The sequence below is a fragment of the Molothrus aeneus genome, chromosome 3 (assembly GCF_037042795.1).
Source record: "Molothrus aeneus isolate 106 chromosome 3, BPBGC_Maene_1.0, whole genome shotgun sequence".
Classification (NCBI taxonomy): Eukaryota; Metazoa; Chordata; class Aves; order Passeriformes; family Icteridae; genus Molothrus; species Molothrus aeneus.
In genome coordinates, this window is record NC_089648.1 from 28,287,907 (window position 1) to 28,573,024 (window position 285,118).

The window sequence follows — 285,118 nt, forward strand, 5'->3', positions numbered from 1 at the left end:
CACTTAAAGGCATCCAAAATATGAATAAGTTTCTGGAGGTTTGTGATATGTCTGGTCAGCTTCCTCAGTCAACATCTTACAGATATGATTGCTGAAGCATCAGAAGATCTTCACATTGTTATCTCTCACAAAGACCACAGGAATATAAAACTGACTACACAGAGTCGGAAGTCCATCTAAACCAGTACCATCTCTCCAAGTAAAGGTCAGCTGCAGATGTTTAGGGAAAGCATATTAAAAAAACACATATAGTCTGATCCTACCTCTGCTCAATCCTTTCAGTTTAGGACTTGCAGATGGGATTACAGCCAGAATATCATGTTTAATAGTGGATCCATCCTCCAAGATTTTTCACCTCTTCCCACAACTTTGTCTTAGGAGAAGAAAATATTGTCATGTGCTCTTAAACCTTCAAAAGTATGCTTGCATGATTTCTTCACAATAAACCCAACCTGGATTGTGCTCCTTGGCAGAAATGTTTCTTCTCTTTTGTGTCTGTGTTTGTGTATTTATTTTGTGAAACTCTCCTGGGAACACATCTTCATGTCAGATCTTGTAATGTTATTTTGGACCTGATCATATTCTTCAAAGAGGAACAGGGGACTGTAAAAGTTTCTATCACTTAAGTCTTCACAGCTCATTAATCCAATTCTTTAAGCAGCTAAAAACATTGCCCCTCCAAACAGCAAACAATATGAAAAGCCCCCCAAATCAGGCTTGTTCACAGCCTTGAATAATAAAAGCTATAAAAAATTGAAAGGAGTTCTTGTTTATGCCTCCTTTATAAATGTCCTATACCAGGGAGACAGAATAGACTTGTTGGGTCCCACAAATCAGCTTTGTCCCCATTTCAAAGAAGAGCTGGGCTGGCACATACATTGCCTGGATTTTAGTTATTTTGGGACACAATGAAGGGAAAAATACTCTCCCAACAAAAACAAATGTGAACTTCAAAATTCATGAGCAGAAATACCAACTTCAGCAATTATTACTGGGAAGTCAGCAAGCACTTGTTATTCAGGGATGAAGCCTATTTCTTCCTTGCTGCCAAGGTTTTTCTCAGTTCCTCAAGGTTACCTCTATTTCCATTTTCACATCCTTTCCTTTTCACATCCTAAATACATCCTTCTGATGTCCAGCTCCCATTCCTTGAATTCCAGCAAGTCTCCTGATCTCATCCCTTTCTTATCTACTTCCTTCTTTTTACCTGAAGTAGGAATTTTTAACTCCAGAAAAGCCTTATCTCTGGTGAAAGCCTGCTGTACTGTCAGAATAACTTTTTTACTAAATCAAAAAACCCCTGAGCTTTTCCTGGACAGTTTTGCTACTTCATATCACAGAATCACAGAATAGCCTGAGTTGAACAGGACCCACCAGGATCACTGAGTCCATCTCCTGGCCCTGCACAGGACCATCCCCAAGAGCCACACCATGTCCCTGAAAGCAATGTCCAAAAGCTTCTTGAACTCTGTCAGACTGTGCTGTGACCATTTCCCTGGGGAGCCTGTTCCAGTGCCTAACCACCCTCTGGTTGAAGAACCTATTTCTAATATCCAATCTAAACCACACCTGATACAACTTCAGGCCATTCCCTCAGGTCCTGTCATTGGTCACCATAGATTTTGTCCTGTGTCTAGTAAACTCCTACTATTAGAAGACATTATCTGACACCATAGAGATCACCAGAGAAGCCAAAATTTCAAGTGTTGAAATACCATATAGGAAACTGAAAATATATATCTAACAGGAAGCATGAAAGTTGAGCAACATATAAACAGACACAAAGTCTCAGAGAGGGAAAAGCTTGTTTGACCATCATCAGGTACCCATTTAACATCACACAGCACTAAGATGGCTTGAGGCTACTCTACCAATAGCACTGCCCGGGGTGTGATGTGCTCATGTGCCTTCGTGGTTCTCAGCAAATCACAGCTGGGAACACCCTGTCAAGAGAAATAAGCCATGAGGACAGAACTGACACACCAGAGCTCATGGGAGCCTCCAGCAACATGGGACACATTTGTCTGTGCCTTCCACTGCTGTAAACCAGCAGTACTTTCAGTAGTTTCATGGACCTTCAGAGAGTTACTCTGCTGTAAGAAGTATGTGAGCAGAATCAAATGCACTCTGTAGATTTGCCCAAGTGCCTCAGCCAGCATTTCAAAAACAGCTTATAATTTTGGCTGCCTCAATTTTTGAGTCTCTTGGTGTCTAAAAAGACACTAAAAATAAAGAGCCAAAATTACAGGTTACTTTGCACAACTTGGGCCTCAGTTTCTCTGTACTAAGTTCTGATGTTACTTGGACTTAGAATTGAAGCACGGAGTAAGTTTCTTGAACCATACAAAGCTCCAGAATACTTTCACTAGACGAGAGCTGACTTGCACTCTCTGTGTCTCAGGTCACTCAGGTTGGAACATAACATTTCCTTGTCCTGATAACAGACTTGTGCCAAACAGAAGTAATGTCATTGTTAAGTGGAATTGCAGAAATATGATAAATTATTCATACTACTGCATATTAGTATGTGTACTGAAAACTACCAGTTTTCTGCACATGCCTGAGTTCAAAGGAATGTGATATTAGGGATCACAACTGGCAAATGGAAAAGCCACATGAGACACCACTGTCAATAATCAACAAACCAAAAAGCATGGGAAAATACACATAAAATCTTTCATCCAATGAAAATAAGAGCAGTCAGCTTTCTTTAAATTAGGAACATGCTGTGCTTGCCTGGGGGTTGCAAGGGCAGGGAAGGGAGAGAGGGTCAGCTCTCCATAGGACTGACCCAGGTTTGAAAATTCACAGCAACTAAAGTGGTGAAAGCCAAGCCTCCCACACATCCTTCCCCTATGTGTCAGGAAATAGTGTCCCCTGATTGCTCAATCTCTAAGTCAGATGGCTGGCCTGGAGGGACTAGATGGGTTTTTTGGATACCATCAGACCTTGGGGGAATTTTATATCGACTAAAGCAGATGGAGCAAACCCAAACAATTTTGGAGATCCCTTCAAGATAGTATTCAACTCTTGATGAGCCTCCCTGTGAATGAAGTATAGTAAGTGCAATTCATATCTGTACTTGGTAAGAAAAATTTTTGTGACTGATTTTCAGGATGAACAGAACTACACATGAGAAGCACAGCTGAAAAAAACCAGCAGTGATAGCAGCAGACAAGTGATATGGTGTGGTAAAGCCACTAGGCTATCCAGGGAATTTGCTTACTCAGCTCTGTGAAACCATGAGACCTCACTTCGTAACACATAATATAGACTTTTAAAACCTCAGGGCTACACTGACTGTCATAAGCTGCAGCAGGCAATAGCTTTCTGTTCCACAAAACAAAACTGAAGAGATGCCTGCCTTGTTCATATTGTGTTTTTTTTAATCTTGCTTCCAGGGTTAGTCCATCCATAGTTGAACTAGCAATTTCCTGGCTAGTACAATCTCATCCAAATTCAAGGATGCTAAAACACATGGATTGTCATTGGAACTGAATTTATGTCTTGCCAGATCAATATCTCCCTTCTCATTTTTCTTCCCAGCCTTCCACTCAGTGTGCAGCTTTCCTGTTGATCCACAACTGACAGCCCACAGGGAATTTCCAGACTTGCAAACCCCTACAGGTACTGTTGCTAACCTATCGGATGCTGAGACAAAGGAAAGAGAGAGGAATAATGAGACAGACAGGAAGCAGTCAGATGAAAACAAATATGGAATTATCTCCTCCTTAGTTCCTCTTCTTACCCTCTCAGCTTTCAGCAGTTCTGAATATATGAGTCCTAAATTGCCTAAAGTATTTCAGAGAGACTAACTGTTGAACCAGGTAAAAAGTGTTTGTGGCTCCAGACACTCGCCTTGGCTGTGACAGCTCTCAATTTTTTATTGGGGCATAAAGATTTCTAACAAGTTACTGCATTCCTTAAGAAGTTTTTTTCTTTTACATTGCCAGCTAAAGTGATTAGGCTTTTGTTAAGGAAAAAAAAGCAGCTTCTTGGAAAAGGAGCTGCTAGACCCACTGGAAACAAAATCTAGTAAGAAATAAATGGGGTTGAGGAAAAAATTCTGATATGTCACAGCAAAGTAGCTTAGATCCCAGTATGATTCCTTCCAAGTCTGAAGACTTCACTTTCAAACTACATCCTTGAAGGATCTGCTTTTTGAGATCCTTGCAGGATCTGCTTTTTTTTTTTGCATCCTTACACACCAGTATCAGTACAGCTTCTTATTCTCCAGCTCATTATTTGCATAGCATGGCATCCTTTAGTGGGGATTAGACCTTGACCACCTGCCCAGTAAAGGCTATCTCCATTACATTAGCCAGCACAGTGATTACATCAACCTGCAAATGTTTCCAGCACAGCTAACTACACTTGCTCAATTTCGATATGCAGCAGACATCCCAGTAACCCTCCTTCATTTCAGTCCTCAACTTTCCTCTTTTATTGCCTTCTCCCTGCCCCAATAACCCACTCTGCCACCCTGAAGAGGAAAAGTATTTGCAGACTTTTCCTATTATCAAAACAGCCCGATGCAGGAAATGCTGACTTGCAGCGGCCTTTCTTGTGACTGCTTGTTGGCTGAAGCCAATTGCTAACAGCATGGGGACTCACATTGTGCAATTCACGTGGCTCCTGCTCCTCAGCCCAGCTTTCTGTTTATGCTCAAGGGCATCATCTCTCCTTCCAGCAACTGCACAGGCCAACAATGCTCCTGCTGGCCAAGAGTTTCCTACAGTTACAAGTGCTTGCAAAGTGTGTCATCTTCATGCAGGAGGCCTCAAACTGTTCCTGGGGAAGCAAGCTGCTTCTCTCATGGGTCTCATTAGAGAAGATGCCAATGCATCTTCTGCATTGGCTGCCTACACAGCTGTCCCCAGAACTGCTCCCTTCTCCACTTGAAGAATGAACAGTCACCCAGGTGTGAGGTTGCTTTCAATCTCACAGGAGGTAAGGTCAATTAAATGTAGCATTTACTTTTAATTGCAAATAGATACAGCTATATGCCCCACTGAAAACATCATCTTCTTATGGAGTAGGCTTGGGAATCTCTGGACTGCAGAGGTATAAAAAAAATTACTAAGAATCACTACTTTTAGTTTGGACTTGGACCAGGTGCCTGTATTAGTATCTGCAGGGAGATTCTCCTTGTAGTAGGTGACCTGTTCATGTATGACCCTGTTACATTAAGGTTTTAGATGTGAGAGACACCTCTTCTCTGCAGAAGCAGAGGGTTCTTTGGAGAACCCTTAGTAGCAGGCTCAAGATGCTAAATTTTACAGATTTAGCCAAGTGACTCTCCTTACTTGTTTTAGCATTTTTTTATCACCAGTAGCCTGGCAGAGTGGGACAGGACTTCATTGTCAGGGGCCAGGGAATTGCCTGTCATCCTCATAAAGAAAGAGGAGCTGCTTGCTGCACAATATGACAAGAGATTAAAGAGTTAAAAAAGAAATCCTACATTGTGGAGTTACCTAAGAAAGTTGATTTTTGCCTAAGGCTTATTTGGGATTTTCCTTTCCTGCTACCAGAACATGAACTAGCTGAATTTCAGTTAATTTTGTAGTCTTCTAAAAATATGACCATCCCTACCTCGCTCTCCTCAGACCTCCCTCATCCCCTGTCACCCCCATCCACATACAGAAGAGTGCAAAAGCCTGCACTGTCAGCCCTCTGCATACCTTTGGGAGAAGCAATCAAACTAAACCTGAATTATGTGTGCTGCCAAGCTGGCTTCAGGATATTTCAGAGGAGAAAAAAAAAAAAAAGAAGAAAGACAATCAGTACTTGCAGGGATTTGTTCTTGAAAACAAGCAAAAACATGAGGAGCTTTGCTGCAGCAGCTGCACTTACATTGTAGTGGCCGTGTGTCTGTACGGATCCTCCCTGTTCTGCAGTCCCGTAATGCACACAGAGAAATGCCTGTACTGCTCCTCTCGCTGGCACTGCTGTTAGAGTGAGACTGGAACTGCTGCTGTTTTCACTTTCAGACCAGCCTCTCTCTCAAATCCTCTGACGTCAGACAGCCTGCAAGAGATATTTATGGAATGAACAATCTAAAAGTTTTTCTAGGTAGATTTAAAACTGCAGTTTGGCAGGGAGGAATCTGTAATTTTTAATAGAAAACCCCTCCAAGGGGTTCAAGGAGGAAACTGTGGAGAACTACAGATGTGGTTGTATAAGTCCCTGGCAAAAGGCAGTACCTGTACTTTTCCGTCCATGGTATATTATATCCACACCCAGCCTGTAACTATCTGTCATGAAAGTCCCCATTTGGAAAGTGGTTTTCCAGTCTCTCAGCTGTGCTTAAACAGGGTTTGAATCAAGCGTGACATAGAGGTCTCTCACAGACACACTCTAAGTCCACAGCCCTCTGCTGTGTCCAGGCTTTTACTGGATTTAACTAAAACAGGACTGAATCAGGGCCTTCCAAGCATCTTGTCCACATCCTCTTTCACTTTGGCACTAACCCCTTTTAGCTGTATTTTTTTCTCAAGCATGTGAGCTATTTTGGCCATCTTCCCTCCTAACTTCAAAATATCTTCTCTAGAAGTTGTGTCATCTCAGATAAATACCAGCTCAGGAAATTAATTTAGTCTTTGATCTCTATTATGCTCTGCCTATTTGCATCTTTCCATTATTCCTTTGCTGCTGTACAGTATGACACTTCTCACCTGCTGTGAAAGCCACTTAGGTGTTATGTGGGAGAGAAGAGATGCTAGAGCAAAAACCGAAACAGTATAAGTCTTAATGTTAATCAGTACTTGAAGAGTGAAATGCTCTCGTGGTATAATCCTACTGAGGTAAGTGGCGATAAATTTGGACTGATAAGACCTCTTTGTTTTGTATTTAGAAGCTGAACATGGCTATAAGCCTGTAAGTATCAGTAGTCCCATCTAAGAGGTGAAACAAGTCTGAAGGTGAAGTGATATATGGTGAAAGTCCTTGAGTGAGCTTTGCTTGATTACAGATAAACCTTTTTAAGATGTTCAAAACTTATTCAACATTTTCTGCAGGAGTGTACAAATGTGCTGCTATTATAAGCAACTGGGTTTGGAGTTTTTTTATACCACATCATTTCCATTTGTAGGCAGTTAAGAAGTATATGTCTTGGTACCACTTTTGGAGATGCAATTGCTATTTCAAAATGTGCCAAGATTCTTTTCTGTGCAACTTACTAGCAGAGCAAATTTACCATTTGGGGCTGTGTGGACTAGGTTTATATATATTTATGCTTTCTCTTTTCTGCTCTACCATTATCACCTTCAAATCAATAAAAATCATCTGATCAACTTCAAAAGGCTTAAAATCAAATTTTCTCTGATAACTTTCTAATGGCAGCTTTCCCCATGCACTGCAATATCATCACTATGACCAAAGGCTTTCAGATACATTCCAGAATAAAATGGTATCTCTTTGAAGAGATTTCCACTTTTATACTTACAAGATGGGTCTAAGAATTGGGCAGATGGAGGAACCAGAATATTATCCCAGTTCCAAAGCAGTATTCAGTCAAATGAAGGAAGTAAAATGTTTTTATATATAAAGAAAAAAATTAAAAGGTACCTGGTTTTCACAGTGCAATCCAAGCACTGACCAAGTGGTGTTGTTGTCCCTTCTGGCTATGAGATTTGTCACTTGTCTACTTAGCATCAACACGGATCACTCAGGGTTGAGTCCCCACCTTGTTATGCTGCATGCTAATCTTATTAAAGATCAACCCTGGAGTTACATTGCTACCTGTTGGCAGTTTGTCCCATGGATATCCAGCAGGAACTCTGAAGGGCAGAGTGATTCAGGGCTTTTCTGTAGGATATACAAGCTGTTGCTTGCAGGGAGTTCCACATCACACAAGATTTATTTGGCTCAGCTCCTCTAAAGCACAGTAGAGGCTCCTGGTGTTTGCTAAAGATGAGATGGCTATCCATGACTCCTCTTTCTTCTGTTTAGTTTATAAGATTCTATTACATCTTCTCCCTGGAGAGTGGAGTAGGAGGAACATGGAAATCCTGACCATCGCACAGAAGTAAAGCATGAATAACCACAGCCTGTCTTACAAGCTGAGCCAAGAACAAAATGGCATTCCTTTATTTTGAAAGATTTTGCAGCAAGATTGAAATGCCAAGAGACTGAAATGCTCTGTTTACCCATACATGACATGGACAGTGACAGTTAACCTGTGTCCAGTGCCACATTTCATTTCTGTCCTGAAGGGATATGCCCCTTACCATGTAGTTAAGGTAGAAATATTTATCCCATCAGAAGTGCTGTAACATTCCAGCTACCGTGAACTAAGACAGTATCTCTATGAACCTGATGCATTTCTATATGAAAAGGAAAGATAGAATAGCCAGTTGTATGGTTGTATATTCATAGCCTCTGCATTGAATCCCACAGGAGTCAATCCCACAAGATGCCACAGAAGCCCTTTCTGGAACACAACACCATGATATGAAGAGCACAAAGAAATCCTCTGTGGGCAGTCTGTACTCCTGGTTCCTATAATTGAGAACCCTCTCCATTAGATTGGGAATGTACATGCAAGAGAAAAAAATGTTTCATTTTAAACAGAATTTATTTAAAACAGTAATTCTCCCAAAAGACACTAGAGACAGGCACTTTTGGAGGGTGAGGAGGATCAACTTTGGGCACTGGACCAACACAAGCATGGGCACTACTCAGCCCTAAAACACAGAGAAAATACAGAGAAATGTCTGCATCACTTGCACATGACTAAAACAAGACAGCATGTGCTCCTCAGATCCAAACCAGTCTAATGCATGTTCACATGTGCAACTGTAGAAGTCCAGTTTGTCACTCCTTTAGTGCTACATAACAAAATAATACATCAAAGGAAATGAAACCCTATTAAAATACTATTCTTGCTGCCATAGTGGAACAGGCCATTCAGCTCACTAATCTAGTACACTGCCCCAAGCAGTGGTTAGATACCTGATGATTCAGAGCATGAAGAATGGAAAACACACTACATCCAGCCAGTTGTGGGCTGGAATATTACATAAGGATGAGTGGTTGAAGAGAGAAGAGAAATTCTTTCTTCATCCCCATAGTTGATCAGTTTACACATTTAAGTATGAGGTTATTTCAGATGTTGGGTTTTTTTCTCTCATTGGTGTTGCTATGTATGTTATTTCTGCATATACTTCAGTTTGGGAAACTGCCAGGTTTTTTCCAATCCACTGGATTCAGGAAATGCAAAGTTAAGGCATATGTTCAAAGAACAGCACATACCAAAGCATGCAGAGAGCTCTTTGTCCTCAGATGTACACAGCCTTGGCTCTAGTTTTTAAATCCACCTTTTGATTTTCCTTTCATTTTGAATGATGGAATTCTATTCACTGTGTACTTTTGGCCCCGGATTTAATTCTCCATTGCACTGACCAGAGAGAAACTACCTACAGGTCTTGTAGATATCTTCATTTCCAAGGCTTGAAGCAGCATCATGGCTTACCAAGAATTAGTAAACAGTTTAAGTGTTTGGAAGGAAAACTGGTGAGATGTTGTAGATAAATGTGCCAGCAAGAAGGATTGTTCTAAGACACTACCACAGCTACCTCTGAATTGTATAAGGGATCATACTCTAATCAGGAAAAGGGGAAGAAAGCACTTTCTGGAGCTATACAGTATGTACTTGAGGAGTTTCTTTAGCCACAAAGGACCATGCAGAGAACAGAAAGTATCTGAGCATCATAATCAATGTAGAACATTGAACTGACAGCATTTTAGACTCAGTTTCCTCCAGTATCAGAGGCAAAACAAATTAAGAATCAGTGGAAAATAAGGCTCCCACGACAGAAGGAACATTTCAAATTAAAAGTAATGCAGTGTTAAGTAGAGAAAGACTTAGAAAACCTTCATCTCTGCAGTACATTGTGACTGAACTCAGAGCCTGAGGCACAGACTGGACTTCTCAAACTAAATCAGCAACTTAGATGGACAGTATTCATACACGAGAGTAGATAGAAGGCAGCACTAGATGAGAACACCCTTCTTCCACCACCAACAGAAGAGAAGGCAGGAAAGAGTGAGCTTTGTCCCACACAGGGAGCTGTGGCTAGGCTCTGACTCCTTTGCAGAAGTCAATTAGACCAAAGAGAATTGAGTAGGCAAGACTATTTGGACAGTTGGTAACTAAAATTGTTCTACAGACATATAATATCAGAATTAAACAACATTTTGTAATATATCACAGCCTGACTAGCTATTCCCAGCACTATCTTAGATCCATTTTGTTTTCCACCAAAAACTGTATAGTGAATTCAGGTTAACCAGGGTCCTCTGAGAACCTTGTGGGATAACAGTTTCTTGGCTCCTTTTGTTCACATACTGTAGCAACAACTGTTAAAGTGGAGATGCTTCAAAGAAGCCAGAGAAAAACATATGCATGCAGTAGAAATGCCAGAAATTATATACCATATTAACAGCAATCATCATGTGTTACAGGGGAGCCTAGGTAGGAAAGAGAGTTCAATTCTAAGGAATGTATCAAATTTAAGTGTCTTAACTGTTTTTTTTTTCCTTTTATTTCCTAGACATTCTCTTTTCTTTCAAAAAGATTTATTTTTAAAAGACTCCAGGAAGCCAAGAGAGCCTATTAGACTGGCAATTATCCTGAGTCACTTCCTACAATGGTTTAAAACTCAGAAAATCTTTTTTGTGGGCATGAATGCAAAAGTACATCAGTGGCCCACAGAGCTGAACCAGTAAACCTGAAAAGAGTAATAACTCACAGCTAGTTACATCACATTTTTAATTACATTGAAATATTGTCAAGGTTGGAAAATCAAATGCTGAAAAATTATAATAGCAAACACATGATGATATGGATATGTTTAGCCACTACCCATGCATAACAGCTGTGGCAGAACGTGGGATGGGATCCAGCTGCCTGCATTTTAGTTCAAGACATTTAGCTCAAGACAACTCTCTACTTGCAGCTCTTGCCACAGTTGATGTGAGCCTGATGGAAGCTCAGTGATGAAGCAAGCACCTAAAAATGCAAGCATGCAGTTGGAGCTGGTGCTGCAATTTTTGTGCTTGTACACTTTTAGGTGTTTTGGTTCACCAATGCTTATGCTCCTTACTGTACTTCTTTCTGTATTATTTGCTAATTAAAGAAAAAAACTCCCAACACTTCCAAAACTTTTGCCCATGTAGTTCTACGGAATTTTTGAGATATGAACATAATTCCCAAGGTCCCCTGAATACAATTTTACTCCACTGCTGTCATGATATTGTACTTCTCTTGTGAAGCTGCCATTTCAAGAAGCAATTCAATTTGGCCATGATATATTCACGTGTCTTCTCAGGCAGGAAAACATAGGGAAGTTCTTGAGCTTTGCTTCTGAAGCATGCTACAGTATTATGGACATAGGCAAATAGTCTTGGCACAAGTATTCTTGGAATTTATACAAACTGTATAAACTGCTATGCTTCAGCCCCAAGTTTTCTTACCACACCAGCCAAAAGTGACCTTGTGTGCTATCCCACCTGCAGAAGAAATTAAGACAGCCTGTCTATAGGATAAGAGCACAGAATCTTGACTGATAATGCAAAGAAACATTTCCTAGTGTTTTATAATATAAGAAATGAAACAAACAAGCAGAACAAAATGAAACATATAGGCATTCTTTTTCCTTTGTACCTATTAAATACCACGACTAAGAAGTCATTCTTATGTGACACAAAACATTTATTGTGATCACTGTTTTCAGCACCTACACAGTAGTCTATAGAAATATGTCAACTTACATGATTAAACAAAAGGCCACCAAAGTCCAGATTACATTTATTTCTTCCTAGACAGAAGAAAACCTAGTGTTATAAATGAACAAAAGTTTGAAGACAGAATACTTATTTGAAGAATCAGGTTTTAGACTGGTCTTGGGGGGGCAGTGAAATATGACAGAAGTATAATCAGTCTTCTAGTGAAGACAGGCAAGAAAAAACAGCCTTACAAAAATGCACTAAGCATACTGACTTCTCTAGAGTTTTAGTCACTGCTGATTTACACATGGTTCAACATATTCAATATCCCACAGCACCAGGATTTTGTGTCTGAAGTAAAGCAATGATGCTGGGGGGGGGGGGTGTGTGGGGGTTACATTATTTAATGGGATGGCTATTGTGCTTAAATTAAAAAAAAAAACAAAACACAACAGACAAAAACACTTCACAAAAACCCAGTGGGCTGGAAATTCTGAAAATTAAACCAGAATAACAATTCTCATATGTCTAAACCCACTGTCTCCCCAATCCTATAGTGTTGTCCTTAGGATCCAAAGCAGCTTGAAATAAACAAAGTTGGGATGCTCAGCATATGCTAAGACCAAGGTACAACATATTGTCAAATGTGCCCTAAAATAGTCCATTTCGTTCTGATATAACTATTTATAGAAGACACACCACTGGTGAAATTATCAGTGATGAACTAGTTAAGATAAAATTTCTTAACTGGTTTCACAAGAAAAGGCTATTGTACTTTTGATTTGTCGTTTCCTTCGATTATTTAAAGTATAGACAGAAAGGTGACAGGCTTAAACAAATATTTGTATAACTTTTTGTTCATTTCACAGATTTCATGTCACAAAAGTTATTACTGTAAGATTTTTGTTAGGTACAGGTATTATCTTGTCGCAGACATCTTTTCACTAAAAATCCTTTCTTTAGGATTTTTCCTTCTGGGAAGCTGAGAGGCCTCAGGGACAGCATGGAAACAATGGTTATCTGCTGCTGTGGAATGCAACAGGTCCACCTGTGATTGGCTCATCTTGGATGTTTATAATTAATGGCCAATCAAGGACCGAGTTATCTCTGACAGAGTCCGAGAGAGCTGCCTTTGTTATCATTCTTTTCTTTTCTATTCTTAGCTTAGTTAGCATCTGGGAAAACCTGTCCTTCTTTTTCTTTTTAGTATAGTTATAATGTAATGTATATATATCATAAAATAATAAATCAAGCCTTCTGATCATGGAGTCAACATTCTCATCTCTTCCCTCATACAAGAGCCCCTGTGAACACAGTCACGTTATCTAAAACCTAAATGTTTTGTTCCTTTTCCTCCTACCTTCCTCCTCCCACCATTAATTTGGCAGATCTAGGAAGGTATAACAATTTAATTGCCCTTGATCATGTTTGTCAAGACATGAAAACACAATTTGCTCATAAGATAAATTCTTCAAACTTCTGAATACTCAATAGTCTCTAGCTGACATATAAAATAATGCGATATCATGTTATACGTAAGAATTATAATATTATGAAATGATAGTATGTTTGGAGGAAGGGACACTTTCTAAAATCTTAAACATATGATTAGATAAAAATTTTACCAGCTTAAATTATTTGAAAAATAGACTGAGGGCTGGAAGGTATGGAAGGGCCTGTGAACCTGCAGGAAGAGATTGGGTTGTGTGGGGACTGTTAATCAGCGAATCGCAACCACAGGATTACCAACGAAGGACTGGTATCAATGCCTGTCTTCCCTGAAAAAACAGAATGAAGACACTTCTACTTCCTCCCCATCTCTGAAACATGATGAAAACCACTCTATATTATAACCAACCATAGTAGCTCTCTGAAGTCATTCCAGAAGCACAGGACCACTGGAATGCAGTAATGTTTGGAAGCAGCAGGGGGGATCACAAGCAAGTAGCTTCTTCTACATAGAATCAAGGCCTCTGAGGATAGTTAACTTGCCTGAGAGGTTAGCCCATGAGCATCTCCAGAAATCAGAGAGTGTAAAAGGAATCCAAACGCAGGAAAATGATTAAAAATTGAATGAAGTATTTTGTGAACCTTACTGCTGACAGGAGAGCACAAAGCAGCTGACTATGACAAAGATGTTTTTTACAACAAATAGCTAAACCAGCTTCTTTACTTCACACTGGTGTTACAAGTCAGATTTAGGTAATGTCTGTAAATCTCTTTGAGATCTTCCAATGGAAATTACTATTCAAGTTTTATAAAAATATTATATAAAGGAAAGGTTGCAGTGCCAGAATATATACAATGGATCTATGGGAAATCATTATTCTTCCATGTTTCACAAATTGTTTGACAAGTTTTGAAATTATTTCTCTGGGAACTGATCTGACTTAAATGTGCTTATCCCTTGCCTTTTGTTAGCTCGTGTTTGCATTTACTGTCCATTAATAACAGATGAACACAATAGCCCAAGGTACTTGATTCTCTTATGAACTGTAGATAATTCCACATTTCAGTCCTCCATAACATCAACAGCATAGGGAAAACTGGAATGTGGCAAGAAGCCCAAGAAAAGGCAAGTTGAGTTGGATTGGGAATTAGCTGGAAGGATAATAATCCTGCAAGCCAATATTCATTAAGTAATTTTATGTGCAGCAGAAGAAAATCATGATACACACTTGGCATCTGGAGACTTTAAAATGCTAAGAAAAACATTTCAATGACTGTACAAATTGGTTAACAATTGTGACGCAAACCATTTATTTCTACATGCCTTGATTCAATATTATTCAATTTTACTCAGCACTATTCTGAAACTCCAATACATAATCTAAGGAACTGCTTATCAGACAGCCTATGCATTTTCTGAGATGTTATACAATCCTTCTTCCCATTTTCCTTCTGCAGCCATCATTTGCCCTACTTCTAAACCATGTTCACTTCAGCAACGTGGAATTAAAATTCTGGAGGTGCTTTGGCATACACTGGGACTTAGGTGAGCCCTATGAGGGCATGCAAATATACCAAAACTGTAAAACAAGAATTCAAACCAATCAATAACTGTTAAATATTAGACCCCAAATGTTTCCGGGTGTGTTGTGCCTGGCTTCATCTCGCCCTTGCTGCTAGACCAAAGGCGGCAGTTGTGGTGTTTCACCCCAGAGATACCTTTGGCCGGCTGGATGCTGCAGCTGGGCACTCGGAACAAATCCAGGCAAAGTAAGAACTCAGTTTACCTTTGGTGGAAAGGGTTCAAGTGGCAGTGAAGAGAAAAGAAGCAGGTTCTGTTGTAGAGTCTTAGTCCAGAGTTTTATTACAGCATGGTAGACCTCTGAATGTGGTAACAGCTCACAGACAGACAACACGGCTGCAAGGTCTCGTGTCCTTTTAAGTCCCGGGGCAGGGGGAGGGGAGGGGACAGGTGAGGAGGGGAAGGCCCAAGGATACAGACACTTGGACAGGCCAATGAGCCCAGACCTGAGGAGCATCTGCCAACCACACGACACCCTGCTGGAATGTTTAGATTGATGGACAGCTCTTAGGCAGGAGGGCAAAAGGGGAAGGGGGAAAGGTTGGCGCACCTGAGGGGGTTAGGATAGGTGAGACAGGAAACCACTGCAACAGATAATTAATGACAAAAGCAGATAAAAATTAGCATATCTAAATTGCTATTCTAGATTAAATTAATATCTGTTCTTAAACTATTAAATATGAGCAAAAATAACACTATCACCTGTAGGCACACAGTTTCTGGTAATTGGGAGTGGGGCTGTGGCCCAGCCTCATCCCCAATGGGCCATGGCTGTGACAAGCAGGTGAGCAGCATTGATGGTAATGAGCCATGGAGTGCCCAAGGGCACTGACCAACCACCAAAGGGAACAGAGGGCACACAGATGCAGTGCATGAATATGAGGGGTATAAAAGGCTGGGCTAATGAACAAGAAAGGTAGACACTTACATCCTTCTGTTGTGGTGTTACTCTGTGTGGGTGAACGCTTAAATTGTATGGTGACCCCTTTGTGTTGTGGCTATCTTAACTGCAATACATGCTATGCTAATTGCCTTCCAAAGGTAAGATGTTTTATTCTCTTGTAGCTTGTGATTTGTACCAGACTGCATGGTTTAGTCATGTGACTCTTCTGATAAGCTCTTTAATGCAAACTACAAGTAATATAAGCTCCGCTGAAAAGTAAGTGTTAGATTGCTAGCAATAATTTAGTTGCTGAACTAGCCATATGACTCACCCAGGAGGACAGTTATATCTTAAGGAAGACTTTTGGATTATCTCACATAAGAAAGGTTGCTGCTACTCTGTCTATCTGGATGTCTGTTCATGAGTGAAGAAGGTATTATTTATATGAATGTAGGTAGTAGACAAAACTTGGGGTTGTTTCTCTTGTTTTTCAAGTAGGATTTTTGTTTGTACATCTTAGTGAATTAGAATAGACCTCTGAAAATGTAATGGAGTCCTTACATATCCTACTAGACTTATGCAATGCAAAATGTTTTTTTCTTGGTCTAAAATATCATAGCCTTTTCAAAGACAATAACTGTTAAAAATCTTATCTGTTGTTTTAAAGCTGTTTATGTATTAGTCATTTGGAAGAAAAAATGTATTCTGAAGAAAGTATCAGAAATTAACTTATTTACTGCTGGAATTTTTAATTATTCATGTTAACAATCTGAGATACCTGTGTCTTGAAATATCATATCTAGTACTTTGTGTTTATTACCTTGGGAAAAATAAGGCGGGAGTGTATGTAAACCACTGAGCTCCCCCACAGGTCACAGAATAATGCCAACTTGAGAAGAAAAGGTCCTGATTTTGTCAACAGTTCTCCAGTGAAATATATACTATTAGCTTAATAATGACTTAACCTAAAAAAAAAATTACTAACATATATTTTTCTGTCAAATTGCCACCAAGAACTTTAGGAAGCTTACTCTCTGAATTGAGGATCTGTTCCCTTCAGCCATACATGCAAAACAGGTAACATGCAGGTCATGTTATCTGTTTTTAACAGGTCACTTGTGCTTGTAATATTAGAGTCTGAGACACATCTTTAATTTGATGAGGATTATTTTCAAATGCAAGAGAATTGCAACTCACTTGTTCATTATATTTTTGGGGATTCATAAGTGAAAGATTCTAGGGAAGTCTAAACAACAACGAAGTACACAATTCATAGCCAAGCCAGAGACAGAGAATCAACAGTGATTAAATGAACATTTTAATATAGTTACTCAGACAAGAAGCCTGCCTCCTCACATTGGCAAATAACTCATATCTGCAATCCCTGGATACTGACTCTTGCCCATTTATGAGATTTCTCAACTGCAGATGCATAGCATCAACATATGACAAAATAATGCAGCCTTAGAAGTATCTGGCTTTTGAGATGTAGAATCACAGACTGGCTGGGTTGGAAAGGCTCTAAAGATCTTCTAGCTCCAACCTCCCTGCCCTGGGCAGGGACATATTCCACTAGACCAGGCTGAATTTGCAATACTAGTTGAATAAGCAATAGTAGTTGGTTTATTTTAAACTAAAAACTGAATACTAAAAGAAAGAAAAAAAACCAAAACCACCCAAACTAATCCTATTTTTCCTTTCATTGCCTGAAAATATCTAGGAGAAAGGAGGGTTTAAAACTATTGGACTGTGCTAACATGAGGGCTATTCTAGTTGATTTCAAACAGATCAAGAGTGCATGTTAATTTCTTAATTCACAGAATTATATGGGGAAAATCAGTGCTGTCTGATGTTTACAACAAGGCACAAATACATGGAAAATTTCAGTGGGAAAGTTGATCTTGGTGTTTTAAGGTATTTAGTGCCTCACTACTTAAGAAACCATGTTCTCTGGCTTCACTGCAGGATGTGCTTGCAAAATTGAACATACTGTTTAAATAATCCCTGGCTTCATTATTGTCCTTGAAGAAAAAGGCAGGTATCAACTCTAAACATTTTAATGGCTGGCACACCTGGCTGGAGCACACTATTACATGCAAATGGAAGAACTCATGAGCCTGTGTAATTATTAGCATAATAAAAGAATGATCATTATGGCAGTTTCCTGAGATCAGTAGACCTGGTTAATATAATTTCCCTCAGTTTTAGGTATGCTGTGCTACTTAGATTATGATGCAAACTTTTGCTTCCTAAAAGATGGCCATCTTTTCTTGTACAACGCTATCATCCTATAAAAACAGTTCTCATCTTCTCACCCACTCAAGTAATGGCCACCCCATCCTAATCCATCTTCTTATGAGATCAACTATTCTCCTTCTGTATTTTTCTTAATTACTCTGTGTCTATTCACTTTCCTCATAAGAGTTCCATGCTTCCATCTATTCCATCTAAAGAAAAAGCCCTCTAGACATTTGCTACCTCTGTTTACCTTTGCCTCCAAAGTAACACTTCATTTTACTTTCTCCTTTTCATTTTTACATTCCCTAAACCATGAGCTTTATTTTTACCTGCTGGAGTTCTCCTTTATACTTATATTCTAGAGACTCTTTCACTATATCTCCCTGCATCATGCCCTCTATTTTCACTAAACAATAATTGTGAAACTGAGATCACAACCTTTATCTTTCCCCTTTTGAGCTACAAAATCTAATTTTACTCCATGGCTGTGATCACCTTCTATTGCATTGTTGTATTTTCCCCATATCTGTCCTCAATGAATGACAGCTCCTCTACCCTCCCCTCTCACTCTAGCCCACACACAGACTCAGTGTTGTTGCTTAATATCATCCTTTCAGTTATCATTCTACTCTGTCAGCAGCTGTGCCTCCTCCAGCAATTCTCCTGTCTATACCACATTAGTTTGTTTTTCTTTAAGGTCCTTGTCCATACTGTAACACCTTATTCATGACCACCATGCAGATAAGTTTCTGTCTATGATCTATCAATGGCATCAACTTCATTTTACACTTTCAAACATACCTTTCCCTGCTTTGTTATGCTAGTTTTCATTCCCCAAAAGAGCCCAGCTGAAATATGTAGAATTATTATAATTCTCTTTCTTTAACTTCTCTTTACAGCAATAGCTTGATAGGAAAATTCTAGCCTCTGGCTATTCTGTTAATATTACCCACATTATTTCTATTTATTTTCCTCTTCCTCAGCATTGCCACCAGTCCTAAACTTAGCAAGAGCTGTTTGGTACACCTCTAAATTTACAGTGTCCAAAAAAACTTCTAATAATCCTTGGATTCAATTTAAGATTATTGTAAATCAATGGTATCCAACAATTGAATTTTATAATGTTTTGTTGAAGGTGATGGAATTTTAATCCTCTTCAAAAAAGAGCATACACAAACTAGTTATACAATGGCTATAAAAGAAATTATTCATTCAGCAGGATGAACATAAGATTCTAAATTTCTCACCAGTTTTCAGATAAAAAAGCCCAAACCCTACCAATTTTTCTATTTATAGTCACCTAGAATTATCTCTCCTTAGTCAGAGACAAATCAACAATGGACTTCAGCAGGTTTCATAATAAAGCATCAATAAGAAAAACCATTATGCTGAAGATAAACATGAGAAGGAGGTAGAGAAAATTGTGCAGATAACATTGAAATGAGTTAGGTTTATGTCTCCTGTTGACATTTCTCATGCTAGTTTGCAACAAAGGATCCAGTTTACCATTTAGAAGATGAACCCCCCTCCCCCCCCACTTCATGCCGCCAAACCAGAAACAAACTGCTGAACTTGGAAAAAAAAGATTTGTCTGTTGTAGTCAGAGTCCTAGGAATCCCTAAACTTCTGTCTGGAATTTTTGCTTACTCTAAAAGAGCCAAGCAATTAAAGATATATAATTATGCATATACATAAGCCCTAAGGAGGATGTTTTCAGATTTTCTAGTTTGACTGAGTCTACCAAGACACACGTTTTTAGGGCACATAAAAATATGTTGGGTAAGAATGTGAGAATAGTGAAATTTTGGTGCTTTCCAAATGTTTTTCTTAGATACCTGAGGATGTAGCCCTGTTTCCTAAGAAACAGATTGTAACAGTAGCCTAGAAAAGAAAAACATATCTGTCCTTCTCTCAGGGCTGGACCGTTTAAAGCTGAACAAGGCAGTTTTGTCTTCATGACAGCCCTAAGCATTTTAATGCTGGACACAAAGTAGAAGAACACAAGGGTTGTAGGACTTTGGCATGATACTTGAACTATCAAAAAATATTGCTTTTTTGCAATATCAACTTTTTCACATTCTATTCAAATACCTAATTTTCTGTATTATGACACCTTTTTACTATAAAGATTGTACTGTTTTTGGCAGTGCTCGCATAGCAAACTCAACAGATACTGTACCTAAATTTAGGCCATATTTCAGACATTAATTTCTGGTCACTTAAGTAGTGATTTTGGTCATGTAAAAGATACATATTTGGCATTAATGTTTTCAGGATTCAAGCAATCAGTTCAGGATTTGGCAAGAGTTTTGGCCCTTCATCCTGCCCAGCTGATCTATGGAAAGATTTTAGTGTTCTAACTTCTAATTGTTATCTCAGCCAAATGGCAGAATAGTTGCCAAGAGTAAGTAAAGTCTATGAAAAGTAAAACTTTGGGGAAAAAAAAGAGAACACTTTAAAGTTTGGGCTATTATAAAACTTAGAAGGCTGTTTGTTTGGAAGCATAGTAAGTTGTTAGGTGACATAATGGAGCACAAGTCCTTGAATTGCCAGGTCCAGTATATATTGTGACCAGTATTATTTGCTAAGTGCAAGAAAATGATAATGGTAAAGGCAGATGATTCATTTTGATGCTCTATTACTTCAGAAGGTAATGGCTGACCTTTTTAAAATATGGAATTTCCAGATCCTATAAGTTATATGGTCAGATAATTATTTCAAGTCTATAGGTTGTTTGTGTTGTGGGGTGCCCTTCTCAAATCCTGCAGTTGAAGAAAGTGATGCATCTTTCAAGTTTAACATAAATGCAAATGCTGAAAATTCCTCAAGTACAAGGTGATTTCCCAGGGAATACAGAAAGATCTCACAGTAAATTTACAGCAAACCAAAACTTTTCATGCTTCCAGCATAAGATATCATCTCTCGACCTGTACATTTTTAGTTAGCTGTCACCTTCAGGCCTTTCTTTAAAGGCCATTATTTTATTCTGAAAGCAGCTTGAGTCTAAACTGGCTCATTGGCTTCTCTGTGCCATAGCATATTCAGACTATCCTATAATAAAACAGTGTGTATTCACTGTGCCACTGGCTCAGAGTTTACAGCTCAGGCTTCAGGCTGAAGAAAGGCACCTAAACCATTTGCAGAGCAGGCTTGGCCCCAGAAGCAAAAGTGTCATTCACCCAGCTCCATACTCCAGCTACTGAACCATGGGCAGACACAAAATGGCTTTCCTCACAGTTAACTGCAATATTATAATATCTGATGCCTGACTAATTCATAATCCAGCTCAACTGCTAAATAACACAGCTGACTATTAAATGTGCAGTTTTCTCTCCAGAAATAGAAAAGAATGTACTGTCCTGCATCATTTCACTTCCAAACAAGCAAACCAACATTTCAGTTCCCGAAACTTCAATTAAACATCACAATTCTTTCGGAGATCTGGAACTGAAATTATTTATGCTTCCCTCCCAAATCCTGATCTCTTAGTCTAAATTCATTGGACACTGTAAGTTCTGCTTCCTTCTTGGCTGCAATTGTTTCCCTACCTATAGTCACTTCTGCTTTGAACATCACCTTCAACATCCCCATCCCTACTGACAAGAGACTTTTTTCATTATTTTGGAGCAATGCCGAGAAGATAATTACTGCTTATTCTGTTACCCCATTGCAATGTCCTGATTTTCCTTCACTCTATTTAATCACCAAGTAATATTTTCCATTTGTTTTCATTTTTACCCTTTTGACTTTTTGCACTTGACTTTAGATGGTGATCAGCCTTTTTCTATTTTATTCCCTGAAGGCTCACTACTTATGCCTCATACAGTTTCTGAGACTGTTATTTGCTTAGCTGAGAGAACAGAGCCTTTTCCCTACTGTTTTTCCTATTTGGGAAACACGTTTATCATACTTTTACCATATCTGAGTTAGAGAAATTTCTATCCTCCTCCATAATTAAGTCCCTGATTTTCCACTTAATTTAAATTAGTATGCTTGCAATCACTGTAATCTGGTCCCTGCCACTATGTCCCACCAAAACTAAGGCCAAAATACAAAAATATTGTGTGGCTCTTCAGTGACCACTTCACAGAATAATGGGGTTCTGCTCTTACTGCTTTGTGTTAGCTCTTGTAGCAAGACAACATCTTTTCCCACTAGAAATTGTTTTGGTTTTTTTCACAACCATTTTTATATTAGAGTTAAGGAGTTGATGTCCTCAGTGCCTGTAAACTTGGTATTTCTCTCCATGGTGTTTCAGCTGCATAACGGCAGAAGACCTTCTCTTGAGACTGACACAGGTGCGCGGCTGAGCCGGGAGGTCACTGCGGACAAACAGCTGCAGAACAAGAGATCAGGTGGGGAATCCCCTGCCTCATCAAGAGATGGGGCAGGGAATGCACCTTAGGGCCGGGCAGTGCGTGCGAGCCAGGGAGCCGTGTGAGGGCCGCTCCGCGCTCCCTGGAGCCGTGTGAGGACCGGGAGCCGCTCCCTGGTGCCGTGTGCGGGCCTGGTGCCGTGTGAGGGCCGCTCCGCGCTGCCTGGGGCCGTGTGGGGGCGGCGCGTGCCCGCGGGCCGTGCCCGGTTACCGTTGCCGGGGCCCGGCGGTGGCGGCGATGGTGAAGGAGACGATCCGGGTGTACGCGCGGGTGAAGCCGCTGGGCAGGCGGCAGCAGGCGGGGGTAGGATGGGAGCTGTGCCCCAGGGGTGCGCTGGGGATGCCGGGGAGAGCCAAGGGCTGGCCGGGGACCCTCGCTCAGGTGCGGGCAGAGGAGCGGAGCTCATCCCCTTCCAAGAGGCTCGGGCGGCTGGCGGGGGCGGAGAGGCTGGTACGCGGGTGGGTGTGCGGCGAGAATCTCCTGCTGTCCGAAGCCTTAAGAAGTTCATAAAATCACTAAGTAGAGGAGTTTAGGCTGTAACTGTTGGGGGAGTGGCTGAGGAACTTTCTCAGCCACTGTTACAGAAAGGATCGGCAGGAAAGCGCTTGACACGCGTCACTGGGTTTGTGCAGTTCAGCAGCGTTCTGAGCAAGGGAGAGGAACGTGTTGCTCCTAGTGTGCAGCTGCCCTCCCAAAGGATAATAAAGTGTTCCTCAGGAACCGTGCATTTAGGTCTCTTAATTGCCTTCTTGTTTTAAACGAGCTCTTCTCGTTGCAGCCTTCGTCTTGTCGTAGCCTTTCCTAATGTAGTCTTTCAGATTTTTTGGAGAGTTTTACACTGGGGGGCGTGCTTCGGTTTTTTTATAACATTACAGACATCAAAGTGGTTTAGTACGCAAATTATGTCAAAGAGGCTGCACTTTGGTTTCAAGTGTTATTGTAGTCTTTACATGGTGACAGGATAATGCTGTTATGTGCTGGTTTTGTTGTGTAGTAGTTAAGGGAGATCTGCTCACGTATTCAGTGCAATTTGTAGCAAGTTTTTCTCCAGACAATTAGAGGTGCTAAGCTTGAGTGTTGTATCCAAGGGTAATGTTGTTCTGTTGATGACGTTATTCTGTGAATTTGTGTCCATCCTTTATTAGAGTTATTCCGTTGATAATGAGGAACCTCTGCCCAGTCTGGAGATTACTGTGCCACGTGACTTAGCAGATGGGTTCATTAATAATAAACGAGAAAACTACAAGTTCAAGTGAGTAGAAGCCTCATCATTTTACCTTCTGCCTTTAGTGACTGACAGTGTTATGTGTAGTGATACAGATCTATAGACTCAGGAAAAGTCTAAAATTAAATTATGGTATAGATGGGTTTATTTTTATATAACTCCTGTAACAAGAGGAATACTTCAGGACAGGCTCTTCACCACAATGGGTCTGATAGCATTGGATAAAATTGTCATACTATTGTCTGTCCATTGCAAGTCATTTTGTATTTCTAAATCTCATCTCAAAGATTCATTTACCAATTCTTCTATTTTTGCACTTTGTTTTGAATTTGTGTATGAAGACTGAATCAGGACTGTATGTTACCTTGCGATCTACTGAGTTGTCCTAGACTGGCTAAAGTCTTGATGCAAAACGTTGTTAGGAAACTCTGTTTCAGACATAGCCAAAGCAAAGTAAAAAAACCCAGAAACTGTTGACAGAAATGAATTCTTGGTTTGAGAGTGTAAATATTTTTTAGGAACCTAAAATCAGTACAATATCAAATATTGTTATTAAACCAACAGAAAAGTGAGGCAACACTTTAAAATTTTGGTGATGAATAAAGCTAGATATATCATCTTTCATGATGAGGTCAAGGCTGTCTTTTTCCAATTCAGTTATGCTTAATTTTTTTATAGTAAACAACAAGCAATTTGTTTCTCTATGCTGTTAAAAAAGTGAGCTCCACATAAAAAAACCTGCAGCTCAGACTAATGTAGTTTTACATCAGCTAAGATAACCTGCTTGGAAAAGAGTACCTGCCCTCTCCAAATAGATTCATATGCAACACTACCTTGGTCTCTAAATGCCCCAAGCCTGACCTAATGAATGCAGATATTTTTGTCTGACTTTATAATTCATTAAAAACTCTGAGATGCATTTTGAGAAACCTTATGCCTTACTGTTCTTAAGACAATGCAAGGATAATTGAGTTACTTGACTGATTAGCAGGATAGAATAAATGCTTTCATGTTTTGTGGTTTTGTGTGTTGCATTTGTCTGTGATACTGCACCCACTGCATGGGTTAGCACGGTGCTTTTCTAGACACCCGGTGTCCTTAAGGCCTTCCTACACACCCTGGGATGTTCTGTGCAAGAATAGAGTTCCAGATAAGGGGGGGCAACACAGCAGGGCACCAGCACTATGGGGGGCTGCTGGAACATCATGTGGATGACAACTTCCTAACATACAGTTAAGACAATCAGGATATTTGCAAACATGGACAAGCTGTTGAGGGATATTAAGCCTGGAGGTAGCTTTGACTGCAGTGGCTGTGAGATAATGAAATTCAGGATACTGAGAGAAGGGAGTAAGGCAAAAAGCAGGATCACAACCCTGGACATCATAAATGCAGAGTTTGTCTTGTTTGTGGATCCGCTTGAAAGAATTTTGAGACACGTTCCTGGAGAGATGACCAGGAAAACTGGCTGATTTTCAAGGATCACCTTCTTCAAGCTCAAGAACAGTCCATCCACGTGAACAGAAATGATGTAGAGGCAACAGGACTGGAACAAGTGGTCCCTTCCAACCTCAACAATTCTGATTCTGTAAAATAACTGCAGATATTTTATATAGAAAGTGACAAAACATACCTAATTAAAAATCTCATTGTGACCTATAGTAATTGTGCAGCAGAATGAAGGAAATGGCTTAAAAAAATGTGAGCCTGGCTGTACTGGTGGGATGCTGTATTTGGTTATAGTGTAATCTATTTATCCAGAATTCAGTGTGGTGCCAGTTACAAACACTAATTCTCTTGATGGTTTTAAAATACGGTTTATTTTTTTTCTAAGCCACATCATTTTATCAGAGGATTTTATTGTACAGATCTTGTCAAAGCAGCTCTGTGTACAGCCTATTTATGTACAATAGCACAACAGCAAGCTGTGGTTAAGACTACAGGGAAAACATTGTACTAAGTTATGTAAGCCTAATGATGTAAACATTGACTATTACAAACACAAACAAAAAAGTATGAATCAAGTACTGTTTTAACATTCTAAGCAATTATTATTTGTTTAATATTTTCAGATTTCAGAAAATTTTTGATCAAGAGGCAAAACAAGATGTGATTTTTGACAGCATTGCCAAACCAGTAGCAGAATGGTATGTTGTTGATCCTGCTTGTAACCAGGGAAAAGCTATTCCTGCTTTTGTTGTGTTACTTGAAGGAGAGCGGTCAAGTCTTTGTCTTGTTGTTGTAAAAGTGAATTGATGTTCTAGTTTACTAAATACTGACATGTCTGAATCCAGGAGATATACAATCCCCTGAGAATGTTATGCATACTAATGTTCCTTTTTTGACTCTTCAAATAGCAATGTTACTGTTGCCTCTTTTGTTGTATAGCAATAGAAATCCATGCCAAATTTTTTTTTTGTCTGTAATATAAACTGACTTCATTGCCTTGGAATAGTATTTTCTATATAGTTTAATGTAGAGGTAAATCTAATGAAAATTTTATTCCCCCCATATAATTTTCATTAAGCTAAGGACTCTCACTAATGTTTGTGGAGATATTCCTAAGTCTTGTCATTACTTCTGTTTTGACATGTAAGGCACTGCTTTTGGCAGTGGTTTTTTTTCCTCCTCCATTTTCATAACAAAACAATTCTCATATCTGACAGTTTGCAGAGGCAAATATTTAAGACTGATGAAGACCTCTGCATTCATTGAGTGGATTGAATGTCACTCTGAAACAGATGAATTTTTCAATGGAAAATGGATTTTATGATATTCTCTTTGCTCAGTTTACTGTCTGTTCCTGAAGTTTGTACTGGTGTGGGACAAAATCCCATGCAGGAAGAAGCAGAATTTCTGTGTAGTGTTTGCTTGTTTCTCAAACTTGCTGTTTAAAATCCAGACTGGTAGTGGGTCGGGAACTATTACTTCAAGTGCCAATTTCTTTCTCATTCATTGTCTGACCCACCTGATGGTTTAAGCCACAATTCTGCAAGTTATTCCTCAATGTATTGCACAGTCCTGTGTTTAGCACTGTAGGAAAACAAACTTCAGCTGGACACTCAGCCTTTCTTAAGTTGTTACAAGGAAGAAAAATATATCCATCTCTTTATAATTTTGTCTTTCTCCCCACTCTTCCTGTTTTCGTCTCTGAAGTCCCACAAAGCAGGAAGGTAATTGACAGTGAAAATGAAAAGCCAGTGAATTTGAAATTTCATTAGAATAAGCTAACTAGACTAAAAATAATGCTTGTTATTTTCTCATCCAAAAGATATTTCTTTGCTTATCTGACATTATAGCTTCATATTAACTCATACACTTAATTTTAAGTATTTCTGGGTTTAATGTTGACTGCAGAAAAAAATCTTTATCAAATTTGAGTGTGTTTGGAAAGAGAAGCATTCAAAGTCCCATAGTTATTGTACTATGGACTTAATTTTGATATGCTGAGCTCTTGTTGAGGATAACTAACTAGTAAGAAACTGGCTACTTTCTTCTCTTTGGAGTGTTTTGCTAGAATATGGATATGTTTTCCAGTTAATGAGTTCACCTGTGCAGTGCCCTAATAATCAGGAAGGGGTGTTCTCCTTTATTTCAGTGTTAGCTGATAAAAGACTTGTTTTATATATAAATTTTCTCCATTATGTATGTTTTAGTTTCAGGGTTTAGATGTTTTTAAGTACCGGAAAGTACTTTAGTGCCTTTAAAATCAATGGTGTTTAGGCAGACAACTATCTCTAAATATCTCCAAGTCTTTGTCTTTAATGCTGAAATTGACTTATAAAACCATTCTTAATGAAATCAAAATTGCCTCTGAGCATTATAATGAGGTTAAGCTTGTATTCTAAACTATGCCTGTGTTACTGATAATTTTACTCATGCTTTTATAATAGGGTAGACAATAACTGAAGCATGTTCATGTTTCTTATCTACTCCCTTAATTTTTTACCTCTTTGTAGACAAAAATATAAATTTCAAAATAAATTCAGAGTCATGAAGTTCCTTGGCTAATGGAGTCCTGAACTGGGCCTGAAATTTGTCTCGCTCTGTGGTTAATGATAGCATTTTCTTTTCCATCATGGGAAGAATAAGAATTGCTCTGTTTCTCTTGGAGACCGCAGTTTTTCAAGTAAAATGTCCTTCATTATTTGTTTCTTTCACAGTCAATATTCTCTTGCGTGAAAAAGCTGTTGCAAGTACACGTGTTTCTGTTGTTGGAGTCACTTTACTAAGGGAACGGATTGTGTGTTTGTGTTGCCAGTGAAAAGAAAGTAGCAGGAAAATATCAATGAAATAGTTCAGTAACATTTTGAGGTTCTTTGTCATGCATTCTTACAGTCCTGAGAAAATTCAGTTAGAGACTTGAATGCTTAGGGGAAAAAAAATCTTGGGCATTGTTTAAACTAAAACCAGAAAGGCAATGCTCAGGATTCTAAAATTTTTCTGTTTTGTTCTTGGATGGATGGAAATTGGATGCAACTTTCTTTTCTCTTTTTCTTTTTAAGTAGGTTTTCTTTGATGTTGGGCCACTACTTCTTTCTCTAAGTCCAGTTACATTGTCATCTTGCCTGTGGTTTCAGAGGCACCAGACATTAGTTAGTTTAATTTGCTTCTTCAGTCAAAAGTGCCAGCCTCTGCAAACCATTATAAACAGATGACTTGCTTGAACTTTATTAGTTTTTTTTTTTGTCCTGGAGTCATCTTACATTGTTTCTTTTCCTTCTAATTTTAAATATATATTCTTGATAATGTTTTTGTGCAGAGTTTAAGAAGCACCACTAATTCTGTTACTGTATCAAAACCAGAAAAAAATAAATAACACTCTACTTTAAAAGTTTGCTATGGCTAAGCATTGCTTTAGCCTCACAACTAAACAAGGCTACTCTCAAAATTTCAAATATTGGTATTATGTTTATGTATGCAACCAGAAATTAAGTAGAAAATGCTAACTGTTTTGAATTCATTGATTTTTCAGTTCTAAAATGAACTGAAAACTCAATGTTTTGGTATTAGATTTCTTGGTTTTTTAAATAATAACATTTGAAAATATTTTCAGTTCTCATGCAAATAAGAATTAGCTTAGCTGTTCATAAACCTAATGTCATCACCTATGATCTTTTGAAAAATCTGATGGCCTTGGGGATGATGCTCCCAATTCTGCAGGTTCTGGTTTCTTATGGGTTATATTTATCCTAAGAATTAGTGTTTGTAATATATAAACTACTTCAGTTGACTCTCAACTGGTTTTGTGGGGCTTCTTTCTGCTGTGTAGTCTTACAGAAAATGTAGTAAAAACATTTTTATTAAGAGCTATTTATTTTATACCTGGATATACTTGCCACACAATGTTGAAAGTAGTGATCTGCCTCACAAAGACCTGTAGAATCTATATAGAGCAAAAGGACACATTGTTTCAGATGTCATCTTGAAAGAAATATAGCCTAAACTTTCCCCTAATTGAGAAATTAGCAATGCTTGCTGTTCTTTCTCAAAGTGAGTACAATTATGAGGCAATAAAAAGTGAGAAGTGTCATTGATATTTCTTCTCAAATGACTGTTAGTTGCTTGTTTGTTTTGACATAAATTGTGCAATTTAGAGTTGTTCAAGAAGGTTGCTTAATTTAAGTTATTTTGACAGCTTTGATTCAGAATATCTTTGTGTCACTTATGTTATAGTGTTTATGGTGAAATTCTAAATATATTTAGAGATCTTGTCAAAACAAGAAAATATATTGCTTTTTTTTTTCCCCAGTAGGAAAACTTCTGAAATTTCTAAGGAAACTTGCCTGCACTAATTCCTCAAAACTGTTGCATTCAAATCAGTTTTCTTTTTTAAAGATGAAGCATTACCAATTTAGATTTGTTCCACAAATCTGGCAAAGACATAAAGAAACAAGAAGTTATACTGAGATACTTTGTTTATTTTAATTAAAAGAAACTTTAGTTGGACCTCCAAGTGTTAGAAGATACCGGAAAGCTGAGTCTCTGTGAAGACAAATTCTCCTGAAAACTTATTTTCCAGATCCTTGAAATTAAGTTCTTCCTTCCTTTTATCTTCAGTATAATTTGGAAGGGTGAGAAGGGGTGGAGGGGGGCTGGTTTTGCCAGGATTTGGTTAATTTATTTTTTAATATCGATGAATTGAGGTTTCATGAGATAGAAGGAAGGAAAATGAGGGACACTGATTAAAAAAAAAGTTCAGATCTGCAGGAACTGAGATAGAGAGGGCCAACAGTATCCAAATATCAGAGATACTGGTGACTTCTGCTTTTTTCATTAGTCTAATGTTTTGTAGTATTGAATATTTGTTTTGACCACATGCTTTTATGCTACTACACATTTAAAATGAAGATGGCAGAACTCGGGTAAAAATGATAATGTGAAGCCAAAATAAACTAAGAAAATAAATAAGCTTTTAAGATCCAAGTTGTTCTCAGGATTTTCTCTTACCTACTTAAAAACACATACAGAATTTAGTCTTACTTAATAAGCATTTTTCATTGTTTTATTTATTCATATTATAAAATTTTTGTACAAAGCTTTCTTAACCTATTAGAATAATTAAGTAAGAAGGGATCTCTGTAGGTCATCTGGAACAATCTTCTGAGGAAAGCAAGTCTGGCTTCTAGGTTACATTTCTTGGGCTCTCGTCCAATAGAGATGCAAAAATGTCCAAAGATTGGAATCCCACAATTCATCTGAGAACCTGTTCCAAGGCTTAACTACTCTCACTGTGAAGAATATTTTCCTTATACCCACTTGGAGTTTCTTCTCTTGCCACTTGTGACCTCAGCTTTGTTTTCTACCAGTGTAAACCTCTGGGAGGAATTTGAGTCCATCCCTAATGATCAATGGCAGAAGGTGGTAATTAGGTACATATAAGGCTTTCTCTTTGCTAGTTTGATAGGAAACAGTTCACTTGGCTTCTTGTGCATGACATGCTGAATTCAATTGGTTCTGCCAGGCTCATTCCAGTTTCTTAAGTGCGTTTTTCATCTGCTGGGGAGCCCAAAAGTGGGGACAGAACTCAAGGACCAGAGTTTATTTTCTCTTTTTTTTTTTTTTTTTTTGCTAATTTTGAAGGTAACTGTTCTGTTTGATTCAGCAAAAACAGTGCAGCAGCAGAGGAAGCAGAGTTCCTGGTTATACTTAGGCAAAAGCCTCCCTAAAGTCTCATTAACAATGAGCACAGAAACAAATGAAAAAACAAATGAAAAGTTCTGTGTCCGTAAGCTTTAAATAGAACAAATGATCTTCACTGGAAATTAAAACAAAATGTAGTCAGAAAACCCAACCACAATAGAACAACCTCAGTCTGCTTTCAACCTCTGTCTACTGTCACTGGGCTTTTACCACTATTTATATTGTCTCAAATACTCAAGGACAAAGTACTGAATGATATTTTTAGACTGTAGTAACTACCTATAAATTGTCTAGCTCTCACTTGAGGAATTTCTCACTTGAGGAATGTTAGGACGTTGTAAACATAACATATCTATCAATTTAAGTGGAATTGCTTCCATGAGTTATACTTCTGTATCACACTATATTTAGGAATTAGACAGCTTTCAGGAATGAGACAAGGCAGTGGAGTGACTGGAAGTGTCAGTTGATAGTTCTGTAACAGCATTCATTTACATAGGAGTCTGAACTAAATTTTCAAATTGGAAGTTCTGATCTCACTGTGCATGTTGTGAAATCACCATTAATTGCAAGTAAGTTAGAACATGCAAGTTACTTGATAAGTGAGTGAGAAACTTGAGGGGAAAAAAAAACACATGGTATTGCTCTCATTTACATTAATGTAAAAAATTGTCCTATGCTTGATAATGGATAGTTTCTCAAAGTCCAAAGTGCAGAAGAGACCACATATCATAATTAATTTTTCACAAAGCCAAAACTGATTTTCTTGAGCAATCATCATTACATAAGCTTTTGTGTAGCAGCACTTAGGTTATTAAGTGGTATTAACATTTTACTGAAAGTGGAATATATAAGGAATATTTGCTTCAGTCTTCTGTTTTTCTATGTCTCTTTTTCAAAACAAGAGATGTACTAAAATTAAGAGTATTCCATGTTTGTTGGGAAAAAAATACTTGTAGAATGTATGTTGGGAGTTTCTAAGATATTTGATGTGCTTTTAATGTATGCAGATAAGTTCAAATCCTATAGTATGCTCAAGCATTTACAACAGCAAAAATTTGCTGCATCAAATTTTTCCCCTAAAACTCAGCAACATACCGGAAAGGTGGTCATTGAATTGAATAAGCCGTGGATCATGATCTTAATACTTTCCAGGTAGAGAATTCTTTCCCAGTTGAGGGAAAGTATCCCTTAGTATTCTGGTTAGAAAAAATACTAGGAGTACTGAAATTCCTGTCTCAAACACTGCTGTTGGGGGATATTTTTTAGTAGTCTGTGTCATAGCTGGAGGTAAAACTTGAACATTTTTAATTTAACCCCATCATGTTGCTGCCATAATATATGATTGGGTTTATTTAGCAGTGGTATGAAATCAACCTCCTTAGTCTGCTGTGTGCACAAAGCACCTTTTGCTTGGAGAAGGTGTCATTTAAATCCTAGGCAACATAGAGAATATATTCAATGCTTTCTTTTTGTTTCATGTTGTTGCTGTTTAGCTCTGTAAGGTGAAGCACAAGCTTTTGTGTTGCTAGAAACCTACACTAAGTTTTCAGTGCTTGATCAGAAAAGAAGCATTCAATTCTTTGGGTAAAATGTAAGAACAGATCTAATCCTTTTCTGAATTATAATCATCTTGAAGAGAACATATAATTTGATGATAAATTATAATGCAGAATAAAAGAATAAAGAAGATTTAGGCATGTAATAAACAATAATTATTCATACTTTGGGAGTTGCTTGCCTGCAATTGATGCTGTTATTTGCTTTTTTCCCATGCACTCTCTTATTCTGTTTTCCACCATACAAAATCTTTTTGCACAGTTTTGTGTTGTTCAATGATATTAACTTTTCTAAGGAGACTTTCTTATTGCATAAATACTTCTTGAGTTCATAATACTTGTCAAACAATCATGATGTTTCTTCAATATTTTGCTTTAAATCAATTTTTCTTACAGTGATCAAAAAGACAAGATTAACATTTATCATCCCACTCACCTCAAGATGCAGAAAACTTATGTAGATGTGGTTACATAGATGTACATTTATAACATATCAAACATTTTTTCTTACTTTCAGTTTTTTAACATGTGAAGCTTCATATGACTTGACGACATGTATTTTCACTGAAACACAAAAATATTCAATTTTAAAATGTGTATTTACCAAGTGTTGATGTAATTATAATTTATGCTACAAAATCTGGAAATACTGATATTCTGGTATCATGAGTTAAATCTAAAATATTGATATTGTATTTGTTTCGGTCTGCCCTCTTTGAATTGGCAACTGACTTTTTGGGGCCTTTCTTGACAGTCATGAAACAGATCTTCCACACATTAATAAGCCATGAAGACAGCTCAGTATATTAAATAAGATTGAAATGCAACTTTTTTCAGACCTGTTGCATGTCCATGTTTTCCCTGAAATGTCATGGTTTTTGTGGAAATCTTAGCTTAACAGAACTTGAAGTCTTTGCCAGTCTTTGAGATTTCCTTATATGCAGAAATTCAGGTCAATGAGATTTGTCCCCATTCAATGCATCTTATTGTCCACAGGTATGAACTTGAACAAATCAGACTTACTGCTCATGCATGTGGCAAATTAAGTTTTCCTTGACATATTTCATTTGTCCATGTTTTCCAGATAGAAACATGGAATATGTGGTTATAAGCAGTACAAGCAAAGTAAAATCAACGACTTGTTAGAAACAGACTTTAATATATATTATTCTTTTCTTGTAGAGAGTAAGTCTATCACAAAGTGTTACAAATATATGCCTGCATGTTTTAGTGAATAATGAAGATGATCCCTCTCAATTCCGTAATAGAATGAAACAAACATACAATTTTAGGGAAGATTTTGAGTGTTGTATTTTAAAGGGTTTTTTTCTCTGCAGTAGGTGCTTTTAGGTCTCTCTTATTGATTAGGTATTGATAAAAAAGTAAGACCCTCCAGTAGCTCTGGCAATCACAACTTTGGTAAAATATGCTGGAGACAGATTTCTCCAACAGTGTTTTGGCTAATCTGTCTGGAAGTTGTCCATGAACTTCTGAACAGGGTGTTCCTACAATATTGTATAAATGCATGAAAGATCTTTTCTGCAAAGCTTCTCCTTGGATTATGGGTCTTTAATATGTTTTGTTTGAAGCAGTACAGAGACTACTTATTCAACAAAATGTCTTCTTAACCATGCCGAAATTCATCCTTCAGAGAGGGAAAAAAAAATCTAGGTATTGTGAAAACACCAAGGGTGCATGACTGAAAATACACTTTTAGTGTATGATATTTATGCATATTTTTAAGTCCTCACATGACTACCATCACTATACATGTGAACCTGTGTAGTTTCAAATCCTGAATTTAACAAAAATTTGGGACTTTTGTTCAGATACTCAAAGAGTAAAAATGCAGACTTTGTTTGTGGGAACTGACATCTTGCAAAGTAGGTTTTACTGAAAAGGCAGAAAAAAAGCTGCTGATTCTCTACCAACCTTTCCTAGTAAAGAATCACTTCCACTGTTGGAGACAGCCTTAATTTGCAAGTGAGCATCTTTGAGGATCCCTTTGGTGGATGCTGTTTAGAAGATATGCTCTGCTCTTTTCTTGTCATGATGGATGTTGCCAACTTTTTTCGTACCTGCTGCAGTTATATTTCAGGATGAAAGAGACCATGTGTATATCCCTCTCTAGCATGTGAGGGACCCATCAGTTTCCCAATGGTAATTATGCAGTACAGTTTGATGTTGTTTTCTTAAACAGCATTTTATGGGTGGCTAACAGTTTATGAAAGTTTTTGAGCTTTTTATTTTCCTGAGAGAGTTATGCATCTTGGGTCAAAAATACTAGATACAAATCTTCAACTTCCTGAGTATTTAGTAAGTAGGTATTGATGTATTGATTGTTTTGGTATTGGTCCATCTAAATATAGTTACCTTTTCAGTGTTAAACTTGTTGGGAAAATGACCTAAAAATAGATTGATGGAGTTTTGGTTGGAGTTTTTTTTCCTTGAAGTACTTAGACGTGAAAAAGAGCCAAGTGTGTCTCCAACAACTATTTCCTATGTTGTCCACAAGGCTCATTGCTAAAACATCCTGTATGGCCATTGATTCCAAATGAAGTTACTTAAAGTAAGTGTGAATAAGACACATCAAAACTGCATTTTTTACTTAATCCATGTTATCACATACGGGCCTTCGAAATTGATACTGACTAATATTCATGCTATTATACTTAGAGTGGTAGTTATATCTCTTCAGTTTTGAAATATGTTTTTTCATAAGTATATGTGTATGCACAAACTTTTAACTATTGTGTAGTTCATAAATTTAATGTTCTCTCCACAAGCCGATGCAGTAGAGGCTGTTCATTTTCACTGCATCTTCCCCTCTGCTTTTTTCAGGAGGCAAGATCTGTACAGCTTGCTTCTGGGCCAAAGGACCTTTGTCAGTCTTGCCTGAACACCTAGTCCCTTGTCTCTTATTTATCAAAGTATTTTGTTTCTCAGACTAAGAAAGGAATTTGCTCTCCATCCTGTCCTCATGGAGTTGAATGTTGCTCTTAAAAGGCTTTGCCAGCAGTTTCACTGGAATTATTGCTTGTATTCTTTCCTTACAGGCTTCCTTAGCACCTCAAGCAGGCTGTCCTTAATTGACTTGGTGGTAGTTGTAATACACTCTGAATGAAAGAAATGCCTGTTGTAAATATGGACAGGATGCAGTTATTTGTATATAATTATACGCACACATCTAGTTACTCACACATAAATTTAGAAAATAAGGTTGACTTCTGGCTGAGAATTTAAAGAACATAACTGTGGAATCAAAATCATCTATGCAATGCAATATTAAGGTAACCTATAATTACATTGGTTTAGAAGAATGCATTATTGACATGGATATGTTCACATTTTATGGGCGGTCAGGGTTTTCCAGAAAGCTTTTCAGAGCTGTGCTGATGCACTGCAGAAAATATAAGAATATATATGAATCAAATAGCAAAAAGAAAACTCACTGACTTTTGCAGCTGTTTTGATGGCATATGGTATGTGACATTTTATCCTGTGTTTACATGTGAGGTGATTCTAATCAACAGCTTTTTCCATACTGGTTAGAAATCAGAATACAAACATGTTGAGTTAATAGTTTGCAGCCACACGTTTATTAGTTTTTAACACATTGCAAGACACACCTTTAAAGAAGAGGAGTAAGAAAATTTAACAACCCCAGTTGCCAGCTCTGAAGAGCCAAAGAGCTCATCTGTAGGAGCTGAAGTGCAACTATAGAGCATCAGAGCAAGGTTCCATCTAGTGCACTATGTTGTCTCTGACAGGGACTAGCAGACAATGCTCAGAGGAACAAAACAAAGTAAGCATGTAGAGCTGCCTCCTACATGTATCCTCTTAGTCTTTAGTTATTTGTAGTTTAGTGACTTTGTAATTTCTCTGTGATTAGTAGCCCTGAAGAAAAATTTTGTGTTTGGTGAAAGTTTTGGTGATTTAGTCCAATTTCTGCTGAAGCCTGTGTGACATTTTAATGTCCAAAACATGGCATGGCAAAGAGTTGCACAGCTTAACTACAATTTACTTGAGGAATCATTTCCTCTTGCTAGGTTTGAATCTGCCGTGTCTGAACTTCTGTTGATACCCCCTACCTTCTGACAACTCATTACTGTCGTCAGCATTCAGATATTGTGACAGTGGGCACTAGAAATTCCTAAGATAGATGAATGAGGTGTTTTATCATAGTAGCTGTTTTGATTTGTAACATCTGGAATCTAATATCTATATATATTCCATCTTTGTGCATTTTGGGAGCAGATGTTCGCTGTAGCTCCTTTCAACATGTTTCTGGTTTTGTCTTTGACATCCTACTGTAATGGATTAAAATAAGCAATTTGGCAACTACCCAAGCCTTTAAATAAACTTTAATAAGTTGGAGAATCATTGCATCTCTTGTGGCGCCAGACCAGCAGCTATCTATATACATGTTTCTTTTCCTCTTACACAAGGGTTGTTTTCCCTCTTTTTATTTATTAAAATTGTAGTTTATTTATCACTTCTTTAAACAAATTGCACAAGAATAATTTTTACTTTTCGGTTTGTTGAACAAAATGGGTAGGTCCTTAAGCATAGTAACTCCAATCCAAAATTTAAGATGATTAAGCTTATCTACTGTTTAGTGGAAATAAGGTGGAAGTCAATGGTGGCAGTGTGGTGAATTAAAGAAAGATATTTGAACTGGACTTTCATTAGGCACTTCTGCAAACAGAAATAAGAGGTGTGAAAAAGATGAATCTGAATGCCATTTCATGCTATGTCATTAACAGCTATTTTGTCTGTTCTATTGAAGATTCTTGTACAGTCATATTTATAACAGAAAAGTTTGCTATTACCAATGTGTGTTTGTGCGTTTTCTTAGTAAAGGAAGATTTTATTACACTGATTTAAGCACATGTTCTCCTGCATACCCTTTTCAAAGCATAGTCTGGTCATTCAGTATAGTCATAGTCTCAGAATAAAAGCTGGACCCTGGTATAACAGTATCATTACATGAGTTTCTAACTATAATGTAGTTTTCTCTTTTTGCATTTAATGAGGTTCTATATGAAATATTTCTTGATTCTCCTACTATATGAATAGCACAATTCTAGACATCTACAGTCTTTAAATAGATTAAATATCCTTGCAGAAAATCATCTGCCATACTAAAAAGTATGAAAAGGTAGTGTAAATAGTAATAAGTATGATCAGCTAATAATGGATTAAGTCAAGGCATCAAGAAATCCTTCCATTCTAGATAGTTTAAATTCTATAGAATCTAGGGTATATATATTAAAGTGTACTCTTGTATTACCAAAGCTAGTTGCTATGCAATTTAGAATTACTGTTAATTGTATTTTGGTTCTATACAAAGATGATCATGGACAATATGTTCTGCCTTAAATGTTAATTATCTTCCTTTATATAATTGTATAGTGTTTTGGCTGGATACAATGGTACTATCTTTGCATATGGTCAGACAGGCAGTGGCAAAACTTTTACCATCACGGGAGGAGCAGAACGTTACAGTGATCGAGGCATCATTCCCAGGACTTTATCTTATATTTTTGATCAATTGCAAAAGGTATGGAACATTATTTTCTGTTAATTTCTAATGTCTGGTTTCAAATATTTAACTATTGCTAATGCTTGTTTTTATAAAAGTATTAGTGGAAGTCCTAAAACTAATGCTTAATAAAATATTGAACTTGACACGGTACTTCCTGTGTGCAAGAATATATTTGTAGTTGTTTTGGCTATCTGGTTTATTGCAATAGTCTGAAAATTATGGGCATCATTGTGGGGGGCTTTTGTCGTTGTAAAACCCAGGCTATTTTTAGTTGGTGCAGCATACCTTCAGATCACACAAGTTGTTCTCCTTGTCTAACACTTATATCAACTCCACTCTGGTTTTGTATTGCATGCATTGCATTTCATTTTTGACTTTTTATGTGATGAAATGAGTCAATAAGTGAAAGGATGTGCCAGAGTATGCACACTGATTTTTTTTTATGTTTATTATGTTTGTGAGAAATTTAATTTTCTTTTAGTGTCTGAAATACTTACATGAGTCAACACAGTCAATTATTCCAGTACTTTTATAATTATAGGAGAAAGTGAAGAGAGGAGTCTGGTGTAATTTATGTTTTGTCTCTTCATTTATTCCACCAGGCCTATGACTCATTAATCTTCACATTTTAGCAAAGCTATTTAATTAAGCCAATTTAAATATTATTTGCCATTAACATAAATCATTCCACTGTACATTTATACTCTTTCAGTTGTGTACTACAGAATACCAATCTGTTTGCAGAAGGGTATATGGCTCAGTCACACTAATGTGCCCTGTCTCAGTAAGGGTTAACAAAAGTGAGTAATTACTTTGGCTCTTTGGAAGTATGGCTTTGGCAGGTAAATGTACACAGCATGTGGCAAGTGCACAAAAACTTGCCGTTGTGGGAATGGAAATGAAAAAAACCCACATGATCATGTTGTCTTAGACTTTCTGCTGCACTCACACAACCTCCATGGATTACTTGTGTTGTAGAAAGTGAACAGGTTTATGGTGTAATTGCCAACAACAGTGTTAACACACCAACATTCTTTTCTAATATTAATTATGTAGTAAAGAAAAATAGCTTGATGAGAATTAACTAGTATGTTTGTCAGATTCTCAACACAGAAATACGAATGTTTCCCATTTCAGACTCTGGGTTTGGACAAAAGTTATACTTAGTTACACTTATGGGGCTATTTCAATTTTCCTGCTTCCAGATCATTGTTTCATATAATCTTTTTTCTTAGTGCATTTTAAAGGGCCTCTTCTTGGTGTTTTATCTTTCCTCTTGCCTTTCTTTTCATATCTTTCCCCTGTTGCATTTCTTTATACCTACAACTATGGTTTGGAAGGTGCTCAAATAGTGGACAAGAATGATTTGCCTTCTAACCCTAAGTAGGATGAAACAGGAGAAAGTGAAATCAGGGACATGAAATACAAGACTTGTTAAGCTCTTACTTGGACAAAGACAGCACAATTTGAAACCAAAGAAACAAAATTGGAGAACTAAATGAGAAGCACATCAAGACCTTTGTTTTTAATAACATCTCCTTTTAATTTAGAAATTCTCCCATTTCCATGGCATCCTGTTTGAACTGTTCCTTACTACATTTTTTCCATCCATCTGTAGTATATCTTTTAAATTATGTCCCCAGTGAACTGTCATAACCAATTAAAAAAACATGGGAAATAATTATTAAATGAAAGTGACAAGTTACATCTCAAAGTATTTTGCAAAAAACCTGCAGTGGATTGAATTATTACATTTCAACTGAGATATCAGTGCTTTCACAGTGGTTTGTTCTGCTGAAAAAAAAGTGACTGATTTTTTTAGTTTCTTTTATTTCTTTAATTTTGGAAATCATAGTCCACTATTTTGAGGTTTATGTTGTTTGGATTTGGCTTTGGGGCAGGGGAAAATTGTCAGCAAAACTCAGTTGTGTTAAATTACATTTTGGCAATATAATTTACCAAAAGAATTGTGATTGCAGAGAACAGCTGACATCATATCGTATGCAGTGCTCTAATGTTATGATGAAGAGAATGAAAACCAGTATGTCACTGATGTTTCTAAATTAAGTAAATCTTATTGTTGTTGCTGTTTTTACTTTCGCTTTGTTTTTTTCTTTAAGCACAGTCTTTCTATCCACAATATGAGCATTTACCTTTTTAAAAAAATTCTTTTTTTAGTGCAGAAGTGAAAAATGCCATGTTGCATAGTTCTGTAAGCAGCTCGCATGTTTAAATATATACAGACTTTTTAAAGTATACAGAATCAATTAAAAATCCCAGACTAAACTCATGGTAATAGTGGTTTTTGTGGGGGATTTTTGTTTTAGTGAGTGCTGTGTGTGTCTCTATTTTGGTTGGGAGTTTTTGTGGGTTTATTTTTTTTTCCCCTTTCTTCTTCTTGAGTCCTTATATATATAGTAACACAAAACTTGAAAGTATCAGAAATTGAACATGTGCACCATACCCATGAAAAGAGACAAAGTGAGAAAGTGACCTAGAAGCCACAGAAATAAATTTGTCTTCTAATCTACTTCTGACTTCTGTTTATAACACTATTTTTTTTCTTGTCCAGGATAGCAGTAAAGTGTACACAACTCATGTTTCCTACTTAGAAATCTACAATGAATGTGGCTATGATCTGCTGGACCCAAGACATGAGACTTCCAAAATGGAAGATTTGCCGTAAGTAATAAATACAGAAAATCATTAAAACCAAGAGGAATAATTTTCGTATACCCTATTACATTGTTTAAGGACTTTTTGAAGTTGTGCTACTGATCTCAGTGTTAATTTAATCAGAACACTTTGTTTTCACAATTCCGTCAATAGTGCCGAAATGTTTTGTTATTTTGCATGTATGGAGGGTAGGGAGTAACCAAAGGTGAAAGGATTAAAAGTGTTCACTGCTATTATGCAGAAGTGATCTCTTGCTGCCAATGACAAGAAGGTGCACTTGTTTTTCTCATGGCAGCCTGTCTCTTTGTATGGCATGTATGACTGCGTGGGGCAGAGACATGGAACAGGTGGTATTTCCTTACAGCAGTAATGAGAATCTCTCTGCTTCTATTTGGACCTTTTACTTCAAGGATAAGTATTTTTCTAGAATATGCAATTGTGAAATAAGGTAAGTTACAGCTAGAAAATAGGCCACAAGTAGCTCCAAAGAATCGTATATTTCCTTCAGAAAAGATGGTTGTTACAAAAGTAGTCATTGATCAGACACTAGCGCCTAGTGATTGGAGCAAGGTAGTAAACAAAGGTTTGTAGATCATGAATGCTCCAGCTGGTGATGTTCAAGATTTCCAATTTATAGGAAATCCAAGTCCTAGTCTCCAAGTCTGAAGTAATAATTTATAGTCTGTGTTATTTTTAAATAGCTGAGCAAACACTAAATAGGTGTGAATAAGTGAGTTGTTTACTGGATTCACAAGTACCCTGAAATGATGCTGGGTGCCATGGATTTTATCATTCAACATGATAGTAACAGACATTTGTAAATAGCAATAAAATCACTGCTGATACAAGAGCAGGAAACATGCTGAAATTTTTCAGTGGGACAATAAAAATCAATAGAATTTTATTTTGAAATAACTAATTATGTTATTCACATGTTATTAAATTTTATTTATTAAAAATAAATAAAATTTATCTTTTTCTATTTATTAAAAAAAATCTTGCAGTACAATATTTTGTGTTTAAATGGAGCTTTGTTTTTTCATGCAGTATGGGGTATCTAGGATATGTATGTACAAAATAGTTTTCAAGATTGCTCTTTATGAAAGAAGCTAGTCTAGAGATTAGGAAAGCAGCAGACAAATGCAAAGTGTGGGACTGGGCTGTGAATTGGTCTAATTGTTTCAGTTTCTTTACCTGAAAAATGGAAGTAGAACTTATTGCTTTATGACACATCAGTGCTATGAAGGCTGTGTGTCATTACAGTGTCTTTCATGATGAAGTTTAGGATTCTAATCTAATTTATCTGCTTCCTGTGGCATTCAGACCAAAATTTTAGTCAGAGGCTAGTTTGCATAGTATAATTTAGTGCTGTGTCCATTTTTGCATGGACACAGAATAGTAAATAGTATTTTTACTTATTAGATTTAATGCTATCAAGTTATTCAAGTTTATTAGATTAATAATTTCATTTATTAGGTAATTTGAAATATTTTATCTGAACTCATTCAATTTAACATTTTATAAGAATTTTAATAATATAACTGCAATTTTGAAACAGATATTTGGGGTCGCATGCTCTGGAAAATGTCATAGTTTTAAAACTAGGTACTGAATATGTATGCATATACAGATTCCTGCACAGAACTATGAAGAAATTGAATTTAATATTGACAGTCTAATTCTGTTTGTAGCTGTAGAGAATTCCATGTTTCTACAAGGACATTGATTGTTTTCAACACATAAAGGTATGAAATAATTGCTGTAAAACAAAGCTGGTAGAAGACTATTTAAATACTTACTGCCGCCTTATGTTTTGCAGGAGGGTTCAAATTAGGAATACTTTTCTAAAGCTCTTAGTTTGCTGTGCATTTATGAATGAGCCTTTTCTCTCCAACAGGTTCTTGGTTCTAGTGTATATGTGACCAAATGTTACTGAATTTCACTTTAATTATGACCTATCAGAAAAGTTCTTCCTAATGTGTTCTTATTTATCCAGAAGTAAGGAATTTTTTGACATCATGTATAGCACAAATGTAAAAACTGAAGTTATAGAACCATTAGTCAAGAATGACTAGATTAATTCATAGGTAAGCAGTAAGTTACTGCTTTACCTCTCTGATGGCATATGAGGGCTAACTACAATTAGTGCTGTTTTGCCTTAGAATAATAATCTAAGCTGCAGTAATTGAGGAGGTACTTGTCAGGGAGCTCAGACAACCATTACTCCACAGTGATGTGGCCAGGGGAAAATAGAATCTAAATTTCAAGTCATCAAAAGGGATTCCCCATTTTTGTGTGAAGATTCTTTAAAGTCCTCTTTGAGAGGGAAGTGTTTAATTTTTAGTATGATGCAGTCTTACTTTAAGGAAACCACACTTTAAGCTCAGAGCCAATTAACTTCAAACATCAGCAATGATGTCTATATCAATATATTTTAGTAGCATGCAGAACTGTTATGTTCCATGGGGTCAGTGTGAAATAATTTCCCTTTGAAACAAAACCTGTTACTGCACATTGGTGAATTACCTCTAATGAGTTTGTACTCTTCTGTTTCTCTACTGCCCTCCAAGGGCTTTAAGAGTAATCAAAGTGCTGACATGGAAAGCTAAAACAACTACTAAAATAACTCCTGCCTTCCTTAACAAAGAAGGATAAAAATAAAATAAGGCTAAAGGAATAATCTTAAACATATAGGAAACATATTTTATTCAGTCTGATTTTTGATGCAAATAAACCTAATTTTCTCCTCTAGTCTCAACAGTGTTAATGTCAGCCCCTTTTAATGGCTGTACCAATTCTGTAATTTGGAAACTGACCACCAACCATAAACCTACAAGAATATATTTCCAGTGTTCTGAGAATTATCACTATTTTAATACTTCTAAGGCTAATAATATTACTAATTCACTTTTATATATGAAATAAATTCTTTCAAAATTAAGAGTGCTCATTGTGTTACTACTGAATAGCAAAGGTTAAGAGAATACAAAGTTTTGTGAGGCTAGACTTTAATAAGGAGACAGCTAAAAACTGTTTTGAATAATTTCTTTGAATACTGATTTTTTTTAAAATTACAGTTCAAACAAATTACACTTAAAATGCATCCAATAACTTCAGCATACAAGATATATTGGCTATTCACATCCATGTTTTATGTTGATTTGTTTCCTGAAAAAGAGTATAAAGTTCAGTGAAGCTTTTTTAAGGTAACTTTTCTACAAACATTTGAGCAAATGTCGAAATTTATTTAACAAATTTTTTTTGTGAGTGACATTATTTAAGTTGCCTACAAATTCTAACAGATTTTGTATGTTTTGTTCTTACATGAATCACTGATCTCATTGGTTCAGTTTTGATTCCTTGTTCTACATGGTTGGGTGGGGTGAGAGAGTGCCCAGCTTTTTCCAGATGTCAGTGAGAAAGGTTTAGCAACAAATGGCTTGATAGGGTAACTGCTTTGGTAAGACAGAATAAGAGGAGGAAGATAGGAGGCAAATCTTGCAAATCCCATCACATGCTGGGTGCCCTGCATCCATGCAGCGTTGGACAGAGCCTGAATGATTTCCCCATGGCACACTGCACAAGAGCAGTACAGATCCCGGCCATGCAGAGAAGGTCTCCCTTTTGCTCTTTTGAGCCTTTGTATGATTTTCTTACAAGAAAACAGCTTCATTCTTAGAAGGTGTTCTCCTGAGAACTCAGTGAATTTATTTGGTAGCCAAGGGATCTGTGCAGCACAACTTGGGCCTGAATGCCCCACTGCATGCGCAGCACCTCGCAGGCTGTGCCTGCTCAGGTTCACTGTTACATGAATCATTAACCCCTAAATATCTAAGTCTCCAGTCATGTCCATAACATCCAGAACAGCCAAACTGTGTTTTTGTTGTCTCAAAACAGAATTCATTGGAGACAGTGGGAAGGATTCCCTATCACAATATGATGTGTCAAGCAAGCAGTCTGCCTGAGCCCTTACTCATCTCACAGTTCTGCCATGTCTCATAAGGGAGATTATGCTCTAAATCTCTAGTTGGATGGTGTCCTGGTTCAGGGCAAATTTGGGAGAGAACCCCCAAAGGGGTTCCTCTAGAAAGCAGATTCAATCACCCTCTCCCCCCAACTGGTTTGGGAAAAATACCTCCTTGGAGAAAAGTGGAAAAAACTGTTTATTGAACAATAAAACCTAAAGAATATTAAGCAATAAAACCTCTTGCTGCTCCAAAAGAGATGAGAAACTCAGGAAGTCCCCTCCATGGGCTGTAGCTCAACTCATTCAGTCTCTTCTTATCAGTCCATCCAGTGCTGGAAAGGCCGTGGCCCAGGCCTGGCCTGGTGGCCCACAGGTGAGAGCTGCCAGTGCTCTTCTGGGTGTTCGGTCCAGAGCAGGTTTAAACAGGTCCAAAGAAAAGGAAAAAAAAAGTTCAGGGAACTTCTTTGCCTCAGCTAGCTAAAAGTAATAAAAGCCAAGGAGAGCTCTGTCTTGTTGTCTATCCATCTGCAGAAAAAACAGTCCAGGAGGAGGAATGTGGAGGAGTGAGTGCAGTTTTCTGAAAACAAAACTCCACACTTCTTCACTCCCCACTTCACTCTTGAAACAAGTCTTAAAGTTGCAGAACTTATTATTCAGCATAAGCAGAACATATGACTGGGGATAAAAGCAACATATAGTCAGCCCAGGAAAGGTAGAAAATCAAATCTGTGTGCTGTTGTGGTGGTGGTAGCTGAATAACTTTGTGACCTTGCCTCTTGAATAAGCATTGACTTTGTCCTCTGTTGTGGTGTTCGGGTATTCATGTGGTATTCATGATCTTTTGAAAGATTATCTTTTTGGGATGATACATAAGATGATTATCCTGACAATTCTTTCCTAAAAACTAAAGTCCTTTGCCGTTATAAGAAACATTACCTATTTGTATCCATTAATTTATTCTGTTCTTCTGAACAGAATACAAGATGCATACTTGTTGCTTTTCTCTTTTAACTTGATCCTAAATTTAATTGTGGCCATATAGTATCCTCACAATGACATAGTATCACTGTATCCTGCTCATGTATATTGGCATAGGACTTGTGTATCTTCATATGCTGTTTGTTTGCATCACTATGATCAATTCTTAAATGTTCATAGATTTTTTTAAGATTATTTTATATTTCTTCAATTCTAAGCCCTAGAGAAAGATATAATAATAGGAAGCTTGACTTTTTAAATGGTCATTCATTTTCCAAAATATATTAAGGGGATTTTTTATTATTATTTTTAGTACACAAATTAATGAGAGAGTATTAACTAATCAAAGGAAGCTTAAAGTCAATATTTGTTAGTAACAAGAATTTAATAAATGAAAGCATTCAGTGTGCAAGGCTCTCCTGCATTGGTGGGAGCTGAGTTGATGCAGGAAAGGGCAAAAGTTAATAAGAGTATACTGCAATCAGAATTGCTCTGGGCTTTAGTGTGTGATGCACATGCAGATGCAGACAGAATACAATCTGACATTGTCAAAAGTTTGATATGCAAGGCCAGACTTATGCTTTGGGGTTTATGTTTTGAATGGGGAAGCTGAATTTTGTGAATAAATGAGAAATGTCTTACACCACCACACAAAAATAAGGCTAACGGTAGGAGGCAATCATACTTGGAAGAGCAATTGTTATGATTACCAAAGAAGATTTGTGCGTATTTTACGTGCAATTTTTCTTGAAAAGAGTGAGTGCATTGCAATGTGTTTAAATTATTTCTCTATATTCATCTGAATGTTTTGACCATCAGACTATGAACCACTACCACAATGTCTAAGAGCAATACTATGGAATGCTGCTTTGATGCTTGATTTCATTCTCAGTTTGAGGTGGGGTGGGGGGAAAGGAAAGTAAAGCAGAACAAAACCCAATCTCTCTGGTTTTGAAGCAACTTGGAGTAATTAACCTGCAAGAACTACCTACTGATAAAAACTCAAGCCCCATACTCCCTCTTGTGGTTTATCTTGAAGAACATGAAAAATATTTATATACATATATGTATACATATAGGTGTATATGTATAGAGAGAAAATATTATCTATACTTAGACAGAAAATAAAGTTTTAGTTTAAATAAAAACAACTCTCAACTTTTAAAAATGCTCTAATTTGTTTTAAATTGTATCAGAACATGTAATTCACTCTGAAAGACATGTTATTTATCTTCAGATTTAGAGTACTTCTGTTTTAACAGATTCTTCTGCAAGTTTTCCAAATCCAGTGAGGCAACTACTTGGCCTGCATGTTGGGTACTATAGAATGTCCCAGCTGAGGAGACACTAATGTCTTCTCAGTAATGGCACTAGTTTGACTCTCATTAACCTTTTCAAAAGAAAACGAAATCTTATGTTGAAGGACTATTCAAAGAAGTGAAAAGGATTTTCAGTAATATTTAGCAGCTCTTTAGGAGCTTTTGCCATATCCTTTTGCCATATCCATGCATCCAATTCCTTTCTGGCAGCTTCACTCTTATAAATATGTAACTAAGAACATTTCTAACAGGGGGAATAAATAAAATCATTGTTAGCTTGCTTTTAATTTAAGGAGGGGATAATTTACAGTTGTAGTTACTACCATTTAAGAAAAATGAAAAAGAAATAGTCTTGACAAATTTTTCTAAAGTTATTAGAAACATGTTGACTACAGATGTGTTGATTCTGAAGTATTCCATTTATATTTTTATGTCAAAATAATGGTATGCTTTATGTATCATCTGTACTTGGTAATAGCAAACAAACCCTTACATGTTATTTGTTTGTGATGAATCATCTAATCTCTTACTCTTGAAATCTTAATATCTCAATAAACAAAAATACCAAAGCTTTCTCTAAAATGTACAGTTTTCTTATATTCCTTTTCTATGTGAAGTTTCATAATAAAGGAATAAAAAGGAGATGACAGTAAAAAAAGAAATCAACATTTCCTTTAATGTGTATCATTTATTTTTCATGTTCTTTCATTATGATTTGACTTGGGTTTTAGATTTCACCTTTAGATGTGATCAAAATTAAAGTATGAAACAAAATTGCATTAAAACTCTAGTTTTCACTGCTGTTTTTATTTTGCATGTAGAAAAGTGACAATAATGGAAGACTCCGATCAAAACATTCATCTGAAAAACTTGTCTCTTCAGCAAGCAACCAATGAAGAGGAAGCCTTAAACCTACTCTTCTTGGGGGACACCAACAGAATGATTGCTGAGGTGAGATTTGCTGCTCCAATCTTCTTAACACTACCAAAATTAAAATGGTCAAAAACATCTCTCCTCCTCTCTCAAATACAATGTATATTTTAGAAGTCCTTCAACATAAATTATTATTCTCTTTTTGAGTGTATTTCCACAGTGAAATTAAATAAGCATTTCTCTGATGATAGTGTTCTATAGTGGATCTTATTGGTGGCTCTTGAAGTCATAACTCACTGAAATTCAAAGTAGAATACAGAAATTCTTGTAAACTATAGACTTTTGAATTTGGCATGTATCAACATACACAGACATGTAAAGATAAGAAAATATGTCCTTGCAAAGCATTGTCAAACATTCCCAGTGAAATTTTTCCCTGGAAGCGTTCAACACCAGTTTGGATGGGGCCCTGAGCAACTTGTTCTAGTGGAAGGTGTCCCTGCTCATGGGGTGCAAGGGGACTGGGAGGTTGGAACAAGATGATCTTTAAGGTCCCTTCCAACTCAAACCATTCTATGACTAAGCATTCAATTGCCCTTGAAGTACTTAATATAAGTCCCCTCTTTTTTTCCTTCTTAGTGCATAATAAACACGTGGTGTTTTATGGAAAAACACAAAACAAACAACCTCCCAAACTAAACAAATAAACAAAACCCAACAAGAACCCAGATGGTAGTTCAAAGGAAATTCAAAATAAATATGTACCAATATTCAAGCACAAGGCTGTTTTTACTGATTCTGAAAAATTCCAATTAAATGTTTCCGTATCTGTAAGGTTCTTTTTTCCCTTCATGCTTGGATATGGAATGTAAATATAAAAAGTGTATTGCATAATATGAGCACTGGCAATGTGTCTTTATTTCAATAGAGTTGATTCTCCTTTGGAACTTTTTGGGTTTTCCTCCTCTGTATTTCCAAAAGGATATATCATAAATCATTGGCAAGAAAGATACTTAGAGTATATAAATAGTCAGATAGTTCTGTGCTCCTGCTGGATGACCACATACACCTGGACACAAGGGAAGAAGCGTTTTATTACAAAACATAAATAGGTAACACAAATACTTGTTCTTTCTCAAGGATGACTGTTTCAACAGTTATATTTTGAGAGGTAGGAATATGTTTAGGCGAGAGATAATCAACATAAGGGCTTCTCATAAACCTGAGCATTTAGGCAAGGAACTGCTTTATGATATTGAATTAGAAAAATTGGTACTGTGTGGAGGAGAGGAACTTGACAAAGTGTAATAGAAGACAAAAGGGTTAATTTAGAGATCTAAGAAGGAGGACTTATGACATTAAACATAACTTCTTTGGAGAACCATATTTTTAGATCTTGAGTCATTATAATACTTTCTGACCTCTGAAGATTAGAACCCTATTAAGTAAACTTTAAAGAAAAAGAAGCAAGATTAATGAACCTAAATAGAAAATAAGTAAAATAAATGCTTAATTCATCTTTTTTAATGATGAGTTTGGGCTGTGAGAAAACTCAGATGACTGTCATGGATCGCATATGAGATGTGTAGCCTCTAAAATTGCAATCTAGTGCTTTAACCCTGAATAACCCTTCTTTGAAGAGTTGACTGTTTTGAAAATAAGAATGATAATTTAATTTCTGCATTAGCTATGATAATGCAGTCTAACTTATGATTTGAGGGGTGTGTTTTTCCCTCATCACTGATTGTGCTAAAAAAATGTCATCACAATATTAAAAGCATTTTGCAGGCAAAATTTGTTCATTCATTCAATTTCAGAACCTAAGAAAATGTTTATAACTGAATGCTTCTTTCCTGCATGTAACTATATAGCCCAAGAGAAGGGAAAAAAAAGGAAACTAATCTACTTTGCTAAGGATTGCTTTTCTAGGTCCTTTGTTCTAGTTTTGATGTGTACTACAAGTTGTGTAGGTGGTAAGATGAGAGACATTTGTGCAGAGACGATTCATAATATAAAAATCCAAATAGGAATTTTTTTTGCCAGGGAGAAATAGGCAGAGATCAAAACTGAAAAAAAACAGTCTTTTGTTGGCGGCTCTACTGAATGTAAGGACTAGATTTTTGTTTGCTTTCTGATAAAACAGTTTCTTGATATATTTGAATACATAAGAATCTGCAGCAACAGGTTATACAATCTGAACTGTTTTCTTATATTTTCTATCTGTTAAGACAACTTTATGATTTCAGTACCTGACATGCATGCTGAAGATTTAAAAATCAAGTTTGTAGTATAAACAACTGGTAGCAGCAACATCTAAAAAACCTCCTGTGTGGAAATAAATGATTGGCCATTAAAGAGTGTTCTCAAACCATTTTATCTTGGTATACTATTAATACATCTTCAACTGAAGTGGTCTTTTCTAAGTTCTTGTGATGGGAATCCCATATAACCTCTGCCTTTTGAAATAACATGCCTTAACCTCTGTGATTTTGAGAATTCTTAGTGGTTTTTAGTATTTCTCTAAAAGCAATAGACTAAGGTAGCCTCCCAAGGATGTGCAGCAATTTCAAAACAGGAAAATCCTTTTCTGAATTTAGTACATCTGAGGACTGCAGTTACATATACAGTTAGAATTTATTTTTTCCTTTAATGAAAAGGTACTTTGCTTTAATGAAGAAGGAAATGTTTCAGTGCATGGTTTTATACCTGCAGCACTCAATTTTTTTAAAATTTGGCACACAGTGTATAAGACACAGTATTTGTTCCATCATTTAAAATGTTTGAAGTACAATTGGGTCAATCAGTAAACTTTTGGCAATGTTTAAATATATTTATTTCAAGAAATAATGAAACTTTAAGGTTTAAGGTTAGTTGTGAGGCCCGACTCGTGATCTTTGAATTGAACTCATTCTATTTGTATTTATTGTACATTAATGTTCTCTTGAATAGATTTAGAAACCCAGTGGTAGTGTTTGACTGCATGTTTTATTGGATGAGATAGAAAAAATAGGATTTCAGTATGTGAGCATATGAGATTAAACACCACTTTTGACAAAAATGCCTGCTATTTGGGTTAGTGCTGCAGTCTAGAAGAAATTACAACTTTCTGCTTTCCTAGGTTCCTCTTTGGTGTCAGTTATTAACTTCTTTGCACTCCAACAAATCTGTAATATTGTATTATGAGCACCAAATACCATTGTTATTTCAGCACAGGTGCTTTCATTTCCATGTGTGGTAAAAAAATTACTGGTCATACATAGTACTTTGAATAGTCCTTATGCTATAGTTAAAATGCTTTGGGATTTATATGGATAAAAGGCACTATATAACATAAGATTAACAATGTCTTCACCAGGGAATATTAATTACTTTAAAAGTTACCTAAGTTTAAAAGTTAACATGGTCTAACTGTGAAACTGTACTTGTAGTAAATATGAAAATAAAGTATTGCTATCAGGAAATGATTGCACCTATTCTGATCCTGATATTTTCATAGAAAAATTTTTCAATTTCAAACTATGATAAGTGTACCTAAGTAAAACCGAAGAGCCCCTTTACCTGTAACTCATTACTTAGAAAGGAAACTAAAGACATACTGAGGTCTCTCTCATCTACCAGATATAAAGACAGGCACCTCCTATTCCTCAATTTGTATGCTCTTCCTTATAGCATAGTTCTATTGGAACTGGAGCTTATATTCATTAGACAGAGATATCCATCTGAACTGTGAAATGACTGTAGTTGTCAGAACATCTTTCTACAGATATCCCTCTGATTGTAGCACAAAATTGGAGAAAATTGATTTGATATCAATCTTGAATGCTATCAGTACGTTCTCTTTTTTCCCCTTGCTCTTCTTTGAAAAGTTCAGAAGCAAAAAAATCCTTAAGAAGAAAAAGAAGTATTCCTTAAAAGAAAATTTTGTATGTTTTTACTGAGACATTCTCTCAAAAAACTGTGAACACTGAGAATTGACATCTCTTTATGCATTGGCAAATCACTAATTCACTCATACAGGAAAATCAGGTTCTTCTGCTGTCTAAATATTTTGATTCAAGGAAGAAAAGATTTCACTGCAATGGTGTAAGTTGCCAAGTGGAGATGGTCTGCAATACGGGCTTAACAACTGCATTTATCACCTGCAAAATTGTTTTCTCCCAGTGGTCCTGCTCTCTTTCATGTATTATCTCAATCAGTGCTTTGGCAGCCATGCTTAACACATTATTCTTCCAGATAGTAGCAGCTTCTGTTAGTCTAGTGGTGATTTTCAAACAGCTTTTCATATGTCTTTGTCCTGTTTAAGAAGCTTTCTCTTTCTTAGATCCTCAATTCTTAAGAGTGCTGTTTAGACCTGTAGCATCCATTTCTGGCTATTTTTAGTGCAAACATGCAAACATTTATAACAACAGCTGCAACAAATAAAGGATTTGGGAAATACATAAATTCCTATATAAGGAAGAACTCCTGCAGTGTTTTTCTGACTTAAGATGGGTAAGAATTAGATTAAGATGGACAGCTTAGGTTCCAGCAAGTTTTTGGATAGTTCTTGACCTGGCATTCCTTGACAGAAATATCCAACTCAGAAGTTTCTTCCACTATGACTGTGATGTAGATTCTCATTTGAGTAGGAGCCATCTTCTTGGAACCATTGTTTAAATAGATGTAGCAGTTAAAGTCACAAAGCAATACAATTTATTTAATTTCAGCACAGGTATATTTTCATCCTGGAAAAAACAAGATTTGCTTGTATGGCTTGAAATACACCTTGTATGTGTTTTCCATGATCAAATGAAGTGTTGATGCTTTACCAAGTCAATGTTACTGAATTTGTCCTTTGCCATGCTACAAATGGGCAGCAATAGATGACCTGGCATTAAGTCCTTTGTAGTGTTCACGTGATATCACAAAGCATCTGAAGTCTGCTTATGTGGTTTATGATGTAACAGAATTCCTGGAAAAAATTATTCTTTGTAAGTAACTGCTGCTCATCAGTTGTTCTATATATAACTCTCACAATAGCAACCATCTGCTGAGAACCAGGCCACTCCCCTCTTTCTCTTTTTTTTCCTTCATCACATCAAATTAGTGTTAGGATGATTTCATATACATATGGTTTGAATACTACTAACAAAGCCAAAATGAACTCTGAAAACCACCAAAGGAACATTTTAGTAGGCGCTGAGACACTGTCCAGAAAATGTTATTTTCTGTTTTCAAACTTTCTAAACAGATGAATGGTGATACTCAGAAGTTGTATATGTAAGATAATAACCAAATAGTAAAAGAAAAGGCTTGTTCTTGGACTAGAGATGCCAACATGTCCTCATTTCTCTTCTGTGCTGTGCATCTACTTGTGTGGTTAAAGTAGCTACGTGTAGGGGGATAATGAAATTAACATTTCATGGTCGCATCCTATTTAACAGTTTAAATTTTTATTGCTATATGCTTTCTGCAAGAGTTCTAACAGAGCTTCCTGTATATGGGAACTCCAAAGAAGAGATAGAATCATACTGCAAAAATGAGTATTGGTGTCTTGATTAAGCCATGGTTCTACTCTGAAGAAGGACTTCACAAAAGTACCAGTTTGGGATTCTAGCCAATGACTTCCAAACCAGCTTCATTAATATTTTCCATTTACATGAGAAAAAAAAGCTGTGGAGAGAAAATCAATGGAGTTTCTAATGACTAGTTCAGCCAAATCTACTTGGAACACACAAAATAAAGTTGTGGCTAGTGTATCAGAATAGATAATAAAAACCTTGTAGAGCAAATATTGCCATGTGCTGTTTGGAACTCAAGAGTCCTGAAATTATGTTCTTTTAGGATTTGAACTTTTTTTTTTGCCTCTGTTGGCATTAAATGGGTGTGACTAAAAGCCCTTTTTGAAATAGATAAGGTTTTGCTGTAGTGTGAATCTCAAGTTTTTTTAACAATGCATATTCAGAAGTATGATGATTTCTTCAGCTTCTCTCATAGCAACGTTTACTTTGTGCTTCCACCTGTACTGATACTTGATCTGGCTTAGACTTGTCTGCAGTATAGTGTGACTGATACTACCTCTGTAGTGCAAAATGTCCCTAAATATCAGTTCTGTCGAGGAGAATGTCCTTAAATATTAATTCTGTTGTGGATTTTTAGCTGGAAAAAAAATATCCAGTCCTGCTTCACAGAGCTGCAAATAAAAAAGTCATAGGCATCCCAGTAAAATAAGTGAAGCTGGCTCTGATTATTCATGGACTCAGAATTGCTGAATGAAGTACATTTTCACAGCATATAACTTTTTCTTAGTCTAGCTGCATTTTAAGTAAGTTTGGGAGTGCTTTCTTGCTTGACACCTTTCCCTCAGCCTGTTTATTTTCATTCCAACACTACAACTCACTTCCTCTTCATTTGCCCAGCATCACCTCTGAGGACAGCATAGCATGTGACTGCAATCTGATGCTCATTTCACAGGATTATGAATTCTAAAATTCTTCATCTGTATGAACTAATGATCAAAATTCTTTTCCCTCTCCCTCTGTGCTTGCCTGTATTAGGTAAAGCAGCCCAAAAGAAAATACTGCTAAGGCTGGAATTTCCTTACAGAATTTCCACCAATGGTTACAAGTGTATGTTGTTTCTGCAAACTACCTACTTGTTCACATCCAGTATGCTGCCATTTTCAGGTATTCTGCACAGTTGTTTTCTATAGCTGTGAACTGTGCTGTGCCTGAATCAAGAAACTGATCTAGGTTAAATATCTATGGTTTGCTCTATTTTATTTTTTTCTTTTTTTTAAGATGGATCTGTTCCCAAAACCCATTTGGTTATGCTGGCACTACTAAGACTTTTTTAAAAAAAGGGAACTTGAAGTGGAGACAATTGAACCAAATGACCCATATTACTCCTGTTAAAGGACACTTCAGCTTGTAGTCTTTTTGTTAAGAGCTGTCCTTTCTGGATCTATAAGACAACATCTTCAGTACCTGCAATGGGCAGGCCATTTTAACATCTGCAGTGTTGCATGCTAAAGCAGATTATGTAAAAAAAAAAAAAGACAATATGTTTATATATCTGGTCTGAATCACAGGATAGGTCTACATAAAAAAATTACTGCAGAATGAATAAAGTAGAGACCAGAGATTAATGTAGACAGTATAACTGGGATGTTTCTCTTACTTTTTTCAGCAGCTATAAATAAATATAGATTTAGTTGCTGACTCAATAATATTGATTTATTATTTTACTACTCTGGTTTTTTGCAGGGTCAGCATTTATTTCTTGAGAACAATGTAGTCATACTTGTTATAGTTTATGAATAGAAATATTATCTGTATGCTAAACCTTTAATCTCCCTATATTATCTCAAGCTTTAGCTATTTATGAAATGAGGATTGTGTAAAGTAGTTTTACATTTAAGTTTCTAACAATACCTTGAAACAAGTAAACAAAAGGTGCTTTCAATGTTTAAAGGTATTTTATATGTTTTTTAATAAAAATGCAAATGTGATGGCATATGGTAATTAAAATCTAGAGTTAAATAACTGAGAGCTGTTTAAAACTTTTAGTTCTGCATTTCAAATATATTGAGAAAATCTCTGAAGTGATACTAAGACTGTACATTTCTAAAAATTGACCAAGACTTTCTGTGTTTTAAATTAAGGAAGTGTGGCTGTAGTTATTCCCAAAAAAATATATTTAAAGCCAAATATTTTATGAAAACTCTGTTATGCCACCCAAAAGTCTGATATTGATTTTGCCAAGCAGAATTTTTTCATAAAAGTAATAATTCAGAAGTATAAAGCCTTATAGGAAGTCCTAGTCCTTGTTACACTGGTAGCTACCTATCATTAAAAAAAAAAAAAATTATGTACCAATGGGGAAATTATTAAGTTCTCAGAAATTAGCATTCAGTAACTTTTCCTCCAGTCAAGCTGCCCTTTCTAGTATTCCTCGTGTAGTAAGGCCACTTGTTTTGCTGATGTTAGAGTACTTTGGACCAACCTTAATTGCTTACAGTAAAATTTGTCCAGATTAAAGTTATCCAAGTATTTTTCCAGAATACAAAAGTCAGGTAAATCCTTTTGGGTTCTTTTTGCATGTTCATTACGGGTCCAATAGCTAAAAAATAGGATAGATTATTTTGGTTCCCAGCTATAAAGAGCTATAAAGAGCTGAATTTATTTATCCACTGAACATTGAGAGTTCTTTTTTTCCTGTTATTGTAGACACCAATGAATCAAGCCTCAAGCCGGTCTCACTGCATTTTCACTATTCACATCACCAGCAAGGAACCCGGATCTGCAACTATCCGGCGCTCCAAGTTGCATTTAGTAGATCTTGCTGGATCAGAACGTATTGCAAAGACTGGAATTGGAGGCCACTTACTGACAGAAGCCAAATATATCAACCTGTCATTACATTATTTGGAGCAGGTAAAATTGAAAAAGAGTAAAACATTTCTCCCTTTACTAAATTTCTGTTTAACAATGTGCAGTGTTTTGGAAAACTTTATTACAAAATTTACTTAGGCTATTTATTGCAGGGGTTTTTTTAACATTGAATTGATGTGTCTTCCTTTAAAATAAAATATGTTAAGTTAGAGCAAACTTAACAATTAAGCAGTAGGATTATAGTTGGTATACAGGGTAGTATTTCCAAAATAGTTTGTTTTCTTTGAAATACTAAAGATATTTAAAAGATTTGAGCTATATTTCTCCTAAAAATGTTCTGCATAATCTTCTTCCCCTTCCACAGCTGGGATGAGGATGTATCACTGAAAAGAAAGTGTTTGGGCTTTATTTGGTTCAAGCATTGTAATATGGTAAATTATTGGGCTCTTCCCTCATGTGTTGTTGTTTTATTCCTCTACCAATTTAAATCTTAGCTTTTTGAGACAGGAGATATCATTGGTAATGTATTTATGCATTGACTACCATAACTGGATTTACACCAGTAGTATTTATGGATGTAGATAATAATAAGTAAATAAATAAAATTTTGTTATTGTTGTTATTATTATTGTTGTTTTAGTTATTATTAATCTCCACAAAGCTTTGTCAATCAGCAATTGTTACTAAAAATATTCACCCTCTTAATAAGGTATACTAAAATCCCTATTCTTCTTTCACTGTTGCTTTTTGGTTTTCCTCTTTGGAAAAGGCAAATATTGAGCAGATAGATTGCTCCTAACCAACCTTATTCATTAAAAAAAAAATACTTCAGACAGCAGCAGTGAAAGGAAACTTTGGAGATAAAGATTTCTAGTAAAAAGTTTTGGTTAATTATGGTGATTATTATTATTAATAATATGTTTTACAATAATTATATTATTAAGTTAATTATTGAAATAATTATTTAAATACTATTTAAAAACAAATTAAGGCTTTAATATATATCTCTTTGACCTACCGTGATGTTTTATATGAGTGGATGTTTATGCTGCTTACCAAGTTAGAGTAAGAAACACTTGGCAATGAATGAAATCTCTTTTGTGAATGCTGTGCTATTAAGCAATCACTGATGATTTACAATTGTCCATTTCAGATCCCACACCTAGAAGAGAAATTAATTTCTTCCTAAAACTAAATATTTAATATTCCATACACAGTTACAGCATGCACTGTTCCTGTTGCTAGAAATTAATTATTTTGGGAATTCCAATGGACAATACAGTATTTTCTCCTAAGGCTTCTTTAAAAATTTTTATGTAGAAACATAGCAGGTCAGTGAGGCTGTCATTTAGGGGGACAATTAAGGAGAATATGGAGAGGAAAAAAGGCTTAACTCTAAAATTTAAATCTCTACTTTTTGAGTTACATTATAGTACATGTGTTATTTAGTAAAATATGCAGTTGAGGAGATCATCATTAAACCTGAAAATTTTGTGGGTGTGTATATGTGAAAATTCTTTAAAATAATGATTAGGAAATATAACTGTTCTACTTGCTGGGGAGAATATTTTTCAGTTTTGTGTTAAGTGTTTTTCTGTTAACAAGAACAAATCTCTTGGATTTCATTTAATTTATAGTCAGAGATATTTCATCTGTCAAAAGAAGAAGCTTAGGGTACAGCAGGTGGCAGTCAGTCATTTACTATCACACTAGATTTTTTTCATGCCCCTCATTTGTTTAAATTTTACTTTGAAGAATAACGTCTGTATTTGAGTTGTTCTCAAGGGAAGTGATAAGGATCAGTGACTCTATAATGGATGTCTTCAGAATAATACAAATTTTACTCAGGATCCCTTCTTATTTATTGTATGATTTTTATGTATTTAGCTGGGAAAGATATTATTTTTTTCATGCAAATTTTAATTCCTATTTTAGAGAAATACTGTTGGAAATAGGCATGTTGTATTCTGTCTGGGATTGTGTATTAGTAGAAATGTTTTCTAATACTGAATAAAAGACCACCAAAGACAATAAAAATGTCTTTTTTCCCTCAAATAACTGGGAATATAACCATTCAATCCTGAACTTGCAGTGAATAATATATTAAAGTGCACAAATGCTTCAAAATTTTAATTTCTTATTAAAATTCTCAAGTCTTTAGCTATCTACTGATGGTCTAGTGTTGATTTTTGATTTATGCCATTTTGAAATACTTTTCACAGTAAAATAGTCATATTTAAATGATTTTTATCAAGATGACAATAAGAATACAGTTCTGTGTTACCACTCTTGATCTACTTGTTATATATTGGCAGCATGTTAAAAAAGTCTTCAAATAAATCCACTGTACTTTTACTCCAAGCAGCCTCTACATCTAGAGAAAAATGAAGATAGTTCTATGTAGCTGATCTGAAATGATAGCAGGAATTTGGAAGTACTTATTACTATATCTGGGTAGCTTTTTTTGTCTGAGAGATGTAGTAGCGCATTCTGGAATTACAACTGCCATGTAACTGTGCATATGTAGATATTCCCTTAAGATAGAAATATAGAAGATCCTGGACCAGATTTAGAGTTGCAAATTAAGTTGTACTGCCACGTGATTTGACACTATAATGGAGTTATTTTCTTATTTCCCAAAAAAAAAAAAACCCAGGTTACAGTGTTCTCATTGCTTTAATGAATGTGTTCGTTAAATGTCTTTTAACACATGTTCCTTTTACAGAATGTTGAAAGATTTTTATCCATTAATGGATGGTTGCTGCCCAAATTTACCAAAGGGTTTTTTTTTTATAGTTTGTTTATTTGTTTGTTCGGGTTTTTTTGTTTTGTTGGTTGGTTGGTTTTTTTTCTGCAAAGACCACAGTTTAAGCTTCTAAACTCTACCAGAAATGGGAAGTAGGATGGGAAGCAAAAAGAAGACCTCTGAAGCAGGAATATGGCTTCAGAGCATGTGATACACTAAACAGCAAGATAGAGGTGTACCTGACAGCTGTTTCTGCAAGTGATGCATGCCAAAATGCCCATCTCTTGAGGATTCTCTGAGAACAGAATGGCATGAGAAACTGGTGCAAATCTGTTCCTTGTACAAAAGAGGTAGACGGAAACAGGGACTCTTGGGCACACTTCAGATCGTGTCATATTCTCTTGCGAGTCTTGCACTTTCTGTTGTGCTAACAGTGTTTCTACATGTGTCAGTGGAGTTATTTGTGAGTGATTATCCCTGCTCTGTTTCATATAGGATTCAATTTTACAAAAAGTGGCAAGAGTTCTGACGGCAACTAGGGCTTGAGGTGGTTCGTTTGACCCACTCAAAATGAAGCTTTCTGCTTTAGTGACATTATTAAGCTTAAAATTACAGCTATTAAGAAAACCCTTTTTATATCTAAAGGATAATAACACCTTCTTAAATGAGACAATTTTCTGATTTTCGCATTTGGTGCCTCTTAGAGAATCCAGGTTCAGCTTCTATACAGGTGATCTTTGTAACTTTGTCAAAGTATTCAGAGTCTCCTCTTTCTATTCCAGATTACTTGATTGGATTGTAAAGATCTATGTAGTGATTAAGATAAAGTTTTACTAATGGGACTTTAGACTAAAATAATTTGTGTTATGAGACTGTCATGTGACAGTGCAGTAGGTTCTGCATCATGATAGCTGGTCACAGCTTTCCAGCATTAGTGTGGGAGGGTTCAGATTCTAACTGGGCTGCAGACTTCCTACATGGACTTCAGAAAAAATGAACTTCCCTGTAACAATGTTCGCATTTTTAATGGAAATAACATACCTTCTCTCTGGCTCTTTTCTCATCTTGTCTATTCCATTTATGGTCTCTGTGTGGCAGAGGCTGAGAATGTGCTTATTAATGTATGTGCTAGACTACTATGAGATTTCTATGCAATATTATAAACAAACAAAACTTTAACATATTTCTATATAACAAGTTGTAACATATGAGATTTGAAAACCTTGATCCAGGAATGGGTTTCCGGATTCCTTTACAAGACAGTAATTTTCTTATTATGCATTTGTGTTTCTCAAGACTGCCAGTGTAAGATTTATAGTTTTAACTTTTAACTTTGCGAAGACCATTTAGAGAAACTAATGCCACAAAAAAGTCACTACTAAATTTTCTAAAATAGCAATTTTTTTTAATGTAGCATAAACAAAATATACACTGATATGTAACATATAAATGTTACATAAAGAAAACCCAACTCCTAATCATTTAGGAGAGCTTGCAAAACTCATATAGCTAAAGATTTTCAGTACACTGCTTGGCCAGATAACAGTTCACATCTTTTATATCACAAGACATCATGGGGTAATCTAGCTTTTTATTTAATAATTAGGTCCCATAATGTAAACAGCTGAGGAGGGAAACTGAGAATAGTAGGTGTACAATTTCCTTTCTGGCCAAGGCATATATATTCTAAACGGAATCATTTCTTTCCAGCAGTACATTGTAATCATGCACCCTTTTATTTGTGCTTTGCTTTCCAAGACAATTTCTCAGAAATAAATGTATTGGCTCATGTACAAAGCACATGTTTTAAAAATGTGTCATTTTTAAAGTATGCTGTAGCAAATATTGAGGAAGTTTTTACTTTAATACTATCCATATTTTTTAGTTATGACCAAAAAGTATGAGGAATATTTTCGTTATGTTCCTGTGTCTTAGGAAAACCTGTGGGTTTGAGTTTATCATGTTCAGTTTCCATGTTGCTGAGAGACTGTAAGGCTAGGGCATGATAAAATTTAATGTATTTGGTCTTTCAGGTCCAGCTCCTACAAAGATATATAAACATACTGAAATTTAACTTGGAATTCTTTCATTAAAGCCAGTGGGTTTGCAGCTAACAGTGGGGTGCATAAGCATCCCAGTTTTGTTGTGTCAAAAGTTCTTGAGCAGATTGTATTTGTTCTTTATATGTTTTATATGTTGGATATGTTCTTTATAAGTCAAACATTAAGAGACATATAAATTTAAGTATTTTAATTTTGCTATTGTTTCAGGTAATAATTGCCCTTGCAGAGAAAAACCGGTCTCACATTCCTTACCGAAACTCTATGATGACCTCAGTGCTAAGAGACAGCCTGGGAGGAAACTGCATGACTACCATGATAGCAATGCTTGCTATGGACAAAAGAAACATAGATGTATGTTATTTCTATCTTGAACAAAAATCTTGTCACTTCTCTATAGATCCTGCTTTTTTGATTTTTAATATAGATTAAAATTCAAGGACATTTTAATTTGTTTCTAGGAGATAATTTGGAATAGAAATAGATAATCAATGAAAATTGCTGTAGGATAGAAACAAATCCTTTAGAAAAATGTGCTTTTCTCTAATTAATCTCAAATCAAGTGGCAGTTGGGAAATTACTTGCACCTAGTGATGAACTACTCTTTTTTTCAATTTACTGATTTCCTGGTGAATAAATTTTTGAGTTATAAAAGTGCATTTCCACTTAAAACCTTGGCAGAACTTCTGTTTGATGTCTTTGGAGTCAAGATTTTATAGATTATGGTAGACAAATAGGGAGTTTACTTGGAAAGAAAGGGAAATTGGGAGGGTAGTTTGGGATTTATGGAAATTTTTCAAATATTTTGTATCCTGTCACTGATTTCCTGCACTGGAATTATGTGTAGTGATGTTTTCTCTTTTTTTACAAATAGATCTGTAGTTTTTATCAAAGGGCTGTAGTGAATGGGGCTACATCTGTCTGGAGCCTGGTCAGAATGATATTCTTCAAGGTTCGGTTCCAGGGCCAGTTCTGTTCAATACATTCATCAATGATCTGAATGCAGGAATTGAATGGCCCACTAGCAAATTTGCTCATGATGCCAAACTGGGAAATGCTGTTGACTCTCTTGAGGGACAGAAGGCCTGGCAAATGGATCTAGATATATTGGAGCATTAGGCTGTGGTTATTTGGATGAAATTTAACGAGTTCTGCATTTATATTGGAGTAATGCCCAACACAAACATAATTTGGGAGACCAGTGGATGGAAAGTAGCCCTGCAGAAATGGATCCAGGGGTGCTGGTCAGAGGAGCAGTGAGTCCTGGGATACATTAAACACAGCACAACCAGCAGGTCAAAATAGGTGATTATCCTGCTGTCTGCTGCTCTCACCTTGAGCACTGTGTGTAGTTCTGAGCCCCACAGGTTAAGAAGGATGTGAAGGTCCTTGAGTGCAGCCAGAGGAGGGCAACAAAGCTGGCTAAAGTCTGGAAAAAACATCCTATGAGGAGCAACTGAGGAATCTGGGCTTGTCTAGGTTGGAGCAAAGAAGGCTGAGGGTGACCTCATTCCTCTCTGCATCTCCCTGAGGAGGGAAAGTGGAGAGGGAGGTGTTGAGCTCTTCTCCCCAGTATCCAGCAATGGATTGTGTGGGAATGGTTCAAAGATATGCCAGGAGAGGTTCAGGCTGGACATTAGGAAGCATTTCTTTGAGACAATTGTTAAACACTGGACCAGGCTGGAGAGGTGGTTGGTGCCCCAAGCCTATCAGCGTTTAAGAGATGTTTGGACAATGCTCTTAACAATGTGCTTTAACTTGGTCAGGCAGTTGGACAAGCTGATCATTGTAGGTCCCTTCCAAGTGAAATAGTCTAGTCTATTTTATTCTAGAACATGTTGCAATGTGAGTACATAGAACACTGCACAAAGCCGTTTATAATCAGTTTATTTCCTGATTTTTTATAATCAGTTTATTTCCTGATTTTCCTAACATAAAAACAAGAAAGGAAAAACTATTTAGTCTAAGACTGTTTTTTGAAATACAGTGGAAAATATTATACTTAAACCGTACTTCATTTAGTTATAGACTTTTCTTTTAGAAAAGTGGACTTTGCTGTTAAATGAAGACATATTGTTCAGACTTGCAAACGTAGTTATGCAAACATATTGTCTGGTTACAAAGTTGGAGAAGTTTGTTAATTTTATTTTAAGCTCTTTGAGATCAGAAGCCTTTCATATGTCAATTCATCAGGTGCATCTTACATTGTGTTCTAGATTTCTATTTTGGAAATATTTAGATCAAGCAATTATCCAGAGCAAGCTATTAAAATTTTCATGTTCTTGCTTTAACGTATGCTATTTACATCACAGATCTTATTCTTCGTTCCTCCAAAAAATAAAATAAAATGAAACAAAAACCCCAAAAAACAAAACAAAACCCAACAACAAACCAAACAAAAAACAAACAAAAAAACCCCAACAAAACAACAAAATCCCTTCCTTGATCCCCAAAATCCCTTCCTTGATCCCCAAAATCTGGAATGTCCAAATAATAAACGAGGATGATAAGCTAATATGTCTGAATAATATAAAAAGATAAGTAAGTTGTTAATCATCAGAAAATATCAGAATTAGAATAGGTGCATGAGTCATTATCTTATAGCTATGTTAGGGCTGCATATTGGTTTGTTTTTTCCATTGGGTGTACATTTCACTCACAAACAATGCACAAGATAGAACTACCTGCAGTATGAATCTAAGTTGTATAGTAAAAGCCACTTTCTGAAGGACCTAATGCTATTTCTTGTAATGAAAATAATGAAGCAGAAAATTCAGAGTAAGAAAGGGAGGACAATAAGAGGACATGAAGAGGACAAATAGATTATTATCCTATAGAACTGGATTATATTCCTACTTCTACCAATGAGTTTACTGAATTTCTTAAGTCACTACATCAAATTTTTTTTGGAGTGCTTGTATGAAGATGTTGATTCTGAATTGTAGATACATTATTCAATATAACTGAAGCAGAATGGAAGCTATTTTGGACAGCAGATCATAAAATTACAACAACTGAATATAATTTTTTGATACTTGTGACTTCAGTTTCCATTCTGTTAAGTGTAATCCTTCCACACACTTGCAGAAAAGGTTGATTGATTAATCCTTGTAAAGCCCTGAGGTGTTGTGATGATAAGCACAATATAAAAATGATTAGGAAATTAGATGTCTGACTTGATTAGCATTTTGATGGCATGGAATGAACAAATTGTAAGCTAGCATATTGAATATTGAGAACTGAATTGATTACCTACTCATTAATTTAACATGTGCTGCACACTAAATGGGGTGAAGAGATCTAGTGGAAATGTATGTATATGTACTGTACATATAACTGTACTTACTTACTATATGTATAGAACTTAATTAAAATCACATTGTCTGATCATCATTGCAAAGGAACAGCAGAGGCAGATATAGCGTCCAACTAATACAGTGTGCAACTCTATTAATTATAAGGCCTTCCTTTCCTTTGATTCTCTACATATATATTGTGTCTTTAGCAAGAATCATCTTTCCTCATGTAACCCTTATTCAGGGTTCCTAAACCAAAACCTCCAAGCACTTAAAGAGACAGAAATTATGTAGAAAAAGGTGTATGAACATAACATTTAAGCTGGTGTTTTCCTATATTGAGGGACTGAAAACTGCAGAATTATTTCCATTCTGAAAATCAATTCTGTTACAGTAGGGAATTAATTTAGGTGCTAACAAATTTTCTTTTAAATGCAGGCTGCCACATCTCATAAGGGTTTATCATACAGTTCCTCAAGGATCATTTGAATTTCTGAGACTACTGGCTAGTATTCTATGTTTTATTACTTGACTGAACTGGATACAGGTGCTGAGGTTTTTTTTCATTAAATATGTATGTCTTATAGCAGGGTCTGGCATTTAAATATCAGCTGATCTGGAATGTGAGAACAATACTTACCAGCATCTTTGATTTCTCCCTGTGTGCTACATGGGAGTACACAATGGCTGTCACAGAGTTTCCCAAACCAGCTCAGTCTTGTATCTTTTTTTTTCTGCCTTTCAGTCCTGCTGATCCCTGTCTTAGCTCATCAGACAGATTTTTATCTGGTATCACAGTTCCCCTGTATGCCTCCCAGTTTCAAGTCTCCTAGCTTGTTTCTCAGTTGTCCTGGATTTCCGCTATTCTTTCTTCCATCTTTTTCCCAGCTCCTCTTACATAAATTACCTAGTCCCCTTTTCACCAAAAAACCAACCAACCAAAACCAAAATGACAACAACAAAATCCCAACTTTTATTAGTTTTCCCTTTTTCTCATCATTCAAAGGTTATTGCCTTCTGTGTAGCATGGCTTTGTTATCCTACAATTCCAGCTGCAGTTTTACCTGAAACACAGTTGGTCAGGGGATAAACTGTATCAGTCAAATATGTCCTATGATTTAAAAGTTTTATGTGCTCCTGTCATTAACATACTAAACTTATTTCCCTTCAGTATTGTTGTTTTGGAATTGGAAATGATAGAATATTTCTGTAACATATTCAAAAAGTGGAAATGTAGTTTAATGGCTTTGTTAGCAGTCTGGCTACTTACCTGGTGCAAAGGTAACTGGAATTCTCTGTTCTCTTTTTTTTTTTTTAATTTTTCTTCCAGGAATCTATATCAACCTGCAGATTTGCGCAGAGAGTTGCTCTTATTAAGAATGAAGCAGTTCTTAATGAAGAAATTGACCCCAGATTGGTGAGAACTGTCTGGGGACAGAGGGAACGAGATTGCTTGGGTTAAGTTTTATTAATCAATAGCATTCAAATTGGTGTTGGGGATTTTATACTGAAAAGTGCCATTAAATTGTTTTCAGATGCAAGCTCCAACTTTTTTTCTTTAAAATAACTGCCACTTTAACTTTTTTTCTTTTGGACACAATTATAATTAAGTGGATCTTTATCAAATCTATAATTAAGTGGATTCTTATCAAATCAAAGGCTTTCTTAACTCTTAAAGCATCTGAGGAGAAATGGTCACTTTCATTATCATCTTAGTGTTGTTTCTTTAGTGTGATAATTCCTAAATCATAATCACAGTTCATTGGATGGTTCTAAAACTCTAAGAATGTACTAAGATTGCTAATTACTTAATGAAGGCACACAGCTGCACTGAAACAATTTGTGTATTAAAAAGCTGAGAAATATACCAAGCCCATCATTGAAATTGATTCAAGGAACATTTTAGATAGGAACAAAGAACTTTGTGAAGTTACCATTAGGAAAAAAAGAGGGAAACAAGCAAAGGAGACAGAAATAGCTAATTATGTAACTAATGATTTTATTCATTGTTACTTGATGGTAATTAGCACATTTCAGTTATTGTTAATAATTGTGCTTTTATTTTTTCTTGTCTCTTTTTCTTGACTTTCAAAGGGAACAGAAGATCCTTGTCAAGTTTTCAGCTGGTTTCCTTTGTCATTATTATTATGTATTTTATTTTTCCTTGCAATTTCTAATAGCAATAGTATCATAGAGTTAAAAACAAAGGCAAAAAAAACCCAATAAGCATTGCACAACTTCTTAATTTCTATCTGTTTGTTTTCTTTTCTTTTATACATAGACTTTCTAGTAGCAAATCATGCAAAACATTTCTTCCATGGCCACAGAAAGCTTTGATTGAGGTAAAGCATATGCAGGCTCCTGAACATTTACTACATCCTGTGGAGCTATACTCCACGAGTTTGGTATGTCTTGCTCTGCAGGATCATTTAGCAAGTAAAGCAAAAGTGGACACATGAGAGTTAGAAAACCATCCCCTCTTGTGGAAAAGCAGGGGAACACAAGTACCTCAAATTTATATGGCCCTGTGCTCATTATGGAACTTGTTGCCCATCTTAAGTGTATTCCCAGGGTGCAACTCTATTATTCAAAGTCTGGACTTAAGATCTTTTTCATAAAAATTAAATTTTATTGTAATAAAATAATATTAATTTAATGAAAAATCAAAACACAATTTATTGTCAGCATCTATCATCTGTGAGTTGAATGCATGCTTTATAAAGGGTATTCACAATACCTCTTGGTAGATCTGAGTTAACTCAGATTCTTGTGTAAACTTTATTCTTCATAATGGAGATTTCCTAACTTTTTATCTTAATGAGAAAATTAATTTTTACCTGTTGTACTTTTAAGTGACTCATCTTTGAACCTCTCTCACTCATGGCTAAAGAACACAATTTAAACTGAAGATTAAGGTCTTGAATTAAACCTCATCTCTTCTGGCATTCATGTAAAAATAGAAATGAAGTTATTTTGCTTTTGTAGATTTTTGTTTGTCTTAATAATACTTGAAAATTAATCTTCTACCCATATCCTGAAATTGGGGTTTCTGTTGTTGTCAGATTGAAGTTAATCATCCTAACAAATTTGAACATTGAACAGAGATCTTACTGTGATTCAGCTCTTTTAATTTTCTTGACTCAGCAGCTGGCGCAAACTGTATCAGAGTGTGGCGCCAAAACGAGGCAATATAAAATTATGGTAAAATGTTTGGCCTGAAACATTCTCTAAGTGTTCTTGCAACTTTTCTTATTAACAGTCATAATTTTAATAGACTATTAAATAAAATATTTTAGACTTTCATACTTTATTGTAAAAAAAACCCCATACACTGTAGGTTTAGAATTAAAAGAAGTAATCAAATGCATGTTTAAAATAATTGAGTTTTCAAAGTAAAATCTTAGGAAGTTATGATTAAATTTAGCCATTAAAAGAAATAGAAATGTTTGAAGGAGTTTAAACATCCAGTGAAAATATGTGTCATTGATTTCAGCAATCTCATTACTGGAAAGTGCATGCAATCAAAAGTGATTAATTTTCCTTAAAAACATTCTTCTCTTGGAAAGTTATTTTGCACATGGAATCAGTGTATGTAAATCCACCTAAAAATATCACTGGCCTACTGACACATTTGAGCCATATATAAAGGGAGGCTGCATTAAATAATCAACCATTAAATGTCCAAGAGTGCACTCATTTGTGTCTTAGACTTAGGTATATGCATATTTCTCTGCTTTGTAGAATTTGGCTTTGAGCATTTAATGATTAGTAAAATTTGGTTTTATACAGACATTTATTCCCAAAGTACAGATTTTGACAATGACTTCCTAGAATTTAAAAATCTAGATAAGTTTTCCATGTAATGTTATCACAATACTATTCATTAATATAATTTAATTTCATTATTGCTTCATGCCATCAGTTTGTTGTTAGCAACTGATGCATCCTACAAGTATAGCATGCAATAATTCTAATAATTGCAAAATGTCACATGAGAAAGAAAAAAGGTAAGATTAAAATTATGATATTGTTTGGAAATTTCTGTTTGTATAGGGAAAGCAAAAAAATCGCTTTTGTAGTATGGTTGCCCTTAGTCTAACAAAGGTGTCAGTTCTTAAATGTGCTTTCATTATTAAAAGGCAAAACTAATGAGTCAGAAAAACTCTTTTTATTCCTATGTCAAATACTATTTCTCTTTTGCAAAATATCTTTTGAGCTCTTTCTGTACAGCCAAATGTTCTAACACAAGAATTTACTGAATTTGGAAGACTTTTCTTGGGTTTATAAATGGAAAAACAGGGGATAAAAAAGTGCTTGGTGTATTTAAGGTATTTTGACAGTTTTTAGAAAAGATATCTTGTTTAAAAAAAGAGAAAACTAAAGTATATTTACCTAAACTAGACCTTCCACTGAAAAAATAATATACCAGCTAATAATTTGTTGGTGATGCTTGGTTTATGTCTTGCTGTTTGTAGATGATTATCCAGCTGAAAAAGGAGATCCAGGATTTGAAGGATGAGTTGGCACTGGTGACTGGCAAGCAAAGAAAATCAGAGCTTTCCCAAGAAGAGCTACTTCAGTAATGTCTTACATTGTTTTCATTTTCTTCTTTTATTATTATACTTTTCATCAGTTTCTGTTTTGGCATAAATATTTAAATTAATCTCAGAGTTTTAAACTTCCTTGAGTGAATAATAAAGTGGAGTTAGGTGCCAGTTTAGAATGGCAGATTTCCATGAAAAGCTCTATGAGGCTGCTGGCTGTGTTTTTGCAGCCTCAGCATTGAGGAAGTGAAGTAAAGTAAATGCAAAGGATGGGAATGCCTGTCAAATGCCAGGCAAAAAGAAGTGTTGTATAATAGGGCAGAATGAGAAATAGTCTCTCTCAAAACTGGATATTCAATCTGAGTAGATTCCAAAAAATATTCTTGTGCTAAGATGTATCCTGCTGCAGCATTAGTTTGATATAAACCAAAAGAAATCTCACATTTCAGATCCACAATTAGTCAGTGTCTTGAAAGCCAAATATTCTTTTTTTTTTTAACTGAATATGCTGTTGAAATGTACTATTAATTAGTGTAAATATTGTAACATTCTGTAGCTTTTGGTAACAGATCAGTACAGCATATAGGAACTTTCTAAATATGTTTCTAAATATGATGTGTTTACTCAGGTCTAAATGTTCACAATGACTGAATTAAATTTCTAGGCTTGAAAAATTGATTCTGTAGTATGGACCTATTTAATTACTGTACCTCAAGTCTATAAACAAAGAACTGCCTGATTTTGTTTGATTAGGATGTTAACAGTAACCAAATTGAAGCTGTGGGAATATTTAGTCTTTAATTTCTCAAGGGGCTGCTCCAGAAGACAACTTCCAGTGCTAACAATTTCCCCCGACACATAGGAGAGTCTGGAGACATGAAGACCGGCTGCTACCTTGAATTTCTCATGTCGATTGTTCTCATTATTGATCATTTACATCAGCAGTTATCAGTATATTCTCCTAACCAGAAATGTACCTGCAATTCCTATGGAGTTAGTATGTATTTATCATCTGCCCAAATATGAGTGTCAAATGCACAAATAACATTGCAGATTAGCATGAGATGTGACCAAGACTAGCCATAGAAAGAAAAGCACCTTTCTTTTTCATTATATGCAGAATTAAATGCCCTTATTAGCTAGCTTCTTTTTACCCTGGCAGAAGGGTAAAAAAATAAACCTTTTTAATCTTCAAAAGATGACTAACTTACAGTGATTTTATTCAGACATACTTAAATAATTTATATGTTGGTTTAAATAAGTGCTTTCATAGCATAATTGTAAAAATCTGTCACATTTATTTTCCACTGTGGTCTTGTTTGCTGCTTACTTTGTGTGGGGTTTTGAAAATCATTTGAGTTTTCTAAGACCACAGTCACAAATCTTATTTGCTAAGATTTTTATCTTTTTGCCATGGAAATGGCAGTCTTATAAATAGGAATAGGTTATAAATAGTAATGGATTGATGGTTGATTAAAGTTTTCATTATGGTTATGCAAAGGAAAAGTAGGAATGTACCATCTGCATAAAATTGCACTACAGCATACCTCTGGGAGGCCTGATTTCAGAATTGTGACTAAAAAGTGTATTAGTTTTATGTTTTTCCTTTTTATCTATGTAGCACAATATATGGTGCATTACACTATGAGAAAAGGTTTCTTCTAGGCTCATAACAAGGAATTTTGCATCCCATTACTCCAGAAAGAAGCAGGGTGGAGATTTTTATGAGTTTCTACCTGTATTAAGTCATGCAATGAGAAAAAACTTTCAAGGACCTCAGCTACACTAGGTCAATGCAAAATTTTAAGGTTTCTAAATTTATAATTTATATTTATTTAGGCTCATGTAGCACATGTATTCATTGTTTCAAAATTAAGTTCTTTCTTGGAATAAATGCTGTGGAATTAAAGTATAGTGCAGCAGTTAAGTACTGCTGACTGGGATATAATAATTTTCCTTCGGATCAATACTAAACAAGAAGGGCCTCAAACAATTAACCTCATCAATCATCAATGCCATATAATAACATTTTTCAGGGATTGTTTTCTTAATATGTTTTTAAGTGGAAAAAAAAGAAAATTGGATATATAGAGTTTTTCAGAGAGGCAAAGAGAGTGTTAGAGAATAACTGTCACATACATGAGTCAGACTGGCTTGTTGGTATTTGGGCTGCAGTTGAATGGAATGCTGAAAGCTAAGTCAGTCTTTTCTAGAACAATTCAAGGGAAGGAAAATACCAAATGTCAGTGTTTATGAGTTTTGCATTTGTCTGTGTTCATGCAAACAGAGTGCTCACAGATAAACAACTGATGCAGCTCAAACACCCAAATGAAAATATAATTAAATAATAGCATAAAAAGCCATTACTTCAATGAAAGTATCTTTTTGTGGTTTTAACCATTTATACTTTTTGAGCCAGCTTTCATATGGCAATAACATTTGCAACCATGCTGATTTACTTGTCTGAGCTTGAGGTCCATAAATGTTCTGAGCATTTATGACAATCAGCAGATAGAATCTAAGTCTTCTGTCTCCAGTTAGAGTCTATCAACACATAATAGCAAATATCTATGACAGTTCTGTTTATTAGGACTGGCCATCTGAGCTTGGAGCTAGTTGTTATCTGGAGAGTTTGTACACATTAATAAATATACAAGTGAGTAGTCCAAACAGAAGTATGGACCTGGATGATGGCTAAGAAATCATGATGACTATTACTGGAAAATGTCTATGTTGGGATTTGCATCTGGTTTTGCATCTATAATGAAACCTAAATAATATTATTTATCAGGAGCCATACAGATCAGTTTGTTATGACAGGGAGAAGAAGAAAAGAAACATGGTATAGGTGATAATGCAACATACTCTGTTGTGCTTTATTTCAAGTGGCCACCCAAGAATGATTCTTAAAGGGCTAGTATTGTGTAGGGGATTCTTTTATTATTATTGTTTTTATTGTTGATGCTTTTCTTAAATGTCAGAGAGGAAAGTCTAATTAAGGTCATTATGGATTTTAAATCCTACTTAGACATTTTTGCTGAGTTAAGATATCTTCTGTTTAAACTTAAATAAACTATATCTCATTGTGTGGGTGTATATATATATGTAAATAATTCAAGTTTATATAGTTATTTTCCAAATTCTTAAACTTAGACTGAAGTCTAACTGTGGTTAGTTTTATTGCAAATAATTGACTAATAAGGAGAACTGTTATAAAGGATAGTCTTATAAAAAATGGATGTGCTTTAATTCTTATTTTTATTCATCATATCTATTTTAACAGAGGTCACAGCAAAATTGATCTGCTGAAAGTATTCTGATCCTGGGGCTTTTTTTAACTCTTTGATGCTGAGCACTGATGGTCAAAGGTACAAAACATGTCAGTGAGAAACTCCATGCACTGAGTATACGTTTGGTTTTGTCCCACACAATGCTTTATCTCAGGCACTTTTCAGTACAAGACAGATGCCAAAATAAAACCAAGTCCAGTGGTATGTGTGTAGATCCAATATTTTTTACTCTAACACAATGTTTATTGTATTGCATAGGTTTTTTTGCTCTCTACATATGTTGCAGGAACTAGGTGTTAGTGATTTCCCAGGAAATAAGTGTTAATAGTATGTGAAAATTTTATTTTGTATGTTTCTTGACTTACTAAGTCAAGAAATGCCGAACATTTCTCATAACGATGAGCTTCATTCTACTTGCTTGCATTCAGAGCATTCCAAAGGAAATTGATGGGCTACTCAATGCATTTGGAATTGCTAAATATTTGCAGGTAACATATGAATAAGCTGATTTTCATCCTTTATTTGTTTTTTCCTCAACAATCAAAATTCTTCAGGGATATTTTTTTTTTCATTTAATGGAAGGAAAAATTCTGTCAAATATGCTTTCCTCATAATTGCTACAATGTCACGTTACCATTCACTAAGTTTAAAACAAAATGGAAAACAAATGCTTTTGACTTTTCTTGAGAATGGTAAATTATAATATGATGCACCTTATCAGTTCTGTGACTAAAGCTACAGCTGTCTGGAATTCAGAATTCTGTTTTAAATGGTGAGCACTTGCATTACTGTGTCATACTTTTGATTTTATTAGCTTGTTCTCATAAATGTTAAACATAAATTAATTCTTCTGCTCTCGTTTTGTTTATCTAAAAAGCAAAGCTTAAAAATTTCAGCTAGACTACATAAGTGGTTCAGAATGTACTTCATAAAATGCTTCCAAAATCTGAATTGCTTGCTTTGGATTTTGCCTTCTATTTCCTCAGCAGTAAAAGGCTGATCTAAATTTTTCTTTGAGCTGAAGAATTACTTTCATATTTAAGGGGAAAAAAATTAGAAAAGGAGCTCTTTGAACTATTTTTAAAAAGTAGAAAATAACATCCTACATCCCAAATACAGGGAAATTGTACTCTTTCAGGTTTCAGCATTATACTTTAGAATAGAATTAAATTATCTTGAAATGATTTTTTTTTTGTGAATTGTATGCCAAAAGTAAAAGGGAAAGTCCTTTTTGTTTGAATAATTTGTGATTTTTTTTTTAATAATATAAATGAGCTCACTAGCAATTTTCAGTATGTGCCCAGAAAGTCAGGATTTCAAATCAACATCCTATGTTCCAGAGAACCCACGCTTCCAGAGCTTTTGCCAGCTGGAAATCTCTGAGAACAGGACCGGAAGTACTGGCTTAGCACTTTAATTTATTAATAACTTTACCTTATTTCTTTCAGATACATATGTTATTACAGACAATTCTGTATTTTACTTCAACAATCATATATTGTTCATCTTACTCAAGTCCTGGAGATCTCATTACTTCTGTCTTACATTTGTTCTGTTTCAACATCGTGACATCTGTATGCTATCATAGTATTAACAATATTGCACTGTTGTACAGTACAGACTTTAACAGTTACTCAGTTAAGCTGTTGAACAAATGGCTTCTTTTACAAAGCAGAGCAAATGTTCTTATTTGCTGATGTCAGTGTTCAATTTCATTTGCAAGGTGGAAGAAATAAAGGCATATCACCTTGCCTTTTGGCAACACAGTTTTGCAGACCATAGATCCGTGTAGAAGTTAGCAGATTGACCGACATGAACTGTGTAGGCAGTATTAAAGAGAAAACAAGCTACCTTAGCTATAAAGTAGTCTTAAGATATCTCATGTTAACTACTTGCTTAGATGCCTGATTTAGAATGCTATAAAATCAGTGTATTTTCTTAGAGGATGTATTTTCTCCTACATGTTATGAAATCTGTAGCAACAGTGCAGAAAGTTCAGATTCCTAATGCAAGCAGCTAAGCTATGTGCTTAAATTGTAAATAATTTTCTGTGATCCTGCTTTTTGTTCCAAGGCCCTTGAAAGTAGGGCAAAAAAATCTTATTTCAACCGATTACCTTTTGCATTGAAACTATTCAGAGATAATAAACTGTCAAGTTCTTTTCAAAGGATAGCAAGTTTGTTTCAGCATGGGGGTGGGAGGGAAGTAGATGAACAACTGTGTCCCGCTTTTTAGTGTTCAAAATTATACCAGTCATCTAACGTTATATGGTTTCAACAGTAATAGTGAAATAAACACATATTAGTGAGGTGTATGGAGAAAACATAACATAGCTTCCATTGATTATTTATTTGTTTGAAAAAATCTTGGAGACAATTTGCAAATATATATGACCAAATGTGATCATAGAAGCTTTTTGAATCTCACTGAAATTCATTGAATATTTGGTCAGGTGCATTATAAAGGTACCACTAAATATCTGTTTGCATCTTTTGGAACTTTGAATACTTTTTGATAGTCTTTTTCTTTTGATAAGTAGTAACCTGTAAGTGATACTTTACAGAGTTTTTTTAAACTACTTCTGTCTTCTATACTGTAGGATTATCTTGGTGTTCATCCATATGAGTACTTTTGGCTTCTTTGAATTGCTGTTATGCTTGTCCTATGTAACTTCATTTTATTTCAAGTTCTTCCTACTTTGTAGATATTTTGATTTTTTAAAATTTTGATAAACTAAAGGTTGATTTTCTCTTGCTACTTTTAGATATACTCCAGTGATTAGAACATAACTACTGTTATGGCCGCAAGTATTAGCTGGCAGTGAGTAGCATTCCTTTCTGTATGTGCTTTTGTATTGTTTTTATAAAGTGCTGTTGAAGAAGGAAATAATCTACTCAGCAAGCTACTTGACATGTTTCTTCTCTGAAAAAAAAGTTGCATGTGTAGAATTAAAGGCAATAGGCACCTTTTTCTCTCAGAAACCAGCCTTGGTCTTTTTATTGTCCAGTCCAAATCACCCCTTTTCTTACTGATACAAAGATTTAGAGCTGTGTGCATTTCATCATTGAAACGAATACTTTTCAACTGTGTAGAAACTCATCTTACATCTGTTTGCCACATGGTAGCCATCTAATTCAGAAGAATCTCCTGAAATATGTAGTTGTTAGAGCACTATATAGATATTTTTCAAAACTGTATAAATCTTCCAGTCTGTAGAAGCGTAAAGGCATTCAAAGGCTTACTGCTGTTACTACCCTAGTCTATGACTGAACCAAATCAATGCAGCCTTTACCAGGGCTATGATAATAGAACTATTCTATGAAATACCTACTGAAGGGATTGTACAAAGACTTATTTAACTGCTTCCACTATTTACCTGAATTATTATTTCACCCAGAAGTTAGCACACTTTTGTTAAATGAGGGGTTAAGCAGTTATTTCTGGACACAGCATACAGCATTATCCCTTATAAATGTCAGTTAAGCTGTAATATGTAGTACCTGTCAGCAATGTATAACAGCTCTTCTCAGGGCAAGCTGGGTGTATTCTGTGTACTTTTACCTTCTGTCATTTCATTCACAACAATGCCTGGAAATACCTTTCCTTTTTCCCCCTATCTTCCATAGCATTTTTCATAGAATCCACTACTTTGAATCTCCATGGTCTTCCCATGCTGATGCGCACTTGAAGCTAATTTAGCTTCAAGTTAGCTGTTCTTAAATGTAAGTCATTCTGCTTCCACTGTCACGCATGTTTTAGATCAATGAATTCATAAAACTTTGAGATGTGGCATTCCTATTTAAACAATATAGACATCATTATTAAACTTAATAATAATTTTTGGAATTAATATATTTTAAACAAAGTTGATACCAATTATGTTAGCAATAGGAAAACTATTGCAAAATCAAGGTAAACAAACTTGTTTAATAAAACGAACTCTCTAATTACCACAAGTTCTTCATTAGCTGCCTTGTTAGCAGCCTAGTTTTCATAAACTTAGATTTTTGCTCGTGACAGAGTTCACAACTAACACACAAAATTAATTGTTATTTAAGTGGACTTAATTTTGATACATAACATACACTGTCAGTGATCAGGGGTTAAAAGGCAAGTTCTCTCAGGAATGAATCATGGCACATAAAGCAAGGTCAAAACAAGTCCTTCCAAATCTGTGTTTTGAGACTGTGCATCCTGCAAGCTACTGAGAGCTCCAAACTTTAAAAACTTACTCAGTTGGCTGGGAGTGCTTTTCTGATGCATTTCAGCTGTGTAATTTGCACCCTGGTTCATCCAAACAAGTGACTGATTCAGAAACAGATTTTTAGAAAAAATATAGGTGCATGTTATTTAATGAATTGGTAAAAGCGAAGTAGTACAGTGCTCAGTTAATCATTCTGAAGTTGTGCTATCAGAAAAATTGCATGGAATCTGAAGCAATGTGGGTAGAAAAGTTTTATGATTTATGTGTAGTCTAATCAGTAAGCAGTCTTCATTAAAGAAGAATTTCTGAAGGGTGGAAAGTAACAGAAGAGAAATAAAGTTGATAATGTAAAAGCTGTCTCTGAGCTGCAGTACAATGTGTGTTTACATTATTTGCAAAAGAAAAGATATAAAGAGGGGAAGGGTCCACCAAGAACTTGGGCCTGATTTACAGTCACTAATGAAAGAGCACTGTTAGTTTAACATGTGTCCATCCCAACTGTTTATGACTGTTCTACTGTGAGTTTTCTTCCAAGCATCAGCACAAGGGCTTGTGCTTTACACAGCTTGTGGTTTCACGTTCTGTTATCATGATTAAAACCTGCCTGGATCAGCACTGTAATACTTTTCTTTTTGTACTATGTTAATATGTAAAGGGCCACTATCAAAATTAGTTTTAAATTAATCTTGTCAATTACTTAATACTGTTCCCTTGACAGTGACTTAAAAACTTTTGTGCTTGTGTGTAATCTTTTGCTCCTATTTGGGGTTTTGTTATTTGGTTTTGGTTTTTTTTCTGATGAGCACTGGGAAAGAAAGACCCATTCTTTGTTTACTGCTGTTTTTCACAGAAAATGGGTTTTTGTTTCATACTTCCCTATTCTTAATCCTTCTGAGAATTTCTGTTGGGAAAACTATTTTTTCTGATACAGCAGGGTTCTGGCAATAGTTTTCAGCATACCCTTGCTGCTCTTATTAATGTAAGTTAGGCCTGCTGTTCTCAGGGCAGAACATTGCAGTAGCAAAAGAACAGAAATCTATTAAAAATTACCTTGGATGCTCCATTTACTTTAATACTATCAAACCATATTCACTGCTCTGTAGTTTACCTTACAACGTACAAGAAGAAAGAGAAAAAAGTCAGTCACTTTGCATGCCCATGAGTTATGAGACATCTTCATATGATACTTATTTTCCTGTCATGTAAAATTAACAGTGATCATCTGTGTTCCAGTTTTGATTAGTGCAAATTCTGCATGAAAACATTTTTGAGAGCCTTACTAAGCTAAAACTAATGAAGAATGCAGCATCTGGCTTGCTAATGTTATTAACTATAACAAATGAAAGATTATTAGTTTAATATTTGTTATATTTGTTTATACACAAAAATAGAGTTTTTAGGATTTCTAAAATATACTTTTAGGTTTGGGGATTTTTTTTTAATACTAGTTTAATACTTTCAATATAAGTATCTTGTGGCTAGGTACTTCTGTTTCAGATAAATGGAGCCTTTTCTGATACAACTCACCTGCAGAACAAATTCCTTCAAATTTAAATAAATTAAATTGACCATCTTATGTTACAAGAGTACCAAATACATATATATACATATGACATATTTCCACTGAAGCAGTTAGGTGTAACAAGTAAGCAATTCAGTAATTCTCAATTCAGTGTTTGTACCTAGCTCCATAATTCAGTTTCTACTGAATTGCAGTTAATTAAACTGCTTCCATCATAGCTTTTTCCTATCAATCTGACTTTAAAAGCAGAGCAGTGTGAATTCATAGCTATAAGTATTTTTTTATAAGGGTCTCTCCAGTGTATATAAAATTCCTGGTGTTGATCTTCAGATGATAGTACAGAAAGCATCTCTTTATCTGGTTTTCTGCCCCAGTGAGTGATAGGTATTTGTTACAAGGTTTTTGGCGTAATTTCATTACTAGGCCTTTTTCTTGATTATCTTGAATTTTAATTGGGGGGATTATTTTTTTTTTGCTACCGATTGATACCTTCCTTGCAAAGTCATTTTGTAAAGTTATAACAGAGAACTAGAATGTCAAAACAGGTATTTATTTCTTCTGTAGTCCACTTTTCATATAACAGGGAGGTCCAAGACTGCTGTAGTGCTGCTCTCCAAAAGTACAGTCAAGAAAGGAAAACATAATGTCATACTGTAAGCAGGAGTGCTCACATATATTCAATGTTATGGAAAGTGGTATTGGTATGTTTGTTAGTTGATTTTTTTTTCTTCTTGATTCTAGCTGGTTTTCATTATATGCTTGAACCAAAGCATTTAAACATTTTTTACTTCCCTCTAGTTTATGAGTTACCTTGGCATTCTCAATCATTTTATAGAACCTATGTATATGATTTTCTAAATTATTTTCCAATTGACTTTTGGCAATTTGTGTAATGGGGAAATCAAGGTTCATCCTGGGTTGTTTTGGGGAGAAGAAAATCTCAGTCACCTACTTAAAAATTTTTCAAACATGGTATGTATTCTGTGTCTAGCATGCTCTTTCCTTTAGCAATTTCATTATCAAAACACCCTTCTTTGGGCAGCTTTATTTTATAATTTCTGTTTTGAGAGAACATAAAAATATTGGCCATTATTCTCAGCATAAAAGCGTAAGTTAATAAAAGAATTAATTGCTCAGGTCTTTTTGAAAGAAACTCTAGTTCACAACTCTTACAGAAAATAGGACATACTGACTGACTAGGTGTATGGTCTCGGGACTGAGCCACAATAGATGACTAAAAATACTTTATTTCCTATGCCTTTTTTATTCTAGTATGACTGAGTAAAAAATGAGCCTTTAGAAAAAGACTGGTTTTATTTTACCTCATGATTTCATATTGCCTTTGTTCTGCCACTTACCCATGTTTCTGAGTTGATCAGTAAAGGAAGATTTGCTAGAAAGTTCTCAGGACTTCTTTTTCTCTATGAGTTTCTTGCTACTCTTGAACAGCTGGATGCTACTTTGTTCAGTGTTGGGATGTTTAATCTGTTCTGGTTCAATTCTTGCTGACATTTTCTTGCAAAAGTCTTTGGTTCAAGGAAAGCAGTTCAATGTGCATTCTCCTTGTAGAAAGCTAAGGATCAAACATAGGTGACTATTTCAGAAGATGCTGTTATTGCTAAGGAGAATGGTATTATCCATCTCTTGAAAGTAACAGAATGAAAAATGAAAGCTATTTTGGCTCTCCTTTATTTTCAAAAAGGTTTTTCTCACTGTCTCTATTGGAGGATGACTACAGTTTGTGCATGGTTTTGACCAGAAAAAATGTTCTAGGCTTGTAACTGTAGGTGCCCTAAATGAATTTCATAGATCTTTTACAGCCCTATTTTATATAATTCTGTGCTCTAGTTTTCATTTATTCTATATATTTAATTTTATGGAATATTTAGAGAAAAATAGTAAACTGATTTTGTCAGGAATATGAGAAGTAAAAAGGATACTCCTCTTGTAAATTCTGTTGTCATTTGTTTTTGTGCCACCTACCAAACAGATATACCTTGTCTAATATATCTTAGGAAAAGGTAAATGTACAGTCAGTATTCCTTTTTTATCCTTATTCTCATCTGTATTTTTTTCCCTTGCCCTGTGATTCTTCATTGTCTCCTTCATAAATCTTGTAAATGTTTCTGGAAATGAAGTAGCATTGTCTTTTTTTAATTTTTCAAACTGAAGATCTGAACTGTATAAATTCATTTTTGTTTTGACAGTCTTTGAGCTGCTGAATCAGTTAAACAAAAGATGGTTCAGTTTACTAAGATCTACTCATTGAGAAGAGAATCTTCAAGTTGCCTCTGTATTGCATTGTTTATTTTGTACCTTTGTTTAGTGCTTCAATTTTCTGGAAGAAGTCCCAGAATGTCAAATGTGTTGCCAGACTCTGTGTTTATTTTAGAAAGAGTTCTGGTTGGTGTTTTTTTATGTGGAAACCTAAAAGTGTGAGAGAGGCAGTGATTTCTTTTGCTAGAATTCATGGAGATTTGCATGGCTGGTTTTCTTTTATTTATTTATTTTAATTTTTCTTTTATCCATAGCATTTAGACTTGGATGGTCTTTTCCTTTTCTTGTTCTCAGTCTTAACAATTAAATATTGAAAATTTATCTAAAAATTTAGTGATAATCTAGGGTTTCCTACAACTGAGAAAGAGGCTGAATTTGTTTATAACTTCAGATTTACACTGTGCTATTTTAGATTTGCCTCAGCCTTTTGATGCTTAGATCTCTTTTGGCTTTTATGTACTACTTGGAAATCAAAAAATGAATTATATTGTTGTAATTTTTCAAGAATTCAGAAAAGGTAACATGAGAGGGAGGAAATAACAGTTTATATCTATAACTACAACTTGTCTAGTTTGCTACACTTAACAAATGAACCTTGACTCTTGACTGGAATAATAATTTCAAAAAATAGAGCATTATGTTTCAGGAATTATATATTCTTTATCTTTTTCTAGAAATATTTTCACATTATAGTAATTGTAATTGCAAGTCAGGGCAATTTTTATGATTGATTCCCATAGCCTAAATCTGTTGTAATCTGAGTATGGGTAAATCCCTGGCAACCAGATAATCTTTGAAAGGTTAAAACATCTCCTTCATAATTTCTAGTTGAAGATAAAGGCCCATTTTTGTAGATGACTTCATATAGTCAGTCTAGACAATCTAATTATCAAAAATAATTTTTTTCTTCTTTCCTCTTACTTACTGAAACCAATATGGTGCTTAAGATATGACAAATACTCACTCTGTGTAATCACAATCATATTCTCGTTAAAAGTAAAAATGCCTCTCTTTTCCCAGTGCTTACACAAATGCCTGCCTCCATGGATGAAGGATTAATTCTCCTACTCTTTGTGCTTAGTGTGTCTGCAGAGAGCCTGAGTAACTTTGTACTATTGGCTTCTGTTCTGCTGTACTCTTAATGCTGTGAAAAATCATGTAGCAATAAATAAAATTTTGGGTTATTTTACTGAGTAAATTTTGTTATCTCTTCAGTTGAGAAGCAAGTCAATGCCAATAATATTTATGTAGCTAATGTTTCTCTTTGAATTTCCTTACCTTCAAGCTCTCCACATGTACAGCTCACATTGACTTCAGGGAGTGTCCTATAAATTCAGAAGTTGTGAATTTTGGACATTTGATGAGTGGAATACACAACATATATGTCTTTTGCTATTTAAGTGAAATTATGAAAATGGGAAAGCAAAGTTTGTTTGAAACTAATCCTCTTGTTTCCTTTTTCTTCTGTTCTGAGCATTGCCACTTTGCTATCTCTAGAGGAGATACATACCAAAACTTTCTGTTACGTTTTCCAATTTTCATTCCAGTCCTGCAGCATTATTTTCTCCTGAAAATAATGTTAAGGTTTTTTTTCAGATTGTCATGCATGTTATTGTTTCACTCTCCAGCAGGGATTTCCTATTACTGTAATGTGAAGAATTTCAGTGAGAGAAGTCTGCAGAAGCAGGGAAATACCACAAAACATACTCTAGGGTCAGCTTTGGATGCTGTGATATTATAATGCCTGCAATTTTTCTGTGTGGTTACAACAAAGTGATTCTGATAATAAAATGGCAACAAGATTCCCAATCCCATAACTGAAATGACTATGAAGTGACATTCAGAAGGCTTGCATATATAGTGGGGAGCTGAAAAAAACTAGTCCAAAAGAAACACCAAACACAGAGATGAACTCTTGCCCTTCTTGGCCGCTTGATGCAGCTACCTTAGATTCCCTAGCTCAGGCTTAGAACTTAAGTTCATCTTCTGAGGATGATAACCTAAGTAAACATTTAAAATTATAAAGTCATGTTTACAGGGCATATGCCTGTCGTTGTTGCCTGCCATTTGCCTATTAAATAGCAAAGAGCATTTGTCAGGAACCAGGAATCTGTAAATCTGAACCCAGTTGATGGAGTTTGAATTTGCACTTGCAGTTTCCCAGAAATATACCTTAGTAAGTGGGTTAAAAGTCTAATTTGGGCTTAGAAATTCTCTTCCCTTTGTCTTGAGAATGAACTGCAATGCATCCTGAAATATGACACCTGGAAAGATGATGACAGCGTGTAAGAGGAAGACTGACTCTATCTGTAGAGATGTGACATCTGGCCTAAACCATGATATATTACGCCTGTATAGGTTTCTGGTCCGATAATTTTAATTTGGTTTTAAAAAATACAGAGGGTGCTTCTCTGTGCCAGGTTGTCTTATGAAGACCAAATTACTGAACGGTATCTCCCTAAGAAAGATTTGCAAGAAAACACATTGCAAGAGAATAAAATGCTAATTACATTTCATTCCTCAGAGGAGCAGTAGGTCTTTGAGAAGTGCATAAATATCTGCACTAGAAGATATTTTGCCTTATTTGGTGATTGGAGCAAGTAATTTATGCATGAAAGCTGTGCTATCTGCTGACTATTGTAATAGAAAAAGAAGTTGATTTTTCTTTTGCAGAAATAATCATATTTAGTTACAAATCCTATGCCCAAAATATTTTAAAGTCTAGTCTTCTGAGAGAGCAGATTTTAAGTCTTTTCAATTACGAGATAGCAGAAGAGCAAAAGGTTACAAAATAAATGAGAAAAAGAAAAGATTACTTCTAAGATGCTTTTAGTTCTAGAACTATTCCTTAGCGTGTACCAGTATGTTCAGAAATGCAGTTGTAGAATCTTTGGTATCAAATCCAGGTTTCATTATTCAGAACAAAAGTACATTTCAAATGCATGGACCTTGAAGAAAACTAGCCTATTAATATCAGGCAGCTTGGTACATTTTGTATTGTATTTGGCATGCCACTTTGCAGAGTTGTCTCCTTGTTTGTGAAATTTCTTTTTTTCTCTTCAAAAATGTAATTTCCAGGTTGGATGAGTTAATTGAAACATTTCTCAAAGATAATGATCCTGATAGCTCTCTAGATGTTGGTGCTGACATGCGGAAGATCAAGTATTGCTTCGTTCACATGAAGGTATTTTTTTAAATTGGGATCAAAGTGCGGCTGGTACTCTGAAAATAACTTAGAGATATTCGTGGTTAAAACGTGTTAAAAGAAATTCAATGTAGTTGAGAGGTACTGGGAAAGGGTAAAACAATTAAACTTTAAATAGTGTGGAAGACTCATAGAAAACTTAAATTTAGATGGGCAAATTCAGCAGCGTTTTGTGGAAACATCAGCAAGGATCCCAGTATGCAGTAAATTCTAAGAGACTGGAAGTTACTGGAATCAAGACAAGTTGTTTTTACATGGATAGATGTTCTCATCTGTATTTCCAGCATTACTGAGGCTCTATTTTGGACAAACTATGTTGACAGAGGTAAAAATGTAGGTTAAAAACCTCATATCCCTTTACCTGTTGCACTAATTCATCTCATGGGGTTGCAAGACCTTCTGAATCATTGAGAAAACAAGATACACTTGATAATTGTGAAATTATAGAAGATAATACTTTTCTGTATTGTGGGATATTATCTTTTCAATATAATAGTGTATACATTCCTGATTTTAATTTATTATTTTTAAATAATTCGTTTTTAATTATATTTTTAATCCTGTGATACTAGAGAACACTGGAGTTTGTGTAGAAAGAGTAAAGTAAATTCAACCCTTGCTAATGAAGATTAAAAAATACAATTTGTTTCATACTTGATTCAATGGATATAATTTGACAGTCAACTGTGGCATGATTTTTTTCTGTCAAGACTATAGAAAGGTTTTACCTTTCTTTCTATAGCTAGACTCCCTCAGAATAGAATACAGAGCTGGACAGAAAGTTAAAAGGGTGTGTATTTGTTGTTTCTCTTTATAGCAAATTATAAATCATCCAATGACTTCAGGTAAAAAACTGCTCTCAGAAGACATCTCTGAAGAAAAAAACAGTAATGAAGAACTGGAAAAACTGAAAGGACTTCTGCAGCAAAGAGACAATGAAATCAGTATCCTTTGTGGGGAAAAAAGTACTATTTGGATTTGAGATGATCTTACAACCATTTTTCTTTGTGTGAGAGAGGCTATACTGTGTTAAGGGAAATACTCAGTTCCCAGCTTTTATGTGACAGGACTTCTGCTTTGCACTTGCTTCTCTTTCCATTTTTACCAAAATCAAAATCCTGGATCCAAGCACGTCTTCGCTTTAGAATGATCCAACCAATAACCAAATATTGTGGATCAGGTGACACCTAAAACATTCTCCTCAAGCAAATTAAACTACTTTTTAGAGGGGGAAACTGATGCTATATAAAGACCAATCTATTACCTTACAAAGAATAGAATTTCCTGTGTGTCTTATTTTTAGCCAAATGAGGTGTTGCTTGGGGACTACTAGGCAATTTGCCCTTAGAACAAATATAAAACTTGTACTTTTTACATTTACATTTAAATCTTTTTGCACATAAAAGCACTAAACTGTTCAGACGTGCTTTGTCCATTTCACTGCCTCACAGGAAACATGAGTAGCTGCACTGCAGTATGACAGGTGGAAGGTATTTTTAGCAGTTTGGCAGACCTGTGGGCTAACCACAGCCACTACAGCTCCAGCTTTGCGGCTACTCAGTGGGGAAAGTTTGTAATACAGCAGAGAAATTAAAATATGGGGTTGTTGAATGTAAAGATAACAGGGTTTTTTTCACAGTTATTAGTAGAGAGCAAACTCAGTTGCATTCTTTGTGCTCAACAATTCCAACTCAGTTTTATATGTCAAATGAGAATGGCAATTTTCATTGGGGTGTAGCATGTTACCTGTCTGAACTGAGGTGGCAGGAAAGCTTCCCCATTTCTGCTCTTTCACAGATGATAAGATTGTGTTTTTCCAAGGTGCAGTTTCAAATAAATTTAGCTACTACACTAACTCATTTCTTTTGAAAGAATTTTCTTTCAAAAACTTCTTCAGTTTTTTTAATGTAAATTTTAATATCTGAATTCCCAGAAAGATTTCCTCCTGAAATGAATTACTTCATTAGCATGAGAAAAAAAGCAAAAGATCTCTATCAAATGCACTTCTGCTCAACAGAATTATGTAACTTTGCCCACAGAAGTGAAAGGAGGAAACTTGTGCAAATCCACATAAGAGTTAAATAGAAAGAATATAGGAAGACTTTGAAGACAAGACAGATTTAGGGAGTCTGCAGTGGCTAAGTGACAGTGCATCATCACTAGAACATTAATAACATGTCTAATGTGATGAAGTGGTGGGAAGTATGGAAGCTGTTGAATAAACTATGAGTTCCCTCTTGCCTACAGTAGCTAGAAGCTATCATAAAAACTGAATTGGAAACTGTTTTATTATTATTACTTAGTCTAGTTAATAATATTCCCCAAAGACTACTTAAAATTTCTGCTGTTCATTAAGAAGATTAATTAGGATTAAGAAGAGTAGCATATAAAAAAAACAGATCAGAGAGACTTCAGTGTTGCTAATTGAATGTATGCAGGATTTCCATTATATGTCCTCTATGAGCTGTTAAGCAAAATGTATTTATATTTAATATACTTCCAGTAAATCCACAGTGTTATTGCAAGAAATTTCCTAAAGACTTTTTCTGAATTTTAGTGAACCTTTTGTGAAAAGCTTACAGATAGAATATACTTGCAAGGCTACCTGTAAATTAAGAGGTTTTTTCTTTTGTTATTCTGTACTAAAAAAGTTTTTTTATTACAGAATTTAAAAAATAAAAAGGGCCTACCACAATGGCAATAAGATCCTGTTTGTCTGTAAATGCTTTTATCAGGAGTTGATTGAATGGCATCAGCCATTGTGGTCGATGTGTGACTTTGTTATTGTTTTAGTAAGAACTAATCTGCTGTTTGGAAAAACTGAGGTGGATGAAAATAATTGCAAAGAATATGTCCAACTTTATTTTCACATTCACACATATGCTTCCATAATGTGAATTTTTTCACTTTGGAAAAAAATAAAAGGCTTATGGGCAAACAATGATGATAGTCGCTTTAAAAAAAAAAAAGGGTAAGAAAAAAATTTTTCCTTAATATATTTTGCAGATATTCTGGTAACTATGCTGAAAAAAGAAAAAAAGAAAGCACGAGATACTCTTTCCCAGCTTAATGCCACCTCTGCTGGTTCTGCAGTCTTGGAGCAGTCTCCTTCTATGAGCTTGGAAGAAAGTCAGAGTCCATCTAGATGTTCTAGTCTGAAAGAGGCAAAAGTTTCCAGTTCTTCCATTCCCAGACTACCTTTTCCTTCCAGAGCAACAGGTTAGTGTAATTAATTAAGTGAACAGTTATTGCATCATTCCAGTATGATTTATAGTATATCCTATTAATGTGAACCAAAACAAGGAAGCTTTATTTTTAGTGCTAGTCATATTGTGCTAATCCTATATCTACAAATGCAGGGTTTTAAATTTAAAGCCCTCTAAGGTGCTGATGGCTTTTACAAATTTATGTAAATACTCTGTTGAACAGCTGTATGGAACCATAGTATAAATTCAGTTGCAGGCCCTTGATTCTTTCTGTAAATTAACAGAAAAAAATGAGAGTTTTAGCATAATTCATTAAGAAATATAAGGAAATAATATTTTCCCCTGGAAGATCCATTTCAATTTATCCGTATAAGTGATATTACAGGATTTAAGTTTGTGTTTAAATCATTGTAGAAGCAACTCAAACAATTGAAATAATATTGACCAGTTAGCATGGATTGGTAGGGCAGTTTTTATAGTGGTTATTTGAAAAATGTTAAATGTGGATCATTGCAATTTTCTTTCCTTACATCATTTGAGCTAGTTATTTATGAAAACAGGTAACAATATTCTTGCAAGTTGTTAATTTCAAAATCCACATGAAAAAACTTCTAATAACTGTAGACTATTATTCTAATAATTTCTAATTACTGTAGATTTTTCTTGCATGGTTTCATGTTTTCTTCATTTTCTAGTTGAAGTGTTCAAATAAAAAGATTTTTTGGTGTCAGCAGGTTCTAGAAGTTCTTATGTTTTTGTTACTAAAGAACATACCTCATCCTGAATTATCACATGCTACATATTCATGATTTATATTTCTGTAAGCTTTTTATACATTTTGGGGGATGGCTAGCTGAAGAAAACTTTTGATGTGCAACTCAGACATGGCAGCTGGCAAGTAGAAACTTAGGTTTTGCTAGAGTACTAGTGGGAATGGCATTCTTAAACCACATAAAGTTGCCAATTATCCTCTAAAATTGCATTGTAATTGAACTAGTCAGTTTTCACACTTGTTATTTTGTTTTAGTTGCTCAGCTACTGAGGAATTCCCTTTGCCTTCTACTTTTTGTATTAACCATCCTTCTTCTCATTTTATAGGAAGAATTTATTGGATTTGGTGTCACAATACTATAAACTAAATATAATCATGTCCTTATAACACATTTCCTTTTCATTACCTCAGAAATATGCCTGCAAATAATAGCTATATTTTTTCAACAAATTGATAGTATAATTAGATCTTTTATACAGTGGCATTTCTTCAATCTTTTAAAAAAACCCCTCATATGCATGAGAAAATTCTTAGTATTGATCAATGCATTCCCTTTTTACAAACATTGTGTGGGTACGTTCATATGAGTTTTCTTTTAATGCAAAGTAAGAAGTTTGAGCATGTCAGCTCAAATTGACTAGGTTGTACAACCTTATTGCCTGCACTCTGCACTGGCAAGGCCAGGTTGGATGGGGCCCTGAGCAGCCTGATCTAGTGGAAGATGTCTCTGCTCTTGGCTGGGGGTTTGGTACTTTGTCATCATCAAGGTCCCTTGCAATCCAAACTATTTTGTGATCCTTTGCTAAGTTTGGATGAGACATCATTCTCACTAAAGCACAGAGCCTCATTTTTCATCTATTGAAAGACTGAAAATTATGTTCATCACTATCCATTTCAAAATCTGTCTAAACTGTATATATGTATGCTATTTTGTCTATAGACTTTAAGAATTCACTAAAGATTGTGAAAGGGCTTGGGCCTGAGCCAGGGTCAAACTCCCAGGTTGAAGCTTCCATGTAGTATTAAAGCTATTCTTCATAATTTAAACGCTTTGCATCCTTTACATTGTTTATGAAGATTTCAATTTACAGCACAAGGGCTTTATAGTATGTTAACTATTTGAAAAATTTTGCTTTTCTTTTTATTTAATTCTGTACTATCAAACCTGCTATCAGCCTGATTTATTGCATTATAGCATCATATTTCTATTGTCTCTAATGTGTTTTTCATTTTCCTATCTAATTTCCTTATCCTGAAAGTTAAATTAGGAAATCAAAAGAGAATATAGGAAAAAAAATACTTAGTTTAACAAAATAGTTGTTGGAACATCTATCTAATAATTTTTTTAAAAAATATATATTTAGAACCGTTCATTTATTTTGCAGTTGATTTATTGTGTAGCTTTACATTTGCTTGCCCAGAAACAGACCTTTACCATTTTGTGATAGAATAATATTATTACCATTTTTTCTCATATGATCTAGGACCATATCTACATTGAAAGATATGTGTAACCAGGTTTCTTGTCTATCCTATCCAGACACTTCTTGAAGTAGGAGAAAGGCAATAATACTATTTCACTGCTGAGCTTGACGTAATAATCTGTGATAACAGGAAATTTATCTTGATCTCATCACAGCAGTAAAGCAATTCCTGGTCCAAATTTGTCCCTCAGCAGGCTGACTTTGAAGGTAAATGAGTAGTGACTCCAACAATAGTTAATGTTCTACAGGTACAGCTGTAATTTATCTCTTTTTAGGTCATCCTGCACTGAATGTGCATGGTCTTTTCAGAAGAAACTGAGTGAACATAAAAAATCTTCAAAGATTTTACATCCTTCCTGTACACTGTGCCTTTCCCCCACCATGTGTATTCTGAAACTCTTAACAGAAGCCTTTAATCACAGTACAGACTCAGAGATTAACAAGGCCTAACACCCAAATTTGATTTCCATGTAGTTTTTTGGGCACCATTATACAATATTATCAGCTGACAATACTAAGTTGTAAAGAGTTTATTCCATAGAGTCATAGAATTGCTTGGGTTATGTAAGGGTCGTTAAGAATCATCTAGTTTCAAACCCCCTGCCATGGCCAGGAATGCCACTCACTAGACCAGGCTGCTCAAGGCCTTATCCAAGCTGGCCTTGACCACTTCCAGGGGTGGGGAATCCACAACCTCTCCGGCCAACCTGTTCCAGTGCCTCAGCACCCTCTGAGCAAAGAATCTGTTCCTAACATGTATTCTAAACACACTGTCTTTCAGTTTAAAACCATTTATCCTGTCAATACCTGTCCATATAAAAAGTCCCTCTCCCTCCTTTTTATAAGCCTCTTTAGATAATGGAAGGACACAATGAGATCTCCCTGGATCCTTCTCTTCTCCATGCTGAGCAACCATAGCTGTCTTTGCCTGTGTCTGATTTAATGTTGAAAAGTACTTTTTCTGAACAGGTATGTCTTTAGCTGCTTGTTTGAATATTATATTTGAAATAATGTCACCAGTAAAATATTGTTGAACTTAAGATTTGATACCAGTGGTGACCTAATTAAGAACAGCTGCAATTAGACATGTGGGTCATTGTTTTGTATTGTGCTTTTTTCATTTTGTGTCAGAGTCTGGATTAGGCTGTACTTCTTGACAGCCACAGCAGAGAAATATGCAAATGCATGGTGTCGTAGTAATGCCCTAGCTTTCTCTGCTGGTTTTGGGTCACATAGCATTGAATTCTACATTAATTAAAAATTATACCAGTTTACATGCTGTCAGATTTCTTTTTCTTGGATCCCAGAAGACTTCTTTTAGGAAGGACTGGATGGCAGGCAGGCTGCCTGGAAGCAGTGGAAGGCTGCCTGCTGCTGTCATTTTGTCAAGTCAGATGGCATAAAACAGTGAACAGACCAGAACTTGCTATCTTAGTGCAAGTGTTACACCATAAAAGGGGATAACTTGCTTTTTAATATCCATCCTCCATCACAGAGAGCTCTAATTTATAAATCCATAACCACATGAGGGAGAAGTGAGCAAAATAGTCTAGCATAGTAGCCATTGTTATTATTGCATGATAATATCTTTCCTGAATCAGAAACAGACATAACTAGCCATGAATTTAAATTATGTTTCAGATGATCATACCAGAAAACACAAAGATAAGTTATTGGCATGATAGCCTGAGCATAACAAATGCTTCAACAATTTTGCTTTTAATATAATCATTTAGTTCATAATCATAAAGTATCTACTGCAGCTTTGTGTTAATAATTCATATCTTCTAGATATATAATTGTAGAACTACATGTAATCCTTCTTAGGAGTTGAGTCAATTGTTAATTAATAGTTTCAGGATAAATCAGAGAATGAATGAGTCTATCAAAACAAGAAAAAATTCAGACTTCATCAGACAGTAGAGTGATAAATATTGTATTGTATTTTACTTTTATTGCATTATATCACTTCTGTACAGAGAAGTCTTATTTTGGAATCAGTTTCTGATTTCAATGATGGCCGCTTGCCTCTTAGGATAATTCTGTCAGCATAAAAGATGATATATGTATTATATAATTTTTTTACTCTGCTAGATTTGTTTTTCTCCTGAAATATAAACAGTTTAGTTACCAGAAAACAGTGTGACTATTGTGACATTTAAAGAATGCAGTAAATCTTAGTAAGAGGTTCAATATGCTGATGTATTTGAGAGTGATTATTTTGGTCTTATGAAAGATTTTGTTAGGATAATGTTTTGACCAGTTTGAGCCCTTTCGTTTTCTTTTCATTGAGTAGTTGTGAAGTTTTTTGAGAGTTTTGTGAAGAATTTACCTTCTGTGTATCCCATTGATGATTTAAGATCACTTTTGCTTTACACCATGAAAACACCTATATGAAAAAGTATTCTTGCTGAAAGGCTGACTAGCTGGCTTAGAAATGTAAGGTGAGAAATGGTTTCTGTAAACAGATTATGCTTATGAATAGCATGAAAATAGTGATGCTAAGACACATACTACTCATTTCTGAATGCTAAATATTTCTGTCATGTATTAAGACATTTTAAAATATTTATCTTGTCTGTTTATGTAATAATTTGGGGAAAATGCTTCCTTCTCTTGTTGAAAATCTTTCTATTGTCTAAAAACAGAAAGTTCCCTAATGCAAAAGGCTGACTGAGGTTTTCAATCAGTGGTTTTCCATCCTATGTCTTTCACTTCAGAGAAAAGGCAGGTCTCAAACATTCAAAAAAATTATTTTCTTAGCAAACCCATATGTTTCTTGGAACATTTTCTGTGTCCAGTAGTGCTTTGGGACATCTGGGGGCAGAGTCTTGGCACTGTGTTCATGACAGATCTTTTGTTAACAAACACATGTAGTCATTTTATTGCTATCTGGCCAATAAAAGAGTTCACTGGTGCATTTAGGTCACTGCTCAGAATTACTGTTGATCTTTCTCATTAGTCAGAAAAGAAAGTATGTTCTACATTTTCTGTTAAAGGTCCAGGAAAAAGTATATGTCCCATTTGCTCTCCAGCTGAACTTCTACCAGCTCCTAGTAACATGTAGTGCATATTTCATTGCTACTGTTAAATCTTTGTAACAGCTATTTAAAACAAGATGTGATGTTTTGCTAATTTCTGAAGCATTAAATATTTTCTATAGTGCAGAGTGATTATAGTGTAGAGTGCATATTGCCAAGTTTAAGGACCAAGCAGGAAGTGTCAGACTTCACTGCTTGATTTACTAGTTTTAAAAAGTCTTCTAAATAAATTCAGCAAATATTAACAGACAGCAAAAGCTTTTGAACAATTTTATTCAACTTTACTTCTGATAAGCTTAACAAAGTTATTTTCTTATTTCAAGTTACCAGATAAAATGTGTATTGCTAGGGCTTCAATTTATGTCATAATTATGAATGGCTGTCAATGGCTATCAATGAGACATGTTTGTAGCATGTAGCTGTGAAAATTTTTTACTCTGTCATGTGCTGTTAGACATTTGGTATCTCTGTTGTCTTTTTAAATCACAGTTTTATTCTCTTTTTTAATCTTGTGACATGAACAAAAAGTAAAAATTAAAACTCAAAGTAATTTCTAAAACAGAATTACCCTCCTTAAATGTACACTCGCTGCAATAAATACCAAGCAGACTAACTCTCTGAATTTATAGGAAACTCAACTAGCTTCTGGGGCTTGCTCTTTTGTTTGTTTGGGTTTATTTTGGTTTTTTTTCAACATTTATTCTTCTATCTTACTGCTTCCAAGAGCTTTATTTTGTTGGAATTCACTGTGAGTCCACTGTGACTTTTGCTTGAGTGAGAACTTTGAACTCACTGAGGTTAGTAAACAGCAAAAAAAAAGAACTGTGTTAAGAAGTTTAAGACTCCAGAAACATCTCTGTAAGGAGCAACAGATGACTATTCCTTGTGACAAAGAAATATAATTACATGTTATAGGATTTAAAGGGAGCTTCTGCAATTGATATTCAGTGATAAAACCCCGCGTGTTACAATTTTCATCATCTTAACTAAGTGTTTAGAAATATGAACATAGGATTATTTTTATGAGATGAAACCCAGATTTTCCTCTTTGGAGCTTGGTCCCCATTTGCAACTTCAAAGGCAAATTTTGTAACTTGTAAGGATTTAATGAGAGTGAGGAGAAGATCATAGCAGTACTTTCACTAATTTTTCAGAGACACTGAACCTTACTTATATATTGAAAATGTTGTTATGTAAAAAAACTTAATTCTTCCATCAACAGCTTTTTCTTTCTTCACATTTATTTGGTTTTACAAAACATGTCTGTTTTTTCTAAAACTCTCATCATGTTGTTCTTTCCACTTCTCAAGTGGGAATCTCTTCTGATGTAGAACGTATGTTTGGAAGCTTGTTAAAGATGCTTTTGGAAGCTTTTACTGCCTTCCTCTTGAGTCTGTTTAGATGGGGAAACTTTCCAGTATTTTTATACTAGTTTACTGTTCTCTTATCCAGATTAGTCTGCTAAATGTAACCTAGTGCTCCTTGGAAGTTCTCTGCTATTTCAAATCTTTTTGGCTTTCGGCTTCATTAGCTATATTTTGGCTGTCTAAAAATACTATTGGATCCTTCAAACTAACTCCTTAAAGTTTTTTTCAGTATTTTTGATGGCTGAAGGTCTTCAGCTCTTGATATTTAGGAGGTAAAATATGCTTCTGAAAGTTTCTGCATGTTTGAAGGGTGATCAAATCCTTTATATATTGACTGTCAGGTTTGGCAAATACCTCTGTAAAACTTCTTCCATATTGTTGTTGTTATGAATACCAATCTTGAGAAGCTACAGTGCCTTTTAACAGAACCACTACGTGCAAATTATGTATGCATATGGGTAATCAAAATACTACAAAGTTCTTCTATTAGCTTAAGCTCTAGATATTTCTGTACAGATGTTACTAATTCTGCTAAATAATATAATAGTCTAGATTTCTGTCTCTTTTATTTGTGAATTTAACCTAAAAAAAACCTTTTTTTCATTCTGTTCCTGGCAGAAACAGATATTTTCTTGAGACTCTAGTCTCAGCATATTTGAATATAAAACCAGAGTAGGAATTAGTGGAAATATCCTACACATCCCTACCTTTTTTTCCTGATATTTGTACATTTAAGCAGGTTAAGTTTCATACAAATGTTTCAGGCCAATTTCATGCTTCTGTTCCTGTACAATTTTTTCATTGAAGTTTTCTATGCCTCAGTGATAATTGACTCTTAAGTTTTGGATGCTTTTGTAGAAAAAATCATTGCACAGTTCACTTACCTCTGATGCATCATCTTTTTTTCTCTTACACTTTTAACTCTGAAATACCTATTTAGTAACTATGCCTTTGATTCATTAATTTTCAGCCCTGCTATAAGTTCAGAAGGATACTTTCAAAAGAATAACATTATCTTCACAGGTTATATTTTATGTTTATTATACACTGTATATTTAGGTTAATTTGAGAAAAATTAGACCATTATAGACATCTGTGTGGAAGAAAAGAGTAACCACATAAATGAAAATAAGCTAACAGCTAATGATGGAGTGATACTTGGTTTTCCATGCTTATACAGTAAGTTTGGTAGATTTTACTTCCAGGTCAGGTAGAATCTCTTACTGATTTTTATTGCAAGGCTGGTCTTACAAATCTTTGACTGAAGTACTCTGTTGTAACCATCTACCAAGCTATATTGAAAGCAGTCTTTGATCTTTTTGTTCATAGAGTCGGGTACCAACTGGTCTAAGACTTCCTTAAGTTAAGGCAATTTTGTCATTTGAAATGATCACTCAGAGTTATACAAAGAGCTAAAGTTGTTCTTTGTAAACCTGTGCATATCAAAGATGCTTCACGTGCAGATAATATGCCATTTTCCTGTAGCAGAAGTTATGTGACTGAAGAAATTATTTAACATTTGTAAGCATTTAGCAGTAATTCCAGCTCTTCTTCAAATAATTTTTATCAGACTTGAATGCAGTGAGTGTTGGAGTTGAGCATGATATAAGTCTGTCTATTTTTGTGTTCTATTACAGTGTGCTCCTGTTTAATTTTCTCTCCCTTAACAGTTTCTTTGTTTTCCATTTTTCCTGGCAGTATTCCTCCTAGAGGTGAGTAATTTGGTGATGATTGAGCAAAACATTTGCTGAAAGATTTTGTTGTTTATTTTTTTAATGATTCTATGCTAAATACTCGCACAAATAGCCCTATCAAACTGTGAGACCCTTCCTGATTTTCAGCATACTTTTACTAAACCCTCATAAAAATAAAATTAAATTTCATCTTTTACTGTTTTCTAATCATCATTCTAATGTCCAAGAATTTTCTATAACCAGTATTCTTAATCTTTAATGTGTCTTGACTGTAATTATCTCAAGCCTTCTTAGTTTTGTCACCTCGTGGCCCTTGAACTGCTGCTGCATGTTCATGTTACTTAACTTGCTTACGGTTGCCATCTTAGCTATTGTAATGTTTCTTGTAACCCTGTAATTCCTTAAAATAAAGATCATCTCAGAAACAGCATTTTGAAGTTCAGCTCTAGGCAAAACTAATATAGACATGTAATCTTAAAATCTGGTGCTGTTAATATCAGATGCTGTGTTTGAAGGCTTCTGCAGTTTATTTTATTATGCATATTATAATGCCGCTATTGCTTTCTGCTGCCATTTTAGGCTTTCTACTACCTAGACATAAAAGCCTTTGAGAACATCAGTTTATTATGCTGGAAGTCACAATAAACTTTCCCAAAAATCTAAATGGAGAGATTAACTCCTTCCTTAATATTTGTTATGTATTTTAAGCACAAGTCTTATGAGGAACAGCTGAGGGATCTGAGGTTGTTTAGCCTGGAGAAAAGGAGGTTCAGGGTGGACCTTATTGCTCTCTACAACTACTTGAGAAGAGGTTGCAATGAGGAGGGGGTCAACCTCTTCTCCCAGGTAAAAAGTGACAGGATAAGAGGAAATGGCTTCAATGTTGTGCCAGGAGAGGTTTAGATTGGATATTAGGAAGAAATTTTACTCATAAAGGGTTGTCAAGCATACGAGCAGGCTGGCGAGAGGAGTGGTGGAGTCGCCATCCCTGGAAGTGTTAAAAAAAAGTGTGGATACAGCAGTTGGATGTGGTTTAGTGGTGAATATGGTGGTGGTGCTGGGTTGACTGTTGGACTCTGAGATCTTGATCTTGGGCTTAGATGACCTCAGAGATCTTTTCCAACATTAACAATTCTATGTATCTGTGATTTACACTCTATTTTAGGAAAACACTGGAAGGTTTTTTTCTTAGTCCTCAACATAAATCAAACCAGTTTCTCCATATGTATGTCTCAATAATATAGGTAATACAAAGAGGACATGTTCCTGTGTCACTGCCAAAATACACAGCAGCACCTGGGCATAAAAGTGCTGGAAATACCTGCATCTCTTCCAAAGCCAGATAATTCACTGGAAGGGTAAAAACCCAGCATAAACTGCTGATTGATAAATTGTTCAGTTTGGTTTCTTTCTTGAGATCTGTTACTTAGTGTTTAGATTAAGTGCAAAACCCACAAGATTTATTATTTCTTCCTGTTTTAACTTGCTATTATAATTCTGTATATGTATGTAACCTATTCTCTTCTGGTTTCTGATGTGTCATATGCATATTTAAAATGATAAGTATTTAGACATTTATAGCTCAGCCTTTTACACCTTAGTTTTCTGAGCACAACAACTTGGCCCGGTGATCAAAACATCCGCATGGCTGAATGAGAATAACTTAGGGTAAATAATCTCCAGCTCTTGTGGGGAATCCCGAGTTTGGGCACATAGCCTGCAAAGCTAATTTAATGAGAAAAAGGAGAAGTACTTAGAAAGATAGGTCTAAGGCAGTCATGAGGTTCATTGTATCTTTGTACGACCAAGCAGGATTTATAGTTAGGGCATCTGTAAACAACTAACGGTGTTGATCTCTGTAGGCGTGTTGTTAGTTCCTATGATTTCAGTTGGACCTAATCATATATCAAACACTCATGTAATGTTTCGACACTCTGTGAATTAGAACTTTAATCTATTTATCCTTACTGTTTGAAGAAGCAAGACTAAGTCCAGAGAATTTCTTTCCCATGTCTAACTTCCCTTGTAAATTGTTGCAGGTTGCTATCATGTGTTGCTCTTAGGTATAACTTTGAGTGATTTAATGGTAAATAAAACTGGATATAAAAATAAAAGTATTCTTCAAAGTTAAAAAAAGATTGCCTGGAATAGTTATATTTTGGAATGTGGCCTGTTTGATTTTGATTTTAAAATTTTGACAAATGCTTCTTTGAGATTGGGATATTAACATATCCACTTCAATCCACAAAATTATTATGCAGCATCATGGGAAAATGGGAAGAGCTGCTCAGAATGAACATCACCATTCTTGAAGAGAAAGTTTACTTGAGATTTGTAATACAACTTTGAGGTATTTTAGACTCAAATAAATAGGCATGTTTTAATCTCTGACTGACAAGCCCTAAATGAATATAGTGTTTTCCAAATAAATGATTTTGCTACAACCTTCCATGCATTTGTTGCCATAGGTTTGATTCCTGCAGTGTACTCTGCGTAGAGCTACAGATTTAAACTGGTTTGAAATTTAATATGGTACAAAAAGTATCTGCTTGTCTGTTAAACAGAAATGATCTCTGCATACATGTAATGGCACAGCTCTACAATATTTCTCAAATTAAGCCTTTGGCCTAGAAATGTCAGTCATTTGGGACCTGCCCTTTAAAGAAACCCTGCTAGAAGTTGCCTCTATTACAAAAGGGAAGATCTGTGGTCCGGCTATTGTTTCAAAAATGTCTTCACTGTTGGCATTCTCGTGAGGTGCTCCAGAGTTTTCTTGTTTTGCACACTTAAAAGTCTGATTTTCTCCAGATTTTTAAAAAGAAGGAATAGATTGAAAGGTGCCAACCATGAGAGATGTATGTTTTTATATTCCTATGGCTGAACTTGTTAACTGTAGCTCTTAATATTAAATCATTGAATTTATATTTAGGGGAAGAAAGCTTGGGTAAATTGAGTCATGTCTTGAACTTTTTCAGTAAAATAACTTTAATGCTGGGTTGAAAAATTCTATTATAATGTCTAAAACAGTGGAGAGGGACTCCAAAAAAAGGAAAAAATTGAAAAGATGATTCGTCTTTTATTATGTCTTACACTCTCCTCCTGGACTTTTTTTATTCAAATGTCAGGAATCTTTTTGATCTGTTTAATGGAATAAATTAAGAGACCATGTGCTGGTTACAAATAGCAAATGTGTTTCTGAATACTACTTTTGTCTTTCTTGTGAAAATACTGTGGCTGCCAGGAAACTGTAGTAGGAGTAGACAGTGGAAGCAATTGATACTACAATAGTTATTGTACCTCACACTTGACAGTCTGAACTCTGGGAGGGGAAAATTTATTTGGAAGGGGTAAAAAGGAATGGGCAGTACAAATTGGAGTTCTCTTTTGTAAATAGGGTAGAAAGGAGCAAAAATATATGTGGCTTAGGATGTGTTCCCAACGAAGCTGTGAATAAGATCAGAAATGAGAGAGACTTGAATATTCAAGGGAAGGAAGAGCTAAGTTACTAGGAAAGGAAAAGTGAACCCAAGAGAGTTATTGAATGGGAAATGGGCAGAAAGACAAGACAGTAATACGTGTTTTGAAATTCATGTGCATTAAAATGGAAACAATAGTTGTGAAGTGGCTGCTTGTCATCCTTAATTTACCTGTAGCACCCAAGAACTGAAAGTTCAAAGACAGAGGCCTCAGAGGAGTCACATTTTAGATTTAATAGAGCTTCCTTAAATTACTAGTGCTGTAGGAAGAAGTACAGTTTTAAAGTGAGGCATATATAATTGTGATCCCTTTTGTAAATTTGTTAGTCTTTAAGATGAAGAAGATTGGTCTGGAGATAAAGCAACCAGATTAACAGCAGATTTTTTTTTTTTCTTTATTGATACTTTTAAACACTTGGTTTGGAAAAACTGTGTTGTTACAGTCAAAGACCTAATTTTGTCATAATAGACATTATGCAGGGCAAGGTCTGGTAAAACACCTGTTAACAAAGTCCAAAAAAATATGATTGACAGCCTGTTCAGCTCATCTGATGAGCATCATGTATTTCATGATTTCCTGTTGCAGCAGCCCAAGTGTTTGTAATAGAGGCTTTCTCATTAAAATGTCCTTTTTATCTGCCTCTGAATGAGGCATTAAGAGTGTCAATGCCAAGAATAACAATGACTATGTTATGTCATGTTCCAATGAATAGTTTCTCTGCAGGCTTTTCATAAGTGACTCTTTACAGTGCGTTCACATGTGAGGCTGTACAGAGAGAGGAGAGGAAAAATAGCAAAATGGAAAAAATGCAATACTATCAGGTCATGCATGGATGAAGTAGTCAGTGTGTTTTTTGTTTGGAACCTGTTTGGTACTATTTTTCCAGAGAAATGTAAAAATGAATTTATTATTACTGGACTGTAATGCTTTGAGTGGTTAAATATGTACTAGTGGTGTACAGTTCTGGGGCTAAATTGAGGTTTTGTGTGGCTGAATGGAATGCCCAGCTTGGTTGGATTGAAAAATGTCATAAGACTTTTTTTCCCCAAACATTTCTGCCAAGTGCGTACAGGAAGTGGCTTTGGCAGTTGTATCCAAACAAGTAACTTCATTTCCTGGAATCTGCTTTTTGCAAAATGTGGACTTTAGGAAAGAAAGTGTAAAGAGGGATGTTAAGTGGTAGAGGAAAGAGCACCCTTAAAAGCCTCTGAGAAGAAGGTACAAATTATCAAACTCCATTTTTTCTAGGTATAGTCACAACAGTGTTATATAATTTCTTTTTTTGAAATTGATAGTTTATTTATATAGTAAAAATAATATTAAAAATCTATTGACCATAACTGCACATAATTATGAAACCATTATATTTATTATGGTCCATTTAACCATGGTCTATTTTATGTCTGTTTGGTGTTTACCAGCAAGGCAGCTACAAAGTAGTTGAAATAGAAGAGAATGTGTTGTATGACCACTCATACAACAAAGGACCTGTGAGCAACCTGAGATTTTCTTATTGTCATTAAAAAAAAAAACTAAAAAGAGAATAGATGTTGCAGGTATAGTTTTCAGTTATAAAGAACACATGAGGTTAGGTAGTAGTATTAAACATATTCTGCTAAAAATATGAACATGTTATCTGACTGGTTGGGTGCTTTTTTGCATGCTATTGTGAGTTCATCTTTTTCTAGTCTAACTTGCTGGATTTGAACTACAGTTTTTTTCTTCTGTTTTGTCTCAGGGTGTTTATTTGTTTTGTTGTTTTGGGGTGGGGTTTTTTTGGTTGGTTGGTTGAGGCATTTTGGTTTGTTTTTTTGGGTTTTTGAGGTTTTTTTTGTGTTTTGGGTTTTTGGGTTTTTTTGCCAAATCTCTTAAAGTTACTAACCTTAATATTTCAATAATAGTGCCTGCATTCTAATGTTTTGATGGGTATCTGCCAATAATATAAACACAGATTTCATCATCCTAAACCCTTAATCTCAGGGTCAAATCATTGATATTTTTCAGATGCTTGAAAAGCGGTAATCAGAAGCTGTTTTGCATCAAATAATTTTTAAGGGTTGTTGCTAATGAGGGGCTATTTCAGAGTTACTAAGAGGGAAAAAGTACCTTGAGAAATGTAGTAGCAATGAGTTATACTGTGATGCTTCAGATAAGAACCTTGGACAAAATTTTAAAATTTCCATTTTCTTATAAATAATATTACAAAATCCTATACTCCAGAAAGCAAAGTAAATACTTTAAAAAAATCTTAATTTCAGAAAAAAAGCTTCAAGTTTCACAGCTAATCAAGAAATCAGAATATATAGTTTTAGTAATAGATGTAGTTACTTACTACAAAATGACAATATAAAAAACCAACTTTCTATAACTATTGTTCTATGTAGTCTTTATCCAGTCATTAAAGATTCTGCTAGTGGATGAAGAGACAGGAAAAAATGCTTTGGAAGCAATTCAGAACAATAATTAAAACATAAGTAAAGATAAGCAAACAAGTAAACCTTTCCCAAGTGGCACAAGCTGTTCTTGCTATGTCATAAACAGCACCTGCTGTACATTTTGGGCAAGTGAAAGCTTTACCTTTCCCTTTTCATATTTAGTTCTTTTTATATTTTATTCTTCGTGCAATCATCTATTTTTTTTGTTTTTAAAAGTTCACTTTTTTATTGCTTAAGCAGACAAGCTTCAGACAGTTGTTGTTAGCAGTTGTGCCCTTTGACTACTTGTGCCACTCTTTTTATTCCAAAAGAAATTAAATTTCTTTGTAAGAATAATGTACAAGCTCCTGTTAACATTTGCCTTTACATGTTTCTGATTTTTCACTGAATGCTTGTGATAAAGTGGGTTGTCTAACAGAGGTTGTTAGCTGGCTTATTCTTGTTGTTTGTCATAAAACAACTCAGCTTTCCACTGCATTATAGAGGCAATACATTGCATTGAATAAGATCCTAGACTGAGATGCAGGCCATCTGGTTTTTATTTCAATCCTTATTATTTACTAAGTTTGTGAACTTACACAAGTGACCTCATCTCTCTGAATCACTTTTTTCAACTGTGAAATACATTAAGAGTGGCTTATCTTCCTTGATCACTTTGAGATTTCATGTTCAAAGGCCATGTCTAAGAGCAAAACCTTGTTTTTCTAACATTGAGGAGCAGTTGCAATGATTTGTGAAAATAAGACTGAATTAGACACAGAAACCAACATGAAATCTTGGAAGTCTTGACTCTTCATTTTTAGTCAGCATAACTATCCAATTTGTTTGGGAAGCTTTGCTGAAACTCTAGACTATGCTGGCTACTTAAAATTCCATACAAGCATGGGCAAACGTATGGTATGTTTGATATTTATTATAAATTCTGAGAGTAAGCTACTTGCAAAGCTGTCTCTACTTGCTCAGTAAAAGACAGAAAAGCACTCAAAGTGGGCTAAAAAAGTTGTGTTAAAATTATTGAATATTTTTATTATGAATTTTTTCTTCTGCAATACCTCCCCACTTTGATCAGCACTCCTTATTTATGCCATTTACATCCAGCTATAATTCTGGGGAGAAATAATTCTAAATATTTCAGAAATTTCCTTTAATCTTTAAGTGTACAGAGAGAGACTGACATCAGTTTGAATAATGACCAGTGGTTGGAAACAGAAAAATGTCTTAGTTTTGTATCAGAACCGTTAAAAAAAACCTTGCATTAGGGAATACTAGAAGAAAAGGAGTTCTGGGAATATATCCTTTGGATTTTCAGCAGTTTTATTTAATTAATTAAAGCCTGATACAAGAGCTCATGGCTCTGATACAGCACATTTAATGTTGTAGTAAGGTTGAATGACAAGGAATGTCCATAATTCATTGTCCCCTTTTGATGTTCAGGAAAACAAGCAGTTTAAAGCCATCAAATAAACATAGTGTACTTGGCTTTCAGGAAGAATTATGCTATTTTTCTTGTGATAGTCACTTATTTCAACAGATTTTCAAGGGGCTAAGCTGCTTTTAATTCTAAGTCCTGACATAAGCAGATTTAGAGCTACAGAGGTTATTGGTTCAAAAATTGTCTTTTGATCCTTTGTTGCAAGTTAATTATATAGTTCACTTGGTTACAAATTTTGGTTAAAAAGGAATTGAAAGAAGTTTCTTTTCACAGTGGAAATTGTGCCAATATGAAATGGAATTTGATTCAACTACTTTATATTACATTATTGGGTTTTTCATTTAGTTTTGTTTTTTTGGTAAGAGAAGTTCCCTCAAATAGCTTCCAAGACCATTGAATTTTCACCAGAAAAACTCTGTGGTATCATGAGCCAGAGACACAATAGGGTATTCTTGCCTCTGTGACCAATCAATTTTGCCTTTAATATCTCTGGTACAAGAATGTCATCACTTTTGATTAAAATGAGAGTTTTTTGAATCACAGAAATAAAAGTCAATAATTATAATTCAGAAGAACCCAGATTAGTTTATTTTTAGTTATGATTCTTCTCAATTTTAATACAATAGACATGTTAGGCATCGTAACAAAGTTTTACTTTTCTCTATTTATTTACTGTGGAGTCTATAGGCAGAATAAATAAAGCTGAGAATAAATTAGTGCGAGCAGTTCTCTGAAGAGAACATATTTAGGTTATGTCAAAAGTTATTGTGCAATTGTATATGTGTTGTATAAAAGAAAAATAATTTGTATTTTGAATAATGAAGACGTCCTTCTAGTTTCGGGGGGTTGGGGAGGGCAGTTTCACTTGTTTATTCTCAGGAGCAAGAAAGGCACTATGTCTCTCTGCTTATCCATATGTTTACTGTGTACATATGTGGCTGTCTCTTCAATTGCCATGAATGTACTTGGGGGAAAAATATCTGCACCTGTTTGTTTGCAGGATCAGGAGTTTAGCTTCTAAATTAATTCGCTTTCCATTATCACTGTTGAGGATGGAAAAAATGTGTAATCATGTAGTGCAAATATACATCTAATAGTAAGGGATTTGGAATCACTGTAATTTTTCAAAGGCTCATGGAATATATATATTTCTATAAATAGGAACCCACCAATGAGACAAAAAGTGGTCAAGAAATTGCTTAAGATACATGAATAGATTTCTGAAAGACAAATATTTTGTGAATCATTATAAGCAAGTAAATGTTGCAAAATTGTAGGTTTATTTTACCACACTCCAGTATCACATCTGACTTTTATATCATGGGGAATGGTTGCTGTACATAAAGACAAGGAATTATTATTTTGGTGAATGTGGTTATTTGTTGTTATGGGAGCAGAACTTATTTTAATGGGATAGGCCACACTAACCCACAACTACAGGGAAAAGGCAGTTCCTGCCTTTAGGGACAATTTAAGATGGAAGCTTCATCCAAAATTTGAATTTACTTTAGCATGATGAGGTTTCAGGGATTGAATTTGGAGTTAATATGTACACTTCTGCTTCAAAACTATATTTGTAAACCCTGACCCAGTTATTTCTGATGTTTACTCTGAAGACAAAAAATAACATGAATAGCACAGATCTTTTGGTTAACTTAGTGGCAATTTTGAGGTATTAGCTATCTCTGGCTATTCATTCTCCCTTTGTTATGATATAAATTCATTTTCTGCAGCAGACCTGCCCTCGATGAAGGTATCTTAATCCCTTCAGTGACCCAATATGGTGGGATTTTACCTTGAAAGTATGCGAGAGTAGGAATTAATTGTCCAGTAATTTTACAGCGCTCATAGTTTTATGACTTTAAGTTCAAAACAGAAGTTTCTTTTCATTAAGTAGTAGTTCTTTATTAAAATGTATTAAGATATACTTAATAAAAAAAAAATCTGACTCCGACTTTTTACAGCAGCAATAGCATAAATATCGTACATGGCCAGTGTGATCTCCCTTACTGTAGCAAGCCTGAGACTGTCGGGGGAGAACTCATTTTTAATGAATATGTTCCTCCTCCATTTCCCTTTTGTATTACTTCTTGGTTCTGGGAACAGTACTGTGGTTAGACATAAAAGGTGTTCTTCATTCATCACCCTAGAGTGCATGTACCATGCTCCAAAGATAAATGTGCAAAGAGAAAAAGGTCCAGGTGAAGCCCTGGATTGACAGGAAGAGGATTTGAGATCTGGCTGCATAGGGCTAGACATACGACGTAGTAAAGAATAATTCTTTTTTAGCCATTTGAAGATTGCAGAACTGGCAGTGGGGAACTCTCACATTCAGTCTTATTAATTCAAAACCTAGGGATATTTATATATTTGAATGGCTATTTTGACAACAACGGTGGACGTTAAGGATTGTGTTTCAGGTGATAATGATAGTACTAGTTGCAGAATTTAATGTTCCTCATTTTAATTAAACTTTCAATTTAAAATATAGACATTTTAAGCATTGCTCCTAGGTCTAATAACATGGGTTATTAGAATCCTATGGGTTGTGTTTTTTCAAATGCTTCTCAGTCTTCTATGAGGAGTGCCTGTGCCAAGAGGAATAAACAGGGATATTTGTTTGAATTCCAGAAATATTTCTGTAGTATTAATGAAATTTCTCAAGCTTTTTTTTATTCCTTCAAGCCATCTAAACTAAAGACACTTATTACCACTTACTACTTTTAGTCTTGATATAAAAAGTGAGGTTATTGCTTTTATCATTTTGTCATACGTAAGAAGTCACAGATTTACCACATGCAAGGTTTTAGAGGCTTTTAGCTGATACATAGGATTGGGTAGTGCAATACCAACTTTCACTGACCCTGATAACACTTTGGCCAACTTCCTTCCATCTTCCTTCACTCAAATGTGTCTTTAGGTGGTGTTTCTTTAGAGCTGCACTCAAATAGCAAGTTACACATTTTGAGTATTCACTTAAGTATATATCCCCTCTAAGGAAAAATACATCCACATACTTAATCTTCTGCAGTTGCTCTGTGGTTTTACAATGACCATTTTTAACGTCCTTTGTGGTGAAATTGCCAGAGCAGAAGTACTGTCATACCTAAAGCATGACAGGGAAGTATGAAGAGGGACGCCAATGGATGCAATCAGAGGATAGGAGCTCTGTTGTCACATTAGGAACTTAGAAGCATGAAAGCAGATATTCAGTTGCAATAATTAATGACTTATTGATTTATATCCAGAAAAAAGGGTCACCTCACAAGGGCCTAACTGTCCAGCTGAGTTTGTCAGTTATATGTTTGTTGATAAAAGCAGTGTTTCTGTTCAGTATACATGAATTTTTCTCCGCAATGGTTGATATATTCATAGAGTGTGAATGCATTTTTATTCATATGAAACTTTTCAAAGTCATCTGTAAGCTACTAAGTGAAGAAAATCATAATTTATCTTAGAATGTCTTAAGCTTGGGCTGTATTAGAAGAATAACAAAAGAAACATTTGAATGGAGTTTGTCTCTACCTTCATACAGAGTTTTCCGCTGGTCTCTGGGACCTGGGATAACAGAAGGCTAGTGGTGATAGTAATGACTAAAGTGAAGAAGGCATTCAGAAGCCCTGCCTTTTCCATGTCCTTAGTTACTAGGTCCCCCACCTCATTCTGCAGGGGACCCACGTTTTCCCTGGCCTTCTTTTGTCACCTGTATATGTATAGAAGCTCTCCTTGTTGTCTTTAAGCCATTTCTTTACATATTGCACTTTGTGTAGCCCAGTACAAGAAAGGAACAGTTAAACAGCATAACATCAGTACATATAAGGTGATAAGGTAATGCTAGGTCACAGATTGGACTTGCTGATCTCAAAGGTGATCTCTTTTCCAACCTAGTTGATTCTGTGATTCTACATACTTACTGTACAGCTCACATAAAATCAACATGAATATCCAGTGGTACTGGAAACAGTCAATGGTTTCAGTCTTGGCAGACAAAATATTTTTGATAAAAACAAAGAGAAGATACCTCATTCTTTTACTTTTCTCTACAGAATGAATGTATTAGGGATGGAAATTGAACCTTCCTTTTAAAATTTTTCAGTTTCATTTCAAAATGTATTGCTATAGATGCAATTTGATATCCAAAAAATTTGATCAGCTGTTCATATATATTTTTGTAACAAGGACAGCTACTGCTTTTCCATTCTGATTAATTCACAAATACTTGCATAGAGGCAGGATTTCTCTTTTTGCAAATGACCGCTAATGACTATAACTCAAACCCATGTGAACTTCCGGTAAATTTAGTATTATATATTAAGAATGTTCAAGTTAATATCTTTACTCCTGCTCATGGAATCTGAAGGTTTTATTCTTAGAATATTGAAAGGGAATACTACTGATGTGTTGCATAATTTTGTTCATAAAAATATGATGTGCATGCTATTTGTCATAATTATCAGAAAAATTTTGATTTAAACTCTGAGTTATTTGTTTTACTTTATCTCATTTTTAGTGAGTAGTAGGATTTTAGTAAAGCTAACTGAAATATAGCTCTAATTTGCAGTTTTAATAAATTGTTTTGATGGATGCCTCTGCTCAAAATGTTTTATTAAAAATGCAAATTACAGCTTTACTTAAACCTGCTCAGCCTTCTAGACTGTGTTATCACTAATTTAGACAGCAAGTACACTTACTTCATGGGATTTGCAAAACTGATTTTAAAAAAGAATGTACATGGCCTTCAGAATATTTTTTTTTTTCTCTACAGTCTACAAAGATTTAATATTTCCTTTACAATTCAGTCCTTCAAGATAGATTTTTTTTCCCATCCAAAATGAAATGCAGTCAAAAGAGTTCTTAAAAGCAGTAAAAACAGCTGAGGAAAGTCTAAAATAATTAGAAATTTTACCTAAAGATAGCTGAGAGTTTTGTAAAAAACAGTATGATAAAATTTGAAAAGCAGAAGTGAAAGTTCAGGAGAAAAATTAGCCAGTTGGATTTTTCAGGCCCCATTGCTATCTCCTCCTTTTCTGCTTTGTCTGCTTTTTCAAAACCGCTATAAATGAAAAAATTGAATAGATGAATGTGGCTGAACTGGAAATAACTGCTCTCTTTCTACATTCACTAATCTTTACTTTGTGTTACTAAAATGCACTCTTTGTGTAACACGAGAGGCACAACATCCTTAATTCCAAAGCAAATTCAACACCTTTTGTCAGGTTAGGTGTTTAGGAACGTGCAAGTTACACAATTGTTCTCTAAATGTCTGCTGATTTATGGGCACAGGACTCCCATTTTAACTCTGCTGGACTTCTGGAGCTTGTCATATGCCTAGAAGACCTCAGTTGTGAGATTAGTTGAAACTACTGAAAGCTCTATTTTGTGTGTATATTTAAATTACAGTTAATATGCATTAATGTAGCAGTTACATGATTCCCTCAAAGAGGGATAAAATGCTTTTTCAGTAGGTGAGTGCTTGAAATTTATTGTGGTCACTTCTGAGGTATAACATGCCTAATGTTCTATTGTCATGCTATTGTTTTTTCGAGTCTGGACATTGGTACATAAGAGGCTTCTGTGCTCATTCTCAGAGATGAACCCCAATAAAGCTTCGAGAGGGCAATATTCAAATTTCTTTTTTTTTACAGATCAATTTTATTCATTTCTTAATGGTTGATGTTCAGCTTCCAAAAGATCTAAGTGATGGACATAATAAATCTGTGTTCATCTTGAATATAAACAGATAGTAAATTTTAAAATTAGCTAATTTAGATTGCTGCCTGGCAAAAATAAAAAGCTTACCAGGAAGTTTATCTCATGGTTTCTTCTCTGAGCTCTCTACTTCAGCATATCCCATTCAGTGCTGGTGTTTCTGCTGGGAGAGAAAAAAAAAATAATTTCTCATGAAGTTGCCCCTGCACTCCTGTAGTTTATAGCATGAAATAGTAAAAGAAAAAGATAGCCCCAAGATGGTACCCACTACAGAGAATTTTTTTTCTTTTCTACCTAAGATGTAGTATATAGAAGCTTCTACTTCAGAAAACCTCAGTATCTTAATAAAGAAAAAGCTAAAATGTAATATGAAATTAAAAGTACAGTACGTTTCAAAAACCAGATTGATGTTTATAACAAGTTCTTTTCCCTCTCCTAAAGTGTTCTGAAAATGAAATATGCCTCTTTTGTGGTTTATGGTGTTACTGGCAAGCCTGGTGGTAGAAGTTATGCTCCAGACACCAAAAATACATGCAGATGTCTACAGATGTCCCTAACAAAAAAACTTCACTTGCATTTGATCCAAGCTGTCATGACTCCACTGATGTAGGTTGTCATTTGGTAGAGCTCTTAAAATATTCTTATCCACAGCTCAGAGTAATTCTTCTAGAATTGAGAAAGATATATTGAAAAGGAGAATATACATAACATGTCTATCACTCAAAACAGCATAAAACACCTAAGTTGAGAAAATGTTGAGACTATTCTATTTTTTTATAAATATGTTGGTTTGGTTGAAAAAGCAGAAAAGTTTCTGAGCCTAGAAGCCCTTTTTCGGGTCTAAAACAGAAGTGGCAAATATTGCTGCTACAGCATGTCAAGTACATGAAGCATGTAAAAACTGATTTAATTTGCTATTACTCAATCTTAATTGAAATCCTCTTCTTAAGTTCAGTGGTCTAAATTTGATTTTAAATCAAATCTAATTTGAGTTGACACAAGTGCATAAATATAGGCCCTTTCTTGTATTTAGTAAAATTTTTACAACTGCATCAACAATTGAAGGGAAGAGATTTAGGTTCCTAAAAACAAGGGAAATGCAGTTTCTTTGTAATATCTGGTGTTTGATGTAAACTCCACAATGCAGTATGACATATATATCCTGTTTTATGAGAAGTTATCTGAAATGTGTGAGTCTGTCGTATGCAGAAATGAATCTTATTTGTTTAGAAGTGGTAACACCATTGGGTGGGTCTCCTAAAGTTCTTGTGGGTTTGACTTCATATTTTCCTTCATATCCACCCACTGAGATTCTGCCAAGCCTACCATGCTTCATTTCATGCTTTCCCTTTGTACCTACTAATTAAGGACTTTCAATGTGTGTGTGTGTATTATACAATCAAATATGATCTCACAGGCAGCTTTAAAGAAGTAAACAATTGCAAAAGAAGATGATTTTTTTTCTTTTGAAGTAGGGTGTCATACATGAAATGCAAAATATTTCTCCAATAATACTTGTGTCAGAACACTACTACTTTATTCCCCACTGCTGAGATACGTAAACATTTTGTTTCTGCCAAATAGCCTTAAACTGCTTTCTCGTTTCTATGCTCCAACTTTGGCATTGATAACACTGGCGCCCACTGGCTTTTTAAAGAGAATATACTAACATAACTAGGCAACAGAAAAGTAGACATGCTGTAAATCATCAGTTCTAGTACAGATATTCTAGAGCATCTTGATTCCATGCCATGTAATCAGAGAAATGGTACTAAAAATTATATCTGAGAAATATAACAAATTATATCTGAGAAATCCGTAAGAAACAAAAAACATAATCAGACCAAAATGATCCTGAGTCTGACATCTAGGAAAATATATGCTCTCTCAGGTACAAGTCATTACCATATTTAGTTGCTATTAACAGTTTCCTTTTATCCTGCAATTCTCTCTAAAATTGTGCTTTGCAACATTTGACAGGGAGGCAAACTGGTATACTAATTTTCCAGAAGAGGAAAATGAGGGAGCAATATTTCAATAGTTTCAATCTTTACACATAGATATCGCTCTAAGATCAACCTGATATTCAACCAGACTCACCACATTTCAGTAAACCACGTTTCTTTCATTAGACATTAAAGGTCAGGTGGCTTTTGTTGCAAAAGTAGAGGAATTAAAAACATACCTGTACTGCCACTTGAGATTTCTTAAAATAATGAAACTGAAGACATTCAACGTGATTAAATTCAGCTATCATGTCCCATTTAAAGTTTTGTTGTTGTTCTATGGTCTTAGACAATCTTAAAATAGTCAATTTCATCTTCTTTAAAATTAAGGTTATACTTCATTTAACCCTTGGTTTTGAAATACAGTTCAATATTTTCCTTACTACTCCTGCAGAAGAATATTAATTAATGTAGTAATCTACTCCTTATGTGATTCTTGTAATTAGTTAGTTGCTGCATTCTTTGGAAGCATTTCAGTTGAACTTTATAAAAATTGACTTTTATGGAGTTGACACTATATGAAATATCTAGGGTTTTTCTGTTTTATTTCAATAATCTTAAAGTAATCCCATTCTTAATTATATTAATTGCATTAGAAATAGTGTTTGTCCTTGATTTGTGTCCTTCATGCTTCTATGCAAGATTGTTCTTTGCTGTTCATCATTTTCAGGGTTTCAACAAATTGTTCATTTTGCCCTCTTCCTCCCCTCTAAATAAACAAAGAAACTCCAGAGCCAGAGAAATTAATTTATGCTCGTTTTACTTTTATTTATTTCGTTGCGTCTGAATATTTTGGTTTTCCTTCAAAGCTTTTAACTTCCCCAGAAACTTTAACACTGCAGGAGTTCTGTGAGCAACCTTGTTTTATGTCTTTCTCATTTTTGAATTGTAGTTTAGTGAAGATAGCCATATGTAATATACACGTTTTTCATGAGAAATTTAGCTGAGCATTGCTAAATGCTCAGCATAGTGGGGAAGTATTTGTTGTATATCCTTTTGCCATCTGCTTGCCTATTTGTAAGTATTTATTCTTTATTGACTCTATGTTGCAAGCTCGGTTACATCTTTTTCCATTCTGAACAGATGGCTATGACATCTTGATGGATCCTGGTAACGATGTAATGAATTGTGCTTACATTACCTCTAATACCTTAGTTCTATAGCAAAGATTTACCAAATAATTTGTCTTTAGTATCCTTTGAAAGTTTTTGCAGTTCCTTTGTTCCCATTTGATAATATGTGGAAATACATAGTAGCCCAAACAGGCTGACAGTCCTCGTAAGCATGAAGACTCACAATTCATGCTAGTTGGTATCCTGAAATTCTTCAGACTACCCTCACTTGAATGAGACTTTTCCTTGAGCCAAGAGGACTCTTTGCTTCTATTGATTTCAGTGGAAGGGTTGATAACTCTTGTCTAACAGACCACTAAGTAACAATGGATAGAAAATAGAATGAGAAAGTGTTTTACTCTGAAAATGAAGTTTCTGCAAAACAGATACATGGGCAGATATGTGGACAGATGCGTTTCTCATCAGAATACATTGTCTGAACAGTTATTTCCAAGAGTTTGCTTTTGTCAACAGTCTTAATGTTCCTCCCTCAGAACAGATCAACTTGCAATCTTAATACTTCTCTTCTGGAGAGTTGTTTCCAATTTTTTTGTGGGTTAAACCAGCAGCCTCTGGCATGAGGGCTTCTGAAACCTCCTCAGAGCCTTCATACCAGGACCAAAATCTGGTTACAGGGTGGTATTGTGAGGAGACACTGTGGTTCTGCTTTCAGACAGAGATGATGTCAATTTTATGCTATTGTTTGACAGAGTTTCCCAGACCTAACTGAAGAGCAATGTAAATTTTTCCTGTAGGTTTCATGCATTAAACTTTATGAACATCATCTCGCTCTGAGGAATAACCCTTTTACAACAAACCAAAAAACAGAAGGTGGCCAGACTCAAGACTGGAAATGCCTTTTCCAGATTAAGCAGTCTTGACATTTGTATGGGAAGAAAAAAAAAAGAAAAAACCACTAAAATAAGTACTTTAAAAATATCTGATATTTATAAGTTTTGATCACTAATACATGCTGCACTAGGATCTGTTGGTGTTAGATGCATTTAAAAATCAGTATGGTCATGTAAATAGAAAACTGTGTTTGATCACTTTTAAAAACAAAATAAGGCCTATGTTTATCCCCTTGCATGCTCCTACCTTCTCAGTCTAGTCCTTGAATAATTCCAGTTCATACTATTTAATTTAAAAATAGCATTCATACAAATAATTTCTTTGTTGGCAGTTGAAGACCCAGCGCCACAACAGGGCACCACACACCTACCCTACATATTCCTTTAAAATTAAAATTTCTTTAAAATTAACATTTGGTGTTTAGGATGGCTGTAAATAGCATGTTGTATGAAACAGCACAGAATAAATGCTTAAGATCTCTAAATTAGTTAGTGATAGAATAGCATGCACAATGTCTGCCAGGGTCTTGACTGATATGCAGGCTTCTACCTCCTATAGACATACCACTGAGTCCTTGAATCCCTTTTGTCTTTTCTCACCTTAAAAAGCAATCAACAGCATTCAAAAGCCTCATTATGTTTTTGCTAACTGTATTTTGAATAATTACTGGTTTTGAGAGTTTAGCCCATTATCAATACCACAGGAACCTTTCTATTTCTTGGTCTCATTCTTGGTCAGATCTTGTTCTAGTTCAGAGCTTGGAGAGCTTGGGAGACATCACTGCCACCCTGCTAACTTAGGCAAGTTCAGTGGGACAGATGTAATTTGCACATTTCAACAGAGGAGCTTATTGAACCAAATTTTTTTGCTTAATATGAAAATTGAGAGAGCTCACTGGGTCAGAGAACAGACTGAAATCAGACCTTCAATGAGAACATTCCTAAACACACAAATTCATGATGTGGATTGAACCTGAATTTTACCAAAAATTGCAGCTATGTGAATTTGCTATAAATGATGATGGGTTTGCTGCAAATTTTTCATTGTGTGAGTTGAGCATATTTGTGTTTTAGTATTCAAGCCAAGTTATACAATCTAACAGGAAAGGTATCATTAAAATTAGGTTGATACAAACTTTATCTCTTATCTTTTTTTAATGCAATTCTGTCAACTGGGGTTTCATGAATGCAATTGAAAGAAAATTTTATGCTTTTTCCAATTATGTGAATTATTTTTATGATAATGACTATTCCAGGTCACATTGTAATGACTTGATGACATGTGTTTCCTGGTTCTCATCCTGCATGATATGATAGTTCTTCCTTAGATAAGAATTTTCAAATATTTACTTTGTAACATTATGCCATGGTAATTAAGAAGGAGAGGAGGATTTTTTTTGGCTCTTTGAGTGAAATAAATTGTTTTCTCTAGAAGTTTTAGCTGAACTATTCCACCATCCTGCCAAAACTTTGTCCTTATCATTGGTTTCTTCTCTTAATTCTGTTTTTGTTTATATAATATAGGCATTGTTGTACATAGATTTCAATTTCAAAGCTAGAGAAAAACAAATCCAATAACACCTTGTTTAAAATAACATAGAGCTAATTTGTTAGAATTAAGCTCAGGAAAAACAGGATGCCAAATAATGTTAATATACCATGGCACTTGGAGGTCATTTGAAAGAAGGTGAGCCTATTTTATGAAATTACAGATTATTTAAGGAAATGTAAACATCATGATTGAAGATACCACATCAACCTGGAAAAGAAATAAGCTTCACTACTGAGCAGAATGAAAACACAACTACTCCATCAAGCTTTCAACGTCTCTTGCAGTTTTTTTGCTGTTATTAATATAATTGTCTTCCCTTATTTTCTCCATAAATGTCACTGCCATTACCCATAGGCTGCAACATTTTTCTGTAAGTGATGTATGCTCATATTATACTGATGTGCAATTTCAATAGTCCTAAGTTTCATTCCATTTATACTATTTCCAGAGTGGGTTTGTTTATTACTTCATATGTTTCTGTATTTTCTTAAAATGAACAGTGTAAACCAGAAAATTTCAAAGTGTTCTGGGGATCTATTTTTGTGTGCTTTGTTTGGCTGTACAAATCTGATGCCTTTTCAAGCTAGTGCTGGAAAATTATTATCAGGTTACCTTTAATTTTGGTTGATGCATTTCTGCCAGGCAGTAGCAATAATCACTGTAATAGTTTTGTTTTCCAAACTTACTTTACTGTTTTTATTTGTACTGTCAAAGGCAGTACATGGCCAGAAGAGTTAAATACTTTACATTGCAGTGTTATGTATGAGTAAGGGCATGTCATTGTTTATCTTAGGCTTGATCATGATTTTTTTCCAGGCTTTCTGCACTTAGTACAAGCTTTTTCTGCAACAAAAGCAATTCTAGGGGGTCAATTCAGGCTGCATGTTAAAATTAGTGCTAGAGATGGGATGAATGTACTATAAAATTCTGCTCACAAAGCTGCCTGTTTTTCTACAAGGCAAGCATGAAACATGAACATTACACTCTCAGGTCATCACCTCAGAAAAAAAATATTTTCATGAATTCTCTTGCTCTTTTGGATCACACAGCAGTAAATAGTGTACTCTATCTTTCCTTGATTTTCATATACAGAAAGGGTGGAGCATTTCTGCAGGCTTTGCCATTCAGACATTCCCGGTGGTTCTATTTTCAACTCAAAATTTTTGAATTAGTAACAGATGGCCTGATTCTTTTGACAGAAAAGGGGTAAAATTTTCTCTGTATTTTAAAGAAATCTTTTTACACTTTTACTGATCGTTGAACCCTGAGTCCTAGTTTTTGCTACCAGCCTTCTCTATAAACAGTATCTTATATCACAGAAATCTTGCTGCAGTCAGTGGGAACTTATCCTGATATACAATGATGAGGTGCACCAGAATATATTTAGAATTACTTTAAAATGCAGCTTATGGATCAGTAAGGGATAACATGCCAGTATTGCACATCCCAGCCTGTTTAGGCATGTTTTGCTTATTTCTTGCCTCAGCTTCACTGATGTAAATGAGTATAGGACTTGGTGATGCTGACCCCAAAAACAAGGTATTTCATGTCCATGAAATAAGAAAAATGTGTTAAAGAAAGCAGAAGAAACTGCAGAAACCTGGAGAAGGAGAAAAACCTTACACCAAAATTACAAAGCAGGTAGCCTGGAGAAGAACTGGCATATGCACATATGTTACTGGTAATGCTGGTCTATTAGCATTAAAGATAGAGAAAACTCTTGCACAGCAAAAATCCTAGGGAGTTTTACAGCTCTTGTTCAAAATGGATTTGGAGGTCTCAGATAGCTATGAGGGAGGAAGGCAGACTTCTGGGTAGGACAAAAGAAAGACTCGAGGGGGAAAATCAAAAGAGAATCAAATTCCAATTTAAGGAATATAATTTTGGAAGTTTAAGTTGCAACCTGGAGGTTGAATTAAAGGTGGAGCTATCTTGCATTCTTCACAAAGTTTGTGTTAGAGTCCTCTTCCTTTCTGTTCCTGAACTGTCTTCATTCCCATAGTTTATTTAAGTGCAAGTCTCATCCTTTCTTCTTGCTAGTTTATTGACATATACGTACTGGTGATAACACAGATGCTGGCATAAGCTCTCATTCTCCCTAAGCCTTTGAATGTTTTTGTTAATAATAATACAGATACAAGGTATCTTACTTGGATGTATAGATCATCCAGCAGTAAGAACTGAAAATAATACAGACTGTAATATTTTTCTCTAATGATTTTAAAAGATTTGAATGCCAAATAAGTCTTGACATTGTTGTGCACAAAAGGAAACAAGCACCATGTTGCAGATGTAAAAAGGCACCAACCATTTGTGTATGTAGAATTCTTGCTTTACCTAAAAGGGTATGGAAAAGTATTTGCTAATGCATTATTAAAGAAGCCTGATTTTTTTCTTCCAAGAATATTGAAAATATTCAAGGTATACTTAGGGCCCAATATGAAACAGATGGAAGAAATACAGAAACAAACTGCATTGTGCTGTTGTGAAAATACTTCTGGCATGCACTTAAGAATATTTCACATATTTTAAATTTTCGAAGTTCAATTTTACTTATGAACATTTAAAATTATCTTGAGGAATGATATACCTCAAGCACTGAGACTTTAGAGAAGTGATGTGAAATATAATTTTTCAGATAATAGAAATCTTTTGTCAAAAATGCTTTCCAATCAGTGGAAAATCAAACTTAGTCTCTTTGCTTTAAGACCCCTGGGCTAACTAGCTGGGTTTATCTAAAAAAGGATTTAAATAAGTGCAAAATCTCTATCTTTTGATGACTCTGAAGAAGTTCTCTTTTTTTTTTACCTTGGCCCAGGAGGAAAGATGTCACTTGGATATCAGGAAGCTTTTGAAATTTTCAAGCAGGACCATGCTGACAGTATAACCATTGAGGACAACAAACAGCTTCTGAAGCAGAGGTGAGTGTCATAGGAAAATACAGCTGAGGAAGACATCTGAGAGTTCATTAGCAGTCTGAGCAGGAGCACATAATTTTACACTAGACATCCCAGGTTTCTGCTGAGGACTCGTTACAGGCCCTTCACCTTTTCTTACTTAAGACATTTCATATTCAGAAGGCACTGAGTGGTGATAGAAGAGAAGTCTGGATAGAAATGAAAATAGCATGAGGAATCTTAGTGCATATTCCTGCTGGTTTTATTCATCTTCACAACCATGTTGAAGCAACGTGGCAATGACATTCATGATCAAGAATTATCATGGGGAAGTAAAATCCATGGGACTGAATCAATTACTCCAATTTCCATTGTCAAAAATGCTTTACTGACTTCAGCACTGAATTGGATAGTAAACTAGGAGATGCTTAACATATGCATGTCTGGTGTCCCTAACCTGTTTGCCAAGTGATCTTAGCTTCTTTCTTCCAGTTTTGCATTCACAAACAGAAATAATACTTTTGTCCTCCACATTTGTTTTTAATGTTGGCAAAACACTTAATATGTCTGGTGAAAATAGTGATAATGGCAAAACATTGAAAACATGGGTTTTCATACAGATTTTAAACCTCACAAATTAAACCACCAACACTTGTCTATGTTGGTTGGATAACAGTACTGCTTCACTGTCAGCTTTTCAAGTGTTAACCCTCCTAGTACTGCAAAAGAAATGCATGGCTTTGAGATTGCAGATGCAAAAGCGAATCTCTCAATCTGTGTTTGTAACTTACATGTTTCCCCTAAGAGTTGCTTGAGGCTATTTTGCTTGTTTTCTTCTATTTGGTTCAGGGAAGTGTTTGATTGTAGGATGTTGTCATTTGGTTTGGTTTTTGTGGAGTTTTTTTGTTCTGAGGTTTTCTCCTTCTCCAGGTTTCTTCTGCTTTCTTCTGTTTTCTTTAACACAATTTTCTACTTCACAGGCATGGAAGACTTTTTTTTCAGGCACACCAAGTCTTATACTCATTTATTTCAGTAATATTGAAATGATCTCCACATCTTTGTGATTTACTCAAGTTCCTGCTATTTATCACTTTTCTGAACTGATTAACTTTTTATCTGGATCTATACCTCAGCCACAGGAAAGCAAATTGCTAAGATATTAGATGTATGTAAGTATTTATCCATGTAAACTGGATATCTAGCAATGCCTTTCTTCTGATCAATTTATCAGATCATGCCACTGCACTGCCTTATCACTGCATAAAAGATTACACTGCAGTCATTTCTGGTGTTGCTATTCAATAGAACACTTAATAGTTACAGCATGACCATGAGAATAATATGGTTCTGAGCCATGCTCTGCCCTTCCTCTAGTCAATAACAATTCTTCCATATTTTTCTATATGTTATTACTATGAAGCAAACCAGTATTTCCTTCTGGTTTCAGAATATATAATAGAGATGAGTGGAATCTACTAAGTTCTATGACAGATTTGCTTTCCTTAGCGGACAAAGATTCATACTAATGCCTTGTTTAACCCCTCTCTAATAGGCATCAGCTGATTGCTGAAATCAGTGCTAATGTGAATTTTGATACTTTGAAACAGGCAGTTTCCCCTGCCATTTGCAGTCATTTTTAGCAAAGATGCTTAGCTCCAAGTTTACCGAGTTCATTAGAATGGATTTGTATGAAATCCAGTCTGTAATTTGGAATGCAGTCTCTCAACTACTAGTTACACAAAAGCTCTGTTACCCAGCCAGTGTTCAAATTGCACAGGAAGAGTGTGGACACCACATGTTTAAAGGTTACCATAGCTTCCCTTTATATGTAGGCTTCTCTTGTTAATAATTTTGTTTATAGTTGCATAACCACTTCTGTCATACCACAAACAGTGTTTGGTTCACAAATTACTTATTTTTAGCCATCTTATTTTTTTCCTTTGGGCATTTTGGGTAGATTCTCTTGGTTTGCTAATTATCATAGAGTCAAAGAATAGGCTGAGTTGGAAGGAATCTTTAACAGTCATCTAGTCAAATCCTGCTGCAATAAGCAGGGATATATTCAACTAGATCAGGTTGCTCAGAGCAAAGTCAAGATTGACTTTGAATGTTTCCAGGGATGGGGCATCCACCACTTCTCTGGACAATCTGTTTCAGTGTTTTAGCCCTCTCATTGTAAAAGATTTCTCTCTTAGACCTAGTCTAAATCTAGCCTAAAGCACTACACTTTGTCCTATCACAACAGCCCCTGCTAAAACATTTGTCCTCATCTTTCTTTTAATCTCCCCTTAAATATTGAAATGCTGTCGTATGGTCATCCTGCAGCCTTCTCTTCTCCAGGCTGAACAACTCCAGCTCTCTCAGTCTGTCTTCCTAAGAGAGGTATTCCAGCCCTCTAATGATTTTTAGGGCCCTGCTCTGGACCCACTTCAAGGTCCCATTTCAGGTCTATGTCTTTCCTGTGCTCCAAAACTGGACACAGTGGTGTTGCATACATTGAGTGCTGGTAGCTTGGTGTGCAGCTGCACTTTGAGCTCTGGTTGGCAGGAGCCCTAGGCAAGAGGCCTTGAACTAGCGCTGACCCTTTGCATAACAAAGGACACAGGGACCTGGTGGTTCCAGCCAGGTGGACAGACACTTAGAGACACAGTAGTAGCCCTTGCTTCAGGATGAAGGGCAGAGACTCTCATGCTTTTAGACTGTGGGTAAAAAAATCCAGGGTTTTCTTTGTTCAGGGTCCCTCCTCAGAGGAGCCAGCTTAAGCTGTTATCCTGCTGTTGCATCATAATTAAATTATTTTTAGGACCCAGACATCTGAGTCTCTGCTATGGGAAACTTGGGGTTGAGCCAGTAAGGAAATGTTGTCTAACTGTGTGTGGTAACTGCAGGGAGTTAAGCAGTTCACTTGTTGGCTCACTCACTGCATAGGGGCTTTGGTCCTAGCTCAGGTGATGAGAGTGTAACTCATTTTGGCTAAGGACAGGGTTAATTTTTTGTTGTAGCCATGAGGGGCAAGGCCTGGAGCCATGTGGGTGTAACCAAGACCCTGTTGTTATTCAGTACCATGCTATGTCATGGCCAGGGGCAGAAGAAGAGGATAACCTAACCCTAACCCTCTTTCATTTCAGAAAAGAGCATTCCTTTTCCTGTGGGGGAAGTGTGGCGGACAGAGTGGTGGGGTAACACAGGTTCCAACTGAAGGGAACACTTTGGATGGCATGGCTGTGGTTGGATCAAGCTCCAAACTTTCTCTTTTGCACACTTTTGTTATGAATATTGTTGCTATTATTAATAATTTTCTTATTTCATTGCTGTTTCCAGTAAATTGTTCTTATCTCAAATGATAACCTTTGCCTTTCCTGCTTCCAATTGGACAGGGATCAAGTGGAAGTGTGTTTTATTTAGTGAGACTCCTAAATCAGAAAATGCCATTCCCAAACCATTCTGGCCCAATCCCTACACAGGCAGCATCACTATACTCTTCCTAGGTTATCCTGTGCTTCTACTGCCTGTGCATTTCCTGCTTGCTTTACTTTAGATTGATTTGCAGATCTCAACTCAGTCATGCTGGTTTCTTGCCTTCCTTGCTTGATTTCTTGCTCCTGGGGGTTTTGAGTTTTTGCACTTCATGGAAAACATTTTAAAAGACCTACTAGCTTTGTTCTATGCCTTTTTCCCTGAAGGCAGTTTTCTAGGGGATCTTATTGACTAACTCCCTGAAGAGCTAGGAGCTAACTTTACTCTTCCCCTGACCCACATCCCTCTGGACTGAGAACTCCACCAACGCATGACCACAGCAGCTCAGGCTGCCTCCAATCTTGATGTCTCCAATTAGCTCTTTACTTTGTTGACCAACTGGCCCAGTATCACGTCCCTCTGGTAAGGCTGTCTATTCCCTTGCTTAAGATGTTATCCTCCATGCAGTCCAGGAGTCTCTTTGATTGCCTACTGCTTGCCATGCTACTTTTTCAGCAAATGCTGACTTTTTTGAAGTCTTCTGGGGGGGAAAAGCCAGTAAGCACAATGCCTCCATCAGCTGAAGCATGAAGGCCTCATAAATAGGCTCCCCTGGATCAGGCATCCTGTAGTAGATGCCAACCACTCAGTTCCCTTTGTTGCCTCAGTCTCTGATTCCTACCATCAGCTATCAGCCTGCTCAGATAACTATTGTTCAGAGACAGCTCTTCACACTCAGTCTGCCTCTTGGTTTAGAGACCACCCTTTCTCCTTACTTGACTCTTCAGACAATCTGTAGCCACTGGTAGGCACACTCAAGTTATGGGATTTGCCCTACCAAGTTTCAGTAAAGACAACTAGGTCCCAGCTTTCTACCAGTCTGGTGACTTCCAGCTTCTTCTGTCTGTTGTCCATGCAGCATGCATTGGTAGAAAGGCACCTTAGCTGTTGGCCACTCCATCTTCTTAGAACACACCTTAATTCCTTTGAAGTATTTCCTTGGTGTTCCCCTGTTGGCTCCTACTGCCTCAGGAGCCCCTGGCTCATCTCAGTAAGACATCAAGTGTGCATTATATCATTCTTATAGTAATTGAATGGTGAACTGTCAGTGAGCCTTGGAAGTTTCACTGTGAAGGTCACAACTGTTGCCTGGGCTGTGAAATTATTCATAGAGATATGACTATGCATAGCCATACCTTAAAAATATAGATGTATTTTTTCTGTAACTACTGGTGTAAAAATGATCAAATGCAGTCAACTAATTAAATACTGAAAAGCATTTGTTTTGTTAAATATGTATATATATATATATATATATAAGATAAAATTTGTTTTTGAAGAAACCTTTTCACCTACTACTTCAGAGCTCTTCACAGGTGCAGTAGCTTATACTGTAACTCAGTAATGTCTCTGAATTTAAAAAGTGGGAAAACTGATATAGTGAAAGATAATTCAAGTGAAACAAAATTGAGTCAATTTGTCTTCAATTCAAGTTGCCTACGGGAAGTGCCTTTGTAAGCTAGAAAATGTGATCTTCTACAGCTTTACAGCAATTCTTTTTCATTTTTCTTCCATGCATTAATAACTGCTTCCTTGCTTAAAAGAAACTACCCTGTGTTGATACCTGGACAGAATCAGATTTCTGCAATTTGAACTTTCTATACCTGACTTCCAGAGAAGTTAATAATATCCTATTTCTTAATGCAATCATGTTCTCTTAGGATTGTTTCTCTGAAGAGGAGAAAAATGCATCCCATTTTCTGGTGAAATATTCTACCAAGAAATCTTTCCAGTTGTGCCACTCCAATGTCATGCATACTGCATAAAGCCTCTAAATCCCATCTTAGACAATATTTCCAGTAGTGAAATTCTACTGAGCTTATAGATGAGATGTAAATCTACTTTGCTTTTTGTTGTTCTCTATTGTTTTTATCCCATTTTCTTTGTTCCTAGCTTTCTGGTTTTTAGCTGGCTAACAGTTAACTTGTTTTTTCAGTACCTATGGGCAAGTTTCATGGAAAGGATGAGTTTCACTTGGGTCACTTGTTGTTGTAATTTCTAATAATTAAAAACAAGTGAATACTCATTCAATTCACTGAATGTCTCTTTCATTAGACAGCCTCTGAGTTTGTCTTAGCTTACATGATGAGTTAGAGATTTGTTTTCCAAGATGTTTATATTTTAATTACTGGTACTTGCATTCAAAGAGTGAAATCTTTGCCAAAAATGCTTTTTCCACTAAAATTAGTGGCTAAATTCGCTCTGGGGTTTCATTGTGGAGTATTTATCTTGTAGGTAATAGAAACCATGATTTGGCAATTTCAGCCTTTTCTGTTGAGTGGTTTCCATGTAAGATATACATGAAGTTTTTTCAGCTAAGAATATAATTGTTCAGTCATCACTATGCATATCACCTTAATGCTAGATAATGTCACCCTTTTTTTTATTAAAGTATTGAAAATAGCTTTGTCCCATTCAATATTAGAGTCAAGTCTTGTGTATTTACCTGACTTATTTTGTTTGACAAGGATTCATAGTCACAGATGGAATCTGATGAAATATCATAAATTCATGCCAAATTTCAGTTTATGTTATTGTGCTGGTTTATAAACTATACTGTTTGAACAACAGATGCACAACCTATTCAATTATTGGTAGTAACCTCTGAATAAAGGCTGGATAAATATCTGGCTTCAACTTTTCCAGATACATCTCTCTGTGAACAAGAATCAGAGTCAACAGCCAACATGAGATTTGTCTCGGGAATTAATAAGTAATAAATAATGGATGAAATTATTATGGAACCTGAGAGAAAGAAGGGGAGAGGTACTTCAGGGTTTCTTTCCTTTAATATTTATGCAATCCTTAATGCCTGCTTGGGGCTCTAAGTTAACCCCAGTAGAAAAAGCTTTTCTAATATCTAACAGAAGCTTCAATGGCTTCCACCTTTTTTATGTAAGAAAGAGTAAGTGTCCAGACACCCTCCAGCTTCAGCCATTTAGCCTTGTGGAATTCAGCCTTGAAAGCATATGTTTGTGAGCAGATACCCAAGTAGGAACTTGAAATTCTAACTTGTTCCAGTCTTATGAAGAAATGGACTAATTGAGAAGGGGAAACTTTTTCACCTCCCACCTTTGTAGGGAGAAGCCATATTTGTTTACTCTGTTTTGATATTTTTTGAGTTGGACAGAAGTACAATTTGTGGATTTCTTCAGTTTCTTTGTCTAGACCAAGACTCTTCTAGATAGTTTCTCTTAGACCAGACAATCTCTCCTAACGAAAAATTGTTTCCAGTTAATTCTACTTACAAATGAAAAACTAGTAATGAGTAATTCTGTATTTTATTGTGATAAGCTTCTGGAACTATTTGTTCTTTAGAATAATTCTGTATCATTATGTTTGCATTGACAGGTTTGATGAAGCTAAATGCCTTGGAGAGAAATTAAATGAAGTGAGAAATAAAATAAGTGAGTACATTTTAACTTCATTTTCCCTTTAGCTGATGAAATCACAGAATTCAAATATATGGGAGGAGATTCTAGTTTCTAAAAAAAAAAAGTCAATGCATTGCTAAGCTTTCCAATAAGGTAAACTGTAAGCCAATGATAGCAGTAATAATTTTATGTACAAGTTTGATTATTTCAAATACTGCAATGTAAAAACCAGTTCCCTTCTTTATTTGATAGGATGTCTGAAATTTATCAAAAAAGAGAAGGTAAGGTATTAAACATGGAATTTTAAATTTTATTTTGGAATAAAAGGATCCAAAACCATAATTTGAAAAATTCATATCTATGGATTAAGGATTGTATTAAGGATTAGCACTCTACACTTTGTACAGATTAATTAGTGAAATTTTGAGGAGTACCTCAGTTTGGTGGGAAGTTTCATCTTTTTTTCTTCTAAGGCCCCAACAGTATATGATTGGTATCCAATTTCAGATTGTTCAATGTCAAAAACCACCCATAGATACAGTCAACCCCAAGGCAGGTCTTATTTGACCCTCTTAGCACCCTTTGATATGTTCCTAGATAATTTTGCAGTTCTGTCGACTCCAAATCACTCCAATTGACTCCAATCCTGGAGGCTGTCCAGGATTTGTCAGATGTTAAACAGTTTTGTTCTGTCCCTGAAGTTCTTGGAGATCAGGTCCATGTCCTCCATTTTGCACACATTCAGGTGAGCCATGTCTCTTCAACCTTTCAGATGCAGAATGTGAGGGACCAGACTGAAAGGTAATCTGGCATCCAGGGCAAGTGGTGTAGATCTTGCTCTCAGTTTCTATCTCCTCCTTCTTTGGGTGGCACCAAAATAGACATGGGCATTGAAGTCATTATCATCACTTCATGTCTTAGAATAGCAGTTGACTTCTGGGAAAGGACAAATATCTCACAACACAGCTGCCAAGTGCTTTGTACTTGCACCATAGCCATGATTATATTCTCTGTGGTCATGAATGATAATTATTGCCAGATTCCCCTCCCAGTCACCTTTGGGTTCACCACAAGTCCCTCAGAGATATTATGCAGTATATTTATATTATGTCAGGTATGCAGAAAGCCTCAGCCATGTTGGCAAAGTGTTTTCAAACCACAGCACAACTGATGTTTGGAATAGTTCCAGAAGTAGACACATCAGGTGCTGAGCCTTCCTGCAGGAGTTTTCTGAACCCTTGGTTATTTCTGTAAGACATGACACTAGAATTCACCTGTCTTCTTTCAGTAGGTTAATTTCCCTCTGTCAGGCTGGCCAAAACATAAATGTCAGTACAGAACCTGTGCATAGATATTCATAGATTGACCCATGCAAGAAGAATTTCCATATCTACCTCACAACTATGGGTTTCTGCAGTGTCCATATAAACTCACTTAACTCCTGCCAAGTAGGCATTTTACTGTGGCAAACTTGGAAAAGCAAGTTAAACATACCATGGAGGACTCTTTTCCCTCTGCTACCATCTTGAAGTCCACGTTGTCCTGCATTCCTTCTGTCTCTTAGATTTGCTCATCTATGTTACACCCAAGAAATTCCTTAGCCTAAATAAGGTGTAGCCAAAAGTCAGCCCTGACTGCCAAGCTTCTTTCTCTTATGGAAGTTGAAATTCATTTTAGAGCAGGAACAGTGAATACAGCCATAAGCAGCTACATACAAGCACATCTTTCTCAGTATCTGGGATTGCAACTGTGCTGCTTGAAGAGAGGAGCCTAGCAGCCACCCTAAAGGCATTTTTCCTGAGGGAGAACAAATGTTTGGAGGGTGTTGTAGACAGTAAAAGATGCAGTGGGACACAGGCCAGTTCTGAAGGTACCACTTGCAACATCATGCTAGGACAAGGTTTGTGTGATCTCTAAGTCCCTTGAGATTTGAATCTCTCAGAAATAAGATAACAATGCAATGTAGACATCATCTCTCAAGACTCTGTTTCCATGGATTGCTGCAAAATCTAGAAGAAACCCTTGGTTTGGACTGAATTGCTGTGTGCTTTTCCTCAATGAGGCAAAACTTTGGATACTGTAGTGCAGTAGAGTATGGATTCAGCTGCAATTTAAAACATCTGTTTAAAACTTTTTTGGTTAAATTCTTCAGTGTTAACATTGAAACAGTGAAGTATATCTGGGAAACATGAGTGATACAACAACAGTATATGCAAACTAAAAAGCCAAACAGATGCCTTGAACAAAGCAAGCAGCCATGTAACAAATCAGTAGTGCTGCATGAGCTTGACAATGCTTACATGCCTCCTGTAGGAAATTGTAATAGGTTGTAGACCACATGAATGCTGAAAATGTCCCTTAAGAATCAAGCTAGAATGTCTCCAAAGTTCTAAAAAAAAATTGCACAAAGCACATTTTGTCTTGTTTTGGTATATAAGTGTAGCTGCAAGAGAAGCGTTTTCAACTTGAAAATTCATTTCCTTACTCTCTTTTTATTTTGGTAGCAAAATGGGAAAAATGTATTTTCATTCAGTTTTTACTCTAGTTCTATTGTATAAGGAAGAAATTATTTCTGTGTTGTATCCATTTATTGCTATCTATATTCTGATTGATGCAAATTATGCAGATGTAACTACTTTGTGGATGTTTTTTATGCACTGATGTCTGAGGCTTAAAAGTGATCATACTGTAAATTCCTTTCTTCAATTCTTTCTGTATAATACTCTGCAACATGTGAAAATTAGCACTCTGGCTAATATAAATATTAGATTTTATTCATCTGTCCTTTCATCCTGTCCAGCTGTGTTTAGAACATATTTGTTAATGTATCTACCTGTAAGCACCTCCTAAGAAGTATTCAAATTTTGTATCCAGTTCAGCTTAGTCAATTCAATTACACTACCTTATACAGTTTAACAGCCTAAAACATTTTTTTCAATTAAGTCTGTTTCATCATTGAAGTCATACTCAAAAGATCATTAAAGGTGCTAAGTAAGTTTCCTAAACTTCTAAATTTTTACTTAAAATGTGGTATGAGAAATAAGAGTCATCTGCAGCCTGCAACTAGATCTTTCATTTACTTTTATTGCTGTTTTGGTTTCCTTAAGCATTCCTGACTGCCTTGTTGTGTACAATCAAGAACAGATCCCATCAATATCAGTTTCCATTATTTCTAAGTTACTCTTAATAGTATAAAACTAAAAACCACAGAGGCCATAATAATCCATTTCATGTAGTCCGATTATATTTTGAGATAGTGACAGCAGCATCTGGCTGTAACTTTTATGTCATAAATACTCTTTCATTCTGACTTTGGAAATATTAGTATTTTGCAGTGAAAAGCACACACAATACTCCAACCCCTTCTCAATTACACTAGCATTTCAAAAACATCAGGAAATTAGGGCTGTAAAAAGAAACTTGTGGTAGGATTTTCTTGGTAGGCTTTTGTAGATGTACTGCTTGCACAAAAAGATTAAGGAAAACCATGTCTAGATGTAAGGTGGATTTCAAGTGTGGAATAACTATAATATCAGAAATGAGACATTGTGACCAGCATGCCTCTTTGCTAGTATATCACTTGGTCCTGGATTCTGTCTCCTTTTATGTTGAGTAGCAGTACTGGGATTTATTTTTTTTTTGATGAAAAATAATACACCTTAGATTTATCATTGTGCTTACTTTTCACAATGACTTCCTAGAATGCGAGGATGACTTTTATTGAGGATGAAAATCGTCTTTTTCTGATACTTGGGGGAAAAAAAAGAAGAAGAGGGAAGTGTTTCTAAGTCAGGGTAATTTTAGTGGCACTATTTGCTGCATTGTGACACTAAACTCTGTATAGGCACAAATAAAGGAGCCAGGGGCTTTAGTGCAAGCATTGAGAGGCAATTCTTTTTGCAAGTTATTTCATAAATACACCATAAAAAAGCAGAGAAATTGTACAGATTTTAAACATGTAGACATGCCTGGATTTGTTTGAGTGAACTATTCAGAATTGTTTACATATGGCTGGAGAATGTACCCAATGACTGGGCCTTAAAAGACAAATACAAAAAACCAACATGAGTGAAACTGGAAAAAAATAACTGAGAGGTCAGGAAACAATGAGAACTCTGTAACCAGCGTAGGAGAAGTGGAAAGTGGGCCAGCACTGACACAAAGTACATTTTTGCCTTTCTAGTCCAACATTAAGAACTTTCAAAGTGTATATTTTGCTAGCTAAAAAAAAAAAAAGTTCATTTTTTTGGGAAAAAAAGTGCTGTATGACTGCATGTGTTTTTGCAATGTATTATTTTCAGAGTTAGAGTCTCTAACAAGAACTGTAGATCCTTTTGGTATTACTGAAGAAAACAGTGAAGGAAATTTGATGCTGAAGCCTAAGATTTGATTTCAGAATAGGGAAGAAAATTTCTCATTGCAAAAATTTGAGTGATTGTGCCTAGCACAGTGTGGTGAGTCAACCTCAGCTGACTATCCAGCAGCTTCCTCAAAGGAATAGGGTGGAGAAGTAGGAAGAAAAAGTTTGTGGGTTGAGATAAAGATGAGGACGTGGATTAACAACTACTAAGTGAAACAGATTGAAGTCAGGAAAATTAGTTTAATTTATTGTCAATTAAACTAGAGCTGCATGGTGAGAAGCAAAGACAAAACCTCTGAAATAAAAACTTCTCCCCTTATCAGGGCAAGCAGGAGGGTTTGTTTTTTCCTAGGGTGCTGCTATGGACAAGGTGGTTTTACACTATTAGTGCAAACATTCTGTGTCAAAGTGGTAAGGATTACATCTGAACAAATTGTAAAGCATTAAATAACAAAAAGGACCCAACTGCTACTACATTAATCCAAGAGTGAGTTGGGAACTGCAACTTCTATTTTCAGTGTAATTAAACTGATACATTCATTCAGAATTTCACCACCAAAGAAAGTTTCCTATGTGCAAGAATGTGCTGTGTGTTAGAAGCCTTTAAGAGCAGTAAAGATTTCCATTTCACTCCTATAAAAGTCTGACTGTTTTGGGTTATTTTTACCACTATTAGATTTAGTTTTTTCCTAAAGGGAAAAAAACATACTAAATGGTATTTAATGCCCAGAGGGAAGCAGCTGTTGTTTTTAGTCTGTCCAGAAATCAGCTAACATTATGATTGAAGCTGGAAGAGGAAGGACAAACTCATGTGGGAGTAATAACTGTGTGAGGAAACAGGCACTCTCGGAATGAAAAAGGGTAGGTGGTTGGATTATGTGCACATGATGTTGATGGTGCATCCATACCCACAGGAACGCTGAGCTGTTGCACTGCTCTGCCTCATTTCAGGTTTAGATTTTTGTGCACAAGATCATAGACTACCAAAGCAAATTATAATCTTTAGTGACAGCAGGTTCTAGTACTGCAAAGCAAGTACTAGAAGAGTTATTGAAGAGTCCTCATTTAATTTGCCTGCAAAATATTCAAATACTGTTCATATGTGTCACAGTCAATGGCATGATATGCTAAAATGGTAAGGATGGAGGAGTGGAAGGACAAGACATGTTAGTGCTCAGAGATAATATTGATTCTGATTCACTAACTTGGATGTCACACTGTTATTTCTGTGAATGCACAGTAGATGTTAAATCTACTCCAAACCTTATTAATATAAACCTAGAATTTTTATTCACCCTTTTTTCTTTGTGCAAGATTCTATGTATGTATACATAAAAATCAGTCTTGTTACTGTCACTCTTCCTCCCCATCTTGATGAGCCAAGCAGACGTACATTAAACTCCAAAGTAAAAATATTTCTTGCAAGGGTTTCCTTTGCACCATGCAAGGGTTTTCTTTACACCTGCACAACTTTATGAAGGACACTGATAACAGCATTTTTGCACAGAGAGAAAAATAAATAAGAGAGTTGAAGTTAATGTTTTTTAGGCAGAGATGGTCTGAGAGCACTCTGTGGGGTACATCTACATTGCTGTGGCTTCACGTGTGGGCAATTACTTGAAAAAAGAAGGATCAGCTAGTTAAGAACTAGAACACCAAGGCTGATACTAGGAATGCTGCACATGTTTTAAGCCATGATTATATGAGCTGAAAGAATTGAGGGAAGTCATGCACAAGCAAATAGCATTTTTAAAACTTTTGCTGAAGAAGTATCTGTGCTTTGGAAGGATTGGATTTCTCTGTTAAAGAAAAGTTCTGTGCTTTACATGGAACCTAGATGAAATGAAAAAGCTATGATGATTTGCTAGATGAAGAGAGAACCCATCAAAATCTATGCACTGCTTTCTTAAAGCTTAATATTATTGGTATTATTATCTATTTCTTTACAGTAATATAAATGTTCTGAGTTAAAGATATTAACTTACTGGACATTGTTTCAGCCGTGAATGGAGACAATAAGAGAGAAATTACTGTGCTTTGAAATGCATTCCATTCTTTACTGTAATATTCTGAGATACTTACTCTTTTATGGAAATAAACACTGTGACTTCCTAGTTGCTGATTTAATTAACTGTTCTAGTGTAATTCCAAAAACTATCAAGTAGTTACGAAAACTTATATGTGCTGACCAAATTTTACTGGAAATGACTAGTGTAGAAGAAAAATGGCAAGGTTTGGTTTTGAAAGGGATTGAGAAACTTCAAGAAGAAAGGTTACATTCCACAAAAAAATATGGTTCAAATGAGATGCAAACAACTCATAACTAAATATATTCTGTATGCAGATTTAATGGACAGATAAGTCAATAATGTCATTCCACAGCATATCATTCTTCAGGTAGCTTGTATTCACAGCAGAGACCTTTAAAATCCATGGAACTTGAAATCTTGAAATCCTCACTAAGGAAAAACTCTAGCTGAGGTCAGTTTGAGTTCTACTTGTGTATGGATTGAAAAGAAGATTCTGAAAAGATTTCCACATTTATATTTATTATTTTTTTTGTTGATCAAGGGCAACAAGCATTAGTTATAGATTCATAGAATCATTGAATGGTTTGAATTGGAAGAGACCTTAGGGGTCATCAGTTCCAACTCTCCTGCCATGGGCAGGGTCACCTTCCACTAGAACAGGTTGTTTTGAGCCCTATCCCACCCAGTGCAAATGGGCACTTGGTGCAGCACATGCTGTGCAGATCATTCAGCACATTCTCTATCAGGTGTACTGTGTGTGCCTTCTTCAAAACCAGTTCAGTGTCAGGCTGCATGTACCATGATTTCTGTGTCCAACATACCTGGCTGGATTGCTCAGTACCTGAGAAATTCCAGATCAAGAGCCAGATCAGTGATCTAGAAGCAGCCTGCCTGCTGCTTCACCACTTCTGTCCTGCACTGGGATATATGGAAAATTAAAGCTTCAATACACATAGTTTCCGCTGATTTCTTTTCTCCTGGAATGCTGCCTGTCCGTTACAGATGTCCTCTGTCACTTAACAGAGACAGTCTTGGTATCAGGACACAAGTTGTATCAGAAAATAGTACACAAACATTTTTTCTTCCATACTTCATCTCAGGTGTGTAACTATGCTTCTCAGGTGTGTAACTCTGTTGCTTATTCCTGAGTGATGTGGCTTATACCTAACATAACAAAGCACATTAAGTCTGCAAAACCTGCAGCCATCTGTAAGAAAAACAGAAGAGAAAACAGGCCATGGGGACAAACAGTCCCCCAGATGTAATTTCCCAGCTGGGATGTTATTCAATGTGGCCCAGTGCCTAGAAGCCCCAGTCTGTTTCTGATCTGCAGGTCAGTTTCAAAGCAGTTTTGTAATAAACGAGGCATGTTTATGTGTCTACCAAAAATAGCAGTAGCTGTTAAAGCTGAAGCCATTCAGCATGGCTGACACAGTCTTCAGAATCTTTCTCCTTAATTTCTTGGCCCAATTGCTTGGCAACTTAATGCTGAAAAAAACAAAGTTCCTATGTGTGTTTGTTTTGGATAAATATCTAAATTTCATGCCATTATGATGGCAGTTTTCAGATCTATTTTTTTTTATGTTACATTTTGATTTTTGGAAGCAAGGAATTGAAAACACAGAAAAACAGCTGAGTTTCTAAAGATATTATTTTCTTAACTACATTGTCACCATCTGCCGTTTCTTCTTTGTTGGAAATGTAATTTGCTTTGCTTTTTAGGATGCTACATCTTACTTTTTTGTTTGGTTACAAATCCTTCAGTTTTAACATATTTCCCGTTTTCCATGATGCAATATAGCTCACTTTCACCTGATTCTGTTCAGTTTTTCTACCTCTTCAGGCATCATTTCTATGGCCTAGTTAACCATAGATCTGTAGAGCATAATTTAAAATGGTGTGGTCTTTCACAGTGTCTTCTGAAATATCTCTCAAGGTGCTGTAAGGCAGAATTGGTGTCATGACTTTCACACAGGCCTGGCAGGTAGCTACTGTATGGTAACTGGTTACTATCCTCTTGGGGCAGACTCAATGCTATGATGGACGTTTTCACAACCTATTTTCTTGTCCTTTGAGCATCCAGTTGTATCATAATATAAGGCAGAGAGATGGAATGTATTTTTCTTTCTTGCTAGAACTTCAGTGAAAGGTTCATGTTAATGATTTTTGGTTTCTTTGCTTTTTCACTGTGTTCATAGTGAGAGTAATCAATTAACTACCTTGTTTGTAATAAACAGATCATATTTTGATTCACGTGAAAATTTTTTTAGAATCTCAAAAGTCTCTGCCAAGTGAGCAAGGCTTAAATTGTCTTGAAGTAGTGCAGTTATGTTTGCTGAGTGTAATTCTAAACAACCTATGACTAGGTAATTTATAATACAATAATTCTTTTAGCTGAATTGAGTCCCCAGAAAGCTGATAGTAAGATGTGCAAATAAGAAAGAGAACCAGACAAAACTATAAAGTCTATTATAAAAGCCTGTGAAGTGTTAGTATTCCTTTCTGAAAACAGTAGAGAAGGTATATCTTTGTTATACTTATGGTAGGCTTTGCACACGTTATAGGTCCTAACCGTAAGTGGAGCAGGAAAAATCGGCATTTTCCAAGCCTGAGGATCAAGACACGAGGGAGGTGCCAAAAAGTTGTGAGGGAGAAATGTTGGGGCAGCACCATGCTTGGCATGCTTATTGTGGCTGCAGTGTCCCTGGAACTCTGGGTTTTGTAGCTTTTTCAAACCTAACCCTAAGCAGAGCAGAAAAATCAGAATTTTTCAAGGTGAATTTCCACCTTGTGGGTGGTACCAAGGTGTGAAGAGAGCAATGGTAGAGTTGGCATGCCTTTTCTAGTTGCAGTGTCCACAGACTTCAAGGCTCTGGGGTTTTCTCAACACAAACTGTAAGCGTAACCCTTACACTGTGTGCAGCAGCAAAAACAGCTTCTTGCCCAGTTGCCTGGAACATAAATGGCACCAAGAACAAAGCTGTTGAGGGAGCAATTGTTGGGAAGTGGCATGTTCCTTTATAAATACTCAAAAAGTTATAAATGCTCCAAAACTTACCAAAGTGATACCAAATAAAACCTAAGGGACTGAAGTTAAAAGAAGAGACGAGACAAAATTCATTAAAAGAAATGGGAAAAAAAAAGGTAAAACAAAGATAAAACAATAAAAAGGCATGGGGTGCATAAAGGGCAAAGGAAAAAATCAAACCCTACAGAATTTATCCTCATTGAAATCACAAGAACTCTTCCTTTCAGGAAAGGAAATGAAATCTTGAAAACAGAAAGGAAATTGTTACAAACACTCGGAGCTTTTCTGTTTGTGTTACAAACAGAAAAGGAAGTGTTACAAACACAAGAATAAAATTTAATTTTTTTTTTTAAATTTTGAAATGGAGGAACTAGAAGAAAATTGATGGGGATGAAATGAAGTGCAGTGAAAAGGATCAAAATTTGCTGAAATTATTATCACTGAAATTGCAAAATCAGGAAACGAAGTCATAGAAAAAGATGGAAGAGATAGGTAAAATGAAATGCCTAATGTAAAAAAAAAATCTTCAACTAAGGGAAAGCAATAAAAAGGCTTGAGATGCCATGAAGTAAAGGGAAATGAGCAAAACATTGTTAAAAAATTCCTCATAAAAACACGAGATTTAATTTCTGAAACTGTATATTTCAGGAAAATTTACTTGACAACAATTTCTTTCCAGATATATCGTTTGACATGGTCTTCTGATTTTGAGATTTCAGTAAAGGTTAATTGGGGCAAGTTTTGGACTTTCTCACTAAATTTCATGGCATGCCATGCAATCTAATTGTTTTCACTTAGGTGAGAATTTTTTTTTTTTTTAATTAGGCAGGTCATTTCCTCAATATCCTCACCTATATTTTGTCTGTGTTTGTTTCCTGGATTTGGGATTTCGGTACAATAAATTTTGGAAATTCTTTGACCTTTTCAAAACACCTCATTTCATCCCAATCCATCTGCCTTTAGTCTAAATTTCCAAATTTTATGGTTTTTTTTTCAATTGCATTTTATTTGATCCTATCTCCTTTCCAGACTGTTGGAACACTTTCTTTTCTGTTCTCAAGATTTCATTTCCTTTCTTGGAAGGAAATTTTTTTTTTTTACTTTCAAATTAGGCTGGTCCTTTCTTAAAGTTGTTCTATTGTCTTTTCTCTTACCTTGTTTGAATTTTCCCCTGATTTTGCAGCTTCGGTGAGGTTAATTTAGGTAAGATTTGGTCCTTTTCACTGCAACTCATTTCATCCTGGTCCATTTGCTTGTCTTCACTAAATTTCCAAATTTCCTAATTTTTATCAATTGCATTTTATTTGATCATATCTCCTTTCCTGAGTGTAATGCTTTCTTTTCTATTTTGGTCCATATCCTTGCATTTCATGGCATCTCATGTCTTTTTATTGTTTTCCCTTTGGTGAAAATTTTTAAATTTTTTAGATTAGTCAGGTCATTTCATTCAATTCTTTTCCTCCTGTCTTTTCTGTCTTCCTCTTTTATTTTTTTCTCCTGATTTGACAACTTCAGTGAGGTTAGCTTTGGCAAGTTTTGGTATTTTTCACAGCCCTTAATTTCATCCTGGTCTGTTACCCTGTTGACTATTTCCAATTTTTTTTTTCAATTGCATTTTATTTCATCATATCTCCTTTTCTGAGTGTTTGTAATTTTTCCTCTTGAAATTAACCTTACTGAAATCCCAGAATCTGGCAATGGAGTCAAATGAAAAGATGGGAGAAGATATCCATAACCTACATGTCTATGAAAAAAATAATTTTCACCAAAGGGAAAACAATGAAATTGCATGGGATGCCATGATTTGCAGGTAATGGATCAAGGCTTTCCGAATTGTTCCTCTTTGAAATTGCAACCTTTAATTTATTTTCTGCAAAGGAAGAATTTTCTTTCCATAAAGGAATTTAAATCTTGAGATCAGATAATGAATTGTAACCGATACTCTAGAAAGGAGATAGGTTCAAAGGCATTTTGGTTTTTTTAAGCCTTTCCCTAATTTTGTCAGAAAAAGTGACTGTTTTCTTAGGCATAGATACCCAGCATGTGAGTATTTTCACCATGTAAGGTGTGGATGGAGCAATGTTGTTTTATTGCCATGGTCCCCTTGACATACCTCTTCCTGTGTATTGACCCTGATCTCTGGAATTTCAAGTTTTCTCTACCTTAACCCTAAGCATAACCCTAACCTCAAGGAGAATGGTAAAATTTGATTTATTGAGAGGCTGCTATGTCCAGCCTGTGGGTGGTGCAGGCTCTCTCCCTTGAGAGGTACACCTATGTTTATGGCAGCTGTGCCAGAGCTTTCTGTTCTGCTGCTGCTGCAGCACAGTCATGCTTTGGCCATTTTCAAAAAACAGAGAAGGACACATGTCATTGCTCTATCTTCCTCATTCCTTAGCTGGTGTAGGACTTATCTGATCTGCTATAAATGAGACTGGTAAGAGAACCAGGCAGTTCTAGTAGCTTTGCTAAGGCCTTTTTCTTTTTTGTGCTCTTCCTTATAAGAAGAGGATACCATTTTTTGTAATATAAAGTAGTCTTTGCAGCATCACTCAGCAAACCTATTTCAGAAAGTAGAAGTCTTTTGGCTTCAGGGGGCAATGCATATGTTAATGGCAATGCTAAATATTGTCCTATTGTTTCAGGGTTGCTTGCATATGTTTGTTTTTACTTTCAAACAATAGGCAATGCCCCAGGATTGCAGTATGTATTCTGCATGGGTCCTCAGAATGAGAAAATATGATTTGTCAAATGACTTATTCAGAAAATACCAAACTGAATGAACTCATTTGAACAGCTCTATTATGCTCCCCTGGTGTGCTATTCTTTAAACAGAAGAACCTTATTAGTGTAACAGTCACTCCAGGCCCAAGATGTTAATGTTTTCTTTGGCTCTAAGTTGGAATGTACATATGTAGGAATCATTTTCATTTTCTAATTATTACAAATGATGTTCTGTTCTTTACAAACAGGACTATTTTCAGGGGGAAAAGTTATGCTCAGGAAGAAACCAAGTAAACATTTTTTACTTAAGGTTTCTCTAGAATAACTAAAACTAATTGACCAGGCTCATTGGATTTAATCAAGCCATGACTATAAACTTGGAAAAATACTCAGTAACATATTTCTGCCTGCAAGCTGTCTTTTGACTGAAAATAGGTAGTCATTGCTAGATTGCTACCCTGCATTTTGCTGTTTTATTAGGCATATTTATTAGTATGTTCTTATGTCAATCTATTCAATTTGCTCTATTAAAGAAAAAATGCTAGGTGATAGTTGATGCTATATTATGAGGTGTGTGTGTGCTGAATCCTACAATCTTTTGTACAAAAAGTTTTCCTTGATCATAGAATCACAGAATATACTGACTTCGAAGGGACCCATCAGGATTATTGAGACCAACTCCTGGCCCTGCACAGGACAACCCCAAGAGTGACACCATGTGCCTGAGAGCATTGTTCAAATGCTTCTTAAACTCTCTGAGGTTTGAGGCTGTGGCTACTTCTCTGGGGAACCTGTTTCAGTGCCCAACCACATTCTGTCTAAAGAACCTTTTCCTGGTATCCAACCTAAACCTCTTCCAATGCTTTATCTGATGCTCCCAAGGTACGCTTGGCCCTTCTGGCTGCCAGGGCACTACTGACTCCTGTTCAAGTTACCATAAGCTGAGAGCCGAAGTCCCGTTCTCCAGCACTGCTCTCCAGCCTCTCATTCCCTACTATATACAGACAGCTAGGTTTGCCCCATGCCAGGTACAGAATCCCTTGTTGAACTTCCTCTAGTGGGTGATTGCCCATCTCTCTAATTTGTCACGGTCTCTCTGCAGGGCCTCTCTGCCCTCCATGGAGTCAATAGCTCATCCTAATTTAGTGTCATCAGTAAATTTAGTATTCCCTCAAGTCCTGCATCCAAGTCATTTAAGTCTTTAATATTGGATGGCCAGACATTTTAACAGTGAAGAATCAAACCTTCAAATTTTAGAGAAGTAGATCTCCACTAATTCAGAGTAGTACTTTGCAAGAGTGATACTCCTTCCTGAGCACAGAAAGGGAAATTTGTTCTTCATAGTATCTCATGGTTCATTTACATGTCTAGACAGCATTCATGCAGACTTGTAGCACAGGCATATAAACCTACACATACTAAAAGACAATAGCTGTTTTTTTCTAATCAAACTAGTTCCTAAATCATGTAATATTACTACAGTTGATTGTGAATATTGCAGAAGGAATGCAATCAACAGCAAATATCTGTAACATGAAGATTTTTTCATGCACTTTATTTAAGGGTGAGGGAAGATGTCTGCTCTGAGCTGATTATATCATTTTACCAGTTATATATAATCAGGTTGTGTTTTAAATTGATGAGCAATTCAAGAAGCAGTCTTGGGCTTATCCACAACAGTGAATATGTGCTGCATCTTCACAGGAAGCTATTTCAGATTTTACTGGGTTGCTAGTATGTGTCTGACACTCAAGGAGTCACTTCTCAAAGGTTTGGTAGATATATTCCAAGTAAATGTGAATAAAAAAATGTGTCATATGCTCATTCTTACTCTGACTTGTTTCCATCACCCTGAAATGTTTATCTGCATGGCCTCAAAACATGGTAGCATATCTAATCAGCTTCAGCATAGTAATTTTTTTTAATTTATTTTATTTTTAATTTTGTGTCATATCTGTCAGATTCTTAATATCAGTCTGTCTCATCTGACCAGAAGTTACACAGCACTATGTGCTCAATGCCAGGACAATTCCTTGGGTAAGAGCAAAATTTTAAGTTTCTGAAACTGAAGTATATGGTGAGCCCTGGAACTCAGTATTTAATTTTATGTTGGACAGCTCTGGCCAGAAGAAATGTCACAAAATGAGACTGGACATCAAATTGTTGCATAGAAATTACAAAGCCGTGAAGGCAGAAAAAACAGAAAATAACCATGTTCATCTGAAACTCGGATATAGTCATTCTCTGCCTAAAATATTAACTGAGACCAGTGCATTATTACCAGAAAACTTGTTGAGGGTAAAATCCTTTGGTGTTGACTTTGCTTGTTTGTGCTTTTAAGAACCCTTTATTTATTTTTCATTCATCTTAAATTTGCATATTTGAAAATGTGAAAAGGATGGGAGCTGTATAGAAGGCTATTTCTCTATTTTCCTTATTCTTTTTCTTCACATTAATTTCTAGGAAATAATCAAGAGATAAGTGGCATTTAATCATATAAGCATCCAGAGCACTAAATTCACAGATTATGGCTCTTTATCCATATGGCATTGCTTTTCAGTCATGCCTTTTGGACCAGCTTAATATTTAATTCATGAACAAATAGATGTGATAAACAGAATGATCATTTCCAGATGTGCTTCATTTCTGTTTCTTTTCTAGCAGATGAAGATAAACAGAATATTTGTTCACTTTGGACAATACCTAAAATAGCACCCTGGCATCTAAGATACAGCTTAAGTGAAATTTAGGTACTTAAATTCAGGAGAGCTACCAACGAAAAACAAAACCAAATAAATCCCCCCTCCCAAAAAACTGTTCACTTATTTCCTGAATGCAGCAAACTGCCATTGCTACAGCACATACAGAATTACTACTTTATTGGCTGAGCTGCCTATCCACTCCCCATGGAGTATCCAGACATAATGTATGCTTCTGCTGAAGTCCCGTGGAGTGTGCTTGCTGCTGTATATCCATGCTTGGCTAGAAATGCCTGGTCAGAAATAAGTAGTGACAGCCAACTTTGGGACATGAAAATAAAGGTCCAAGCATTTGTTTGTAAATTCAGAAAGCATTGGTTCTGATTTCCAGTTTCAAGGAGGTGCTGAGCTGCAGTCCAGAGCCGTTAGTGTTTTATGTAGATTATCCTAAATGTTCAAGTGCTGAGTATCTGGATTTTTAGAAAAAGAGTTCAAGTGTTCCCTTGGGAATGCTTCAACAATTAAGGCCTATGTAGCCTATGACAGTTTGTACTTAGAGGAAGATCAAGGTCCAGAATGATGTCAGCAGGAAAATAAAGTCAATTTCTGTATAGTTTTGCTGTTTAACTTTATCAATATTTTTTGTTGTTGTTCTTTAGCAGCCAGAATGTATGAAAGGCTATTAGAAAAAAAAATGTGGGATGTGGGATAAAGGATGCTGTCTAAACAATGCAGGCTAAACAATAAACAGGAATGTCCTTCAATCGTAAAGTGTAAGTCATCATCTTGTGAGACAGCAAAAGTAATCTGGCCAGAATTAACAAGAATATGAAGAAAAAGGGGAGGAGACTTAATAAAGAGGTTAGAAATAAATGCATAGAAATGGGTCAAGAGTTTAGAGGACTGTAAATTGAGTAGCTCAATGAGTCACAAGATGATTGAGTCCAATGTTTAACCAATCACCATCTCTTCAACTAGATCATGGCACTAAGTGCCATGTTCAACTTTTTCTTGAATGCCCCCAGGTATGGTGACTCCATCACCTCCCTGGACATTCCATCCCAATGCCTGAACACCCTTTCAGTGAAGAGATTCTTTCTGGGAAGTCAAGTGCATTGTCATCCTGTAGCAATGACTGGCAGAGACTGCTATGTCATAAGCTTTCTGTCTGTAAATTTGATCATGCTCAAAGATATTAAATGTGTCAATAAAACCTATTATTGTCTCAACAATATGAGTCTGGCAAGGAAGGGAACATGCCCCAGTCAGATATTTTAAATGGTAATCTCAAAATGTGCAGTAACCTACATGGTAGTAAAATGTATCCATTTGAATCTGGGATATTTAAATTCCTAGGAAGGAGATTGTGTATCCTGTATTATGGAGGAAAAACTGTCTATTTCCATGTGTGTTTGGTAATGCACTGAGCTTAGGCTATGGTTTGCAAATATGAATTTGTAGAAGTCAGGGTTGTGCTTCAAATTCTAAACCTGTTATCCTTCCTGAGAGCCCTGACTGCAGAGTTCTATTAAATCCCATCAGCTTCCTTGCTCCCAATGGTCTGGCCCATCTCTTTGCTGCTAGTTACTTTCTCCAATCTTTTCTTTCCCAGCTGGCAAAAGAGAGTGTTTACTTGTATTTCAGACATTGTAGTTGAGTTGATGATAGTGTCTCATCTTAAATTGCTGGTATGATTGTGCTGATGTGCCAAATTCTGCTGCTAGAGCAGCCAGAACATGGGCAGACATTTCCTTCTACATTCTCTGCTGTGGGGCAGTGACCTTTGACAGCAAACTTTGGGATGGAGGGAAGGGAGAGGGAAGAGGAGAAAGGAGAGGCAGTAAAATCTTAAACCACTGCAGAAGGCAGAAATTTGCTGCAGCAGGTTTTACTCTACAGTATGTTACCTGAGGTATTGTCACTCATATGTTTTTAATGCTGATGAGGGCCATATTTCATACCTGGAAAAATGCATGTGCATCAGAGTGGCCCTGAGTATTGTAATAATATATTTTCCTCCCTGATGCCACCAAGGGTTTTCTGAAAATGAGAAGCTATCAAATTACATGGGGATTTGGCCGACCATGTATTCCAAAATTAAGCATTTCCATCAGATGTAGTGTTCAGCCAGTTTACTAATGCAGACTACTTTGTCTCTGCACATTGTCCTAATAGAGCCAACTGACATGTTTTTGCCACTGGGGAAGGACAAAGTTTGAAAAGAAAATTCAGAATTTGTCCCAAATATTTCTCTGGGTCAGAGAAAGGCTGAATGGTTTATTTGTTCTTAGTGCTGCAGGATTTTGCATTAGAATAGAATAATTTCTTTTATTCCATGAATTTTCTTGTCAGATACTTCTTATCATAGACTGTGTTCTCATACAATTTCATCACCGGATTTTAAAAAATATTCTAACACATCTGGTAAGATTTTCTAGAACTATCTCTGTTTAATCTCCTCAGTTTGAGGAATTGTTCCATTTGAATATCTATGCTTGGGTTCAATGTCTCCTACTTTCAGGAATACTTTGTAAGCCGTTGCAACTCTAACCTCAAGTGCAGTTAAAAATATATCTGTACAAAGCTCATGGAAGTTATGTGATTGCTCCCCTCTTTGTCTCTGAGTGATTATTTGCTGAATATGCATTTTTAACTTCTGCTCATTCAGCAGGATTTCTTATCTGATTTGAGTGGGTGCATGCAACTTCATGAATCAGATTTAATAGTTTCAGAGTCTTGAGTTGGTTTTCATAGTTGGATGGTAGCTGAGTCCAACAGCAAATATAGGGGCATTGCATTACAAACAAAACCCCACTTATTTCCTCTCATGGTTTAAGCCCAGCTGGCAAAAAAGCACCACACAGCCACTTGCTCACTCCCCTCTGGTGGGACTGGAGAAAGAATCAGAAAAGTAAAAGTAAGAAAACTCATAAAACTATATATTTTAATGGGTAAAGCAAAACGTGTGTGTGGAAGCAAAGTAGAGTAAGGAATTCCTTCACTCCCTATTGACAGCCAGATGTTCAGCACTCTCCAGGAAAGAGGGTTCCTTCACTCCTAAGAGTGACTTAGGAAGACAAATATTGTCACTCCAAATGGCTCTGCTTCATTCTTGTTCCCCCTAGCTTTTTTAACTAAACACTATGCCACATGGGGTGGAATATCCCTTTGGTCCATTGGGGTCAGCTGTCCCAGCTGTGTTCCATCGCAGCTTCTTGTGCACCCCCAGATTGTTGACTGGCGTGGCAGTGTGAGAAACAGGGAAAAAAAAAAAACAACATCTAATACCATATAGCCTGATTAGAGACTCAAAATCCCTGGAGGGTGAGTTCCAGGAATCAGATGCCCTGGATGCATAGGAGGATGTTCTGCTAGATATTTTATGTAACACCAAAAATGATTTAACAACAAAGAAAGTGAAACATACAGCATCCTATTTGAGGGGTGAAGGTTTCAGGATCTCCATGATGAAAGGATGCATTAAGATAAATGAAGGCTTGAAAAATGTAAAATAATAGGAAAATACTAAAAAATAACAAGAGATGAGAAATCATTGACAAAGGTTTTAGCCTGTCAGTTCTTGAGTTAGTGGTCTTTGAAACCTTATAATAGTATTATATTGAGGATCTAATAAAACATAAGAGAAGTTTTAAAACCTGTAACGTCGACCCAAACAAAACAAAAAACTTTTTTAAAATCAGTGAGTTTTTTTTAATTGTAACATATTCGCTTTTGTATTGAATATGCTTCAGATCAAAGCAGTCCTTGTATGTAATACATTGGAAAATAATTTCAGATCCTTGAAACTCTCTGGAACAATGCAAAGAAGTTAAAGGACAGCCATATTATTCAAGTTATGTATTCTGTCCTATTTAGTCACCAAATGGGACACTTTCCTCTACTTTACATCACTCCTTATTAGATTTCTCTATTCTATTTTATCCTCTCCATCTCCCTCCTTGCTTTTGTCTCCTGTCACAAAGCCCAAGTTCTGTGTTACCGGCTCATCTCTTTTCCATACCTACGTGTCTCCAGAAACGCAGGCCAAAACCAACAGATTTATCACAGCCTTAATGACAGCTGGCTGCATGCTGAGTGAATTCTTAAATTCCACAAAACTACTTTTCTTGCCAAAACATGTGGAGTTGCAGCAGTCAACATTTTATTGGGACCATTATCTCCAGATGAAGAATGACTCTGCTGGAAAAAATTATTTGGTATCAGCTATTGACCTATTTTTAGCCTCTTGTTTGGTGAAACTTCAGAAAATATAATTTGCCATATGTTCAGTGATGTTCTCCACATCTTAAATTCAATTTTTGCAAACCACATTTAAGCACTACCTCTTCCACAACTTTACACTTAGAATCAGAAGACATGGTAGGGTTTTTTATGAGAATGTGATTCTTCATATTTCTTTGGGTATATATTTGTGTTTGTGAAGATTGTAGAACAGGCAGTACTTAAGTCTGAAATCTTCCTTTTGTTTGCAAGGGAAGATTTGTGCCAGCAACGGTACCGAAATCATCCCCTACTTCTGTCACTTATGAACTTCAAGCCTAGCATTGGGACAATGGTGTTCTCAGAGGCAGAAAAGTAGAGCAGAAACATTCATTCTCCCCCACAAGTATTTATAGTGAAAACAAAACAAGATTACTTTAATCAAAAACATATATAGAAAATCTTAAGGGTTTGTCAAAAATAAGAGCTTCTAAATAAAAACATTTTTTCCCCAAATGAAATCTAAACTAACTGTCAAATTTCAAATTGGATTAAAATAAATCAAAAGATTAAATCACATCTGTCTGGCTAAGTATGGGTATGGAATTATAGTCAGGTGCCTCATGATACTAACTATGTCCCCCAAATCTGAACTTGTGTTTGGCCTACTTTTCCCATAATACAATTTCAGTTTTTCCTTAGGAAGTTTTCTGGGAAATGAAGTTCAGTTTTTGCTGCCCTGAAAAGGCAGTTTGAACTATGTGAATTGGATAAATGACACCTTTCTGTTTAAAGAAGAAAAAGAAAACTCTTTTGCTAGAAGAATAGTAAGGCTGGAGTTTTATTTTTCTAGTCATTGGAGAAGTGTTCTTTGGTTACTCTCTGATTACAGGTGGTCTGATTCAAACTTCGCATTCTTTCACAAAGCTGCCAAATAGAAGAAGTTGTTTTCTTGCAACATCATGGTCCATGTCATGGAGCAGAAGTGTACAAATGCTAGAGTGAAGTGAGAGAAGAACATTTGGGGTAGTTTCACACTGCTGAATGGTCTGACAAAGCTCACAATATAAATAGAGCTTCTGCAGCCTCTGTCGTTTCTATCCCAGCTGTGCTCAGGCTAAACTCTATGTAACTGAAAGTCAAGCCTCTTGGCTATGATCATTTAAAACCCAGTCCCAATGTTCTTGTGTTTCACATTTTTGTACTGATGGCAAGCTGTTGTCTATCTGCTTCATCTTACTCTCATTGACTTGTTTGGCCTGCTTTTTTTCAGTTGGCTTCATTGCTTTTTGAAATGCAAAACATTTAGATTGCTGATGATCTGTTTCTAGCAACATTAAAGAAGGAGACATAACACCATTTATTCACAAAATTGAGACCTGTATGTCACCCTTATTTTCAGGTGGCTCTTGATGAAAGCCTGTTGTCCCTACTGGTGCCTTTTTTTTCAGATGACAGTGGCAGTTGTCTTTTGCAGCTCACAGTTCTTCAGAGAGTTTCTGATCCCTTACACAAAGGGTAAATGTGTAGATTGTTATAAATGTATAGATTGTTTCTGAGGCACCTCTGTTAATGTTAATCCATTGAAATGAGTTTCAAGATTACTACAAATTGTTTCATGGCTGTCTCATGGCTCAAAATTGAGTGAATAATATCACACTGTGTGAAACAGTGCCATAGAATACAAGGATCTAAATAGTCAGAAGAGGAAAAAGCAATTTGAGGAAAAAGGAGCAGTTTAATCACATGTCATTGAGTACTGAAATCAACAGAGTTGCTTTATAGAGCTTTCAAAGCACAAATACCAAGAATGTTGATCATTCAACCAGTTTTTTTTCAGTAAAAATTAGTAATCAGGTGTGTTTTTTCTATAGTTAATGGAATCAACTTATTTAACTGAATGTGTTTTTTTGGTCGAGTACAGCTGAGATGGAGGATTTATTTGTTTTTATAGCAGGGTTAGATGAAGTTAGTTAACTTCACTTAACCTGTTTCTCAGTAGCTGAAGGCTTTTCCTAATTTTACAGACTATATTTTCCTAATTTTATTGGTAACTTTAATTACAGAAAATGTCATTGGTTTAATATAAAATAATTAAAAATAATTAAACTTTCTTGGCATAAAAATAAAAAGCTATGTTTATTTTATAGTTGAAGAGTAGGTAGAGTGTTTTCTTTTGTTTGTTTTCTATAGACATTCAAAACAACAAAACTTGACTGTTATGCTGCAATGTATTTCAAATACTCCATTTCCTACAATGCTACTAAATACTTAACAACTATTCTCATAATTTCCAAAGAAATTTAATTTTTTATGGTCCTTTTGTGCTTACAGAACAATCTAATTCTCATGACCTGTGAATTTAAGTGTTTATTTATATTCTCTGGTAAAGCATTTGCCAACTTTTAATGACTTAATTTGCCTCTGATTAGCTTACTCTGTAAGACTTCACTTGTAAGCAAAATGATATTTTTAATTCAAAATGCATACTAATATGATATAGATAATCACAGGTCTGAGCGGGGGGAAGTTAATCCAGCATGGACTTTTTTCCTTTCCCTGGTATCCAGATTTACAGCTTAGTAAATATTATGAACAAACCTCTGCTTAGAAATTGTTTTAATTTGAAAACTTGAGAGACATAATCCCATACCTCTTCATAATACATTTGCTGCTGAAATTCCGTATTTAAGATTCTGTTATTCCTTTATTGGTTCCATTAATGTCTTTGAATAATGGCTTCCCATGTGGTAATCTAATTGTTGTTTGGAATAATTGGGAAATTGGCCCATTGTAATAGATTGGGTAGGAAATTGATAAAATAAGGATAAAAAATTAGTTCTATGTGGCATGGGAGTCTAACTAGGAATGTTGAGATAATGGAATTGGTTATTTTGTTGATTGAAAACCAATGACATCTACACAGTGAGTCCCGTTGAGCAGTTGCTGTGATTTAGGAATATTACTGCCCAACTCAGTGCCCCCACCAAGACTCTCCAAACCACACAGTGCTGTCTCTCACTGCCCCATTCTCCCCTCCCCTTCCCAGCTGTGGTGGGATGGAGAGAATTATTAGAGGTAAGAAAGGCAAAGATCACAGGCTGAGATAAAAACAATTTGCTGGAAACAGCAATGAGACATAAACAGTAGCAGCAACAATGTTAATGATAGAGGGTACAGGAAAAGAAATTCACACAGAAAACCTCCTCAATATTAGACAATATTGGATGGCTCCCTCTGCCATGTTTTCTTTTGAGAAAGAGTGTCCCTTTCCCCTGCCCCCTGCAATTATATGAGGTAGTACAGAGTAACCTCATGATCCCCTTCCAGCTACTGAAAAAATTAACCCCAGCCAGAACCAGGACAGTAGTAGAACTTGCAGAAGCTCTAGTACATGGGATATTTAAAACTGAACATGACAGAGAAGGAAAAATGGATTTTGGGGAATTAGTTTTTCACTGGCAAAGGGGTGGACTAGTGACCTACTATCTCATAAGCACCTTTAAGTCTGTTGGAATTCTATATGTCCTCTGGCCCCATCTGGACTTCTTTTGTGTCTAGCAATAGGAGATCGTTATCCTGTGAAAATGCTTGACAGTAAATGCTTAATTTTCAGTCTTTCTTACTGGACAATTAAATTTCAGTATTTGTAGAGTCACATTGTGCCAACTTGTTTACTTGCAGTAGAGAGAAGGACAGAACTCAGAAATCAACTTGTCCCATGGATCACAAAGACATCTAAAACTGGCCAGCAGCACGGGGAGTTTAAAATGGTGGGAAATATGCAATGACTTCATTGATTTTTGACATTTTGAATTCTAATTATTTGCATTTTGTGTCTTTTACAGACCATCTGAAAGGAAAGATAATCCAGAGGCAGATACAGAGAGCTGCTCTAGGTAAGAGCGTAACATTTCAGACAGGATACAACAGGGACAAGCTCTCTCCCAGGGCTGAATCTGCTTGGGAGACAGGCTGTGTTTTCTATGACAGATTTTTTGCCACAGTATTTCTACAATAGTCCATGCCACAAAGAACATGTGAACTTTGCCTGAATTTTGAGTCAAAAGGCATCTAATTTTATGTGTGGTGAGAAAAGTAATACACAATTCTTACAGATTTGGGAGTTTGGTTTCTGATTAGTCTAATCTGAATTCCCATTGACAGACACTGATTTGTCCTGAGGCTGAGCTAGCAGCCATGTTGCCACAATCTAACATTCTTTTTAATTTTTCTCATTCCAAGGGGGGCTGAAGGCATATACGATTAATTTCTCTCACATCTAGTTATTGAAATTGAGAAGTTATTCTCACTGTTTCTGTTGACACAACTGTAAAGCTAAAATTGTCTGTGTAAGTTGTTCACAAAAGTGTAAAGTCATCCAAATTTGGTTTAAGATGCTTTAAACTGATTTCACTGACTTTGTACTGAAATGGCCTAGGAGTGTTCATAAGAGAATTCCACTTTGGGAACAGTAAACTTCAGCCAAAATTTGACAGAAAACCTCTGGGTCAATCAGTTTAGATCCCCCCTCATTTAGATCCATAGAAGAATCCCAAAATGTACCTTCATGAACCTACTTCACATAAAAGATGGAACTAACTTGGACCAGATTAGAGCTGATATGTGTATTTCTATGTATACACAACATAGAGGACATTTATCTCTTCATAAGAGAGAGAAAATTTGGGGACTATATTTTCTTCCAAAAGTCAGGTAAGTTACTTCAGAATAACAAAACTGTTTCTGTTTCTAGTTTACCCATACATCTCAAGCTTTGGTGATAATGTTATTGTTTCATACCTTTATCATTTTGTATTTTGATTTAAAAATCAGCATTAAAAATAATTTTGTCTGTCAACAAAGCCAAGGAATCAAACTCAGTTGATTTTTATCAGGATGAGAAGGGGAAGGGAAGGAATTGCTGATCTCTTCTTCCTGTTATCCAGTGACAGGACACATGTGAAAGGTTCAAAGCTGCATCAGGGGAGGCTCAGATGTGATATTAGGAAAAGATGCTTTACCAAGGACAGACTTCCTTGGCAGGTGATCAGTGTCCTGTACCTGACTGTTTAAAAAGTATTTGAGCACCCTGTTTAATAGTAATATGCTTTCACTTTTGCTCAGCCCTGAAGAGGACTAGATGATAGCTGTGAGTCCTGTCCAACTCCTCCCCTTCCCTTCCCTCCTCTGAAGTTAAATTTAAAGGTGCTATCTTCAGAATAACACGGAATTATTTCTTTAATTCATTCTAGGTTTGAATACCTTCTATTTAGTAATTTTTTAACATTCTTACAAGTTACATAAAGATAAATCATAGCAATGCTGTTTATGAGAATTCCTTACTCGGTGTTTTGAAAAATGAACTAATATATTCTGAATATATGTTTCAATCTGAATGATAATATCTGGTCTTGTACATTGACTTTTTTACTACATAGAAAAATTATGTTTCAAATGATGTTTTCAATAACTAAGCTGTTTTTCATAACATAGGTAGGTATTATTTTTCATGTCCTTAGGAAATGCCATAGTAGTGACTTTACCAGCTATACATTCACAGTGTAAATATTCCATTAGCATTTCACCTCATAGCAGGCAACCTGTGTGTTTTTGCCTTTTTGTTTTGAGCATTGCTGTCTGCTTATTCTCATTGAGTCTGGAATGCACAAAGTATTTTCCAGTAGTTACATTATTATTTGAAATACTCTGGATATTTAAACTTAATATTTATTCTATGAGTTGGGGAGTATTGTTTGCCTGTCTGCCTTTCTGGATGAATGTTTTTTCAAGGAGTAACAGGTGCCAAGTCTCCCAGGAACTTCTTGATGATCAGAATGTCATCAAGATATTTTTAAATGAAAACTGTGTGGTCAAACGTCTAATAAGGGTCTTTTGAAATCCCAACATGAAATAAAACACACCATTGTTTCAACTAGAAACCACATTAAGTTAACATCTTCCATCTGCCTTTTTTTTCTTCCCATTAACTTAAAGCATTTTATGGTTAAAACTTTTCAAGAAACTATTCTAGTCTGATTTGAAAAAGTGTAGATCTGTTTCCCTTATGGCTGTGCTTAAGATGTGGATTTCTTTTTGAAGGAAAACACCACTACTCAGCCCATTGCTCTTAGCTATCTCTTTTAAAACACCATATGCTGGGAGTTAAAAAAGGACACAATTAGAGGGGAGGTATCATCAGAGACAAGGCATGTTCAAAGTTTGTCAGTACACTACCAGAAACATTGAATATTTTATGTACATTTGCAAGGATTCATCTCAGTGTGTCTTTCATCTTTATTAACTGCAAAAAATACCTTATTATGCAAATAAATAATTTTAGTTATCTTTATTAAAATCTTTCAGAGTAACACACTTAACTGCATTTTTAGGCAGGATCTAAAGTTCCTTTTGCATGCTTAACTGCACTTCAGTAGTATTTAAAATGAAATAATGTGCACACTGCCTAAGTATTGACAGCAAAAACACTGGGTCACAAACACACTTCAGGGTGGAAAAGATGGGAGAAAATAATGGAAAGAAAAGCTTTCCCTGGAGTTTGCAGTGTTTTAGAAGAAAAGTTGATGTTTTATTTTATTCCAGTGAAGCATTATCTTATGATGCTTTAAAGTTAGTATTTTTGTAAAATGCGGAGCCTGATGGCAAAACTTTTTGCTTCTGAGGAGGTTTGTTAGGAGCAAATTATTGTCCAACTCTGTTGTATTTGTAAAGCTACTTGAATTGAAAAAACAAAAAAAGAACACGTGGATCTTTGTAAGGAATTTGCATCCCTTGTACAGATTTCAGTATTAAGGCACAGTTTTATCAATATTTTCTTTAAAAACGTCAATCAAACCAAATAAGAAAACCACTTGTTTTTCTAGGTTTTGTAACTTGAAATTTATAAATAAGATTCCATATTTCTCATATTATTCAAAGAGCTGTTCTCCAGTTCTTTTTTAAGCAAAATTCCCTTGAAAAACTGATTCCTCATAAAAAATAAAATGACGAAGTGCTTCAGAAACAACAGATATGTTTCAATCCCTGAAAATACATACCAGCATTTGATTTGGTGTGGCAAATGCCTGCGAGCAAAGATTTCGGCATGTTATTTTTATATTTGGATTTGTAACACATATTTGGTTTTAAGCAAAGAGATGGAAATTCCTGCTTATCTTTCTTGCCTTTACAGCTTTATCTGTACCATCTTTTCCTACATTTTCAAAGCTAGATGCCTGTTCTAAAGATGTTAGTATCAGTCTATGCCCTTTTTCATTCCTTGCTGTATATTTCTTTATAGCATGTTTCATTCTGCTTACTCACCTTTCCTTGTCTAGAAGTGAATGACCATGATCAGCACAGGGGACAGACAGTGCTGTATAATGAATGCATCAGGGTACTCCTGCAGGAGTATTCCAGCCAATCTTAGGAAAGTATTTCAAGCAATGATTCCTCCAATGCTTTGATGCTGCCACTACCATATATCCAACATCAAGACGCAAATATGTTGTCTGACAAAATTCTGCATATCAGAAAAGCTACAAAGGTGAACTGCTGCTTTTGGCTCTCCAGTGTCAGATCATAGAATGATTTGAGTTGGAAAGGAGGTTTAATCCTCCAGCCATGGGGAGCGACATTTTTCACTATATTAGGTTGCTCAAAATTTCATCCAACCCATCATTGAAGTATTCCAATGTGGCTCATGCCACTAGAAATGCTGGTCCACCATGGTTTGTATCTGCTCTGGATATATGTTCAGGAAGTGTATGGTAGTCCTCTCTGCAACCCTTGCAGCCTCTCCTAGACATATATAACATTAATTAGTCCAATAATTATGACTGTCTTGAATTCATCTGCTATGATCTGTGTGAATGGAAAGCACATAGCACTTCCAAACTGCTGGTTTGCATCAGAGTTAATCTGTTCTTTAAATAAATCCATATTTAAATAAAATGAACTTGGTTTCTTTCACTGCTTTGCATCTTGTAACTGAGATGATATTTAACTTTTTTCATATGAGGCAGAAGAGTCTTGATCTCTACTAATGCCATGAAATGAAGAGACACAAGTGTTTTCAATCACAAAATGACAGAAGCTGAGGAAACTGGCAGCTTGTGTTTTCCCACACAAATCCAGCATAGTCCATGGAGAATAATAGATGGCCTGTTTTAAGACCATCATGAAAACTGATATCTTATGTATGGGCTAAATAAAGCACTTTAGAGAAATAATCTGAAGTCCATAATTTCAAGGAGGTTGTGGTTTGTTTTTTTGCTTGGTTGCGTTTTCGGGTTTTGTTGGGGGTTTGTTTGTTTGTTTTTTGAAAGTGATAAGGCAATGTTCCCAGTACTACCAGGCATCCAAGAGCTAAAATATGCTAGAGACCAGTGTAGTCAATTTACAATAGCCTCAGAATAAGGGAAAGATTTCTCTTAGGAATACAAAATTTTCACGAACTTTCTGTGTGTTATGTTCTTCTGTACATTTGCGCTTGAAATGTCAAACAGCAGTGGTGGTTTTGTAGAAATTTTTGTGCATGCAGCACACTGATTTTTATTCCTAGGGTGACCTCTAGTGGCATCAAGGCATTTTCTTTAGAGATGAATTTAATTTCTTTAGTCTGTTTCAAAGGAAATAGGAATTGTGAGTGACAGAAAGCTGGTAAGATTGTGCTTGCTAAAAGGGACATTTATTTTTCATTATTGTTAAGACAAAGATACCAATATCACAACTGGATGAAAATTCGAAATCAGTACCGCTTTGCCTTTATTAACAAGTTTTACTCTGCCAAAGATACAGATACTTTTGAATTTGCTTTGTACAATTATTGAAATATATTAGATACTTTTAGAAATATTTACCAAAGTGGTTTTTAATCAAATCCTTGCAACACTATAGTGACAATTAATTTTGAACATATATATATATAAGCAGTTATTTGGACATTACAAGTTGTTAGACTATATCCTTTGGTAACTGTGAAGCTACACACTGTAACAAACTTACTCTCTTGGTTTTGCATGCTATTTTGTGCTTCAAGTCAGCATAGTTTATGGCTGAAACTATGAGCTCTTGAAGAGTTTTTTTATTTTTGTATCTGCCAAGTTCTTCTGTAAAGATAATCACAATCAGGAAAAAAGCCATGGACTCAAAGCAGCAGCTAGACAAGCTGCAATGATGCCTTACCACAGCACTTGAGGTTTCTTCTTAGGTAATATGTTTCGGGATTTTCCCAGTATTATATGGGAACTAAGTTTAAAACTGTAGGAGTATGCTCTAATAAGACGGCACTTCTTCCACCTGTCCCTTCAGGCCTCAATCTCACACAGACTTTTCTTTCCACAGGTTTCTCTCCAGTCCTTCTAGAGTGTTTTGTAGTTTTATTTTTTTGCTGTATTTTTTATATTAATTTTTTTAGCAGGATTTAGTATGTCCAAGGTTAAATTCTAGAGGCAGGCACGAGTCTTCTCTTTCAGTTTGTCTTCAAGAAAGAGAATACTGATATTTACTGGAAGTCTTTGCAATTATGTCCTCCTCAACTGTTAGAGAAAATTCTGAGATTACTTGTGTGTTCCTATTAAACTTCTCATGTGACCCACTCAAATACAGCGATCAGACCTCAGAAAAGAGCAAAGACATTTTTGGATCAAGTGATATTTTTATTAGGAGTCATGAACTTGTGGCACAGCTACCCAGTACTCAGCTTTTTGACATTGACTTCGGCATTTCACTGTTGTTGGAACAGCTTGCAGTCTCTGTAAATTTTCTTGTAGTAAGCACTTCTGAAATAATGAAAAGTTCAGTGGGAGTTGTATTATTATTTAGAAATTCCTTCTGGTGTCTAACAAGACAGAATCTGAAGATGAAGCTTTCAATTCTCTAGTTTGGTCTATTAAGATAGTAAGATTCTGTGAGGGTAGTTACACATTGAAAAAGTCATCAAAGAAGTTTGCAGAATCTCTGTTCATGGAGTTTTCACAAGATGTCTGGACATAATCTGGTTCAGTTTTCACCAAACCTTGATCAATTTGAACCACACAAGCTTCCAAGGTTCCTTCCAACCAGAATGATTCTATGATTCTAAAACAGGACTTGAGGTAGAGTGAACACAAAATAAATCTGGTTCTATGCACACAGACTACAGATTCTAGGCCTAAGTTTGTTTTCTTATCTTCAGTATATCTTTGAGTACATCTCTCTTTTGGCTCTAAAAAGCTGGTAAAAGTTTAACTAAGAATAATGCAGAGTTTAAAGTGCTGTAGGCTTCTTTCTTCTGGCAATGTCCAGTAGGTGTGTTGGACAGCTTGACTAGTTCTGTTTCAGTCAAGGTTTTCTCCATGAAAGATCTCTCTAATAAAAATTTCTGTAACCTAATGAACTGTAAACAACAAATGGAGCTCTTTTACATCTGTATTTATGTGAGTTTTTCAAGGTCAGACCTAGAGTAGAAATTTCTATCTAGCTGATTATGTAAAGGACAGGACAAGGGGTGAACAATGAAATAGCATAGTGAGTGTGATACCCAGCATTTCAGAACAACCTGCAGGGCTGGTAAAAAAACTTCTGCCATTTATTTTTTGCTGAAATAGCTAAAGCAAATTAATTCATTCCTTCTTTGCTGAAAAATGTTTGCATATAAATAATTACTTGGAACAAGTAGCTAATAATATCCTACAAATGTGCAGAGGTTGGATACAACATCTCCAGGTAAGAATCTTGTGGTTAAGTTGTAATTGCTTCTGGATATGTCAAGATTGTCTCTTCTCAGTACACACTACACTGTAATTTAGCCAACAGCTACCAGAACTTCAAGCCCAGTGTCCTTTCCTTCACAGGTCATAGGAAAGAACTGAGCTATGAGAACTCCCTAAATACCTCTGTATTTCTTGTTCCTTCTTGAGCTGGTAGCACAGCAGAGACAGCCTAGCTGTTCTGCAGCCAGCAGGTATGGGCATGGGAGAACCAGTAAAAGCATGGCACTCCATGTGGGACAGGAGTGTGGCCAGTAGGGATATGGGGTCCCAAAACCATAATCTGGTCCCTACAACTGCCCAAGTTGCACATGGCCCTAATCTAATACACATGCCAGAGCAGAGAACAACATCAAAATTAATCTTCTTAAAGAATGACATTCCTAGTGACATTAAATCCTATAGTTGTAGTTTCAGAAATTTTCTAGAAAATTCATACATAATACCAACATCTAATAAAGCATTTAGGAAACTTTTAGAGGACAGTGGAGTAGCCATGTGGGAGAGTGGAAACTAAACTTTCTGTATTACTTTTGTCTTTATTCTACACTTAACTGAGGTGGTGTCTTAGCACATCTCTTTGCTATTTGCATAGAAATAAAATTAGATCCATGATAGAGGAGCCTCAGCCCAACATCTTTTGTTTTATTTGAGCCAAGAGTTAAACTAAATAATTTATAGTGCAACCTCATGCTCATAATATAATGATTTCACAAATAATGATGCTTTCCTTTGCATTTCCTTTACTCTCTTACAGATGAAAGTAGCAGAAAGATCAAAGTTGTTCAGACTTGTACAGCCATATACATTTGTTTGGTTAGTATTCATTTCTTGAATCAAGCTCAAAACCTCATTTATTGTCTAACTTGAAGTTAAACATCACTTTCATGGCCCATCTATATCTATACACAGCTGAAGCAGAAGCAATTAAGGATAAGCATGTATGCTTATTTTTCCTTAATATTCTTTCAAATGACATTGCTATAAGTTTAGTGTACAGTCCAGAATAAATGCTTCTGTGCATTGTCACAAGCATTTGTAATGACAATCACAGTACAGTTCTATGTCTACAGACAGTTCAATGCAGAATGCAGGTAGAACACCCCTTTACTTTTAGAAAACACTAGGCCTATTGAATTAATCCCACAGTTGCTCTGTGCATTGCATTCCTAAATGTGATCTGCAAGCACAAACTTTGCTGCCTTTGCCAATGTATGTTGTTTGTGCCCAGTAATCTGTGACACTCATTGTTGACTACATCTTTAGCACCTTTAGGTGTGTCTTATTCTTAGGAAAGTTGTGCTATATTATTTTCAGTCAAATCCTTCTCTTGACTAGACATTACTTTACAAAAGTTGTGGTGCCTATTGAACTGCAGTCTGGATTTTGGTGGTGGGGTATTCCTAATGTCTCATGACAAAGCTTAGAAAAGAGATTTTTAATTTTTTTTTCCATGACAGCTCTTGGATTTTGTAGAAATTAATGTTTACAAAACTTCAAAGCTTATGGATGACAAATCACACCCCTTCTTGGGAGGCAGAGAAAGATCATTCAAACATATCAGGTATGATTTTATCTAATGTTATGAACAAGATAAATGATGCGAGAGGATTCACATGTAATCAAATGGTAAAAAGTATTTATTAAGTTTAGGCAAGAATCTGAGTTTGTAGGGGGTTCCTGGCTAAGACCCAGCTATGTTACTGCTTCACTAGATTAACTGGCATGTATGGAACATATTAAACTTGAAGCTGCTTTGTTGTTTTTGTTTTGGTTTTTTTTTCCCCAGTTTATTTTAATTGTATATTTGGAAAGCAACAGGGAATTTTTAGCCATGATGGTTTTAGAAGCTTGCATGGCTTAAGTGCAGCTGACATGAAGGTAACACCTCCTATTTTGTATGCCATGTATTTTCAGGAAAAAAAAATATAGATTACTAGTTTCAAAGAAGAAACTTAAGGGAATTAAAGTGTGATTGTATTTAGGAAAAACAGCTCACTGAGATGGGAAAAATAGCTCTGCTTGCCAGGTGTGCATTGGAAGTTAGTTTGAGCCAGTATTAAGCCAGTAAAACAGTAAGCAATGCAATGTTACCCAAAAACCAACAAAACAAAAAAAGATTTAAAAAGCAGCATACCAATGGACACTTTTACTAAATTCAGTGATCAAAATCAACAAAATACATGTCCTTAATCCGCTGCACATCCATTAACTTTTAAAATGCTGAAAATAGGACAGTGTGTTTCAGTGTACTCTATGACAAACTGGCTGAAAATTTTAAAAATCTATTATATTAGGGTTAAGAAAATTGCTCTAAACCCACAATATAAACTCATCGAGACATCAGGGTATTTTCATCTTCTCCTGAGTTACATTGTGCGTACTCATCTTTGCTTCTGTATAAGGTACACACATGGTGCCCAGTGACAAACATAGGCTGACATGGCCCTGGGGAAATATAAAGAATAAGAGGAGAATTACTTGTAAGATGATCCTGAATAATGATAGACAGATATTCCTTTAAAAAAAAAAAAATCAACTTTCAACATATGTCCATTTTGAAAGCAGTAATACTGGAGTTTGCCAAAAGCTGCAAAGCTGATAAATAATGCAGTAAATATATTAATGGGATACTAAAGTAAATTCTAAATTTGGTTACTTCAAGTGACTATAAATTTAAGCAGATAAACACAAGACTATCCAGTGAAAAAAAATGAAAATATTTGACTGCAAAAGTACAGCTGGAGGGCAAGGCACAAGACAATAAATCCCTAGGAGTTTGACTTTCAGGATACACTCAGGTTGAGAAATATATGAGCACTCCAGAGAGTATAAAGTTCAGGGTCACAGAGAGTTTCTTGCAAAATTTTCTGACTATAGACAAGAATCTGCCAGAGTATTTCAGGTTGTTGCCAGTTTGTAGTAAACTATGGTGATAACACTTGGTATCATTCTAGAAATAGTGTGTTTCATCCATACTTTCCACATGGCTTTGAAACAGTGATCCAGTTAGCAGGTGCTACAATTTCTCTCTGGTACTTTGTGATTTGATCATGTGGAATGTGCTGTAAAATTTACTACTTCCTGTACTCCAAAATTGGCCATTTTATTAGAATTTAATAATTATATCTTTAAATGCCTCTTACAGTCTTCTTTATGGGAAAAAAAGCACCAAAAATTAAAAACTCTTATCCTATGAACTGTCCCCTCATGCAGAGCTCACCTTCATCTCTATGTGGGCAGCTGGTATCAGTTGTGTCCTGTGCTCACTTCACCAAATAGGTTGTATATGAAGATGAAGCAAAAACAGTTAACCTTAAAGTAAGCATCAAATTTGCCAGCTATTTCCCTACCAAGTGTAGCACTGCCAGTCTCTTCTTCTCTGCCAGTCTCTTTTCATCTGAGGACTCAGTATTCTTAAAAAAGGTGTCATAACTTAGGTTTCATAATTTTTACGACTCAGCTCTATGTGCAGTTACGTTAATGTAAGAAACTAATACTCCTTATCAGTACATTGCTGACTGCTGCCAAAATAGTTCTGTTGTACAGAACTGGATGCCATCAGAAGCCCCTAGTATACACAGAGCCAATGTTTTCCTAAGCATGCATGTCATACCTCCCTGCACCCCTGAAACCTGGGGCTGCATTATCCAGGATTAAATTGCAGCAACTGCATTCGTTGCCCAGGAGAAGTCACTGGGGCATGAAAAGTGCATGTGATATTACACTCCAACTGAATGAAATCATCTCAGCTGATGCACTAAAAGCATAGATCTAAACTGTGCAGCTGAGTTTTATATGACAAACTGTCAAACAATGAATTAAAAGTCAATCCTGACTGAACAAAGCAGATACCATTTTGTGTTCTGTGCAGTTGCAGAAATTATATTTGATAGTTAATATTTTAGCAATAGCACCTCTACTACATCTTTTAATGTATTGCAAATTTTTTCATGTATGTGGGCAAAGCTGATGTCATGATTTTTCAGCGCTTCATAATCTCCATGTACTTGACATATGTGTGGTTAATACATATTTTCTGTTTCTGCATGGGAAGGCAGATATGTACAATAAACTCTTTAGAGGAAAAAAAGCTGTAGCCAAAAGAATTTTTTTCTTAGGTGTCTAAATTGAATTTGTGAGTAAATAGTATGCTTTTTATGTTTTACAGTCTATTTGTTCAGCATCCCTCTAACATTATTATAAAATGACTGAGCCTATGTACTGAAGAATGCTAACATTAGATATGAGATACAGTGAGCCAGTAACCTCTGCCTTAGCTTCCTTTCTTCAGCTGTAGCTGAAATTGCCTGGACTGGTAAGAGGAGAGAGAGGGGTGTGAGGCAGCAGAAGCCATGGGGCAGAAAAAGGCCACTGCAAGGATTCATCAGGAAAGGTAAAGAGGAGGAGAAGGGAGAACAGAAGTAGCAGGGAATGAGGAGAAGGCAGAAGTAGCAGGAAACATAAGTGTTGAAATACCATCCACCAGACTTTAGGTGTCTTTTTGCATGGAACATCAGGAAAGAGCCATGATCCTTTGTATAAATTACAGTAGGTATATTGCAAAGGTCTAGTCTTTAGAGCAGAATGTTGTTCAGTTTACAAACATATTGCGGCAATGAGCAGACATGACAAGAAACTGAAATGGATATTGCAACAGCTTGGGAAAAGACACTGGAGAACTTACAAAGCAGTGCCCTGGCAGGCATGTCCTGGACTTGACTTACTACTGGACTTCACCTGACACTGTGATCAGATCTCTTCCGCTTTTGTGACCCAAACTCAGTGATGTGCACAGGGATATGTAAGTTTTAGCCATTTATCTGATTTTATTTCTGCTGCTGGGGCCACACCAGCCTGCAGTATACTCATCTCTTTCCATTCACAAAACTCTGCTGCTCACCTTGTCTACAGCTGCGCTTCTGCCTTTCATCTCCAGCTAGGGATAACGGGCAGACTTGCATTTGTGGGTGAGGATGCTGGACCCTGTTTATGATAAAGGTTTTCATCTCATACAAAAGGCTTTATTATTATTTCTGAAGGTAACATGCAACCAAAAAATCCCATCTGCTGCATGTAATCAGCAGAAAGAAAACCATTCTTTTGCTGTTTTTATATACAAGTGACAAAATTTTGCCTAAGATTGGCTGAGCTTTCAGAGCTAATATAAAAATATTTTTCCAAGTACTAGATGTCCTAATAAACCAAGGAAGGAAAGGTATACTCTGGCTTGTATCACTCTCTAATAACTACCATAATTTGGTGATGTTTTCATGTAGGGAAGTCCTCACTTCAGAAACAGCATTAACATTTTAAGATGTTACTCTTCCACCCCATGCTATTTCCCTTCATTGTAAGGGGCTAGAGCTGCTGCCTCCTGAATTCAGACACAGTCACAGATTGTGCAAATAGGACAAATGCACTTCAGCATGCTCAGGAGAGTCCCCTTTAACCTGAAATTGGCTCACAGTAGGTCTGGCTGGAATATTCATGGAAACATAACAAAGATTCTCATACAGTCTGTGAGCATGGCTCACTTGAGAGCCAGTAACTCCCTAAATCATTTCAGTTTGTTCCACAACAGCACATTTCCCTCAAGCCTGGCTGCTGTGTGTTCATGAAGTAAAAGCATGAAGCCTCAGGAGCTCTGCAATGAGTGCCTGCAATGAGTGCCTCCCAGTTCCATCTGTAGCTGTGCTTTTCCCCATTATGCCTTCTCTTGGGGATGATATGTGAGAAATCAGAAAAACCTCATCCCTTGCAATCGTGGAAAAGTTTTCTCCTTTCTTTAAAGGTTCTGGCATGGTTATGATGACCTTTGTGTTATCTGTTATGTTCAGGTATAACTTATACAATATCACTGTTGTATCATCTCCTCCACCTCTTGTCTCGTTTGTTCACTTTAACATTTCAAGCAGTTTATATTTTTATCTTTTAAGGGTACTCTCCCCACCACAAATGTATTCACCCTATCCTTCTTTGTAATCACACACAGCAAGGCCTTTCAATGTATGAAATGAGACTTGTTCATGGGCTTTGTCCACCTTGACTGTCTGTATTAACATGCTTTAGCTAAGTAATGAAATAAAATGCTTTTCAACATCATCTGTATTAAGCTATAGGGTGCTACTACAAAAGATTAATGGTTTCAGCTGGTGTGCTGACAGGCAGAGAGGGATCACTGCTGCCCTCTTGTTCCAGACAGAATTCCTCTCCTTGAAGAGATGGTGCGCTCCTCAGGCCTCGTGACAGACTGACTTAGGATTTATTTTCTTGGCAGAAATAAGAGTTGGGGTGGAAACTTGTATGTATTGTACAGCAAATCTTTTGGTTTTTTAAATTTTACTTGAGTTAAAAAGGTCAAACATGTTTTCTTGGGAACATAAAACTCTTCTCAGTCATCCCAGAAACAGAAACTGTTGTAACATTAGTAGGTAACTTTACATTTCCTTTCACTACTGAACATATAAACTGTGATGGAAAGACTGTTTCACAATCTCTCAGAATAAGCATATTGTGTATTGCATGTTAATTACCTCTGTTACAGGATAGGGAAATCATAAGCTGCTAACTTAGGCTACTCTTAAGGTATTTCCTTAGTTATCCTTTACCTTGAAAATTATATAAGGATATTTTCCTTATATATACTAATTTTTTGCTTTCCAAATTTCTCTTTCAAGAGCTACTGATGTCTCTTCTTTTTGCAACAGTTTCTGGTCTTGTTTTTTGTTAGCAAAACCATTGCAAAAAGTGGTTTAACACATTTGATAGTGTTTTATGCCAAATATGAATGTTTAACTTGCTTTTATATATATCTAAAATTATTGTTCCAATCTTTAATTATGAAAAAACCCAATTATAAGCAAATTTATTCAAATTACTAGTTATTGACTATGTACTCTACTAACTAAGGCCTAAATAGGGAATTTGAAGAAGCATTTCCAGAAGAGAGAAATGGTTAATCACCCCAATTTCATTAACTGCCTCTTAAAAGTTAGTTTTTATTCTAATCAGAAGTTGCTTCTTTGGACAACATATAGTCATTGCTTAAATCTGATTTACCTTATAGCTGTTTTAAATCCTTCTGAAGAACTAACGTTTGATCCAGTAGAAGAGAATCTTCGAATGCAAATTGAAGAAGAAAAAAAAAGGTACTACTTCTGCCTCAGATTTCTACCATCCTTCAGAAGATAAATTATACTGATAGTATATTCCAATTATAATTCTGTACATGCAGCTACCCTCAGGGTTTTCTCTGACATTTTAAAAATATCAGCTTTGTGGTTCACTAATAGTTCTAAATTTGTGTATATGCTGTTGGTTTGTCTGTCAGATGCCACAGTAGATGAGAGAGGTAAAATTTATGCTTGAGCTAAAGGTTAAAAAGAAATAAAAACAGCTTAATGTCCTCCCTGAGGATTAGTGTTTTCAACCTGTTGTTTGAATCCAAATGTACTGTGAGCCTTTTGGGTTGATTCAGAAAAGTCCTGCCTTTCTTGTCCTAAAGAAACCCTTTAGGTTATACAGGACTCACTAAGTGTAAATAATATGCAGATTACACATTGGTTAACCAATCCTTGCCAGGAGGATTAAAAAAAGTAGATACAAGGATATCAATATGAAGTATTTTGCTGGCATTTGTTATTCACAATCTCTGAGGAAAAAATCTGGCTCTTTCATACTCCTGGTAAATCTCCAAGTGTCTATTAGCCAGGAGAGTAATGAAGCTTGCAGCTAATGAAGCTTCCATCAGGAGAACCAGTCTCAGCTCCTATCTGAATCCCAGACACCAGTTATTTATTAATGGTAACATGTTGAGAATGCAAAAGAAATCATTTTCATAGTTGATTGTTAATCAATGTGGATCCCACTTGAATTTCACTAACTTCTTTATGAAATAAAAGGTTTGTGGAATAAGTTTCTTGCACTTACTGTCCTGTGAAGCTTTTGTAAGATATGAGATGTTTCCTTCTACCATCTGTCTGTGTCCTTTGCATCTCTGATTATTATACATTATTTTATAGTTTAAATCTCTAACAGTTCTAGGTAGGACTAACCTTTGTTCAGATATATGTTGGAAATTCTGTAATACACTTTCTTCTTCTCATATTAGCTATAAAACAGTGTACAGTCGCTTCAAAGGACTGAAGGTAGAGATTGAGCACCTACAGCTTCTTATGGAAAAAGTGAAGATGAAGGTGCAAAAAGACTTTGAGGTCTGGTGGTCTGAAGAGGCAAAAAAATTCCAGGTATGAAATAATTTTGTATTTCTTCCATTTTCTTGTGAATATAGCATCTTCAATAATTTCTTTAAGAAGTAGTTAATTGACTAGAGAGAAAGGACTATGAAGGAAGGAATTCAGGGTCTGGTTCACCTGTACTTATGCCAAGGTGAGATGGACAAAGGTAATGGGAATTATACTTATGTGAAGCTAAAAAAAAAAATCAAACAAACCCATTTTTTTCCTGCTCTATTTTCTTTTTGATGTTCTCCCAAACAACTTGATTAGTAGGGAAGTATGGGCCCAAAATGCTAACAACTCTGAAAGAATATTATCAGATTGCAAAAAATAATCTTTTTTACTGCTAGCAAAACTATGATTTCATCTGCATTTTTTGCTGCCAATATGCTGCAAAATTACTGCTAAAAATTACTTTTTAGCTGCCTTTGCTTGCAAAGGCTCCAGTAACTTTTCAGCTTCCCTAGGCTCCCAGAGGATCATCAGCTCCCAGCACAGGGTGTTTCCTCACTCTCTAGCTGAAGTCCACCAGTGTTTAAGCACAGAGTGAGTTAATGCAATGACTTGTGTAAAAATGACCTAAAGACCTGTCATTTTAACCAGTGTATTGGAAGTTCATAACACAATCAGTCTGAAAACTACATTCTACTGAAACAACCTAGCTTTCTTGTGCTCCCCTCCTGACACTTTTTTAATGTCTTCAAATAGTGACACAGCAACTCACAGCAAAGCTCGGCCAAATGTACATCAGCCTCATGAAAAAGAATGCTGAGTGCAGTCCATCCCAAATCATTTATTATTAACTGGAAGAGAAGATTTCCTCCTTGAGGAAAAGTTGTTATAAAGAAAGAAAGTTTTAGTTTATATTTTGGTTAAGTCTCATGAGTATAGATTTAAACAACATTTTTAAGAAAACAGCCTAAAATAAATACAGAACTTAACATTGGGAACTTAGTTACCCATACACTGCCACCTAAGCAGCCTAATTGCAAGTTAGCATGACCAAATACTTTTCCAGTTAAAATCCCTAACCATATAGGTGGCAAAGAGGATGACGTTTTAGTCACCCTCCTGTCTAAATATTTAGGCTTTTCAAAGCACTGCAAGTAATATTCTTGAATACACAGCAGCACATTTTTCTCCATCCCTTAAAAGGAGAGTTCCACAATTCAACCTCTCATGATTCATCAGTAGAAGATTAGAGAACTGGAAAACATAATTGGGATTGATTTCTTAGATCTTGACCTATCTATACATCTGAGCTCCCTAAGAAACTGAAATCAGTGAACATATGCTGTTACATATTAAAAACCTGTAACTTGAGCTTAAAAATACTCGAACCAATCCTAAATACTTTTCTCTTTGTTCAGAAGTGTTTGTGCAAGTGGAGAAAATACTGTGTGATTCAGGCTCTGTGTTTTCTGAATGAGTCATTGCTTACCTTGTTATTACTGAAATTTATAGTCCAATATGAAGCACTTTAAAAAAATCCTAGCCTGATAATTTTGTTTTTCAATCTAAATGAGCAGGAAAAGCCAGAGATGGTTGACTCACCAAATACTGTCAATCCTGTTTATCCACAGTTTATCAGATCCTCACAGCACCTATCACCTATCAGGTAAATTGCTTATTTTTCTTTTCCTTCCTTACATGGGAAAAAATGCCCTTTTAATAAAAGTGAAGTTGTCCAGAACGCTTTTGCAAGTACCACACTGAAACACTGTATTTTCAGTTACAACAGAAACAATTGTGTAAAGAAGTAAATTTTATCATTCACTTCCATTATTTGGAAGTCCTATTGAAGGTAGGACCTCAGTTCTTTTGACATGTTTGTCTTGGAACCTTGGAAACTTTTCTATAGGGGCCCCACAACAGCTCAAAATGGTAAGCCTGTTAGCAGTCAGTTTTGTGAATGAGGAGACTATATCTCCTTTGGGATGTATGTAGGGGACTTCAAACCAAAAGAGATTTAAAAATTATTTCATATATATCCGAGATAGACTTGCTCCTGAAAAATGTCATAGTACTACATTTATGCAGCATATTATTCCACAATGATATTATATTTGATATTGTAAGATGGTGATGTGTCATATACAGGAGAAAAATGTAATCATCTTGGTTGTTTCATCAACAGTCACCTCTGATTTTAACACCTCAAATTTAAATTTGCAGTAATAGGTTTTTCATAACCATCAGGGAAAGTAGTGTGCAAGAAACCACATACCTGACTGTGCAGGTTTGATTGAACCCATATTTTAACTGTTAATCACTGTGGATCCCACTTGAATTTCACTAGCTTCTTTATGAAATAAAAGGTTTGTGGAATAAGTTTCTTGCACTTTCTTGCACATTCAAGGACAATAAATGGAGGTGTTCTCTCCCCTTCCTTCTTTCTCCCTCTCTCTTCCTCTTTCCCTCCCCACCTTTCTCTTGCTCTTTTTCTGCCCCTCTCTCCTCCTTGTTATGCAATTAACATTCCTCTGATGAGTGGCTTTACCTACATTTTTATGACAGTCATCTGCATAAATGATGTTTTACTGTTTTCTTAAAACTGTAAAATAACTTCAAAGTTTTATTTAACACTCTCATGTATCCATAGTAAATGCTCCATAATCAGTATAGAAAATGATAGACATAGTCTTCTAAAGTTTTCTGACAAGACATTTTCAGATCTCTCAAACTGATGAAAACCAACTCCAGTCTTCTCTACTTTGCTTTGGTTCTTATTCAGTGTCCTCTTAAGACTTAGGCATTAATCACTTTGTAAATGCTTTTAGGCCTAATCTGTGCTGTTCATTTCTGGTCTAAGGCTGAAGGTTACTTGTCCCAGAGAAAAGCTCATGGACCAGAACATGAGAGCATTTTTGGTCTAGCTTAGCACAAATTCAGCCAAATTAGCTCAAGCAATCCATGACTGTCACTCTCTATACTGTCCTTTGAACTAAGCATCTCTTGCTCAACCCCTCTGCCCCATTGATCTTGGGAACAACAAATTTCAGTTGGTGTGCTGATGCATTGCTCAGGAGAGCAATGCCTTTCACACTCTAATTAAAAATTCTTGAACTAAAAAGAGCATATGGTAATGCCCAGGCGCTTTCTAGAGCAATGGGGAACTGGCCTCCAGCAGTGGTGAATCCTCGTTTTCCTTCCCTGGCTCAGAAACAAAATCACATAACTGATTTCTTTATGTTTTTTTAAGCTTTTCTATCAAATGCCTTTAGTGTTCATGTTTATTACTGGAGGACAAGTCTAAAGAAAGTCCATTTGGCATTTTGACTAGAATGGACAAAGGTGCCTGATTGCTTTCAGCTGCCAAGCTTACTTCAGAGTCCTGTACTGCCCCACATGATTCCCTGCAAAAAGCGCATGTTCTTTACAGTGAACAGTTTCTCTGTGTCTAAGTAATGGGCATATTGACTGAGGCTGACTGGATGATCCTTGCATAAATATCACAGACACAGAATATTTATCTTCTGGAACTAAAATTGTAGAGGCAGTTGGGATGAATGTAGCTTTATTTTCCCATCTCTATCAATATTCTTGCAATAATCTTTAAAAGTCAAGTGCTCTTTCCTTCCTATGGTTCTAGAAAGTTGATCTTATTTTATGTTAGGCTGTTTAAACGTATTTTACTTGGGTACATTTCCAGTGGCATGTATATGGAAGTAGAAACACTATTTCTGCTTTTTCTGAGGCAGGAGCTACAGGCTTAACCTCCCACTGGGCATGAAAATTTACTTTTTCCCCTACTCGAGTCAATAACATTTTAGAGTAATGGTTTCAAATTTCAGACTTTAAAAGAATAAAATAGTAGAATATTTATTTCCCGAGGATTTCTTTGGCCCCAGTTGTCACAGCAACTTTACTTACCACTTCCCATAATTGTGTAGAATGAATCCAGGCTACAGGCACTTATTTTCCTGAGACACAAATGGCTCTTTTTTCTAGCCTGTATAAAAATCAACCATCTCCTTTTGGAATGATATTGCTGTCTTCACCCAGAAGAATAACCAGCCACCAAAGCAAAAGCTGACATAAATTATGTTTGATACAATGTGGTGTAAATAAAACCTGTTTCCAAGATGGAATTCAGTTAACAGGTGTGTTCAATAAGTATAAGATCTAAAACTATGTAGGCTAAATTCTAAGAGTGCTATTGACAGAGTAAGCATGCAGTAAAACCATTCATACAAACTCCTGAATGGGAATGGATGTAAATACAATCTTCAGGCTGGCAATAATAATTTATATAACTCAGCATGCAAAAGACACAGGTGTATTCCTAATCTTTGTGTGTTTGAACAAGGTCTTTTGATCACCTTCTACTGTATGACTTGTGTGCATTATTATTGTTTGACACACCTAATATGTCATGTTTCCAGAGAAAATTAAGCCTTGGGAAGGCTCAAATTTTATTTTATACTAAGTTAATTTATAACTAAAATAACAGAGAAGGGAGGCTGGTAATCCTTTTGAGGCTTAAGAAGGATGCACACACCTAAAAGGCACTTGATCCATGGCCAAATATGTCTCTTTTTTCAGTTGAAAAAATGGCTGAATTGTTAAAGTGTCAAAATGAGTCTATGTTAATAAAAGAGTTGAATAGTGACTGCCTCAGTCAGTGAGGTCTGAAAGCTGTGGTGCTACCTGAACTCACACTGTATATATGTTTATGTCTCTTAATGGATTCTTGTTCAAGTTTGCAAGAAGTCTGAAAATGCATGTCAGGCTCAGCACTGCGTATATGTTCCATGCATTCAGAATTCAAGCACAGCCTTTTGTTCTTCCTCATACAGTCTCTCCCACAATGGCTTTCATTTAAAGAATTTATCAGATCCTTGTCTATTCAAATTGCTTCTCTCACTGAACATTTCGTTTCAGTAGTGTTGAAGTGTTCCTGTATTCCCTTTGAATCATATAAATGTTCGTTATTCAAATCTTACAAAAATTTTGGATTTTTTTTCCTCCTCTTAGAATGAATGCATTCCTTTTTATCTCAGTCAAATCTTTCTTAACCTCACTCATTTCCTTTTACTGCATCTCATTTGTCCTATTCCAGCAAGCCCCACAGTATATTCAACTTCAGACTCCTCGGCTGTTCTGTTTCTTATTCAAAGTCTTCCTGGCACTTTAAATTCCCTTGGCATCATTTTCAAATAAATCTTCATGTTGTCTGATGACTCTGAGCAACAGATTTTTTTAACAATTACTGTCCTGGATCGCAACAGTTACCCCCATATTAATGTTGTGTGAAACAAGTTCAATGTTTACATATTTTACAGCATTTTCTGTCTAATCATTTTTTATTCCTGCCCATTTTCTGCAGTGTTACATAATGATAAAAATATAATCTGGGAATAACATCATCGATTAGTGACATTTCAAAGGTTTTCACATTCTTTCGTAACAACTGGAACAATACATCTATGAATTTGCAAGTTAGGCCAAATTTAATTTTGTAGCCAGCTATTAAAATGCTCAGCTTTAAGCAGCTTGAATCTTTCCTGTCTGTACACTGAACATCTGTTCCCCTCATGTCCAAAACTCAGATAATTGGACAACTGCAGCTGAGGTTTTCTTAACATTACAGAGGTTACACACCTTCAAATTTTCAATTTCCATTTTAATCTACCTGATTTTCCATTATTTTTCAGCTGGCAAATTAAGCACTCATACCATGACATGCATCATCTCTGCAGCTCCTCTACCCAGTGTACTTGATGGAGCTGATCAGTCCATGGGTCAGTTGTCTCTGGTCCTTGGGTTCCTGCAGCAAGGGAAACTCTGCTGCAACCCTGTGTACATCTCTGTGACCCCTGTCCCATGCCTGCCTGAGACATACACTCTCAACAGAGGATTCTCCCCCACCCCAGTCCCTCCAGAAAAAGAAAGTTATCCACTGGGTGAAACATCAGGTACTAGGTTATGAAAACAAACAGACATATAGAGTTGACAGACTATCTTTAATATCCAGAAAAAGTAGGAATTTTATTGAAGTTGTCAGGAAGCAGTCTTTGAGATTTCTTAAATTCAACTCAAGGAAAAATCAGATAGATTGAGAATGAAAATATGAATCATACACTGTCAAAACAAGCTGAATAATATTAGAGGTTAAAGCTTGGGCAACAGACAGACACAGGACTTACATACCTTGCATGTCCACCCAAATCCAAAATGTGTTCCAGGAATGCCTGTTTGCACATTAGAGAAATGTTGAATGGCATCTCTAGATATCTCTGGATCAACCCCTTGCCTGAAGGAGACTTTCATCACACTAAAGTATGTCAGGCACAATTTTGTTTGGCTTTGTTGGAGAATCCTGAGATGTCCAGTCCTTCATGCTGGTCACACAGAGTGGGGTATTATTACCTCCACCCCATGCTGGCATAATGACTTGCCATTAAATCTAAAGCATTACTAGAACATTTCTCAATTTTTTGCATTACTAGAACATCATCTAACACTCAGATGAATAAGGAGTGTCCTGACTTCTAAGAACAGGCTAGGAACAAGTTATATCTGAACATACAAACCACTGCACAGCAGAATTACACTCTTTTGTCCCCCTATGATTCAACTTATCTTCCAATGTCAGTATCAGAGCATCAGTATGAAGGATGCAAATTATCCCCATACAGACGATCCCTCTAGCCTAGGAATTAAAGAAATCTCTAGGATATAAGAGATGGATTTGAGTTTTGCCAAACTGATGAACTCATTTGTTTGATTAGCACACTAATTGTTAACCTCTTACATGGAAGCAGTACTTTGAGTCATTTCAAAAAATAGTTACAAGCTTCCTTATAAATTTCCTTAACTTGCAGGGGAACAGTTTGCATCCCACAATAAAAATGTCTGCTTGCAACCCCACAGGCACCGGATAGGAGATGAGGGTCCATCTCTAAATGCAGTAATGTTAATTTCCTGATTTTGGGCATCATCTCATCAGTCTAAGTAGGTTTTTTAATATTGCTTTCCATGGGTGCCAATTCTACCAGAGCACCCTGAGGCAAGTTTTGCCGTATTGTCCTTGGGTCCAGGAATGTACTAGAAACTGACATCCCTAGAGTTCTAACCATGCCACACCTTAGTTAGTATATAGGGTTTTTTTTTTCTTTTTAATCAGTCTAAATCCAAATCCCTTTCAAATGGGGATTTAACAATTTTGGGCAATTTTATTTTTTTTTTTCAATGGAAAAAAAGAATTCAAATAGGTAAACTACTGAAACTTTAAAATACTTCAGCTGACTCAGTATTTGTAAAATTATACATTTTGTGCATGGCAAAGAGAAAGCAAAGATGCTTATTTTAATTTTAAAAAAAGCAGTAAAAAATAATCACATTAAGTCACATTACTTTATATTTGTTGTAGGCTAAGAATAGAGTCAGGGATGGTTGCTATGGTTCAGCTGATGTGTAGAGATTTAATAAACCTCAGTTATGTGTCTTGGATGCCTCAGTATCTCAGGGCACAGACACAGAGGCCTTTTAGAAAACTGAATTTAAAATACTTAATCACTTCATTTTTAAGAACTGCCAAATCAGTGGAAAAAATGTTCAGGAAATCCTAAAGCAGAATGACGATATAAGGTTCCCAGATATTGTTGAACCACATAGTAGGTAATAACATCACACATCCTTTCTAGCTCTTGTAATATGTAGATGTAATAAAGTACAGAATATTATTGACATTAAATAAGATATTGCTTTAGTTGAATTAGGGAGGTGTGAATGGTGTGGGACTCGAGGAGTTAAAGAGAATCATTCAGCAAACCTGGAGCTGTTCAGCTGAAAATGACTTATACTCCTGGGCACAATATCTTCTGCAAAACTGAACCTGGCACAGTGTAAAACAGTAAAATTTTAGTAATAAATTTCTTTCCCTTTTCAAGTTCTCTGCCAGAAATATCAATTCATCAGCCAACAATGAACAAACTACTGCAGAGCTAGAAAAGCAAGAACTTGCCAATCCTGCCATCTACTGGAAAAATCCTTACACTGAGTAATTTACTTTTTCCACTCTAAGATTGGCACCAGATCTGGCAGTATGTGCAACTCCCAAGAAAAGCAGAGAGTGTCTAGATATCCAGTGGTGGAAAACCATCTCCCTAACAGTGAGCTTCCTTGATAATGATATCTGCAGAGGCAGGAATGCACAGCAGCTGTTTGCAATATATTTGGCTATCATCAACAAGCCCCATCCCAAAGTCCTCACTGAATTTTTACCCAGTCTCTCGCTGATTTTGGTAACAACTTTGCCTGACTAAAGAAAGACTAGAAAATGAGTAAGGGCCTCACTTGGCTAATACTCAGTTTAAGAACTAAATATACCATTACAAACTGTACATTGGATATATCAAAGTGCTTTACAAGTCTGGCTTAGAACGCAAATACTAAAAGTATATTTTTGTGAAGGTATTTGTCATTCTTTCATAGCCACATTCTCTACAAAAACATAATCATCATATGGATTAAACTGAAAATCTTCTTTCAGTAAACAAGTGTTTTATATAGATTTTTAAAATTTTGAAAAACATCTTCTTTGTAGTTATGTATTAATTAGTAGTGTATGTATTAATATTGCCTACACAAGGGCTATATTCTTTTATTTCCTTCTTTTTCCTTCATTTCTTCATTTCCCATTCAGTTTTTCAGACACCAGTAGAGAGAGCCCTAATGAAGATCCACCTGTGAAAAACAATTCAGTCACTTCTGGTAGCCCAACTTTAAAAACAAGGTAAGAATTATACCTTGGCTACTCAGAGGAAAGAGCAAAGTATAAAATAATATAATGCCTTCACAGTCCTCCATCCATCTATTCAAAAACAGTCTCCTTGAAATATAAAAATAAAAAATTTTACAAATTGCAGATTTTCCTCTAACTTCCAAACCAACTGCAGGCTGCCGCATAGCTTTACACCAATCTGCTTCATCATCAGGATTACAAAGGTGGTTTCAAGTTTGGCCTGAAGCTTTTTTCCTCTATAAACTTATGAATATTCATGACTGTGCCTTCCCAGCCTTTTCAGAGAAAGGGATTCTGAAAGAGTAAATAAAAACATTTGAAAATAAGAGAAATCAGGGTGTGTATGTATTGAAGAATTGTAGAATGCAGGAACTAGGCAGAGATTTTTTCATACTTGTGATTTTGTCTTTAAAATATTTTTAATATCCCTCCCACAAATTATTCTGTTAAAATAAAATGGCAAAAGTTTCAGGCTTGGCAAAGGTTATATGTCATGTCTTCTCAAAAGAGGAACTGCTTTGTCAAAATTTGCTTATCAGGTTAACAGAAACTGCCAGGGTTTTGAACCTCTCTATTTTTTCTAGTGTGTTTATTTCCACATTCTGTTCTCCCACTGAAACATTATGCCAAGTCACTCTGCTTCTAGAAGTTATATTCTTATTGTGCTCAACAGTTCTGGCTATCAATGCCCTTAGGAAAATATGGTCAAGTTAATGGTTTTCCTACTGCATTAGTAAGAAGAAAGCACAAGGGTTTTTTCTTTCATTTTCCAAAACAATCCATTTCTAGAGCAGAAAATAATCGTGGAAAATGTCATGCCCCAAAACCTAATGTTTTAAATTGCATTTGGGTTTAAGAAAAGCAGAAGAAAAATAGAAGCTAAAATGGAATTTAGAGAGTACCTTCTCAATATCCTGTGGGTTTTTATTTTTTGTATTATTGCTAAGTAAATGAAAATCAATCAAGAATAGTCCCTTATTGGTGTTCTGTGATTACCTTGTAAATTACATAAAAATAGGGGAGTTTTAAGTTCAGAGTAATTTCTTCCTTGTTTTTCCATTTTGGTTCACTGATTCAGCAACTGAGAACTTAATTAGTAGCACAAAGACAAGGATATTACACTGCTGCATATGTCAGTCATAGAAACCACCTACTGCTGCAGTCAGTATGGAACAGTGAAAATAACTATAATTACAGAGGTATGATATGTAAAAAAAAAAAAGTTTTTCTCTTTAGTTCCCCTTGTCCTTCTGTATTGTAATTTTTTGTTGCTGTATTTCTCATCTCCCAATTAGTGCTCAATCTTCAAATAAGGTTAAAGATGCAGGTGGAAATTCTTAGCTTTCTCAGCTGATTAGAACAGCTTCATTGTATTACATCATCTTACACCACCAGAGGATCTGTTAAAAACAGTCATAAGTCAATGATTTAACAGCATAGGTACAGGAGTTCAGCTGGAACTGGAGATTCAGCAGCACAAAGGATTTGGTCTGTCAGGAGATGCCCTGTGGCATTCACATTCTCTGAAAAAATTCCTTCGCCCAGGATTTTTCTCCTGGGAAGCTGAGAAGTCTCGGAGAAAAGGAAAACAATTCTTATCTCATTTGCTTCTCCTGTGTTGTGCTCGTGTGTGGAATGTGTTTGGAGATTGTTTACCCACAGGTGATTATTTCATTGGATTCTGGTGTGAGTAGTTTTGACTCATTGGCCAATTATGGCCAAGCTGTGTCGAGACTCTGGAAAGAGTCACAAGTTTTAATTATTATCTTTTCAGCATTCAGTATCTTTTCTGTATTCTTTAGTATAGTTTAGTATAGTATTCTTTAATATAACATAGTATAAAAGTAAAAAAACTATAATAAAGTAATAAATTAGCCTTCTGAGAACATGGCATCAGATGCATCATTCCTGCTTCGTCAGAGCATTGCCCTGCAAATACAATAATGTCCTGAGTACCATGTGATTGTTTACTTCTGTGTATGTATGAAAACTTAATTCCCCCAAAGTAGGCAAAAATTCTATTGATCTGTTCAGATGTATAACAGCCTGAAGCAAGCAAACACACAGCATAGTCACATCCATCATTTCCTTGGTAAACTCACTACATTAAGCTTTTCCACTTGGTAATTAAGTCTTTGACTCAGCACTACAATATTTTTAACCCTTTGTGAGAGGTCTATAGCTGATAAGCGAGTATCCTTCCCACACTAAAGAGATGGTGGCTAATCTTAGGAACCTACATAAGGCCATTAAGAAGTCCTGAGATCAATTCTCTGCTAAACTGTGCCATATCTAACAATGCATCTAAAGAATAAAATCCTTTATGGTGAAAAAAAAAGACGTGACAGAAAAATTAACCGTCTTACTCCCTTGAGTTCACAAGCATACTTTCTTATTTCAGGACCCCACCAAGTTCATCTATTCCTCTGACTGGAGACAGCCAGGCTGATGCTGACATCCTAGCTTTCATTAAAGCAAGACAGAACATCCTCCAGAAGAAAGGTAAATCCTGCCAAAATATAGAAAGCCAAACCAAAATCTCCAGTACAGCATTTTGAAGTCAAAATAGCTTTAGTCCACATTACACTGATGCAAGTGAAAATGGATTCTGGCTTCAGTTTTATTACATTATGTTCTCATCCTTTCTAAACTCTTGAGGTTCTTCACATGTATTTCTTAAGTGGCTCAATGCTGCAGTGAAAAATTATGAAGGCTCTCTGTTTTACTAAGCCACCATCAGTGAATATCTGGTGCATGCATGGCTGTGCAACCTGCATGGTATATTATTTTACCCTTAAGCAAATGCATTTGAATGTGGTTCCTTGATGATCCAAATTTTTCTCTATAGATTTTCTTTAAACTATGTGTTCTGATTCTCATCTGGTATAAATTTAGTTGTAACAGTTGAAACCAAATAAAGATAACTCAAATGATTGTGCTGTACCCCTGCCTCAGGAGGCCGACTGGCCCACTGTGCCTGGAAAGAGAATATCCTCAACAGATATTTCACTATGTCAAGGTCTAATGAAAATTTCTATGAGTATTTGTCATCAAATCAGGTACCAAGAGCAATCATAGGAAGGTAATAAAGTTCACTCTAGAGTGTAGATAAGTAAAATTGGCAGGAAGCAGAAAGCAATAAACAGTGTCACTGCAAGGTAACCTAAAATTTATTATGACAAAGAAAAATGACCTGTGCTTTTTTTTCCCCTGAATAATAGTTTTTAGTGGCAGCAATCAATTATACAGAATATGAGCATGTTAGTGGTTACTGAAGCAATAACTTTCCATCAGCAGTTCACTGCTGACGACAGCATTTTTCAACAAGCTATCTGCACCTGGCAGATGGTGTTAGCACTGTCACAAAGTGGGGCTTTGCTTATCAGAAAACTGTCAGGTAAACACACACTGGCTGAAAATACAGTGTCCCTACCCTACACTCATCCAAAGCAAACACTTAGCACGCTTAGGTTTTGGGATCCCTTTTGTCTTTATTTAGAAAAGCTGTAGTCAGGTTTGTTTTGCAAATGAAATTAAACTGGATTTATAGGCAGCTCATCAAAAGAAGGTTAGAGATAAATGTCTTACAACAAATATTTCAGGCCTTCAGAAGGCCCAAATCTAACTCAATGTGTGATGTAGAGTAATGTAATTAACAAGAGCACATCTTATCCTATAATCATCTCCTAAATCACACCTATCAAAAATGTCTCTCTCAAATGCCTTTTCCATCCTGATTGTTTTCAGCCAGTGGCTATCACCTGGCATCATCCATCAGTTTCAGAAGGGACTAGTCATTATCAACATTGACATCTATTTAGACCCCAAGTCATAAAAGGTATTCTTGTGGAACAAAGGACAGTCAACACTTAAAATTATTCTGAATTTCAGTCAGACAAGATGAGCTTCCCTAAGTGGATGAAAAAGAAATGGAGTATCATTTGCTCTTCCTGGCAGTGCAGGGCTGGATGACTCAACAAATTGCTAAGTATGAGCAGGAGAATAAAAATGTAAAGAGGCTATATCAATTCAGCAAACGTGTAGGGACCTGATGTGTCACAGACAAGAGACTACTCCGCAGCAAGTTCTGAGAAGGATTTGCAGTTAACCTAGCAGATAAAAAAGGCTTTTCTTCCTCGTAAGGAAAGGCAAAACCTTCCAGATTTAAGGGATGGAGCCACTGATAGCATGAACCATTGAGCAAATAAAGTTTGTAAATTCTAATTTAGCAAGATAAAGGAGGAGAACTAGAGGGTTTTCTTTTATGGGACAGGGATGGGGGCTATGATGTCCCCATTCCCACCCCCACAAAATAAAACTCTCAGATGTAAAGTAGAGTTAGGTAGAGAGGAAAGGTAGAAGAAGAATGTAGTCTCACTTCAAAATTTGGGGGGAAAACACTGCATCATCAGTCATATAATTTTTCCTCAAGAAATTTCTAACACATGAAAAACAAAAGAGAAATTATTTGCCCAGAGCCATTAAGCTGCACCAGACACTTTCACACAGATCAAAGTGTGCTGAGTCCCACTTCAGTGCTCTCTTGCTTCCTTACTAAACTCTCTTCAACTGAGATGTTCAACAATCCTTTCTACATTTGCATGCAAATGTATTCGCTATCTGCATGGCTGTTACACACACAGTGCCCTGCAGGAAACATGAGGAAGCATAGGGTCAGCTAAGCCAAAGTCTGCTGGGCTTAAAACTGTCAACATCCTTACTGCTCTTTCCTTTATTGATCCTGATCCTTTCAAACTGTTGTATTAGTATCTTAGAAGCAAGCTGGGGGCCCTACTATACATTAGAGGTGGGGGAAAAAAATGTGTGCAGAAGCCAACAGAGTGGAAAACAAGTTTCATAAATGGAAAGCATGGGAATGCTCAATTTCCTTAGTGACAGTAATGCAGGGGTGGGAATGAGAGGTCTCAGTAAAGATTACCTCAGGGACTGTGGGTTATTACCATTTGCTTTCTAAACAGAGCAGAATTAAAGCAGGTACATTCACAGGGTCTTGCTGGGATTGTTGGAGCACTGTAATAACTAACACTGGAAAGCTTTTTAGAAAAGGGCTACTCGGCAAACATGCTTTTGATGCCACATTCAGTGTTGGGGTAGAGAAATGAAAATGCAGAAGAGTAGATGAATGATTTTTGTGTCTTAAAAGATTTAAATTAAAGGATTTTTTTTTCTTTCTTCTGTTTTGTATTTCTGAAGTTTGTTTTAAAACTGACAATGCAACCTGAAATGTAGTCTAATGTATTTTTTTATCTCCTTTCAGGCTTGGGGAACAAATGAAATTCTTGTCAGACTCCACTATTTCCTTTTAGAAACTGTGAAAGTCCTTTATTCTTTCCCTTCCTCTTCTGTTTAGAAACAGGTACAAGTAAGTACTTCACATGTACAGGTTTAATTTGTGATGGCATATAAATTGTCTTTGACAGCAAAATCCATTTCTCTTACAATAGATATTTGAGTATTTGCACTCAGTATCTTCACCTTCCATTAAGATTAACAAAACTGAAACAACTAATCAGGAATTTTACAAACATTTTTGTTTATGAGAATTCATTGTACATTTCTAAATCTTAAAATTATCTAATGTATTAATGCTCTTATACATCTTTAATCTAGGAAAGGCTTATTACTGCTGGTAGGGGGTTTTTGCATTGATTTGCATAAGGCTTCGTTAATTATACCTATTGAACATCAAGAGATATTCATTCAATAACAGTAGTTATCTGTATTACAAAATTCCATACAATTTCATTTGAGATTTTTTCCTCCTCAAGGAATAACAATTTTCATATCAGATTATTAGAATACTGAGATTGCATTGTAATATAAAACCAAATGTATTTTAGGAAGTAATTCTAGAGCTCAAAATTTCCCAGCTGTTTTCTTTTTATTTGAATGGACTAAATGTTGTACAGAATGGATTATATGTTGTGCAAAATGCATACCCTCCCAGAATATACAGGTTTTAGAAGAAACAACTACACTAAATAGGCTTTAAACAGAACAAAGCCAATACTTGTGAAACACCAATGAGATGTGAAAATTTAAATGCATTTATATCTTATATTCAATGTAATTTCACTATTGACTGGGTACTATTTTATTGCATAATATCCAGTTATGAAACAATTTGTTTTACACCTCAAATTAAAATAAAAAATTGAATGCAAAGTACAGTCTATTTCTCTGAGATATACATACTACCATATTGAAGCTGTCACTTTTTATGCTAGTGATAATTTTATAGTCATGCATTTAGAGGTGTATGGATTGGTCACATAAAAATAAAGCAATATATTGGTAGAAGTCACATATTCTCAAGGATGTATATTTCTTTATATACATGCTGATACTTAATTCTTTGTCAAATTCATAATTATACAGAAGTACATGTTGAATTGCTGTCTTCAAACCTACAGAAAATATGTTTGTCAAATTAACAATTAATATGCAATCAGTTCAAAAATATTAAAGTTGTACCTTTTTTTGCATTTTAATTTTCTGTAAAAGTCAACACAGATACCATATAAATTGGTAAGCTTTAGTAGAATTTGGTATCTGCAAACTAAGATAAAAGTCAGATCTACTCTTACTTTGAGAAGAGTTCAAGGATTTAATCAGAATATGAAAAATCCACAGTCCTTCTCCCTTTTATATGTCTGCTTTGTTGGAGATTATATTAAAATGTCCTTCTTCCAGAATTTTTATGTGTGTCATTATTTTTCTTCTTCTCACTCTTTTATATATAAACAGCGTATTAAATATGCTCTGCATTATTGTTCATACAGCTTTGCTGAGGAGAGCAGGACCACATTCCTGCTTCCATTCAACACTGCTAGCTGGAGAAGAGCCACAGGTTCCAAAATGTTGCTGGGTCAAGCAACCACCCCTTTTTGTTTCCAGTGAAATACCCCTTGTGGTGGATTTATTTGAAGGTGGCTTAAAGGGAATCACTGGTCCAACATCTCCTTCTTTTTGACATTGAAGCATTTCCAATAGCTTTAAGTAGCTGGTTAAAAGAAGGATCTCAACTCAGAAGAGTTATGTGATGCTGCTACTACTTGATGATTCAGTGTTCTGTTCTCCGTTTGCCACGCATCTCACTCACAGAGAGAAAAAAATTCTTTACTCTTCTGTTTCAAAATTCTCTAGCCTTTTTTTACTCTATTATAAATTTGGTGTGAAATTCAATCACTGTTAACAAAGTAGTACCTGATTGGCAAAATGGTCTAAGATTAAGATTTTACCAGGCACTTAAGAGCTTTGACAAAACTGCATCCAGTAATAAAAAAAAGTATAAATATATAACACCATACAAAAAAATAGAAAGTCTTTCTCGCATATTTTGAAAATTTTCATAAGATCACATGGAAAAAAAGATTGCTCATTTAGTAAATAATAGTCTTAAGACATAAAGCATTCTCTTTCTTAAAAAAAACTGTTCCTCTCTTCAAAAATTGAGTCTTGGGTTCACAGGAAAATTCAGGTTGGAAATTATTTCAGCAGGTCTTTAATCCCACCTCTTCCTCAAAAAAGCTTGAGCTACAAGATCAAACCAAGCTGCTGAGGGCTTTGTTCAATGTGGTCTTGAAACTCTGCAAGAATGGAGACCACATAACCTTTCTAAGCAATTCATTCTAATGTTTGACTGTCATCTTGACAAAAAGTTTTTCCCTTATGTCCAGCCTGAACTTTTCTTTTTGTCATTATCTGTCTCCTTCTCACAAGCCACACTGTCAAAAGCCTGGCTCCAGCTTTTGATGACCTTCTCTCAGGTGCTGAAGGGCTTCTGGATCTCTTCTCTAAGTCTGTGTGGCTTTCTGAAAGCATTTATTGCTTCAAGAAATTATTGTTGGCCACCGACAAGCAAAATTCCTTCTTTTAATAATCTCTCTTCGTATAACTTCAAGATTAATTTGAAATAACCCAAGCATTTGCTACATTGAAGAAACAATCAGAGGCCCACCCTTATCCTGGTCTGGAATCCTCTCTAAGCCACCTGTAAAACAGCATTGCTAAGCCTGGCATTCCTCATGCCCATCTCACTTCAGTCAATTCACATCCTATCTAGCTGGATTTGGTTCAATGTTCATATGGTAAACAGAATTTATTTATTATCTGCAACCAGAATAAATCCAAATATCTTTTCTTTTTTTGGCGGGGATTTCTTGAGGAAGTAGCTCTAGAATGCTAGATCCCATACAGTTATTAATTGGGATTAATTGATACCAGGCATTGTGGATCATCTCATCTTTTATTTCAACACATTTCCAATCTTCTATATAGTTAATTTCAGAAGATGATGCATGTGCTCTGCTGTGTTACAGCACTGTAGCTTCTGGGAGGGTCAGGATATGACCCAGATTATAATAAAGGCCAAGAGTCTGTTCTCGTTTGTGTTGAATCTGCCAGGGTTCCGTACAGAGTCTGAACCTGAATTAGTGAAACCCATGAGTTAACCAGGTTTTGGCTTGGGCATTTCACTACTTCCTGGCCACTGCAGCTTTCCAGAGAGCTCCAAGAAGAAAATGGCATAACCTTATTTTGAATTTCTCTTTCTTGGAATATGGAAATGCCCTAACTCAATCTCCCTCTGTCACTCCTGTGTTTTTCAAAGAAAGAAGCTTTGAAGAGGAGTAATGAGGTTCACAAGTGTGTAACAGTGTAAATATATAATGTATATATTCTTACCTGGTTTAATCAATCATGGGATGCAATTATTTTATGTTATTAGTATAAACTGAGAGGACTTCAACATAATAAAATGCTAAGATATTATAAATGTTGCTGCAAACATGCAGCTGGTGAATATGGATGCCAAGAACATGAACATCTGGACATGGCTTGTTATATATAGCATATTTGGTAGCTCTATATAGAATGTGTTTGTCTTTTCACAGTGAATTTTTAATAACCACAACAATCAAACCACTGGCTTTATATTATGTCATATGAATCACTTTTATTGTTGCTTTAATCAATGTTAAAAAATATATTTTACAATTTTTTTTCTTAATATTTTCACTTCCTGCAATGTTTGCTTTGAAATCCCATCTATAAGACAAGCAAAGTAAACTGTCATGCCTGAATAAATTAAATGGACCTCTTATTTATATTTAATATGGTTCTAAAAATAATTCCTTAATTTTTCTCTGCAGTGCAGATTTTAAAAGTCATTCAAGGAGCAAAACTAATTAAAATAATTCAGTATTTCCTTGTAGAAACTGTTCTGACTGAAATGCTTAGCATGTGAAAGAATGAATCCCCAGATCTTTGCATCCACTTTGTCAACTAGTTCTCTACAGAGACATTTCTACCAAAAAAAACTAGTCCAGAAATCATTCTCTATCAGAAGCTTCATAATAACAGGATCGGTGAAGATATCTTTCGACTTATTTAATTACTTAATTTAGAAACAGCTTATTTGTGTTGATATAAATTATACTGCTGATCACAGTGGTATTTTTTCTGGCTTTTGAAAACCAGTGAGGAAAGTGAGCAAACCATGTCACTTATTTTTTTGGCCTATCTTTTATTTCACATCTATCCATGTTCAAGATTTGTTAGGGGCTGTAAGAACAATAGGTAAAGCATTTGGAGAACACTGAATCCTTTGATTTGCTCCAAGTGATACATGAAAAGTGATTATTATGTATATTGTAAACCAGGATGTCATTTTGGTATCTGTCATTTCCGGAATGGCTCAGATTTTCTATGGGAAAAGCTGGATCCTATTGGGTCAGTCACACTGAGGAAGAAAGACAAGTGAAGGAATAATCAAGGAGATCATGTCCAGTCCTGGATTCAAAATATGTTTCGTGAGAAGTCATTCCCTAGTTTTGAAACCAGATGCACTCTTACATTCTATATTGGCAAGGAGCGCTGGAAAAGCAGGACCTTGGAAGAACAGTCTACTTCCACATTCAGCTACTATTAAAAAGTTCTTGCATACTGCATTTTTTATTCCTAAAGTTTGTGAACTCAGGTTTTGTTTATTTTGTAATCAGAAGAGCATTAGAAAAGCAACAAGAGAAGTTAAGACTAGAGAGTGTGCTTTGTCATCCTGTCATAAAAAGTGATTTGCTAGTATTGTTTCAGCACATTGTATATGATGTCTTTTTACCTGGAAGCCAAATTTAATTTCTGATGTGGTAAACCATGCTGAACTCTCTCTTCCAGATTCAGAACTCACACAAAAACCATAAGTCTTCAATTTACTTCAAAATGTATATATTGGGCTTTCTTTTTTCCTGTGGCAAGGCATCATTTCTGGGCTGCTGCACAGATTCTGCCTTTATTTGGTTCCTATATTGCAGCCTAACACTAGAGGGGGAAAGAACCAAACCAGTAGAAAATACTGTGTTATAGAAATAAGCATACTGTAATGATGTTAGTGACTCAATTTGTAAAACCTTAGAAAAGTAAGATCCCAAAAGTAAGTCTGTGTGGACATTTTTTCTTAAGGCATAATTTATACTGCCAACTTTGTCAGCTGGCATGCTTTGTTGATCTGAACTGAAAGAACAGAAGGGGACAAAAAAAATCTGATTATGGGCTGTATTTGTTCATTTATATCATATAGTTTCATACCCTTAACTATGAAATGTACTTCAACTGAGAAAATTTGTCCCAGCACAGCTGTGCACAATTTCATGGTTTGCATCCATTCCAGAAAGCAGGTAGGCTGGCATTCTCTTGGCCTGGTAGGCATGGGTCCTACCAACAACAAACACCTGGAGCTCCCACCAGAGACAGCCCTGCTAGTGCAATACTCCAGCCTTGTCTACCCATATAATTGCAGTGGAAATGGAGTAAAAAGCTGTACCTTTTAGTTATGGAAGTCGGACACAAGAGTGATGATCTTGTTGGATACTGTGTAAGTAGATGTCATCCTTAGCACTGAACAAGAAAAGGCCTTCCATCAGTGATAATAAGCTGGATTCTCAGCTGATCCAGGTCAGTTTGCTTCATAAGGTTGTTGCAGTGCTCTAAATTCTAACTCCCAAATGTTTCGCTTTTTCAGCTGAAAAGAAATGCCAGACCACCAAGGCTCTGAGTCCTTACACATTGCACTTCCCTGTTGAAATCTTTCTGTTTCCCTACTCACACTAACAGAACAGCCCCAGACAAAGTCCAGGATGGTCTCCTGGGAATTATCCACAATAGTTTTCACTTTTCAGAGTGGTAAGTGGCCTTCTGCTGCTGGTGGTCAGCCATCCTCCTCTGGATTGTTACAAGCACAGTACAAATGGCAAGTCCAGGGATACTCCCAGGTACAGATATTAATAAAATAATTTTTTCAGTCTTTTTCTATGAGCACTACCTCTTGTTTGAAAATAGGAGTAAAACCATATGAATGCTAAGCAAAGTAGGGATATCTATATCCAGAACATTTTAACTGTAAGGGAGTATAATAACAAAATTGCAGCCCTAGCCACCTGGCCATCTTCGTGTGTGTGTGTGTCTGTGTTTGTTTTCTTTCAGAAGCAGTGTGATAGATGACACTTGCCATAAAGCTCTTCCTACAGAAAAAAATGCAAGCCCAGCTCATTTCCAGTGCATGATAATTATTAAGGCTCCCATGAGTGAAAATGATACTCTTTTTTTAGCTAATGATTAACCATATGCCCTCCTTCACCCTTAAGTATTTGGATTAAAAGGGCAATACAGAGACTGAAGGCAGTAGGCATGAGTGGTGTATTCTCTAACTCTGTGGACTAAAGGGTGAAGTCATCTGACAGGGTTCAGGAGCAGCAGTTGAGGCAGTGAGGGGATTGATTTTATTAGGACTAGAAAAGAAAGAGGTTCTTTTGTGTGACCAAGTTGAATTCAGGATGTTTATAAGCTTCACCATGCTGGTTTTACTGGTGCCAGCAATGTTGGTATGGTACAGACAGCAGCTATTGACTTTTCCATTTATTCAGCTCCATACTTTTCTTTCTGGGGAGTCTGCTGTAATTAGAGAGTTTAGAGCATTTTGTTGTAGAGAAGTCTAGTGTTTAGAATAAGGCTCTACTTATCAAGATTTTAAGAGTTTATCTGTGGTTCTATATTCATATGACCTAGGGTAAATCTCATAACCACAGTTTTGATTCAGCTTCCCAGACTAGAAACTAATACCATCCTCAAAGGGCTTTATTCATTCGATTGAGATCTTTGGATAAAAGCTAATAGAAGAAAGACACTATGATTCACAGTCTTATTAAGCTATAAATGTTCACCCTTTATTTTGGATAGAGAACAGATGTGGAGGGATAAAATTTCTCTGTTAGTCTCACTTTGTAAGCCCTGATACCCTGATGTTTTTTTGAAAAACTCTCCAGGGCAGTACTGGGAACATGGGTGTGTGATTCTTGGTGTTTTGGGTAGGTCACATCTTGGAACAGTAACCTATGAAGTAGTGAGCAGGGACTGGCAAGGGCAGATCAGCAGCATGGCCCTCCTCAGCATGCACAGCCGGCAGATCAGCTGGACTCCACTGCTGGTACTGGGGTACCTCTTTTACCTCCTCCTGGGTGCTATGGTGTTCCAGCTGCTGGAGAAGCAGGCAGAAACACATTTTCGGGACCAGTTCCAGCTGGAAAAGCTCAAGTTCCTGCAGAATTACACATGCTTGGACAGACAAGCCCTGGAGCAGTTTGTACAGGTAAGAGGAAAGGGTTCTCATTATTTTGGCTCAAGCATTATTTTCATTAGAAGAAATTATACTATCGGAGCCAAGTAGCCTAGCATAATATAAACCAATCAGCTGTCCATGATATTAAATATCTAACTTTCTCATTCATGTACTTCTGTATCTTGATCTACAGAACTTGTTTCTTTCCACAATCATGAACTCCCAAAATGTAAGTGCATCTAGTGACGCACTTGTGCTACATTGCAATAATTTCAACTTCATGGTTCTCATCTCCCTCATTAAATATTACTGGGAATTATGCATGGGAACAAAAACTGAGAATCAAACCTAAAGAAGTAGGTTGCCCTTCCAAGGTTCTTCAGTCCAAACCTGTGCAAATTCTGCCCTTTTGTGCTAAAAACCACAATGTATAGGCAACAACTGACAGAACCAGAGGACACACAAGGGAAACATAGGTTGGATATTAGGAAAAAGTTTTTATAGAAAGGGTGGTAAAGTATTGGAATGGTTTGCCCAGGGAGGTGGTGGAGTCACCCTCTCTGGATGTGTTTAAAAAGAGACTGGATGTGACACATGGTGCCATGGTCTAGTTGAGGTGTTGGGACTGGGTTGGACTCAATGATCTTGGACATCTCTTCCAACCTAGTGATTCTGTGAAATTGTCTACTACCTTTGAAGGCAGTCCTGCACTTCCAGGCCTAAATAAAAGATAAAGTCAACCATCACAAGCTGTCTTATCTATTGCTTATAAGAAGAGATAAAAGGCTTTTTGTTCAATATGGGTCGTCAGTTAATGACAACTTCAATTACATTTTTACCTTTTCCTCAAAACTGGCTGGAGGTAAATTACTTAGACTTTTCCTGAATATATATTACAGATATATTCTCATAATAGTAGTGCATGAACTGGACAGAAATCCTTTAACTTTGAAATCTTGAATCCTTGAGTTTCTTTGTGCTCAAAACATACCCAGTTGCAAAGTTGGGTGCCTAAACAGTTTGAACTCTTTCTACCATGTTATTAAAACTGATAAAAACTCAAAACAATTTGTACTGCCCAAGTCAGAGGACTTCCACGAAGGTATAAGATTTTGATCAACAAAAAGCCCAGACTTCATATATGAATTTAAGCAAACAGTGAAGTTCAGATCAGAAATGGTGGAAAAGGTGCCTGAACCTCTACATCTAGAAAGCCAATGTTCCGGTTACTAATACTGTGATAAATTACTTGTGGAAACTTGGACATGTGCCAGAAAATGACTAGAGCTTTCAAGACCTTACATGCCTAAAAACATGTCTATTTTTTTCACCTTCACGACTTAGTGATATTACCTGTCCTTCCCTTATCTCTCCGATAGTGATTGCAGAGGTGAAAACCCTGATTCTCATTCTAAACCTAACTGTGATACTTTATTGGATTGAAAGGTTTATTAAAATCTCCACTACCCTCAAAACATTAGAGGAGATCACACATACAAGATTCTTCTCTCTCTGACTCCGTGGACTTTTCTTAGGTTTGCTGCTGTGCCACTCAGAGAATTGCATTTTGCTGCTGTGTCTCTGCTGAATTAAACACAATTTCACTTGTAAGCTGTTCCAGACAAAACCGGCTGAGGGCACCAAATCATCTACAATGCACCAAGCTTCAGAGTACTGAGACTTTGCAGTCCTCAAGGTATATGTAAGTGCAGGTACTCTCTGACCCATATGTTGCTCAAAAGACCTGTTAACAAATTTGTCTAACTCTTACTAATATTAGAGAACACTAGTCTTCCCATATAAAATCTCTAATGCAGGGAAGCAGTTGTGTCTCTGCATGTTTTAACTATATGGTTAAGGAGGCCTGTTCATCATGTCATAATTTCCAGTCTGAAAAGTCATAGTAGTTAGATTGAAATGAGACACAGCCCCCACACTCAGTCTATTCAGCTAACAAGTATAAAATGTCTTGTCTTAATGCCTTAATTCTTTAAACCTAAATCCTACAATGTGAGATTCAACACAGATTTTTCTTAGCATATCTATTTTCACTTATAATGAGTTACCACTTATAATTCATCAACTTTTGACTCTATCGTGCATGAAACAAATTCTTATAATTCCATGTCAATAGACTGCATTGGTTCTGCATAGCTAAAACTGCCTAGCTGGGGGATGATTCTGAGGTGCAGCTCCTAACATGAGCAGCCTGGAGCTTTGGGAAAGTGCAAATCCAAATTCTTTTATCTAATGCATCTCTGGTAGGCATACTTTGTTCAGGAAATTATGCCAGTCTGACAGCATAACTGAGAAACAGATGCATTGAGTAAGGAGTCCATGTTTTGATCATGTCCATACTTTTTCAAAGTCTCAAAGTGACATAAATACAGACCAAAAGGACAAAATCCTTTTCTATGACCACAGTTGGCTGCAATGTGCATTGGCAGGGGGACAGGAGCAGAAACAGCAGGCAGTTTTTATTCTCCCCACACCCTACTATAGCTTAATGTAGATTTCATATTTTTAATGTAAATTACAGCACATTGCTTTTACATACTTCTCTCCCAAAGACACCAGCTAATGTTCACAACTATTCAGCGGCTGCCATAACCCTTACCAGAGCTGTAGGTGAAAGGAGCCTGGAGCCATTATAACTGTCCCACAGGAGCCTGTCTGTTGGGCACTGGGATGCCATTTCATTCATGGGGTTCTTTCACGGGATTGTATTTAACAGCATCAATTACACCAACAAATCTGGCCTTGTCAGACCGTCTGAAAGCTTCAGCATTTAAAGTTGCCTTACTCTTCTGTGTTGGCTCTCATGATGTGAATGTAACTCCTGTGAACTCTTGTGCATTGAAATGCATAGAACTGTCAAGTGTTCCTTACAGGAATAAACTAAACCTGTGATTATTTCAAAATACTCACACCTCAGTAGTTTCTGTGTGTTACTTCTAAGCAGTAAATTAAGTAAGTAACTCTAGAAAATCTGACATGTTGAATCCTTCTCATTCTAAGAAAAGGCTTTTAATGGAAAATGCAAAATTCTTTGTCATATTGAAAATAAGCTCTGCTGACACTTCAATCATGAGGTCACACATGATGATGTCCAGCTGCCCTCTGATAAATTTGATCAATGCTATAGGATTTTTTACTGAAGTAATCAAATTAGCTACTATACATAGGATACTCAGTCCATCAATACAAATCAGCTAATATTGCAGAACCTGTCCAAAATCAGATACCTTGTAGTAGTTATGTTCACTAGAAAAGCAATCTTTCTGGGAGTGGCTAACATTTGAATCAAGAAAGAGTATCATCTTCGGTCTCATACTCCTGGAACCAGCTAAAGCTGGGGTTGCTATTGACTCCTGTTCATGTCTTGCATCATTCAAAGTCTTTTGAAGAGATGAACAAGTAATTCCTCAGGCATTTTGCAAAATTACAAAGGCTGTGACTTATCCTTTGTAAGGTGTGTGACAAACAAGGGGATTCTTAACACCCCAGCCACTGAGCAGAGGGAAACCCATCTCCCACAGACAAATCCTTGGGGACAGCAAAAGGACACAATGTTTATTAAGGAAGTTGACAGGATATTTAATGTAGGAACACTAATTTTTGGCACACTGTAGTGTTGGTCTGGTAAGAGCTGTCTGGAATAGCAGAGAATATTTTATTAGTTAATCTTTCAGACTAGGAGGAGCCTCACATTCACTGAAAATTATATGGAAGTCATAGCCAAAAATAGTAATTCATCCTTACAAGTACTTACATGGAGGAAACAGAAATGAGCATGTTCCTCATGCCCCTGCCCACAGACACAACTATACATTTATATATGCCTAAATTAAAAACTTGAATGAGATGACTAGATTACAGAAGGAGAGAAGAGCACAACCACATTCTTTTTTGTGGCACAACTTTAATTTTTTTCCCAGTTTGATCACTTTGGGGAATCGTCCACCCCCTTCCCCTTAGATTTCATCTAGCTGGGGAACCTATCAGACTTTAATGACCTGTTCTCCCATAGCAAGAGTTCAAGTTCCTGACCAGCTCTATTTCCAAGTTTTGCCATGTCAGCAGAAGTTCTTTTTAGTCCAAGTCTATCCTGTTATCTACACTGTTTATCACTCCGCTTGCTCAAGATGGAAAACAGTATTTACTTATCTCTACTTCTGACATTCTTCCTCATCTTTGCTCCTTTGACCTTTTCCGCTTCAGGTCCTTATGGAAGCATGGGAAAAAGGGGTCAACCCAGAAGGAAACTCTACAAATCCCAGTAACTGGGACTTCAGCAACTCCTTCTTTTTTGCAGGAACTGTTGTCACCACTATAGGTGAGGTACTCTCTTTCCTTAAAAACTGGTGTTTCCTCCAACTGTCCTGTAAAGCCCCCAGAAATGTGTAATTAATGGACAGAATACACCTGCAGGACAATCAGCTACTGTGGGTTATGGTTTTCTATTGGTTTCCAATTATACCTGTTATTTTTCTCTATACAGCATTTTATATTCCAAAAAAAGCTGAGTGCCTACTTGGTACATGCAAGATCATTTTGTACATGGACAAATCTGTGGGTTGCTTTGAAACACTGAGTCACACTCACCACAAAATCAGAGACCTACATAAAGTTACAATAGTACCTGGAAGAGTAATACTTTTCATGTTTCATTTTCAGCTAGTAGTAGTGAACGCAAAAGGCTTCATCATAAGCAATGGCAATTTGCAGACAGATTTAATTGCAGAAAATCCTAGATCCACAGGTTCCTGAAGATTAATGTAGTTGAGGTTCCAAGCTTATGAACATTCCATGATGCCTGCAGCTTGCCTTTAGAGCCTTTTCATGTAGCTGTTTTCTTCTTTTTTTCCAGGTTATGGCAACCTGTCCCCCAGCACAGTGGCAGGGCAGATCTTCTGTGTGTTTTATGCCTTATTTGGAGTGCCCCTCAACCTGGCCTTCCTCAATCAGCTGGGAAAAGCTCTCAATGCTCATCTGCTTACCCTGGAAAGATGGGTGCAAAAGCCAGGGCGTGCCCAGGTACTGTGTCAATTTACCATTTGATTTCACTATTTTAAAACTAGTTAAAGTTCCTTTCTCAGATAGCTGCTGCTGCTGCTAGCTTAGGTTTCCTTTGTGAACCACAGCTGCTGCTGCTGCTAGCTTAGGTTTCCTTTGTGAACCACAGCAGTTACATAGCCCTCTCTATCAGAAACTTGATACACTTAATCTACCTACGATAGCTTTGAAGTTATAGGCTTTTGCTTGAGGGGCCCTAGGTTTGCCTTTTTAAAACCTTACTCAGCAAAACCATAGACCTGGTGACCTTGGCAGAATACATGCATGCACACACATTGCCAAATCAAGCTCTTATTCTCCAGCCTATGCCAGCATCTATCCAGAGCTTAGCTCTACACTGTGCAAAGGCAACTTATTTTTATTGGCCTAATGATCTGGCTGGAATTAACTTTCCTGTTTGTGCCAGCAACTGAGCACTTCCTTCCTTTTCTTTTCTTAAAACGCAAATAATCCTCCTTACTTACAGTTTATTGGTGAGTTGTTGAACTAGTCCAGACATTTTTCAATAAGAAAATCACTGATAAGGGAAAATACATGAAGGTCATTTATTACAAAGTTGGTGCATGTTTCTGAGAAAAGGTTCAATGAATTAACCCCTTCAGTTAGGGAAAAGGGAGATTAGATATGTGAGATATGTTGAAATATTTCAAAGTTCTGGCACAAGTTTTTTCTTTTACATTTGTAAATTCTCTTAGGTCACAGCATTCTTTATCTACAATGGGAAAGCTATAAAGGTACTGTCAAATGCAGACTTGGATTATATAAGCAAGAAATTCTTTAGCTGCATAACTTCTGCCTGTTCCCCAAACACATGCAGCTCTACCACCAGCAGGATTTTCATGCTAGTATAGCTGCATCTTTCCCTAAATTTCTGATAGCAGCTCAGGGATGTGACTTTTTTTCCCCCCTTTTCACTCCTGAGTTGACATTTCTGACAGAACTCCTATAATCAGACAAAGATTTGGAGCTGTATCTGCTTGTTTGCTCTGAAAAGTTTATTCAAGGAAGTTGGTTTATCTCCTTATAAATAGAATTTTTTCATGGTCTGGGAAATTAATTGCAATCTGTTCTTCATTTTCCATGACTTAATGTTCCCAAAATTACAGGTTTATACAAGAAAGTTCTTAAAAGGCAGGTTAAAAAGTAAAATTGTTCATTTCAGTATACATTTTAATGCAAATTTTATTATGTAATTAAACTCTATTACAGTACTGGAATGAAATCAGAACAACTGAATTATATATCAACTATAATCATGTCAATCAGTAATTCTCGAACTGCTCTGCAAATGAGGCAAATATTATTAAACAGCTACAGAGACATGACACATAATATAGAAGTGACTTGTCAAAGTCACCCAGTCATCTCAAGCCATGTTTCTCAAGCTCAGAGCATTTTTTATGTGAGATAATTCAGAGAGAGAAATTAAAACATGGTATCTGGACCTTCCACTTTATAAGCAGTGGTTTGGCTTTTCCTCCAGTCACAATAGGCTCATTAATAGAAAATCATTCTCTGGTTTGATTGCCCTTGAGGGCATTTTTAAATAATTGCAATGAGTTTGCATCAGCCCACACATCATTAGTCAAAAGTTCACCAGAATGTGCTCCCTGGAAACCCATAAGTTCCTGATCATCAGTTGTAAACTCCTAAAATCCCTTCAGGACCCATCCACTGACCATTCTTTGTACCTATCTACCACAGCCACATATACTGTAACTTACCTCCCTGAAGGCAGATGTTTGTCCTGAGAGACACAGATCTGCCCTGTGCTAACACAAACCACTTCTGCTCTGAGCACTTCTAAGTTAAAAATGAAAGCAAGCAAACTGACTTCACTTAGGTTTCATCCAAATATATTTTTGGCTGAGCTCTTGCCAGCCACTTTATAACTCTTTGGAAGCAGTCATAGTGAAAAGAGCCCTAATTTGTTCTTGCCCATCTTTGCTTCATGACTTATGCAGTATGTGGTGATTTTCCTCAAAGACAATAGCTAGTTGACTACAAGAGCATCTCTACTTGAATTTAAATTGTAAAATGAGTATTTCACTACAATGGCTGTCATAGTAAATCTGAAAATATGACTGGAGCATTCTTGAAAGCTCATTGCAAAAAGCTTTTTAAAAATCCCTCTTTTTTTCCCTAATTTTAAGATTTTTTTTCATGCTTAGGTACAATATCTATGTGCAGAGTAAGCAGTAAGCTCAGCCTGCAGTACATGGAAGCATTGGCTTATCCTTTTTCTTGCCATCTCTCCCAGGTGGGGTGGGTTTGTGATTCGAGAGTACAAACAGACATAGCAATTTTGACAAGACACCTGTCTATGCTCTTTAGCTGCCATCTTCCTCTTCTCTTTCAGGTGGTTCAAACACTGGCAGTGGCCATCTTCCTAACCACTGGGACCTTACTTTTCCTGGTGTTCCCACCATTAGTCTTCAGTTATGTAGAAGGTTGGAGCTATGGAGAAGGCTTTTACTTCACCTTCATCACCCTGAGCACAATTGGATTTGGGGACTATGTAGTAGGTAAAAAAGAGCATGAACTGGATTGAGCTTTGTTGAAATTCATAACTCTAGTATAAAACGAAATACAGGGAGCATAGATATCCATTCCACTATAGATCTGGTAAAGAGTGAGCTCAGCCAGACTGGTAACAATGAGCTAATATATTAAAGGACAGGAGCATTTTTCTCTTGACAGCCAACCTAAGAGTCACCTGACTTATTTCACATGTGCCACTGAACACTCATTCAACAGTGGCTGGTACAAATGTTATCAAGAGTGAAAGGTGGAATATAAATAAAATTCCTTTTTCAGTATTAACCCTTGAACCACACTCTCCTAACACTGTTTTGTTTTAGCAAGTGCCTACCATTCCCAACAACAAATCATATCAAATATTAAATAATCAGTACTTAAAATGGGGAGAAGATTACTGATAACCACAGGATGCCTCTGAAAGAAAACAAACCCACTGACATTACATAGCCTTTAGACCTCTAGATTGAGAACATAATGGTAAAGACACATGAGATACATTTTTCCACACACTTATCTGAACAAATGCATAATCTTAACAGATTATGTCTTATGTATTTATTTGTTAAAATCACTAGGGTTTCTTATTCACAAGTACTAGTTCTCATCTCCTAGAGGTCATTACTATTTCCCAAAAGGAGATAAAAAAGAATCCCATGCTGAATCTCGCACTATGGAGTTTCATGACTCTACCAGCTGCACTGATTGCCCATGCTGTGGAAATATCAAACCAGGGATTAAGATTCTTGTAACCACTTAATTAAAATGGCTACATTTACCATATTACCCAAGTGATTGTGAATCCCAGTACTGAGGTAATATTACTCTCCAAAAAGCAATCACTTATTCACTAAATTGTAGCTGTCTAAATCATCTGAGATCCCCTGTGTGCCTCTTGAGTAACATACAGTTAATATGGATTCAACATTTAATTTCCAATTTTTTTCCTTTGTTGTTGGCTAGGAACCATTGACTTTGAGCATCTCTAATTAATATTAGATATGGCTATTTTTATTATATAGTCTCAGCTTCAGGGATTTCATGCTAACTGTGCTAAGCTTAACCTGAGAGTTGGCATGAAAAAAAATATCCATCTGCTGATGGATCACACAAACTCATTAACATATACACTTTTGCAAAGAGTGGAGGGGGTGTATTTAGCAGACCAAAGCTGCCAAGATAAATATGCAAATTTTCCTGGATTTTTCAGGCACGAACCCCAACAAGCACTATATCCCTGTGTACAGGAGCCTAACTGCGATATGGATTGTTTTTGGCTTGGCCTGGCTGGCTCTTGTATTCAACGTGGGAGCTGACTTGATGGAAAGATACCTTCAGCTAAAGTGGCACAAGTCTGACTTAAGCTTGGCAGAAGGAGACACCACCAAATTGGAAGATGAGCCTGAGCAGCCTAGGATCCATATCCCTAGCTGAGTAAGGTACAAAGAAAGCAGGCTTGAAACTGCATCTTCCATCTGTATCTCACACTAAGCGACCCCTGTGGATAAAGGACTAAACCACAGGTTGTGGACTGTTTTCTAAAGAGGAAATGGTTCAGATACATGGAAATTTCCACACCCTGTGTAGGCATCAGCCAGTTAAAACTCCAAGGAAGGAGCAGTCATGGTTACCCAACTGCCCCAGGATTCATTTTACACTTCTCATTCTAAGGCAACTTCCCCTGAAGTAATCAGTTATTATCCTTTCTCTTTCTCTAGTGGGATTCAGTTCTTATGGTCACTCATGTTCAAAAAATCCAGAGTGACTGCCTCCCAGCTTCAATAAGAAGTCATTTCACCAAGAATCTCAAGTGGAAAAAGTCAGGTACAGAAATCTTTCTTCATTTCCCATCAGAAAACAAACAAAACCACAGAGGAATGTCATCAGTTATGAACACCTGCTTATTGATATCCACTCAATTAAGATTCAGTTTATATTGTCTGAAATGAACATCTTTCATTTTCTGGGCTAAAATGCTTCTCTTTTAATTGTGAGGAAATTATGTGTCTGTCCAGCGCTGCCTGGACTGACAAACTGCCACCTCAAAGCAGGTCCTTATCACATTCATTTCACAGCCACTTGAAAACAGCACTTTAAACTAAATCTAAAAGCAAAGAGGCATCCTTATTTCTAGCCAGATCACAAATATCATTAGAGCCTGGAATTTGCTTTGGGACAGTCATAGAAGAGCTATTATGCACCATAGAGAATTGATGCTGTATGTTTACCTCTAAATAAGGCCAATGATAGGTTCTTGCATTAAATCTGATCCTCAGTCAGGCCCATTGTGTGACCCATCAAAAACAGGGAGATTGAATTTATCCCAGTTATTTTAAGTCAAAAGAGGCAGCAGCCACCCTCAAAGGACCTGAAAAGCCAAAGTACACACAAGCACCTAATAAGGGACTTGCCACTGAGATGCAGCTCTTTAGTCATACTCTCTATTAGACTCCAGCAACTTGATAAAACAATTATCCATTCATTTGGGTACCATGATCAATCATCACTGACATGTTCCATGGGTGTGCTTGTAATTATATACTCACTGCTATTTATTCAGTATGTTTATATCTCACAGTAACCATCAATTAATCCCTCTGAACTCATTTGTAAGTGGAACTTTAATGTAAAGGATGAGTTAAATATGGCTGGGTACGCAGACTAGCCCCAGGATAGCACAGGTCTGACAGACTATAGGAACATCAAATGTCAACCTTTCGGCAGCTGCTTTGATATTTCATTCTGGAGATGTATCTATAAAACATGTAGAGACTTGTGTAGGTTGCTAATTTTTCCCTTCATACTCTGTGGGCTAGATTTTTACTTCTGAGGAGGGTCACAGCAGATATTTGCTCTTACACCTGATAAGGTCCATGTTTCTTTGCTGGTTGCTGACTCCTGCATAGTGCAGTGTGGCTACTCAAATCTGAAATGCTGGCATATAAACTGGTGATTATTCAACTAATTTAAAAAAATGAATATTCAAATGCTTATTCCATCCAAGATTTCCCTCATGTCTTACCACTACCTACCTCACAGATTTTTATCTCCTTGGTTTTTGCACTGATCTTCCTCTATGCCCTCAGCTATTCCCATAAATTTATGCAATGGCTTTCTCTGTAGACTTTCACTGGGAGCAGCCAACTCTCTTCTGTCTGGCTTTTTATATTTTTGCAAATCTCATAGGAAACTTTGTCTCAGTATTTTCTGCTCTTTGGACACAATGTTTGCACTTGCCCTTTTAACATCATCACCATCACTGTACTCTGTACCTGCCTTGTGTTAACACCATGACACTTTTGGCCTTTTTATTTAAAAGACAAAACTGAAGTTCTGCTGACTTCTATATCTAACCTGTTTTCTTCACCTTGCCTTTTTCCATGCCTTCTGTACTTTATCAAGCCACAACACATGCACTAGTCTAAAGGTGATCCTATCTACTGTTTACACCATGCTGCACACTATAAAAAAAATGATAAAGAGGTTTATCAGTGATAGAAAGCACTTACTGGCAAAGTGTTTCTTAAAATTATCCTTACTTGACATCTGACCACAGAAAGTTTGGATTGTTTTTACTGCAGTCCAGAAAATTGTTCCCATATCTGATACTGATTTTGCAAAGTAGCAGGAAATGGGAGACTACCTTCTGGATTTTTTGCTTCTGCTGCACTTACTAAAGCTGACAGTAGCTGCAGCAGTTCTTCAGCTGCCCAACAGAAGACTCAGAAAGCTACTCTTAAATCAAGCATATGGCCATGCTGGAAGAGAAATGAGAAGGATACTGATGCCCTCTCCTGTGCTACATAAGCTATAGAAATCTATTGCTTATTTTGTCAATTTTCACGATTCTGAAAAGCTCCTAAATGGCATGCACATCTATTAAAAAAGTTACTTTGAGGTACATAATGGGAGTACCGACCCAGGTTTTGATGGATAGACCAAGTGCTTTCTGGTAGTGTTCCTCTGATAAAAATGTAGTCATCAAGTGTCAACTGACCAGCTAAGAAAAGTAATGTGAAAGAACTGCACAATCACAGGAACTTGCTATAGCCAGAGGAGCACACAAAATGGATTCTTTTCATCTGATAACCCATTTTCCCAGTGGTATATTTCTGCCCAGAATGGAGAGCACACATGCTCAGCTCCGAACATGGAAAACAGCACATTTGCAGCCTCTGAATGTGGCTCTGCAGGCTGTGGCAGAAGCAATGGCCCAGGCAGTGTTCATCTGTGATGTGGAAAAGAAGCACTTTGTCCTGAGCAGCTACCACCTGCAGCCCAGGGCAGGACAAGAAGCAAATGTCCTTCCAGGCTTACCCTTACCCTTTTAGCCTACTCAACAAGCTCTTCTTCATCCTCTGAAATACATGCTGTCTTCCCAGACAACACCAAAGTATCATTGGCAAAGATTTGAGTCTTTCTCTATGGAGATGTAAATAGAAGACTGATAGACAAGTCACATTTCTGAGAATACTCAAGGAAACAGCCATGTAACTATTATATGATTCTGTAAAGATTTGTTGTGAAACTTGATTTCTTTCTTCCCAAATTCTTTCTAGCAAGCACATCCCTGATATCCTGAGTTTTCACAGCATGTCTCATAGTCAAAAACCCCAAGTCTCACCTGTAATTAGTTTTACATATTTTTAGCATAAACATTAAATTCTATATGTTTAGTCCTTAATGTTTCAACATAGTTATACTCAGTGCTTTGTACAAACTATCTGGGCTTAAATACAGCTAAAATGTCAAAATGTAGCTCAGATGTATCTATTTCCTGATCTTAAATGTGATGAGTAAATATAGACTTTATAGTATCCTTTCGTTTTTCTCACTTATGTATATCTTTATAAAGGGTTTTCTTTTATATATATATATAATTCCAATTTTGTCTTTAAATATCACTGAGTAATTAATATCCTGAAAAAGCAGAATTAAGACTGAGAAGTAACCAGCATTATTATTTTTTTTCTAAGACTGTGCTCCGGATGACACCGTTACAACACTGGAATTGGTCTAGACTTTGCATATTAATTTTTGCATCTTGCCAGTGAAATCATGTGTTTATGCTAGTCAGTTTAAAGCACATCTCAGAAAACCATGAACTAGCACATTACCAGAACATTTCAAGGGGGGCAGTACAATTTTGGAGGCTGCCTCACTTGTACGTACACTTCCCTGGCAAAAATAGTCACAGGGCAGAGTGAGAAGACATGACCCTCTGACAGTGTATAAAGTCATCCTGTGCAGAAACTTGCTGGGTTTATTCACCTTTATCTCATATTATGTAACAAAATAGGTAAATTACAATGTCCTTATACACCCAAAACGATTTGATTGTTTTATCTACCAGTGAAAGAACAGAAAGGAACATTGGATGCTGTCTTACACAAGAAAGTAATTAATCAAATAGCTCTCAGAAACTACCTATATGAAAGTAATCCCATCTTTCACAGGAAAATCATAAATTATAAAAGGACTCTAAAAAATCTGCTACCTTTTCACTTGTTTCTATCAAAGGGTTGTTATCACAAACACCTGGTTGCTGCCTTTTAAATTAGCCTAGCTGCTGCGTGAAAGAGGAATGCAGATTTATGCAGAGTGCTAGCGTACTGCTCTCTAAGTAGTGCCAGCTGAAGAGGGAAGCATTTGGGACTGGGCAGCATCCATCGGGGGAGCGAGCGTGATTCGGAGCTGGCTCCAGCTCAGGCACAAGCGGCGCGGAGCGGATCAGGGAGCCCTGGGCCGCGCTGTGGGACAGACAGGTGGGACCTGGAGCGGCGCCAGACAAGGACGAGGGCGGTGGGGTGGGCTGCAGACGAGCAGCACGATCGCCTTCTCTGCCCAGCACGGCTCTGGGCTCCCCTCTTCGCCGCTGCGGGTGGGAAGGGGCAGGCCGGGGGAGGTGCTGGGGGCCGGGCGCTGCCGGGCCGGCGCTGCCCTCTCCTCCCGCCCCGGGCCGAGCCGCTTCTCCAGCGCCGGGGGCGGCGGCGGCAGCGGGGCCGATGGTGGCGGCGCGGCAGCAGCGGCGGCGGCGCTGGGGGGTGCTGGTGCTGCTGGCGGCATACGTGGGCTACCTGGGGCTGGGCGCCGTCGTGCTGCAGGCGCTGGAGCGGCCGGCCGAGGTGCAGGCGGCCCAGAACCTCCTCCGGGAGCACTGGGAGCTGCTGGCCAACCACACCTGCCTGCAGGGGCCCGCCCTGCAGCGGCTCATCGAGGTGAGCCCGGGCGCGCCAGGAGCTCAGCGCCCGCTGGGGCTGCGGGGCAGGCGCTGCCTCCGCCCCGGAGGGCGAGAGCGGGGGGAAAGCGGCACCAACCGCGCCTCCAGCCCCCGAGTAACTTTAACAAAACCAACAAAAACCAGCAATTTTTCCTTGTGTTAGTGTATGCGCATACATCCCGAAGAAGCCGCCCACGGCGTGGGAGCTTTCCGTGGGCAGCCGCCTCTGCCGCTGCTGCGGCGGCCTGTGCTCCCCGCTGATGGAGAGATGCTCTCGTTCTCCGCTGCCCTCCCAACAGCCGCGGCGTTCGCGGTTTTGAAGCGCCGCCGGATGACCGAAGGTGGTGGAGTGTCCCGTTATGTGACAATTACGTGCCGTTAATTACAGGTGGTTTAGGTTTGCTCTTGCACTTCGGAAGCGTGAGTTATAGGCTGTGACGTCTTGCAAGCGGTAAATTCTAATGGGAAGGCTTTGTCGTGGTAAATTTAGTTGATGTTTATACTCGTGACAAACTTTTTCCATCTTCTACTTGTTTAAAGGGAAAGTGCTTAGGTCTCTTAAGTTATCCTTAAAAATGCTTCTGAAGATATTTGTAGGATGGTTGCAAAATGTAAAGCAACAACAAATGCAGTCTTACTAAAGTACAGATGGTTGAATTTTTATGATACAGATACAGGCAAAGTGACATAAATGGGTTCTCTCTTTGCTCAGCTTTTGCTTGAAAAAGAAAAACCTGCACTATTGAAGTGTCTTGAGTACTTACCCAAACCCTTTGATTTCAGTAGGTGCTGGTAGTTGAGTATATACTCCTTGCTTTGGTGTGTCTGCCTCAAATAGATGTTGCCAAATACGAAGAAAACCTGGGGTTGGTTTGTTTTGTTTTGGTGGGTTTTTGTTTGTTTGTAAAAACAGTGTACCGTGATGACTGAAACCATAGGAGCTGGTCACTGCAGTTCAAAGAATCTAAGAAACTTGGAACTCTGATATATACTTTTTTTTTTCCTCTTCAGCAGAGAGGAAAATACTAAAGCCATCAAATGGGATGATCAAGGGTGTTTCAGCAAGGCTCTGGCAGACAAAATTATGCTGATTCCTTATGTCATATTTTTATCCCTTGGCTTTCTGAGTGGTATATTCTCTGTTGGCAGTCAGTAGTACAGTGATCATACGCTATAAATTTGGGCCTTTGTAAGCTGCTGTAGTACCCGCTTTTACTACTTATGGTGTGACCTATGCTACCTGTGGAATTTAAATAGAGAGAAGTGAGAAATAGAGCAGAGAAGATCAGTCTGGCATTTCATAAAGCTGAATCTTAGTTAAGCTTCATTCAGCACTGGCCCATTGTGTAGTGAGCACCTGGTATGGCACTTGCCCAGGGGTTGCAAGCCCTTGGTGAATGATGGTAATGAGCTAGTAATGGAGAGAAGATAATCACAACTAAATAGGTAGAAATGTCATTCTGTCAGTTTGTTTTACTGCAGCATGACCTCTATGTGTTCTTGATACCCCGAGAATAGGAAAACCACTCAAATCCCTTTAGACCAGAGGTTGTTACAATATGCTGTGTGAGTACTTAATTGTGACTGAGCAAGCCCTTGATGGGAAAGTTACAAATAAGCTTTGTTTCATTTTGTGCAGTGTCTGTGTGTGCCTTCATGCTCTGAGAAGCCATACTCTTGAGTTTGAATGTCTTTGTGTGTTATTTTGAATAACTTTAATGCTGAGAAATTAATCCTCAAAAATCCACAGAACTGATACTTTCCTATACTCTTTTCTAATTTCCTAGGCAGCAATCACTGGCATGCTCTAGGTATGCTGAAAAAGAGATGGTTTTGTGTGAAGTAAATTGTTATTGCAGTATATTGCACATAGTTTATCAGGCAGTGTCATCACTGGCTCTTTTCAGATAAGAAACTTGTCTTCTAGATACACAGCTGATTATTTGCTAATTAAGAAAGACATAAAGCGTGTTTGTGAAAACGTAAAGCAATGTGTGAATTTTAATTGCCTTGACATTACTGGCAACTCCTCATTGTTTTCTTATAGCTCTCGGATTCCAGATAATGCTAAACTGTGTTTGTTTTAAGTGTATATGGGCCAATATGAAAAAAATCCTAGTTTGCTGAGCAATGTACAAATGTAATTTTACAACCTGTTTATCACTTAGTTCCTAGTTACCAGCTGGGAGGGGAAATCCACTGTTCCAACCCTTGTGCAGATGGGGGAGCAGCAGAGAGCTCCAGCTTTAAGGAGCTAGCAGGAGAGCAGGGAGTGAGGATGGTTTGGAGGGAAGCAAAGCAAACAAACCATGCTGCAGTAGCTAGATGAGTGAATTATCATTCAGTAATTTCTATGACTTGGGTCCTTTCCAAGGAAGAAGCAGCCTTCTACTTAACAAAGGAGAGGATGGAAGGAGGTGAAAATAGCAGACCAACAATAAAAACAACAGCGGAGGAGAATGTGTTAGAAAGTGTGTGACATCTGTGGTGGTGTGCCCCTGCTTCCTGTAGCTGGATTTTGTTGGGGCTCTCTTGCCTGGAGGAATTGGCCAGCTCTTCCCCTGCAGGAGCAGTTCCACATATCCCGAGTAGTTAAAAGTAGCACCTGCAAATGCTAAGCAGATAAACAATGCATGGTCATGTGTTTATGCACACACAGAGGGCACAATGGAGGCACTGTGGCCACAAGTCTCACTACAGTGCATCCAGTGATGTTTACTCAAGGAACACATAAGTTTGACTCTGTTGACCCATCTAAACCCAGACGATTGTTCTGCTATTGTATGCAGTCTGACTGCACACGTGCTCAGCAGGAACAAGACTGAGAGCAGGCCATCCCCATGTGCCACTAGGCAGCATGCAAAGAGGGCAATATCTGCCCTTTTATTATCATTATGGTGGTGATCTTTACATGCTGGAATTACTGGGTGTGAGGTCACATAAAAGGAAGCCCTCAGTAACAAGACTTGCAGAAGATGGCAGCAGATGCAATGATAGGACAGATTGCAGGTGATCCACTTTCAATACAATGAAGAAAAGTAGCTGGACTCAGCTGGGGAGAAAAATATCTATGTCCAGGCAAAAATTATGTTGGTTCTAGTTTCTGGAAATGTCCAGAAGGTGAGGCTGCACACAAAGAGGACACTTTATGTATGAGCATATTTCTTGGAGCTGAGACTCTTTCTGTCCTTTTGGGGTTGGGGACACCTAGACATGCTTTGGTGTAAATCACTTCTAGTACAAAAGTGCTTTACTGCATAGTGTGAGTGTATATGTAGCTCTAGTCCAGCTGAGCTGCCCTCCAAACTCACTCCTTTTCCTGCATTATTTTCAATGGTTACAGGCACTCAGCTGCTGTACTTGCCAGTGTCTCTTTGATCAGATAATTGGCTGTAGGGCCAAGCTTGGAACAGCACTTTTTGTGTATTACCTATTACCATGACATCCCTTTCATGCTATCCTTCATTTTTTTTTTTATAGAAACCTTTTGTGTTGTATACATATTTCCCTAGTACAGATGTTTCCAATTCTTATTATATTGTTCTATTGGTTTTCTGTTGTGGATATATAATGCTATTTGAAGACAGTTGCTTTCATAAAATGAGAAAATGAAAGCTGAGCTAATTTTTTTTCTTATTTCTAGAAAGATGTAAGGTTTAGTGAAAAGGGCCTAATGCCAAAGGGCAGGTTATAAACTAAATGGCTGCAGGTGGATCTAGATACTCTTATCTCCAGAGTCAACAGCTAGAGGTACACAGAGAGTTTGAGTAGATGTTTACAAGAGCAATGAGATCCCACATGACTGAAAGATTCTCATCAATACCTTGGCTTGTACTGACATTGAACCAGCAGAGAATTGTGACAGCTGTCAGGAAATAAAACCCTGCAAACACAGTTTACTAAAATAATCTTGCACTCAAATGATGCAACAGGAAGGGGTGAGCATCAGAGATCACCTGCCAGTGGTGAGGGCCTTAAAGGAACAGCACTGACTCCTGGTATTGTGGAGCTTTAAAATCTATATGGAACTCAATTTGGTTACATTACCTTGTCACAGGGTTGATCCCCTGTAATCGTTTTTTCCAACTTTGTGGTTATCAAAATGTACTGCTGCTTTGCTTAAGCTACAGCCAATTCATCATTCTCTAGACCTGCTGGTTAAAAGAGCTGTGGGTGCCTTTCCAAGGATGTGCATTCTGTGCTAATAATACCATCTTCTAGCATCCCATTGACAGAAGTTGTTGAAGGTAAAATCATTATTCTGTAAGGCAGTAGGCTGGCACTATGTCATCAGACTTCTTGGAAGGTGATGAGAAGACATCACCTTCCTCTGATGACCTCTTTCTGGTTAGTTGGCTCAGCCCTAGGTCTTCTGGTAGTGTCTAGTACCTGTGTTCAAAAAGAGAAAGGCAAGGGAAAAAGCATGGCAGCCTATTATATCATACCTCTGCCAAGAGAGATATGTTCTTTTGATATTATCAAATTCCAAGTTACAGCTGGTCAGGCTTGGTGAGAAGTAACAAGGGAGTGTAGCCAGCTGCATTTGAGTGGTGTGTGTCTCAATAGTCTGTCCTACCAGAAGATTTGAGACCAACAACTAGCAGTGAATAGCTCAAGACTGGGGGTGCCTTCTAAAAGGAGAAATGGTAATTGTTGTCAGTTGTTTGAAGATTTGGGTTATTCTTATACATATTGTTCTTCATACTTTATCTTTTTTAATGCAATTAAAAGAAAAACAACTGGGGAAAAAAAATCTCGGTTTTACTAGGATAATGCAATGCAACCTTTCTGTATTCTGTTAATTATACAGGCAACTTCTTTGAACTTCTTTCAACAGGCCCTGCCTATTTCTGTTGCAGCCCAGCTGTTGTCATTGGGGTTTGGGAAGTGACTGGAATTCAGCAACACTCTGTCTCATTAATCACACCACAGATTCTTCCTCGATATAAAAGCTTAATTTTCAGAAAAAGTACTAGTGGTTTACAGTAGCATTGGTTGCAGCATTACTCCTGTAGGCTACATCTTTTGTTCCTCTCCTGTTGGTGAGTAAGTCTAGATGAATTCTAGAATCCGTAGTGCACATCCAGCTGTGAAGTAAAAGTGCTTTTGCTCTCATGGTTCCTTTGGTATTGAGGAACTAGTGCCAATTACATTGGCAAACATTGCTGGGGAGATGGGGGAGCAGTTACTTGATCTGCTCTGAGGTTATTCAAGTGGCATAAAATTAAGGAAAAAAAAAAACAACACTATGAATTCAAAAGAAAACCCAGCTGGGTTTTTTGTTTGTTTGTTTTTTGGTGGGGTTTTTTTTGTGCCAGTTCTTTCAGGCAGAATTCATGTAAATTTACTCTCCAGACAAAGACAAGGGATCAGAGCTCATGGCTGGGAGGGAAAGTGGGATTAATAATCTATTTGTCAATTATTTGGAAATTAATTGACCTTTGTCTTTGCAATCTGAGACCAATGTTAATGTTAACTCTTTTCTTCTCATTTACATCTGGTATCCTGTGAGGCATAAATGAATGTTTATATGCCAACGTTGCACAGAATTTCCAGTGCACAAAGTTTGTGAGTTGTTTTCTTATTAATCTAAGTGGTAGCTTGGTGCCTTTTGAACACCTTATTTTCCTCCTTTATATGTTGCAAAGGTGAGGAAATTGTCTGGAAGGAGGCAAGCCATTTTCAGGAGTTCATGTATGCCCTGGAAAAGTTGATTTCTGTACATGAATATATAAACTTCAACTAAACTAAGAATAAAGATTCTTATGCCAGTCAATTTTTACCTTCTTTGAGAACTGCTTTCAAATACACTTACTAAGTACTGCTTTTGCCTTTAAAGGTATCTCAGGATTACTGTCACCTCTGGCCAGAATGCCACAGTTCAGAAACAGGATAACAGCAGTGACAGGAGCCACAGTTTATAAAAAGGTCATTTTTATGACTCTTTCCCTGATGGTTTCCTCCAGAAAAAAAAAAAGTCATGAATTCTTATAGATATATTTGGTAGAGTCATAAGCTTTTGGGGCTTTGCTTTTGTCATTTTCACTTAACTTGCTCATATTGGGGAGGGTAGGCAGATTAGAATCAGTCTGTTTAATCATTTATATAAAGCTTATTTTTTGCTGTAAAGATTATGGGAGGAAAGAGAAGCATAGTGTTCTGAAGAAAGAGATTGTGAAGAACATAGTGCCTCAGTTTACATATACACATTCATTCATTCTTTACTGCCGACCTTAAATACCTTTTTTGAAAGCTGTATGCTGGTCATATGCTGTTGTGACTCAGTGCAGAGGTGAAAGACAGAATTTTTAGCTGGTGTCAATGAGGTCAGATTAAATAATGGTCCTTCCTTTTGCAGGACTTGGTGATCAGAAGCTGTGCTGCAGCCACAGGCAGGTGGTGGGGGGCCCACATGTGATGATAATTGTGGAGGGGAGGAAGTGTAAGCTGAGAAAGCTGGGAGTTGCCCAGAGCTGATAACACAGCAAACATGGTAAATGGGACTTATGGGTATGGCTGAAGGATAGAGTGGCTCTGCAGCAAATACAAAAGAATTAACCTACATTTTTGGGGGAGGAAGATGCAATACTCAAATGTCAAGTGGAAATCAAACTGTAGTTGTTGGGGCTGGGTTTTGGTGGTTTGTTTTTGTTTTTTTTTTTTTTTTTTGGTTTGTTTTGGAGTTGGTTTCTTTTAGCTAGACAGTATGAACAGATCTTTTGAGTGTAATTCAAAGTGTATGGTTGAATTTTTGCTGGTATGACTGTAATAACTACTTTGGGTTTACTGCTGCAAAGCTGAGTAGAACTGGTAAAACTCCAGTATAGGTGAGTCATGCATTATCAATCCCCTGTGGAAGTGCAGCCTCAGAGCTGTGAAGGGTTAAAATTCAGGCTGCAGGAGTGATTTAATTTTTTTAGTTTCTTTTTTTGACTATGATAAGGAAACTGTGGTAACGTTGTGTTTGGGTGTTGCTGCAGAAAGAACCAGTGGCTGATAGTAAAGGACAGGGAAAGAAAGGAGTATTGCCATCCTAAAATAAGTGTGATAAGGGAGTCAACAGAAATCCACAGCTTCCTCACAGGGTTACCCCTTAGCTTGAATTCAAGCAGGGAGTTCCTTGTAGAAATATGCACAAAGCAGCCTTTTTTACTGGGATGTAATCTAACATAGAGCTTGTATTTGCAAGCATGAGTTTATGCCATTCCTAACTGAAACTTCAGAGTTTATACTTGAGAAAGGTGGAGCTGGAAGCTCAAGTTGACTATTCTGAGACTTTTTTTTTTCTAACAAAGGTAACAGGATAGGCATCTACATTTTAAATAAACCTCTTTGAGTGGACATCACTTGCATGGTCAAAAACCAGAACAACCTACTTGAATGAGAAAATTAGCAGCCTGCAAATGAAGTTTCATTGACCCATGAAGGTCTAAGAATTTATAATCTCAATTTATAAATCCTGTAGGAGTTACAATAATTCCCACAAAACTTTTATCTGTAGTTTAAAATTATGTAAGTATTGTCAGCTAAGATGCAGTAGTCACTGCAAACTTTAAATTATTACCACTTTAGAGAGGGGGAAGTAAGTGCAGAGAAGTGAAATGATGGTTTTATGTTGTACAGCTTGTCTGTCAGTAGAAACCAAAAAACCACTGCATTCTGGCTTTTTCTTAGTATTTTAACCACCCACCTGTTTCCTTTCTGCTTTCTGAATTGCACATGACCTTTAAAGTTCCCAAAATATCAAGCCCAAGCTCTGCAAGTTCAGTATTTTTTGGGTGGTTGTGGTATTGACTGAGGTCTTAGGTTAGGCAGATAACTGCTTTTGAACACTGGATTTAAGATGCTTCTTCTCCTAATGCCTTTTAATTTATTAGGTTTTGAGGCAGACACTGTACAAATCTCCTAGTCCTCTATCCTATCTCCTAATCAGTGTACAAATCAGCATAATTAAGAGAAAAAGCAAAACACCTAGGATTTCCCCTCGAAGTAATCATAAAGTAAAGAAAAGTTTCTGGTTCTCAAAAAGGCTGGCTAAGGAAACTAAGCACTTATGCAACATGTGTGATTCACTTTCTTTTTAGTACCTCCTGAACACACAGGCTAAAATATACTTCAAATTTATTTGAAAATCCATAACAGAGACATATCAACACCTCTTCAATGGAAAAAGCAGGGAGAATTCAGCTGTTCTGCTAGTGTTTATCAGCTAGGTTTTTTCCTGTATTCTCTCTAAAATTATAAACCATTTTTAATTTTTCTATGAAAAAGAGCAATAGTCTAAAATCTAAAGAGAAAGAGCAAAAGTCTAAAGGAATATAGTAAATTAAGGAGAATATTCACTGATATCTCCCTGAATGCTCGGTCAGCCTTCAGGAGTTTGCAATCCAATGACTTCCTGTGCCAGAAGTAATCTCTGTGCATTAATAGCCATCAATGGATTTCTCTTTCATGAATCTGCCCCCATGGGCACATCTGCAGGAAGGCAAGCTCCATTAGTTCTACAATTCTCAGAAGAGTCAATCTTTTGTTTTCTGTCATCATTGTTGCTATGTCAAAGGTTGATTCTAGATAGTATAATAAAACATTTTTTACTTTAGGAAAACAAAGACTGTATCCTTATCTCCAACCACTGTGAATCTTCCCTTTTAAGGGTGGCATCAGTTACTCTTTCTTCCTAACAGTAATGAACTTGACATTTTTTCTGGGAGTGTTGTTTTATTCAAGTGGCTTTGATTTGCATGAATATTCAGTGCTCCCCCTTTGGGCTGGCTTCAACAGGTGGGTGGGCCTAATGGTGTTCTCTGGTTATTTGATAACAAGATTTAACAAATGAATGCTTAGAGACTTCTTGCTGAAAGGGCTTGGAGACCTCAGCAAGCACACCAAGTGCCTCAGTACCAGGAACAGAAAACAGCTGGCATGCTGCAAGCTCAGGGCTTGCTCTCTGCCAGTGAGCAATGGTTCCATGGTACTTCCTTGCCACTGCCAGCAGTGCAGGTCACTGTCCATTATGGGCAAATGCTGTGTCTTCAGAGCCTCAAGACACATCCTGTGCTTCCTGGCAGTAGCATCACTGCCTGGGGAAGGTTTACAGTGACCCTGGGATTCTGAGTTGTTACGAGTCACTGCAAAGCTGGCATAAGTGCTCACAACTGCTCAGCCTCTTGCTTCTAAACCAAGCAAAACAGAAGTGCTGCAAAAATGTGAAATTAAACATTTAATGACTTGGTTACTGCTGCTTGCTTTTCACATTATGTCTTTTGCAGGCTCTTTGTTTCCCTTTTCTGCATGAAGGTTTTTCCATTTCTTTGGGCCAGTTGTGCCACAGGTTCTTGCAATCCTCTCTGGTTCTTAAGTGTTTTTGGCTTTAAAACTTGATGTCGAGTGTAATATTATCTACTGCTGAGCTTGTATCAGCAAGACATCAGGCAGGAGAATGGACAACAAACATGCTGCATGTTTGAGTTTTTCAAGTATCCCTGATCCAGCTGGTAATAAATTTATCCAAGAACTGGACTGTGGCTGTTCCAGAAGGTATATATGTGTTCAAGACTAACTAAGAACTGCAGAGACCACAGTTTTCAGAAGGAAATTTTGAGGAAAATATCAAGCTTTTTATTTCAAATTTAACTACTGGTTTCTGGACGGGGGGAAAAGTAGGTCATCTGTATAATTTTCCATTGTCTCTCTTGCCATTTGACTTACTTTGGAAGTTATTTTATGTTCATGCACACTGATTCCTTTCTAGGCCATTGTCTGCAGAATTTCTTACACTTCTTAAACCGAAGGTCAAATGTTGTCAGCCTGCACGCCATGTAACCTGACAAACCTCAGTGCAGACACCAGACCTGGAAGAACAATGGGTGGGGGAATTACACACAACTGTTCAAAATAAATCCTTTTGGAGGCTTTTTGAGGCAATCTTTTCTCTCTCTTGTTCTTGTTTTTTATTTTTTTCAGGGATAATTACAGAAGGAAGCAAAACGCAATACAACATCTGTGGTCCTTAGCCCTTCTCAGAGCACAGGCTCTCTGCTCTGTCTCATAATTTAGAATTTAATAGATTATAGTGTGACTCTAAGGGATTTAAGTTGCCTTCAGTTATGAGTAAATCAAGATATTTCTGAGAATGCATTATCAAACAGTGTTTATTGCTTAGAAAAATGTGTTGATTTCTGAGCTGCTCCATCTTTGTGTGAGAATTAGTAGCTCTAGAGAAAAGAGGTAATGATCCTTTTAGTTAAGCTGCTGCTTGGGACCCTGGAAACAGTTTTTAATTCACGGCCTTGTATAATATTATAAAAATAATAAAAATTATGTAGAGCACATTATATCAGTAAAATGGGACAAAGCTTCCTCACTTTGCAGGCTTGACATGCCAGTTTGTTTGGTGGATGTATAAACTACAACTCCTTTGCAAAACCAAAAACTGATCAAAATCTGAGTGTGATTCCTTTTATTATCAGTGGTGAGAGTTTTATCAGTCTTTTTTGTTGGGATGGGGACAGTATTATTTAGTATCTGCATGTCTTTTTCAGAGATGATGAATTTTATGTGTTCTTGGTTACACTTTGCATTCAAAGATAATCAACTGTCAAGTGAAGTGTGAAATGTTTAGTGTCCGTGCTGTGAATAATGTTGTTTTGGACACAGCTATCATTGATTTTGTTGGCATGGGAAGGTATAGTCAGATGTGGGCACTGTTAAGATGTCTCATATCTTATTTTGGCATAACTCTGCACACTTCATGTAGTGACTTCTAAGTCTTTCCCAGGAAGATTGAACATAATCAGGCATAATGCTAATCTGATGTGTTCATTCCCATTTGGAGTCCCAATGTGGGGACGTATTGGCCAACCTGAGTAGTCTCAGTCTCCTATAACACACCAGATACATTCCTCCCCAGTCCAGGGGGCTTCTCTGCAAGGGATCTGTATCATTTACATATGTGTGTATATTTGCTGCTCTGGGACTTCTGCCATTGGAATATCCCATCTGGAAACATTTCATTTTCCTAATGAATATGTCATAAGGCAGTCTTAATTATTGTCTGTCTAGGCCTTCTCTAGTTAGATCTTACCTCTAATCTCTTCCGCATTTATCTATATAATCTACCATGTGCAAATGCAACTTTACTGTATTGCTGTAGATGCCCTTTTCTTAGAAGCAATATGCTGGCTTTGGCTTTTCTGACCTTGCAGCCCTTTGGTCTCTAAGGCACAAGAGATCCTCTACTACAAAAGGGAAACAACAGAATCAGAAGTGGTTGTAGTTTGGTTACCAGTCACATGAACTTGCCTTAAAGGGGTTTGTGGGAGCTCATGTTATTGTCTCTTTGCAGGGTATCATCCAAGCCTACAAGAGTGGCATAACCCTCCAGGGAAACACCACTAGCCTGGGCAGGTGGGACTACAGTGGGTCTTTCTTCTTCTCCATATCTGCAATAACAACCATTGGTAAGAGCTCCCTGCTTACAGGGCCACCTCATAGGTGGGAAAAGAGTGGGAATGAGGGCCTGTACTCAGATACTGCTCCAGCACTGTGTGGTTCCCTGGAGCTTGCAGTAGGGAAGCACCCATGACTCCAGCCCTAGGAGTGCTTTGTCAGTGCCAGTAATGATCTCTAACTGATCAGACACAGGGATAATTAGATCAGGACATAATCCTGATAAATTACATGGCTTCTGGGGCCTGAACTTCATGGTACTGCACTGCCTGGACTTTCCCAAGTCTTGTGCACTCTGAGAGGTCTGAAGTGAATTGTGCATTGAAATGGGCTTTTCCTATCACAAGGACAGGAATTATCTTGGACAATTTTTAATGCTAGCTGTTGTGTCTTCAGAGACTGTATTTATGAATTATTCCTCCTTATTACTGCCTGTATTAGATGAGGACCTGCTTGTTCAAGTGGAAGTTAAATAACTGGATAAACATCACAATTCAGTTGACTCGGGTTTCAGCAATTGGGTAGTGCAAAGCCATGAAGAAATGATGGAAATAAGTAGGGGGAGGGAAAGTGAAAAAAATAAAATGTACTGGGTACAGAGCTAGTTAAGGCAGGTGCTGTTAATTATTGTCATATTTTGTGTCCCCTGTCCCCAAAACTATTAATAACTTGCCTGATGTCTTTTTCTTATGGTATGACCCAGTATTAAAAAAAAAGTAAGGGAGAGTATGTGGAGAGATGGTTGTTGGGTATCAAAAATCCCTCACAGGTTTTTTGATTTGTCAGCTCTCTTTAAGTATTTTTTTAATCAAGATTTTTCTTTTTGTACCCAAATGGAACCTTCTTTTGATATCTGATTGTTTTTGAAGATACATTGGCTCCAGAACACTAAGCCCCCAAGCATGAGCTCAAAGAGAGGGTTTGTGGGTTTTCTCTGGGGGTGGAGGTGAGTGGGTGGTGGTGTGTCATCTTCCTGTGACTCAGTACATCTTTCTGTCCTGCTCCTTTGCACATGCATTGTTCTGGTTGGGAACACACTTTCATTGTGCTGCACTGCCAGGCAAGGGTTGCACCAGATGATGGCAGTGGAGGCTCATCAGACAGGCTTACTCAGGTTATGGGTTTCCAGCAGAGCCTGGTCAGTTCCTTCCAGCCTTTGGTACAAAGCAGCATCTGCTCAGAGCTGCTTTGCGTGCCTCAGTCGTGAATCCTAATGAGTTTCTAAGCCATCAGAGTGACTGTCTCACCATGGCCAATTTAAGTTAATGATATTCAGGAAGAATCAAATTTATCATGTTAAAATAATAAAATAAGGGGATGTTGTGATGTTGGCAGAGACCTAGACTAAGCATTTCTGCTCTTCTATACAAAGAGTAGCTGCTAAGCTACTCTTCCCACCCCAAGCCCCTGCCCCCACTCGCCTCTTTTTTAAAGTAAACCCCTTGTCCTGATGGCTGTAGGGGAGGAGGACAGGGCATGACACAACTGAGTTGATAGCAGAGACAATTGAAAGGAACCAAATCTTGCAGCTCTTTATCTCATGATTTTAAAGCTGGTGCTATGACTCTAGAGACTTGTTAATGGTTTTCAATTGTGGATTTGAGAATGCCATACAAGCCATTTCTGTGCAGAAAACTTCAGAGGACTGGACCCTTCACTCTGCTTTTTCAAGTGAAATTGTTAGTTGCATACAGATTAGTGTCATAACACTCTGTTGATAACAATATGTTGTAGAAGAGAAAACTGCAAACGGTTTCACAGAGCCTTACCCTGAGTCTACTATCATAATCTCTCTTTATGCAAATTCTTGAGGTAGTTGAGGGGTTCAGCCTCGATGAGGATACCATGGTATGACTGGGAAGGATAATTGATTATGTCAAGTAAAGAGACAAACTCCTTTCCAAAGAACTCAATGAAGCTCAGAGGGGTCAGTCACAATGGGAAATTTCATGTATAAGGTGTGGCAATGAGATAAATGACAACTGAGAAGGCTTCTGGAGAATTTGTAGCGCTTTTAGTGTTCTTACATGGCAAGGAAGGGTTTATCTCAGGCTGTGATTATGGAGCCAATGAAAGCAGGTCCATCTGCACAAGATTAGCCCATAGGACTTAAAACCCAAGGCATTCTGGCAAATGAGTTCAGGAAGGGTAGAGTTAAGATGATAAAGCAGAAGAAAGATTCTCAGGAATTTAGGGGTACTATTTTGAGGAATATGGAAAGCCTCTATTCCATGTGTTCCAGCTGCAGCAAGTCCTTTGGCCTGTTTGTCTCTTCCACATTTTTTCTTTGTAATTAATGCTATCTATGCCTTGCTGGCCTCTTATGCAAAATAGCATCTTTGTGACTCTTGTCCTTAGTCTTCTCAAACAGCACTGCCAAAACCACTATCACTTTTACCTTCATCCATTTCTGTTCTGCCAGCTTCTGTGTTCTACTTTAGGTGCTTTAACCCTTCCACAGAAGGCGAGGTCCATTTCTCAAGTCCTTACCAGAACACTTTCTCACTGGGATACAGGAGGGGATGATAACTTCTTTCCCCATTAACACCAACTGAGGGGCATTAGCTTCTTTCCCCACTAACGAGGTTTAAATCCCCATGTTTCCTGTTGCAGCATCTTCTGCACTGTATCCTTCTTCCAGTTAAATGAGAGCCTCATCTATTTTCACTACTAGTGATTAGAAGCAGCATGTGAACTTTGCTTAAAAACATAGCAAGTTCTAACCTGCAGGCTGGACATAGTTGGTGCCTCAATTGCAGATGTTTAAAGAAGAGATATGTATGAACTAAAACCTCTTGTTTAAAGAGGTGCCCCAAAGCCTATGTAGTTTTTGGCCAATCTCATTATTTGAATGGAATTGCATTTATAACTTTGGTATGGTCAGTCCTGGCCACCTGCTGATTCTTTCTCCACACTGTTACTCTTCTGTGCTTTCCTCGTTGCTGTCCTTGACATATTATATCATGCCATATTTTATGTTATCTCATTTTCTGCAGATTTTTCCATAAGAACCCTTTCTCCAGTTTCTTGAAGGGTCATCCTCAGAGTTCCTGTAGAGCTGTAGTAGTAAACATGATTAAAGAAAGAAAAGCTAACTTGCTGCTGATTTTATCTCTCAGACTTCTTTATCCCTTGCCGACACAAAGTCTCTCCTTTCTGTGTTTACTCTCCTCCTTTTAGTTTGGACTAACAGGGCAGAGGTCAAAGCAAGTTCAGAGTGGGGCACAAGATCAAAGTTCCTAAAGTCAAACGACCACAGGGTGGTGTAATTTCAGAGAAGGTGCTAGGGAAAGGCTCTTTCTGTAGTCAGTGATGAGGCTGAGCCTAAGAGTAGAAGGAGTATTGCTCTCTCTAGCCTGAATGTCCCACTTAATATTGGGTGGATGGATGCCATTGCCTAGTGCTGTGTTGCCATTTTGTGATGGCACAACCACTGGAATTCAGTTGTATGAATTTCAAGGGCCCTTTTTTAAAATATAAAAGGGGGCAAGTAAACCATCTCACTGTGAAGGAAAAGGGAAATACCTTCTCCCTTTTCTTTCCTTCTCTGGTTAGCACCATACATAGCTCCTAAAAGCAGTACCCCAAAGAACTGGGAGACAACAACAGAGGCACAGATCAGGCTATTCAGTGAGTGATGGTATTAACCACCCTGTTACAGACATTTAGTAGTTGCCCCAGAGGATCCCAGTGTAAGGAATAAAACAGTAGCAAGTTCAGGGCTGTGAAATTCTGGTAGGGTAAAGCTTTGGGCAGCAAGAGTTTCGTGAAGACTCTGGCCATCTGCAGTGCTGCCCAGTGTCTGGTGGAGCTCCTGAAAAATGGTCAGGTTCCTCCTATTGCTGGCTGACAATCTGTTGGGGAATTCAGTTAAACTAACTTCATGTCTCAAAGTGGTTACTTGGAACCACTTTGATATTTGAATCCTCTGTGAACCTCAGGATCCTCTTGTGTAGGGGAATTCTCAGCTGAAAAGCTGCCAGTGTTGATGTGTTGATCTTTTCCCTGCCCTGTGACAGCTGGCAGAGCTTCTCTATAGGCTTGGCCAAGGAGGATGTGGCACAGTGGTCCATGGGAGGTCACTGGTGGGTTTGGGGACAGCCACTCGCAGCAGCATCCTCTGAGCTATCTCCTGAGCACTGGAAATGTGGCCTGCTTTCCTGACTGCATGCTATCTTACCCAGCTGAGCCTAAGCCCACTACAGAGCTTTCAGTGTATGCACAGCATGAGTCAAAGACTGCAGTACTCATCTGAAGCATTTTTTTCACTCAGTGAAGGAGTGTGCAACCAAATTTTACTCTCATCTGGAACTTCATAGGGCTGAAACTGTTAATAACTTCCCTGGTTCAACCTGCCAGGGTCCCAGTGAGCTTCCCCATATATGACACAGTTCCTGAGATTCTCCCACCACTAGCTTTAAAATCAAATTCTTAAAATTTTTGGTTTGTTCTAACCATAAAACTGAGAAGCCAATGCCAGCAGTGTGGCTGCTTGGGGATTTTGTCCTGTTTCTGTCCCACGTGTACAGGCTCCATGCCCGTAGCATCCTCCCTGGATGGATGAATTGGGAATAGCTGACTTCCCATGCCAGGTGTCCTCAGCTGTGTGCAGCTGATAAGTGTTCTTGAACTTAGTGCAGACTTGGTGGGTACAATGTGAAATCTCACAAGAAGGTTGAGAAGCCAGCATGTTAGTATGTTTTATATAGTTATGGAGCCATTCAAAGCAGGAGGGAAGATAGGAACCCCTGACTTGCTGATCTTCAGGTGCATGTAGGTGGTACCAAATGACCTCTGAAAATCCTAATGCTTGTAACATCATAAAATGATTCAGGCTTCCTGGTACCTGAGGAGATCTCCAGTGCAACTGTCTGCTTAAAGCAGCCAGCTATGAGGTCAGAGCAGGCTAGTGAGTGCTTTGTCAGGGCCACCTTCCCGCTAAGCTGGGGCCATGCTCACATTTTAAGGAACCAGACAAACATTACCATAAGGCTGTGTGAGTGATCAGAAGGTGTGTTTGTAGTTTTTCTACTATGAATTACACAAAGATGTCTTTTCCATCTAAAGTGAATTTTCTTTTTTTTTTCCTTCAATGAAACATTTGAATTTTTCATGGAAAAAACCTTTCATTTCTTCTGAATTAAAACATCCAGATCACTTGTAAAGACCACAAGGGAAAGAAATTTTAGAATTCCTGAAAAGTGTTAGAGGAGGAGTTAGTGGTGGGAGGAGCTGGATTGTTTAAGGATTTAATTTCCTCCAGTGCCTGGGAAAATAGGAATGTGGCTCACTGAACATCACCTCAACTGCCAAGCAGAGAAGTTTTACTGAGTATTTAAATGTGTAATGAAAAATAAAATAATTGTGACATTGATATCCCTCAGTGAACTGCACAGTGGATACCGGGCCCCCAGGTTAGATGAATTCCTGGTTACTCAAAGCAAAATATTGTCAACAAGAGCAGTCTGTAAATTTGGGATTAGACCCATGTCTGTAGGAAATGATGGCTTGTATACTTTCATGTAGGAGAAAAGATTTAATAAAACAAGTGTTGCTTCTCTAACCATAGCTTTATTAGTGGTTTTAGCACTCAAACACATTTTTTTGGGGAGATTTGGTTTAATGCTAACCCTGGATTTTTCTGCAGATGAAATTTGTTTTTTCAGATGTTTTTCAGCCTATGATAGACATGTTTTGTTCTAAGCACTTTTTGATGAAAATACTCTTATATCTGGACAGTGAGAACAAATCTTTCATTGTGGGTAGCAGGAAGTTGCAGCTGCCTCAGTTAACTGAGGGCACTGCAAGTACTGTCTTGTGAATGAAAAGATCTTTTACTAATAAGTCTTATCTTCTTAAGAAGTCTACAGAGATTCTGAATCCCTTATGGGCAGGAATGTAATGGGAAAGCAGGGGAAAAAATCCTTACTGTTACACGTATTACTTACTTAATACGTGTAACAGAAGCACATGAGTTAAAGCACATGGTTATGAGCATTTAGAAATAAAACCATTCTTGTTTCCTCCAAAGAAGCTTAACTTACATTACACCTTATTTCAAAACAAGAGGAGCTATACATGCACTTAATCCAGCTGCTTCAGTGGAAACACACATAGATGTCTTTGCAGTTTTTAGTGATCATTTCTCAGTGTGTCTTTGCTCAGACATGTACCAGTGGCATCCCAGCAGCAGGCTCATGAGGGATGTGACACAACTGGCAGTGCAGTTTTAATTTCTGAATCTGGTTCAGATCTTCTAATATCTAGCTCACAATGATTTAAGACACCAACTAATACTGAAGAGAGGAAGTCCCATTTTCCCATTCCTGCTTAAGTTTTATAACAGTTAAGGTTTATATACAATTAGGTTGGCATTTCTTTGTCTAGTGCAAGAACAAGTGGATGTAACCAGACAGGAGTAAACTTCTGGCCATTTTGCATGATCTAAAGTCTCCTATGCTATTTGATTATACTTAATATCCTATATAAAAGCTGGTGGGACATGGTTTTTTTGGCATGTGTACAGCAACTGTGTACCAAGTCTTCAGAAAATTGTCTCAAGCTGCTGAATCCAAGGGAGAAGGGAGCCAGAGAAATCAAATGCAAAGCATGTCTGGTGTTTGGAGGGCTGAGTTTACTGTGCACATTAGACCTTCCTACATCATTTAACTTGCCATTCTAAATTAATTGTAACATACGAGTTAAGTTTAGGTGCCATCCAGCCCTATGTGGCATCCCCACAATTCTGAATGCTGCTGTGCTTCACACAGTGACCAGAGAACATGGGCCTTTCTTCTTTTGTGTTTTTCTGCAGAGAAACTTAGAAATCTGTGATTAAAAGAACTGCCCAAGACATTACAGAGTCAAAACTTGATATAGAAGGAAAAGAAAGGGGAAAGGCTGTGGGGAAACTACCTTGGGAATAACTGGCTGTAAATGATTGTGACTCATCTTCAGCCTCCAGCCCTACCATAAATGCCCCCCAGCACTTTCTCCAGGGCCAGGTCAGGCCACAAAACACCCTAATCCCATAAGAGAAAAATTGGAACTAATCCACTGAAATGTCACAGCCAGTATGAAATGCATCACACCAGACACATCTTTCTATAATTCACTTAGAAGGGGTCATCTACCAGATGTTCTTGCCTACTTGTCTCATTTACCATACTTGTTAGTCTAGAAATGGTGAAAGATGGCAGAAATTAGCAATCATTCGGGAAAAGTGCATTAGCATTGCTAAGAAGGAGTAGCACTGGCATGAAGTCTTAATTTAGCCCCTTTTTTTGGACTGTATTTCAAAACATTTAGTTACATAAGAGCACTCCATTCTTTCTGGAGGATGCTGTCCCCCTTCCCAGGGACAGGCTCCTGGGGCTCCATTGGAGGTGTATTGTGTGCCTAAAATTATTGAAGGGGAAGTCCTCCATGGAATCAAATTTGGGATTTGTGGGGGTGCATACTTAGGAATAGTTTGCCCCCAGACCATTTTCTGGGTGTAGTTTGCTGGCAGACATGCACAATTGCAGAGTTGCCCATGGTGTGAGATTTTTGTTAGCAAAAATTTGGCACGTGTAGATATCCCCAGCTCATAGCTGCGCACATTTCTACATTGTTGGTCAGTGGCTTATTGCATCTGGCATGTGACAGAGGTTAGTGAAGAAATGGGACTCTGGAGTTAACCACAGATGTTTGCACTCTCACTTAATCTGGGATACAGAGCCAGCCCTGGGGCCTCTCCCTGCTGGGGACTGCTCATTTGCCCTGAGGCTAGAGCGCCCAAAAGCAGGGTAGCAAGGCAGCAGTGGAGGGGGCACCTCTGCACCTCTGTGCTTGCTGTGCCCGTGGCTGGGCAGTGCTGGGAAGGGGATAGCATTATTTGTGGTAAAAAGATAATCTCCTCTGTAGACATACAACAATCTCTAATGAGCAGAGGTGATTTTGGAATGTAGTCAAGGCCATAGGTCTCTGACTGGCTAAGGCAGTGTTGAAATGTTTGTGGTGTGCTTGTTCTTCCGTCTTTGAAAGCATCCTGTGAAATATACCCTAGTTAAATCTGACTTTCTTGTGGCAGAAGACACTGGAAATTACAAGTGCAAGTCTGAAAATTTATGGGACATTTTAAAAAGAATGTATGTGGAATGAAGACAAGTGATTTTGAAGCCAGAACAATCTGGGGATACAAGCAAGGCTGTGATTGCAAGGCAGGACCTTTTATTAGATCACTTCCTATGACTAGAAGAAAGAGGAAAAATTTAAAACTCCTTTTTCTTTAGGTCAGAAATTAAAGTATTTTACATAGGTTGAATGTAATTTCTCTGGATATATTGACTCTAGACAATAATTTTGACAATTTAAGATGTTTTTGGTACTTGTGGTGCAAAAGAATATAAGCAAAGAGGCAGTGTTAAGTTCACTAGTCCTGTGGGACAAAGGTAGAAAAGGGTGGTTGTTATAATTAAAACACTATTGTTGTGATTCAGAGACCATCTGACAGCCATGCAGGATCATGTACCAGTAAAGCCCATGCCAACAATGCTTAGAAAAATTGAACTAAACGGAAGATTTGCATTTACGTCAGATCCCAGCCAGGGCAGTGGGTAGGGGAGAGGAAGTTGACTGGTAAATGGAAAAGGAACTAAGCAAAATTGGCAGCAAAGGAATGTTATTTTCCAGCCCATGAGAGGATATGACAAACAATGGATGTAACTTACAGTTATTTATAAAAAAGGTCCTTTTGGAGCAGTGACCTTCTCACCTAACTTCTGTGGATGATGGAGGTTCACCCCTCCAGGGGGAAGGGGTGCAAGCAGAGACTATTTTAGATTTAATGCTTCATTAAAGCATTTCATCAAATCCCTTGTCTAGGCTATGGGAACCTGAGCCCCAGCACTGCAGTTGGTCGAATCTTCTGCATCGTGTTTGCACTTTTTGGGATCCCCTTGAACCTTGTAGTCCTGAACGAAATTGGGCACCTGATGCTGCTTGGGGTTCAGCATTGTGCCTGTCGCCTAGAGGAGGTGTTTCACTGGCAGGTAAGCAGTATGGGGCAGGCATGTCTCAAAGAAAAAAAGACAGAGGACTTTGTCTGGTATTTGAGATCCTATGATGAACAACGACAGCCTGGCTGACTATTTGACCAAAAAGGCAATAATACTCAGGAATAACTGGAAGCAAATAAATTTAGTCTATGACAGCCCTCTGAGGTGTCAGATAAAGTTGTTTATTAATTGAGGGAAATTCTGTGATGAATGACTTCCCCTACAGCAACAGAAGTGATAAAGCATTGAGCAATGCACAGTCCTAGATTATCTAGTCTGTTTATCATCAGTTTTAGTTAGAATTGCATATGTAAGTTACATGGGAGCATTTGTGGAACAGGCTTTAAACTGGCATGAATTTAGGACGTATGAAGGTGATGCCCAGTTTGTGTTGGCTTAGTGTCAATGTTTAACCTCAGCTGGCATCTAAGCACCATGCAGTTACTCACCCCTTCCCAGGGGGATGGGGAAGAGAATCCAGAAGAGTAAAAAATCATGGGTTGAGGTAAAGACAGTTTAATAAGTAAAGCAAAAGTTGGTCACACAAGCAAAATAAAAAAAGGAATTTGTTCACCACTTTCTATCAGCAGGCAGCCATTCCCAGGAAAGGAGGACTCCATCATGCGCAGCACTTACTTGGGAAGACAAACTCCATCACTCTGAACATTCCCTGCTTCCTTCTTCCTCCAGCTCTATATGCTGAACATGATGCTGCATGGTATAGAATATCCCTTTGGTCACTTGCTCAGCTGTCCTGGCTGTGTCCCCTCCCAAATTCCTGTGTACCCCCAGCCTACTCACTGGAGGGGTGGGATGAGAAGCAGAGAAAGCCTTCACACTGTGCAGGCACTACTCAGCAACAATAAGAACATTCTGTATTACCAACACTGTTTTCAAAACAAATTTAAAGCACAACCTCCTACTAACTACTGTGAAGAAAATAACCATCCCAGCTGAAGCCAGCACACATGTAGGACAGACATGCCATTTCTTATAGTGGAATTCAATGAATGTTTTTATGCTTTTGTGGAGTCCATCATCATATCATCATCATCTCCAGCTGAAAAACAAGCTGGACTTTCCTTGCTTCCCTTCTTGTGACAATTTTTTTTCCCCTTCCTCTTTTACCAGAATAAAGCTTCCTTCCTGATGAAGACCTGTGCACTGGTAACTGGCTTGTTATTGTTCCTCCTGCTACCTCCCTTGTTATTCTCTGACAAAGAAGGCTGGTCTTATGAAGAAGGCTTCTACTATTCCTTCATTACCCTCAGCACTATAGGGTTTGGAGACTATGTGATTGGTGAGTAGTTCACATTTCATTGCTTTCACCTACTGAACAGCAAATCCATGACACACGAAGCTCCCCACGTGGCAGATTGGCACCAATAGCAATCCCCAGACCTGATGATCAGTATGTTGTGGTGTGCATTTGGCAGGTGGGAAAAGACATGGTTTCTGCCATAGCAATGCCACCTGAGGAAGAACAAAGGCATTGTTTCCCAGTCAGTAAGTGGCACTGAAGTGGCCTTTCCCTTGAATGACTACGCCACCAAGCAGGAGTGCCATGGTTCAATCACAGTGGTTGCTGAGGGCACACTTATCACACTCCAGTGCCACTCTGCCTCTTCATTAACAGACAGGGACTGTTTCTTCTGTCAAAACCCTAGGTAATTATTTTCTAAAAGGCAACTTAAATCACTTAGGTATAGGCTGTCAGGCACTAGGCACTGCTTAGCTTTGGATGCCAAAACCCTTTGCCAGAGGAAATGGGATTGAATTCACACCCACTGCATTTGCTGAAACACAGGACACGCCTCTTTGATAAAGACTTTCTCATTAAAAACAAATTGATTATAGAAACATATGCACTCTTGAATTCCTGAGAGACAGAAGAGTAAAACATCCTATTACAGATTTGCTATTTTCTTTTCTTCATAGCACTTGCTTGATGCTTAGACAACTTAGTGGCATTACCTTAGGACTTGTCTGTAATACATCAAAGTTATGATTAGAGCTTGTGTAGGCACATGTAAATAAGTTAGGAATAAAGTTAGCTTGGGTAAGGGTAGCCAGATGGAGCTTGACAAAAGCTGGGTCAGGTCAGCATTTTCCTGTACTGATTTTACAGGTGATGCTGAACTCTGTGCTACAACAGCTTTACTTCTCTCAGTTTCTGGTAATGCATTTGGTATTCCTTCCTCTTCCAGCTGTGCCTTCACCTGTGTAGCACCTTTGTAACTGGAATACTGCCACAGAGGCACTAGGTTTGGTATGAGAATAATTGAATGTCAGTTGTGATGTATAGAGGCTAAACAATTTTGCCTTACAATTCTGTATGAGTGGTTTATGCCTCAAAAATGAGGTTCAAGTGACCTTCACACTGTTTCCTCACTACTGTGATACAGAGCTGGGAGGAATAAATGACCTGTGGGGAAGCATCTCTGCAGAAAAGGATCTGGCAGTCCTGATGGGCACCAAGATATCCATGATCCTGCAGAGAGTGACTTGTGGCCGTGAAGGCTGGTGATAATTTCAAATTGTCTTCCAAGGTTTGGTTATTCTTAGAGGTTTTAGGACTGCTCAGGCCTCTTTTCTCCTGCTCTCAGAGACTCTTGCTTATATCTGGTTTAACAAGATACATATAGTGGTGCATAAAACCTGCTTACCTCTCTGCCTGCAGGGATGTCTGTTACATGCTAATAGAATATTGTGGTGCTGAGTGATAAGCAGAGAAACTAAACTGTGCTTGAGTGTAGATAATTTCACTTTGACATGGATGTAATTTGGGATTTAGTTTTCTTTCTTGAGAGTGATAATTACAATTCTTAAGGAGTACTAGGCTGTTGCTGACACATGATGAAACATACTTACAACATTAGTTCACATGCTAAGTGGATGGCATACGTTTTTTTAATGTAGAAATCACTAATATCCAATGATATTTCAACTGTCTTTGCTTTACATGTAATGTCTCCTTTGAGGTACTCTTGATCCAATGTAGAAATGTTTTGGGTGGTTCTGTTGTAGGGATGAACCCAGATCGCACCTATCCAAGCTGGTACAAGAATGTAGTCTCTCTATGGATCCTCTTTGGGATGGCCTGGCTAGCACTGGTTATCAAATTTTGCATCAACATTCTAGAGAGCTCCAGTTACTTCTGTCAATGCAACAAGAAGAGCACAGAGATGGCTGAAGATTTAATTGATGGTAACAAAAATAGCATGACTGGACTTCAAAATGCGGAGATCTGCTGTGACAAAGACACAAAAATGAAAGGACCAGTTGAATCTCACTCTTACACAGCTCCTACAGAAGCCCTCTAGGGAGGAAAAATATTCTGTGTCCTGCAGGTTTTAGTGCACCAGAGATGAGCCATTTAGAAATGTGTACATGGAGCTGCTCTGACCTGTGAATGGGGTGAAAGTTTGCTTATTGAGCTTGAAATGCTTTTATTTTGAATTGAACAATGACAGAATATTTCAGTTCCAGCACCACCAAGTACTACCAACAGGACTCTTAGCCAAAAGTAGATTTGTGGAAGTGTTATCTGCGCTCCTACCTCAATCTGTGAGGTAATCTTTGACATCCCTGAGCAGCACTAGCTGCTGTGCATTTCTTTACATGATTTGTGCAGTCTCTAGTTATACCTATGGCACTTTGCAAATGCCACAGCCATAAAAGCAAGTGCCATTTAATGCAGGAAACAAATGGCATATTGCCAAAAGAAATGAAAAGCACTGTTTAAAGCTATCTAGCAATCATGGCAGATGTGCACCATCACCTATATACTTGTGCTTGAGAAAGGTGGTAACAAGGTTTTGCTCTCTGATCGTTCATATGGGGATGGCAATGAGGAAGAGCTCGTAGAGGTGCCTGATAGAAACAGATCATTCAATTTTTTAAAAAGTAATTTCTACATCAGAAGTCTGCTAACAGAAAGAGACTGGGTATGCTATTCCTTACTTCAGAACTTATGTGGATTCATTCTTGGAAATATTTTGCAGACCAAATGTCATCAGCTCAATGCGACAGTTCATTTAGATAAATTTGTATTTTGTCACATCTTGGAAGTCAGAAAAGGAGGACTAGAAGCAATTTTAATAGTCAGTGGTTCCAACATTTTCCTATCGCCAATATTGACAAGGGCTACTTCAGTCTAGAAACAGACTGAATTTTCTTCAACTATGATCGAGAGATGCTATTGTGATGAACTTCTCATGTCATGAATGATTAGTGTACTGTACCTCTTCTATCTAACATCTTATATATAATAACAACTGCCTTTGATCTGTGGAATGACATGCTTATTTGGTTTTTGTGTCAGTCATGAAGCAGAACTTGGTTGCGTCTTTTTAATTCCATCAAATTCTCAAAAATCTTTTTAAATATTGTGCCATTTATAAGGGCACAACAGTCTAACTCCTGGTGCTGTTTGTATTCCATTATCTGTTTTCTCATTTTGTTATTCCTTTTGGGCTATTTGCATCCTAAGCATTAACTTTGAAAACTTCACCATGGCAGCAAACCAGAATGAAGCATTTGATTGAGCCTTCAGCTTTTGCAATGAACCTAAGGTCCCATGGGGTTGTAAGAGAAAAGACTGAAAACAGAGTCTGTTGGAGTATGGGACTGAGGAATTAGAAATATTCATTGCTATATTCACAGAAATGGAGTGAGTGAAAAGTGTACAGTCTTCAGGAACACAAGTTCTGAAACATATATTGTGAAAAAAGTGTTTGTTTCCAGAAGAGGCCAGTCTTGAGTATTGATATCTGGTGGAACTGATTATAGGAAAAAATGCAGCAAAAGGATCAGCTGAATGAAATTCAGAATGTTGACCTTTTTCTGATTGCACAGTAGTAAATGTTCTCTCAAATACTGTTTGAAGGGGCAGCAGATATCAGGAAGGGAGACAGTGGACCTCTTGGATCATACTGATGCAAAATAAATACATTTCAAATTTTTGAACATTGTGTAATTTTTTTAATAGCCTTTAGCATAAAGTTTTCTGTTCCATGTTTCATCTTTCTTGTTTTCACTGATGGATACACAATGTAGGTTTTATTGGCCTACCTGAAGAAGAAAGTGTATTTCTTGAAACATGAGTAAATTACAATTGACTTCACGAAATGTGAGGCCCTTTAATGCATATCCTTTGCACCCTTTTTCACAGGCAAAGCTTAGTAAGTATAGGTGTATTGTAAAATTGGGATGCCCTGGAGGTAGTAGAGTTTCTGCTGTCAAAGCACAGGAATGACTATGTTAATCTGTTTCAACTTTTACTTGAAATGTCACAGACTCTGGGAATTTCTACTAACTCTGCTATTTGATGAAAAGGCTTGTAGAAGATTTGAGAAGAGTTTCTTCTTTTGGATTTGAATGTCTGTTATAATAATCTCATTTAATTAATGTTCTCATCTATTTTTAGGCTGTGGATGGGGTCTTCAAAAGTGCCTTTGAGGTTTAGGCATCCTGGTCCCGCTGAAGAGCAGAGTTACCTGTCTTTGGGCAGCTAATGTATATTTCTGAGAGGCAAAGGGGAAAGGAACTCAAGGAATAGTCTTGAAAAAAAAAAAAAGGTTAAAAGCCTTTTGCAGATCTCAGGGCTTCCACTGCATATAAGGGTTCAGCCACAGACTTAGGCACGTGGCTGGGTCTCAAGATGCCTCATTATCTGCCCCAGCAGTCCTTTCTGAGTCATGTCCTTCTGCAGCCCTGCTGCCCAGCCACTCACCACCAGCACAGTCCTGCCACCACAGTCTGATATCCCATATTTTATGAGACTCATCAGAACTGCTGGCAAGCCACACATACCTCCAGAGCCACAAGTTCTTGCTTGGATCTCAGCTCACCAAAAATTTTAGGAATAAATGAGTCAAATACCATCTCTGGCTGATTTCTCTGACAGTGAATTAGCATGTTGCCTCTTATGAATACCCTTTTTCTGACAATTCCTCTCAGCTAGCTTTTGATGCAGACAATAGATATTAGTATATCTGAGTCCTTGCAAAGTGCTGTGCCTCTGGTCTTTCTGTTCTTTATAAAGATGTGTTGTGGTTAAATGATATGAATGTATTTGTTCCTGAGGGGATGAGAAGAAAGTGGAGTTTTGCAACATCACAAAAACATCATCATCACTGTGTCTACTCTACCAAAATATGAAAGGTTATCTTCTCAAGGGTAAAATAAAGAAAACAAAAGCATGGTCCTCTTATCATTCTTGTCACAGATGACTTGCAGTCTTCCCTAGTCTGCATTGGAAAATTACAGATGCTCCTTGATTGGATTTTTTTTGTCTCTTTTGTTCAGATAAGTATGCAGTTTTTTCATTAGTAATTTCAAATTGACTTTCACTGCTATTTTTCTGCACAAGTCAATTTTTCCTTATTGTCCTGTTTTCTTCCTTGGGAAGAGTGGAGGTTGGAAACAGCTTTGGTAGTTGTAAATATTTATGTAAAATCACTCTCCAGAGGCTTTTTCACAATCACATAGAGCATAATGTGCTTCTGACCTTTATGCAGTTTCCCAGGAAATCAATCCCTTGAAGCAAGAAGATAGAGAGGAAGATATCTCCCCTACTTCAAGGACAAGTTCTGGCTTCAACCTCAGTGTTTCTTATGCTGGCTCTTTCTGCTAGGCCAAAAGAGATGTTTATTCCTTGGGGAGGTGTGCGCCCAGAAGTCCACAACAGGATGTCACAGCAACGTAGTACAGGCTGCTCAGAACTGCACAGTTTTTGTCTAGTTGACTACAATATTTTGAGGTCCCTAGAGCAGAACAAGGAGGCTCTTTTCCCATGATGGTCTATGGCTTCAGAAAAAGTCCAGGATGTTATTTTTCTTGCCGTGTATGGCTGATAATATCTTTTCTTACAACTGATATCCCAGGTCAGTTTAGAACTGAAAACTGTTGGCCTAGAGGATGTTCAGGGGGTTGTCATCAATCTAAATATCTGCAAGGAAGGTGTGAGGAGGATGGAGTCAGGCTCTTTTTCAGTGGTGCCCTGTCACAGGGAAAGAGGCAATGGGCACAAACTGAAACACCAGGAAACACTTTTTCACTATGAGGATGACCTGGCACATATTCCCCAGAGAGGTGGTAGAGTCTCTATCCTCAGAGATCTTCAAAAGCCATCTCTAGGCGACCCTACTTGAGCAGAGGAATTTGAACAGATGATGTCCAGAGATCCCTCCCAAGCACAGCCATTCATGTTTATGCATTTTAAGTTCAAACCAGCCTCCTCCTGGTAGTCCACTGTACACAGTCTTCCCCTCTCTCCAGACTGTCTCCATTAACAGCCAGGCTGCACTGCCAGCAGGCCTGGTAGACCTTCCTGCAATTTTGTAGATGCTAATAATTTTTTATCTCAGAGGCAGAAATGCACTTTGTAAGAAGGTTCGTACAGAGCAAATACAATTATTTGGGGGTAGGGAGGGTGTCTTGTCTATATGTTAGATACCATTGCACCATTCAAAAAATGTGCAATGATGTTCAGCTTTTCAGGTTGGTATAGCCTCCTGTCAGTGTTATGTATCTGCCTGCAAGTTCTAGAAGATGGATTTGGTGCTTCATCTCTGACACACTTCAGGTAAGGCAAACCTCATTTTGGTTTACCCTTTCTAAAGTAGAGACTTACATTGGTACTGGTGGCTACTTACCAATTGAATTAGGGCAAAATTTTAATGTATTAAGGTCTTATAAGCTTGTCATCCATGTAAATAAATATTCTGTCTGATGGAAAAGGTGAATACAATAAACACAAATAAATGGTCTTTTTCAGTACTGTTAATGCCATGGCTTAAGGAACTGTGTACTCAATAGTGTTTCCCCTTCCAGTAGTCCTGGCTGTGGGTGAGGTAACATCAGGGCAGATAATTTTTGTGATTGCCTCTAAGCACCTTTTTGGTCTTAGATGGTTAGGGGTTTTTTGTTTGTTTGTTTTCTTTTGTGGGTTTTTGTTTTTGTTTTAATATCTCATGTAAGTATGTGGAAACTTACAGATGAAATGGAGTTGGGTCTGAACATCTGGGCATGTGTCACAGTGGATGGTCCTGGGCAAAGATTCAGGGGGTTCTCAGAAAGATGATTGCAGTAGAACAATATCTATGCCCTGAAAAATCTTGGAAAAATCATACCCTTAAACTCTTTATGTTAATATAAATGAAGATGTGATCTTCAAAACTTCCTTTCAAATTCTGAGCTAAGGTACCTTTATTTTTAAGGGAAGCTGCATGAGAAAATATTCCTAGTAGAAAATTGGTAGATCTATATTGCTTGAGTCTAAGTACTAGAGATACCTCTTGAGGCAGAAGCAATGCAGTGTAAATTTGAAAGGCTTTGAAAATATTTTCATTTTTATGGTAATATGTAACCTGTTTCTTCACTGCTACTAAGTTATACACATGGGAACACAGGATTTAGTTCTCAGGTAATATGAGTTTCCAAACTCTCCAAATTAAAACAAGAGTATGCTTACCAAAGAGAGTTGTAACAAAATAAAACAGAAAAGGAAGGAAAATAACAGGAAAGAAGACGTTGAGGAGAGAACGCTGTGGAGTTTATTACTCATTCCTAAGGAACCTGGTTATCAAATTTGATTAGGTTACTTTTTTCCCCCTTTTTTTGGTAATGCCTTTAAAAGCTATGCCTTAAATAAATGAATCCAACTGTATTTAGTTAGTGATTGTGGAAATGCTTCAGACATCCATGTATCTGAGTGAATAGGAAGGCCCAATGCATAAATTTAGGGGTGTATTACAGCCCCAGAGGCAAAACTGCAGAAGAAGCAGGTGTGGAAATTGAACAAAAAGGCACACAGAAAGAATACGATCAAAAAGGAAGGATTAATTGAGGCAAGGAGAAATCCAGTGAAGCAGCATTTGCCCAGCTTACTGTGGTAAATGAGAAATGGGTCATTGAGGAAACTTTCAATATAATTAAAAATTAGAAGTAACCTAATTTGCATAACTACTGATCAAGAAGTCATGATTGTTCCACAACTGCTGTTACTTGACACCTAATTCTATTACAGGTTGGAGTTGCAAGGCTGTTTTTAAAACATTTCAGTTCTCCAGGTTAATGTTGTTAGTCACTTTTCCAGCTACTTTTTTGGATCTGCTGAGTTGGAACGCTATTGTGGTACTAATGATCCTCTGCACCTCAAACTGATAAAAGGGTGTCTTCCAAAGACAGGTTTCAATCTGTTGATTAAGTTTTGCTTAGAACATAAAAATGCAAATTTTACAAAGTATAGTACAGAAAAATATATTCCTAGAAGGCAAATGGGATGGATGACTGTATGCTGTATTGGAAGTATCATAAAAAGTGCCTAGCTTCTTGGTTTTATATGGTTTTGCTGTCAACAAAGCATAATGAGTTTAATTAGTAATGGGCTTTAAAATAAGGGAGAATTTCTCCTTAGTAATCAATAAATGTAAGACAAGACCTTAATGCAACACAACCCATTTGGGTGCACCCAAAACAAAGCCACATCTCAGATATTACTTAATGAGGAGACTGAAGTGTTAACACCACTTGGATGAGAGGACTTTTGAAGTCTTACAGCACTTTGAAGTCCAGGGATTCCAAAAATGCTGGGTTATACTTTTCTGGGTCTGCCCTTTGAATTTTGAACTGTTACTGCAGTACACAACATTGTGTGTCTGTGTTTGTATAAAAGAGAGAAAGACTATGTGCTGCCGGTGTTGCAAATCATATTATGGCCATGTTAATACCTGAAGTACATTCCCCATATGGTTCCCGCCATTTTCCTAGCAAATAAAACAATATTTCATTATTTTTTCTTCATAAACTATTTATTTCTCATCATTTTTTCTGGCCTTGTCTCTGTCTAATCAGTGTTTTCAATCTTGAATCACATCATATTCTGAGTTAGAAGGGACCCACAAGATTCATCCACTTCAACTCTTAAGTAAATAGGTCATACTGGGATTGGACCTGCAACTTTGGCATAATTAGCACCATGCTCTAATCAGCTCTGATTCTACATTAGTTTTCTCAAAATTCCTGAGTCAAACTCAGCTCTGCTCCTCTTGCATTCCCCCTGTGTGCTCAAACCCTTCTCCTGTGCCAGGTATGTGTAGCAGAGTCTTCTCTACTGTGCTGGGGCCAGGACTGTATGTGATGCAAAGAGAAGGGAAGGGGCAGGAGCAGAGGGTTTGCAGGAACTACTTTTCCTGCTCCAGCTCTCTTCTCTTAATGATGTTAACTGTAGGATCCCAGCCCTGAGGAGGGCTGAGATCTCCTCAGTATCTGCACCAGTTCTGGTCTGCTGGTCATTACCATGAGGAAAGTAAGGGGATCCAGACAGTCTCAGGTGGCTGCCTTCCTTTCAGGTTGGTTATAATGTGCTGGAAGACTCAAGCTTTGGTTGTGCCATTCTCCAAGCTCATTTGGAATGTGGAGAATTTGAAGGAATGGCAACACTTAAGATCTTTAGGAAAAGCCTGAAGGAAGGTGGTGATGGCTTTGCACAAGTTTGTCTTCCTTTTGAGAGAATGCTAACTGTAGTTATCCAGGAAGTGCCAGGCAGCAATGAGTGACCCCAGGAACTGAGCCCAAAATAGTTCTCCCCATGGATTCTCTTGAGATCCAGCAGCTCTGGATGTTATTGCTGTTTGTTCTATGATAGTGTTGCCTTTGGAGCTCAGAACAAAATGTTTCAGCTGAGCAATGCATTGAAGGCACAAGGATTTAATCTGAGAATATCTTTTGATGTGACATAAAATTAATGATGACAGCTAGTAGCCACAAGAGAGTGTACTGCATAATGTTCTTGTTGTGACTCTGAACTAAAACTTTTGAAGTTTAGACCTTGTCCCAGAATTTCTTCATGATTTCACAAATAAGGATATTTACCACTCTATGTGCATCATCTCTATATAACCTCTAATTCTTAGGACAGCAGTACAACATTCCCTGCTATGCATGGAGTAGCTAACAGAAGAAGATAATTAAAGGACCTAAGCAAGCCAGGGAGAAAAAAAAAAAAAAAAGGAGGGAAAAAAAAAAGCCAAACACATGGGCCCCACTTTTCATCATAGTGAAGTACCTTTGTCTGGACTAGGTTCTTATGTTAGGTGTAATACCAGTGCTTTGTGACTGGTATCTGAGAAGGAGAGATCTGTTTTTAAGTCTTTAGTCTGAGACAGGTGGGGCAGGCCAGCAGTATGACATGATTGCCACTTACTTAAGGTTCATGGGCAGGCCATCTCAGCCAGTCTTGAAGCTGTTTCACTACTCATAAATTATTAACTTGGCTGTGAGGTACAGAACTATTAGCTATCCTCTTGCTTCATGAATCACTACATGTGTAAATCTTTATATGGATTTAGTCCTTAAGGAGTTACTACACTAGGAAGCAAAAGAATATCCACTTTGGATAGCAGTAGCCACTGGTGTGAAGGATTGCCATCACAGGTGTCACCGAGTTAGCTTTTATGAATTTAGATGCTTGTTGGTTCTCAGGCACTGTAAGAACATCTTGGTGTTAGGTGGACTTATCCCATAGAGGAGCCCTTAGCCCTAAGAATGGTAAACATGTTCCCCATATAATGTATGGCAATACGTAGAGACATTTCTTTGCCAAGGAGTTGTCCATGTGAGCTTGCAAAACAAGAAGTGACAGCAGCAAAGGGTAGATACAGAAGTAGCTGACTGGCATTTCCACACAGAATTCAGCCACAATTTCTTTGGCAAACACCTACTGCAACTTTTCTGTTTGTAGAAACCCAGCAGAGACACCTTAAAGCAGGCAGCAGCTAAGTGGTTAGGGAAGTCATTTAGGTTAAAGCAATGCATGTTCATATTTCTGTGTGACTAAAATCAAAGGATCTAAATCTATCTGATTGTAAAGGTCCCAGGCTAAAAGCAAGTTGGTCTTTCTCAGTCTCCTTTGCTAAATACTTGTTGCAGGGATAAAGAGACAGTGGTTCAACCTATTGCTCACTCATGAAAGTATGGGGGTTATGAAAAGGTGACATTTAGGATCCACTCCTGTGAATATTAAATAGTTGCACCAAGTGGGACAAGTGTACTGGTAGAGATTGAAAAAGATTTAACCCAGGGTACATAAGGAACTCCAGTTCAGGTGGGGCAGTGCCTTCAAATCCTGGTCCCAAATCCCAAGTGATCACCTGCTGAGTAGCTAGTAGCAATTTTGAGAAGGTCACTAGCCCCTAAATAGAGCATGGAGGCACCTACAAAGCAATTGCCACTGGAGAGCCCTGAGGATGCCAGCTAGAAAGCAGAACTGCAGAGCATAGTTAAGCTCTGCTAAGCTCAGTTAGGTAACATCAGACCTGAATGATCTGGTTTAAAGGATGTAGCTGTACATACAGCTGGAACAGCTGTGCAATGTCATTACACAAATAAATGACGTGCAGAAATAAAGTCAACCTGTGGGTGGGTGAGCAAGTTTCTCACCTATAATCTTCCTCACCATTTGCTTTGCAATAAAAGGGAGCTGTCAGAGCCTGCCAATGGGAGCTGTGTCTCCCAGCCTTGCCCTCCCTTATCATATTTCTGAGCAAAGCCAGCTGATTAAGCAGTGTCTGGTGTGACTGACCTTGTATCTGAGGTCAGTCAAAGACCTGCAGAGCAACCTGTTGATTCACTCTAACAAACACAGGCAGTAGCTTTCAAGTTTGCAGCCCTCAATGCCCTCACTCAGATGGGCATGGAGTAGTTATTTTAGGTCTATTTTAGGTTTAGATGTCTGTTAACTTGCCATACAGTTCAGCAAGTTGCTGTGGCTCAGGGCAGTTTTAGCCTGAGAAATGAGGGATGATGAAACCCTGCCTGGACACAGACACACACAGGTGTGCACAATATGGTAGGAGCAGGATTTGGAATGCAATAGGATATGTCTATGAGGATCAGTGAAGTAGAATGGGAGAACATGAGATCATATTGTAAGAACATGTGTTTCTGGAGTAATTCAAATCTTATCAGCACAAGGAAGTGTTTGCCAGTGTAACTTCAATTGGTATTGCTGTACCAGGAAACCCTCCTAGCAAGTATAAAGCTTGTATTACTTTCCACAAGGAAATAAAGGCTTATCTTGTTGGAAAAACTGTTGTATTCTGACCCAACACATTTAGGCTGGCAATCTTGGAAGGAGAAGTAAGACCTCTCTTTATCTTTTCACTTCTCTGTAAGTCAACTTCAATCATGAAATGGGATTAATGTTTCTTATTCTGTAGTTCCCAGGAATAATGAGAGAAGTCACTACTTGAGCTTTGTACAATACTTTCCAAAAGAAGATCTCTAATGCTCTCTACTGATGCAGTGGTGTACTGTTAGCATGCTGTGAGCACTCACACAACCCCTTCCTTAGACTGCCTGTTGTCTCTAGCTGGTGGCAGCAGTTGAGGAATATTAGGTGTGGTCTGCTTGGCTGCCAGTTACTCAGAGATAATCTAGTTCCCAAATACTGAATTTCTACAGGGAAAAAAATGTTTAATCACACCCAAAGCTTAATTAGCCTCATCATGCTAAGCTCAAGCTAGTGCATGTGACTGTAGGCATGTGGTCCTGTGTGATATGCCAGAGACAGTTTGGTAAAATCTTTTGGTGTACAAGAAATCCAGGGAATCACCATCACTGCACAGATACCACAAAACAGTTCCAGTCTTCCTTCTGCTTCTACTGTTCTTCAAAATGCTTAGTTTGCCTGAAAAGGGCACTGTAAAGTAACAGACTGATTTGTTAAAGATCAGGGAAAGAATTAATCTCAGCCAGTATTAGGCATCTATATACACATTGATCAAAGGACTTCATGATTTTTCTGACCCACTTCTAGAATAAGATGGATTTCCCCTAATTGTGTATGTCATTCAGTTGGTTTTACAGGAGACCCCAGCATTGTGCACATTCAGATGGCAGATGAATCACAGCCTAGAGGTCTTTACCCACCCTGCACCTAGGCCTCTGAGTAGTCTTCTCTGTGGATGCTAATAAAGCAATCACTTTTGCTTTTATTTTAGGTCAGTTTCACATTTTGGTATTCAGGCACTTGGCAGCTGTGTAATGTTTGGTTTGCAAACACTCCCAGGGAAGGGCTCAATCCAAACCAATTATTTTCTTTACAAAGAGACAAAAACTCAAACATTTTTCTTTACTCTCACATTTTGTAAAACATTTTTTGTTTTTCTACCCCAAAAAGGCCCAGGCTCAGTTCCTATACCCTTCACATATTTAAAGATCTCTTTCCACACTTTACTCAGGATTATTATGTGGCCCTGTGCTTGATTTTTATGGAGGTAGAAGTATATTTAACTCTTCTTTAGCAGCCTAGACATTTTAGAAGCTGGAAAAGGCATGGACACATCCACTCTGTTCATCACAGGCACATGGACTAAGGCTGACCTGTTGCTACCTGAGCTGGTGTGTCTGAATGATGCACAGCAGCTCTTTGGAGGAGCTGGCTTTGGTGTAAAAGGAGCAGATTTCCTAGGAAAGGTGCTCCCTTCCAGGTGCTGTGCTGCACTGGGAAACCCTCACACTTTGTGCTGCTCTGCTGCTGGGTTGGGTATCTCTGTGCCTGTGCTTTGCTGGGTGATGCAGACAGGCCAGCAGCCACCACGTAGCACTGCTGTCACCCCTGCTTTGTGCCATGCAGTGGAGAGTGCTGTTCTGAGGAGCCTCCAAAGAGGAATCACAGGGAGTGTTTAAAGCCAGCACTGTCTCTGTTTATAAAAGCCATGTCTCACTTCAGCTGTTTTCCCACTGAGAAGTTCTCCATTAAACTGCCAATCCAGTCTTCATGCTTCCTCCCACTCATGAAAGTCTAGAGATCAAGATAATCTACTTCCAAGATAATGGAAGAATACTAAATATATGCCAGATACTTGATGGGATAAATGAGCATATTGTGATTAAAGGAAGTGAATCATATCTTCAAACAATGTAAATTTGTACAAACTTACCTCAGCCAAGAATGTATGCCCACGGTCATACTTTCAATTGGAATTGAAAGTTAACTAATAAATGGGAGGGATTTAGGTAGCAGGTCAGTCAGGCTTGTCCACTCTTTCTCATGCTGGAGGCCAGGTAGGAGCTCTGGGCTTTTTCCACTTAAGCCCCAAGTCCCATAGTGGTGTCTTTCACATTCCTGGTGCAGGAGGGACTCCTCTGATTTTCACTTCCACTTTTCCTTTTCTGCACAAACAGCAACTTCTACATCCACTGGAGGAAGAGACACTTGCTGTGATGCAAAGCAGGCACTGAATCTGGACAAGACACTTATCTGCTTGAAATAGTTTGGTTGTGTTGTTCATGGAGTGTTTCATGCAGGATGTTCACATTCTCATTTGCAAGTTAACCCAAATAACAGGGGTGCTTGTAAGGCAGCCCAAGAGCAGCTTTCAGCTCATTGATGAGTCCATCTGTACCCCGAGCAGTTTCTCTTTTTTAATCAAATGGTTTTAAGTTATTTATCTGACCATAAACTTCTATACTCTCCTGTTCAGAAGTTGGACAAATCTGTCTTTTCTTTGGTTCCTCCAGTCTCTCTGAGGGCATAGATACAAGATAGAGGAGTAGATCTGTTTTTATTGTTTCTTAGTTTTCTGTGTTCTATATAGAGACTGTTGAAAGGCTTTACTGCCCTATATCTTCTGAGCATTCTCCTGCATAGAATAATAAAGAATGAGTAGAATAAGGCCTGCTGGATGACTCCCAATGGATAAGAAAGACAGCAATTCTAGCACTACCAGAGATGAAGAAAGCAGGTGAGAAGGAATCAGCTCAAATATAACACCATTAGACCCCAAAAGGAAATAATGTTATCTGCATGGACTAAGTTGGTTTGGGTTTTGGTTTGGTTATGGCTTTTTATTTTTTTTATTTGATTTGGGTTTTTTTTTAATAGACACATTAGATGGTTTAGTATCTTCTATTTTTTTCAGCTAAAATGTTTTCAATCTTTTTCTTTAAAGATAATTTTCTTCACGGTGTTGGAGAATGCAGAAATCAACATGTTGGGCTTGTTTGATGCTGATGCCACACTGAACAGACTTCTGGCATCATGGAAAGTGCCAATTTAATTGGAAAGACCTAGTTTTCAGTTTTCTGGATCTGTGAAATGTCATTTTAAATATAAATGAGAGTCAGACCCAAGGGCATTATCCAGATTTATTAATTTAAATTATCATCAATATCTTAGTGGATGCTCTTGTGTCAGTTTCTAAGAGATTTTTAAGGTGGATAGATTGGGAAGTAGATATATGAGCAGGTTAGTGGGTGAAACATGAACATAGCTCAGAAGACATGGTTGCCTAAACAGGAGTGCACAAATGGAGGGAGCTGCTGGATGCAGGGATGCCAATTAAAGGCACTATGGGCAATGGTGGGTTTTATGTCCATCCCCTTTCTCTTGATCAGCCCACCAAGGGATAGAGCTGTCCCTGGGGCCTGAGATAGGTCCCTGTCCTTCTGCTAAGGTTTCAGCTATGGAACTGCTGTGAGCTCCCTCACTTGGCACCATGCTGCCTTGGGGACAAGGCCTCTCATTCAGGACTGCCCAGGCATTACAGGGCCACTCAGCAGCTGGGTCCTGAAGGCTATTCAAGATGTTTTGTGTAATGAGATCCTGGCAATGAGGTTGCAGAGCAGCTACTCAGAGGTGAGGTGAAGTAATGCCAGTGCAGGCAGAGTGCACTGAGGTTGATGAGGCTGTGATGAAATCTAACTCACACTGTTTTCTTGCAAATGTTATGAAGATGTGTGGCAGTATTTCCCAGCTTTAAATGATGTATGTTATCCAGGCTATAAAATGCTTTGGTTTCCTTTGAATGGTTTCTATAAACAGCTACAAACATGTCTCTCTTTCCCCACTGCTTGATTTACTGATGCCATACTCAGGCCTGCTGTTATCCCACTACTTATTGTTACAGGTCTCAATAGCTCTGAAACAAAGACAAAACATCCTGTTTATTGGAGCAGGCATCTCAGATGACATTTTCCATTACTTTCAGTATCACTAGTTTTTCCCTCTCTTTATATGTCTTTTGTAGCCATGCAGCAGAAAGGTTACCTGATCCAGGCTTTTGCCTGCTTCTAGTGGGAATTTTGTGATACTTTAGGGAGAGGGGATGCTTGTAAGAGTCAAGAGATGCACAAGCTGTCTTGCTGTTGGGGAAGTCATATGTACTAGTTGTGAATCACTTAAGGTGAATGCTGGCTATGCCTGCTCTTGCATTATCACAGTGCTGCCTGCAAGATCTGGCCTATGTGGTGTTTTGTATTGTACTGTTGTTTGTGAACGCTGGGTTATCATGGATTACTTTATTATTCCATGTCATTCATGCACACTCATGCAGGCAAGCCAGGTATCAGTTTGGTTCCTATTTTCTGTTATTAAAGAATGCATGCCTCCATGTAAATCTACACTAAAAAAACCTGTATTCATACACTAAATCTCAGTTTTCTCTTTGCCTGCTTTACTTGCTTTACTTTGCCTGCTTTACTTTATCTTGTGTTAATCTCAGCAATGTGTTGTAGAAAGATGAGTGCAAACCAGTGAACTGTGTGGTTGGCTGGGAGTTTAGAGGTCTGAATTCTGTTCTCTGTTTTCATTTTGACCTGGTGCTTGACCCCGGGACCTTTCTTTGTTCATCTTGTCTCTTCAGATTGATGGGTTTCACTCAAGTCTGTACTGGTTGGAAGTACTCAAGTCAAGGGAACCAGGGTTTCAGGATAAATCTGCATTGCAGTTTTAAGCTGTGTTCCTGCCTGTGCATTTGCCTAAACCCACTACTATGTCTGCACAAAAATCTTGCTTATGTGGCTTGGATTAAGTGATAAAGCTCAAACTATTCCAGCTGCTAATCAGAGAATTCCTGAGAGTGCCTTTTGTTATGTATTCTTGGCTTGACAAGAACTGCTAAAATTATTTGTCTCCCAAGGCACCATCCTGTGCCCGGGGTCACAGGAGCTGCTGGTTCCTCCAAGCAAAAGCCAAGTGAACACAGCAGGCACCAACATTTTTTATATATGCATACATTTCTCTACAAGCAATACAATCTTGGTCATGCAGCTATGGGCCAGTGTACCTCATCCCTGTAGCAAAGTGAAGCATCCTGGTGTGAGTGACTGCAGGAATTTCTGAGCTGTCTCCCTTTCTCCTACCCTCTCATTTACAGAAGTGGTGGAGGTGCTGCACCAGGTCAGAACTCCTGCAGAGTCCTTCTAAAATGCTCCCATCAGACTGGGACTCACCCCACAGTGAGACTTTTCCTCATTTTTAGCTTATGTCTGCTAACATTAATTACTTCAGCTTTGAAATACTTTAGCAAATAAATGTACTGGTTTGATATAAAGACCATTTATCTCCCAAACTTTGGGATAACTGAGTGTTGCAAAAGTTAAGTCTTTCACATCCATGACTGGTGCTGGTTGCAGTCTCTTTTCTTGGCAAGGTAGTACAGGAGTTGTTCTTCCATAAATTTCTCAACAGTTTAATAATATTTTAAGATAATATGATTCACCGCTCTCATTACTAGGCAGTTTTTGTTAATAATCAATAATTATTGCTGGCAAACATCAAGTGTTTCATGTCTGAAAACTTAACATTTTTGCTGCCCCAGTTTCTCAGCTAGTGTATCAGAAGACCCAGTTTGCCTGCACCAAAACTGTGATTATTGATGACAGTTTTGCTGATGAGTTAAGATGTAGGAAGATCTACCTGAACACCCTTATTTCTCCACATGTTAGTGTTTCCTTACACCACTACATAGGGGCCTGAAAAGTCAAGATACAGATCTATCAGTGATGTGTTCTATCCATAAGACAAACATCTGTTATTCATCAGAGTAAATTAATCATTCTTTTTAAAGTCTGGATTATAATTTAACTGGATTATAATTTAACTTTTATCTGGGAGTGTGAGCCAGGAACCTGAATGCTGACCGCATGGTCAAGGAAAGTAAATGGTTTCCTCATTCCTTTCAAGTGGTTGGGCAGAAAATTGTTATTGTAGCTTTTGTTTAGCTTGTGTACTCATAAGCCCTTCTGTCTTTCTTGCTCTGAACCACAGCTCATGTGGTACTACCAACACCGTTAAGAATCAGATCATCCAAAAGGACTGCTTCTCCAGGAAAGGATGGACAGCCAAAATCCTTTACTTGAGAGTTAACTGCCTTCTGAATGGTGCATTCTTGGAGCATGGCAAGCTGCAAGAAAGAAACCTACCTAAAAATACCGCTTGAACCATGTCCATCAGGTGCCCTTTATTTTGTGGGTCCTTGGAAAAAGAAACAGTTCAAAACAGGTTCAGAAAATCAGATCATGTTAGTTAGTTGTAACTTGACATCAGTGAGGTTAGACCTGGGGTTCCTATTTCTTGTCTTCTTCTAGGTCACAGAGACCTTCATGGCTGTGGAAAGCCTCAGATCAGTTCTCTGAATTGTTTTTCATTACATTTACATGTAGTCTGAGACTTTTGTTGAACTAATTTTCAGGATGCTGAGAATTAATTAAATTTTTTTATTGTCTGTGCTGCAAGTACACATTATTTCCTGGAGGTCTGGTGAGCTGCAAGGGACCTGAAGGCTAGAAAGTCAACATTACAGATAGGAGTAAGACTCAGAAATCCTGTCTCTATGACAGTTCTTCCAGTCTTAAACTATTACTGACTCAGCAATGTTTTTTGCAAACATATGTTATCCAGATTTCTTTAAGGACAAATATCATGACAATTTTTTTAAAAAACATTAGCCCACTCCCATGCCTTTTCATTCTGCTCTGTAGGCCAGATCAATTTGTAGGCCAGATCAATTTTAATACCCAGACAAGTTGTTCATGGGAAGAAAAACCCTCATTAACCTCAAATTAGACCCAAATGATGAGATTTTTAGTTACGATTATATCAGTGAGAGGTAAATTACAACCATGTGATGTTACAGGTACCTGGAAGAGGGAGATGAGATTCACCCAGTGCAGAGACATCTGAACAAGATATTAAGTGCCTGTGATAGTTAATGGAGAGAAAAAAGATATGCATAGGGCATAATTAATTTAATTCCCAAAGTGTTGATGAAAGGGCAGCAGATAAATCTGACCATAAAAGTATCTATTTCCATTAACTATAAAACAAACTTAATATGACTGCCTTAGATAGAAATTCACATCACAAATGTCTAAAGGTGATGAGATCCCTCAGAGAATGAGACCCCACAAAAAACAAATGTGAACACAAATGTGGAGATCACCCTGCAATGTGAACTCTGTAGTGCCAGAGCCCACACTCAGGAAAGAAATTATTACGCTGGAGAATTCACTATCTGCAAGGCCCACAGTCATAAGCTCCAGTGTGTACAGGAAGCTGTATTAAAATTCCAATAACAAGATTTCCAAGATACCTGCTAGGAAAGCGATCTATTGTATAGGCTGAAAGGGTCTGGTTATCTACCATGTTGGTTAATTGAACAAGAACAAAGGTCAGCAGGGTAAGGCCATGCAGGAACCTTGCATGAAAAAAGCCCTTTAGTCAGACTAGGGCACGTGTATGAGACTGATTCACCCGGCCTGTAAATGCCTCCAAGCCAGAGATGCAGGTGGGAAAGCCGTGTGGGCACTTGCATGTGTGAGGATGTGGTGTTCCCCAAAGCAGTGAGAGTTTTTCCCCCCTGCTTACATTATGAATTAGTCATATTCCAGGGGCTGCTTGAATGGGATTTCAGGTTCCCATCAGTTGTTGCATTTCCCTCTCTCCATCCCCTCCATATCCTGGGTTTCAGTCTCTGTTCCATACTGTGATTTATGTGTCCCAGAGAGACTAAAAGTAAGCTCCTGGGTTTTCTCCACAGAGAACAGGAAGTCCCCATTTATAGTCCCCATAGCCCTACAGCAGCAATGGCTGTGGCCTCTGTGAGTCTGGACAGGTGCCAGTGCAGCTGGCTCCTGCTGGGCTCTTCCATGCCACGACTCCATCGCCTGCATCCAAGGCAGTATCTACCTGCGGCCATGCTAACATGGCTGAAGTTAATTCCAGCACTGCTGCACGAGTTTCAGTGAAGACAGCTCAGGTGTGCACTCCACCGTGAAGCTTTACCAGTCCAGTTGCTGATGAGCTGCCTCCTGTCCCCACTCCATGAACACTCTTCTGACTTCAACGACAACCTGACTGCTGAATCAGCTGCATTGACAGGAACATTTGACACCAACAGGACTTAGTAAGTCAGCTAAAGCAGCCTGTTAGTGGTGTCCTGCTGAGTGGTTTAATGTCTTGAAGTGAGGACCGGGATGTTTTCCTTAGAGTGTTAGATGTTTATCCTTTTTTTCCTATATGTTCTGTTAAGTGCCTCTTCAAGTTTACCTTGTCCTACACTTCTGCCCCAGCCCTGCCACACTAGGCAGAGGGGCAGGTGTGAGATCTGCCTGTTTGCTGTAGTGGTTCAGTAACCTAAATATTCTTGACCAATGTCTTCATTATCAGTGTGAGGTGAGTTCCTCTGTTATCCTAGACAAATCTAGCTACCACAGCAGGCCTTTCATATACCCACATTACAGCAAGAGTACTCAACAGGCCAGAAGGGGTCTAAGCCAGAAGTTCCCAGATGCCAGACTTGTCACCCATACTGTGAAAGCGAACTCTGTTAGGAGGTTTGCCATGCTGAGGAGTGACTGCTGCAGCTCTCCAAATGGAGAGGGGCTGACATGGTGCCAAGCACAGGACATGACTGGTGTGACAGCTGCAGATCATGCCCTGGGGTTGCAATCAGCAGTTTTGGATGACGTTTTTGGACGCCAGCATAACACTTGGTATCCTGGAGTTCTGACCCATCACTTTGATTTCAGCTCATTTCTATAATTAAGAAAAAAAATGGAAAACAGCAGATCAAAAAACCATGTGTGTTCTTTAAGAATCATCAGAGACTGGTAATGCTGTAAGAGTCTTCCTGAGCACTACAGAGATTTGTCTGTTAACAAGAGCTTTATAAAATCTTCATTATCACCACCTACCTACCAGGGGAGCTAACAATTTCACACCCTTTTTATTATTAGCTGCACATAATACCCTCTTAACAACAATTTAAAAATAACTGCAGGAAGAACTGAATCACACATAATTTGAACAATTAGAAGTGACAAGCTGTTTTTCTCATCTAGTAAAATATGTCCATTTGGCATACTTTGCTGTCTAGCAGAGCTTTTTTATTCACACCACTCCAGTCTCTAAGGAAGACAAATTATTATTATTATTGCTCCATTGACAAAGTGGACATCTGTACTTTCAACAAGATTAATATATTGAATGCACCAGAGTTATTTTATAGACCCTGAATTTGTTGTTATGAAGCAGACCCAGGAAACTGAAGACACAAGGCCAAGCCAAGCGAGTCCTTGTGAAAAGCCTCCCTCCTTGGTCCACAGAGTTAGCCAAACAAAATTAATCAGCCCTCCCATGTGTAGCATCTCCTATTTATAAACTGGACCTTGTAACAACATTTGCTCCTGAACTTTAAAAAGCTTAAAGGGTTTTGAGAAGAAAGCACACTCCATGTCACAGGTGGCATAGCCATTCTCTAGAGAAAACAGGGGCCCCTCGTTGAGGATGTTATGTACATGTTCTACCAGCCAGATTTTTTTGTTTGTTTGTTTTATTTTCTTCTATGAACAGTAAAGTTCAGGTTTCTTGCTGAGCAACAAGCTTGACCTAAGAGGCAAGCAGAAAGCTGGGCATGCAAAGACCTGATGCCCGAGGGTGCTTAAGTCTAACGCCTATTACGTTTTGCCTTGAAGACCTACCATAAGGCATAGCTTTAAGATTCTTTATCACTTTCAGAAATGAACCACTTGTCTCTGATTTTTAGGGATATTTATGTGCCTAAAAAGGCAGGTAAGTAGTTAGTGAATATTTCAGAATAGTTTTGTATCTAACTTCTATCAAGCAAATGTCAAATGACTTAATGCTTTGAAAAAATCCTATAAAGAAGATTTCTGAATACATTTACATCTCTGGCCACTGTTACCCCATCAGTGAAATGAAAGCTATCATAATTGCCCATTTCCTTAAAGGCAATGACGAGACCTTGCTACGAAATACAGAGCTCTGGAGCACCAGTGCTGCTAGAGAATGTTAGGTAGATCTGAGGATGGTGAGAGCATCCTTGTTTCTGATGTGTCTCTTGCCATAGGGAAAAGAGGAGGCAGTGAGCTGAAGCACTTCTTTTTACTGTATTCTTATTTCACATTCTTTCATAGTGGTTGGCTTCTTGTCTTCACACATCTCTGACCCTCTTCACTCTGCCCTGTTCCTCCCACCACCGGCAACATACACAGTTTATTTCATCCCACCATCTTGAATAGTAATGGGAGCTTAATTATCCAGTGGGAGACAGTGTGACTCCTTTCTTCTATCTCTCTGAGCGCTGACATAGTGCTCATAATTACAACTACTTCAAATAGCATGCTAGGTATTTCAGGAGGTGAAAAATGTTCTCTATTTGCTACGAGCAAATCCCATTCTTTTCTGCTTGATCCAATTTCTTTTTCTTCATCTGTTTTCCTGAAGCAAGTCAAGCATGTTTTGATTGTGCACTCCTTTAGCAGAAAAGCAATGTCTAATTCTTAAAAATATCATGTTGGTTTCCTGTGTGCCTCTGTGCCATTGAGGCTAAGTAATCCCTTGTGAAAAATCTGACTCTATTAGGATGGAACTCCAAGCTCAGAAGAAATCAGTGAGTGTCTGCTTGCTGGTGTGCCAAACAAATCTGGATAAAACACATCAAAAAGATAAGATTGATCCATTCCTGGATTGATCTCTCCCCCCCTCCAATCAATTCAAAGGGAGACAGCTCAGTGCATTGCTGTGCTTCCTTGCATAAACTGTAGTGACTACAGGACAGGGTTATGCCTGGTACCCAGAGTTTTTCCCTTTCTACAAAGCATTAATCTTAATTCTTCACAGAGGAAATAATTGTTCAGTAGTCCAACAAGTAATCCTTTAGTCCTGTATTATAGCATAGCTGAACCCATGAACTGGTAAACATTCCTTCTCGCTGAAAGCTGATAGTCCTGATTAATTTGCAAGATCACACTGCAGATAATTCACGCCAACAATGATAATTTGTCCCTTAAGCATTATGTCCCTTAATTTCCCTCATATTAGGCATAGAATTCTGGTCTTTTTAGCTATGAAAAATTGTATTTGAATGCAGGTGAATTTCAAGTCAGGTGTTTGAGACACGGAGAGGTGGGAAGGCCTTACATCCAGAAGGAACTGGCTGCAGGAAAAAAGGAAATGAAAGAGGTTACACGATCTAGTTAGGGAATGGCAGAGATTTGGAAAGTAGTGCCTCATAAAGCAGTGAGATTCTCAGTGTCCTCGCTGAATGGGAGTAGGAAGCAGCCCTACCTTGGGCAGCCACACTGCAAACAGTTGTACCTACCTTGCCTCTAGCAAGGATTATATGTTAACAGCACTGTTATCATCACTGTTCACAGGAACGATCAGGGCTTTGCCTCAGGAACACCCTTTTGGACAATAGTAGCCTTCCTGCCCTCTCTTCACTTGAAGCAAGTAATAATTTACAGCTACATCAACAGCAGTCACTGCAGCCCTCAGGCAACTGAATTACAACTGCAGCTAACGCACACAGGATTGAGCAAAAGCTACACCCTTTCACTATCACATAGATTCCACAAATGGCTTAACCTGGGGACAAACCCTACAGATTCCTCTGTGACATATTTCTAATCTTGGCAGCCTGCATAGGGCTGTGGAATCATTTGTCTATTATTTATGTATTATACAAATTACTTATAATTTTGTGGAATAACATAAACCTGTAAACCATGGCACAAATTATCTCTAGTTCAGTTTTCACTGAATCCTAAGAGCTTGTGCGGATGGAGCTGGTGCTTGCCTCCCGATCCCTATTCAGGCTGCACATTCAGAGCTACATCCAGAGTAGGGCTGTCTGCCCTGAGCTGTGAATTTGGGTCCCAAAAAGGCAGGAGGGTGCCAAATGCACAAACCTGGAAAAGCTCACTCTACAGCTGTGTTATGAAACATCTGTGTTTTCTTTTTGTGTTGAGCTACAGTCTGGGGAATAAATTAGGAGCTGTTGGGTTTGTGGGGTTCTTTTTCCCTGTATAATGATTTTATTTTTTTTTATGAACTGAATTTTAAAAATGGGAAATATTTGCCATTATGTGAGGAATAATCTGTTTAGTAAAGCCTAGTAAAAAACAGTCTGTGTCCATAACTTTCCTTTTCTGCAAACACATCCACAGCCTCCTGTTTTCTTTTCTCTCACAAAACTTTCTGATGAAAATTATGAGAGAAACAGTCTGGATTTTCAAAAGTAAAAATCTGCAGAACTTGGACACCTAAACTTCCCCTGGAGAAAGTATTGCCAGCTCAGAACAATTCCTATAGGGCAGGAGATCTGGTAATGGGGGATATGGAAGAGGCTGAAGATCTTATTTTTTTCTTTTCCTCGGTCTTTGCTGTCAGTCTGCCTTCAGCCTCACAGAGCTGTGTGCCTCATGGCAGAGCTTGAAGGAGACAAATATTACTAATGGGAAGGTGAGATTAAGTCAGAGACTGCGTAAGCAAATGCTTCAGCGTAAGCATGGGGACCTGTGTGAGTCCTTGGGATGTGATGGCACAGATCCAAGAGTTAGGAGGGAGCTGGCTGGTGTCATTGAGTATGGCAAGGCCATACTCTATCACAAGTGAAAAATTATGGTAATTTGATGAGATTCCCAAGGTCAGGAAGAAAGGCAAATGTCACACCCACCTCCAAGAAAGGCAAGAAGCGTATGTCTTAGCAGGAACATTGCTAGGAGCACGATTTGCTCCTAGCCTAATGAGGCTGCACTTGAAGAACTGTGTGCAGCTTACAGGAGGGCATCTGGCAGAGGACCACAAGTCACAAGGCATGGCAGAAGACACTGGGACAACAGGTTTATTTACCCTAAGAAAAAGAAGGAGACTAGGAAAGCCTATTGCCATCTTCCACTGATGGTGAGGCTGCAGAGGGAACAGAGCCAGATTCTTCTCAGACATTTAACAGGAAGGTACAAAAGAAAATGTTCTCAGTTTTCAGTACAGCAAACTCTAATTGAATATAAGAGAAGAAAATGTCGTTCTGAAAGTGACAGTGCACTGGAGTGGGCAGCGAGGCTGTGGAGTTTCACTCCTGGACATTTTCAAAATTCAGCTGGTCAAGGCCTTGAGCAACCTCACCCAGCTTTGAAGTTAGCCCTGCTGTAAGCAGGAAGCCTGTCAGGTGGCTTCAGGGATGCCTTCCAGCCTGAATTAGTCTGTGGTTCTGTGACTCTTGTGTTGGGGCTTGCGAGTCTTTCATGGGTTTTCTTTCCTATGTGTATTCCCAAAAAGAGGAGAAGAAGACAGGAAAGTGTACGTAACTGTTAAAAACCAAAAATATTCCCTTACCCCATTAGAACAAATAAGGAAAATAAATACCTACTGAAATGGACCAAATTATATATTTTGTTCTTAGCTTGCTGTTGTCTGGAGGGTAATGATTTCAGGTGAAGAACAATTGCTGTCTAGAAAAGTAAGGATGTTTTGCAAGATACCTTCTGTCTTTTTAACAGTAGCCTAAATTTACTTGCAATGACTGGAATTTCTTCCAGTGTGTTTGAATGCTTTCAAATATAAGGAAGTCCAAATCATTGCTGCTGATGGCTGGGTCAGGAGATGGTGACTTCTGGCATGCGGAATGCAGTCTCATCTGACACATCTGTGTGCTGGCCTTTTGCTGGGATCTTTTCTTGCAATCCCAACATTGCATTGCATCATCACTCAAAGCTGTTCTCATTTAACTCCTAAATTTAACAAGTGTCTAAAACCTCCAAATCCACATAAAAGATGCTAGCCTTTAAAGATTCTTCTGACGTCTTCCTTTGATACTGGAGCTCATTTAAGATCTTTCCAGAATGAAAGTAAATATGCTGCAGAGAATAAAATCAATATGATGGACAGTCAAACACTTATTGATTAAAAACACTGTTCCTTAATGCATCATCAGTTTGGTTTGGACATTTACGAGCAAGCATAATTTTACTAATATAGTGAGGCCAATACCAGTCTGTAGCAAACACTTATGGAAAAACCATCTGGCTCCACAGTATTTCTATTACTGTTATGCAGCACACAGTAAATTTCACCACCTTCAATTCCACTTTCAAATTTCCGTTCTACAGGAATCTGTAGGAACATCTTGTCTGCATTCTCCACCCACACAAACACATGCACACACAGGCACAGTGTAAAATAGTAAATTAATTGTTGTTATTCATATGCTGTTCATTGTATATTCATAGCCACAGGTTTTCCAGCTGAGATTCCCAGCCTAGTTAACACAGTGGCAGCACACAGGTATTCCCTCAGCTGACAGAGCTAGTGCAAAAGTGAGAAGTGATCTCTCTAGAAACAGCCTGAGCACCTGGAAGTAAAGCTAACTATTGTTCTCTTCTGAGTGTGAAATGGGACCAAACTCCTGCCTGTGTCTGGGTGAGTTTTCCCTCTGTTTGGGCTCATCTTCCAGTAAATGTTGAACTGCACATGCAATAGGCATATTCCCAATCATTTTGAATGTCCAGTATCACTCTCAGCTAGCACTTGGCAAAGTACAGTAATGGATTAGGACAGTCTCTTATGACAGGGCAGATCTGTAAGAGATCCCAGACCAGGTCTATTTTCTGCACTTCTGTGGAGCAGTGCCACAGACAGAATCCTTGCCACAGCTATCTCACCTCAGTACCTCAGCACCCTGCTTGCAAGGCTGATGTTTCCCAACTACACACTTCCTCCTGTTGGCCAGATCCAAACTCAGTCCTCACTGAGTAGCCTCAGCTCCCGTGTCTTCCCATGAAAAAATGTGCTCTCAAAATGTTGCCATCCATTTTTGTCATGGAAAGAGCTGCTCCTATGCACCTCCCCTGAGAGCCTTACATACACACTAAGTCACGCTGCGATTCATCCTGCTTAGCTGGTGTGCCTGATGCTATGATGCTGTGTGCTCCACCTCATATTAACACTCAGACTCTGAGTCCAGAAAAGCCCCTTTAGCAGCCTCATGGACTAATAATGATCCAACTCTCTAACAGAAGGTTAATTCTATTTTTTCTTGTTCATCTTATCTCTTGGCCCAGACACAAGCTAGAAACATTTTTTGCATGTAAAGCTGCCAAAACCCAGACGTCTTACACAAGAGCAGATGCTTAGAACTTTGTCCCTAGCTGGCTGGCAGTGCAATGCTAGAGCAGAGCCCAGTTTCCTCCCCTCCTGGCTGCAGCTCAGCTTAGATTACACAGACCCTTGAACCTGCAAGTTCCCACATGGCAGCAAGATTTCTGCTTTGGTTTCGATTGGGTCATCAAAGTTTTAGTGACACCACTGCCATGCACCTAATCTGGGGATGCTCTGCAGGCCCTAAAAGAAAGCTGTTCAAGGGTGGATGCTTGCTTACGGGAACATCTGCCAACAGGACAGTTTCATCAATTTTAGGGCAGATGCCCCCTTCTGTAATCAACTTTATGCTACAAACAAGACCTATCAGTTCACTATCTCTGATGGTTGAATGTTCTGTAGCTTTAAAGTTCCCATTCTTTGCAACACTTTTTTTTTCCTTGACCCCTGATTTATAGAAAATATCATGTCTTCCTTCTTCTTCTTCTTCCTTCTCACCCACATACCTTCGCATTATTTCTTAGTGTTTATCAATATCAAATCTTTATGAACTTGTGCATAACTAGGTAAGAGCATCATTAGTCATGAGTGTGAGCTCAAGTCCCACCCTGTACTTGTGTCTTGGTGTTTCAGCTGAGAGCCTCCTGTGCATTGCACATGGATGGTCTCTCCAATCTTGCACTTTTTTCTTAATCAAAGAACAGCTGATTCTCTCCTCCACACTATTGTACACAGTTGAATGAAAAAAAAAGTAAGACACAAGCTTAAAAAGGTGAGCATACAGATGTAGAAAACAGTATCAAAGCCAAACATTCCATGTTTCAAAAAGCAGAAGCAATTTCTTGTGTTCAGTGGCATTCATACTCTGGGGTTCTTTCCAGATTGAACATTTGTTATTTGAATACGGTATGAGTTGTCTATGCAATTTGCATATCAACATACTTACATGTTGTTGAACTCTGCTAATGTTTTGCATGGACCTTCTTGTGCTTTAACAGGGCAAAGGGAGCTGTACAGGACAATATACCCAGTACTCCTTGCATAAACCTGTGAGAACTTGAGCTCACGGTGAGCTTTTGTGTCTTGAAACAAGCAAAAGCATCAGATCTCATGCATCATCCTTCTAAACTTTCCCTTGGTTTCTTGTATTACTTTGACTCATCACTAATAGTCTCTTCCCAAGCACTGAATCTGCACTCTACCACTGACAGCAAGCCCCCCCATATCAGGCAGAGTCCAGAGGGATGAGTGCAAACATACTATGCAAAACTCATCTCAGGACTGGAGCGGTAGTAAGAGATGGATCCTCTGACTACTTTCACCCTAAGACATATTCCTTATGAGGCATCGTGCTGTTTGAAGGCAGGAAATCCTTATAGCATTAAATAAGGATGAAACCATGTGTAGAATTAAGCAGGGCTGAATTAAAATTGCTTTTAGAGTAAAGAAGGAAGGAAAAGAGGAAATGCTAGTCATCAAGGTGTGAGATGACAATAGACTAGTGAAGAACTTCAGCTGTGTGAGTGAAGGTACTTGTGAGAGGCTGCAAGAGATAGATTTAACCAGCCTTAGGAGATAAACAATCTCATTGAATCATGTCCAGAGTACAGGTATATACGATAAAATGGTATAAGAAATTTAGACAAAATATTGGATATTTTAGTTAAGATTAAATAAGGATAAAATGACATCTAGGCACCTCAGCTGGAAGCTTTGTTGAAAAAAAAAAAAAACCCAGTGAAAAATCCCCAAGATAAATCAGCAGGGATGCAATAAGTTTGTCAGTCCTCTACACTCAAGTAGTCACTTCCGGGGGGCGACATGTCTGCAGAAACTGCAGAGCAGTTGGCAGTGACTTGTCTCTCTGAGTGTGTTTTTTAACTAAATAAAAAGAGGCCACCAGTGATGATTCTTTAAGTGTTGTTCCTTCTTATAGGAACATTAGAATAGATTTGTCTTTTTCTTCCCAGTCATTCATAAACAAAACAAAAGTAGGAAAACACCAACCAGCGCAGAGGGAGAATTGGTGTTGCTGCATCAAGGATTCCTAAAAATTGGGAATGTCTTCTTCTGAACCTAAACCAATGACTCTGTCAATTTGTTTGCAGTGCCTGTTGTGCCTGTTACATGTGTAATAGCTCACCATTCATCCTGAGAAAATAGAAATACAGCTATTGAATAGAGGCTGCTTAGGGACGTTTGCTTTCTCTTATGTTCACTGATGGAGAGCTGTTGTTCAGCTGTAGCAGGGTGCAGGTGAGCTCTCCTCATAAGCTCACTCCAGTGTGGTAGACAAGCCCCTGGTTAAGTGACACAGATCCCCAAAGGTAACTGCAGACCACTCACTCTCTCCCCCTGCTCTCCCCTTGCATTTTACCAACATCTTCATAACTTGCCATGAGATGAGAGCTGGTACCTGCTGTATACCTGTATATCCTGTGACTGATTTAAACAGCACAGAAAGTGCACGTTATCACCTCCTTTCTGAAGGTCTGTTATCCGTTTTCCTCCTATCACAGGACTCACATTTTCTGGCTAATTGCAGAAGCATTTGAAGGCAAAGGGCTTTGTTATTGTTTAAAACTTTCAACACTTCTTGTAACTCTTTCCATTGAGGGAGTTAAAAAATCTGATGCTCTTGTTCTGTTGATGCATTTTGGGCCCACCATCAAACACTGGCTGTCACTCCCCTTCTTTTTCTGAAAGCCCCTGCAAACTTTGCTTCTGGCAGTATCTCAGAATATGAGTACATAGTTGTTTTAGTTGAATCCCATTACTCTTTCCTCCCATTCCAGTACACTGCTTGTTTGCAGTTGAGAGTGTGATTTTGATTTTCACTGCCTCACGTGTCAGTTGCAAGCCTGAAGGGACCTTTTTATAATTGTAATAACAATCTCAACAAAATCAATGGCACTTTCATTAGTGGTGTGGAGCATCCATTTTGTTTTGCCCCCAAGGAACAGATGCCTTATTGCAGAAGATGTTACAATAGAGACTGATGCTCAGCAGTTACAGAGCAGAGCCACATCATAAGGAGGATCTGTCATGAAGCTGCCTTTAATAGGCAGCCAAAAGAATTTGGCTCACACTACACTGAATTCTCTTATCAACAAATTTGGCATCAAAGGAATTGCAGTCTTCTTCTAAATTTTCTGAGTTTGCCTGAACCTCAGTGATCTGGTGACCTCTGCCCTCATAGCAGCCTTGCTATGTGTTGGAAAGTTGGAATAGAGTTACTGTTCCAGTTTGATATGGGAAAAGGAGTTTCTCAAGTAAATGCCTACCCAAGATGTCACATCAATATAAGGACTGGAATTGCTGAGCTACATTTTTAGGCACTTGACTTGGCTCACAGTAGATACCTGAAGATTCATCAACAGATGCCAGAGGATCTTGCTCCAGCACCATTGCACAGGAGCACATCCCAGCTGTGCTCTCACCCACGCTTCTGGGTTTCTTTCCCATGAACACAGAGACAGCAGGAAGAGAAAGATAGAGGAGTGAGTCTGGTGCAAGCTTTACTCTGTTAAAAGAGTTAGGCCTTGGACCTAACTAGGACCTATCCCAGCCCTAGAAATACGAATGTGTTTTCCAGAAGCACAGAGGCAGATTGAAGTGCTGTGGGGTGTTAGGACTATGCTAAGCCAGTGCTATTCCTTCTTCCCTCTGCTGCTGTATTCTGCCCCTGAAAAGGGTGCACCAGCTGTGCTGATAGAGCTGCTTGTGTGGTCACTGTGTGAACCAGATTGGGAGACTCCATCTGAGAAATAATTTCCTTTTTGTTATTTTCTGACTGGAGTGGTTGCGCAAAGCTGTTTACAGCACAGCTGCACTACTGAGGGATAGCGTGCCACTGGACAGGGTGTAAATGAGAGGAGGCATCTCTGGGGAGGAGTCTGTAAGGAGAGGAAGGAACTGATATTTTAAACCAGAATAGCTGTGAAACTCTTTGTAATGTAAACTACAGCTGAAGTCAGTTCATCTTCTGGGGCTTTCTTTGTGGTCACTAGGGAGAGATAAGCTGTTTAAGAGTGATGGAGAGCAGAAGTCCTTATCTCCATTGATTATAGAAGGACCCAGACACTGAAGTGCTTAATGTTACAAATACCCCCAAAACAAGCAGGGAAGCCAAACTTCCAGTGTCTCAAGCAATTTTCCTCTTGCTGCCTTCATATTAAGGAAATAACTTTCATTTTTGTGCCAAGAGTCTGCCAAAATAGCAGAAGTATATTCCTGAGTGTAAAGCTACTTTGAAATCTGATCAGCAAACAAACAGGAATCTGACTCCTAACTTCACCTACCAGTCCTGACAGTCCTCATCTCCATAGTTTGCTTTATTTTCAGATATTATACAGTGTTTAAGATAGGTGTCTATCCCCATCCCTACCTAATAGAGATAACCTTTAAAGTCTGCCTAGACTTCTTCCTCTGAGTATGCCTTTCTTAGCCAGTGAGCCACATTTCACCCTTGAGGTTTACTCAGCTCCCACTCCAGTCTCCAAAATGATGCTTCATTAATTCAAATGAAGTCTGGGCTAAAAGGGGGGAGAAATGGCACTATCCATCTTCTAGTTGAGCAGGAACAAGGAAGCTGCAGCTGCCTGTCCACCAATACCAGTTTTTGTGCTCTGCAGGATCACGTGGCAGTGCACATTTGATATGGATAGATCATGAGGTCAGGATACTGTTTTGGGCAGATTAGTTGTAGGAGAGCAGATCTTACCTGCTAAGCTACTCCTTCAAAACATTTTGGACATCCTTGAGCCAGCAGAGAGAGTAAGAGTAGTTCAGTGCCTTGCATTCTGAGGTCACAGTGGTTTTAAGTCCGTGACTATGTACCCTGAAAGTAAAATTACCATAACAGGAAAGCCCAGCCCAAGAAGTGCCTGCCAGCAACGCAACCATCATGTATTTTATCTTGTGAGGATGGCATTTATCCTCACTCTGGTCAGCCATATCAGAATTTGCAGTGTTTATTTATATCAGCTCAAAAAAGACCACACAGTTATTGCGACCACACAGTTGTCAGCAGCCACCACCCAAACAAAACAATATTACATGTTAATTGACCATGGAATAGCATGCTGGAATTTTGTCTTTCCTTGTTTTGTTCATTCTCCCTGTGAATTAGACCAATAAATCTACCACACTGCAAATCTGTTTTTTTCATTTTTCAGCTGACCAATCTGCAAGTCACTTCACCCACACTGCACCAATCACACATAAGATTGCAGATTTATTTTAGTTAGGTTATTCTATAGATACAGATTATGCAATAGCTGTACCAAGATACCTGGTTAAAATGGGCTGCATAAAAGTATTTCATGATTAAGCTATGTCTTAACCATATCAAGAACTAATCAGATCCCACATGAAGATACAGTTTCCTGATATACATGAGAATTAAAGCATGCATCTTTCAAAGATTTGTGGTTTTAAACTGAAGTTATGATGGTGTTGTGTCTTATATCATTCCAACCTCCAGTACTGGCAAGTGTAGTTTTAGTTTATATCTCTCTTCTGTGGCATACATCCAGAGAAAACAATACATAAGGCAATGTCAGAATGTCCTTATGCAGAATTGCAGTGTTTAACTAAATCTCTGCAGCATCACAGTATTTGTCAAAATGATACACCTTTTTGTTTAGAGCTTGCTATTCCCTTCCCAGTCTCACATCCAGATAAGATTAGTTATTTTTTCTTGAATTCTACTTTAGCCCATGTGAAATGAAACCCTCCAAACCCTCCACATAAAACTGTGAGCAAAGTCATGCTCCTAAAAAAATGCAAGGTTGTTCTCAAGCTGGTAGTGGGAGTTTAGGCTATTTATTTTTACTCATTCAGAAATAAGTGATTAATAGTATGTAAGAGATCCTGGATAAGTCTTTGCCTCTTTCTTACAAATTTGCACCAGCTGACATGATGAACATTTGCAACTTCTTTCTGCCTGCTCCTCTTGTAGTTGGAAGAAACAGGAGCACAGCAACCATCATAGATTGGGATAAGCATTCTGGTAGCAGAGTTCTGAACCATCTTTACCTGTACAAGGTAAAAATGGCCCCACCCTGTTACGGTTTGGGGATCACCAAGCCCACACCTCTTGCAGCCTAGTCCCTCTCTCATGCTGACACAACAATTTGTGGGGCCATGCCATGAGCTAGACCACTGAATGGAGATGAGTTTCAAAGGGGTGCATCCCTCCCTTTACCCATGAATGGTTGTGGGGGGCTGGTGTGAAGGAGCACCTGGAGGTGGAAGGGATGAGGGCAGGAGCAGCCCAGCCAGACGGGTTCCTTGCTGAAGTGCCTGCATTGTGGCAGTGCAGCCTGCGCAGGTGGCGCCACTGAAACAACACCCAGTCCCAGCTGAAGGTGCGGTCAGTGCTGAATTACTGGCTGGCCCTGATGACTCAGGAGAGATAAGGAAAAGATGTGGGCTATTCCTCTGGTAGTGAGACTGTCTGTCAGGCAAAGGTCCTGAGGGAAAAACATGCCTTGTTTTAAGGGCTGTGCCATGATACAGAGTTGTGTTACAGTAGCACTAACAACAGCGTCCCATTTTGGCAAACAGCTCTCACAGAGAATAAGGTGTATCCTGTTTCAAATACTGCATTTGCCCTGAGTTCTCCCTGTATGTCAGAGATAGGTGTAACAGCTCTGTTTTGCCATTTCAGAATCTTCCCCGTTCCTATCACTTGGCTGTGGGAAGTCTCTGCTTCTACTGGCACCTCCCAGTTTGGCCAGATGGCCACTGGCATGCCCCAATACTCCCAGTAATACTGGCACTGGAAAATCCAAATGCCCCCCCAGCATCTGACTAAGATCTGTTCATTACCAAACACGGAGTATGGAAAGAACATTCCCTTGGATCAACCTGCTAAGAACTAACTAACTAACTAACTAACTAACTAACTAACTAACTAACTAATGACCTAACTAACTAACCAATTATCTATCTGCCTATTTGTTTTATCTTTTCCTGTTATGTAGAGCCACACTCCTACATCTTCAGCATATTGTTTATCTAATATATCCTTTCTAGGGCAATGATGCAGGGAACTAGGAACTCTCTTTGATACCCTGATGTCTTCCTATGGCACAGTTCCTGTTGTAGTCTTCCATACAGAAGTTTGTTGTGGAGTATGTTAGAATGTTCTGTGGCCCATGGTGGGGTGTGGAGCAGATGGCATGTGGAGTTTTTTGGAGTAGCATTGTCTGGAGCTACAGAGGTACTGAATCAAGGTTGTTATCCACAAATGAGGCCTTTTTTGCATGTTAAATGGAATAACAGAGTCCACCAACTTTTCCCCTTGTGGTTTTTCTCTTAACATCCTTAGCTTTTCACAATATATAAGGGATATCTTGGATTCCTGAAACTTAATTGCTGTTTTATCTTCTGGCATGACAAAAACATATTTTATGATTAGCACTTTTTCCTGCCTACAACGATCCTTTTCTTCAGGACCTCCATTAAAATCCCTTTAGAAATTCCACTGGCACTCCCATAACTCACAGTTCTACTCTCCCTTCCATGCCTCTGTCTCCTGACAGTGCTGCCATATGACTCGCCCATGGATTGGTCTACTGACTGCATTGCCCCACACTACTGCTTTTCCATACTCATGGTCTTCACGTTGTGGATAGGAGTAAAATCACTGTCTGCCCCAACCCAAAATATCTCTGTCAGTCTTCCCAGGTCCATCTGAAACTGAATCCTTTATTACTAACCATGAAACTGAAGCTTCATTCCAGTGCATGGAATGGAATCCACACATCTGTTGTCCCCATGGTCTCTCCTGGCTGCCAGACCTAAACCAGAAATGGAGCAGTCGTGTTAGCCTGGTCCTGCCCCTGAGCACACAAGCCTTGCTGAGAGCAGAGCATCTGAGCTCAGATGTGAGTACCACACTAAGGCTGTCACCTCTGTGCCAGAACTGGCTCATGCCCTGGCAGCTTGGAGAGCAGGAGGAGCAGCCCTGGGACCACCTCACCTGCCTGTCCAGAGACACCCTCGTGTCCCTGCACAGTGCTGCTTCCCATGTCCAGCTGCCCTGACACTGGGAGCAGCTCCCAGCCCTGGGTCCCCAGGTCCAGTGCAACTAGAGAGATGAGTAAAGAACCTGAAAACATTCCTTCTGGGAATCACATCTGCCCTAAAGGGGAGAAACTCAAGGTTTGCATCTAATGGTGTAAAAAGGACTGTAGTCTAAGCAAGAGAAGGAATATAGCCTAGTAATGGATCTTGTTTTAAAGCTAAAACATATATGTTATATTGTTTCTGTTAAACAAACAAAAAAGAAATTGCCATAATTGAAGAGTCCTCTGCTAAGCATCTCCAAATGCTTTAATCACTACAGTGTAGTTAGGCAAAAAGTTTGTCTGTGGATCTGGAATCACTGTACAAGCTTTATTCATTACCTGTGCAACTTGGCAGCAGTAGAGAAGCCCATTGCAGCATCAGTGGTGAAATGCTTGCTTACTTACATGGAAAATTATTAGCATAGTTTTCTTGTTACCTAACAGCAGTCTGAATTCCTGAAAGGGATAAAGGAAGATGATCATCTTCATTCTTTCCAGCTGCACCAAATAAACAGCATTCCTCCTTCATGTTTGTTATTGCTTACAGGCAAAGAGACCCATTTCCCTTATCCAGCTTTGATGCTTATGAAAAATTGGAAATCGAAGGGACACACCCTGCCACTGCTTTCAGCCAGCAAAGGGTTAATTGCAATTACCCCGACATTTGGCACTCGAGATGGATGATAAAACCTTATCTTCACTGAAGCAAAAAAATCTCACCAGGATAACAAGCATTGTATTGAGGAAAAGGCAGTTCAATGAGCAAGAGCTTCTTAGTGATAGGGAGCTTTGCAGCCTTCACTGTATTTGTATAGTCAAGGCAAGCAACCTTTCCCCACACTTTATCACGAATATAAAGATATCAACTGCAAGTACTGCACAGTTGATTTTGGCTTGAGAACCACTAAAGTTTATATTGGTGTCAGACAGCTTTATTTAAGGCCTAAACATTTGTCTGGTAAAAAACAATATATTGAGTGTCTGGTTGAAGTATTCATAACCTGTTTAGGATAGACCAAAATGTCTAAATCTTAATCTAGAAAATTGTGAATCTGTACTGGTGTAGCTCCCTCTTTACACTTGTGCAATGTAATTACTTGTCTGTAATTACAATGTGTAAATTGCTTTAAGGGTGTAGAGACATTAAAAACTTTGAGACATTTGTGGAACAAAGCCCTTAGGAGACTGAGATGTTGGAATGAGTTAAACCTCATGCATTTGGGTTGAATAGTGCTTTACCTTCTGTAAATGACAAACTTATGGAAACAGCCGTTGGAAACAAACGCTGAACTGAAATGAAGAACCTGGCTACTCAGGGCTTTGTGCCTTATAAATGTAATAATCTGTGATGAGTCTGAATAACATCTGCCTTTGCTCACTCAGATGAGTGCAGATTCACCTCACAGCATCAAGTCATTTCAGCTCATCCTTTTTTTGAGCTGCTGATCTCTTTGAAGTGATAATACTTCTATGGGTCCTGTGTCTCCAGAGCAAAGGTACTGTACCAACTTCAAGAACTTAACTCCTAACACTCCAGAGAGAGAAAGATAATCAGTCTGTTTTGTAGGCTTTAGCTCCATGGGAACTACTGGGTTAAGATGGATGTTGAGAGAGAAGAGGCAGAGAAAATACCCATCTCCTCCTGAGTTTTGTCTGCCATACTCATCTTTTCTCAAATTTTCCAGTGAATGGCTCACATTTTCCTTCCTCTCGGAAGAGCTGTTTTCTTCTGTTTGCAGTCATATAATATTCCTATGCTGTATTCAAGGACTAACATAAGGAAAGTATTTTATCTGTTTTACCTAAGGCTATTAAACAAGCTACTGTGATTTAAAACGTGACAGTGACAGCTTTCTATCACATGATGTAAATTGAACTAAGGTTACTTTGGCTGCATATGCTCTTACAGTGTAAAAGTAAACCTGGAGTAGTAGAGGAAAAATATGCTTTAGCCTTTCATTTAAACATTTAATTTTATTTTATCCATTAATATAATTATACCAGGATAGTTATACTGACAATCTCCCTAATGGAGTTGTACCTACTGTGTATAAACTAATTAGCTGGTTTAAATAAACTAGAAGACCCAAAGGATTAATTTTCCTTTTTTTTAATTCTTCCACTGATTTTTCTAATTCTGTTTTAATTGCATCTGTATGAGCAGAGGTGTGATTTCGTCTTTCATTCTTTCCTCTGAACTGACATACCTTCTCTTTTGCTTTCCATGAAAATTGTCATTACACATTCAAGTAGTTTAATGGAAACAAAATAAATTTGTAGGTAATATCCGATAAAAAATTAATATAGATCTTGAAAATGCAGCTCTCCATTCCCAGAACAACTGCACTGAAAAAAAGAGACTGAAAAAACCCAAACATATCAAATAACTGGAAGGTTTCAGTGAAACCCGTCTCAAAAGTAGCAGCCAGGTATCTGTAAAACACATTTTGGCTGGGGAATACAAAGCAATACTCATGGTACCCCAGGGCTGGACACAGAGTATGAGGGACTGCATTGACATTGCTTCTTCCCATCCCCTGGTACAGAGTGACCTCCCCAGTGGCCTGTGCCCTTGGAGGGAGCAAAGTGGGGTAACAGAAAGCTTGGGTCAAGCCCAAGCAATCACATTTTCATGCTCTGAATATTTGCCTTCTTATTCCTATCCCTCTAAATAAATCACATCCTGAAGGACCTTGCAGATTTCTGTGGGTTTACTTTTGTCATCTGTGGAAAGGGAAGAGGCATGATTCCTCACCAATATGTGCTGTGCCAGCAGATATCCAAGGGGCTGACTCAGTTGTTTCTCAAACAAAGTGCCTTTGTCGGTGCAATTAATAGGTGGTTCATAATATGTGAATGTATGACTGTCCCACTACTGTAAATATGTCCTCACTAGGCCTTAGTATGTTATATGGAAGCCTTATGCCCTAAGTAACACCTACAATAATGTCATCTGAAAGCTATTTGCCACATTCAGGCAGAAGCTGAAATTGATCTCAGATCCCACTGCTGCTGGAAGCAGAGGGCAGCCCCACCTCTGCCTGTTCTGTGGGCCCCAGTCTTGCTCATGTGGGAACTGCTCCAGCTCAAAAATGAGTTTTATCAATAAAAAGCTTCTGTTTCTTCTTGTTCAGATGACTGGCCTGGCTGTCTGTGTGGATGCAGCACATAATGTGTAGTGGCAGCACATAGGAAGGACAGAACTGCATGAAGTGCAGCATTAAATCAAATTAAGATAATTGGGGAAGTAAAACTTAAGTCAACAATTAATGTCTATCGGTGAATGAATATGAGCAAATTCTTTTCTATTCATGACAACTATCCACGCAGAAAGACAAAAATGTGCCAGACAGATATGTCAGTTACAGCAAAGAAATGGTTCAGTTCTAGTCAATTCAGACTAAGAAAGGAGTGATAAGACGCATTAACCCTTGAATTAATGAACAGAATGTTTCAATTTTGGTTTGGTTGGAGCAGAAACAGAAACGCTTAAGCTGCGTTTTTTTTTCATTTTTTTGAATGCAGCCCAAGATGTGGGCGGTAACAAAGCATCAGAAAGGTTGCAATTGATTTGGAGCATATGGCAAAACTCTTTGTCAAAGAAAAGGGGGGGAAAGTTTTGTTTGCTGGAAGAAAAAGAAATGAGAAGACCAAAGCAATTCAATCTGCTGAGTGTGAAATGCATTAGGAAGGTAGGAGTGTTGCACAGCTGAATGCTGTGCTGTCACTGCCAGACACTTCTCTGCTGGCTCCCAGTCCTGGAACTCTGAAAGAGGTCTGGCAGTCCCAGCTCCATGTTGGTCACTGCCACAGGCCAAAGCTGTGGGGACAGCAGCATATTGACCCAGCCCAGTATAGACACAGAGGGACAGAAGGAGGGTTTGTAGGCATTTTGAAGGAAAAAAGCTTTATAGGTATTTTGAAACAGAAATGCAGATAATATATACCTTATTCAGATATGAATGGCATTCACATCTGAAAATTGCACATTTGTAGTAAAAAATCCAAAGTTTCTCCTGTGTTCCCAGATTCCTGCATTCCTAAAACTTCCTCTGCCATTATGGAGTTCTTAGCAGTCCTCTTCCCCACACAGCACCACTTCAGGAATCATGTTAGCCATGGTAGGAAAGACCTGCTTTGTTTTAACTATTACCATCTACCAGAGCATTCCTAGTTACAGGCTCTTGTCTTGCTTCTAGTGAAAGAAGATAATTGATATCTTTTCTCTGTTTTGGGAATGAAGAAGGATCTGAGAGATATAAAAGTGAAAGCTACCCTGTAAAGCTTTCTAAAACTGCTACATGGAATTTACACTACAGTTGGGAAACCACTGTGCTTTGTGAGATAAATTAAAATTTGGTTGCAAGTGAAGCCACAGAGATGAAGCCATGGACTACGGAACCCAAAGCAAGCCCGCACATTTTATTGCTTTCAGTGTACTGCTTTCAGGTTGAGCTCACTGGGAATGAATGGAGTCCAAACTCACAGTGTCAGGTAGGCTTTGTGATCTGTGATCTAACGTGCTGTCAGTGGAAAGCACACTGATGGTCGGTCTTTGTCAGTTCAGGTGTGCCTGCACTGCCCACGCAAAATCAATACAATTAATATATATATCAGTGGAGTTACTACTGACAGTCCAAGCATTGATCACAGTGCCATGAGAGGCAGATCATAACTTGGAAACCAGTGCATGGTCTAGCAAAATAGCACAGGAGGAAACCTAGAAGAAGAGGGACAGATGTCAGGCACAGTTTGAGAAGAGATGCCACCACCATGAGAAGTTAGGAAGCCCACATTTATTCCCTTTTGACTCTTTCATGAAGGCTTTGGGCTCCAGCTAATGGGTTGGAAAGTTGTGGACCCTTTGATGCTTGAAGCTCTCTCTGCGCACTTCATCTACAAGAAAACTCAATCTTTCTTTGGAAGTAAATGTTTGGTGCTGTAACGTGTTAGATAAAATGTTTTGAGGAATTCATGCTTATGAAGTAATAGATATTTATCACAGAAAATATTGTAAAAATTCCCTTGTTCAACTTCTGTAAAATCCGGCTGAAAAAATTCATCTTAGTGCAATCAATTTATCTCCTACTTAAGCCTATGGACCTCTTTCTATAATGTAATGATACATTATAACAATGTATTCAGAAAAGAGAAATTTCAATTTTTCCCAGTGTAGATCCAACCTGGTAGGGAATTATTTCTGCAGGACAATAGTTCCTTATCTTAGCTGGGGAGCAAAGATGAAGACAGGTACTGTAATTCAAAACAGCCAAACAGACAATTGGTTTTTTCACTTTTTTTGTTTGTTTGTTTTTGTTTTGTTCCAGTTTGACTGAACAAAATCTGGACCAATCCAGCTCTGAAAAAAGTTTTGTATTCCCTGGCATCTAGATACACCCTAGAATCTCAGATGAAAAGTTTGTAGCAGTCAAGAAGTCACTTACAATGGAGAAAATTGGGAAAACAGCTGTACTTTCTGTTTTGATACCAGCACAAGTGTCCTTAAAATGAACTCCACAAACAGCCTTTATAATATTAAGATATATATTTATGATATTAAGATATGTTAGAATTTAATCTTTTGAAGAACTTCAGTTGCTGACCAACTACCTGCAGGGATTTAAAATGTAATTCTCCTTTGTAACATGATAAATAGGAACGAAATTGTGAGTTCTGATAACCCTGTAGTGTGTTCAGAGTTGCCTTGAATGGTTTTAGTGCCTGTAGGGGTCTGTTGTGAGTGTTGCTTCTTTATTGTTTTGGAGAGGGAGTGGGCAAAGAAGCAAAGTCGCGTGGACATGCATGTATTTCTTTTCTATCCATATGCCTAATTTGTTTAGGCCTTTTCCTCAGTGGATCTCATAGTACTATACCAGGAATAATGCATTCCATGTCTCAGACTGGAATGCACCCTCGGTGGAGGAAGAGAGGAGAATGTAAATGTAGGGCAGTGCTTCCAGGGGTTCACCCCAGGAGCTTGGTGGGGGGCTCATCCAAGGATGCTCAGCACTAACAGCAAACCAGAGAACAAAGCCCTGGAAGCCTAGCTCCTGGTGTTTTGCTCTAACCTCAAACTTATATGTTTACAGAGAACATACTTCTATGACTTCCTTAGCAATTTTCACATGATAATTTTAGATTTTGCTTCCCCCGTTTGTTACATGCCCACAAAAGCTAGAAGACAAATGAGGACTTAAATGTTCTCTTAAGTGCTAACGAAAAACTGAAATTCGAGAAGCACAGCTCTCCAGGAGTGTTACTGTCTTATGGCAGACTTCCCTTGGAAATGTCAATGCTGATGAGTGCCCTTTAATGGTAGGTACTTCTCAGTACTACCTGCATCCCTGACAGTCACAAATAAATAAATTCAAGCCATTTCTAAACTTACTTGGTATCTTAGTTGTTCAAGAGGCTGACACCTGCTATTGTAAATAACCAACGTGACCACAGGGAAAACACTGTGTCAGTTTGCTTTTCTGTATTTGTAGAGCACTTTTATACCCCAGTGGTACGCAAATATCCAGTTGCATCACGTTGCCTGTAACTTCGTTTGTAACACACATTTCTCACAACAGCCTGAGCCCAGGTAGATCATTCAGCTGAGCAAACTGTCCTGCTCACAGTGACTCACAGGAAAGAGGCGTTCAACAAGCAGCCAGGTGATGGATACACAGCAGAACGTGAGGCTGGTTTTATTTTTCTGAGCAGTTGGCATAACTTACTTCTGTAGCTCACAGAACTTCCAAAGTGCTTACTGACATCCTACAGAGGAAACCAAAACTACCATTCCTATGCCTTAAAAGCAATTTCTTCTAAAGCAGAGTGAACTCTAAAATAGTGGACTGTCATAAATGCAGTACATTTAATCCTCTTTTGTATTTCATCCTCTTTTGAATCATGAAACACATAAAAATATTTTTTATATAAAACTGATGCATACTTTTATAAGGCAAATGATTGAACACTCTTTTCCAAGCAATAGTGCTGAGAAATGGTTTGCCACAGATGTGTTGGGAATTAGGTTTTTTATTAAAAAGACAATAGCAGAAAAATAATATCTCTTAGCCTGAAACCTTGTTAATTAGAATTCCTGTATACATAGAGTTCAAAGGGTGTTCTGAGTTCTTCCTTTTAATCCTTGCAATCACAAGAATGAACCTTTGATGATTTAACATCTCTCATCTCAGCTTTCTGCCTTATTTTAGTATTTCTGGAGTGGGAGACGGCTCCCACGTTGGGGATGTTCCTAAATTCATTGACAGATCTTATAGGCACTGAGAAAAAGCATCATTAATACAGAGTTAAAACTGTCCCTTGGTATTTCATGCCCTTCAAGTCAGCTTCAGGTGTAGAACCTACATCTGAAAATATGGGAAATAAAGGATTAAAAACCACATCTGAAACCTTGACTCTCGCCCTTCCCTGTCAATAGCACCGCAATGATGTGCAAATCAGCCAGCTACCTTGCCTGTGTAAGGCGTGATTAGCCAGAAGGATTAGTCACAGCAGTTCAGCAACGCTGATTCATGTTAAAAGCTGATGTGGATGGACCATTCGCACCTGTGAATGGAGGAAAAAATTCCTTGCCAGGCCCTTCATTTGAACAAAAGAGGGTTTCCTGTAGCTTCGGGAGCTCTACACCCCTCATTTAAGCGCTGCATTGAATCGGTCCCGTAAGTAAGGACGCCAGCAGCTCTCTGTGCAGAGGCTTAGTGGCAGGTGAGTGTAGGGTTGGATGTGTCAAATACATAAAGGCAGAGAGACTACAAAAGAGGAGAGGAGCAAAGGGCTTATCAAATGTGAGTGATCTGGTGTTCTGGGGGTGAGGTGCGTCAGGAATTTGGCTGCAGGGCAGATGTAGCCACCCCCCTGCAGAGTTCAAAGCCACCATTCGGTGTCGGAGCGATTCCCGGAGCGCAAGCCAGGCAGGGAAAAGGTTGCCTGAACTTGTACTTTCATTCTTCCTCTCTGGTGTTCAGAAACTTGTATTTTTCTAACTTGATTCTTTCTAAAAAGACCTGGGACTTCATCACATAATCTTAGCTATGCTTCAAGAAAACTATTTGAAGCTTAATTTTCCATCCTTACTCCTTTTCTGTAAGGGAAGAGAGAAACGCAGTTGACAAGGGTTAGAAATCCTTCAGGAAGTCACAGCTATCACAGTTTTGCAGGAGAGATGCTATGGCAACTAGTTAAATATAAAGGAGGCTATATGATCTCCTAGTGATTCTTCTGTTATTTATAGAAATGGGGGCTGAAATATTTGGGGTTGCTGATATGGATTCTCTTAAAGAAACAGTGAGATGCACTGGATGAGATACCTATTGTATGACTTGAAGACTTGGCGCTGCACCCTGCACCAGCAGCCTGTGCAAGTACATCCCTAGTTCAAGTAAGATTTTGACACACACACACACCCCCCCATATATTTTCTGTGTGTCTGGCTTTCAGGGAACAGGGAGAACTAATTAGGATTTCCAACCAGGTATGTATCAGAGAGGTCTGTACTGTCCACCAGTAGCTCAGGTGAAGAATATAAGTGTGAACAGCTTTAATATGTTATTCCTATACACCTAATCCTTGTCTTCTCTCTCTCTCTCTCTCCATACACTTCTTTGCTGCCTGTGCTATTCTGGTCTTTCAATTTCTTCCCATTTATGTAAATCTTCTCTTTCCTTGAAGTCGTAAAATCGTGCACTTTTCCCATTTGATGCAATCTCTCTGTAGTGACTGGCAAGTAAGACCATGTGAAATAAGATTGCACAGCCTAGCACACTGATTTTTAGTGTATTTCATTCCCCCCAGCAGTAGGAGTTTTCTCTTGGGCACCCAGCACGCTACTGCTGCTCTACTACTACTGCAATGTCATTATGATTTCCAATATTAACAAGAATTATCACCTTATTTTTCCAGAACTTGAATGCGAAACATTCCAACTTTATAGTGGAGAAAAAGAGAATATGTTTTAGATTTATCTGGAGGAATAAAGTGAATACTAGAAAATAATGCTACAAAAGAGCTTAATTGGAGTAAGGTACTAGAAACAACAGGATAAAATTGACTTTATATAAATGATAGATAAATAATATCTGAGGGTCACTTAAGTTCAGCTGAGGGGTTCAAATGAGGGTCATGCAGGTCCTTATTAGATCAAACAGTTAATTTTTCAGAAATGGTGACCTTTACCCAACTGGATTTTGAAAAAGAATATTTGACTGTGCAGAAGGTTATTAGGGTTGGTTAATTATCTTCTAGTGCATTTGTAGAATATGATAAGCATGTGAATTTGAGACACCCCTATAAAATGGATGATTGCTTCTAAAGAAATTTCAGTGACTTCCTCTAAATGAACAGTAAGGGCAAGCCAATGGCCTTGGCCATGAACAAAGTCTCTCTCTCTCTCACCTTTCTGTTTTCTTTTCCACCATGAAACACCTCCCCTTCTGTGAGTATAATACTGGTGTCTCTCCTACTACACCTTTCCCAGAAGCTTGTTTCTACAACATAATCTACCAGATACAAGCTTGTAAAGTAGTAGAAAATACTTGGATGTTCTCTGTCTCTTAACTGTCCAGCTGAAAAGTGGACTATAGTTGTTCTACTATTCCCCTCCCTCCATTAAATTTGTTTCTTTCACCAGTTGTCTGACATCTAACATTTTAGGCATCTCCCTTCCAGACATATAGCTGCACCTGACCTCATCTGAGGACACAAACCCATCTGCTGAATGATGGGGGTTATTTATAATAGTGAACAAACAATGGCATTGCTCTTACCCTTGATTCAAGAGGCTTGGAAACTGTACCTGATAAGGGTGCAAAAGAAAACAGATCCTAATGTTCTGCTGAGGTTTTGACAGTCACCTGTGAAATGGCTGTTCCTAACAAAGTCTGGACCTCTCTGCTCTACAGAACCAGACCCTCAGGAGGGAACCTGAGGGTGTTGTGGGTCAGAACTCTAGTTTACATATGAAGACACGTAAACTGGGACTCAAATACTGGCTGTTAATCAGAATGGTCAGAAAGGAAAAGCTCAGGCAGGCACAAGAGTGAGGATTCTTATTCCCAGTAAAGCTCAAAGAATTTACTACCGATATCTGTGTTCCCAGAAGCAGGTAAACAGCTGCAACATGGCAATGCCTGGACAAATGAAAAAGCCCCACCCACGGTGGACGTTGTTCACAGTTTGTTCACAGTCATTTCTCACTATGCATGTGAGTAGTTCTTGTAACTTAACTTGTAACTTGACTATCACTTCTGTATTAGACCTTTGCTCCCATCCTATCTCCACACTTCAGTTTCAGCTCATAGCACTCCTGTAGGACACTCCTCTTCCTTTTGCAGAGGAGAAAATAAGGCGCTGAGGCATCATTTGCAGATAGCTTTAATGTGCAAGTAATAATAAGATGAATTAGGATTTTCCAAATCCATGATTGCTAGTGCAGCTGTTTCTTCCACAGTGACTTCTGCTTTGCCTGTTGGTTAAGAGTTGTATCTTCCCTGGGTTTTAAAATCCTTCCTAGATGGCCTATATCAAAGCAGGAATGGGGGCACCTGAAATACAGTGTCTGGTTTCTGATCTCAGACGCCCCTCTCTGAAAAGGTTCAGAGGACTGTGATATTCAGTTCCTACATTGTGTGTGCCCACCTCCAGAGAGGTCCCTGGTGCTAACTGGGGAGCCCCACCCAATAAGCAGGCAGGGGCAGATGTTTAAACCTGCTGTTGACATCAAGCATTTCAATATTCAGGGCACTGAGCCAGGCAACAGGACATGCTGAAGAAAGGTTTGTGTTTGGAGTTCTCCCTCTAGCCTCCGTAAAATGGTTTAACTCAGAAATTGAGATAGGTGCTTTGGTGAGGCAGAAACCGAAACCAGCACATGAGCATTGACATCTCAGTCATGCAGCTGAGTGAAGGCAAATAAGGTGGAAGAACAGCCCATTCCAGTGGCCCACCTCAGCCCCAGGGGCATTGAACCCAGGGCTCCCTCTCTGCAGCACAGCCAGGTATTGGCCATTCCTGGTGGACACCTCCTACTCTTCTTCAGAGGATAAGGAGTCAGGACTACACAACAAGGATCAACGGGACAAGAGAGACACAGAATGTCACCACACTGTCTAGGGACTCAGGGAGGACCTGCATCCCCTATGCCATGGTTGGCAACACTTTGTGTTGCTGATCTATTCTATGGATACAAGGGTGAAACTCAACTTCTCAGTCCAAGCTATGTGTCCTTAGGCAGTTTAGATGATATTTGAGTTATTTGCCTTAAGTAGTTGGGAAATTGTCTTAAATTGCCCTTCATGTGGTTAAATGCTGTTATGGATTGTGCTGTCAGTTGCTGTAATTAAGAAATTAATTTAGTGAGAGTTAGGAGATCTGGTTTCTATTTCTTGTTTTGTCACAGATTTCCAGCATGACCTTGGCAATCAAATCAATTCAGGTCAAGTAACAGTGAACTCAGTGTTTTAGGCATTAGTTAATACAAGAAATTGGCATGTATCTGCACCTAATTTGTGGAATCCAGTATTTATCCATTCCTTATATACATCAATCACACAAGTTTACTTATTTTCTTGTATTTTGTGAACATGCTGACCAAACAGGCTGGTTTATCCTGGAGTTAAATTGAGATTATGATATTTCTGTACATCATAGGTACTGAAATAAGGTTTGCACAGCAGTCTGAGACTCTCATGTGCATCAAATTGTGTGTAGGTGCATATACTTAATGCCCTTACTTTAGTTAATAATTTTTAATCTTCTGAAGCTTCACAAAATATGTCAATATTTGATATGGATGCTACCTTAGGCAAGAAGTTTACAATACTATCTCAATCTCTATTTCTGAATCTGTTCCAGGAGGATGTGGGGCAACCATTACTTCACACAAATGTTTTGATTATGGAAATGTCTTAATCTAACCTCTGTGATGAGACAGACTCTCAGCCAGTGACACCATTTAAGACATAGTAATGTATCAACATTATAATTAATAATTAATGTACTATTTATATTGTGGTAATGTTTACAAACGCAGTTTACAAACACGGCAAGACTCAAGTCTGCTGTACAAATACACACAAACATGATTTCTGCCCCAAAGAGCTTAAAATCTAAATTGAGGGGGAAAAGCCATTTTCAGGATCTGGAAAAAGGAAAAATAACAAACCAGTGACAATGAAGGACTTTGCAAAGCAACTAATCTACACTGTAACAGGGAACTCATGGTTTCTCTGCAAGGGAAAGCTAATAACTTAACTTGAGGACATTTTAAACAATGTAAGAGGTCATGTAGATACTCCTATTTCAGAATATTAGTTGCTAATTTAAGTGTAGATAAAGATTTGCCTAAGTGTTTGCCTGCATGGTACATATTTTTCTCATTATCATAATGTAATTAGCTAATGAAAAAATAGGTGCCATTTCCTCATGCAGATGTCCAGAGGAAACACAGAGGTTGGCAATTATGCAATTGATGCAGGGAAGGAATATTGGCACACTCAGTTCTTCTCTGGAGACTTGCTAACACAGTATACACACTTAACTTGGATACCTTCTTTTAGGAATTCCACACTTCCATGTCTTCCCAGATGTGTTCTCTCCTTCCAGGTGCCCAGTAGCCCAGTTATTACAGTAGTACAGCCCTGCCTGGACTGTCTGACAAGAAAGCCCAAAGAAACTTCCAGCAGTTTTGTGCAGATCAAAGTTACAGTGTTTGTGCAGTTTGTCCTGTGAGCCTCACTGTATTGGATGTTCATGTACTTCATGGCACAAATGTACTTCTGATAGAGAACTTATACAAAAAAGAAAGGGAGCCCTCCCTAAACTAGAAAACTAGAATATATACTGCCCATGTTACATTTTTTTTATAGTAGAAAATTGTCTCTTCAGTTTACAGTGTTGAATTATTCAAGTCACACAAAGTTAACTGGAGAGAAAAAAACTATACATGAAGTGTCTGAATGGTGATTATGTTCCTCTTCACATGGGGAAGGAGGGGGATTAAGTAAATCCCCATCACAGCTTTCTTCTTATTGGACAAGTCAGTCAAGAACAAAGGGAATAATTGGAGCTGTAGTCTTGACCTACAGCAGTGATTTTTGGTGGTGCTCATCTGTCAAAGCTGCAATGGCCACATCAGTTGAATCATATTGCCATAAATATGTCAATTCACTTCTCAAGTTAAATGAAAATGAGTTTTTCAGGCTATAATTGTGCTGTCACATAAAACCCAATACTATTTAGTGGATTAAACTTGGGGAATCTCATAGTGCATATGATTCACCCAGGTCTTTTCAAACTGACACAAATTGATGTGGCCTCAGCTCACCCTCAAAGGAATATTGCAAATTCGGATGGCTCAAGAGGATGGGAAGACCAGAGCACTGGCAACTGTTGAGACAGGATATCACATCAGAGCCCAGAGCCAAGGACAGCTTCAGCACAGCAGTAACTGCCCCAATGCTGGCACGTCACTAAATGCTTCAGATTCCTTGCAGGTAAGCAGCCTGTACCCAGGACATGCCTGAGTGAAGAAGGGCTGCAGACAAATAAAAAAACATGTACTAGTAATAGAACAGTAGGGATTAAACTTTGCCCCAGGTGTCTGCATTTAAGACCACTGTTTTCAGTGCAGTTACCCTGGGTTGGTGTTTGTGTCACAGGGCAGGGAGCTGTGGGAGCTGTTGTTGCTTGGGGCTGTTGCTGGAGGGCATTCAGCCAAGACTCATCTGGACACATGCAGACACAGAGGGAATTATTCCTGCTCACACTGTGTTTTCCCCAGGATTCACTCTGAGCCCTCAGCAATCTCCTCCACCATGTCACCCCACATCTCTGATATGCTCATGGTTTCTCCACTTCTACAATCAGGCTCCATCTCCTCCACATTCCCACCTTGACCCCCTGGCCCAGACCCCTGGCCTGCCAGCCTGGCTCTGTCCTGCCTTGCTCCTGCACCTGCATTGAGATGCTGGGAATGGCTTCCTTGCTCTGCACAGTGCTTAGCAGTGTGGGATAGCTGGCTTGTGGCCTCTTGCTTCATCCAGGTCTGGGCCCAGGTCCCAGGGATGTTATTTGCAAACATGTAATTGTTCACAAGGAACCTCAGATGCACTCTAGACCAGGAGATTAAATTCCAAATGGTTGCAATTAGACTTGCAAAGTGGCAGGGTTTACCAGTCTGAATGTTATTCACCTATATTGCTTGTGGACTTCAGCAAGTGTCTTGAACATTTCACCTCCACACAGAGTTATCTAAAGATGCTAAATGAGGAATCTCTGTACTGCTCCATTATTTACTGTACACATGCCCTAGGATAAGTGAAATTCAAATATGTGTTGCAGAACCAAAAGCCCAAACAGCCATTCTGAGGAGACAAACATATTTATAGGTATCTATCCAAGAATGTCTTTGCCCTACTTTGGCTAGAAGGAATCCAATCTTTATGAAGTGCAAAGCACTGAGAAATGAAAAAAAACAGGGAGTAGAAAATCTGGAGCTATTCTGCACAGTTCCAGATTTGTGTAAAGATTGTTTACAGTTTGAGCTTCTGATTGTGTGTTAGAAATGGCAGGGTCCTGACCAGTACTGTCTATACTGCTTAAGTCCATGAAAAGCCCTGCAACCTTGCCTTGCAAGATAGAAACAATATATATCTTGTCCCCACCACCCATTGCACAGCTAGGGACCTTCAGCCAACACATTGAATTAGTGCTTCAGTGGCCTTCCACAAAAAGAACTCAAACATCAAGCCTCAAGCCCTCCCTATGAGGTAAAAAATACCTTTGCCATAGGCATGACCCAGGGTCATGATTAACTAACACAGTTAACCAACTGCTACATGCCCCTTTGGACATTAACAATGGTGAGGCTGGAGTAGCATTAACTTATTACACAGCCTCATTGCCAGCTACACTGAGTATCCTATCCTGGAGTTCATCTTCCAAAGTGCATTTATACTTTTCTGGGCTTTTAAGCCCATTTCAGACTGATAGCACAGAAAGACTGTGCTTATAACAGGGTTGAAATCAGGCATATATATTGTCTTTGTCAGTGTCTGGAAATATTTCCATGTTATGACTATGAACTTCAAACATACTTTTTAGGGGAGATATTTCACAATTTAAAATCAAAAGCACCTGATGTACTCATTAATAAGAATAAGCCAGACAGTGACTATTTAGGAAACATTTTCCTCAAAGATAAACAGTGATACCTGAAGGAAAGAACAGAGATAAGGAAAGGTGGAAAAATCATAAAGTACTCCATAAAGTGAAGCATCAGGAGAAAAATATGTTCTTATTTTTCCCTGTTGCTTTCTTCTGCCCAGGAACTGTGTCATTAGTGTGTATGGTTCTCTGCAAGGCAGAAAGAGATGGTTCTGTGCCTGATAAACTGATGCTGACCTGCCTTCCTCACCTCACTGTTCCAAAGATGGGCTATTTTAGGTGCCTGAGGTCTGTTACATACACAGATGCTGTCTGTTGAGAGACACTGCTGAGGGATTCAGAAAGCTCCCCCTGGCAAAGGGTAACTGGGGCATCCTTGGCCTTGAGTAAATTAGATACTGATTTGGACTTGCTTTGACTCCAGGTTTTGTCTTGCTTTAGGTTTGCTTGAGAGCTTGTGGCATTGTAAATAGTAGAAAAATAGGGATCAGTGGCAGTTTAGGAAATTAAAAGACTGAAGGACAGGCTTTGAGACCTGTAGTCTAATCCCAGTTAGCAATACTTCATCCAGTGTAATGTGGTAGCCAGCCTGAGTCTGGCTCCGTAGAAAAACTGACTGCTGGTTATTGCCTTCCTTGGGAGAGCTGTGCTGGGAGGCTTTCACCCTGCCTGGTCCCTGGGGATGGTTTGGGGCTGGTTGTGGCAAAGGTTAAATGACTGCTTTTATGAGCTAGAGAAGAGAGGAATGGGGAAACAAGTGTCCAATAGCTGTGGAAAAGAACTGAGGACAAAACTGAGAGCAATGGGGGATGTCTATGGCCAGAGCAATGGTTATAGTTAGAAAACCTGCAGGATGAACTGAGGGGTCCAGGGTGGCCTAAAGCAGAAATCTGACTTGGAAACAGACTAAAGAATAGAGTGATGGTGGTGGTCACTTGCTGTGAAAACATATGGTGCAATGCTGTTCTTATTAATGAAAACATGAAGAACAAGGCAGGAAGAGTCACAATCAGAGAAAATGTTACGATCAGAGTGATTTCCAAAAAGCAAAAGGACGAGGAATCAGTGGCCATATACAATTTCACTCTTACCCAGTGCAACTAATAAACAGTAGTACAAGTAGAGATCAAGTATTTGTGGAAGGAAGTCAAGCACCTAACTGCAGACAACTTGCTTTCTTTGTCCTAGAAGCTTTGAATTAGTGAATTTGGCTTGAAGGGCTCTCAGGGTGGACTCTGTGTGCAGGTACACGTGTATGACACAGCAGTGCACCCACCAACCCCAACACCTGAATCTCACAACAGAGTTATGTTAGGAATGGTAATCAATTGGGGTGTCTATGGACAATTTTTCCATCAGGGATAACATCAGCAAAACAGATGGATTTTTACCAGAAGTACAGTGTAATTTTAATGTCAAAAAGCCCATTCAGATAGGAAAGTAAGGAAACTGTTAATATAAAAAAGAAGTTTCTATAGAATAAGACCTTCAAGCAGGAGTGAATTGCCTTCATAGTGTATTTTAATATTGACAGGGCTTTTTCTCTCCCTCAGATCTCAGTAAAGAGCTACAGTTGACAAGGGTGGACTCATTCTGCAGTTAGTGTCCATATGGTTTGAAGTTATGGCAGAACAGATTATTAGCTATGGTAAATAGGAAGGAAAAACAGTTAAATTAAAAAAAGAAAAAAAGCAAGTAGCTAAATAGTGACAATCAGGCAGTTTTGCTAGTATTGTCATGGGTTTTTCCAGGACAACCTCTGCAGTGATGTCTACAAGAGCAAAAGAATGCTCCATGTGTAGTAAGATGGTCTTTTATTCACAGTATCTTGGTTTAAGCTGGGAAGTTTTAAATCCTTGCCTTTTTTTTTTAAACCAGATGCAGCTGTAGCTCTAGAGAAAGCCAGTAGGAGTTTTGAGAACTCTTCTTTAGGTGTGATTTTAAGAAATAATAGGAGCTGAAAAGCAACACCATTCTGCCCAAAGGAGCTACACATTATGGGCTAGATCTGAAATTATATTCAAGTCAGTGGATTCATATAGGTTATGTCTCCCTGCGTGTAAGGAGGAGCAAGACAAGGCAGACTCCAACATTAACACTCTCAAATGTGTTCTGAAAGAAAGGACAGTGCTCGGAACCACAGAATTACTGAAGGGGCAGGTAGGGAGATATGTTACACCCACTTTTGTTTATCTCCACTTAAATGCTGGCTTGCATGTGTGACTTGCATGAAGGATGAGATCACTGTAACAAGCAAAGTCTTTGGTGCATGTAGAATTTGAGTGTTACACTAGATCAGTTATGTTCCTACCTCTTTTCAGACAGAGGTGATTGGTGTGACTGGCATAGACATTATATATGAGTATCAGGTGGTGTGAATTGGAAATAAGATAGTGGCACTGGACTGGGTGAAAAAGGTGAGTGCTACAGGATGCTCTGTTGATATTCTGTTGAATCTGTTGCTATTGGGCTACTATGTTCAAACCCACATAATGTCAGGTCTAATCCATGCACATATTTTCTGGAAACTTTGACAAATATTTAGTAATAAAACCAGCCTTCCTTACAATGATATGTCAAATAAGCATATAGACACCAGTGAAGCAAAAGCAGTTTATTTTTCTTTTCACAATATCTTTTTCTTTTCTGTGATATTTTCACACTCAGCTACTAAGAAGTGCCTATTAAGAAAAGGGTTGTTTGTTTTTTTTGTTTTTTTTTTTTTTTTTATGCACTGATACAACTAGGGCTCTTAATTCTTATTTAGTTACTAAGTTTCTGAAACTAGTGAAATCTCATGCCTGAAGATGTTCTGGACATTTATCACACTTGGTGCCTAGCTGTGAACGCGTGAGTTTAGGCATCCATTTTAAAAAGCAGGTGAAGGTTTCCTTTGTATTTGTGTCCACTTTGAATGTCTATTGCACAGCGAGCAGGTGAAAAGGCAATGATAGTGATGTGAAGGCACTGCCTCAGGTAGCAGGTTATCTGGATATCTGGATTCTGTGCCTGGGTCTGCCAAGCCTTCTTATAATTAGTTGCATCATTTTTGAGCTTCATTCTTTCCTATCTACAGAACAAAGAAAACAAATCCCAGTTTACATTGGCATTGCTTGCATTGGCAGCATTAATTCATTGCTTTCTGTAAAGGAGATCAACCCTCTGATAAAAGGTGCTAGAGGAATGCAAAATATGTCTATAATATAAAGATGAAAATGGGGATACTGTCAAGGTTTGCCTTGGCTAAATCAAAGGTTCCAATACCAGCTGTAGTCCCTCTGAGAGCTGAAACTGTCTAGTCTTTGGATATGTGGCAGGATATGTGAATTCTGATGAGGGCAGGAGTAATATTTAGCACTAGTGAAGATTTTCTTTAAAGGTAAAGTTTCTGTTTCTTAGTAACACAGAGTTTTACTGTCCAGCTTGTCACGGTTGTGTGATTTGTGTTGCAAAGAATGTGCTTCATCTCTGCTCTGTATTCCTGTTGGCTTCTGTCACTATGAGTACATCCACGTACTCAAGGACATGTAAGTGGTCCATCACACTATCTTTTTATTCTTTTTTTTCTTACTATCAAGTCCCATAGGATTCTAGTGACAGCCATTATGTCTTTATGACATGTTATGGAAGCAACGTAAAAGGAGCATTTAGGAAGAGACTGAGTGAAACAAACAAATAAGAAGAGAAAATTTCTATTCGAAATTCACCTCAAATGAGGGTCAATGTAGGACACAGAAGTGCACAAGCCAAATGTAACTAATAATAAAGGGTCTGTTTTACAGAAATAGAACATCCAACTTCTGGACAGTGGCTGGAGTCAGCTATACCTCAGACATACGTGATTCTTGGTGTACTAAACTAACCTAGTAAACATATGCTGTATGGGTTTGTAAATATTAGCAAATGCTGTTCTTAACTGCCAGAATGCAAAATTTCTCAAATGGTCTGGTCCCATGGGTCAAATAACTAGTAATGAGAATATGAAGAACAGTAGTTCCTTATTCAGTTGAGTGCTGTCAGCAGGGGCAGGGTTGGGGTTCTGAGCATGGTCTTGGCCAGCCTTTTGAGGCCTTCTACTGCTAACCTCACCACTCAGTCCTTCATCATCACACACCGTATTTCCAGTGCATACCTCCCTTTTGGCATCAGCAATATTTTGTACTGATTCCAGACCTCAGGCAATGGAGACTATTTAAGTAGCACAAACAGAATTGCTTCTTAACTTGGTTACAACTTTTTCCACCAAAATACATTTTCCAGAAAATAACACTTTTTCACTGGCAACTCTATAACTACTTTTTTTTATTATTATTATTATTTTCCCTCTGGAGACACACTGGTACTTTGAAAGCTCTTGGCAGAAGTCTGTCAAGTTGGCTGCCTGGCTAAAGGTGTGACTGCCTGATGGACTCAGAATCTGGCTGAGCTTCTTGCAGAATCAGCCAAGTCCCTTGGCTTCCCTGCTTATAGATGAGCAGGTATTTTGGCTGGCCAGTGAACTGAGTTGTTCCCATTTACTGGAAATTTGGCTGCTGGCATTTTGTCATAAGTATAATGTTAGTAGCCTGGAGTTCTACACAAAGCAGAAGCTGGTGTGGTTGGAGTTTTCCTCCCTGCCACCACTAGTCAACAGTGGTGAATATACAGCACTAAGTGATGCCATTTTATAAACTATTGCATCCAAGTAGAAGGGTCTTGATATCACTTTTGATCCAAGTTTGTATTTCAACCCCTGCCTAACACTGGTGACAGAAGACTGCAGTGATTTCTGGTGTGGTCTAAAATATGACTTGTTTTCATTAGTTGATTCACGTTTTCCAAGAGGAGCGAAGAAGATAAAAGCTGTTGTGTGCCCTCCTTTTTTCCACTCATCTTGTGATCTGCCAACATATTTCAAAAAGTCTCGTGGCTTAGATCCTTGACCTTGAGAAAGTATTAGAATTTTTTCCTCGTTCCTGCTACATGTGAGTGCATGTGATGGTCTTGTCTATTTTTGTTTACATAATGAAACATCAGTGCCCCAAAGGCACTGGTCATTCATCTACTTACACCAGCATTCTTGGCACTGTCTTGGCTTTTTCCAGGCATTCTTTTTGTGCATCAGCATCAACACATGAGACAGCATGCCTTCTTACATCTTTTTCAAGGGACCTCTAAAAAGCTTTCCTTATTTGTCTTCTCTACGCATTTTTTAAAAAATTTGAATGTAGCTAACAGACAACCAATCTGACAAAGAATACAGACATCATGTTTTTAGAGACTAGGATCACTGTCTTTCCAATGAATTTGTATGGATATTTTTTTCAGGAGGTATAACCCTGTATATCTAAAGTGTAAAAATGTTTAATGGCAATCAGTTTAATACACATTGTACATTCAATCTATCTTGCCCAGCCCAGGAACATATTTTATATCTCATTAATCTAACTCATATATTCATGCAGACTATTGCATACTGCACACATTCAGTGCAATTACGATTAAACCTTTGGACCATAATCCATCTTCTTGGATCCTCTGAGTTTTCCAGTGCCACACAAAGTATAAAACAGGCACTCCTTTCTCAAGAGTTTGCAAAGAAATTATTGGAGCTAGACAAATTTTGAGCAAAGTGTGTTTGGTTTATTTGTCCCAGTGTTATTTATAAATCCAGTTTGAATTCAGTAGATACCTTTGTCTAGATCCTGGTCTTTCTCTTCTTTTACCACAAAGATAAAGGAAGATGTGACAGATACTGGATTTATGGGACAGCCTGGGAGTCAGGTGCTTGGGCTGTGGGAAAGCCTGGGTTAGCACCACAACTCCACAGTATTACAAAAGAAAGACCACAGAAAAGTGTCCAGGAATGAGCCTCTACCTGTTGTGTGAGAAACTCCCTGGAAGGCTGGGGCTACAAATGTTTGTCCAAAGTGAAAGTGCATCAGCAGATAACTGGAGAGTGGCTCTTTGACCACACGTGCTGATTATGTCAATTTTCTGAAAGGTGAGCAATGGAGACAGAGAATAGGGTTGAATCTGGATAATTCATGTCCTTCGCAAGGGCCAGAGCTCTTGAGATACTGAATAAAGGGACAACTGTCTCCTCCAGAGCAGTTCTGAGAACTACTGCTGCTCTACATGTTTATATTTATGTTCTGTGGAAATACTTGAAACTAAATATTTTGTATTAGCCAGAACATGACATGTCAAATTAAATAAATTTCTAAGAAGATTCAGATTCTGAATTTCCACTTTTTATTTGGCTTCCAAGGTACAAAATCAATTATTTGACAGCCATCTGGTAGATGTGTCTGATGAAATTGCTCAGAACAAATTTCACTGAAAATTTTCTGTGTTTATGTAAACATAATTTTCTGTATTTATTATAACCTCATTGCTAAGCAAATATTTTAACCATTTGCCTTCCCTTTGGCTCCCCCATTTCTATAAGGTTTTCAAGGACAACCAAAACATCCAAACACATCTTGTTCTTTTCTGTGAGGATTTCCATGTTCAATATGCAGCACCCTTGAAAGACCTGTGAGGAGAACAATCCATGTTTTTATGGATGTTTTCTAAAAATGTGTGTATTTTCTCATTATGTTGCACACTGAGGAGCAACATATGTGTTATCCCTTTCTTTTCTAAGTACAGAAAATGAGACACAAGTAGGCTGATTGTTGGCTTGACTTTACCCTGGCAAAGCACCCAGAAGAGTCAGAGGTTCTCTTTAGTGAATTGAAGGAGTTAGCAGATAAGGTACAGTAACTGATCACAGTCATGGTCACAGAACTGCAAACTAAGGAGAAAAGTCTGTATGTTCTCTACAAGGTGTCTAAAGCTGTCCACACTCAAATAGTTGTGCTTATCCAGCTGAATGGGCAGCAGCTGCTGTTTGTGGGGTGGTAGTTGGAAGCTGAGCAGTGAAACTATTGTGCAAGTGCATGTACCCTAATGCTAGGTCTCAGATTCAACACTGTATGAGCAGCAGGAATGAATATGGTCACGTTACCAGGAGCACTGGCTGGGACTGATGCAAGAGCTTTATCAATCCAACAACTGCAAGAAAAGTGGGTAATTCAAGCTTCTATTGGAATGATATCTGCTTCCTCAAACCTATGGTGCTCCACCCACATTGTAAAGCTGACCATCTGTCCAATGTCCTTGTTTAAAAGACTGACCTCGGGAATTGTTTCAGATAGTTACACAGATTAGCTGAGCAGATGGTTTCAAGTAAACATCCACCCAAGTGGTTAACATGTGCTTATCACCCCAGCAGAGCCAACAGTCATGTGCCTGCATTCAGAGCATCAGAAGTCGGTTCCACTGAGTGGTGCAACTCCTGCAGTGCCCAAAAAAGGTACCAACATAAACTCTGATTTAGTGAAGTATTTAAACCTGTGTTTAAATAGCACTGCAGCAATCAGACTTGTACCTTGAATTAAGAACCTTGTTCAAATAGAGGAATACAGGAGTTTCCATGAGAAATTGGACTGAACATCTGGCTGGTCCAAGCCCACCTGAGACTGTCGCCAGACAGATGGAAATCCATCTGCCCATCAAAAGTGGAAATCTCCATTCTTGATTCCCACTGGTAAGCAGAGGGGTCAGGAAGAGGCATGGAATTTCTCAGCCCCTTTTTGTCACCGTGTGTTATCTTGCTGCTGCAAGCTTTGAACCTGAGAACTGTTTGTAATTAAATATGGAATGTGTTTTTGAGTAAAGTATGCATTAGTGATGGATCACTAATTTGAGTAAAGTGGGCATTGAAGGGTGCTGGGACCCAGGGAAATGAATGAGGTTAGGCTGATACAGTCACTAGAATTGCAGACAAATCAGCTCAACAAGCATGTACAATTTCAGTTCATTTTGCATTGGTCTCAAAGCATATACATGTCTTGAAAGGCATCTGCTGAAATTCTAGGTAGGGTTCCAGGCACCTTGAGCTGATTTGGGCAGTCTTAATGTCTCCTTTTTCTCCCTCCCAGCCTCATAGTCCTTCCTTCTTCCATGTGCTAAATCTAATATTTATATGTCTGCAATATGATCTGATTTGTGAGATCACAGAATGGTTTGGCTTGGCAGGGTCCTTTAAAGGGCATCTAGTCCAAACCCCCTGCAATGGGCAGGGACATCTTCAGTGAGATCAGGTTGCTCAGAACTCCAGCTCTTAAATGTTTCCAGGAATGGGGCATCTACCACATTTCCAGGCAACCTGTTCAATGTTTCACCACCATCATTGTAAATAATTTCTTCCACATATCTAATCTAAATTGACCCTCCTTCAGTTTAAAACCAAGACCCCTTTTCAGATTATGACAGGCCCTGTTTGTTCCCATCTGTCTTATAGGCTCCCTTCAAGATGATCTGGTTTATAAAGGATGACTTTCTGAAGGTTTTGGTTTTTTTAATTGCCAAGGCTACTCGCAAGCCTGTGGACCATTTATACCCTTTCCCCCTGATAAATGGAATGTAAAAGCTTCATAGACTTCGAATTCACCAGCCACAGACAGACACGTGCCTCTCATCTCTTTCACTCACCTGTGGGAAGATTTAACCTTCTAAAATTCTGTTAGTGCTGTATCTAATTAATTTTCTCTTAGTGTTTGGAGCTGTACTGCATATGGGAGGACTGTATCTGCAGAGCCACCTCTTATAGCCAGGATTAGACCATACTTCTGGCGAGAGGCCACCAGAGCAGGAGAAGCAGCAAACCTATTTATAATAGGCATTTTGTCCTTCAGAAGAATGTCAACAGCCAAATTACTATAACCTGCCTGAATCAGCTCAGCCCTCCTGCAAATGAAAGCCCAGATTGTATAGGGAATGTTTGTTTTACCATTTTTCAAATACATGAAGAAATCAATGGCATTTTCATGGCAGTCAGTAGAGCAAGTAGCTATTTTAGATGGACAATCCCCAAACCCTTATTGCTGGCACTAAGGGACTGCACTCCTGGCTGGTATCAGCATTAATCCTATCTGGGGAAACCCAGATTTGCCTGAGTCACAAATTTAAGCTGTATCAGCTGCCACACTTTCATCTATTAGTTTCAGGAATGTGGTTTCTGCACCAGATCCATCTGGAAATTACCTCCTCAAGACAGATTGCTTGTCATTATCTCCTTAGGGCTTGTCTTCAGTGCTAAACTCTGCTTTTTCTTTTTTTTTTAATCTTGGGGTAGCTGATGTACATCAACTTTCTGAAGATAAAAGGAAAGGTAAAGAATACCTGCGGCCACAAGAACAGTTGCAGTGGGACAGGAGAGAGATGCTGGCTGGGTTAGAACCTTAGTACAGTAGGACTTCATAATCTTAGGTACACCTAGGAGTTGTCTACCCTGTCATTTCATTCCTGCTGGCAGACCTGCTGGACAGGTGAGTTTGGGGATAAGACTGCAATGTGTACCAGAAACACTGATTTTTTAAAATTTATATATTTATTTTAAATCATGAATTTGGAGGCCTGATTGTTCCATTTTGATCTATTAAAAAATTCAGTTCTCTACTTTTCACTGTTTCACACACAGGTTAGTCTTTGTTTTCAACTACATTAAGGTCCTTCTGTACCTTCACCTTGATCATTTTATTGCATGATAGCACTTTTTTATTGACAGGGAAGTAGCTTGTTGTTGTTAATATTTTCAAGGTGGTGCACTGGAGAGGAATATTGACTGGAGAAGCATTAACCAGCTGTCCCAGAACCTGGAACAGAATCCCAAAACTTCACAGGCAGATATATAGGGCTGGTGTGGTCAGGCAGCTAAGTCCATCTGCAAGCCCTGAAACATTTGGATACATTCCCCTAGCAAGACACAGAAAGAGGCTATTCTATGAGTTTTTTATGTAGATATTTAGATGTTTTTCTCTTCAAATAATCTTCCCTCCTTGTGGAAAATACTTGCCTTTTGAAAGTAAGATTAGTGCTAAACCTTTTGTTACTCACATTACAAGGCGAGGTCTGCAAATTTAGCCAAGAATATATAATGATGATAATGATACACCGTCCTGTCTCAGAATTGGAAATGATGCCACCATGTTCAACGAAGGTAGAAGATTAAAATATTTAATCTCCTTGGTTATATTAAATTATCAGATTGATGAAAGAGGCGGGGAAGGAAAATTAAGATCATGAAGCTTCTGAAGCCATGCTAACATTTTGCTTTACTTGGTGTATTGACACTGCCAGAAGCTACATCCTCATTCCTAAGTTTTTATGAGTCTACATATTATAGGATAGTTTAACAGCTGGGTTTTTCAGCCTGCATGTTTGCAGCTCTCTCTGACTTCAGTTTCACTTTGCATGCTCTCTTTCTCCATTCCACGCCCTGCTCCTTCCCCTCAGTTAGAGATGCACATACCAGATAACTGACAGTTCAAGAGCTTGTGATCACCACTGGCTTTCATGATTGGAGATCATTATTAAATGAGACATGTGAAATCCTTAGGCATGGAAAAAGTGTAGCTAGCTTAGAGTTCAGGGTTTTCCAGAGAATTTATGCCTGGAGACCTGAGATGGCTTAAATGCTGAAGTTCCTGTCATTTCTGAGTGTGAAGGTGACCTCAAAGTGATCACTGCTCCTAACCTGCAGCTGGGCAAGTTTAAACAGTCCTGGTCAGAAGTGTGAGTTCTCTCTTTGATCTCTCTGAACAGTTAATTGTTTATCCTCAATTAAATATTTACTTTGGACTTGTTTTCCAATCTAGGGCTTTACGCTGCACGATGCAGGTGGAGACTCTTGCCATTTTAAGACCACTGATATAATTTTCAAGATAAGCTTTAGTGTCTTAAAAAAAGTCTGAGGTTCCGGAACATGCAAGTAATTTCTAAAAGGAGTCTTGAACTTATAAGTCACTTTAGAAAACTATAATGATTAGACAGAATGCACCCTGATATATAGGAAGTTATGAGTAGATTTAAGGATTTAGCTTAAGTCAGTAGGCAGTTAACTAAAGCTAAATCAACATAGAAAATGCTATGTCTACTCAGATTATATCAGGTTAACATCAGTTTCTATACAAATATAAGGCTTACTTTCCTAATACCTTTATAGCTGTGTGATTGCAACTTTACACAAGCAACTGCCCTGAGAAACATGAACATGTCTTTCAGTGACATCATTGCTATAATGCCATACTGCACCCTAAATTAAACAATGATTTGGTGTCATGCATTTAGATGAGAATACTGATGTGGTACAAGATAATCTCCCATCTCTTCTGGGTATCCTGATGTTGTTCCCAGCAGAGAGTCCTCATCACACGCAGACTCCCACGTTCCCAACAATGGCACTCACAAGGAAACATTTGGACCACTGGTTTTGAAACAACCCATATGGCAACGCAGGGCTGACAGCAGAGGATCTGGGTGCCTTGGAGGATAAATGTGAGACACCAAGTCAGCTGTGTAGCACTGACACAGAACTATGGACTTGGAAGCTCAAGCTCTTGGTTATTTTCCAGACCTAATGGCTGGGCTCAGAACAAGCTGCACATCCACAGTGGATCCAGCCTGCATTTTATCAGAAGTGCACTGAAAACATTGTGGTGGAACATTCTGGGGTTTATGAGTATTTATTTTTTGATAAAACCCTTTTACATTGCAAGTTTCTCACTACTCTCAACTGTTCAATTTTCACAATCACCTTTTGTCGTATTCACATAGTTTGTCCCAACATATTTGATTCATTTGACTCTGACAGTGTTTGGAGACTGTCTAAAAATTCATTTGCAAGGAAAAATGACAAGAAAAAATTAGAAGTAACCTTCACAAATATTCTTCTTTTGAGGCCTGAGTAGATAAAATTATGTATATTAATGACACTCTTTCCTTCAAGATCACATCACCTCACAATGATTTTATGATTCAAATATACTATTTCTCTCCTCGTATTTCTTGTCTTCTTTCTGTCTTTAGACAATTGCTTTTCCAAAACAAGCATACACTTTTTATGAATTCTGTTCATCTAGCATATGGAGGAAGTCACTGTAATAATAGCATAATATATTATTAATATAATAAACATTTAAAAATATTTTCTATTTTATATTTGTGTGGTAACATTTAACATTTTTTCTGGTAAAAAATATAGTATAATAATCATTGTACTGAAATATCAGTTGTTCTTGAGCTTGAAAATGTGTAATCTAAATAAAGGACTTCTAAAAATCATCTAGCTATTCATTTACTCACTGGGTTCTGATTCAGCACTTACCTAAATTCCTGTGCAGTGAAGCATTTAATCTTAGATTAACTTAATGTTTAAATTCTTTTTTTTTTTTCAAGAAAACACTTAAACTAAATGTACCCATTCTCAAACTGAATTGTAATTCCACATTAATCAGGACAGTCAACTGGGTTAAAAAAGAACCATGAAAGTCCTTTGGGCCACGTCTCCATCTAGAAATTGTACTGTTCCAACTATGTTCTTAATTGAGGATGAAGATATATTGACAGTGAAGTGTTTATAGGAGAGCAGATCATTACCTTAAGAGAAGCAGAACACTGTATCTGCTCTTTTCAGGTGCATTTTCCCTACAGGTTTTAGCTATATAGTTATACTGACAAAAGTCATACCTCAGACCAAAATGCTAAAAAGTGCTCACTGAAAATGGCAAAGAAATTAATAACATTATCTGTCAAAGACATCATGAGTTTGTGAAGATAGAGCTGGATGGAAAAATACTTGCTGTGCCTGAAAAAGTGATCCTACTACTTAGTTAACCAAAGGGATCCCAATCGATTAGGCGTTTCTGGGGGGATAAAGACAAATCCAGCATATCACTGTAACAAGATAAAATACATATGAGGATAGTAAAGTCTGAAGTAGGACATTAAAAGAGGTTACAGGTTTATAACTTAATCTATATTGTCAATTTCTTTCATGCCTTGGTTTCTGTTTTCATTCACATATTGCAAATGGCATGAACAGCAGACAGTAATTAAAGAAATGAGACTGGAATACGCTGCTAGGAAGCAGCACTGTAACACAGCAGCCTCATATGATAAAGCTGTATTCCTGCAGCAGGTAAAAACAAGGGCATCAGCTAAAACCCAGCAAAGCACAGAGAATGCCTCTAAGAGCACGTCTGCTGCAAAAGTTAGTTAGGACTGGATTAATGTTATTTTTGAGAATTTCTTTTTTAGGGTTGGAATTTTCAAGTAACATACCCTGATGTTAAAGTGATTTACAAAGAGAAAATAATAATTTTTCTAATTCTCATGAGGCTCAGGAACTGAGAGGAATTCTCAGTGCTATATTATTAACACTGGTTTACTTAAAGGACTCTGGATGTTTTATAGTAAGCTTTTTATTTCAATTTGATTACTCTAATCAGTGGCGGATTAAATAATATTAGAGATTAGGAAAGAAGGAAACATGAAGTCTTTAGCAAAGAATTTTTTCACCCAGTAAGTCTTTATGGGGCATTAGAATTGTAAATTTGCATAGTAGAAACTGAGTTTTAAGTAGGCAGAAAAGAGTCTCCATCACTTCAGAGGATCAGCTTCATTTTCCTAATTTGTTAACATCCTATACCAGTGTCTGCTTACTGGTATGATACTTTTTCTAAAATTTTTATCATTCTTAAATTTCTATTAGTATTTTATTCCTAAAAAATAAACCAACAAGGTCGAGAATCCAGGTATTAAGAGGTATCCTTTTACTCTCTTTTTTCCAAGAAGAAGAAGTGCTGAAATATTTTTTGTGTTATGACTTGAGAAGAATATTGCAGGTTTTGGTTTGTTTGTTTGCTTTTTTTCTTTTTCCTTGGCTTCCCAAAATTTCTTGGGAATCTTTGAAATTAAGACTTTAAAGGTGTTATGGAATTTAAGGTAAACATATTTAATTTAATCCAAAAGCAGATCAGTATGAGGGAGATGTCCCCAGAGGATTAGTCAAGAGATTTATCAATTCCTAACAGATTAGTGTTCTTTTACCTGACAAGGAATATTCAAATATATAAACCTCTAATACTGTAACATAAATCTATGCCTACAGGCGTATAAGAAAGTCACATTCATGGCTCTTAGTAGCTCTGTGGTTCCTATGAGGAATTTGAAAAGTCTAAATGTGCCATTACTGCTACCCAAACTTTAATCTAATCCCTAAACATGAAGTGTAGGATAACTTTTAAAATTACCTATCTTGGAATTCTCACCCATTTAGAAACTAAAAAATCATATTGGGAAACAGTTTTGTAAACGTGAGTGAGAGATGTCATATTTTTAACATATGAATATCTGGAAGATGTTTCTGTTTTCGTTGCAAAATTGATGAAAATTGAATTCGCTAAGGTTAGGTGAAGTATTGATCATTTCAACCCATCAATTCTTTCCTGGACTGATCATGCAAAAATACTTTTATTTTGTATTACTCTACAGAAAATGACAGAGCTGGCAGTCTTAAACCTTAAGCCACCTTATTTTTCTACATTTATTTGCGTAGGTCAGAACTGTGTTTGTCTGTTCAATAAAGAAAAAAAAGATATTAAAAAAGGTCAGTGCCAGAAACTGAGCACTCATACAACACTTTGCTAACAACTTGGTGCCAGTAAGTAGCCAGTGGGACTGGTGACACACTTCCTTTCTGAGCACTGACAATAAAGAATGTGAATAGCACATTGCATAACCTGAAGATTTCATTCCAAAAAGTAGAGCAAGAGTTGAAATGATCTACAAACTGAAATCCAAACACCCAGAGCACATGAAATCATCTATTCTCAGAGGCCACTACAGTTTGAAAAAAATTGCAAGTCTTGCTGTCCTGCTCACTTTTCCAAAATGTGACAAGCAAAGAAAGCTTTGTATGGAGCTCTGCTATCACATTCTCAATTGGTTAAGCACTGTTACAGAAGAGAACACAGGCAATAAGCTCTGTGCATCTTTACATATAAATATATCTCAACATATAGATTTACAATTTGATGTGATAAAATTCCATTAGGAGAAATAAATACTATAGAAAAGTTTCAGATTCCACTCTTACCTGTCCATAGTACACATGGGAATCCATCTGTGAATGCTAAATTGATTTACACATGCAAATTGCATAACTGGTTGAACAGTTACCAGACTTGTGTGCTCAGGTGGGGGATTATTTTAACATCTACCTCAAATTGTGTGGATGCAGTGTAGGCGTTCTGCTGAGTTTATGACTAATATCCCTCAGGGGAGACCTACGAAAGAGGGAACATAATCTGTCAAGAACACACTTAATTTGATTAGTTTGAGCTTAAACATTTAAGCAGCCTTTGAACCTGGGCCGAGATAGTTCCAGGAACCTTCTTTAAGAAAAGTACCTCTGATTGCAGGTTGAGGATTGCCATCTCTTCCTTATTAAAGGAACATATCGTACATAAAAAGATATGATGCTGGATCTGGAAAATATTTTACAGGTATGCACTAAGACTGTATTTAGGTACTTAAATACAACATGCACTAATTTTAGACAGTATTGTGTATTTAGGGCATGACCCTGATTCAGGAGGTCACATATGGCAGGGCTTGTTGGGTTTTCAGTTTCATTGCATTTTGTGTTTCTGCTCACCACTGTCTTATCTAATTGTTCCTCTTGCTTTACACATCCACTGGCTGCGGGCTTCTTCTAAGAGAGTGTAGACAGTCCATCTCTATGCAAAGAAGTACTAGTTGGTTTATTGGGTTTTCAGGGTGTTTCTAAAGCTGCTTCTCCCCATATGTTCCTTTAAGTTTTAAAGTTGTTTCTCCACATATGCTGGACCTTGAGAGAGGAACGTACCACTGGAAGTAACCAGCACTCTTCAAATTCTTATCTAAAGGAATCCTACAGGAAACCTTGGAGCTCTTACAAAAATTTGGACTGTCTGTTATTTATCAGATTTACAAGGACACTAGTCTTTAGCTATCAAGCCCTCCTGAAGCCACTAACTGTTCTCTTCCTTTCTCCTTGCTTTTAACAGTAGAGGTAAACATTGACTTAAGTTTGCTTTGTGCCATCTATCTGTAATAAAAAGGTTAACTATAAATGCTGACAAGATCTTAGCTCGGTATTAGTCCTGAAGCCCTGACATCAGCACCCGGTTATGTCAAGTTACAGGCTCTCTAGCAACTGACAACAAACATTTAGACCCAGCCTTTACTGGGTGGGGAAACTGCAAGGGCATCTTTCTCACAGTAACCAGTGGTCTGCCATCATTCCCTGGTTTGTTAGTCAGAGACTTTAATGGGTGCACATCTCCCAACATCTTAGTTACAAAGTTCCCAGTATTAATTTTCTCTCATGTGAAAAGGCCCATACATTTTCTATATGGCTGGTTCTTGTGACAAGCCAGAAACTGAAGCAACCTCGCTTGAGTAACAACGCAGAGTCATATTATAAAGATATCTTTTTAGGTCTATTTGAATTGTGGCATTGCAATTACATGCAGGTAAAGCACTGCACAAATATCCAATGCTTGAGAAAATTAAAAGGGATGGCCTGACAGATACAGTCCATTCTAATGTTTGAGGAACAGCTGGGTTTAGAAACTGTCCCAGGAGTACAATAATACAGTTTGGGCTTCTCTGAGGGTAGACGTTATCATCCCTCTCTGAGGAAACCTGGTAAGTGGTCAAAAAGGAAGGAAATAAAAAATATCAAAAATAACATTGCACAGAATCATGGCAGTGTGTAACTTGACATCCTGCAGGTCAGAAAAATTAGTGAGAATAATTGTGACAGAGAATATTGTCCAGCAGGAATAGGAGGCAAAACTTTCATTCCACTCTGGATTGATTCCATGGCCCTTTTCTTGCTGCCCTGTCCCTGCCTCCTTTTGTTTACTCTGTTTTTAAATTTTGTGAATCAGGGTAAATCACATGACCATATCACACCTGCCTGTGAAGACACATTCCCACAACTGAGAGCTGTAGCTAGTGCTAAATAGTACTTTAAAATTATTTGGAGACTATTAGGTAAAAGAAACATTCACCATATTCTATTA

General features: G+C 37.6%; 3 protein-coding genes across 3 annotated transcripts; all 3 read left to right on the plus strand.

Annotated features, from left to right (window-relative positions):
• The first annotated feature begins 22,484 nt into the window (after positions 1–22,484).
• On the plus strand, positions 22,485–176,502 carry KIF6 (kinesin family member 6). Its single transcript, XM_066547877.1, has 22 exons — positions 22,485–22,558; positions 23,401–23,507; positions 25,553–25,627; positions 37,598–37,745; positions 40,303–40,412; positions 47,492–47,621; positions 55,751–55,957; positions 60,932–61,075; positions 65,348–65,434; positions 68,493–68,596; positions 82,933–83,038; positions 83,877–84,003; positions 86,066–86,278; positions 116,016–116,118; positions 122,962–123,017; positions 145,895–145,945; positions 159,867–159,948; positions 160,911–161,046; positions 162,567–162,655; positions 169,688–169,777; positions 172,188–172,288; positions 175,065–176,502. The coding sequence occupies exons 1-22, from the start codon at positions 22,493–22,495 to the stop codon at positions 175,079–175,081; spliced, it is 2,349 nt and encodes a 782-aa protein (XP_066403974.1). The 5' UTR covers positions 22,485–22,492; the 3' UTR covers positions 175,082–176,502.
• A 5,732-nt stretch (positions 176,503–182,234) lies between these two features.
• On the plus strand, positions 182,235–217,961 carry KCNK16 (potassium two pore domain channel subfamily K member 16). The gene is made up of 8 exons (XM_066547879.1): positions 182,235–182,447; positions 186,639–186,753; positions 187,288–187,454; positions 189,853–190,018; positions 191,242–191,470; positions 191,750–191,855; positions 207,596–207,710; positions 217,869–217,961. The coding sequence occupies exons 1-5, from the start codon at positions 182,235–182,237 to the stop codon at positions 191,463–191,465; spliced, it is 885 nt and encodes a 294-aa protein (XP_066403976.1). The 3' UTR covers positions 191,466–191,470; positions 191,750–191,855; positions 207,596–207,710; positions 217,869–217,961.
• On the plus strand, positions 196,037–221,705 carry KCNK17 (potassium two pore domain channel subfamily K member 17). Its single transcript, XM_066547878.1, has 5 exons — positions 196,037–196,249; positions 207,596–207,710; positions 216,565–216,731; positions 217,869–218,037; positions 219,765–221,705. The coding sequence occupies exons 1-5, from the start codon at positions 196,037–196,039 to the stop codon at positions 220,058–220,060; spliced, it is 960 nt and encodes a 319-aa protein (XP_066403975.1). The 3' UTR covers positions 220,061–221,705.
• Positions 221,706–285,118: the final 63,413 nt, after the last annotated feature.

Excerpts from the sequence above, each read along its gene's own strand:
- KIF6 (XM_066547877.1), top strand. The coding sequence starts at position 22,493 with ATGGTGAAGGAGACGATCCGGGTGTACGCGCGGGTGAAGCCGCTGGGC. Across the intron at positions 55,958-60,931 it reads CATTACATTATTTGGAGCAG|GTAATAATTGCCCTTGCAGA; the intron begins GTAAAATTGAAA and ends CTATTGTTTCAG. Across the intron at positions 123,018-145,894 it reads TGAAGTGAGAAATAAAATAA|ACCATCTGAAAGGAAAGATA; the intron begins GTGAGTACATTT and ends TGTCTTTTACAG.
- KCNK16 (XM_066547879.1), top strand. The coding sequence starts at position 182,235 with ATGGCCCTCCTCAGCATGCACAGCCGGCAGATCAGCTGGACTCCACTG. Across the intron at positions 186,754-187,287 it reads AACTGTTGTCACCACTATAG|GTTATGGCAACCTGTCCCCC; the intron begins GTGAGGTACTCT and ends CTTTTTTTCCAG. Across the intron at positions 187,455-189,852 it reads AAAAGCCAGGGCGTGCCCAG|GTGGTTCAAACACTGGCAGT; the intron begins GTACTGTGTCAA and ends CTTCTCTTTCAG.
- KCNK17 (XM_066547878.1), top strand. The coding sequence starts at position 196,037 with ATGGTGGCGGCGCGGCAGCAGCGGCGGCGGCGCTGGGGGGTGCTGGTG. Across the intron at positions 207,711-216,564 it reads ATCTGCAATAACAACCATTG|GCTATGGGAACCTGAGCCCC; the intron begins GTAAGAGCTCCC and ends TCCCTTGTCTAG. Across the intron at positions 216,732-217,868 it reads AGGAGGTGTTTCACTGGCAG|AATAAAGCTTCCTTCCTGAT; the intron begins GTAAGCAGTATG and ends CTCTTTTACCAG.